The sequence below is a fragment of the Chelonia mydas genome, chromosome 4 (assembly GCF_015237465.2).
Source record: "Chelonia mydas isolate rCheMyd1 chromosome 4, rCheMyd1.pri.v2, whole genome shotgun sequence".
In the NCBI taxonomy this organism is placed as follows: domain Eukaryota; kingdom Metazoa; phylum Chordata; order Testudines; family Cheloniidae; genus Chelonia; species Chelonia mydas.
The window spans coordinates 30,770,548-31,058,905 of NC_057852.1; the positions used below are offsets into that span (position 1 = coordinate 30,770,548).

At 41.7% G+C, this 288,358-nt stretch overlaps 1 protein-coding gene and 1 long non-coding RNA gene across 2 annotated transcripts; one reads left to right on the top strand and one right to left on the bottom strand.

Annotated features, from left to right (window-relative positions):
- Positions 1-91,327: 91,327 nt before the first annotated feature.
- TACR3 (tachykinin receptor 3) lies at positions 91,328-158,551 on the bottom strand. The gene is made up of 5 exons (XM_007054476.3): positions 157,665-158,551; positions 131,404-131,592; positions 130,357-130,507; positions 97,764-97,960; positions 91,328-96,440 (listed from the first exon to the last, which is right to left on the bottom strand). The coding sequence occupies exons 1-5, from the start codon at positions 158,138-158,140 to the stop codon at positions 96,125-96,127; spliced, it is 1,329 nt and encodes a 442-aa protein (XP_007054538.1). The 5' UTR covers positions 158,141-158,551; the 3' UTR covers positions 91,328-96,124.
- On the top strand, positions 148,221-232,269 carry LOC122465513. The gene is made up of 3 exons (XR_006290429.1): positions 148,221-148,739; positions 201,263-201,348; positions 230,662-232,269. It is a non-coding gene; the product is annotated as an uncharacterized LOC122465513 (long non-coding RNA).
- Positions 232,270-288,358: the final 56,089 nt, after the last annotated feature.

Consider the following 288,358-nt stretch of genomic DNA (forward strand, 5'->3'; position numbering starts at 1 on the left):
TGAGCCATAAATGCTGGGGACCCTTTACAGCAGACTGTTCAATTCACAGAAGAAAGGTCACGGTGGCATGAGCCCTCCTGGACTGAGTGTTGCAGTCATGGGCCTTCCTGTACAGGCTCCTCAGGTGCTTCATCCATTCCCTGCACTGAACAGGTATCTGGTGAATGCCTGACTCATCCAGCTTGTTTGCCATGTCACGGTACAGGTGGATGTCCTGGCTGCTCCTACCAAAATCATGCAGGATGCTGTGCTTTGCCCAGACATTAAAACACGTGTACACTCCATGGGCCAGCTAGCTGCTCTCGGAGCTGAGCTGTTTCCACCAGTATTACTGAACTTTCTACATGGCAGAAGAATGCTGGTGAGATGTTGTCAGTGTGACAGACTACTCCTGTTGCAGGCGGAAAGGGACCTTTACAAATTGTGTGTCAGGAAGAAATGGGTAGAGTGCATTGTGTGAGTGGAGGGCGACTGAACTTCAAGACCTGGGACTTTCCCCTTATTCCCATCCACACTGCAAGGTGGGCCAGGTACAGGGCTGTGCCACACCTAACGCATGCACCTATCCATATCCCTCAGGTCAGCTAGTTATTATTATAGCCTCTACTTACCCTGAGACACCTCTGTTTCAGGAGTTTGAGTGTGGACCATAGTGGGGTTATGGCACAACTGTGTGCCTGGACATGTGTCGAGAGCCCAGTGTAGGCATAGTCCTAGTGGAGACTTAGAGATGACAGTCTCAAAAGTTTCCTGCTGCTTAACTGTGGCATGATTACATTTTTAATAGTTTTTCCTATTTTACTTGACTAGAACTATTATACTAATTGTCCTCCATTCCAATAGGGTAGGGGTGTGTGCGTGTGTGTGCACGCCCATGTTTGTGTACTTACTTAATAAAAAAGTTTTTTTCTTACTAGTCTAGGCAAACAGAAGTTTTATTGGCAGTCTTAGGGGCTTAGTAGATTTTATCGTTTTAGGTGGGAGGTAGATTAATTCCTTTTTTGTTTGTTCATATGGGTCCAAAGTGGAGAAAGAAAGACAGAATAAACCACTAGAACTTCTGAGATTTCACTTTATTAACAAAGAAGGTCATTTCTCATAAGAGTTCTTCCACAGAGATGCCAAAAGCTCCTTTACATCTTGTTGCTTGTCTTCTGTGACTTCTTTAAGGGCAGAGAAATCTGCAGAGATTATTATTTTTAATGTGTCCCAAAATGTGCTCGGCCCTTGATGCAACAAAACAAGAAGATGTAGTTCCTGCTTCAGTGAGTTCATGATCTAATTTTAGAAGTAACACAATGAGTAAGGATAACACAGATGCAGGATGAGGAAGGGCAAGCTGATTTCTTTGAATATTGTTTTAATGGCCATAAAGGGTATGGAGAAGGGGTCTGATTGCATATTAAAAATGGGAAACAATATTTTGTGTTGAATTCTCCCCCACGTTTGTCTGGCAGTCTCTCCATCTTGAGCTGATAATGGTTCTTCTCCTCCTCCTTTCTATTCTCTCTTACTGCTGCTGATCCCACTCTGCTCCCTCTTGCTCCTGGCCTGCAAGCTGCTGAGTTTCCAGATGCTCTTTGTCCCTCTCCGGCTGCACCCTCTCCGCCCTAACTGTTGAACTGTCAGGAATCAGGACCTACAGAAAAGCCCGTCTCTGGGCAAGCTAATGAGTGCAGCTTCCCTGTGGTCGCAGTGGTAGTTCCTCCTTGTTCCAGTCCCACTTCTTTCCTGCCTTGGACCCAGCCCTGTTCCTGCCTTGGACCCCGCTTTGCCTCACTCCAGGTAACCAAGCTCTGACCTTCGGCTCCAATTCCAGGCTTTGGCTGTGACCCTTGGCTCTGGCATTTGGCTTCTGACTCCAGTTCAGATCCTGAGCTCCTTTTCCTGGCTACTTATTTCTGCTCCAACCACTGGACACAACTACCCACATCCCAGTCTCTGTCATGAGCTGCCTTTCTCTGCATAACGCAACCAACTGATTTTTCTTCACCTGTTCATAATTCATTTTCCCTAGTCCTGCTCTTCACCATCCCTTTCCAGAAAAGGCTATTGAGACTTTCCTGTGCGCTTTTCCCTTCTACAGTACTTGTTTTCACTGCTGTTGGTCCTTTTGCAATTCACACTCTTACCAATCCCAGAAACACCGCTACCATATATGTCAGAGTTCAGGACTATTACACACCTGTATTTCCCCTGAGTTGGTCAGCAAGGGCACACACTCTCAGGCTTCTGGTTCCATAGCCATTGCCTTTCTTGGGTGGAGACATGTGCATCTCTTTCGCTCTTGACTGGGGTATTTCCAGGTTGAGCAGTTCCCTGCCTTCACTGTGTTATTCCCAAGAAAAGACCATCTGCCTAAAATGGCCTGCTTACTTTCTCTCCTCAGAGACAGGGTGTAACTGCCCATTGTTATAAGTTACCAAAAGTTCTTTCTAAGCAAAGCATTTTTTATTTGTAAGGTAAAAGCATTACAGAGAAAACATATTAAACAGTAAAATAATCTAAACACATGCTATTAAGCTTACTAGAGATCAGCTTCCCATCTCCATGAGGGCTCTTGTCAGTGTCAGTCCTTCCAACCCTTCCTTCAGGTCTGGGGCCTTCCACAGACAGGAGGTCCTGGCTGTTTGCTGGATCAGAACAAAAGTCCCGAGCCTGTTTAAAACCTGGCTATTTAACCAAAAATCCTTTCTTCATCTCTTGGTCCCTGGGGAATCCAGTTTGAACTGATATAGGCAAACTTCTCCAATGGGATGGCTTCAAAGGGCTGGTAACTGGCAGAGTTACATTAGCATCCCCCTCCTCCTAGAGAACTAACATACAATGTCACAATAACACAAACAATTGCATTTTTAATACAATGGACCCCAAAGTATTAAACTCAATTCAGTAAGGTTTCCTACTTAGTTTCACAACAAGTTTTCAGTGTATGTTTTCAGTCCCAATTCTTGGCGTTGGAATCTTTCCCAGATTAGACAAACTGACAAAATACCGAAGTGTTTCTGTATCTATTTCTTTGTAAGGCCTACGTTTCTTTATAGGTATCTCTGCTAGATATCCTGGCTGGCTCATCATATTTCCTACTTGACAGACTGCGATGTCAGCAAAAAATAAATATCCTCTAGATCTTGTTCCTTATCTTCTGTGACTTCTTTACGGGCAGCATAAAGTTTGCTAGCAGATGACAGAAGCCTTCAGGACCAGTTCTAAATTTGGTTAATTTGTCTCTCTCCATTCTAAAATCTATCAGCACCTTATACAGGCCATTATTATACAGCAATAAGATATGTTTGCACAGGAATTACTATACTTGGCCATAGCATTAAACGTTCATCAAGCACATTGGACTGGAATGTATGGGTGGTACTAACTACTCAATATTTCCTTCATATACGTATTGTACTTGAAATCTGCCTGAAAGGGCCTGAATCCATCAACAACTCACATGTAAACTAGACTGTACTGAGTGATTTATTTGCAGCTTAATTTACACCAAAGATTAAATAATACATAATTTTTTGAAGGCAGAATATAAATTGTAGGTCAGGTCATATATTCACTTTCAGGAAATAGGCTGCCATTCAGGAGACATGTTCTTTTAAAGCATCCATATTTTTAAAAACTTGGACTAGTGTCCCAACATAACTCTCCAGTTACAACCCAAAACAGTACTCTCCGCCCAGTATGCCAGAGTACCCCCCAGCATGGTACTCCAACCATCATCAACATAATACATCTGTCCAGCACCACTTACTACAGTCTGTACCCAGCACGCCCATCGTTTATCAAATATGCACCCATCATAGGGTGAGATTTTTCACAAGTGCTCAAAGTTTGTTGAGTGTTGCTTCCATTATAGTCAATGGCACACCTCCCACTGATTTCAATGGGAACAATTAGGCAAATGCTCAGTGCTTTTAAAAACCCCACCCATAATTTCTCGGTGCATTGATTACATTTAGAAAAATCATCACAGAATTAAAGATATGCAGCCATAAAAGTGTGTGGGAAGCAGCTACAAGAGCATGGGATGTAGGGTCTGTCTTTGGTACCCTGCTTATTCTGCTCCTGTTTATTCTGTGGTTGGGGGAAAAAACTCGCAGCAATCTCCTAGCAACAAGAGAATAAGTTCTCTGAATAAGAATAAACCTCCTAAGGTTTGATAGCAAGTCCACATCAGTGGCTTTTGCAGGTTGCTTTAACAAGGAGTGCAAACCTTGCCTGCTGCTGAAAAATGAGTAGCAAAGTGGGAGAGTAATGAGTTTACTGGCTAGTAATTAGAACGAACAGGTAGAGGAGGAGGGTTTGTGCATTCAAACCTGAAGGTAAGTTTGACGTGCTTCATTTGTAGGGGTATTAAACTCAAATACTGATGCAAAATTCCTCCACAGAACTCTAGGGAAGTAAAAAAAGAAGACCCTAACTTCCCACTTCAAGAGTTACAATATCAGGGCTCTTTCATAGATGAATATCCCTCAGTGGAACACCTTTTACCTTCCCATTGTAAATACTTAAAAGGAACAACCCACCAAATTATCATCCAGCACATGTAGCTTCATACCAGCTTGTCAGAGTGCTGCACAACTACCACAGCCAAGATTTTACCCAGGCCCCTTGCTCAGTTGTTCTTCTAGTCAAGCCAAAAGAGAATGCCTTGCTTGGCTGCACCACCAGGAAATGTGCTAAGCTTGTCACATCTGTAAAGCACTCTCTGAATATCTTACAAATGAGTAGGCAGGGCGGCTGCAATGGGGCGCTCTACTCATTGCTCGGCAGTGCCTCCTTGTGGCCCATCTGGGGAATTAGCTCTGCCACACCTTCCTGCAGTTATTTAGCACATTGCTCCCCTCACCTATTGCATGGACTCTTGTGTGCCAGGAGCTGCAGCAGTTTCCTCTTCATGGCTTAGCCCTCTGACTAAGTCACACTGAAGTTCTTCCCCCTTCTGGGGCATCATAAAAGTCTGCTTCCAGACTGCTTCCAGCCATCCCCAAATGGGCTATCCCTTGTGCGTCACTGCAGCAGTGAAGTGTAGGGGAACCTGGGCCACTTTCTACACCGGATTCTAGTCCAGGGACTCTCAACTCAGCATCTCTGGGCTTTTACTCTCCCAGGCTCTACTGCTCCTTCCGTGGGCTTCTTCCTACACTGTCCATACAGCTCCCTGCTCTTCCCCTTTGTATCAGGGAGTATGACTACAAGTCCCCACAGCCTACCAACTTCTCCTTATAGATCCCACCCAGCTCCTCCCTCAGCTGGACTTCATCAGGCAGTTAGGCTGTAGTGCTCCCTGCATTTCCTCAAGGTGCAGCCTAAGGTTAAATGGCCTAATCTACCCCTTCATGCCTTGTGTGGGATGGACACTCCATCACAGGTAACTGAAAAATGAGGACAAGTCCTTCTGACAGTTTCTAAAAATGAGGACAAAACTTAACTAAATGTTTCATAGAAAGCATGCACAAACCTTAATGGATTGTCTGCATCTTGTATTTTTTCCCTGCCTGGCAGCCTCTAGCAGCTTCTTATTGTTGAGGAATTCTTGAAACATGTCCTTTTACTCAGCATTTTCAAAACTGCAGCTAATCTGTAGTTTGGCTTTTACTGTGCCATTTCCAATCAATTTCTTCCATCTTGCCATGTGGAATTCATTAATGAAAATACTCTTTCAGTCTATGTGTTGCTACATTAAATGGAAAATATGTAAGAACCTATTTTTTCCAAATTCTTGAAGTTTCTACTTCCACTTGGATTTATCATCCTTGAAAATCTTGAGGTGTTTCTCTTCAACACTTGTGCAGTCTTGAAATTCAGTAGATGAAATGACTTCTTTGATTTTATAAAATTCTTCATCTAACTTGTCCATGTCAATAAATGTATCAATTTTGCATGCTTCAAAAGCTTCTATTAATTCTTCAAAAGGCCACTCCTTTGCCAATGATAAGACAGGAAGTTTCTTTTGCACATTATTTTCAGTAAGGTCATATCTGTTTTGTAAATACATTTGAGCTCACTGATAAAAAAGCAGAAAATCTGGTTCACGCTTTCTTCATTCATTTTCACTGAGATTCTTCAGTATGGAACTCACAATATAACCATAACTTTTGTAATTTATTCTGCATTCTAGTTTCTTGTCTAGATTGGACAGCAATTTGAACAATGAAGTTACTGTGAACAAGTTTGACTCTGGAGCGCCAATACTGTTTACAAATATTTTTAGACCATAGCTCAAGAATCAACAGGATAATTCAGCAAATTCATTCTTGTTTCCTTCATCTCCAAAACTATCCCATATTACTTTAGGGCACTCATCTTCCCCTAAAGATTGGAAGTAATTTATAAGCCCTTTCCAACACATTGCCAGATGGTCAATAGCAGGTTCAAGTGACAGCCAACGTGTGACTATGTGACATAGAATTTTACTGTATTCTGCCCTGGCAAATTTGCAAAACTCTTTAAGCTGTTGAACTCCCAGTGAGTGAATGCTGAAATGGCTGTAAACTTTTAAAACTAGATGTTTTGAAGGTCTCACCAAATCTGGGTATGACATGGGCTAAACAATTGGCAGCAGTGTTTCTGGTTCAGTCCCTGTTTCTGTTTCAGTTTTTGGAAAACACTGTTAAATTTAGAATAATTAACTTTCTCATTGTCCCCTGTGTATGCTGACACAGTCAATAATTTTAGACCAAATCCATCAATCTTATTGGTAGTGATTGGTTGAGAAGTTTCATGACAGTCTTCGTAAAAATCTAACAAGCAATATAGAATGCTTGTAACACAATGGAAATACCTTAGGACAAATGGGAAGCATTTCATGGAAGGTTTGCTGGAGGCAGCAGTGGCTATTGAATAATAATAAATGTCATTCTATTTAGGACAATCTGTATGCTTAGAAAGAGAATAGGGGGCTAGCACATTTTCCACAGGATACACTTTCGGCAATTTCAGAATCCCTGAAAATAGTTCTATGAACTCTTACTGTGTAATCCGCACTTCAGTCAGAACGGTGGTGTTTAAAAGCATGCAGTGTTTTGGTAAGTTCTGCCACAGTAACTCTGTCGTCAAGGCCTATGAAATTTGGAAAAAACCTTGAACATTTTGTAACATCTGGTGCATTTGATTTATATTTGGCAGTTTCAGAGTGATGTATTATATTACTTTTACCACAAACTGAAACACCCGTGTCACACTTACAGCAGCTGCAAAATACATAGTTATCTCCTTTCCTGCTTCTTTTAATGAATTTAAATTCTTCTTGCCAGGTGGCTGAGAAACCTACTTTTTCTTTTTGGCATGGTGATTCCTGTAATAATCATAATTTTTACATGTAACCGTCCTTCCCGTTACTTGTGGCAAGAACAAGTTTCATGGAATGATGGGATCGTGAGAAATACTGGAAGGAACCACATCAGATGGGTGGAGATTGTGAGCAGTGTTATCACATCCTGAAGTACAAAATATAGTGTATATATAGTGGTATAAAACTGGCATCGTCCCCCAAGTTTGTATATGTGGAACTTCCAGTTCTTGCAGCCCGCATGGGGAGCTCAAGTAACATGGGTCACTGGCACTGCCCAGCAATCTCAGGGAGCTCAGGTGTGGTGGCCACCCTAGCACAATTGACCCAACTGGGTTGAACATAAGGATGGAGATAGAAGGGACTGGAAGCCCTTACAGCCTAGGGCCAATGAGCAAGGCTCCTGGATGGGGTGATAGGAGAGAAGGCAATGTCTGTTCCCAGAGCGGGAGGGGCTGGGGAATGAGAGAGAAACCTAGAGTCAGTGTGATCCTGACCTGGGGAGAGAGAGAAGGCCTAGCCAGACACGCCTGAGCTAGAAAAAAAGGCCTGTTCCCTCACTGGAGCAGAGAGAAGACACCAGGCACTATTCATAGAAGAAGTCAGGGTCCTACCTTCAATAAGAGAGGGGCTTTAGCCACCTTCAGTGGGGGGTTGATTATATTTTGAAGTTTTATTAATCATTTTCTAAATTACAAAACCCAAAGTGTGTAAGGGAGGATGTTTAATCATCTTCCTCGATTATGCAAGGAGGACAGAGGACAAATATGTGAAAAGAAGGACTGTCCTCCTTACTATCAGTTGGATGATGAGAGGTGGATAAGACATCTGGGTGGATAAGACATCTGGGTGGACAAATGGAACTAGGTTAGGGTTTTTTAGGAGGAACTATCTAGAGGCAAGGGCAATGTAAGAGGACTGTTTGCCCCTTACATGGGGTTTTTTGGTTGGCCCTCTCCCAATACCAGGAGAAAGGGGAAGAGTCAAAGCGGAGCCAAGATCCTGGTACTGACAGGGACTCTGGCCATTCACAGAGCTTCAGACTAGGGCCTTTGGGAAGTAGCCAGCACCCCAAGTTAGTATGATTGACCAGGCAGCTAGGCCCATCAGGGATCCCAAGCTCAGATCCTAGCTTTGTGCGTGCTGGGGGAAGAAGAGACAGAGAGAGCAGCCTCAAGCGGGATGAGGAGCTGTGGTTGGAAGCCTGGAGGAGAAGAGCAGTGCTAGAGGCCGGAGAGGAGCTGAGCAAACCAGTAACACATGTAAGAGAGAGCAACGGAGGGCGGGGAGGGGAAGGGAAGGGGAGCGTCAGTGAGGAGAGCAGAAAAGCCACTGTGAAAAGGTGAAAGAACCAGCAGGGCAGGGTATGAGCTGTGGGAGCCCTGTAACACTCCCACCCCATACTGCCCTGAGACCAGCCGTGCAGGGAGCTATAACTTGCACCAGCCTGGGGGAGTGCCTAGAAGCCTGACTCCAGGGAGAAGGTGGCAAGTCCTGTGGGGTAACTTCAGCTGGTTCTGCAGAGGCCTTTTCAGTCCTGTCCTGAATCAGGGACCTGTGTGAGCTGTGCACAGCCTTGGACAAAGGTGGCCCCACCTCACAGTCCAGAGCTCATAGGATGATGATGATGATCTTTTATTTTTTTCTCTCCTTTTTAGTTGACCCTGGACTATGGGGCTGGAGGGTGAGTGGGCTGCTCCCTCTGGTGAGTACGTGGCCAGTGTGTTCATCCACTTGGGAGGTGGGTCTTCTTCATTCACTAAAGCCTGCTGGTGAAGAACCTCTACTGCTCTTTTGAGCCAGGATCTCTTTTGTAAGGGAAGATTTGGGACTTTCACAAATAGAGAACAGAAGGAGGGAGGCTGGACCCTGCTGTGATAATGTTTGTGGAACTCCAACTTATGCCATAACCCCTTGGGTGGGGAATTATTCTCCTCACATGCCCCTTCTGGAACTATCAAACCACTACCCCAGAGAAGAGACTGCTCCTGTTTGAAGTGTGGTTTTTTTCGTATGTATAACCCTTCTGCCAGGTGGAGTCAGCAACAAGGGCTGGGTTCAATATCTGGGGGTTCCTCTTAACAGTACAAAACAAAACTGGCTCCAGCCCCCACCCAGTAAGCTGTGGAAACTTAACAGCGCTCCTGGGTGCCTCTGAGAGGCAGTATTTCCCCACTTGCCGGCAGTGAGTCTGTGTATAACAAAAGAACACGTTTATTAAAAGGGAAGAAGGGACCCAGCATTAATCTGGGAAAACACCACAACCACATTCAAAAACATGTGACCATAAGTGAACCCGAACCCACAGTGCATAGAGCAGTTTCTTTTGCCTTAGTTTCCCCACCTTGTGGTGAGAAAATCCAATGAATTAATGTCTCTTTAACACTTCACTCTCTCTCCCTCTGCTGCACCCCACTCACAGTTGGCTGTCCTGGGTTAGACCCAGAATTCAGAGGTGCATTCATGGGGTTCACCTCCCACCCCTGGTGGGGCGGAGGGTGTTGAGCAATGCCTCTTCTGCCACCCCTGCAATTGGCTCACAGCTGCTGCTGTTTGTCTGCTCCCACGACATCATGTTCTGAGGTTCCACCATTTAACCCAGCTCTCAGTGATTTCAGCAGGTAGTGGGAACCTCACAGCCAGTGCAGTCTCTGTGTTGTCTTTCACTGTCCCCACACAAGGTCTATGGCTTAGCTCAAAGACATGCTCTAGAAACCACCAATTAAGTCTAATGAGTTCTGCCATTAAATGCTGGAGAGGAGTAGTTCCTAGTGTCTAGGATCTCTGGGCAGAGTCCATACCACCAGGTAGGAACATTGTACCCACTCTTATCTTCACTGGGATTTGGCATCCCGACCCCCCTGCCTAGATAGTCAGGTTAGTTTAGGGTGACCCCCTCAATCAGGGCATGCTAAGTCCAGTTCTGCTGCCCTTTACTCGTACAATAAGCTGAACATTTCATTGTGCCTGAGTTCAAATATTAGAGCAGTGTGCAACTCAAAACCAGCCAAAATCGATCATTTAGGCAAAGCAGCTCCATCTGCTGCACACCTAGGCAAAGCAAGCATGTCTATGCAAACACAGCCAGCTCCTGAACTCTTTCCCCCCAGCTCATCATTAGATGTCAGGGGAGAGCTCATTCAGAGCCTGCTTTCATCTGGGTGTAGGAAGCAATGTAAGGATTGTTTTAGTATATTTAAAACCTTTCAACTGCTTCGTACATTTTGAAAACTGCTGACATGCTTTCTCCCATTTTTTGGCTGTTCCTGAGAAAGATAAATCTGTTTTATTCAGTTTGGTATTTTGTGTATGTGTTTAACAGTTTATTTCAAGATAAAGCTACTGTCCCATTTAGGGGTATGTTACTTATGGGGGAATCTATGTAGTAACAGGATGGGAGCACTCACAGATGGCTGTGACATGGATAAGAGCAGCAACTGGGGAGGTGGTACCATGACAAGAGGGTGAAGTGATTTGCAAGCTCCTTCGCCATAGTCTCCATTGTTCAGGCTCAGTTCTGGGGTCTCACGAGTAGCTGTGATGTCCTGCAAGAGGAAGGTTAATTGGGTTGCAATCTGCAACCCAATCCCAGAGTGTTCTGGGCACCAAGTAGGCAAGGCCCTGTTGGTGTAGACAGATAGATCAGGGATAAGGAAGTGCCCTAGAGTTACTAGTGTCCGTCCCACAGGCGGGGAACCCCACTCAGCCTGTTCCTCTGGGTAACGCCAGAGACGGATTGCTTCTTGTGCCACTGAGATAACTTAGGGTGGGGTAGGGTCCCATTTTACAATACCCCTGCCCCTAACCCTGTTACAGCAGGAAGACTTACAAAGATTTAGAATAAAGATTTAGACTCAATCTTGAGACGTGCGGAACTTTGCTCAGGATTTAGCCCCAAAACTTTTGTGGTTTCATCAAAACCTTTCAGAAAAGTTCACCTTTCTCTAACATTAGTTCATCCATCCCTAATATTTATGTGCTTTCTACTTCTCCATACCATTGTGCTTAATTTTGAAAGTAGAATAGTTTCTAAATATATTAATATTAATAAGTGTTAAAACAATCAAACAAAAATAACCAAATACAAAATAACTTTAGATTAACTACAGAGGTTTGTGGATGTATTTTTATATCCTCTCTTTCATGCAACATAGTTCTTGTAATTTAAGCAGTTTCAAGTGAAATAATGCCAACTAAATTCATGTAGAACATTTTTCCAAGAAGAGAAACATGATAAATTTAAGCTAGAAAGTAATCATGTATAGGGAACAGACTGGAGATGAATAATATTCCACCCAAACTTCATCTTAAATCTGCAGTATCGGATTTTTAAAAAAATTACCTGATGTGCCAAAAGTTCCATCTTGCAAAATTAATCTGTAGAAAAATGATGACAAACTGTGACCTGACTAGAAGAAATAGACCAAGTTTTATCACTTGTTTACTGTCTGCCATGATTCAGCCTCAATGCTATGTGACTTTTCATCTGTGGTTAACTATTATTAACTACTGTATGTTCTGGGACAATAAATGATTCAGACTCTATTAAGTCCCACGGAAAGTAGATTTTCATTACTTGGACTTCTGTCCTCCCATTCATTTTCAAGCAAATTGTTGTCTTTATCTGGGCTTCTTCAAGTAACTTCAGATAAATATTTTCTTTGTTTGTCATTCTGAGTGGGTTATTTTCCCACTAGTTTATAATTTGCATCAAAATAGATGTTGGGCTAATCACTTCTCCCCCAAAAATAGCAGAATCAGCTATTTTATTCAAACATACAAGTGATGAAAAATGTTATTTCTGAAAATTAAACATCAGAGCAAAAAGATCTCTTTACACATCTGCCATGCAATTGTGCAGGCTGCTCTGCTTCTGTTTGTGAGGATAATATTAATGTATTTGCCCATGATGTGTTGCCAGAGGCTTTAAATGTGGAACTGGAAAGCTTGCAAGAGGTGAAGTGAAAATAATGTTAAGAGCTCAAATCAGGAATAGTCAATATATATATATATATATATATATACACACACACATGCAAAATAATGTTATATTTTCATTGAAAATTTCCTTATGCAGTAATATATTCCCCTTACACTAAATTAACAATGGACCTGCACTACAGAATTCAGATCCATACTTTCCCACAGTTCAATGAGCATTCTGCATCTGGGCTTTTGGTTCAGGCCCATTAATGAAGCAGGGCCTAGTCTAAAGTCTGGATTTGGCTCCAAATTTCCACCAAGTTTGGGAACTGGGGATAGGGTGGGAGTGGGAATCAATGATTGGGGGACAGGGTGGACAAGTTTTGCTCCGGGATCTAATTTAGACCAGAGAGAGAGAGAGAGAGAGAAATTAATACTACCCTATGGTATTTGCATCAGATCCTCAGCTGCTATAAAGCAGCATAGCTCCACTGATTTCAATGCAGACGTACCAATGTACACCAGAGGAGCATCTAGACCAAGTACTATATGTTATAAAACATTTATTGTATGAAGTCTGGATGGTAAAGATAGAGTTACAAAGTCAATGGGAGTTTTGAGTTTGCAAGGACTATAAAACAGAGCTCTAATTTTGTAAGTGATCATTAAGGACTCTTAAAAGGAGTCATCAAAACACTGAAGTCTGGTTAAATGAAAATTCCATAACTGGCTACAACAGCTCAAAAAGAAAACCTAAAGAGCAGAGCTGTGATGGCTGTTAGAAGTTTATACTTTTTTAGGTTTCAGAGTAACAGCCGTGTTAGTCTGTATTCGCAAAAAGAAAAGGAGTACTTGTGGCACCTTAGAGACTAACCAATTTATTTGAGCATAAGCTTTTGTGAGCTACAGCTCACTTCATCGGATGCATACTGTGGAAAGTGTAGAAGATCTTTTATACACAAAAAGCATGAAAAAATACCTCCCCCCACCCCACTCTCCTGCTGGCAATAGCTTATCTAAAGTGATCACTCTCCTTACAATGTGTATGATAATCAGGTTGGGCCATTTCCAGCACAAATCCAGGTTTTCTCACCCCCCCCCCCCCCACACAAACCCACTCTCCTGCTGGTAATAGCTTATCTGAAGTGACCACTCTCCTTACAATGTTTATGATAATCAAGGTGGGCCATTTCCAGCACAAATCCAGGGTTTAACAAGAACGTCGGGGGGGGGGGGGGGGTTAGGAAAAAACAAGGGGAAATAGGTTACCTTGCATAATGACTTAGCTACTCCCAGTCTCTATTCAAGCCTAAGTTAATTGTATCCAATTTGCAAATTAATTCCAATTCAACAGTTTCTCGCTGGAGTCTGGATTTGAAGTTTTTTTGTTGAAGAATTGCAACTTTCATGTCTGTAATCGTGTGACCAGAGAGATTGAAGTGTTCTCCGACTGGTTTATGAATGTTATAATTCTTGACATCTGATTTGTGTCCATTTATTCTTTTATGTAGAGACTGTCCAGTTTGACCAATGTACATGGCAGAGGGGCATTGCTGGCACATGATGGCATATATCACATTGGTGGATGTGCAGGTGAACGAGCCTCTGATAGTGTGGCTGATGTTATTAGGCCCTGTGATGGTGTCCCCTGAATAGATATGTGCACACAGTTGGCAACGGGCTTTGTTGCAAGGATAGGTTCCTGGGTTAGTGGTTCTGTTGTGTGGTATGTGGTTGCTGGTGAGTATTTGCTTCAGGTTGGGGGGCTGTCTGTAGGCAAGGACTGGTCTGTCTCCCAGGATTTGTGAGAGTGTTGGGTCATCCTTCAGGATAGGTTGTAGATCCTTAATAATGCGTTGGAGGGGTTTTAGTTGGGGGCTGAAGGTGACGGCTAGTAGCGTTCTGTTATTTTCTTTGTTGGGCCTGTCCTTTAGTAGGTGACTTCTGGGAACTCTTCTGGCTCTATCAATCTGTTTTTTCACTTCCGCAGGTGGGTATTGTAGTTGTAAGAGTGCTTGATAGAGATCTTGTAGGTGTTTGTCTCTGTCTGAGGGGTTGGAGCAAATGCGGTTGTATCGCAGAGCTTGGCTGTAGACGATGGATCGTGTGGTGTGGTCAAGGTGAAAGCTGGAGGCATGTAGGTAGGAACAGCGGTCAGTAGGTTTCCGGTATAGGGTGGTGTTTATGTGACCATCGTTTATTAGCACTGTAGTGTCCAGGAAGTGGATCTCTTGTGTGGACTGGACCAGGCTGAGGTTGATGGTGGGATGGGAATTGTTGAAATCATGGTGGAATTCCTCAAGGGCTTCTTTTCCATGGGTCCAGATGATGAAGATGTCATCAATATAGTGCAAGTAGAGTAGGGGCGTTAGGGGACGAGAGCTGAGGAAGAGTTGTTCTAAGTCAGCCATAAAAATGTTGGCATACTGTGGGGCCATGCGGGTACCCATAGCAGTGCCGCTGATCTGAAGGTATACATTGTCCCCAAATGTAAAATAGTTATGGGTAAGGACAAAGTCACAAAGTTCAGCCACCGGGTTAGCCGTGACATTATCGGGGATAGTGTTCTTGACGGCTTGTAGTCCATCTTTGTGTGGAATGTTGGTGTAGAGGGCTTCTACATCCATAGTGGCCAGGATGGTGTTATCAGGAAGATCACCGATGGATTGTAGTTTCCTCAGGAAGTCAGTGGTGTCTCGAAGGTAGCTGGGAGTGCTGGTAGCGTAGGGCCTGAGGAGGGAGTCTACATAGCCAGACAATCCTGCTGTCAGGGTGCCAATGCCTGAGATGATGGGGCGCCCAGGATTTCCAGGTTTATGGATCTTGGGTAGTAGATAGAATATCCCAGGTCGGGGTTCCAGGGGTATGTCAGTGAGGATTTGATCTTGTGCTTTTTCAGGGAGTTTCTTGAGCAAATGCTGTAGTTTCTTTTAGTAACTCTCAGTGGGATCAGAGGGTAATGGCTTGTAGAAAGTGGTGTTGTACACGGATACAATGACTGATGGTTTTAATTTCAAACTTCAAAATGTATAAGGTACTTTCCCACATGAGAATAGCTTGTTCTTTTGTTATCACGTTTACATAGGCCAACAGAAATAATGGCATTATTAAGTGAAGATCTCTGACCCTTACCATTAGAACTGATGACATTATTAATTATTTAAGGTTGATTCACTGGAAGACTTTTAGAGAGTGGTTTATGTCAATGCCAATATTCATGGCTAATTTAGTCATGTTGTAATATTAATTACAAAAGTGCAGACAGAAGACACAGAGATAAACAAGCTAGACTTGGCTAAACACAAAGATAGTAGGATTAAAGCAATTTAAAGTGGTGTCAGTTTAAATGATTACATTGCCTAACTCCCTCTTACTGTATGAAGTGTAATCTATTTCTCATCTTCTCCATAAATGCTGAAAGTCCTAAATCATGTTGTCCTTGAGGACGAATGGAAAGCTGCAGCAGTAACTGGTAATATAGTCATTTCAGCCCTTGTATTCCATTTCTTTGCCTTCATTTCCATCGGCTAATATTTTTCTATGCTTAATATACAGTGCTGCAGAAGTCCATTCAATATTATACTTAAAGTATGCTCCCACTGTAAATGTCTGTAAAATGGCATTGTGGGATTTCATATTTATTGTATCCCAATAATTTTCATATACAGTGTGCTCAATTTACAAGTAAAAAGACTTTATTTTTTCCCTACCTGTCAACTTCACAACTTCAGCCTGGGATCTGAAGTCAAACTGAGACTTTTCTTTCCTGTGCTTCATCACTAGTAATAAAGATTGAAGAGGCCAAATATGGCCTACAGTGAAATCATTGCATTCCCATTCCCTTCTAATTATGTCTTGGCTGACATTTGTATCGTCTAATTTCCTTCAGTAGGTTTCCACATATGTAACAGATTGAAATTTAATATTGCAGAAGAAGAATATGATCCAACTTATTTCCTATTTATTATATATTGTGTTTTTAGGGGTCATTAGAGTGACTAGTAGGGCTAATAGGCTTTGTTCCCTTAGTAAGCAGATAATAACCAATACACATGTGGAAGTAAGACAATACTATTTGTATCTACTCACCTTCTCACACACACATGGTAGAAGCACATGTTTAAAGATTTTAAAAAGAAAGATGGGCCCAAACCAAATACCCTGAACTTTTGGAAAGTTTAGATTCAGAGCCAATAAAAATAAGTAAGCTATGAAATGTCCTGGTTCACCTTCATGTTCATTTAGTTAAACATGTATTCTTAGTTCTAATCAACGCAGCTGGATATTTAATTTAGGTGAGTGACCTGTGTTTATTTAATCTGAACCATCCTGATCTTTCATTTTGGGTTAAACACAAGTTAAACCTATTTGGACATTTGAAAAACATTAACTATTTTTGACACTTAAGTTAATAGATTCATAGATTCCAAGACCAGAAAGGATCTTTGTGATCATCTAACCTGACCTGATAAAATCATGACTGGAGAAAGGAAATAAGAAGTGTCATTTACTCCTTCTCATAACAAAAGAACTAGGGGGTCACCAAATGAAATTAATAGGCCGCAGGTTTAAAACAAACAAAAGGAAGTATTTTTTCACACAACGCACAGTCAACATGTGGAACTCCTTGCCAGAGGATGTTGTGAAGGCCAAGACTATAACAGGGCTTAAAAAAGAACTAGACAAGTTCATGGAGGATAGGTCCATCTATGGCTCTTAGCCAGGATGGACAGGTATGGTGTCCCTAGTCTCTGTTTACCAGAAGCTGGGAATGGGCGATGGGGGATGGATCACTTGATGATTACCTGTTCTGTTCATTCTTTGTGGGGCACCTGGCATTGACCACTGTCAGAAGACAGGATACTGGGCTAAATGGACCTTGGTCTGACCCAGTGTGGACATTCTTATGTTATGTTCTCCTTTATAATACAGGCCACAGAACTTCCCCAAAATAATTTCTAGAAAATATCTTTTAGAAAAATTGCCAGTGATAGAACACTGGTTAATTACACTCACTGTTAAAAATGTACACCTTATTTTCAGTCTGAATTTGTCTAGCTTCAACTTCCAGTCATCTTTTTCACAGTCACCACTTCCCAGGATAGAATCCCTCATCCTGTAAGTATGGCCTACAAGCTTTGTTCTTGGAGGCATACATTTATATTTAGTCATCCTAAAATGCTTATTGTTTGCTTGCACCCAGCTTACTAAGCGATCCGGATCGCTCTAAATTAGTGAGCTGTCCTCTTCATTATTTACCACACCCCCAATTTCTGTGTCATTTGCAAACTTTATCAGTGATGATTTTATGTTTTCTTCTATGTGTGATAAAAATGTTAAATAATGTAGGTCCAAGACCTGATCCCTGTTGGACCGCACTAGCAACACACTTGCTCAGTGATGAGCCCCCCATTTACAATTACATTTTGAGACTGATCAGTTAGCTAGCTTTTAATCCATATTAATTTTATATCCTTCTGGTTTTTTAATCAAAATGTCATGCCTTGCAGAAGTCTAAGTATATTACATCAACACTATTATGTTTATCAACCACCCATGTAATCTCATCAAAAAAGATATCAAGTTCGTTGGACAGGATCTATTTTCCATAAACCCCCTGTTGATTGGCATGAATTATATTACTCTCTTTTAATTCTCTTTAACCATTCCTATATCAGCTACTCCATTATTTTGCCTGGGATTAATGGCAGAATGACAGGCCTATAATTACCGGGGTCATCCCGTTTACCCTTTTAAAATTGACACATTAGTTTTCTTCCAGTCTTCTGGAACTTTCCCAGTGGTCCAGGACTTATTGAAAATCAACATTACTGGTCCAGCAAACTCCTCAGCAGCTCTTTTCAAACTCTTGGATACAAGTTATCTGGACCCGCTGATTTTAAAATGTCTAACTTTAGTAGCTGCTCCTTAACATCCTCCTGCGATACTAGTGGAATGGAAAGAGTGTTATCAAATATGACTACATCATCTCTTTTTTCCCAAATACAGAACAGAAATACTTACGGAACACTTTGCTTTTCTGCATTATTATTGATAATTCTACCATTCCCATCTTGTAATGGACCAATACAATTGTTAGGATACTTTTTGTTCATAATATACATTAACAACTACTTATTGTTCTTAGTTCTACTAGCCATATTTCTCTTTGTGTGCCTTCGCTTTCCTTATCGATTTTCTACAGATCCTAGCTTCTGATTTATATTCATTATTATCAACTTCCTTTTTCTTCCATTTGTTATATAATTTTTTATAGCTGCCTTCATTTCCCCTCCAAACCAGGTTGTTTTTTTTTAACCAATTTGGCTTTCTTACTTGATTGTGGGTTTAAAGTATTCTTAAACAATTCCCAATGATTGTTCACATTTTTATTTTATGTTCTTTCTCTGATTTGGCTCATAATTATTTTCAGCTTTGTGAAACTGGCCTTTTTAAAGCACCAAGTATATATATATCACTGATCTGGACTTTATTCTGTTTGCACATTATAAATCTGACTGAGTCATGCTCACCTAAACCTAAGCTGCCATTAATTCTTAGTTCTGTGATCAGTTCCTCTTTATTTGTCAAGATGGGGGTCTAATGTTTTTACTTCCCTGCCACTGGACTTTCTGATTCCAGGTTGAAGAAATGTAGGACTGGAAGGAATGTTGATCGATCGTCTAGCCCAGTTCCCTACACTGAGGCAGTACTAAGTATTATCTAGATCATCCCTGACAGTCGTTTGTCTAACCTGTTGTTAAAAACCTCCAATGATGGAGATTCTATAATCTCCCTAGGTAATTTGTTCCAGAGTTTACTACCCTTTTCCTAATATCTAACCTAAATCTCCATTGCTGCAATTTAAGGTCACTGCTTCTTGTCCTGTCTTCAGTAGTTAAGGAGAACAATTTATCACCCTTCTCTCTACAGCAACCTTTTATGTACTTGAAGACTGTTATCATGTTCCCCCTTAGTCTTTTCTTCTCCAGACTAATCAAAGCCAGCTTTTTCAATCTTTCATTGTCGGTCATGTTTTCTAGACTTTTAATTATTTTTGTTGCTCTCCTCTGGACATTCTCCAGGTTGTTCACATCTTTCCAAAGTGTCTCACCCAGAACTGGGTACAATACTTATCAATGCTGGGTAGAGTGGAAGAATTACTTCTCCTGTCTTCGCAAAAAGAAAAGGAGTACTTGTGGCACCTTAGAGACTAACCAATTTATTTGAGCATGAGCTTTCGTGAAGTGAGCTGTAGCTCACGAAAGCTCATGCTCAAATAAATTGGTTAGTCTCTAAGGTGCCACAAGTACTCCTTTTCTTTTTGCAAATACAGACTAACACGGCTGTTACTCTGAAACTTCTCCTGTCTTGCTTACGATACTCCCGCTAATAAACCCCAGAATGATGTTCCCTTTTTTTGCAATGGTATTACACTGTTAACTCATATTTAGTTTGTGAGCCACTGTAACTCACAGATTTTTTTCTGCAATACTCTTTCCTAGGCAGTCATTTCCCTTTTTGTGTTTGTGCAATTGATTATTCCTTCCTAAGTGCGGCACTTTGTATTTGTCCTTTTTGAATTTCCTCCTATTTATTTCAGACAATTTCTCCAAGTTGTCAAGATCATTTTGAATTCTGATCCTGTCCTCCAAAGCAGTGGTTCTCAACCAGGGATATGTGTACCCCAGGGGTATGCAGAAGTCTTCCAGGGGCTAGCTACATCAACTCATCTAGATATTTGCCTAGTTCAGTGTTTCTCAAACTGGGAGGTCATGACACCCAGAGGGTTATGGAATGGATTTAGGGGGGTTACAAGTGCAGGGCTGGTATTAAGGGGTGGCAAGCAGGACGATTGCCTGTGGCCCCACACCGCAGGAGTCCCCACAAAGCTAAGTTATATGCATCAGCCCCAGGTGGCGGGGTTTGGGCTTTGGCTGCAGCCCTGGGCAGTGAGGCTCAGGCTTTGGGTACACTGAAATGTAAGTACAATATTTATATTCCAATCAATTTATTTTATAATTCTGTGGTAAAATGAGAAAGTCAGCAATTTTTCAGTACTAGTGTGCTGTGACAGTTTTGTATTTTTATGTCTGATTTTGTACCCAAATAGTTTTTAAGTGAGGTGAAATTTGGGGGTACGCAGAACAAATCAGACTGTGAAAGGGGTACAGTAGTCTGGAAAGGTTTAGAACCACTGCTACAAAGCCCTTACAACCCCTCCAAGCTTGGTATCATCCGCAAAATTTATAAGCAGCAGAATAAATTACACGGGTTGTTTTTATGGTACTTACAATAAGAAATACTAGAAATCTCACCAGAAAGCCTGTTCTCCTGAGATTTCCAGCTCAGCTTCACCACCCAAGAACTTGGGACAGTTTGAGTTAAAGAACAAAAGACTTTGGGGCTCTCAATCAAAACAAACCTGAATCAACCTTCTGGGGATAATCCGTCGTTAATATTTAATATCCATGTTCAAAACACAGAGACATGAAGAATGATGCAGTAAATGGATTAAAAAAAAATTCAAGGGAAGGATTATGCTGTGTATGTGCTTGGAAGATTACTGCACAGCATTAAGGGGCAGATGTAAAGTCCATTTAGGTCAAAGGAAAGATTACCGTTAACTTCAGAAGGCTTTGTATCAACCCCTAAACTGGTATGTTCTCTCAGTGTGCAATCGATCACGGCACTCAAGAGGTTACAGTATATAGGATGAGTACTCGAAACCCCACATTTGATAATGAGTCAAGTGCTAGTGTAATTAGGTTTTCAATTTAAATATAGAGCTACCTTTTAAATCTCAAGTAAATATTTGAAGCAGAGTATTTCCTCTAAAGTACATTTTGTGTTCATACAAGTTATACATTTGTTTCCCAAACAGCTTTTATATTTACATAGTATCTTTATAAAACAGCTTGCCATGAATCTGAATAAAAGTGTTTGTTGGTAGGTCGGTTCAATGGGCCAGAATTTATCCACAGGAGACAGCATGGATTGTTCCATCTTACACATATTGGCAAGCCGCACTTCCATATGTCTTGATTAGCAATATTAGGCCAAATTCATCCTTGTGATTTCATTGACTCCAGTTTGCATCACTGGCTTATTCTATATAACTCATTCACTATACTATTTGTTTTTGTAAAACATTAAACAATTAATAACTAATTAATTGATGAAAGAGAAGCCATAGAAAAGAAGAAGATACAATAATCAGCTGACACTGACTATAATTTGTTCCACTGAAATCCTTCAATCTTCTCAGGACAAGACTAGAACCAAAAAGTTAAGTCCAAAAAACTCCTACCTGCCTACATAGGCATATAATATTTCATTAGTATGAGCAATAATCAAATTAATATTGGTTTAAGAAAAAACACCCAAGGGGAAATAGTAACTACCCCAGCTAGTATCCTTCCAGAAACTAAACTGTTCATATTCAGGTAATGTGGAATTAGATATAATAACATCTCAGCTATCCAGGTTAACAAAATCCTGATCATTTTACTTTTCTTTGGACCATGTTAGAAGGTCATCTTCATACTTTAAAAAAAGTGTGTGCGTATATGTGTGCGCACACACACACACGTACATAGTTCTTCAACAATATATCAAATTTGGCCTAAAAAAGTGATACCCAATGAAATAAACCCAAACAAAGATTTCAGCCAGCTTTTCTTGCATTACTCTGTAGCCTAGGCAAGAGCTGCACATATATGATCTCCCCCTTATATTCTGAAGACAATTGCACATCAACACTTCCTGCATAAATCTAACTATCAGTAATGAACACAAAAAAAGATATACAGAAATAGAAGTGATAGGTATGGCAGTGGGTGTCTTATTCTTAAAGTGATTCTCAAGTATTTAAGCATTAGGAAAGGAGAAATAACTTTGATATGTTCTAATATTTACAGAATTCATTTATCAGAAGAGTCTAATTCCGCATCTTTGGGTAATCCTAACATGTAAATGTTATGTGCCTTGGTATTGTATTATAATAATGGTTCTTTACATGGTAGGACAGAGTTATCATTAATAACACAGCTGGTTAAAATATTTAAATCATTCTCTATTTGAGGTTCTGCTGTGTTATATTCTAATTTACTGGCACATTCAAAAACAGATTCTTTTTGACACTTTGCTAAATTATAGGCAAGACTTTAATTAAGAAGGGACTTTTTTGTATTAATCAGAGAGAGGTTTTTAAAATCACATAAGGGATTTAGGTGCACAAGTTATATCAACTTTCATTGACTTTTATTGGCAGAGAAAGAAATGGAAATAAACTTCCCTATATCAAATTTTCTCTTAATAGTGCAGCATATGCATTTGGGGACAGCAAATTTAAAACTCATGAAAGGCGTTTTCAGAAAGACTGATGCCCTCTGACAAAAAAAAATGGTAAATCTATGCAACATCAAGGCAAATTTCCACTGTATGGGGAGAACATAGTGTTTCTACTATGCCCTGAAGGGTCATTCGGACTTTGGTATCACATCTGACATTAGCAGTAGTGAACTAGTTTGTGGAAATTGTGAAGGTGATTTACATGAAGTGGATGCACCTGGACTGAGACTAATAGAAAGCACAACAACTATGGTACAACTGGTTAGCAGCGCTCCCTTAGCACTTTTGAATGGAGCAATGCATATTTGGGCCTATGCACCAAAAAAGGAATCTCTTTGCATGTTATCTCTGGAGCTAAACACAGCAACTGTTTAACTGTGTCCACCAATAAAATTTAGAACAGGAAGTGAATAATATCATATCTGATTGAAATTATGTAGGGAATTTATATAAGCAGAATGGAGTTACCAAAATCATTAATGATCTGGATGATGGGATGTGTTGCCGTGCGCGCTGTAATGAGAGTGATGGTGGCGCCCATTGTTGCATGTTCTCTGTGTGTGTAGAGTCTCCCCACTGTATTTTCCACAGCGTGCATCCGGTGAAGTGAGCTGTAGCTCACGAAAGCTTATGCTCAAATAAATTTATTAGTCTCTAAAGTGCCACAAGTATTCCTGTTCTTTTTGCCACTACAGAAGGGATGTGGACAAACTGGAGAGAGTCCAGCAGACGGCAACAAAAATGATTAGGGGTCTGGGGCACATGATTTATGAGGAGAGGCTGAAGGAACTGGGCTTATATGGTCTTCAGAAGAGAAGAGTGAGGGGGGATTTGACCACAGCCTTCAACTACGTGAAGGGGGTTCCAAAGATAATGGAGGTAGGCTTTTCTCAGTGGTGGCTGATGACAGAACAAGGAGCAATGGTCTCAAGTTGCAGTGGGGGAGGTTTAGGTTGGATATTAGGAAAAACTATTTCACTAGGACTGTGGTTCCTAAACTTGTTCTGCCGCTTGTGCAGGGAAAGCCCCTGGCGGGGCGAGCTGGTTTGTGGCCGTGGTTTCGCTGCTCCAGGCCAATGGGAGCTGCTGGAAGCGGGGCCCAGTACATCCCTCAGCCCGCACCGCTTCCAGCAGCTCCCATTGGCCTGGAGCAGCGAACTGCGGCCACTGGGAGCTGCGATTGGCCGAACCTGCCGGCGCGGCACGTAAACAAACCGGCGCGGCCTGGCAGGGGCTTTCCCCGCACAAGCGGCGGAACAAGTCTGGGAACGACTGCACTATGAGGATGGTGAAGCACTGGAATGGGTTACCTCAGGAGGTGGTGGAATCTCCATCCTTAGAGGTTTTTAAGGCCCGGCTTGACAAAGTCCTTGCTGGGATGATTGAGTTGGGGTTGGTCTTCCTTTGAGCTGGGGGTTGGACTAGATGACCTCCTGAGGTCTCTTCCAACCCTAATCTTCTATGATTCTATGATCTTACTGAAAAATTCGTGTATATCTAATGATGTCTTTAAAAAAATCTCTAGGAAAAAGCATTTTGAAGCAAACTGTAAGAAAACTTTAGCAAGAGCAATTGACTCTTTTTTCAGTTTTTCTGTGTCCATTAAAATCCAATGGGAAAATCTCACAAGGCAACAATTCTTACACATCTTACTAAGGCTACAATATAAACATCTGTGGTTGATTGTTAAGGAAAGAAATAGAGTAAGTTGAAAGCTGTGTTTTGTCTTCGTGTGCAGAGTTGTTTTATTATGGGGAAGAGCCCATGTTAGCAATTGGTACTATATTTAAAAAAAGACACACACCTGTGTGTGATTGAACATTGAGGCAGTGGACCTGTGTTTCAAATTGTATTCAGTAGGTTTAGATTGACAAAAAATAGGCATGTCAAAACTTTAAGCAAATCTTATTTGTTAATAACTCTAAACCAAGCAAAGAGCATTAGACTAAACACACACATTCATCTTCTGAGTAGTTCCTCAAATATAGGGCAAAGAAGACCTGAACATGTTTAATACAACAAGCAATTTATGGTGAAGCAGTCACAATGTGTTATACCACAGGGACCAATTAAAGTATGTGTCTCCAGGTATATATGTAGATTTAAAAATGTAGAATTAAATACTGCAGTATTAGTCATTAGGAGACAAATCTTACAGTCTGTGGCAAGCCCAAGTGCAGGTGGATGGTGCAAGAACTCTCTGTGAGGGTCAGAGAGAACCATCATGAACTCTAAAATAACATTCCGTAGAAGGTAAATTAAAAGAACCAAAGCCTTTGATCCCAGTTTAGGGGCCAAATCTACAAACACTTATTCAGATGGATAATCCCTACTCATATGAATAATTACATTGAAATCTATTTATCCATGCTACTTGCATGCGTAACAGTTGCAGGATTGGTTTTTAGTCTGCAGCTCTAAGGATAGGGTAATTTTTTCCAGCTATATTGGTGCTGGAAGTCATCTTTGCTAAAGAATGACACATCATCACATAAAGAAATAATAAAAAATAAAGGTGAAAAAGAGAAAAGCAATATAGAAAGGCTGAGACTCACTGATACCAAAGAGAAAGAGGATATTATCCTTGATGTATCAGTAAATTCCAAGAACGTAACTCCTAGTTTATTCTAAGAACATTTACTTACTTGTACGCTGCTCAGTACACATAAAATAGACTTCAGTCAACAATACATTAACATCCAGTTCTACTGGTGACTCAGGTCTTACCTTATTTGACACTAAGAAGCTGTACCAATAATCTCAAATACAATGCTTCATTGGCCTGCCTATGCTGAAATGCATTAGACATGACATTTTTGTGTAAACTGATGATGGCAAACTGTAAGTAATATGTACTTTGCTTTGCCCTAAGCTGAAACAGAAATCAGAAGTGTTCGGTGTGTCATGAACGTTTCCCAATTGCAGAGGTTTATTTAGTCTCATGACAGTAATGAGTGCCCCCCACTCCCCGCCCCCAGCGCAGCTACTTCAATGGAAGTAACTTAGCAATTTCCATTCACACTCTTGCATGGGCTTTGAATATAGCATATAGACATTCCCAAAGTATTTATCATTCAGCCTTTCACATCTCTATCAAAGATAAGGAAGATGATTTGCGAGAAAGATGCAGCACACAGAAAATAACAATTCTGATGGTAGATTCAATGTAATAGAGTGATATCAGCTAAGAGAAAAGGCTATTTGTAAGGCTGTTTGTCTTGGTAATTAAAAAGACTCTTGGGGATGTGAAGATAAATGACATTCTCCCTGGTTTTAGTCCAGTATTCCTCAAGTACAGACACTAAAACATGAAGGGGTAAATTTTCAAAAAGTTTATGCCACTAAAGTGGGCTTTTAGGTCTGTAATAACAGGCCTCAGCACTCTATCCTCTGGATATATAGATTACTCATCTAGTTCTCATATCTATCAGCATGTCCGCCCCCTTCTCTCGTGCATATTTTTTCCTCTTTTTCTCATTCAGAATATTCGCCTTCTCTGGAAGGTATTTGTGACAGTGTGTGCTGAGTCAGGAGCTAATCCCCACTAATGTAGGCTAGTTGAGACCTAATTGCAAGGTCAAACAACTGAGTAGACCTACAGATGAGGGGCTAATTAGACAGGGATGCAACCATATCAGCTAGAAGGAGCATATAAATTGAGAGGAAGGATGCCCTGGAAGAGGAGGAGCTTTGATCTTGAAGATAGGCAGAGTCTAGGGATTGCTGCCGCTCTCTCTGTTTCCTTTTGCAGAAACAAGTGGGGGAGCTGGCTGGGGCTTGTAAATAGCACTACAGCAGAGGCTTGCTGGAACAACAAAATACAAGGGTGGTGGTGAGACCTGAAGTGGTATGGTTGTACTTAAGACCTGAAAGGACTCTTAGGGGAACAACCTGTGACATTTATTGGGGGCTTGTGTGGGAGTAGTGTCCCTCATCTATGTGAGAAGCCAAAGAAGGAACCAATGTTAGTAAGGATGACCTGGGAGGAATGGAAGAAATTCTGAAATCAATGGTAAAACAGCCAAAGGAGCCACAACGGTTCAACAGTCCCAGCAACAGAACAACAGCCCAGCATGGTGTGGCAGGCCGCGCAACAGAAGTCTCTCCAGGAATTTATTAAGGAGCAGATGGTAGCACAGCATCAGATGCCAAAGAGTCTGAAGAATCCTGTAGCTTGGGGTGGCAACAGAACTCAGAGAATCAGACTGTGCAAAATGGCTCCGACAGATGGCCATGAGGCCTTTCTCGGATCTGTTGAGAGGGTAATTATAGGTTCTGGCTGGGATAAGGCATTGTGGGCTTTATGAGTGGCTTCCTATTGAACAGGTGAAGCCTAAACAACCTGTATGTCTCTAAGCAAAAAACATGCCAGGGACTATGATATAGTCAAGGCAGCCATCACAGATAGAATGGGTCTGTCATCAGAGAAAGAATGTCAGACATTTAGGGCAGCAAAATGGACAGATGGAATAAGGCCCAGAGTTTTTTCAGAGACTGTCAGACTGCACTACCTGTTGGTTGAGGATGGAGAGCCAGGAGCTGGAGGAAGTGATGGATGATCCTAGAAGAGTTCTTGGAAAGTCTTCCTGAGGTGGCAAGTGTATGGGTGCTCTGGCGCCAACCCTTGACTTTGAAAATACAGTGAAGCTCATCAAAGCGTTCCTGGAGGCCGACCTACCTAGAAAGACAGTCTGTCCTTGTGGGGACTAGAGATGCAGAAGAAGTCTGTAGATGTCCAGGGAGGAAAAAAGGACCAAGAAAAGGCAGCAAGAGCCTCCGGGTCCTCCTTTTCTGAACACAGATGCGTCGTATGTTACCAATACAGGCTGCCAGGACACAAAGAGAGACTGTCTGTATATGGATTGCAGGTTGGTGGAATTTCCCAGGGAGACTGGGAAGCCCCGGGAACAACGCACACCTGAAAGAACTCTCAGGGGACCACCCCGTAACAGTATCCAAGGGGAGATTCCCTTTGAAGAGTTGAAACTGGCATCCTATTCACCTACAAATGGCCATGATAAACTGAAGTCTTGTTGACTCTCATCTTCTAAGCTATTATTGTTTGAGGAAAAGGATTTCTCAATGTCCATCCCTTCAGAGGTAGTATCTTCATCTGTTTCTGCATCCTCATTCTTCCCCCTCCCCTCCTTGCATAGTGTTTGGGCATTGGAATCCTACCCATCTGTATTTATATCTTTAAATCAAATAAAGAAGCAAACACTACAATAGATGAAATCTTGAGGATGGACTTGTGAACAGAGGATAACATCTAAACAGTGGTTACTTGGGAACTTACAGATCGTTGATGTATATCCCAGAAGAAGGCCAACTACAGTGAGAAGATAAGTCCAGGGATGTGAAAGGGACATTTTTCTTATAAGTTTGAAGTGTTCTCTGCTCCACACTCATAACACTAACTACAGAGCAGCTTCCATGCCAGGCACTGTGATAGCTCCGTATGCGTAAAGAATAAGGATTTTCCCTGGTCTTCTGATACACTTTCTAGGAAACCTCATTGGAAACCTCTCTAATCAAGGTAAAGGGTTATAGTTTTCCCCACATGCTGCTCCATGAACTTGAAATGGGAATCATTGGCTCCTCTGAAAAATTGCTGCAAACTAGTTGCTTTAAACTTTCTTCATAGATCTAAAAATCTTCCTAATACATTTTCTATTCAGCCACAGTTCTGTTAAGGACATTAGCAGCAATTATACATATATACTTGTTATCAATGCTGCGGGGGATATGTTATCAGAGTGCCTGGCATGGAAGCTGCACTATATCTATATGTTTCAGAGTGGTAGCCGTGTTAGTCTGTATCAGCAAAAACAACGAGGCATCCTTGTTGCACCTTAGAGACTAACAAATTTATTTTGGTATAAGCTTTCGTGGACTAAAACCCACTTCATCAGATGCATGGAGTGGAAAATACAGTAGTTATATATATATATACACACACACACACACACAGAGAACATGAAAAGATGGGGGTTGCCCTACCAACTCTAACGAGACAAATCAGTTACAGTGGGCTATTATCAGCAAGAGGAAAAATCATTTTTATAGTGATAATCAGGATGGCCCATTTCAAACAGTTGACAAGAAGGTGTGAGTAACAGTAGGGGGAAAAATTAGCATGGGGAAATAGTTTTTAGTTTGTGTAAAGACCCATCCACTCCCAGTCTTTATTCAGGCCTAATTTGATGGTGTCCAGTTTGCAAATTAATTCCAGTTCTTCAGTTTCTCATTAGAGTCTGTTTTTTAAGTTTTTTTGTTGTTGAAGAATTGCCACTTTTTGGTCTGTAACTGAGTGTCCAGGGCGGTTGAAGTGTTCTCCGACTGGTTTTTGAATGTTATAATTCTTGATGTCTGATTTGTGTCCATTTATTCTTTTGTGTAGAGACTGTCCGGTTTGGCCAATGTACATGGCAGAGGGGCACTGCTGGCACGTGATGGCATATATCACTTTGGTAGATGTGCAGGTGAACGAGCCCCTGATGGTGTGGCTGATGTGATTAGGTCCTATGATGGTGTCCCTTGAATAGATATGTGGACAGAGTTGGCAACGGGGTCTGTTGCAAGGATAGGTTCCTATGTTAGTGTTTTTGTTGTGTGGTGTGTGGTTGCTGGTGAATATTTCCTTCAGGTTGGAGGGCTGTCTGTAAGCGAGGACTGGCATGACTCCCAAGGTTTGTGAGAGTGAGGGATCTCCAATTATAGATCTCCAATTTTTTTCTCTTCCACATCTCTCCAAACTTTTCAGGTTACATTTTTAAAATATATTGCATCGGGGTGACATTCTGGCACCATTGAACCCACTGGAGTTTTTCCATTGACACACATAGAGCTAACAGCCGTCTAATTCTCCAAGGGAGGAGTTAGTTGTTCTCCGCACATTGGAGTGGAGCCCTTCCTGGCTTTGATATGGCTCCTGAGACTGTGGTCACAAAGCCCATCCTCTGCTGCTTTTCAGTATTCAGGGGTAGGCATGCTAATAAAGAGAGTAGACAAAATGCTCATCTGTGTACAGTCACAACATTGAAAGTGTTGAGAAGTTACCGGACACCTCAGTAAGAGGTACAAAACAATGACTGATTCTCAGAGAGCAATTGCCCATTAGGCATACTTGTGAGTGAAGCACTTGTTCCCATGCAGGAAGCAGAGTAAACATCAATTTTTTAGAGGTTCGGGGAGCAATTAAACAGTAATAGCTTCTTCCTGCCAGAATAAAATTTCTGCACTGTGGAATGCCTAATAGTAAGGCTGTGGGGTTATGTTTATTGCAGAATATATGATATGACTGCAAATGTCAAGGCATTCCTTTTAGGCACTAAAGCTGTTGGCCTTTGGGGTATGTATTCTGGAGGATATAATACTGTTTAGAATGGGTGTTGTGTACACACTAGAATATTTCAGCAGCAATTTCAGGAGTTTGTCCATACCTCCAATGAGTAACAACATATCTAATACACACAGAAGTGGCAAATAGAGATAGAAGACATGGGAAGGAGAAGAAAGATATTATGTATTTAGATTTATAACAGACATCAAGCAGCCTCCCATTGCTCTGGATTCTTTTGTAATACATGATTAAAATAAAAGTATACCCAAATGTCCATATTAAGCAAATGCTCAAGGAAAAAGTAACCAGATAGAGAACAGAGAGAGTTCCAAATGCTAATTTCACTTGCTCAAAGGTGAAGGCAGAAAGCAAATAAAATCTTATTAAAGTGCTCAATACGATTAATTTCCTCTGTGCGACAAATGAAAATGTAATATGAAGAAAAAATTCTGAACAGTCACTTCATATAAAGGCAATCATTTCCTGTAGAAGTGCTTGAAAAACATAAATATTTTTATGATTTATTCTTGGATTTGGTCCAATTTAATTTCTTACAAATAATATTCAGCTTTAATAATGAATTTTGTAATCCAAAAATCTCAGATTTACTGTGGGCTCATGCAGAATAGAAGTTTAAATAGTGACTCTGAAGAAAGACCTAAGTCAGAGTGCCTATAGCAACAAGAAGTGGTGTCTAATAGGAAAAATTCTTCCTGATTTTATGCATAGTTACATAGAAACTGTCATAGTGGATTAAAATTATTGGTATGTGATATCCTCTCAAAAATAGGAAGCAGAGGAAGGCTAAAAAATCTCCACAATGCAGCTAGCATTCTTGATTCCCATTGACAAATTTGGTAATCAATTTGTGTCCTGCACCATAAAGATTTGATTACCCTTATTATCATAGCTTGCATAACTATGGATGTTCATGTTCATACAAGTATCTATCCATTTTAAAAATCAATTCACAACATTTGACTCAGTGGTTTTCCTGTGGGAACGAGGAATTCATTTCCTTTGTGAGTTGATTTGAGGTCAACCTGTTAATAGACCAGACAGACTGCCTTATGTTCCTAAACTAATTTCTCAACCATGGTGACCCATATATGTCAAAAGATCATAGAATCATAGAATCATAGAATATCAGGGTTGGAAGGGACCCCAGAAGGTCATCTAGTCCAACCCCCTGCTCGAAGCAGGACCAAGTCCCAGTTAAATCATCCCAGCCAGGGCTGTGTCAAGCCTGACCTTAAAAACCTCTAAGGAAGGAGATTCTACCACCTCCCTAGGTAACGCATTCCAGTGTTTCACCACCCTCTTAGTGAAAAAGTTTTTCCTAATATCCAATGTAAACCTCCCCCATTGCAACTTGAGACCATTACTCCTCGTTCTGTCATCTGCTACCATTGAGAACAGTCTAGAGCCATCCTCTTTGGAACCCCCTTTCAGGTAGTTGAAAGCAGCTATCAAATCCCCCCTCATTCTTCTCTTCTGCAGACTAAACAATCCCAGCTCCCTCAGCCTCTCCTCATAAGTCATGTGCTCTAGACCCCTAATCATTTTTGTTGCCCTTCGCTGGACTCTCTCCAATTTATCCACATCCTTCTTGTAGTGTGGGGCCCAAAACTGGACACAGTACTCCAGATGAGGCCTCACCAGTGTCGAATAGAGGGGAACGATCACGTCCCTCGATCTGCTGGCAATGCCCCTACTTATACATCCCAAAATGCCATTGGCCTTCTTGGCAACAAGGGCACACTGCTGACTCATATCCAGCTTCTCGTCCACTGTCACCCCTAGGTCCTTTTCCGCAGAACTGCTGCCTAGCCATTCGGTCCCTAGTCTGTAGCGGTGCATTGGATTCTTCCATCCTAAGTGCAGGACCCTGCACTTATCCTTATTAAACCTCATCAGATTTCTTTTGGCCCAATCCTCCAATTTGTCTAGGTCCTTCTGTATCCTATCCCTCCCCTCCAGCGTATCTACCACTCCTCCCAGTTTAGTATCATCCGCAAATTTGCTGAGAGTGCAATCCACACCATCGTCCAGATCATTTATAAAGATATTGAACAAAACCGGCCCCAGGACCGACCCCTGGGGCACTCCACTTGACACCGGCTGCCAACTAGACATGGAGCCATTGATCACTACCCGTTGAGCCCGACAATCTAGCCAGCTTTCTACCCACCGTATAGTGCATTCATCCAGCCCATACTTCCTTAACTTGCTGACAAGAATACTGTGGGAGACCGTGTCAAAAGCTTTGCTAAAGTCAAGAAACAATACATCCACTGCTTTCCCTTCATCCACAGAACCAGTAATCTCATCATAAAAGGCGATTAGATTAGTCAGGCATGACCTTCCCTTGGTGAATCCATGCTGACTGTTCCTGATCACTTTCCTCTCATGTAAGTGCTTCAGGATTGATTCTTTGAGGACCTGCTCCATGATTTTTCCAGGGACTGAGGTGAGGCTGACTGGCCTGTAGTTCCCAGGATCCTCCTTCTTCCCTTTTTTAAAGATTGGCACTACATTAGCCTTTTTCCAGTCATCTGGGACTTCCCCCGTTCGCCACGAGTTTTCAAAGATAATGGCCAAGGGCTCTGCAATCACAGCCGCCAACTCCTTCAGCACTCTCGGATGCAACTTGTCCGGCCCCATGGACTTGTGCACGTCCAGCTTTTCTAAATAGTCCCTAACCACCTCTATCTCCACAGAGGGCTGGCCATCTCTTCCCCATTCTGTGATGCCCAGCGCAGCAGTCTGGGAGCTGACCTTGTTAGTGAAAACAGAGGCAAAAAAAGCATTGAGCACATTAGCTTTTTCCACATCCTCTGTCACTAGGTTGCCTCCCTCATTCAGTAAGGGGCCCACACTTTCCTTGGCTTTCTTCTTGTTGCCAACATACCTGAAGAAACCCTTCTTGTTACTCTTGACATCTCTTGCTAGCTGCAGCTCCAGGTGCGATTTGGCCCTCCTGATATCTTTCCTACATGCCCGAGCAATATTTTTATACTCTTCCCTGGTCATATGTCCAACCTTCCACTTCTTGTAAGCTTCTTTTTTATGTTTAAGATCCGCTAGGATTTCACCATTAAGCCAAGCTGGTCGCCTGCCATATTTACTATTCTTTCGACTCATCGGGATGGTTTGTCCCTGTAACCTCAACAGGGATTCCTTGAAATACAGCCAGCTCTCCTGGACTCCCTTCCCCTTCATGTTAGTCCCCCAGGGGATCCTGGCCATCTGTTCCCTGAGGGAGTCGAAGTCTGCTTTCCTGAAGTCCAGGGTCCGTATCCTGCTGCTTACCTTTCTTCCCTGCGTCAGGATCCTGAACTCAACCAACTCATGGTCACTGCCTCCCAGATTCCCATCCACTTTTGCTTCCCCCACTAATTCTACCCGGTTTGTGAGCAGCAGGTCAAGAAAAGCGCCCCCCCTAGTTGGCTCCCCTAGCACTTGCACCAGGAAATTGTCCCCTACGCTTTCCAAAAACTTCCTGGATTGTCTATGCACCGCTGTATTGCTCTCCCAGCAGATATCAGGAAAATTAAAGTCACCCATGAGAATCAGGGCATGCGATCTAGTAGCTTCCGTGAGTTGCCGGAAGAAAGCCTCATCCACCTCATCCCCCTGGTCCGGTGGTCTATAGCAGATTCCCACCACGACATCACTCTTGTTGCACACACTTCTAAACTTAATCCAGAGACACTCAGGTTTTTCCACAGTTTCGTACCGGAGCTCTGAGCAGTCATACTGCTCCCTTACATACAGTGCTACTCCCACACCTTTTCTGCCCTGCCTGTCCTTCCTGAACAGTTTATAACCATCCATGACTGTACTCCAGTCATGTGAGTTATCCCACCAAGTCTCTGTTATTCCAATCACGTCATAGTTCCTTGACATCACCAGGACCTCCAGTTCTCCCTGCTTGTTTCCAAGGCTTTGTGCATTTGTATATAAGCACTTGAGATAACCTGTTGATCGCCCCTCATTCCCAGTATGAGGCAGGAGCCCTCCCCTCACAGACATTCCTGCCTGTGCTTCCTCCCGGTATCCCGCTTTCCCACTTACCTCAGGGCTTTGGTCTCCTTCCCCCGGTGAACCTAGTTTAAAGCCCTCCTCACTAGGTTAGCCAGCCTGCTGGCAAAGATGCTCTTCCCTCTCTTCGTAAGATGGAGCCCGTCTCTGCCCAGCACTCCTCCTTCATGGAACACCATCCCATGGTCAAAGAATCCAAAGCCTTCTCTCCGACACCACCTGCGTAGCCATTCGTTGACTTCCACGATTCGACGGTCCCTACCCAGGCCTTTTCCTTCCACGGGGAGGATGGACGAGAACACCACTTGCGCCTCCAACTCCTTTATCCTTCTTCCCAGAGCCACGTAGTCCGCAGTGATCCGCTCAAGGTCATTCTTGGCAGTATCATTGGTGCCCACGTGGAGAAGCAGGAAGGGGTAGCGATCCGAGGGCTTGATGAGTCTCGGCAGTCTCTCCGTCACATCGCGAATCTTAGTCCCTGGCAAGCAGCAGACTTCTCGGTTTTCCCGGTCAGGGCGGCAGATAGATGACTCAGTCCCCCGGAGGAGAGAGTCCCCGACCACCACCACCCGCCTTCTCCTCTTGGGAGTGGTGGTCGTGGAACCCCCAACCTCAGGACATCGCATCTCATGCCTTCCAACCAGCGGAGTCTCCTTCTGCTTTCTCCCCCCAGACATATCATCTGGTCCACTCTCCGCAATGGTACCTGTGGAGAGAACATGAAAGCGGTTAGTTACCTGTGTCTGTGTTACTGGAACCCGGACATTCCGCTTACCTCTTCTGGAGGTCACATGTTGCCAAGCTTCTTCACTGGCCTCTTGGCTCCTCTGTGCAACCTGCTCTATATCTTTAGAGCTTTGTGCCCCTAGAAGCCTATCCTGAGTTTTGTCCAGAAAATCCTCAGTTTCTCGTATACAACGCAGGGTCGTTATCTGTTGCTCCAGACCTTCAATCTTCTCTTCCAATATGGAGACCAGCTTGCACTTTGTACAGACAAAGTCGCTTCTGTCCTGTGGAAGAAAGACAAACATGGCACATCCAGTGCAGGTCACAACAGCTTTTAATGTTGCAGATGCAGCTTTTAAAATATCAGCTCAATCTTCAAAAACAGTGACCTATATTCTCCTCCTGTTCAGTAAACAGTGCACTCATCCTGTCACTCTGCTGAAACTTTACCCAAGAGAGGCATTTTAAAATATCCAGTATTTGAGAGGCTAGAGTTGACTTAGGTGCTGGGTAGAGTGGCCCCAATCCAGCAAAGCAAGTAAGCATTTGCATAACTTTTAATAGAGGGATAGTCCTATTGAAAAGTATGGGTAAAATCCTGGTTCCCATTGATTTCACCCCAGGAGCTTAAAGTGTTATGCGGTAGGGAAATATCCATGTTCTACAAATGAGGACTTAAGGTACGGTGTAGTTTAAGTTTGCTTAAGTTCACACAAGAAGTCTGTGCTGAGCCAGAAACTGAAACAGGTCTCCTATATCCTAGCTGAGTGCCTCATCCACTAGACCATCCTTCCTTGCTAGTCTGTCCCGTATGCCTATTTCTGCTCATAATACCCATCTTCTTATTCACTAGGGTCCAGACCATCAAATGGTGTAAAGCAGCATAGCTCTATTTACTTCAATAGATTTGCCTCATTTTACATTAGCTGAGGATCTGGCCCTAATTAATAGTATTATTACTATTAATAATACTTCAGTGGTTCTTGTCCTGTTGGGCTGACTCTCATTCACAAGCTTGAAACTGGGTATCCAGTGCAGAGTATCACTATATATCAATTTTCGTACCACTAACAGACTATCACGTTCAGTATATTCGATTGAAAAGATGTAAAGCTGATATGTGATAGTGATACCATAGGTTGTACTTCACGCCAGTTCCTGTTTTTCAGTGTGAACTAGGCAGAGAGGAAATAAACAGCCTTGTGAATAATAGATGAAATCAGAGGGGGTTCTATGAAGGGGTTAACAACTTCCAGAAAGTTAAAATGAATTATTATAATTAGTAATAATTATTTGTATTATGGCAGTACCTAGAGGCCAGGGCCCTATTGTGTTGGGCACTGTACACATATATAACAAATAGGAAGCCGGTGGGTAAAACAAACAGATGGGGAGAGCAACAAGAAGCAATGAGAAGATAATGGTCAGTGTGAAAAACTGTGGTCACAACAAACCAGCTGCTTGACCTTTGTCAAGTTTTTGTAGGTAACGCGACAGAGAAGAGGTTTTTTTAAGGAGGGGTTTGAAGGACACTTGCTGGAGGATTCTCTGCTCCTTGAAGTCTTTAAACCACGATTTGAGGACTTCAATAGCATAGATATAGGTGTGAGGTTTTTCACAGGAGTGGGTGGGTGAGATTCTGTGGCCTGCATTGTGCAGGAGGTCGGACTAGATGATCATAATGGTCCTTTCTGACCTTAGTATCTATGAATCTATGACAATGAGGTGGCTTTTTGGACGTTTACCAGAAGCTCGTCCAATGAAGAAAGGGCAGCATGGAAGAAAGCACAGAGGTGCCTGTTGGAAATTTTTTTATATGGAGATTATATCCTTAGTAGAGTGAAAGTGGGGGTTGATGTCTTGATAAAAGTGAAAACAGGTAGTTTGTGCTTGATGAAACAGAAAATGGGGAGCCAGTAGACAGAGGTGGAAAGCAGATGACATGATTGAAGCAATCAGCCAGGAAAACGATCCTTCCAGCAGTGTTTTGAATGAATGCCTGTTTATTCACATTTTGTCCTCAACATAAAAATTCTAACTGGTTTAGAAAAAGAACTAAGTATCCTCAAAGGAAAATAAAATCAAACAGGTGCACAATCTGGTTGAAAAAGTGCAGAATAAAAATATGGCAAGGTGAAAGACTATGGTTGAAGCCTGGGTCAGCTGGCTTTGTACAGAGGACAAAGGCAGATGGAACAACCTCCCAAACTTGGGTCGAACATATTAAGAGCAGATGGGATCATTATGACCTACTACATAACAGCCCATAGAATTTTACCCAGTAACTCCTGCATCAAACCAGACCTTCCGGTTCAACTAGAGCATACATTTAGAAACACACTCTAGATTTAAAAACTTCATTTTTTTGGAGAATGCACCACACCCCTAGGAAAGTTATTCCAATGGTTAATTACTGCTAAAAATCTATATCTTATTTCTAGTCTGAATCTGTCTGGCTTTAGCTCCAAACATTGGATCTTGTTCTGCCTAAATCTGCTAGATTAAAGAGCCGTCTAATCTGATAAATGTTTTCTCCATGTAGGTTCTGTTAATCCAAGGCAGGGCATTGGGCACCTAACTATTTAGTGAAATGTGTGGCCAGTGAATCTTCACAGTTCTGTCAATCATAGCCTTGCAGGGCCTCTAACCAACTACAGCCCTCCTTTTATTCTCTATAATAGAAAGCCACTTTGGAGCTTGGCTCTGCAACCTGTAGGGGCCTGAAAAATCTCCTCCCACAGCCTCTCCACGGTGATAGAAATGGATGTAAATGAAAAATAATGGGAAAGAGGTGAGGAAGTAACTGAACTTTCCAGAAACTTCAGGAAGGTTTATTCTGGATCTGGTTCTAGGAATGGGCAAAACATCAAGTGAAAGGTTCACAAAGTTATCCAAATTGTTCACTGATCAGTGAAGACAATACTATGACATTTTTTCTTCCATCAGGGTTAGGTACTATCAGCAGACTGGACTTCTACATAGAGTGCTTCCGCCGACGTGCACGGGCTGAAATTGTGGAAAAGCAGCATCACTTGCCCCATAACCTCAGCCGTGCAGAACACAATGCCATCCACAGCCTCAGAAACAACTCTGACATCATAATCAAAAAGGCTGACAAAGGAGGTGCTGTTGTCATCATGAATAGGTCGGAATATGAACAAGAGGCTGCTCGGCAGCTCTCCAACACCACTTTCTACAAGCCATTACCCTCTGATCCCACTGAGAGTTACCAAAAGCATCTACAGCATTTGCTCAAGAAACTTCCTGAAAAAGCACAAGATCAAATCCGCACAGACACACCCCTGGAACCCCGACCTGGGATATTCTATCTACTACCCAAGATCCATAAACCTGGAAATCCTGGGCGCCCCATCATCTCAGGCATTGGCACCCTGACAGCAGGATTGTCCGGCTATGTAGACTCACTCCTCAGGCCCTACGCTACCAGCACTCCCAGCTACCTTCGAGACACCACTGACTTCCTGAGGAAACTACAATCCGTTGGTGATCTTCCTGATAACACCATCCTGGCCACTATGGATGTAGAAGCCCTCTACACCAACATTCCACACAAAGATGGACTACAAGCCATCAAGAACACTATCCCCGATAATGTCACGGCTAACCTGGTGGCTGAACTTTGTGACTTTGTCCTTACCCATAACTATTTTATATTTGGGGACAATGTATACCTTCAGATCAGCGGCACTGCTATGGGTACCCGCATGGCCCCACAGTATGCCAACATTTTTATGGCTGATTTAGAACAACGCTTCCTCAGCTCTCGTCCCCTAACGCCCCTACTTTACTTGCGCTATATTGATGACATCTTCATCATCTGGACCCATGGAAAAGAAGCCCTTGAGGAATTCCACCATGATTTCAACAATTTCCATCCCACCATCAACCTCAGCCTGGTCCAGTCCACACAAGAGATCCACTTCCTGGACACTACAGTGCTAATAAACGATGGTCACATCAACACCACCCTATACCGGAAACCTACTGACCGCTATTCCTACCTACATGCCTCCAGCTTTCACCCTGACCACACCACACGATCCATCGTCTACAGCCAAGCTCTGCGATACAACCGCATTTGCTCCAACCCCTCAGACAGAGACAAACACCTACAAGATCTCTATCAAGCATTCTTACAACTACAATACCCACCTGCGGAAGTGAAGAAACAGATTGATAGAGCCAGAAGAGTTCCCAGAAGTCACCTACTACAGGACAGGCCTAACAAAGAAAATAACAGAACGCCACTAGCCGTCACCTTCAGCCCCCACTAAAACCCCTCCAACGCATTATTAAGGATCTACAACCTATCCTGAAGGATGACCCAACACTCTCACAAATCTTGGGAGAAAGGCCAGTCCTTGCCTACAGACAGCCCCCCAACCTGAAGCGAATACTCACCAACAACCACATACCACACAACAGAACCACTAGCCCAGGAACCTATCCTTGCAACAAAGCCCGTTGCCAACTGTGCCCACATATCTATTCAGGGGACACCATCACAGGGCCTAACAACATCAGCCACACTATCAGAGGCTCGTTCACCTGCACATCCACCAATGTGATATATGCCATCATGTGCCAGCAATGCCCCTCTGCCATGTACATTGGTCAAACTGGACAGTCTCTACGTAAAAGAATAAATGGACACAAATCAGATGTCAAGAATTATAACATTCATAAACCAGTCGGAGAACACTTCAATCTCTCTGGTCACGCAATCACAGACATGAGGGTCGCTATCTTAAAGCAAAAAAACTTCAAATCCAGACTCCAGCGAGAAACTGCTGAATTGGAATTCATTTGCAAATTGGATACTATTAATTTGGGCTTGAATAGAGACTGGGAGTGGCTAAGTCATTATGCAAGGTAGCCTGTCTCCCCTTGTTTTTTTCCTGCAAAACCCCCCCCAAGACGTTCTGGTTAAACTTGGATTATTGCTGTGCACATTGTAAGATGAGCTGTTGCCAGCAGGAGAATGAGTTTGTGTGTGTGGTTTTTGGAAAAAAAAAAAAAAAAAAAGGGGGGGGGGGTGAGAAAACCTCGATTAGTGCTGGAGGTGACCCACCTTGATTATCATGCGCATTATAAAGAGGGGTTTCAAAGGGGGATGGGCTGTTGCCAGCAGGAGAGTGAGTTTGTATGTGTGTGGGGGGGGGGGGAGGGAAGGGTGAGAAAACCTGGATTTGTGCTGGAAATGGCTCTACTTGATGATCACTTTAGATAAGCTGTTGCCAGCGGGGGAGTGGGGTGGGAGGAAGTTTTGTTTCATGGTCTCTGTGTGTATATAATGTCTTCTGCAGTTTCCACGATATGCTATGCATCCGATGAAGTGAGCTGTAGCTCACGAAAGCTCATGCTCAAATAAACTGGTTAGTCTCTAAGGTGCCACAAGTACTCCTTTTCTTTGTACTATCAGCCATTATCTCAGGCTACTTAATGCAGTTTCATCAACTCCCGTAATCCTCAATCAGTTGAAGCAGAATAATTGGCCCTTCTATTTTCCTCCTTAAAGTTAAATAGTGTTATCTTGACTTTGATTACAGCATGGGATCTGCAGTATGTTAGATTAATGGTGCTTTTGAAATATTATAAGCATTCCTTCATATTTAATGATGTATCATTTTTATGTTCTGACTATCTCTCTCAGGGGAGAATAACCTCTACAGTATGCATGTTAATAGAAAAGCAAAGATTTTGCAAATCATGTTTTTACTGCTGGCCAAAATATTAAAAGCAGAGGTGGATTGTGGATTCATAATTTGCATTAAATTGGGAATATCCCCTAACTGCCTATAAGGTACCAAAGAAGAATTCATTACCTTGGTGAGTGGTAACTGGCTGTAGCTGTTGAAGGATTTGGGTAGTAAGGAGAGAAGTTTTGTATCTCCCCGCCCCACACCCTTTTATTTTGGGCAGGCACAGAAAGAAACTCTACATCTGCGGATAAAGCAAACTGGCCAGAGAGGACAAGCATTGTAATCACTCCTTTGTTTAGGCACACACATGCATTGCAAAAGTAATGTTACCATGAGTCATTGTTCTGTAAGTAGCCCTGTGCAACACCTCTGCGGCAGAAGTAATCTATACAACAGGGTCACTGTTGGGTGTGGGAGCTTACTGCATGTGTAGAAACATGTGGACAATACCTCCTAACTAGCAGGTCCTGCCTAGAATGCGCCTCTGTAGCTCCTATCATAGAGGAGCTGGAGTAGTCTCTCCAGCCGGTTTAGGAGCCAGAATAGAAGCAGACAACTTCTACCTAGTGTTCCTGATGTTAGCTATGGTGGGTGGGGTTTTTTGGTTCATTGTTTCCTAGGGTGCAACTATTACAACATATACGTTTAGAATTGTTAACAAAGTATTGTCATTATGTTCCTGATTGTTTCCAATAACAAATCAAATAGCTGTAAAAGAAAACAGGCATGGGTGCTAAAATTTGTGAAAATGCTGCTTGAGAAACAGATTTAAGCAGAGACTGAGCGCAGGTCTTCAGATATACATGCTTGCAATCACATGCATAGTTGGAGATGCGCGTGTGGCAATAAACACAGCCCAGCACATTCAGACAGCACACTCTGCATCTTGAAAGCCAGGGGTCCTACCTAACTGTTTAAAAAAAATATATTGGGACCTCAGCCAAAGACCACTGAAGTCCAGGGGACTCTGGATCTGGCACCTAACGGCCAAATTAGCCCAGAGAGGTGTGTCAGCCTCCTTACATAATGAGCTCTGCCCTCCCCCAGAGCATTCAGTTAGAGCACCTTATCCTCTTACAACTTTTCATGTTGAAGCTGACAATTAAGATAATGAAATCAAACCAAGGAGAAGAATCCTGCCTTAGTAGAACTGTCACATGCCTTTCATTTGAAAAAAAGACTAATTCAATAAAAGAATGGAAACATGTCTCGGGGCTCGGGTGAGATGGCTGTACAGTAGTTATTTCAATAGAAGGAATATGGAAATTGCTAAAATAATCTAGATGATACTTTAGAGAGAAGAAATTTATTTCAAATTAAAATGACTAATTTAACAAGCATACTCCACCAGAATATTAATATCCATTCTCCTAAACTCTGTCATTTCTTGACTTCCAACATTTGCTGAAATTCCAATTACTTTGAGAGAAATTCAATGAAACCTGTATTTTTAGCATTGCATGCCTGGCATAAGATTGAGGTTGGGAAAATTATTATATTCTTTATCCCCATTTACTGGGTCCACATTTCTATAACCATCAAGTAAGGGATTTTGTTGATTCTTCTGGATAATAGGAGGAGATCTGTAAGTCGTAGAAACTAGGAAAAGAATAAACCTACTAAGACATCTAGATCATCTCTCTGCCAATATATAATTGCTTCTTATTGGTATGTATGATTTCTATTGGTTTGCATTTCCTCTTTCATCCATCTCCCTCTCTTAATTACTTATGCTTTTTATCACTATTTTACTTTCTTTGTTTCCATTTGACCTCACTGAGTTTGTGTGCTATTCTTCTCAGTGGTGGATTAGCCACTGGGCCAATGGGGCCTGTGCCCAGGGGCCCCGGCCATTGGGGGGCCCCCGGAAAAATGCGTGCCCCTGCACCCTGATCCGTTCTGCCTGACTGGTGCTCCTGCTGGGAAGCCGGGCCGGGGCATGGGGGCTTGCCCTGCTCCGTCTGCCCTCCCTGCACTCCTTCTGGGGAGCGGGCTCAGGGGCTTGCCCTGTTCTGACCCCCCTGCCCAGCACTCCTGCCGGGGAGCAGAGGAAGCCCCGATCCCACTCTCTGGCAGGAGCGCCGGGAGGCGGGGGAGTGGAGGGGACTGGAGGTGGAATGGGTGGGGAGGGGCCCCCACTTGCTCCGGCCCAGGGCCCCACAAGCTCCTAATCGGCCTCTGATTCTCCTCATAAAAGAATGAAGAGCTACAGAGCAAGCATGATCAGATCTATTGACCAGCACACTGGAGATTTCTGGAGACAAGGAAAAGGCATCTCAGCATCGTGTCACGTGATAGCCCAAATACATTCACTTCCATTGAATTAAATATAATACAAATAAATAATTCTGCCAATGCCTCTCAGCCACTTTCATGACAAAATTCATGATTTAATAGCCAAAGCTCAAGCATGATCATAAAAAGAGTTAAAATCAACCAGGAAAGAAAAGAGAAAGTATGTTCGGAACAATCATTTCTACTAAATTACGCCTCACACAAAGTACTCTAGCCATTTGCTCTGTTTATCCATGCTGGTATTATCAGACAGCTGTTCTTGGTGTGGTGGGAATAAAGACTGGCAAAAGACTGCTCTTTATTCTACTTTATAAACATTTCTTGTGATATCAGTTGGTTTAGCAATACTGTCAATATGTTTGGACAGTATCCTCTTCCATTTCTGATGGGTCATATACTTCCATTAGACCAGGGCTAAGAAATTCTTCAACACTGGGAAAGCCAATATGAATTGTTTCTTTATTGGATTTGTGAAATAGAAAGAAATAGAAATTCTACAAATTTAAAATGTCTATTCTATTTTTTGTGGATTAGTCAACATTTAATCTTTTTTTTAGATTTTTAGGGTGAAATAGAGTAATGATTTTCTGCTAGATAAATGACACAAATGCAGATTGTTCCCATTTAAAAACTGTGAATGATGAAGTACATTTTGGATTTGTTTAGACAATTTAAAAATAGCTAGGGTGAATTTTGCTCAGCTTTCCTTCAAACTACATATTAAAGAGTTTCTCATCATCATTATACTTTGCAAAAGGATATATTCTCTTGAAAATTTGCACTCAATTTAGCTGAGTATATAATAGGGGCTACAGAGTCTGAGTCTTTTCCTTAAAAGATGAAAATCTGTATAAGTTAAACTGCATTTTTGCAATAACTAGACAGATGTATTATTTGACCTTGGAACATTGCTGTCTATTTTTATGCACAAACAGAATAGCATTTCTATGGGACTGATCCAAATCTCTGGAAGTAAATAGAAAACATTGACTCTGGTTTTGGACCAGGACTTGAGAGGTGGATACAAAATTATAATAGACACCATATTTTTCTACTAGACGAAATAGTATCTGATCCGAGATAGTAATAATTAGATTTTGCTTCATATAAACTGTGGGTCTTAGCTGACATTCTGTAGCCTTTATATATATTGACCTTCATTTTTCACCTTCCATTTGAAAACCTCTTGTTTGTTAATAAAGCTTTATTGGATAAATCCCTCCAGCATTTATGTAGTCTGTGAATCCCCATATCTCAGAGTTTTAGACTCTCCTCTCAGGATTCACATTTGTTTTCTAATACAAATAGTTTTATGATTTTTAAAGAGGGGTAAGATGGCAGAGAGAGAATCCCAATGGGATTTAGTGCCAGCTTTCAGAGTACAAATCACATTCAGTGTAAGCAACTGAGCACAAAACCATGAATCATTATATCCTTGAAGAGCAGATGCAGGCCAAGTTAAGAGAAGAAAGATTATTGCATTGTATAATCTTACCCTTTTGTACTGAGTCTGACTGTAGACTTCCTGGGATTCTTGGTATGGCCCAAAATGTCAACACAATGTAACAGGTCCTCAGCTGGTGTAGATCAGTATAGCTCCTTTCAGGTCATACTTTTTTATACTAAATTATACTTGCTGAGGATCTGCTCTGTTGTCTTCTATAAGACTACTTACATGATTTTGGTTCAATAGTTAGACATATCAACCAGAAATTTAGTCAATATTTCTTGTTCTTCCTAGCATATACTCTCAGTGCAATCTTCTACTATATTTACTCAAAGCATTAGACATATTTTGGAAGGTATAAAACTAACTAGGCAGTCTGAAAATTTATCTCCATATTTACTACCATAGAGCCATATTCATTTTTAAGAGTATTTTTCTTGTCTCACAATTTATACCAGTCAAAGCAAAGAAAACCAGAACCATCCAGTGATAAATACAAAAAGAAGACATTATACCTCTCTTATTTTCTAATGAGGTCAGTGTACTTCCTAGATAGGCTGCTCTCTTTTAAAGTGCATGTAAGGTAGTGTGCTGACCACCTGTAGCAACTACTTGTGTCAGGGTGCAGTGCTGCAAGGGGTCCTTATCTCCAGCACCTCCCTCTGGCCATCTGCCTCTCACCATGTCTTCCATGCATGGCTCAGCCCTCTGGCCAAGCCATGACTACTTCCAGGGTAACAAAATGTCCAACTAAAAGTCCAAATCAAATGCCCAGACGAGCAGTTCTTTTGCCCTTCTCAGGCTTCACTAAAGTCCTCTACTCCTTGGCCACTTCTCCTGGCCCCTGCAGAGTTTTTCTTATTCTGCCTCTTCCTCAGCAGGATTTCCCCTACTGTCTCCCTTTGCCGCAAACTCTGGCAGCTTGCCTTAGGGATCTCCCTGATCTTTGTGGGCACCATCTCAGGACTACCCTCCCCCGCCACGCTGTCAAGCTCCCAGAGGAACAAGTAACCTTCCACTAGCTATCACCTGGGCTGGAACAAAGACTATCCTAAGAGAAAGGATTGGGCCCAGACTAGAAAGGAGTCTAGTCTGTGAAAGAAGCTTATTGGAACATCTCTGAGGAGGAACTGCCCGTACTGAGGCCCAGAACAGATAAGGAAGAGAACCTAGTGAAAAGGAAAAGTCCAAAGAAGAAATTATTTCCTGGAAGAAGCTTTCTTAATTTTCAGCAAGGGAGGAAGCATGTTCTGTGCCTAAAGCATAAGAAAACTGAATGCTATTCCTCACTCAGCCACAGACTCCCTTAGTGACCTTGAGAGAGTTACTCAAGGATTCTGTGCCTCAGTTTCCCCATATATAAAAGCAGTGATAATATATGCCTACATCTTAGGACACAAATTGGATATTAGGAATGGCAATATACAAAAACCTGTAGGAGAACACTTCAACATCCCTGGACACACAATAGCAGATTTAAAGGTAGCCATCCTGCAGGAAAAAACTTCAGGATCCGACTTCAAAGAGAAACTGCTGAACTTAAGTTCATTTGCAAATTCGACACCATCATCTCAGGATTAAACAAAGACTGTGAATGGCTAGCCAACTACAAAAGCAGTTTCTCCTCCCTTGGTGTTCACACCTCAGCTGATAGGAAGAGGGCCTCATCCTCCCTGATTGAACTAACCTCGTTACCCCTAGCCTGATTCTTGCTTGCATATTTATACCTGCCTCTGGACATTCCCATTACATGCATCTGACAAAGTGGGTATTCACCCACGAAAGCTTATGCTCCAACATGTCTGTTAGTCTATAAGGTGCCACAGGACTCTTTGCCATTTTTACAGACCCAGACTAACACAGCTTGATACTTGATTCCTTTTAAAGTGAGTTTAAGGGAAACAAAAGTGCTGGACTATCTACTTTAATGTTCTCTATTTATGTATGGGGTAGCTGGTCCTTTGCCTCCCTCACCATCAGCCTCAGAGAAAGGCTATGCCACCTCTCTATGTGGTGCCTATAAGCACATTGATTAACCGGGGAATTAGCAGTCTTTGATAAGCACTCAGCCGTTCATTGCTCTGGCCTTGGGGATGGGACAGAGCAAGAAGCAGTCTTCTGCCTGGCTTCCTGGCTCAGGCAGACAGCCTGCAAGCAGTCTGTAAAGGGGCTCTGACCTCCTGGGTGGGGCAGCAGAATCAATAATCTTTCACCTGGCCTCCAGCAGACAATATGCAAACACAGGTCTCTTGGACTATGGTGTGTAGGCAGCCACCCCAGTGGTGGGGTTGGCTGGAAGGGATAGGGGGACCCAGGGGAACCCTACTCCACTGGGTCCCAGCCCAGGGCCCTAACAGTGCGGGAGGATTCTGCCACTGTGTCAGCTGGGATCCCAGTGAAATTCACTGACTCACTCTCTGGCCACACAACCAAACTAATGTCTGGTTTCCCTGGGCTACTTCCTACTACCCTTCTAAGTGTACCTCTGTCTCCTGGGGTTCCTTGGTCCACGGCCAGCAGCACTCCCAGCAACTCCTCCAGGTACTTGTCAGTCAACAGTCCCGGCAGCTCCTTGGGGTCCTTGGTGCTGTAGAGCTGTGTCAGGTGCAAAGCTCGGCAGTGGGTGAGAGACGTTTACTCCTTTCCTCCGCTCTCCCCCCAACTAAGCTGTAGGGCCTTCCATTTAAGCTTCCTGTCCTGCCCCTATGCTTCGATGCGGGAGGGGACTGTGGCTGGTTTGGCTCCACCCACAGGGAGCGTGGTGTAGAACTTCCCTGAAACAGTTCCTAAGGCATATCTTTTAGAAAAACATCCAATTTGTATTAAAAATGGTCAGTAATAGAGAATCCACCACCATTCTTGATAAACTGTTCCAATGGTAGGGCTGTCAAGCGATTAAAAAATTAATCACGATTAATTGCATGATTAATTGCAATGTTAATAATAGAATACCATTTATGTAAATATTTTGGATATTTTCTACATTTTCAAATATATTGATTTCAATTACAACACGGACTATGAAGTGTTACAATGCTCACTTATATTTATTTTTGATTACAAGTATTTGCACTGTAAAAAACAAAAGTATTTTTCAATTCACCTCATACGAAGGGGCATACGAATGTTAGTATATCTGGCATGTAAATACCTTGCAATGCCAGAGCTACAATAAGTGCCAGGCAAATGCCTGTTTTCCCTTTTTGGTGACATGTAAATAAGAAGTGGGCCGCATTATCTCCGCTAAATGTAAACAAACTTGTTTGTCTTAGCAATTTGCTGAACAAGAAGTAGGACTGAGTGGACGTGTAGATTCTGAAGTTTTACATTGTTTTGTTTTTGAGTGCAGTTATGTAACAAAAATAATCTACATTTGTAAGTTGTGCTTTCACAACAAAGAGATTGCACTACAGTACTGATATGAGGTGAACTGAAAAAAACTATTTCTTTTATCATTTTTACAGTGCAACGGTTTGTAATAAAAATAATATACCCTTTGATTTCAATTACAACACAGAATACAATATATATGACAATGTAAAAAAATCCAAAATATTTAATAAATTTCAATTGGTATTCTATTGTTTAACAGTGCAATTAAAACTGTGATTAATCACAATTAATTTTTTAAATCACAATTAATTTTTTGAGTTAATTGCATGAGTTAACTGTGATTAATCGACAGCCCAATCCAACGGTTATTACTCTCATTGTTAAAAATTTACACCTTATTTCTAGTTTGAATTTGTCTTACTTCAATTTCCAGCCTTTGGATTGTGTTATACCATTTTCTGCAAGATTGAAGAGCACATTATTTAATATTTCTTCCCCGTGTAGATACTTATAGGCTGTAATCAAGCCACCTCTTAACTTTCTCTTTGTTAACATAAATAGATGGAGCTCCTTGAGTCTGTCACTAGAAGACATGTTTTCTAATCCTTTAATCATTCTTGAGGATCTTGCTTTTGCACCAAAAGAACAACAATACAGAGGAAAGAAAAGAACTATTCACAAAGCGCACCAGTTAGGACAAAGGCCACAACCTCAGCTGATGTAAAGCTACATCGCTCCATTAAAGTCAATGGAATTTTGCCAGTTTACACCACCCAAGAATCTGCCCAAGAAGTGTAATGGGTGCAAGTAGAAAAAAGCATAAAATTAGCCAGGATATAAGGAAAACATATGGAAGTCAAATCAAAGAGACAGCTTCGTACTTTATTCTGGGTGTTTCAAACCAGAGGGTTAGATCTTAAACCCAGAGGGTTAAGCCATCCCCTGTGGTCAAACAATATGTTTTCTTTCACTTTAGCACTAAATTATTTTGTCAGAGCTATTCAAAGAAAATGTCAAAACCAGTTCTTGGTGTGAATTCTTCCTTTGGCTACTATTGTACTGTCTATAATCACAGGGTCATCAGTGTAATGTATGATTTGAAATGCTCATAACTCACAAGCATGGGCATTATTGATGTTTTCTTACAACCCACATGGTACACTGTTTCACTTCACACAATGTCCCTGATCCCAAGAGTGCATCTGCAATTACATAGATAGGGCTCAAATGATTTATGTTAAGTTTCATTATCTCATCATAATGACACATTCATACACAGATTTGTTATATGTTGGTTGTTATTTGTGCCAGTTCAAGTTTCCTATAGTCTCTGTCTCCAGAGATTAGTGAGACTTTCAGTGGCTGCAAGTCATGTTAAATTGGCAGCACATGGATATTTAGAAATAAAAGTTTTCCAGAGATGGCAATCAATCAACAGCAGCAATGGTTCTGAAGTTCAGTAGGATGCTGATTTTCGGATGATAATATTTTAGCAGGTTTCAGAGTAGCAGCCGTGTTAGTCTGTATTCGCAAAAAGAACAGGAGTACTTGTGGCACCTTGGAGACTAACACATTTATTGAGCGTAAGCTTTCGTGAGCTACAGCTCACTTCATCGGATGCATTCAGTGGACAAAAGCTTATGCTCATAAAAATTTGTTAGTCTCTAAGGTGCCACAAGTACTCCTTTTCTTTTTGCGAATATTTTAGCAGCTGTCAATGACAGCTTGAAATATGCCGTGTTAACCATAAAACACACCCCACCAGCTAAACCACTCCCAAATGAATTAACGTGGTTCAGCTTTTGCAAACTAAGAACTGCTTGATTACTGATCTAGTTAGTTGTGACATGAATGAGTATGAAGAATAGCCATCAGGCTCAGAGATAGCCTACTCTTCACATTCACAAATGTAAAGTCCTTGACTAGCTAGAAAATAATAAATTATATGGTGTAACACACTGATAATATCCTGTAATGTCCTGAACAAACCATATGGAATTAAGATAAACTTTATTGAATTAAATGTAACCGGATTGAATTAGTTTTAGTACCTTTGGGGTACTTTGTATTTAAAATGCAATTATGTATGTGTGTTATTGTGTCATTGTATGCGCCTTCTTTAGGAGGAAGGTTATGTCCACACTGCTTCTGGGAGAAAGCCTCCCAGCATGGGTCCACAGAGTTGTGCTTGCAGGGCCCACTATAGCGCTCTAAAAGTGGCTGTGTAGATGGTGATTTGGTGTCAGAGCCTGAGCTCCAGCCCAAGCTGCAATGTCCACACAGCTCTTTTTAGAGTATTAGAATGAATCCCGCCAGTGCAAGACTGTGAACCAGGGCTGGGAGGCTTGTTCCCAGACGCAGTGTAGACATATCCTCAACATTCAGTTGTGAAGACTGTTGACAAAAATATCCCAGTTGATCTCAGCTGTTTGGGCAGATCATAAGGAGATAACCAGGACCCATATATATTTTTAGTCCTCATTTTAAACTTGACATATTATGTGGGGCCAGATTTAGAGAGGGTATTATATCTGCTCTCCCATTTTGAACCAGTAATTTTGTAGGTGACAATGTTTCTGCTTAAAAGTAATTTTAGTAGTTTGTAAATTACAATTGCAAGGGCCTACAGTTTTATGAGCTTACTCCACAGAGCAGACCAATGCCTCTGTATAGCTTATGGAGGAATCAGAATGACAGAGTACTTTCTGTTTAGAGAAGTCACTGAGACAAAGATTCAGTCATTGTGCAGACTGTGACAAGAATTCCTAAGGTCTGTCTGCATGTACTCCATACCTGATCATACTGTGAGATATTGCTACGTGCCGTCCCACACATTTTCAAGAGACAGTTATGGGCACTGTGCAATGGAAGCAGATCATGTCCCAAAAGGATAATGCCTTAAAGCAGTGCACAGAGTTTTTTCTGCATTCTGTTTTCTTTCTTTCTTTCTTTCTTTCTTTCTTTCTTTCTTTCTTTCTTTCTTTCTTTCTTTTAACTCCCATTGGAATTGGGTAAAATTTAACAAAATTATATAAATGGCAGCAAAAGGACGTACGGAGAATAAGAAGGACTTCTACAAATATATCAGGAGAAAAGGTAAACCAGAGAAAAATTTACAGGCTCATTAATAAATGAGAAGGGGACTGAAATTAATAATGACTCAGAAATGGTTGAGATACTGAATTTCTTTTTTAAAGTCCAGCGGTAACAAGAAAAATAAAGAAAATAAGGCCCTGATCCTGTAAAACACTGCACAAGTTGATAGAATTTATATAGACAGGAGTTTGCAAAGTAATATGGCAGCAAATAATGTCACTGAAGTTTTGTGCTGCATACAGAGACATCATATCACAGAAAAAGGAGACAACAATCCTTGTTTACACAGCTCCTGTGAAGCAGTACCTGGAATACAGTGTTGCATTCAACTCTGGCCAGCTTATTGCTAGAATGATAGAGATATAGTCTAGGGAGCTCAGAGAAAAATAAAAAAAAATGTCGGTTGGCATGGCGGGACTGTTTTATGAAGGAAGATTAAAACAGCTAAATACATACAGGTTAAACTATGATTAAGGGGAAATGACAGTATACACTTATATAAAGGCTGCAAACACCAAGGACTGAGAGGGTTTATTTAAGTGGAGCAAAGGGGTATAACTAAGATTAATTGGATGAAATTAGAAAAGGGAAATTTAGGTTCACTAACAGGAAAAGTCCTTATAACAGTGAGATCTGTTGTGTATTGTGGAAAGTCTCTCAAGGGAAGTGATGGAAATACTATTGGCTGGGACTTTTAAAGTGATTCTAGAGAAAGTACTGCAAAATATACTGTAAGGAATATTTTTGTATTAGCAGAGAGATGGATGGAAGGCCTAACTGGTCTTTTCCATTTCTAATTTCTATAAACCTATGGATTTTTACTCAGCTTCTCTTCATTAATTATAGCTGCTGCTGTTTTGTCTGGTTTCAATAAGATGTTTGAAAAACACACTGTCTGTTTATCCTGTTTTGTAGCTCACGGGTCAAATAAAATGTCAAGCAGTCAAGCAGAATTGGAATAGAAGTGGGTACAGAGAGAATATTAAGGATTTATTTATTTTTCTGGTCATTTATCATCTGATACAGAAATGTTTCTATGCTAGAAATTCAACAGTTGTAATGTAATGCAGATGAAGATACAGTGGTCACTGTTAATATATTTACTGATGCCTTTGAAAAGTAATTAATGCTTCAGAAGTATTCCCTATACGAAATACTGTATAGGGACTATCTCCTATACCATAGTAATATTACCTAGTTGGAAAGACAAAGCTTTAACAATTTTAATGGTGACCCTTCGTAGTTTATGATTTGTGAACAGATTATAAATGTTCACACTATGCCTAAAGACAGTCGCTTTCATTAGAAATAATGGGCTGCAAATATAAATATATTTTATCAGCACTTAGATAAAAAGGGCCTAACTTTTTATAATGGCACCTGATTTTATATCCGCAATTAACTGAGGGTTCAGAATTGTGGTTATAACGAAAAGTAGGTACAAGTGCTTGCAGTTAAATCAACCTATGTACCTGCATTTATATGCACCTACAAAATGGGGTATGGTGTGGTGATGAATTTCTCTGCTTCTGGTGAAAATGTAGCACTGGCACACAGGCACTCAAGATGAGTCAATGTGGTGGTCAGGTTTGAGCGTTCTGGAGAATATCTGCCCAGGAATAATCTTCTATGCTACCTTGAAACTTGGTTTCCCATTTTTCTCTTATGTGCTGTGGCTTATGTATTGAAGTGCCTTTCCAAGCTGCACAGAGAATGCTAATTGTGCTTTAATATCTACCTGCTTTTCTGAGCTTGTGCAATTTGTGTCAAGCTTGGACCTGAGTTTCTGTACATCTGTCTGGTCTGCTCGGGTGTGGCAGTGTGACAGATATTGCAATCCCACACAGTATCTTTGAGATCCATTGTATTAAAGGAATGGTTTATGTATAATTGTTTATACTCTACAGAGGAGGGCTATCACAGCTCCTCCAGGAACTAAAAACAGTAGGTGGTGTCTGAGGCAAATCAGCCAGGTTGATTGGATAAATCCACTTGGGTACTGACACCTCCAGAGAGATACCACCACCTGCAGAGGGTATCATATACTAGTTGAAACTGGATTCTCCTGACACCATCAGACAATGAAAGGACTTTTGGATAAATAGCCCGAGTTTAAACTGACAAGGGGCCTTCTTTCTGATCCAGCAATGGACAGGACCTTCTGTCTCAGGGGGAGGGGGCCGCAGTCCTTGTGGAAGTATTGGAAGGTCCTGGCCTACTAGAGTCCCATAAGGCTGATGGGTGAACTCTGGTAAGCTTTAGCATATGTATAGGAACTTCTGTTGTTTTTTTATACGTATTCTCTGTAATGCTTTCACCTTCAGAATAAATGTGTTTGCTTAGAAAGAGCTGTGCGGCAGCTTATACTGCGGGCAATACACGGCTTATAGTCTTCAGAGAGAAAGCTAGAGGCAGGTGCTGGCCTTTGTAGGAAGTTAGGCTTGCTGGGGCTATCACAGTGTAATCCAGGGAGCTGTGCAGCCTTCTAATCCCCAGTTAGGAGTGAGTGAGAGATGCAGGCCTGTGTCTAGGAGAGCTAATGACTGGGAGCCAAGAACCTAAAGTGGGTTGCCTTGCTGGAGGGGGAAGACTGGTGCAGTTGCCCTGAAACTGGCAGGAGGCAGTGCTGTAATTAGAGATATTTATAAAAAACCTGATCTTCGAACGTTGTATGATTTGGTGAGCTGTTCAAATGTTTTCAGGTGCAAAGATCTGAAATGGGACAGCCTATTTTGCTTTTGTCTAACTATGCTGTCATGGGAGAAGCTTGGAGTGAATTCTTAACTTAAAAAACATAAAGGCAACAAGTTTAGGACTGTTCCCACAAACAGTTGTCCATGTGAGTAATTAGAATTCACGTGAATAGCTCTGTAGTGAAGTATGTGTTCAATGTGTGTACAGTTACACATGTGTATTTGTGGGACTGTGATCCTAATGACCCTAAGGGGTAGAACTCCACCTGAAGTGTGCTGACATGAACTGAACACAATTTGGACTACTGGGTATATATTTTATCTAATAAAAATATTGGGAGAAACAGAGGAGATAGATTTTAACATCCCACTGGAACAGTTTACCCTGGGCCATGGTAAATTCGCCATCACTGGCAATTTTTAAATAAAAATTGGATGTTTTTCTAAAAGATCTGCTCTAGGAATTATTCTGGGGAAGTTCTATGGCCTGTGTTGTGAAGGAGGTCAGAATAGATTATCACAATTGTACCTTCTGGCCTAGGAATCTATGAATCAATGAAATACATGCAGGCATTTCATTCAAATGTCTGTGTGTGTGAGAGAGAAGTGTTTCCCATTAATAAAAACAAAATAAGCATATTTCAGACTTTCTTTTCTGCTCAAATAATTCAGTTGGGTTTCTTTAAAAGTTTCCTGCAAATAAGTTTTGAAAAATGAGGTTTGTGTAATGGTATGTGCTGAATGCATCTCCTCCCCTTTAAGAGGGAACTGGCATGTATTAGGGAAACTGGCCTGCTTATGGGGGGCTTTTGGAGCTCTCTGGTGGGCAGAGGCAACTAGCCTAGTGCACCACTCTTCAGGCAGGCGAAGCACATGCTTTCTCCCTATCCCCTTTGAAGGCGCTACTGCCTCAAGGGAGTACAAGGACAGCAAATGTGACTCACTCTAGTGTGTGTTAAAAAAGGACCTCAAAGGCTCTTTGCACATTCCTCATCTCCATGCATCCAGAGAGAGATCATTCACAATCTGGACCTCATCTTTGATCTCCTGTATTTTGTGTGGGCTATCAGGGTTAATCCAATAAATTTCAGAGTGTAGCCGTGTTAGTCTGTATCAGAAAAAAGAACGAGGAGTACTTGTGGTGCCTTAGAGACTAACAAATTTATTTGGGCATAAGCTTTCATGGGCTAAAGCCCACTTCATCAGATGCATGGAGTGGAAAATACAATAGGAATATATATATATTGAATAGGAATATATATATATATATATATATATGTTCTCTGTGTGTATCTGTGTGTGTGTATATATATATTTACACACACTCACAGAGAACATGAAAACATGGGTGTTGCCATACCAACTCTAATGAGACAAATCAATTAAAGTGGGCTATTATCAGCAGGAGGAAAAAAAACCTTTTGTAGTGATAATCAGGATGGCCCATTTCAAACAGTTGACAAGAAGGTGTGAGTAACGGTAGGGGGAAAATTAGCATGGGGAAATAGTTTTTACTTTGTGTAATGACCCACCCACTCCCAGTCCTTATTCAAGCCTAATTTAATGGTGTCCAGTTTACAAATTTATTCAAGCCTAATTTAATGGTGTAGTTTATGCCCAAATAAATTTGTTAATTCAACAAGTGAAGGAGAATTGCAAGTGTACATATTTGCATATTATTCTGAGTCCTGAGTTTTGCTCTTCGACCTAAAGAGAACGGATCTGACAAAAAGAACTGGAGGAGTCAAAGGAGGTTTCAAAGAAGTTAGCTCCTTTTCTTTTTGAAAATTATTTTGTTAGCTATTAATTTTTTAATCATTTTAACACGTACAATGACATACATAATACATGGGCAGTGGGAAGCAATGGAACACACAAACCATAGATACACAGATTCAGCTTGGAAGGAAATTTTGAGACAAAATTGTTTCAAACCCAAATAGCAAAATGTTTCATTTAAAAATGGTCAAAGTAAAACAGTTTGCCTTTTTTATTTGGGTTTTTTAGGCACTAACAATTCCGTGAAAAGAGCATAAGCTCAGAAAATGTTTTGGTATTCCCAAATCTGCATTTTTTTCCTGAAAAAAAGTTCTGGATGAATAATTTTGCCCAGCTGTATTAGGGACCACCTTCGCCTTTCACTTATATAACCTCAAAGGGACACTATTAACCTACTGAAGAAATAAAAAATATTGGACTTAGCATAGGTGCTGACTCCACTGGTGCACTGGGTCTGCAGCACCCACAGAAAAAAATGGTTGGTGGTGAGCACCCACTGGCGGCCCCCCTATTAGCTCCCCGCCACCCCCCAGTGCCTCCCGCCCACCAGTGGGCCCCGCAGATCAGCGCCTCCCTGCGCCTCCCACCCGCAGTGATCAGCTGTTTCGTGGAGTGCAGGGAGGCGGGGAGGAAGGGGGGAGGAGCAAGGATGCGGCGTGCTGGGGGAGGGGGCGGAACTGGGCAGAAAGAGGCAAGGTGGGGATGGAGCAGGGGTGGGGCCTTGGGGGAAGCGGTGGAGTGGGGGGCGGGGCCTGGCCTTGAGCTGGGGGTTGAGCACCCCTCGGCAATTTGAAAAGTTGGCACTTGTGGGACTTAGGGTTTGTCTGCACTTGAAATGCTACAGTGGCTCAGCTGCAGAGCTGCACCTTCCCCGCTGTAATGCTTCAGTGTAGACACTTTGTACAGTGATGGGAGGGGTTCTTCCATGACTGTAGTTAATCCGCCTCCCCGAGCTCGGTAGCGAGGTTGACAGAAGAATTCTTCCAGATCCCTGAGAGACATAGCTATGCCAATGTAACTTTTCAGTGTCGACCAGCCCTTAAAGGAAGGCAGATTGTATGCTACATCCTTGGAGGATGCTATACAGTACAGGGTACATAATTTTAAATATAAAATGTAATAGCTAAAATATGTTTTTAGTGCTCAGTATTGCAAACGTAACCGCTCTGTGGACACAAACATTTTATTTTGTAAAATATTATTGTCAAGGTTCCTCCCCCACTCTGAACTCTAGGGTACAGATGTGGGGACCTGCATGAAAACCTCCTAAGCTTACTTTCACCAGCATAGGCTAAAACTTCCCCAAGGTACAAATTAATTTTATCCTTTGTCCCTGGATCTCCACTGCCACCACCAAACTCTAACTGGGTTTACTGGGAAACGTAGTTTGGACACGTCTTTCCCCCCAAAATCCTCCCAATCCTTGCACCCCACTTCCTGGGGAAGGTTTGGTAAAAATCCTCACCAATTTGCATAGGTGACCACAGACCCAAACCCTTGGATCTGAGAACAATGAAAAAGCATTCAGTTTTCTTACAAGAAGACTTTTAATAGAAGTAAAGAAATCACCTCTGTAAAATCAGGATGGTAGATACCTTACAGGGTAATTAGATTCAAAACGTAGAGAATCCCTCTAGGCAAAACCTTAAGTTACAAAAAGGACACACAGACAGGAATAGTCATTCTATTCAGCACAGTTCTTTTCTCAGCCATTTAAAGAAATCATAATCTAACACATACCTAGCTAGATTACTTACTAAAGTTCTAAGACTCCATTCCTGGTCTATCCCCAGCAAAAGCAGCATACAGACAGACACAGACCCCTTGTTTCTCTCCCTCCTCCCAGCTTTTGAAAGTATCTTGTCTCCTCATTGGTCATTTTGGTCAGGTACCAGCGAGGTTACCTTTAGCTTCTTAACCCTTTACAGGTGAAAGGATTTTTCCTCTGGCCAGGAGGGATTTTAAAGGGGTTTACCCTTCCCTTTATATTTATGACAATTATATTCTTAAAACAGGAATTTTAATAGAAGGCATCCTTCACCCAGGAGGCATAAATTTATCAGCTGACACTGCCTTTAAACACAACTTCTTCAGCACTAGTGTTTGAAACGCTGTTACCTTGAACTGGAGAAGGAATCAGGTCATCTGTGTTTACGTACCGTATGGGACATCAGGCACCTTGCTTTCTATTAAAAAGAGATTCAAAGTTGTCAGCGAGTCAATGACCCGTTAGTATGGAACTAATAAATGCCACTTCTAACAGCTGTGTGAAAGAGCCCAAAACAGGGAAGCAAGTGTGGGTGATTTTCCCCTCAGGTTACAATAGACATATATATCCGTCATGAGAGGAAATTGGTGAATTGAACACACAGTGTTGGTGGAGGTCTGAAAAGGTGGTTAAAATGAGAGGAAATGCAGTTATAGAATGCAGCAGAGGAGATTTAAACCAAAGAAAATAAGACATAAAAACAGCTCTTGGTGACCAGATCTGCTTCAAGGAGCTAAAGACAGAAATATTCTTCAGTTTTGCTTGATTCCTTGATCACAGTGAGAAAAAGAGAAACTGATTGTGTTGCTCTTGGCTTCTTCTTGGTGGACTTGGAAGTCATCCTAAATGTGGGCAACCATCTCTGTGAAATAAGATAAAAAATTCTTTTCAATAGATGGAGCTGTGTTCTTGAGGTGAGTGGAGGCAAAACCAATTTCTAGGCCAGAAGTTCTGCCAGGTATAACTTTGCTGTCTCCGTGGCAGAGGAGATGGAGGCTTTCTTTGCCTCCTTTTCAGCAATTGAATAGAAATTCCTTATATCAGAACCTATTGTCAGTCACAGGTATCTATAGCAGGAGTCAAGGAGTGGATATAATGCCTCATTAATTCTTCTACTCTTTGGCTTCTTAGTTCGGTAGAGTTTTCTATAAGTAAATTATGAAGTTTGTCAGGGCCCAAGAGTTTTCAGGGGCAGAACATGATGGTGGTTTCTGCTCTTGCAGTAGTGAGAGCAGAGGTGAAAGTAAGCTGGCACGTCCCAGTATGGCGTACCGGCAAGAGGCGGTGCACCGTACTGGAGCAGACCGGCTTCCCCAGGGGGCAATTTAAAGGGATTGGGGCTCTCAGCAGTGGCTGGAGCCCCAGGCCCTTTAAATTGCCTCCAGAGCTCCGCTGCTGGAGCCCTGGGGTAGTGGCTGCAGGGCTCTGGTGGCTATTTAAAGGACCGGGGCAGCAGAAGCAGGGGAGCCGCAGGCCCTTTAAATAGCCCCCAGAGCCCTGGGGTAGCGAGGGCTCCAGGGGCTATTTAAAGGGCTGGGGCTCCAGCTGCCTCTGCCACCCTGGTCCTTTAAATAGCTGCTGGAGCCCCGCCACTTCCCCAGGGCTCCGGCGGCTGATTAAAGAACTGGGGCAGTAGAAGCAGGGGAGCCCCGGGCCCTTTAAATAGCCCCTGGAGCCCCGGGCTGCTATTGCTACCCCAGTGGGGGAGGGAAGGAGAGGGGCACTTACCTTACAGGGTGGGCTGGGGCTGGCTCTGACCCCCTCAGCCCCGCCCCTTCTGCCCTAGGCCCCGCCCCTTCCGGGGGCCGGAGCTGGCCTCAGTGTACCGGTAAATCACTCGACTTACTTTCACCCCTGAGAGAGTTATTTTCAGAGGAAAAGGGTTTTTTCTTCTGTCCACATTCAGCCAGAGGATCCAGTCCATGGACAGGGTAGTAGAATATATGAGTCTGGAGATTACTTGTGAGAAACACAAGGATAGGAGGTTTTGGACTATCATATTAGAGGCATCACAGGAGTGGATTTTGGAGTCGTCTAAAACAATGAGTTTTCTGAACTTCATAACCATGTCTCTATCAGCTCCTCTAGGAGGTCTTTGGTGTCAAAAGGTTCACAAGATGCTCAAGTTAGCCTTGTCTTTGGATTCACAGAATAAGTCGATTCACTCAAAGGATTTTGATTTGAATGCAATTCTCCTATGTTTGCGGCTGAAAGGCAATAGAATGGCTACTCTACTTCCAGATTTTTCCTCTCTACGTTTGTGTTTGTGGTGAATTGAGTTTGGGGAGTAGTAGGAACAGGAGTGCTGGAACAATTTATATAGTGGGGGTGCTGAGAGCCATTGAACCAAACAGTAAACCTTGCATATCAGGGAAACCACTTCAAGCCAGGAGGTGTTGCAGCATCCTAGTTCCAGCACCTATGCGTAGGGGTGTGTGTGAGGTGAGCTAACACCAACTTTGAAGTCGGGTGTCTGTGATGCTGACCAGTTCAATTAACTGATCAGTGATAAAGTCTCATGAGGCTGAAGTCCCTGGTGTTTGTAGGGCTTATGAGGTAGGTGTTTGCACAAAATTAGATATAACTGTTTATAGGAATCTATTTTCCAGACACTGTTATGATGGTAATGAAGAGGGATGCAGGTGAGTGGCCACTTTAATTGGCAGTGGTAGTGACCTGTTGGTGTGCCAAATATATAGAGAGTTGAAAGACTGTTCAACTCCACAGTGGACTGACATAGGGTGAGAGGCTGGGGAAGATCTGAGGTCTTACATAAACACTGACAGCATGGAGGTTAGACTTTTATTCAACTTCTGTACAAGCCCATCTGATCTGTACAAGCCCATATGATATGGGGAAGTTGGTTTATTTATTTTGATCTAGGCACAAATGTCTTTGAAGTTACAGCCTTGGTACGATACTACTGGCAAAAACAAACAAAAAAACCCAACCTCAAACAGGACATTCACCACAGTACCAGCTGCTTGGTCAGAGATAGAGAAAATTCCTGCTGAACAAGTAAAATAAACAGCCGGTACTTGTTCTCTTCTGGGGACGTAAGGCAGCATTTCTGGCATATTGAGTGCTATTCTCTCTCAGGCATGCTGTAACCTTTCCCTGCCTTCTAACTGCACAGCTGCAGCATCTGTTCACTTTCCAAGAATTTTCCAAATCTGTCTGACTAGCTTGAAGGGAAAGTTCTATTGATATTTACCTTAAAGAAAACCCTTTCCTCTAAAAGAGATACATATTCCGTTTCCTGTTTACTAGTGAACTATGAGTTAACAGAATAATTTATTACATCTCTATTACTATTAAAAATGCTTTAATGTAACAATTGCACATGAATAACAATTATGTTTGTTTAATTTTGGGTGCCTCAGTTTTTGGGTGCCCAGTTTTAAAAATCAGGCTGCTTTAAATTGCTCCAAGTTGGGTATCCAAACATTAAAGCCTGGTCTACACCAGAAAATTAGATTGGTTCAACTATGTTAATTGGCGTGTGAAAAATCCACACCTCCTGAGCAGCAGAGTTAAACTGACCTAAATCCTGGCATAGACAGTGCTAGGTCAATGGAAGAATTCTTCTGAAGAAAACCTAGCTACAGCCTCTTGGGGAGGTGGATTAACTACCACTCATCAACCTAGGTAGCATCTACACTGAAGTGCTACAGCAGCACAGCTGTGCCACTGTAGTAGTTTAAGTGTAGACAAGCCCTAAAGCATGCAAAATTAGTGAGCACTTTTGATGCTCTGGGATTTAATTGCTGCTTCAGACCCACCCTAGTTCTTAGGCTGAAAAGCAGGTCCAACTCTGATTTAGCAGATAAATACCCTGCTTCAGCTTCCTCCCCCACCATGCCCGGAGAGGTGTTAACTAACCACTTCACTTTGAATGGTCCCTTGAGGTCAGCAGTTACCCTTTTCCTGAGCTGATTGTTTTCTTACAGCTTCCACATAAGATAAATGGTTAATAACCTGTCTTTTGTAACAATTTTTGTTTTCTGCATCTCTTTAGCTTGCCTTAGTACACCCTCTATATGATGGACTATGATTGCCAACACAGTTACTACGTTTGACTTCTGTCCCTTCTGCACAATTTTCATAGGAATGCTCTCCCCCATATTTACTGTATTTTTTCCCCCTTTACAAACAGCTGCTTCATGCGCTTATAACACCTTAAGGAAGGGGGATGTATGGCTTGGTCCTGAATATCTGACTCTGTCAGGTAGACTCCCTCTCTTAAATGCAATCAGTACAGCTGTTGTTGGCTTGTTTTCTCCTCCTCATTTACTAATTAGTCACTCACTTTATCTTCTCCTGTGCTTTTGGTAATCTGGTCATTGGTCAGTTCTAATGGCACACCATATATTACCTCCTTTAGTTCAGTCAAACACTTTGGCTATTGGCAACTTATATTAACTTCCCCAAGCATTTTAGTTTTTAGGACTTCATCGGCTTTCTCCTTGTTTTTACATTCACTAAAAGATCAGTATCTTGCAGCCTCCTGCCTCTTATAGTATTTCCTATGGGTTTATTAATCTATTCAACTACTTGAACAGGGTTAAGATTACCTAATCTTATTTCTTTAGCTAGGGATTTTACAATTACAACCTTTTGGTTTATTTCCTTTCCTCAGCTTTGCTTTTTTGCTGATAACATCATTACCTGATTCTGTTTCTACTGTTTTCTTTTTTCCCTACTTTATATCCACTCTTCCTGTCTAATAGACTCTTCTTCAGTTTCTAGAGTGACTTCATTTGGGATAAAAAAAAAAAAAATCCTCCATCTTGCACCAGCTTGGCCAGGCGCATGGCATGGTATGGAGTGTCTTTCTGCTCCAGACTTCCTCTGATTAAACTAATGGTTCAGCTCGTTCCCAGCTGAGTTTCATCATTAATTAACCAGGCCTACCCTTCAGGGGCAGCCTTAATTGAGCTCTCCTGCTCCAGTTTACCCTTTTGTTGCTGTTTGGGGAATACACCCAATCACAGGAACATAAATCCCACCAAACAAGAACTGAAGGAGTGAAAAAACAGTTAAGAAGAGAACCAGGAGAAGACAGAGCCACAAAAGCCTAGGGGTGATAGGATTTCAAGACGAGTATGTCTGACAGTGTCAAAAGCAGCCAATAGGCCAAGAAAGATGGATTACGTTGCACTAGACCTTGGGTTAACCTAGAGTTTTGAAAAAGAAAAATTTAATTAATCAGGACTGATTTGTATGCATTATACTTGAACTCAAGTAGTTTGTACTTACAAGCTCCAAGCTTTCATGGTTCTTAAATTCTGAATCAGTGCCTTTAATAAAAAAACCCCCAAAACAGAATAAAACAAACCAGATTCAGATTCTCTAGCTGGAGCATTTATACTTGTATCCAGTGTTTAATTTGAAATGAAAGAGGTGCTAGGCTCAAGCAATTTTTTTTAATTTCATAACTGATGCAGCAGAGGTGCCAGGGCTATGAATTGCCAAGCCCAGAGGTGCCAGGGCTCAGCCCTGGTACAAATTAAGCACTGCTTGTATCACAAACTTGTATTCAGTATAGAGGTATTGTCAACAGTTCACATTTGACTATAGTTCAACTCCTACAGGTGTAGTATCCCTACACTGGATATGATAGTCCTGTTGGGTGCTGGGAAGTGGAGCTGTATTCAGAAGACCATCAAAGGCTGTATTTCTCAGAAGAAGGGATATTTAGAATTCACTGTGATGCTTTGTGGTCTTTAATTCCCCCAAAGGTTTCCAAGGTTAATGGATTGAATTTAGCAGATATTCAGGAGGCCATGTGCTCAGTTTTTCTGGATGGGATTGTTTTGGTGAGGAATATCCAAGAGGATTAAAATTGTTTGGAGTTTGTGTTTAGCTTGCTGCAGCAAGCTGGTTTGAATTTTAAATCATCCAAATGTAACTTGAAGTCCCAGGTGCAGTATTCAGACCATGAAAATTTCTGCAGAGGGTGGGTCCACAAAGCCGAGATAGATACCCCAACACAGATGGCCTAATCTCTGAAAATGGTAACAACAGGGAGAAACTTTTTGGTTTCTTGTCCCTTATCACAGGAGATTTATTTCTGGTTTTGCTTCAATAGCAGAGCCTATATTGAGCCAGAAAGAAAAGGGAACATGGTATGAATTAATAGCAACTTGCCAGAAAGTTTTCAAATTATTTAAGACAAGGCTGTAACTTCACTTTTACTATCATAACCAGAGCTACAAAGTTTATGCAGAAATGTATTAGAAAAGAGATCCAAGGGTAGGTACAGAAGCACCTTTGGATGTTATGGGCCAGTTCACTGATAAACAGTTAGGTGTAATAGCCCAGGTATAGCTAACCTGCTATAAAGTTAATAAGAACATAATTATATAGTACCAAGTCTTAAGATCTGGAAGCTAGAAGGCAGAATTTGCCCCCTTCTCCAAGAGGAGTTAAAACCATAGCCTAATACAGATTCTATGGGGACGTAAGTTCAGGGAAAGCAGCCTGATCCAAGGTTCCCCCATGCAAATTAATATCTGCTGCTTTACTGGGTGTGGATAATGTCCAACCACTGAGGAAAGTTAATCCTGTCCTTACACTCCCTCATTATTGCAGGCCATTGCTGTAGCCCTGTGACATAGTCACCTTACCCTTCTTAGCACCTGGTGTTCCATGCCTTATTTTCCTCTTGCTTGGTGCCAGTCCTTTCATCTGCTGCTCTTGGATGGGCAGATTCCTGTATGTTCAAATCATAAAGTCCAAACAAAACAAAAAGTTCCACAAAACGAAGTTTTTCAGCAGCTTCAAGCTGGCCCTTGTGCCCAATTCCAAGATCAACAGTCCTCCTGCCTTTTGTGCTAGGGGTGTGTGTGGATTTCATACCACCTTCCTCAGCACAGCAAGCTTGAAGGGGAACTCAGGCTCTCCGTCTACTCTGGGTTCCAGTCTAGGGACCCTATCACAGCCTATTTCTCCAACAGTCCTTTCCTGACTGGTCTCCTTCCTGCTCCCTAAAGGTCTCTCTCTCCTCAGATTCAGCAGGCTACATCTTACAGTAAACCTGGCCCTCGAGCTTCTATCATGTGATCCTGGTACATGACCCAACCACCACCCCAAACTCAAATCCATTGCCATGACAAGGCATTGGTGGGGCTGAACTCAACTCCTTTAAAGAGTCATATAACAAGCGCCTTTGTCCCCACTTTAGAAAATTGTATAGGAATGGAAAAGTTGGGGATTGGAAAATCTAACTTGTTTGAAACAAAATAAAAATGATCAGTATTTTGCAGCTTGGCTGCTTTTTATCAGCCAGGCTGATTTGGATCCAGAGACAGCTAAATCACCTAATAAAGTGTTCCTTGTACCTTATTGTGAAAAATCAAATCTAACTTTGTTTTCTTTGGCTCTGCAACTTGCCTGTAACATTATTTCCATGGTTATATGATTGAAACAATACCTGGCTTATGTTCAATGATTGTTTCTGTGCAGCTATACAATTTATTGCTTTACTTACCTTTTTTTAAAGCTCTAAAATTTTTCTAAAGGATAATAATCTGACCTTTAGGTTTCACTAAAATATACAGTATTCATTGCAAATTATGTGTAGGATCCAAAAGCTACAAGCCAAAATTCTGAGGCTAATTCGACCACCTGGAGAAACCTGTGCTGGCTCAAGGAGAGAATGTGAAAACGATTTTGGTTTCTCATTACCTTCTAAGGGAAGGAATTCACAACAGAAGATTGGTTTCAGAGTAGTAGCCGTGTTAGTCTGTATCTGCAAAAAGAAAAGGAGTACTTGTGGCACCTTAGAGACTAACAAATTTATTATAGCATAAACTTTCGTGAGCTAGAGCTCACTTCATCGGTATGCATCTGATGAAGTGAGCTGTAGCTCACGAAAGCTTATGCTATAATAAATTTGTTAGTCTCTAAGGTGCCACAAGTACTCCTTTTCTGTCAACAGTAGATTGTTTCCTATTCATGGAGAACAAGCATCACCCTCCTACCCTGTCAGTTCATGTTGTGAACTCAGCCCTTCCTCGTATTTATACCTGCTACTTCTACTTCTCTTTGTTAGGGCTACCAGAATCCCGGGTCAGCCTCTCAAGATGCTGGATGATGAGCTGGAAATGAGATGGCTGATAAAGCAGCTAAACAGGCTCTAAGAAATGAGAAGGTGGATATTAAGATACTTGTAAGTATATAAGAATTTAAAAGTGTGGTCGTGAAGGAGCTTGCAAGGGTATGGCAAGAACTGTGTCCTAAGGAAACAAAAGGACAAAGGTTCTATGATGTATACCAGGGGTCGGCAACATTTCAGAAGTGGTGTGCCGAGTCTTCATTTATTCACTCTAACTTAAGGTTTTGCGTGCCAGTAATACATTTTAATGTTTTTAAAAGGTCTCTTTCTAGAAGTCTATAATATATAACTAAACTATTGTTGTATGTAAAGTAAATAAGGTTTTTAAAGTGTTTAAAATTAAATTAAAATGCAGATCTTATCAGTTTAGTGTGATCCTTGCCCTTGCTTTTCCTTGCTGAGTTTTCCAACGTCTGGCATGTATTTGGATATTTTAAGCTGCACACAAGCTTCTGAGTGATCAGTTGTTAACCGGCTCCAAGGGGGACAGAGGACAGATTTCATGTGTGAAAATACCTGTTCACACAAGTATGTGGATCTAAATGCTGAAAGCATTGCAAACACAATTTTCTTCAGACAGTTAAATTTCGCTGGCAGGGACGTCCAGCAGATCAGAATAGAGGCCCCATGATCTCTCTCGGTAGCTTCCAGTGCACTCCACAGATCTCCAAACTTTGATGCCCACAATTCTGAGCTTTTTAACTGAATGAGCTGTATTTCGAAATCTTCAACACCCATCCACTGAAATACAGACAAATTCAAGTCGGTTTCCTTGAACTTTTCAGGTTTAATTAGAAAAGAAAGCATTGGGCCAAATCTCTGGAAATCTCGAAATCTGTCAGAAAATTCTGATTCCAGTTCTTGTATGTACAGTCTTTTCTCAACGTCAAATGCAGTGCGCTGTTCCACGTGGTGTGATAGTGATGTAAGTAGCAAATCAGGACTTTAAAATATCCCAGTACAGTGGCGCTGGAACAATTTTTAAGGTGGGGGTGCTGAGCTGCACCCCCTCTTGCCCCTGTCTGCACCCCTCATTGCCCCAGGCAGGGGCCAGTGAGCCACAGCTGGGGGCAGCTGCAGAGCCCCGGGCCAGCAGCCGGGACCCCAGGCGAGCAGCAGAGCCCCCCCGACCGGTGGCCTGGACCCGGGCCGGCAGCAGGCTGAGCGGGGCTGGTGGACGGAACCCCAGCTGGTAGGGGGATGGCGGCCAGTACCCCAGGCCAGCAGCGGAGCCCCTGGGACTGGTGGCCAGGACCCGGGCAGTGTGAGCATCACTGAAAATCCGCTTGCACGCTGCCTTTGGCACACGTGCCATCGGTTGCCTACCCCTGATGTATACTCACAGACTGAAGATAATACTGTATTATACTCCTTAGTCAGGATAGAAAAGTGAAGTAGTCATTTTTAGAGTGTTAACAGGTAATTGTGCCTTAAATTAAATTATTAAAAAGACATAAAGACAGGCTGTGTACAAAACCAGAGAAACCGCTGATCATGGTCAATGGCACTGTGGGCAATGTTCTATGGAAAGACAGTTTCTTTGTGAAAAAACTGAGTTGACTTGGAATCAAAGATTTTTCCCTAAAGGGACTCGTGAGAATGTCAAGAAAATGGAATAATGCAAAAAAAGCCTTGCTGTGTTTCCTAAAGGATACTAGGCTGAGTGAAAGGATATATTTAAAAAATGTAACTGAAAATGAATGAAGAAAGTGGCGGTCATAGCGTCATATGTTGAGGCTGCTGTGCCCAAAGACAAAGAAGGGTCATATATGCAGTCAGTGAAGGACTCTGTAGGCACTATCTGGCACTAGGGAGTGGAGACACCAGTAGGGTCAAGGAGGAAGCCCAGGGGAAGAGTTTGTCTTGGGATTCTCTTCTGAACAGAGAAGTCTGGGAGGAGGCCAAGAGAGAGACAGCCACTGGAGTGGAGCAGGCTCTGGTGAGAATCTCTAACAAAAGGTCAGTAACTGAAACTCCAGGTAGAGACCCCTGAGCAGCATTCAATCAGGGAATAGAGTAGGGGAAAGTTGAGAGGGACGTAAAGTCAAGCCCAGGAAGGGTGGAAGTGGGTTTTTGTTTATATTTTATGGCTTGGGATACTGTCTGGAGACTCCACGGGAGAGTCTGGAGAGTCCTGGCCCTGAAAGAAGGGTGAACCTTGAGAGGATGTTGGGGAGAAGGCCTGAGACAGGCTGGGTAGAAAGAAGTCCAGAGAGGTAGCAGCAAGGAGTCTGGTGTACGGAACCTTGACTGCCTGTCTTAGGGTACCTGAACTGCAACTCAGGGGAGTAAGATGGCCAAGGTTTCCCTATTAGTCACTGGTAAGGTGGTATAAGGCCCTGAGAAGCCCCTTAACATAACAGGGATAATGGCAATTTAGAGCCTCGAGAGAGGCGTGGGAAGACCCCTGGGCCCAAAGCTGGGGCTAAAGAGTTTTGTGAGGACATTAGCCTGTTGGACTTTGTCTCTCTGGAAGGGGAGAGACTTTAAAGTGACCTGCCCTGGGGGGCTGAGTCATGAGAAGAGACAGACCACTGTGGGACTGGAGTGTTGTCATCAGGAGAGGAGAGAGAAGAGCCTGTTATATAACACCGAGCCAAGAGAAGGCACTCTAGTGGTGAGTCCTCACCTCCCCTTCCCTCTTTCAGTGGGGGTCCCTCAAGGTGCCCTCTGGGGCAGAGGTGAGGGAACTCCTTTTCTGCCTCTACAGCCTGTCTCTCGGTGATGTCATCAGCATACATGGCTTTGACTACTATCTTAGCTGATGTCTTGCAAATCTACTTCTCCAACAAGCATATTGCGTTTCTCCCATGCTGCCCATCACAAGCAGGAGCCGCCCCTCCCCGCAGTCAAAATCAATGTAGCCATCACTTTATCCTCCTAGAGCCACCCCAAAGTCTCACCTATCCAATGATTCATACAGGAAACCCCCACAACAGCTAGGCAGGTGGCAAGCTGAGATCAGTGCTACTAACTGGCTAAGAATTGTGCACAATTCACTATATCTTTGGCCCTGTCTCTTCATCCCACAGCCAGGCCCACTTGTTTGTTTCATTCACCATGTCTTATCTTTTAGTCTGTTAGCTCTTTGGAGCAGGGACTTTGGATGTTACAGTACAAATATTAAATAACTGTGTAATGTCTCCAACAGTGGCTCTGTAGTTCAGATTCAGGGAAAGTTGCTGGAAAGGAAGGGATCACAATGTGTATGTGGCTCAAGGGGTTAGAGCAGTGTCTGGTCACAGGTTGAAATCTCATGTGTTCTGTGGTAGCTGTCTCAGATTCTGAATGTCCTCACTGGTGGCTGGTCTCCCTTCCTCAGTGGCTCATCTCTCCTCAGTGTTAACCTACATCCTCCCTCTGCCAAGTAGACCTAGGCCCCGCCTCCATAGCTCAGGGTGTTAGAGCAGTGGTGTATGGGTGGGGATAGACTGGGGCTCCTCCCACTTCTCGCCCTTATCTGCCCACAGGAAGAGAGTTGGTGAGTAATTGCTGCTTTCCTCATCACAGCCTGAATCACAATCTGAGCAGGGGGAAATCCCCCTTACTCCCCTGTGTGGCTGAGAAAGAGCTGTGACAATCTAGTCCTTGGATAATATTGCCATGAATTAGTGCAAGTAGCACCTGGATGCTGGTTGGGTCTAGTGTAGGAACATAAAACAGTGTGATTGGAAGGTAATGGGTTCCGTCACATAGCTGCAGAAGTTCTTTCCCTAGCAGTAAAGACACACTTAAACAAGAAAACTAAAAACTTCAACATTTCCTGAAGAGTTTCAAGTCATAAGCTTTACAAAGTCGCTACCTAAGGCCCTGAAACTTCCTTTGACTGCTGAAGGATATGATAGCTTTGCTGAAAGGCATATCACCTGCGTTTTAAACTCAATGGCTGTTTCTGCTTTAGCTTATTTATCCCTAAAATATCCTACTGTTGCGAACACCAGTCCAGCAGTGGTAGCAGCCACAGCCAACACCAGATGTTTCAGAGGAAACCTCCCCCTGCCTCCTGGTGGTTAGAAGTTGGCTTATGACCCAAATCTTGGGGGTTTATATCTCTTCCAGAGTTCTTGGTTTTTTGTTTTATATTTACTATGATAACAGTGGATTTCCTTACCTATACAAATGTCCAATCCTTTCTGACTCCTGCTAAGCCCTTGTCAGTAGCTGCTGGGACCGCGTCTACACTGCTATGATAGCAACACTGCAAAATCTTAGGAAAATGAATCTAGTGTAGACAAAGCCAGAGAACTTGCTGCATTGCTCACTGCACCTCAGAGATCAGATTGGTCTAGTTTGTGGTGGCTCAGTGAGCCAGTTCTTTTGTGTGGTGACTCCAGAATAGGAACTGTCATTTAAAGAACAAAAAAAAAGTTCTAGCTAGGACCAGATCCCTGGATCTGAATGAGCTGTGATCCATGCAGGGTAGGGAGAAAGGTGACTCTCAGATTAGGGACCTTTCTGGTAGCTGCAGATTGTTGGGACACTGAATTCCAGGTCTATCTCCTCCTGCCTTCAGTCCATTCAGAAATGTCAACTACACCTGGAGGGGGAAGCAGGACATGCCGAGGGCCTGTGTCAGCTTTATGCTACCTAAGATTTCCCTTTGTCGGAACAGCTCTCCAACCCTGAAAGTTTCTATGATTAGAAATTTATTAGAATCGTAAAGTGAATGTCCTTTGGCTGCATTTGCATCATTTCTGCGTTCACGCTCTGCACATGAGTTCACTGCCAGCAATGTCACCCAAAACCAGCATGTCTGAAATGAATATAATTGACGGATGTTTGTGCAGAGTGAATTTTGAGCTCATAATCATGAGTGTTTATAGTGGAAGTTTGTTTCTATGAATTATGTTAATCTACGCAGGGAACAGAAGCATACCACATGAGCTGTGTCCAAGCAAAACAGCTCAGATTTAGAATAATGAACCCGGGCACCAAATTGCTTGCAAAAGATCTGATGGAAAGCCCAATGAAGTCAGAGAGTGTCTGTTTCAAAGACCACTGAGGATAATGGAAGGATACAGGCAAGCTAAAAAGCAAAAACTATTCACAAACTATTTTTGCAAATAATTGTGATTAATGAATACATTTGAGGAAATTACAATAATCATTGTTTTATTATGGAGCCTAGAGACCCCAACATAGATTGGGTTCCCATTGTGCTAGGTGTTATACAAATACATGGCAAGAGACTCTCCCTGCCTTAACGATCTTAAAATCTAACTTTTCAGGACAAACAAAAGGTGGCAAGTGTTACAGAGGCACAGAGAAGTGAAGTGACTTGCCCACAGTCACACAGCAGGTCAGTGGTATAACAAAGATTAGAACCCAGGTCCCCTCACATCCATTAGACGACAATGATCATGTACCAGGTTGTGGCTGGAAAGTGAGGCGAAAATCATCAGATAAATTCTTTGTTCTGCATTACTCATGCAGCTCTACTTACATTAAAGACAGTCATTCCTCACAGGGGATTTTAGGGGACATTATTCACCCATTTACATGTCTGGTGTTTTCTTTTACAACTCTTTCTAGTTTGGTTAACTGTTACTTCACTGTTATTTGGAGTGGCATTGTGGATGGCTATTTTTAGTGCATTTCTGTTGGGGTATGCAAGTGGTAAGATATCAAAGTGAATAGCTGTTGCTCCTGAAGTATCTGGATCTGCCTGGATGCCACACAGCCGCTCAGCTCTGGTGGCAAAGACTGCTGGTCAACCATTCTTCTTATGCATTGTCTGTTAGATAGCCCAGAGGGGCACCTCTAAAACTGTCACTCTCCTTTTTCTAGTTACAGTTTCAGAAGTGACCCTCTGGGCTATCTAATAGACAACACATAGGAAGAAAGGGTGACCGGTAGTATTTCCAGCCTGAGCTGGCTCAACCAAGATATTGATCTGAGTTAAATACTCTGCTACATCCTTACCTCACAGCATCATGCAGCAATACAATTTGAGAACGGTGCCTGATGTTACATTATGTGATTCTAAGTTTCCTCCACACCCTCCCATATTGCACATCATACAAATCTACTATTAAATTCAGCAGATTAAGTCACTTTAATGGTCAGGGGCCCAATCCTTAAAATCCGATTCAGGATTGGGTCTTAGTGTTCTTTCCTTTTCCACCTACTTTCTTTCTCTTCCACATGATCTCTCGTTTAATCTCTTCTAGCGCTCTGGTTTGAAACACTTTTTAATTCTCAGGTATCATGTATATGGGTGGCTTAGAATGAAAACAAATGAACGACAAAAATAGTTTGTAGGATTTCTTTTGTACATACCAGAATGAATACACATAAAACATATAATGAAAATAGACTTCTGTGATTTAGATTTTAGACCAGATTCTTCTCTTGGTTACACAGTGAAAAATCCAGAGTAACTTTGGTGATTTCAGTTTATATTGAATTGAAATGAGAGCAGAATTTAGTCCTACCGTCTATCTTATGCCATTTCTCATCAATGTATGTTGAAAGCTCTAATGGGGCTGTGAGAAGCCATGTTGACCCACTGGGAGAACCAAGAGATATTTGGAGACCATACTTATTGTGCTGACCAATATTGTCTCATTGTTTTTTTGGGCACCACCTATTTGTATCCTTCTGTTGTCTTTTGTCTTATGCTTTGGTTGTATTCCTGGGCTCTGGGAATGCCCCTGGGCACTACAGTAATACAAATAGTAAATAATATTTGAGCTTCAAAGTTCAATTATCTTTCTGGGTCCTGTCTATCCAGAACCTTTTAAAAGTACTTAATTCACTCTCTGTATGAAAAGGTGAAAGGAAATGTGTCTGCTAGAATTGCTTGGCTGCCCTCAATAGAAAGGCAGAGAAGCATTTGCTCTTTGGAAGCACTAGACCTGAGAGCACTAAAAAATACATTTGCAGTACATGTTGGTGGGTGGACAACTTAATGAGCATTCACGTTTGGGCCTGGGAACTGGACATCTGCTTCTGACACCCGTATTTATGCCTATTCCCATCTATCTGGCTTCAATAAAAGCTGTTTGGCAGGTGTATATGTGAGTGTGTGTGTGTGTGAGAGAGAGTGAACTTTTGACATGGATTATTTATTTATATAGCTCATCAAAGACTTAGTGCTTTTATTCAGAATGAGAGAGACTCATCATTAATCTTCTTTTAGACAGCCAGTGATTATCTTCTTCTTAACTTTTCCTTTTTTTAAATGGTCTTTTAGATAAAACTGAATGCTCAGATATTTCTAAAGTTTCCAATTAAAAGAAATTAATGGAAAGCCCTAGTGCACTCTGGAAGGAATACCTACATTAGGATGCATAACTAAGATCCTCATCAACTGTTTGCAACATTCTATTCAACACTGAAATTCTTTGTTTGTCAAGTACTACAGTATTTTTTGCACTGCAAGGGCTTGGTCCTCCTCTTCAAGACCATTAACAGGCCAGGACACAGCTACATCAGTGAACCTATGTCCATCCTCCTCTGGAACAAGGTCTCTCACCAAGCTTTGGACCAGAGCTGGAAAATAAATGTTCCCCGTCCCAGGGACTTGGCTGTGGAACAAAGAGAAATAAGAGTAATCCAGTCTGCCCACTTTCAGGGTGCAGGTAACCCTCCTTTTTAGCAGTCTTCATATAATAACCAGTTCAATGAAGTAGTATAAAAGGAAGGGGATTATATGTGCAGACACACAAACAATTCATAGCCTTACCAGAGAAGGGCAGGAGCCTCAGGAAGTATACTAGGGACCTCACAATTCAGATCTAATTTACATGGGAAAATGCTTGCACAGCATGGTGACAGGATTTTCTATCACACCCAACATACCCAAGGGATTTTCAAAAGTAAAGCATACATTTGATTATTCACATCGGGCTGAAGCATGGGTCTGACCCAGTGCCTCATTTTCAGATAAGAGTGAGTTAATCACATATGCCAGTTCCATGTCTGCATCCAACCCTGTGTTCAACTGGTGGGAATGTTGGCTGCTTTGAGAATGTTCGTGCCTGCTCCTGGGCTGGTTGCTTCATTAGAGATGGTCCAGAAGGAGATGGCATATGGGAGCATACTGCCTTCCTCTTAAAGGCCCTTACAGCATGGTTTTACCAGATTTAAGTGCCAGCGGTCTTGGACCCAGCCAAGCCTAGTTACTAGGGAGGCACACTATAGCAGGGATCAGCTGATTCCCTATGAAGAGCAGCAGGAAGAAGAAGAAAAAGGGTACAAGAGGATACCTATTTGTTGGTCAGAATTCTTCCTCTATCCCAATGCTGAGTGCTCTTAGTGCCTCGTTAGTAGAACTGGTCGAGAATTGGAACTTCAATTCCATGGGAAATTCTGACATTTCCAATAAAAACCCCAAACAAATAAATAAAAACCTAGTCCAAATCTGAAAACCCCCCCAAATTTTCCATGAAAAGAAAATTCTGTAAAATTTTGCTTTGGAACTGTTGAAATATTTTGTTTAGACTTTAATACTTAATATTTTAATCAAATATGAAATATATACATAATTTAAAAATATAATATAAATGTTTAAATGAATCAACACAATAAAGTCAAAATGAAATGTTTCAACTTTTTCCCATAAGAAAGTTTTGCTGAAATTGACAAGCTTCCACGAAGTGTTTCTAGTTTGACAAAATTGCATTTTTTTGGACAGAAAACTGTTTTGTCAATTTTTTTTGACAAGCTCTACTCAGTCAGCAAGAGACAGTGCTCTAGCATGCTCTTCTGCAAATATACCAAACGAACTTGTAATGCTATCCACGTTGACACATTTCCATAGACTACAGAATGCAGTATTATCATTGAGATAAGATTATGTCCCCCCTGTATGATGGAACAAAACATTTCATTCTGCGTGCTTTGAACAAGAAGGTAACACTTGCAAATGGAATAAAGAGAGATTAATATCCTTAAACACACAATGGCTGATCCTCAGCTTGCAAAACTGTCAGAGCTCCAAAACAGTAATGAAAGATAAGATAGTTGCACAAATGCATACTATATATAGGCAATCATCTTTGAAAATCTTGGCATAAGTAAAATTCAGAAGTGACAACATGATAAAATACCATAGACATCACTTTTGAAATTTTCTTAGTCCTAGATTTTAAAAAATGAGTGCCTAAAGTTAGGTTCCTAAATAACTGACCTGACATTCAATAGCACAGAGCATCCAACAGTTCTCATTGACTTTTGAAAAAGAAAGAAAGAAAGGGGGGGGGGGGGGGGGAAAGAGGCACACCTTTCAGTAGATTAGTAACATGAATTCTTTGAAAACCTTTTCTCGTCAGGGACACATGTTGGGGTTGTTTGCTAATAAAGCTGGTTGCATTATTCTTTTTCCCTGTTCCTGAATTGCTCATAGATAATTTTTGATTTTTTTAAAAAAAGTATTTGTTTATAAATATTTGCTGAATGCTTTATGCAAACACATTTCAGGCTAGTTTTTTGTGTGTGAACTGTTCACTTCAACAATTCATTATTTGCTATTCATAATAGGTGATGACTGATCACCTAAGTAACATGGTATTGTTTCTGTTCCCCGATTAGATGATTGACATTTTTTAAATAGAAGAATAGTAATGATGATAGCAAAGAACTAAGAAGCCATTTTTATTGTGAATTTTCAGACAATAACTTCTGCTAAAAATCCAGATGCTCCTGCAGTTAATGAATACTTTCACGAGTAAACTGATGGTCATTTGAATGCTTCTGAACAAGTAAATAGTAAGACCCTATGATGAAGCAGAGAAACTGCCAGCCAGCACAGGAAGAGTTAAAGAGAGCCGTTGGACCCAGTTAACCCCATCTCTTTATATGTGTATCCAATGCCAGGCCTGGAGGGGGCAGAAAAAGGAGGGAGCCTGGCTCCGGTCAGGGCTGAATGTTAGGGAGACAGCTAGCTCCTGTCTCTTCATCTGGTAGGAAGGGTCACTAGCCTGCCAGCTAAGGCAGCCACCAGGGAGTAAGTATTGTCTCCTCAGCCAAGAGAGACTGGGGAAGAGACTGGCAACAGGTAACTGGATGACTGAAGCACAGAGACATTGTGGGGTTCAGCCTCACCAAACTTACAGCTGTCCTGTCCAAAGGAGCCTGGGACTGTGGCAAGCCATCCCAGTGAATTGGATTATGGGGCCATGCCCAAAACTGAAGAGAGAGTGGTAGGAAGTAGCACTGGGCAGTGGATTTAGACTCTCTGCTTGGAGGGCCCCCCCTGTTCAGGGGTTGACTCACACGGGTCCCTAGTCTGGGACTTAGTGGAGAGGGAAGCCCTGGGTTCCCATACTCCACCACCTAAAAGACTGAGGCACCTCAATCACGGAAGCAAAGGGCTGGAGATCAGGTGAGCCTACCGCTGGCTGCCTGGCCCTACAAGCATTCTGTTAGACCGTCTAAATAGTGGTGCAATTAATTTGCCACATTTGCAAACTATTAGTGGATCACTTTTGGAATTATTTGGGAAACTATTTGTCAATCTAACGCATTCCCTTTTGTGCTTGTATCTGTGCTAGAACAGGGCTCTGAAGCTGGACAATTGTGTTAAATGATTGCCATGTTTAAATGAGATTTTTCTCCCAAGGGAAATTAACTTCTGTTCATTTGCTTTCTATTCACAGCTTTTTCCAAATGTGAAATATAATTCAACTAAAATGTTGCTTTGATTGATACACAGTGCTTCATTTTTATGCTGTTTGTTCAAAGGGAAATGAACAATAGGTGTCGATTGTTCTCTTTTTGTAATTAAAAAGAGTGGTGCTGATCACAAATTAGTGTACTGCATTGTAATTCAGCTTTCATGACCTTGAATATCAATGACTCAGTTTTCCACAGACACACACAAAAAAAAAAGTAAATCTTGTTTAGTCTTTTAGGGCTAGACATTCAAAAGGCAGTGCCGCTTTTATGTAACTTTTGCCCCATATTTGTACACCTATATGTATTTGTAAGTTGTTGCACAAGGATGCTGTTGAATGCTAATCAATTGCACAACATGCTCAAGATACTTCAAAACTGGACAGGGAGCTATAAATCTAAGCCTGCAAATAACATCTTTAAAGAGTGCATAGCTTCCTCTCAATCTTTCCATATGTACCCTACCTAACAGGACTCTTTCTCTCTTCTGTCCTATCTGATTTTATGAGGAGAGTCAAAAAGAAGCCATGGAAAATCATATAAGTTATTTTTGCGGAAGGTGTGACTGACAGTTAAGTAGACCAGTAAAACAAATAAAAGAAATAAATTCAATATTTAAAAGTGTGTATCAGTAAGACACCAGCACAAAAAGTAACAATTTTATTATTCTTAAAAAAAAGTTTTTCAATTCATATTTCGTGTGTCACCATGTCCTTTCACAACAGATAGCGCTCTGCTCACTTTGTGCACACTGCACATCCAAACGCAATGGAAGCGAATTCGGGCCTGGAACATGCAGACCTTCCATGGCATAGTTCCTAAAGATGTCAACATGATCTTTTCCCTGTGCAAGCACTGAAGTAATGAAATTTAGAGCTGGTGAATTCTTTTGGTGAAACCATTTTGCAGATTTGGTATCACCAGGGCTGGCTCTAGGATTTTTGCCCCCACTTTTTTTTTGTGCCCCCCCGCCCCTCCCCGCTCCGCCCCAACTCTGCTCCTTCCCAACCCCTTCCCCAAATCCCCGGCCCCACCTCCTCCCCAGGCATGCCGCATTTCCCCCCCCGCAACAGCTCACCTCCGCTCCGCCTGCTCCCCTGAACACACTGCTGCTTTGCTTCTCCCCGCTCCCCCTCAGGCGAGGGAGAGGCAGCTCGTTCAGGGGAGGAGGCGGAGCGGAGGCGAGCTGGGGCGGCGGGGGGCACATTTCTAGGGGCGCCATGGCCGGCGCCAGAATGCCACCTGTAGAAATGTGCTGCCCCAAGCACCTGCTTGTTTTGCTGGTGCCTAGAGCCGGCCCTGGGTATCACCAAAATGTTTCACAAATTTGTTTTGGTTTTGCCAGATTATTTGTGTGTGTGTTTTTGGGGGGAGGTCCAGAATCCAGAAAAGTCAATGTTTTGTTTTGATATTTTCAGAATGAACCATTTTGATTTTTCAGTTTAAAATTACTTTTCAGTTTGAAACGTCCTTAAATTTTATTTTTAAATATTCGTAAACATTAAGTGCTCCATCTAAACAAAACACTTTGTTCAACCCAAAACTACTCTTTTAAAATACATTTTGATACACCAAAAATTTGGAAAAAAACCTGTTTTTGGTTCAACCCAAAACATTTTTTTTGGAATTACCAGAGGAACAAAAAAGCTATTTGCACAACTCTAAAGGTGATGCATTGAACGGTATAAGCAATCTTTCCCCAGATTTTTAAATCTTATTTCAAATTTTTTTTTTTTAAAATATGGGCATTGATTATTTCTCAACAAGCTTATCCTCTCTTCTGTTTGTTTGTTATTCTATCAAATAATTGCACTTAATTAAAACTGCACTTAATTAAAGTACTTTAGTTTTTGTTGTATGCCTATTAGCCCCTTGGAAAACAAGCGTAATAATAATATCTATAAATAGGACAAATGTTCTTCAGTTACAAGTCATATATTTATCAGGCAGCTAAACTGCAGTCTATGGCTTTTAAGTAGAGGTGAAAGTAAGCCGGTCCAGTCCGGTCTGGCATACTGGCAAGAACCAGGACTCCGTGCCGGACTGGACCGGCTTCCCCGGCTGTGATTTAAATGGCCCAGTGCTCCTGCTACTGCAGGGAGCCCCAGGCCCTTTAAATCACCTCCGGAGCTCCGGCAGCGGGTCTTGGGCAGTGCTTTAAAGGTCCCGGGGCTCCCCGCAGTGGCAGGACCCCCGGGGCTACTAAAGCACCGCTGGAGCCCGGCTGCCGGAGCCAGGCTCAGGCTGTGATTTAAAGTGCCAGAGCCCCGGGGCCTTTAAATCGCCTCTTCTGGTTGAGGCCACGCTCCCACTCAGGACTCCGGTGTACCAGTAAATCCTTTAAGTTACTTTCACCCCTGCTTTTAAGCCATGTAACACTTTAAGGAAAAAGTAAACCAATGAGGTTAAAGCTACTAATGGCTTAGCTGAGAGAGCAGCACTTTATCATCCATAGAATCCTTGAAGGGGGAAAAAGCAGAAGTTAATCATCTTAAAAGTGTAAAATTATATCCATGGAAACTAATTACTTTTATTATCCCAGGAAGGGGAATTAATGATGAGGTGGAAATCAGATTTCTATAGCTTAAAGGGCAAAACGCAGACAAAAATGACCTTTACAGTTTTGAAAACTGAAGGTGAACAGTAATTTGCAGGTGAATGGTATTGCTGAGTCATACTGGGAACTTTTGCTCCAAATACTTGTTTGAATTTGAAATGCAATGGTGTCAGTGGGAGTTTTGCTTGAGTAAAGACTGAAGAAAGGTGGCAGGATTTTGCTGTAACTGAATGTGTGCCTTTATGATTATTTATATCTGATGCTAGAGAGCTTTTTACTCTAGCAGACAAAGGCATAACAAGATCCAATGGCTGGATGTTGAATTTAGGCTATGTCTACACTATAACCTTAAATCGACCTATGTTAGGTCGACTTACAGCCACCACATTAATTACTGTGGTGGCTGATGTCCACACTACCCTCTGTCTATTGGTGGTACGGGTCCTCACCAGGAGCACTTCCACTGACTGAAGACGGGCAGTGTGGGGGACGGAGAGCCATAGCTCTCAGCTCTGCGCACTCCTCACTGGGAGCCCAGTTGCTCCACAGAGTTTCTTGCCTCCATGCTCCCAGCTGAGACCACGGGAGGGAAGCTGCCGCGGGCTTCTTGCCTCTGGCAGGGAGATCCATGCCCCGGAGTCCAATTGGCTGCTGTGCTCCCAGCAGGGAGCTGGGACCCCAGGCAGCAGCCCAAGTCAGGAGCCTGGGTGCCAGCCTGGCTTGGAGCAAAGACCTGGCAACAGCCTGGCTGGGGAGCCTGTAGCTGGCTTTCTTGTTGGCAAGAATGACCACCAAGAGCCAATGTAAGAAACACAGTGTCTACACAGACATAAGTCCTAGCACCTCTCATCGAGGTGGTTTTATTATGTCAGCGGGAGGAGCATTGCAGTGTGAATACCTCCACTGTTTTGTCAGCAAAAGCTGCCTTTTGTTGACAAAACTGTGTAGTGTAGACAAGGCCTTAGAAAAATTCAAAGTAGAAATTAGAGATGCATTTTCAAAAGTGACTATAGTTAACCATTAAACAGCATATGAAGAGATGTGCTAAATTCTCTGTGCCTTGGAGTTTTTAAAGCAAGATTGGGTATCTTTCTAAAAGATGTAGTCTAGTTCAAAGCAAAATATTGGGCCCAGTGTTGAAATCAGTTGGGTGAAATTCTATGGCCTGTGTTATACAGGAGGTCAGGTTAGATTATCAGCATGGTCCCTTTGGCTTTAAAGACCGATAAATGTATACATATTACTGTGATGGGGTGTCTGCCCCACACTGGCCCATACAGTGAGTCAACAGTGTGCCCTTGTTGCCAAGAAGGCCAATGGCATTTTGGGATGTATAAGTAGGGGCATTGCCAGCAGATCGAGGGACGTGATCGTTCCCCTCTATTCAACATTGGTGAGGCCTCATCTGGAGTACTGTGTCCAGTTTTGGGCCCCACATTACAAGAAGGATATGGAAAAATTGGAAAACGTACAGCGGAGGGCAACAAAAATGATGAGGGGACTGGAACACATGACTTATGAGGAGAGGCTGAGGGAACTCGGGATGTTTAGTCTTCAGAAAAAAGAATGAGGGGGGATTTGATAGCTGCTTTCAACTACCTGAAAGGGGGTTCCAAAGAGGATGGCTCTAGACTGTTCTCAGTGGTAGCAGATGACGGAACAAGGAGTAATGGTCTCAAGTTGCAGTGCGGGAGATTTAGGTTGGATATTAGGAAAAACCTTTTCACTATGGGGTGGTGAAACACTGGAATGCGTTACCTAGGGAGGTGGTGAAATCTCCTTCCCTAGAAGTTTTTAAGGTCAGGCTTGACAAAGCCCTGGCTGGGATGATTTAGTTGGGGATTGGTCCTGCTTTGAGCAGGGGGTTGGACTAGATGACCTCCTGAGGTCCCTTCCGACCCTGATATTCTATGATTCTATACAGGGTAATAGAGCCCTAGGGAGGCTGCACAGGAGGCAGCCAATTAGAGAGGGGCTGTCAGGAGGAGCCACTCAGGGCCGGGGAGACCCATATAAGAAGGACTGTAGGGCAGAGCAACTTCAGTTGCTCCCTGGAGCTTAAGGATGGAGGACTGGCTGCCTTGCAGGAGGAAGAAAGCTAGCACCTTGGACAGAGCAGTGCTGGGCAGGATCAGGGGAGTGAGGCTGTGCTCCTGGCTGGCTGCTAAGACTGGCATGCTGAGGCCCAGAGATAAGGGTGGAGAAGGAGCTGGTGCTGTGGGAAAGTGGCCGAGGGAAGTAGACTGAGAGGTTGGAGGGGATGAAGCATGTGGATGCCATCTACAGGGTCCCTGGGCTGAGACCCGGAGTAGTGAGTGCGTCTGGGTTCCTCCCCTTCCCCCCACTCACTATTGAGGAAGTGGCTGGACCATCAGACTGCAGTACTGTGCTAGTGACAGCAGGTGAGACACCACCAGGAGTTGGTGTACTGACCTGTGGAGCTGATTCGCAAGAGGACCAGCAGGAGGTGCTAGCATGGTGAGTGGCACCCTGTCACAATTACAAATGCATATATTTTAAAAAACAAACTGAAGTTTCTTTTTTTACCTGCCAAAACCTGAGGTCAGAGTTCTCTTTTTCAGTCCTTGGACTCAGGCCCTGGCAGCTAAGAGTGAAGAAACAAATCTCTAGTATTTAGTGTTCAAATGTATGTGTTGCGTCCTAGATCCTCAGCCATGGCTCTGTCCTCCCTCTCCCCTCCATTTGCTTATGGGTAGAGAGGGGAGCATCAGACATAGAATTCCTGTTCTCTCCAGCATACTCAGAGGTGATGTCTGGAACCCTGAATGCTGCCATTGATTGGGGTGCAATGGGGCTGGCCCTTACTCCTTTCTACTCCATTTGGGCAAGGGACAAGCTATCCTAGTTACTTTATCAGAGGGATACTGGGATAGATTGTGACTATTAGGCACTGGCCTTTGCTGGGGTTGGTGCAGGGCAGCACCTCCCCATGGTGTACCAAGGGATTACACCCACAGTTACACCCCTTAGGACTGAACATCATGCTACTTCCCTTGCATTCAGCCAATTATGTTGCCTGGTGCAGGGTGGGGAAAGGACATGGCCCCTACCTCCTTGCCCCATTTGGGGTGGCTAGTGCCTATGAGGATGTTGTCAGGAAGCAGTCTCTATCTTCAATACCTGCAGCTGGATACAATCCCTATGCCTAGAGGATGTACAGAAGGAGGGATAATGATACTTCATTTCCCATGCACATTTGAGATGGCTGGTCTCTTGATTGACACACAAGGGACCTCCAGACATAAAATCACAAATTGTTACAGCTTAAGCTAAAGAGTCAAGGTGTGATGGGGCACCTGCCCCACTCTGTGCTCTAAAGGGTTATTAGAGCCCTAGGGAGGCTGCAGGAGGCAGCCAATCAGAGAAGGGCTGAAGGGAGCAGCCAATCAGGGCCAAGCAGGCCCATATAAAAAAGGAGCTGCAAGGCAGAAGAAGACAGTTCTCTGCTGGAAGCCCAGGGAGGAAGGACTGTGTATCTGGAGGGCTGAGAGAACTGCCAGAACCCTGGACAGAGCAGTGCTTCTAGCAGGGATGGGGGGAGCAATAGAAAGTTCCTGGCTGGCTGCTGGGGTTTGCAGGCTGAAGCCCTTAGGCAAGGGTAAAGAGGATGCTGGGGCCACGAGAAAGTGGCCAGACAATTTGCTGCAGTAACCACTAAAGGAAGTGGCTGAACAGCGGATTGTAGGTCCCCCAGAAGGGAGGAGCACAGTGTGTGTCACGGCCAGTGGGCTGTGTCACTGAAGAGGACGCCACGATCCTTGGAGAGTTGTGGGTCCTAGAGCAGTAGTGACGGTGGCGAGGCACCACCCGAAGAGTGCACACTAACATGCAGAGCTAATTCCCATGACAACCGGCAGGAGGTGTCAGAGTGGTGAGTGAACCCGTTACACAAGGCTTTGTAGCTAGGGTCTGTAACAACTCATATCCTCTGTGGATCATCAGACATTCACCAGCGGGTTACACGTTCACTTGGGGACTGGTCTGACCCAGAGTTAATAGATTTGAGCATTATTAGCAACTAATTAAGTCAGGGTAACTCCAGAAAGACACAGTGTAGGCAGATGCAACACAGCTCTGAGGGTGTGCCTTAATCTTGACAATAGCAAAGTGGAGTGGGAAAGTAGCCATCAAGGGATTACTGTCAGCAGGTTGCAGCTTACTAAATGTATCTTGTAACAATTCAGTTTCTTGTTAGTTTAACCATCCCTTCATCTTAACAAGGAATTCTGGTTAGTTTGTTCTGACTTAAAATGATTTTTTTTTCTTCTTAAAGCTGTTACTTCCTTTACTCCATTAATTAGCTTTTAATATGCAGAAACCCCAGCTTCTCACACGTGTTCAATTTATTACAGAGAAGACAGAGATCTTTATTAACTCAGGGTTGAGCATCAGTTAGGCTTATCTTCTTGTTATACTGGTTCCTTTGCCATCAAAGAGTGCCACCAGCATGGCTGGGGAAGCTGATGTTCAGGATATGGATGGATATGAAAGCTAAAGTCACCTGAACTACGCTGAAATAATCTGTCCACAGAAAGATTGGTGCCTAAATTCAACTAAGGCTTTCAACAAAGACTCTTCACTAATGGTTAGGTTGAGCTTTTAGATTCAGCCCTGAATACAGGGCGATCTATAGCTACACTACCCCAGTGGGAGCTCTGAGAAGGAAATATGCCCCTGAGAACCAGGATTCCTCCCCTCTTTCCTTTGTGCTGTAGGGGAAGGTAAGAGATTACACCACTTTTCATGATGTGGCTACTTTGTCTTCCAGTGCAGGCCAGTTCTGCCTTTCCCTGTCCCCTCTCCACCCACTTGGTTATGGGGGAAAGAGAGTATTTGGAACACAGGCTGAAAACAGAATCTGAGATGGTCCTACATGGCTGCACAAGTGGTGGGAGGCAGGGGCCTTACGTGTGTATTTGTACTGGGACAAGCTGTGTATAAACGTCCAGTGAGAGGAGTTGGGTAACAGTTGGCATATAACTTAGTGGAGATGTTATTTCATTGTTGTTGAAAATATTTGTTCAAAAACTGCTAATGAAAACTCAGGCCTGTGCCAACCAGAGCTTTTGTTTTGCTACAAGTGTAGCTGTGTAATCTATCACTTCCTCTGGAGTTTGACAGAGTCAAGGGACTTCATTTCAAAGCATGTGCCACACAACTATTATTGTGACATTTCACCTAATCAATGATTGCTTCTAGTTACTGCGTGGGCTGACTAACATCAACCCCAAAAAAAAAAAAGCCTTGAAAATGTGCTAAATTAAAGAAACATCATTTGTAACAGGAACCTTGTGGGGTGGGGAGACGGGGGAACCTTCAGGAATGATGCAACACTCCTCCCTGACCCCCTCTTCTTAATATACCCTCTCACTATTCTGATTAAATTTAAGTACAGGTTACTTTCCATCAGATCATGTCCAAAAATACTTTACTACGTACTTTCCTTTGAGTTATTGGTTTTAACTCTCTTTCCTTGTAAAACATCATCTTAGAAGAAAGAGGTACTTTACCGCATTACTAAAAAACCACTTGCTGGGATTTTAATGTTTCAGTCAGTCAGACAAGACAATCTATGGAGGTGATAGCTTTTTATGACTCCATTGAGACAATGAGGCAAATGCTTCAGCTGAATTACACCGGCGATTTTTGTCACACAGTGTTACACATATCAAGCACGTCAACACAATCAGTTCCAGATGCTGGTTCTCTCCTTCACTCTCTGAAGGGAGATGTAATGGGTAGGGTAGATGGCTCATTGTCCAGATCCTTGAGACGTGGGCCCCACCTTTGGTTCAGACTCAGTAGTGAGGCAGAGCGTCAGGCAGATATTTGATCCCTGCCAGTTCTGTTTGAGGGTTGGCTGGGTGATAACATGCAGCCAAATCTTGAGTCCAGCACCCTTGCTAAGTAGCCAGGTCAAGTGCTAGGTATATGTGTACTGGGGACATAGGGAGGAATCCTCCATGTTATGTGACAATGGCAAAGCATCACAGATATTCTTGTTTGTTTGAAAAAGGGGTCTTGTGAAAAATTTTCAATTACATTTTAAAAAAAAATCAAAACCTTTTGAGGAGAAACACAGCAATGTTTGGTATTTTTGAAATTTTTAATTTTGAAATTGTGGCAAAATGCTCACCCCCAGGGCCAGATTAAGACCTTTAGAGGCCCTAAGCACTGAAAAGATTATGGTGGTCCCCCCCCCATATGTAATTCAAAATAAAAACAATACTATATTGTAAAATAAAATTTTATTTTTTGAAATGACACAAAACTTACATGTATGCTGAAATTAAAATAGCTTCTTTCTAGATTTTCTGATTGCAAAATCTGATTGCAAAATTCGGGATAAGTTCATCGAAGGTGACTCGATGAAGCACGTCCGCTTCCATACACAATAGGGAAAGTGAATCAAGTCTGTCCTGACACACTGTTGCTCTCTGAGGGTTCTTTATTCTTTTCAGCTGAGAAAAAGAGTGTTCTGCAGAGCAGTTAGTAATCATCAATGTTAGAAAAATACGTAGGGCGATCTCTACATTTGGAAATACACATTGTATTCCATCTTTCAATATTGTGTCATGAAGATCAATGTGACTGAATTTCACTTTTCCTGTTTCATTAAACTTTGCACGCATATAACAGTGGAACTGCTGTACTTCTCCACAGAGATTCATGTTCAAGTCAACGGGGTATGAGTCAACTAGCTTTTGGGAACCTTGTGAATATTGTTCGTCAGATAAGTCCATATCGTTTAGAAAAGAAAATCTACTTGATACTTCTTTGTACACTTCACCTCTCCTCTTCATATGAGCTTCAAGTGTATCAAGTATAGCGTAATTAGTAGATACGTGAAATTTGTCTCTAGGATTCAATGCTGTTTCTGTTGCACTGCTATCGTTTGCTTGTTTTTCCCTGATTCGTTTGCAGGACTGGGCTGCTTTGTAGTTAGTATCAGGCAAGATATCTTTTGGTATGTCTTCAAATCTTTCGAAATCATTCCTCAAAGTGTGTAAGTGGTCTGCTAATGACTGACATTGGTCTGCACATGTTTTCAAATCCAATCCTTTTTCTTGGAGAGCTTGACTTGTGTGGTAAAAGTGTTGTAAAATTTCATTCCACATGGTCAACATGAATACAAACTCTAGTTCTTGCGTCTTGTTTGCAGTGTTTCTGCCTCTCGTATAGTTTCTCCCTTTTCTCATTGGTCTTCAGCTATACTTTCTAATGCATCCACAATCTTTGAGTAGGACTCCAGAATTGCACTTGTTGCCACTGCATGTGCCTCCCAGTGAGTATTAGAAAGAGATTTCAACGCACGAACATTGCCCAAATATGTTTTAAGAACTGCCCATCTGTGTGTTGAGGCAGAGAAAAAGGTATAAAGTAACTGGATTCTTGAGAAAAAAACTTACTGCCACCGGACAACAAACAGCTCTGCGGCCAACAAGATTAAGAGTGTGCAGCACATGATATGAATATGGCATATTTGTTCTGTTCTAAAAGCTTCTTCTGAATTCCTTAATGCCCTGACATGATGGCAGCATTGTCATAAGATTGACCTCTGCACTTTGAGAAATCTATTTTGCAAACTTGGCACAGATAACGCAGTACATGATTTGCCATTTCTTCACCAGTGTGGCTTTTCAAATTGAGGAATGTTATAAATCGCTCAACTGGTTTTCCATCTGTGGGAGACACATATCTTAGTACAATACTCAATTGATCAATTTGTGAAAGATCAGGTTTAGAGTCGACAGATAAACTGAAGTACCCAGCAGTATTTATTTCATCCACAATAGCTGAACGAACTTTGTCACTCATTAGACCAATGAATTCATCACATATTGTCTTGGATAAGTATGATGGGTTACCTTTGCCAGCATTCCCATATTTTGAGATATGGCCTGCTAAAAATGGGTCAAACTGAGCCACAAGCTCTAACAATCCCAAGAAATTTCCATTCTGCAATGATCCAAATGTGTCATTTGGTCCTTGGAAAGGCAGATCACATTCAGCTAATGTTTGAATAACAGCTATAACACACTGCAAGACATGTTGCCAGTAGTCACGCTCCCCTTTAATTTGTTCTTCCAATTTTTGTGTCAGTCCAAAGCCCTGTCTTCAATTTAAATATGTCAACATTGAATCTCTGTGAGTAGTGCTATTTTCATGTTGTTCAATTAAAACAGTATTCCGCCAGTCATTAAATCCATCTGCAGCAAACTGGGATGTTGAAGGTTTATATGCAAAAAGTTTGCAAACAAAACAGTACACAGACCCTGTTGATGGTGAATACAGTATCCATTCTCGAGTGTATTTCTCACCATTCGCTTTCATGCCAAAAAATATTTTGTGGACAATATCTTGTTTGTTTTTTGTCATTCGTAAAAGTCTGACATGATTTCTCAAATGGCCCAGTGTGGTGTTGACCGTCATTTGGTCCACGATCTATCCAGTAAGCTACATCATTGGTACTGAAATCAACCCACATACCAGGATCTTTTCTTCTATTATTTACAGCGTGAGCAGGTTCAGTCTCTGACACATCCACCCCTTCTAGAACAATGTTTGTTTTACCACCAGGAGTAGGATGATCAGTTACAGTCTCTGACACATCCACATGTTCTGGAATGGTGTTTGTTTCACCAACAGAAGAAGGGTCAGTCTCTGAAACACCTACAGGTTCTGGAACTATGTCTGTGCTACTGAGAGAAGATGTTGTTTCTGATGGATTCGCTTTGAAAAATTATGTCAGCTTTGGAAGATTTTGGAGAATTTCACTAGTGTTTTTTTTTATTTCTTTTCTTCCACCAGTTTACATTTCTGTGCTCCACTCGGTTGGTTACGTTTCATCCTGCCCCTTATCTCAGTTATCTGAACTTAAAAAAAAAAAAAATTACACAACGTATACTATTTTGTGTGTGTATATATGTGTGTGTGTGTGTGTGTGTGTGTATAATAATAATATATGAAAGGGGAAAAAAACCGAATCAAGTATGTATAACTCAGAAGAATATATCAATAATAAAACAAATTTATTGCAATACATGACAGGATCTGATTTCCTCGCATTACTTCGATCTACGTTAGTAGGACGCCCCCCTGGTTTAGGTGGGGATAAGTAATAAAGAGAACAGAAAACCGGGGAAAGAGTGTGTCGTGGAGTATAAGGAAGTCTAACAAAGTTCTGATTCATCCCATCCCTACTTTGATGCTTTTTTTTTTTTTTAAATATCAAATTTTTTCCAACCTCTCCCCCCTCCCCCCCTTTCTTTTTTTGGTGCCCCCTGCTTTGCTGGTGCCCTAAGCAGGTGCTTAGTCTGCCTATTGGGTAATCCAGCCCTGCTCACCCCAGAAATGGACGGGAGCAACAATGTAGCAGCAGATCCTCCTACCACCCCTGCATCCTGCTGCTGTGCAGGGTATTCCTATGGAACGGGGCATTGAATCCCCCCCCTTAAATCCTGCTCTGCCCCCCATGCTTCCGTGCTTCTTTCTTCATTTCTTTCATGGTTCTTTCTCACTTGCTTCTTTCCCTGGACTCCCTTTTCGCCTTTTGATTTCTCCTTCTAGTCTCTCGGCCCCAGGCTCATTCTCCTTTACACTCATCCAAGATTACCTTGTTCTGTAGGATTTGGAATACTCCTGTGCTCTTATTAATGCTACCTAGCTGGAGGGATCAGACAGCAGTTCTTAGCACTTATACAGTGATGAATATTTTTCTATGAAAATTTTCATTTCCAAAAATGTAATTTAGTCTCTCTTCCCTCCCCACCCCGCACTTTCTCTCACTTTTAATCCTTAATAATAACCCTCAATCTAGGGCTGGCAAGCCAGGGAGGAAGACATACCTTGGAAGCTCTCCGGGAGGACCAGCGCTAAACTTGCAGTGAGTTGGTGAGCCACAACACCAGTGGTTGGGACAAGGGCTGGAAGCCCAGAAGGTGACGTTCCCCAGAGATGCGCAGCGGCTGAACGGGATATGGACTGGAGTAGGAAGTGGCCCAGGGAAGCTGACTGGAGGCTGACACCATATGAAGACAGATGAACAGCCGAACCATCCTTACGAGGTCCTGAGTCAGAAGCTGGTGAAGTAGGGTGGGCCTAGGTTTCCCTACCCCATCCAAACCGTAGCCACTGGGCAGGACGGGTGCCATATTGGACTGTGTCCACTAGACAGGAACTCCTGCACCGTCCTGATCACAAAGCTGTATTGCATGTTGGAGTTCTCAGAGGATGCAGGATGCATCCGCATATGAAATTTTCTGACTCTCTTGTAGTGTCACATCTACTGTGAATTCAGGATGGCTTGGCAAACCAACTGGGCAAGTTGTTCATCTTGGATCAGGAGTGGTCTGTCAACACAACGATACTAAGTCAATATTTCAATTAGGAGGAATCCCTTTTGTGGAATTATTTGCAACCTGTCAGAACAGGAAATGCTGCCTGCTTTGGGGCAGGCCACAGCCTGGAAAACATCTCACGTGCATTTCTCTGTCCCAGGGACAAGAGCCTACTCTATGCTTCTCCTCTGGTTCTGCTGATTCCCAAGGTCATTTCCAAGCTGAAGCAAGAGCAAGGCAAAATGATATTCATTGTGTCAGCCTGAGCAAGGCAGCCAGACTTGCACAGATTGTCCATCAGGGAACTCTTACCTTGTCTTTAGGCACGGGCTTGATATCCTAGAATCATGGGGCAGATGTTGCACCTGAATCTTCAGTTGTTACACCTCATGGTCTGGTTCTTCAGTGGCTAAACTTAGTGGACGGACACTGTTTGTCCAGAAAGGCCTACTTAATAATAGGGAACTAATCCACAAGGGTTACTTACCTTAGTGGAAGTATTTCTCTATCTGAGCAGCTAGCTATGGTATATTTCCTATGCAATCTATGATTCAAAAGATTTTGGACTATTACACTTAAGAGTCAGGTTTGGTGATCAGTTCTATCAAAGTGCACCTGGCTGCAATTTGTTTTGTTCTCATGTAATGGGTAGGATGGTATTCTCTAAGCCTATGTTCACCAGGTTTCTTAAAGGCCTAGAAAGACTGTTCACATCTATCAGAGGTCCTACTCCACAGTGGGATTTGAACTTCGTTTTGTCAGCCTTCATGGATCCCCCTTTCAAACCATTAGCCACCTGTTGGTTGCTTCACCTTTCAGGAAAGGTGGCCTTTCTAATAGCCATCTCTTCAGCAAGAGGAGTAGGGGAACTACATGCTCTAGTTACAGACCCTTCATACACTTTTTATTTATTTATATATATATATATTTTTTACAAGGACAAGGTGCAGCTTAGGCAGCATCCTAAGTTTCTCTTCAAAGTAGTATCTGACTTCCACCTCAGCCAATCTATCGCTATACTGGTCTTCTTTCCAAAATCACATGATCATAAAGATATCCAATAGCTCCATGCTTTGGATGTTCACTAAGCATTAGTTTTGTTTTTGTTTTTAATCTGGAAAGAACAAAGCCTTGTTGGATCTCTTCCCAGCTGTTCGTCTCCTGAATGGAACAAATGAGAGGACATTCTGTAACCACATACTCTCCAAGTAGATCACCAGCTGTATTGTCATGTACTACAAAATCACAGGTATTCAACAAGAGCACACTCAGCCTCTGTAGCATATGTGGGTCATGTCCCTATCATGGACATCCGAGGAGCAGCAACATGGTCTTCAGTCCACACCTATCATAGACATGAATGAGGATACTACAGTCTGTCCCTATATTAACTATTTACCTAACATTGTCTCCATTCATAGAATCACAAATGTAGGACTGGAAGGGACCTCAGTTGGTCATCTAGTCCAGTCCCCTGCACTGACGCAGGACTAAGTATTATCTAGACCAACCCTGACAGGTGTTTGTCTAGCCTGCTCTTTAAAACCTCCAATGACAAAGATTCCATAACCTCCCTAGGTAACTTGTTCCAGTGTTTAGGGAAAACTTCCTAACTATCAGGGTAGGTAATATCTAACCTCAAACTCCCTTGCTTCAATTTAAGCCTATTTCTTCTTGTCCTGTCCTCAGGGGCTAAGGAGACAAATTTATTGCCCTACTCTTTATAACAAATGTTTGTGTACTTAAAAGACTGTTATGTCCCCTCTCAGTGTTCTCTTCTCCAGACCAAATAAAATGGGTTTGTTTACAACTTTTCCTGTAGGCCATGTTTTCTAGACCTATAATAATTTTTTGTTGCTCTCCTCTGGACTTTGTCCAATATGTCCACTTCTTTCCCAAAGTGTGGTGCCCAGAACTGTACACAGTGCTCCAGTTGAGGCTTTATCAGTGCCAAGTAGAGTGGAAGAATTACTATTTGTATCTTGCTAATACATACCATAAAAGGAAAAAAGCCAACATCATTTTGGGAACAGTTTTACATTGTTGACTCATTGAGTTTGTGATCCACTATCACTCCCAAATTATTTTTCTGAAGTATTCCTTCCAAGGCAGTCATTTCCCATTTTGCACTTGTGCAACTGATTATTCCTTCCTAAGGGAGAACTTTGCATTTGTCCTTTATTGAATTTTATCCTGTTTATTTCAGACCATTTCTCTGGTTTGTCATGATCATTTTAAATTCTAATCCTGTCCTCCTAAGCACTTGCAACCCCTCCCAGGTTGGTATCACCCACAAAATTTATAAGTGTACACTCTATGCCATTTATGAAAATATTGAATAGAACTAGATCCAGGACAGGTCCCTGTGGGACCCCACTTAATATGCTCTTCCAGCTTGATTGTGAACCATTGATAACTACTCGGAGTACGGTTTTCCAACTAGTTGTGCACCCCCCTTCTAGTTGGTTCATCTGGGCTATATTTCCCCTAGCTTGTTTATGAGAAGATCATGTGAGACTGTATCAAAAGCTCTACTAGAGTCAAGATATACCACATCTACTGCTTCTCCCAACCACAAGGCTTATTTACCACATTCTCTGTCTTCAGGATCATTTGCAATGTTCTTGCTATCATCAGCATTTGAAAAGTGTATATAGAGTAGGAGGAAACCTGGCACATTTCTGACATTGGATTGTCACAAGCCACTTCTAAAATTCTACATCTGTCTTTTTTAAGCTTAAAATAAGAGAGGAAAAACAAAATAAGCTCACCACAGTCACACAGTTTAAAGTATACAACATATATTCATATACTGATTTTTATTAATACAATGCCTATTTTTGTAATAGCCACACTTTTAAAACGAGAGTTTATTCAACAACCATACATTTTCTATACATAACTTCCTTATAGACAGAAATTGTACATGAACAACCAGAAAGACTTTACAATACACACATATAATATACAAGCACAAAGTTACTATGCTCAGCTTTTTGTAGCCAGTCTGAACTCCCCCAGCTGAGTTGTGTTAGTATATCTTCATACTTGTGTGGATTTAGAACCTTAAATCAGGACATTTGAGGCAAAAAATGAAAATGGACATTTTGTATGCATCACATTACATATACTGAACTAGGAGAAGGGTGGGGTTTTTTTTGTTTGTTTTTTAAATTTTGCTGAAAAACAGGGCCTGTTCATAAATACAGGGACTTGGCATGTATGAGCAGTGACTTAAGGTCTGGTCCACAAATCAGTGGGACTTTTTCCTTTGATGTCAATGGGCTTTGGATCCTGCCCTTGCTGAGAAGGGCATATGTGACACTGGAATTGCAAGTTACTATATTTTTATAATTTTCTAATATAAAAGAGTAATGGTTTCTTTAAATGACTTCTGTATTCACCTTTGGAATGAAGTTCTTGAGGTTAATGCAAAAGATGTCTTAATACGGGGTCACAATAATGCAAAATTTCTCCATCTTGTACACATTTCTGCCCCGCACACTACAGCTCTGAGTTGGCTTGTTTTGTGTGACCGAGTCACGGCTCATTGTTGACTCATTTAGTCTGTGATCCACTATAACTCCCAAATTCTTTTTTCTGCAGTAGTCCTTCCAAGGCCATCATTTCCCATTTTGTATTCACGTTACCTAGTTTCTCGTCTGTCACAAGACTCTGGCTGGTGATGTGACAAAATGGGTCACAAATTCATGAAAGCAAACCTATATTGCAGTATGCACATTTTCATGCATCTTGAAATATGATTTCACTCAAATCTTGTTACAGCTCTGCCAAACAAAGCCATTTAAACATATTGAGATTTTTATAAAGTCAGCTCTCATATCCTAGACATTTTACAAAATTTTAATATTCATTGCACAAATTCTAACCATTGCCCTAAAATACCCCAAATCAATCTCCCATGTCCAACTTTACCCACCCATTAGACCATGTCTCCCCTAATGCCTGCAGAAAGAGAGAGGCATTGCAGTGTGCCTGGAAAGTTAATAAATGTCCAGAGCTGTGGCAATTCTAGGATTTGGTAAAAGATCTGTTTATAGAGCAACAGGAACTCTATCAGCAGGAATTTTTCATTTAAAGAGAGATTGTGAGAGAATTAGATGCATTTTAGAAATGAATTTTTTATTTTTTAAATCCTGAATTTCTAGTGTATATGAATACCTGGCAGAAGTTGAGCACATATCAAACATCTGTAGCATGTTTTGCTCCTAAAGAACCTCTGAGCCAGATTCTTATCTCAATTATTCCGGTTTAAATCCTGAATAACGCCACTGCAATCAGTGTAGTTACCCTAGACCTCAGTGGAGTAACTGAGATCAGAATTTGGCCTTCTATTCTTAAGGGATAGTTTGGTGATGGGTTTTCTTCCATTGGGGAAATTGTCACCTTTTTATCCTAGGAAAAATGGCACAAATATTTTTTTCATTGTTTTGTTTATCTGTTTTAGGTAAAAGAAAACATTACAACATGGCATACTGACCTTTCTGCTTTGAATTTTTTCTTCTTTATTTGTGTATATTAGTTAAAAATCTCTAGGAGAAATCCTTGACCCCATTGAAATCAATGCCAAAGCTTCCATTGACTTCAGTGGAGCCAGGACTTCTCCCCTAGCTACCAGAACAGTGAGCTATAGTACATTCACCTAAGCTAATACAAAAAATACACCTCAAAAAGATATTTGTTACTGCCACATCTGAGATGATGATTCTGGTTAAACTAAGTAGCAATATTCTCATTTTAATTAAATATCATATAATGTATTCTATTAAGAAGCTGATGGTTCCATTATAATTTAATCTTTTTTAAAGACATTTTCAGCTGTAGACTTTTCCTGACATTTACAATTTATCTTGTACAATTACACAATTGAAAACAAATAGTATTTTTTTAAAGTTACCAAACATACTTGTACAAATAAAAAATATATAAAGTACACCTATTCATGTTTATAAACAAACTCCAAAGTTTCCTGAAGTGTAATATCCATTGTGTCCTTTCTCTGAATTACTGTATTCTGCTTCAGCATAAGATCGTATTTATTCTTAATCATACTTCTGTGTCACAAAACCCTTTAGTCTTTTATTGAAAAAACTTTTGGTCTTGTGTGATAGAAGTGCTGTATGATTAAAAATAGATACTATGTATATTATAGAAAAGATTCTGTATATTATAGAAAAGAACTGTATTTGTTCCAGTTCACCCCAGATGTGTGTTATGTGGATATGGATCTTAACTCTGTCACACACTAATACTTCTGGACTATACAACCATTCTTGTTAAAGAAAAATGGGAAAATTCTGATATTAAAACCATTAAGGGGTTATGTTGGTGGTTAAGTGTGTTGGTAATGTGGCAGTTAGCCTGAACAGTGATAATACTGGATTCTCTAATGATTTCCTAACATGCTGTTGTCTCATCCACCTTGTCTAAGTATCAGAAGTTTTAGAAATTTCCCTTGCTGCCCAGCGACAATAGGAGTGCCACGTTAAAGATTCAGGATTGGCAAATTTATGGTCTGATCTCCAAGGTTCAGAGTGTCTCTTAAATGGTGCTGAGTGCCCTCAACCCCTGTTGGGCGAAATCCTGAAACTTTTACTCAGTTCTTATTCAAGCAATTAGACTTTGCAGTCTTCAGTGGTAGTTTGCTTGACTAAGGACAGGGTAAAAACTGGATACAGATTTCAAGATTTGGCCCAGTGACTTCAGTGGAAAATGAGGGTGAACAGAAGCTCTCAAGAGGTGCTCAGCTCCTTGGGCTTTTACCACAGTAGGTAATTTTTAAAAAGAATACTTTTTAATCTAATATAAAAATATAGGATGCTTAGATTTTTGTTTCATATTCACAAACAAGCTTCCAAAAATGTGATCACAAGATTTCTACATGCACCCATAAGAATGCACATTATTGAAGGAAATGTATATTTGGAAAACTATGGTCTATGAGGACAAATTTCAAAACACTGGGATCTTGTTTTTTGCCTCTACAATTTGCAGGTGCAAGTGGCTGCAGGCTCCCTGTACAAAATTTGTTAGTACAATCTAACTGGAGCTATCAGGTATTTAGACATTGAAATGATTTATTCTATTTTGTGGGTGCAGAAAGAGAGCCCCAATAAAGGCTGGATTCTAAAGTAAGCCCTTAGAGTTCAATGAACAGCACTGCAATTCTCTGAAGCACCATGGAGATCTTGATGATGGATATTTTTTTCATATGCCATAAACCTCACACACACATCTCAAATGACTGTTGGAATCACGTTCCCAGTGTAAAGAGCCCTACCCAAATGGATTAGGATTAAGCTACCATTCATCCGTGACTCAGGCTTTAATCTGGAGTTCAAGTTTTGGGTTTGGAGTCAATTATGCCAAAATCCTGTGAACTGTTTTTAGGACAAAATGATGGAAAAAAACTGGCAATATGACATGATCTCAAAGGAGTTCTCTTTTATCTTGAATCAAAATATAATACATTGGATCAAAATCTTGCAAGAAAAAGCTGCTTCTGTGAGAGAATGGCCATATCTGAACCTGCACTGAAATACATCCTTTATGGTTTGGGATTCAACCCAAACCAAAACTGAGTTTGTATCTGGGGACAGAGCAAGCAAACTATTTATTACAATCACTGTTTTGCTTTTGCAGGAAAACAGATATCTGATCATAAGCTTCAATTGTCTGAATTTAATTATGTATACTAGTTAGCTGACAGTCAAAATGAATACAAATGCAGTTATGTATTTTTATGTCTGTCTAGTAAGGCATTATTTTATCAGTGCCTTACTGAGGAAGTGGCTCTTCCTACTTCAGCGGGTGAGCACTGATCCATGTTTAACAAAGATTTCTTGATACAGACTATGTTTTGTGACCTTCACTTTGAGGGTTGCAGTCTGGTGTAGCTACTGAAAGACACTGCAACTGTGGGTCAAGTAAGTCCTACTTGCAGCACACAGGGTGGTTGGTATTCCTGCATGTGCAGGGGCCAGAACAAAGCCTATGAACCACTTAAGCCCTATTTGGGGTTTGAGTTAGTCTTAAGTGTATTTAAGTGGCGCACAGAGCTGAATCCCATCCACCTTGACTTCAATAGGATCACCCACATGAGTTTGTGTAACAGCAGACTGGATTTGGAACTTATCAGGAAATTTCCTTATCAGGAAAATACAAAAGGAATTTTTAACCCAATCTTATGTAACTTTCCTCCTGTAGAATTCACAAATAATATAAAAATTCAGTACAGTTAGAACTGTAGTTATTTTGAAGCTGCCTGGTTACGTTTCAGTCAGTAAAACTTAAATATCAGCAAGTCAGCTATAGGTCTGCATTTGATCCTAATACAGGAGCAAGAGTTTTATGTTGTATTGTTTTAAATAATTCTTACAAACATTTCTATGTACAAGATGCCACTGTGTTTTTCCTACTCATGTAAACAGACGTCTTATAGTTCCTCTTTTTTTCCAAAGTACAAACGTAAGCAGGGCCAGTAAGTCGTATGGTATTTACAACCAGGGTTCATCGACTGAATCTTGACTGCCATCCTGTAGCTTGGATATGGGTTCTAAGGTAGAATAGCATTGTCTCTTTCATGTACAATACTGCTCTTTTCACACTCATCACAAATTTACCCAGCGCCTTAAGAATACTCATCCACTGATGTATAGGGTGAGCTGATAAAACTCGAGGTTGTAGAGGTGGTTTTGGAATTCCTGCGTGAACAGCCATTAAAGCTTGTGTCCCGCGAAGCAGCTCTTTTCTTACGGGTGGACTTGGAATGATCTCCATCATTGGGGTCAAACACTACTGTTGTGCTAGACTCCATTCTGGATACCGTGTACAAGCTACTTTGTCTGGTGGGATGAAACCTGGCTGCCTTGAGCTCCAGCTCATCATAGCTGGACACCTCAATAAATGGGCACCAACGGAATGCTCTCTTGAAACCGGCTCGGAATCTGAAAGGAAAGATACTTCTTTGAAAGCATTCATAGGCAATGCATAGGGGGTCATGCAGGGTCAAGTGCTCCTCCCCCACATATTTCTGCTCAGCCTTCCAGTGGGGAGCGAGAGGGGTTCTGTACTTCTACTGCACCTGCCCCCTGGCACCTGTTCCTGGCAGCCAGGTCTGGGCAGGGCGCAGAAGGGGAGAGACAGTCATGTCTCGTGCTGGCTGAGTGTGGCCACTCCAGGTCACTGCCTCTGTGCAGCGCAGCAGCTGCCTGAGAGACAGCCTGGCTGGGAAGGTGGCAGCTGCCTGCCTCCTCTGCTACCCACCCGGGTTTCTGGCTTGCTCAGCTCCTGTCCCTGGTAGCCTGACCTGGGCGGGAGTGGAGGGGGTGGGCTGCTGCCTCCCTAACCAGGTTCTCTCTCAAGCTCTTGATGGCTTTAATTCAGTAATACCTGCTAATTTTTCAGTGATTCCATTAGTATCAGCTGTGAAGAGGTGTAATGGCACATATTCTGAATAGTATTTATTTAGACCCTGATCCTGCAATCTGATCCAGGCAAGGTGACTCATGCCCATAAAGAGTCCCTTAAACAGTCGTGGCCTGATTTTTCAAAAGGGTAAGCACCCACAAATCCTAGGGAAGTCAACTGCAAATGCAGCCCCCTTGAAAATAAGAACCTAGGAGTGCATGTGACTTTTTTCCCCCCCAGCATCTCCAACTACATATGCTTTAGTACTGAGTAATAAGGCTATGAACATTCATTTTATCATCCGATTCAGACTGCAATGTATAATAAAAATATTGTGATGTGATCAATAATACTACAATAAAAGCTTTATTTTAAATTGCATTTTGACCCCCACCTCGTAAAGTCATGCTATACATATCTTTGGAGTAATGATTAGTTAGTGGTGCGTGCCACAATCTATATGTTGGCTAACAGCAAAGCAACCTTAATTTACCTTTGGTGTATTTTAAACAATTAGGGCCTGGTTCTGCAAGCCCTGACAAGTGCAACTTCCATTGATGTTCTTACGTGTTCTGCATGTGGAACGTGGCAGGCGGACTTAGCCCCCCCCCCCCCCGCCAAGGCTAAATTTTGCTTTTACATTTGTCAATGCCACAAGTGTTTATTGGAAGAATAGTATTAGCATTGAACAGAAACCTGAAGGAGGCTTTTACCTCACATGAGATAGATAGATATATATATTTTCTCTCATTGGGAATCTTTACTAATGAAGTGAAAATTACTCTGTCTCTTTCACATTCAAATCATTTATATTCTGGCTAAGCTCTCACACACCCAATAGTTTCAGAATTCTCTCTTACCTCTTATTAAGGCAGCAGTAGATAATGGGATTGTACATTGTGGAGCTCATGGCTAGCCAAAAGCTGGCTAGGTAGATTTGCTGAATATATTTCCACCGATTTAAATGTTGGTAGATCCCAGTAACTATGAAATAAATGTGGTAGGGCAACCAGCAGATTGCAAATGTCAACACAACGACAATCATCATTTTTACCACCTGAAAGAAGGAAGCAATAAGGCCATTTTATAATATATGTTATCTTGTGTCGCACCTAGTACAAAGGTGTCCACATCACAACCACCACTGCAGCTAGCACCAATTGGACCTCTTCTTGATCATCTCCCTATTAAAGTTAGTGAAGTTGTAGCAGGGATGAACATTTTTTAACAGCATTTTTGGTTTTAATCTGAATTTCTGGTGTCTCCATTTTTCTCTGGAGAACAGCATCCTCCTCAATAATTGAACTTTGTACCAAAAATTGAAAAAAAAAATTAGTGACTGAAGCTTGGACTTGTTCAATATTATCATTTTCCTAGGTCATTAGCCATAGACTACGGTTATCCTATTTTCCATTTAGCCGCCCCTGCATGGCCTTTCTTGCCCCAAAGTCTGTTGTAGAGAAGAGACTCCTCTCTAACTGCTAAACAGCTATATCCCTAGGTCCTTGATGGGAGTTGAGTGATCAGTGACCCTCAGGGAATGCCCACCAGAAGCAATCTCCATTCTTAATTTAGTTTCAGATGGCGTACATCCAGAAGTATGACAGGCTGGTGATCTTCGTCATCTTCCCTGGTTTTGTGTGGCATCACAGTCCCCAAAACACAATAAAAGACAAATGAAGAGAAGCTTTGGTCAGTGTGAAAGGCAAGGAGAGAAAGTCTTGCAAGACAGAGGAAGTAAGCATTAAACAAAAGTGTTTCTAGCTGCCATCTTGCCCGCTTCAGCTACAGATATTGCTAGACCAGTCATTCTCAACACACAATGTCAGAAATAAGCATGGTAGATTTTATTTTGTGTGTATAAAATGAAAACTAGCCTGATTAGGCTTATACTGTACATCTGTTGGCCGTGTATATGTATGCATGTTACAAGCAGAACTGGTATTACCACCTATATTTAGGGTTGCCTGTCACTTCCCATTATAAAAACCCTGTTTCCAGTTGCTTTCAACTTTTTGCCAAACTTTAAGTAAAGAGCTGAAATTGTCCATGTCAAGTGTCTCTCTCATGCTGGTTTTTTTTTTTTTTTAAAGCTTCAGCTAAACCTGTTCAACCTTAATCTGGCCCTGTGGTACATATGGTTGATGGTACAGATTGTAATTACATGAATACATGCTCATGTTTTTCACACACAAATTACTTTTCATTAAATTTCTGCTACCAGATTCAGTGGGCTAATAGAAATATTGTGTTTGAAACAATCATAGTTCAGACTGGGTTATATTTCACTCTTTTTTCTTTTTTTGTGGACATACTTTCCAGCTGTTCATCGGCGATGAAACTACTCCTGCAACTATAAATTGTACTGCTAGAAGACTTGGTGCATATGTTAGCACTGAATCCCCTGATTTTCAGAAGGGCCTCCAGTTTTGCACCCACATTTTTGTGCCAGTTAGGAACTCTTATCATTTTGAACTTGCAGGCATATTTCATAGCACTTAAATGTTTAATTACTTGTAAGCAAAATTAGTCAGCTAAAAACCTGATACAACAAATATTTTAATAAAATTACTGCTGAAAATATTTACCAGTGGAACAAAATAGGTGGAAAATAGGAGGCTGCTAATGAAAATCAGACCCCAATTCTTTATAGTCTAAAAAGTCAGTTTAGCATGTTATGCAAACAATCCATCTGTACAGTGCTTGAGAAACTGAAGCAGCAGAGACTTTCAGTAATGTATTTGGTTTAAACTGGCTGCACACTGATTCTCATACCCTGGAGCTGCAGGAATTGCTACAACAGTAACATTACAGGTTACCAATTCTGGCATCACTAAAATGTGTTAGCCCCACAATTTCCAGAGAAAGTAGCCTTTCTGTTTCTAACACCTAAGCTGTTACAAAAGCAGGTTAATGTGTAGACACTTAAAGGGCAAGTCAAACCGCTCTAGAGGAGTTGCTGATTTAAAAGATCGTCTGAAGGTCTCCCGAAGAAAAACAAATAAGCCAGTGAATGCAGGGTCAGCTTAACCTGTTGCTTTCTCTGCCTTGAGTTTGGTATATGAAAATTTTGCACAAGCACTGTGGCAGGGGAGAAATTATTGAAGTGAATTGCTTAGATGGCTGTACTGGACTTGTACAAAGTTGACTTGTTTAGATGGCTAACGTTCTTTCTGTTTAGTCTGCTACAGTGAAGTTGTGCACCACAGGAAAGTCAGGCAATGAAGCACATCACAATGTGATTGTATGGAGCTTTCTTGGGGTAATGATTTCAGATGCACAAATTTTTTCTTAATGAGAAACAAAACTACTATGATAGAGGTCTATAAAATCATAACTGGCGTGGAGAAAGTACATAAGAAAGTGTTCTTTACTCCTTCTCATAACACAAGAACTAGGGGCCACCAAATGAAATTAATAGCAAGTTTAAAACAAACAAAAAAGGAAGTATTTTTTTTCCGCACAGTCAACCTGTGGAACTCCTTGCCAGCGGATGTTGTGAAGGTCAAGACAATAACAGGGTTAAAAAAAGAACTAGATAAATTCATGGAAGATAGGTCCATCAATAGCTATTAGCCAGGATGGGCAGGGATGGTGTTCTTAGCCTCTGTTTTCCAGAAGCTGGGAATGGGTGACGGGATGGATCACTTGATGATTACCTGTTCTGTTCATTCCCTCTGGGGCACCTGGCATTGGCCACTGTCAAAAGACAGGGTACTGGTCTAGATGGACCTTTGGTCTGACCCAGTAGGACCATTCTTATGTTCTACTTGAATGTGATAAGGGATAGCTCAGTGGTTTGAAGCATTGGCCTGCTAAACCCAGGGTTGTGAGTTCAATCCTTGTGGGGGCCATTTAGGGATCTGGGGCAAAAATTGGGGATTGGTCTGGCTTTGAGCAGGCGGTGGGTTGGACTAGATGACCTCCTGAGGTCCCTTCCAACCCTGATATTCTATGACAAAAAACCAAATGTAATCCACTGTAACTCATTATGTGAATCCATTCAGTTCTCTTGCTCTATCCAAATACCATTAGTGTTTCTCTCCTTGACAGTGACTGGTAGCTAACAAATAGGATCTACATTCATGGTTTATAAATACAAAATTTTGTATCAGTTTGACTCAGTTTAATGAAAAGTCCTGAAAAGAAGAAACTCTGGCACAAGCTCCAGCAAAGAGTTAAGCTACAGCACAAGAAGGAGAATGAAACGGTACTTGTACCTAATTTCTCCCAATCTCCAGATTATACCTACACTAGAAATTTTAGCAAAAAAACCCCTTCTGGTGTTATTGCTCATTCAGCTCCGGAGAAGAAAGCATCTTAATAATTTTGTTATTTGAATTGTATAGAGTGCATCTAGCAATACAGAAATCAGTTTATTTTCTTTTTTTAATATGTATGTTTTGCTCTTTTTTGATATACTGCCATTTTCAGCTGCTTTTTTCCTTTGTTCCATGTTGTGTTACATTCATTAATGAATGATTGCCATTTGTGCAGATGGAAAAGATTTTTATGAAGCAAGCAAGCCAGGGAAGTACATGACTTTTCATTTCTACATAATCTCTTGACCAGACCCTCAACCCTATTCTAGCTGCTATGTGCTGTCCTGCCACCATAAATCACTAAGAAACCAGTGGGTCCAGCTACTGGTGGCTTCCACCACTGTAGACTCCTAGCTGTTGAAACAGTCCCTGGGCTGGAGGGCAGTCGGGTATGCTTTGAGCAATCATGAGGTTGTGAGTAGAGCTGGTAGGAAAATGTTTTTTGTTTTTTTTCCTCATGAAAAATGTTGATTTTTTTCCCCCCATTTTTCTCAAAAATTTCTGCTGAAAAATTTCCACATTTTGGTGAATCATCAAAACCTGAAAACCTTTCAATTTTGGGGTGTTTGTTTTTTTTTTGTTTTTTGGATGAAGTTTCCAATTTGTCTGCAGAAAGCAGGCACTCTCAGTGAAAAATTCTGTTTAGTTGAAAACCCAGTTTTACATTGAAAAACAGTTCAACCAGCCTTAGCTGCAAGCCATGTTTACTTTACCTCCCTCAGCTGCTCTGACTGTATCTCCACCACACCTGAGTATCTAACTCTTTAACTCTTGTGAGACATCTGCATAAAGACAATGTGAATAATGCAGGATTTCCTATAAAGAAATTTTCCACATTTGTTATATTACTTAGGGCTGATCTTGCAGATCCTCATGTAGGAACAGGATTTCATAATTGTACTATAAGAATAGAGGTACTACTGTATGTCTTGATTTCATTTTACCAGCCACTCCATTTGAATAGCAGAAATTTGAATAGCAGAATTACTCTCTGGGACATTGGTAGAAATGCATCTGACAGACTGCCAGTGTCTGTACTGATGTTAAGGCAGGGACAGACCAGAACAATCCTTATGACTGATTCTGGTCACCCTTTTGTTTTAGGATAAGTTATAATGTCTACTATGGTCTCCTATATGTATTACAAATTAAGCACTCTAGTTAAATATACATTTCTTTGTTTTAAGGTTTAGTAAGTAAGAGACAGGATCTTGTATTGTGTCTATGATAAGGAGATTCAAAATAAACTGACACTGTTTGTATTCTCAAAGGTCTCTGTGACAGTGGTCACTTTGGATGGGCTATTACCAGCAAGAGAGTGAGTTTGTCTGTGGGGGGGCGGAGGGTGAGAAAACCTGGATTTGTGCTGGAAATGGCCCAACTTGATGATCACTTTAGATAAGCTATTACCAGCAGGAGAGTGGGGTGGGAGGATGTATTGTTTCATGGTGTCTGTGTATATAATGTCTTCTGCAATTTCCACAGTATGCATCCGATGAAGTGAGCTGTAGCTCACGAAAGCTCATGCTCAAATAAATTGGTTAGTCTCTAAGGTGCCACAAGTGCTCCTTTTCTTTTTGCGAATACAGACTAACACGGCTGTTTCTCTGAAACCTGTAAAAGACTGTTTGTGTGAATGAGGAATATATGCATCAGGAAAAGATAAGGTGTGAAGGCCATTGTTATAGCCAAATGGTCAAGGAAGAAGGAGTGAAGAGACTTAAGGACATCAGAGAATCGTCAACGCGCATCCATAATGAAGGAAGGGCAGATTGACGACCCTGAGGTGAAAGCTGGTACCCCTAAAGACAGGACAATTGATTAAATCAGAACCAGGACAGGATAACCCTCTTGGAGGTGTATTGGAATGCTTACATCAAAAGATACACCAATTAAGAAGTAACTGGTCACAAACTGACACAGCAAAATCCATAGACTTCAACAGAGAAAGACTATAAGAACAGGGTGCTTGGCCGTGGGACTTTGGGTTTGTCTTGCCACACTCCAGGAGTATCAGATCACAACCGACAGAGCCCTGCTCCCCTCTGCAATCAATCTGGCTGGCCGCTAGATTGATCCAGACTCTGGACTGGTAACTATAAACATCAACTGGCAGGACTGTGTGTGTGTGTGTGTGTGAGATTGAAAAGCATATGCTAACTGTTGTATTCTCAATAAATGTGGCGTGCTGCCTTCTCCCCTATAAAGATCCCGTGTGCTTCTTATAAGTATAACACTCAGTCAGGAGAGTAATCCTTATTCATGCAAGGAGTCCCATTGGATTACTCTCATGAGTGCAGCCTTACAGGACCGTCCCTGTCTGATGAATCAAATAAGGATTTTATTTAAGGGAAATCCTCGACTATTTATACAGATTTCTCACTCAACATGGAGATTATATAAAAATGAGTTAGATTGTGTACTTTGGAGCCTTGCTTACTTCTTAAATCCTTTCCTCACACAAGTTGCAATTTCTCATTAATCAGCAGTGTGCAACACAGCAAAGGAAAGAGTCAGCTGAAATGTAGTATATCCAAAAGAACAAACTATGCTTATCTAGTGTGGGCAAGGGTACTTATGGGAGTGAGACTTTGCAGGATCCCCTGCCTTGTGAAATATTTGATGCTATTTTAAAAATGAATGGGAACTAAAGGATTCTGCTAAATTCACAAAGAATAGCAACGATGTTTGGTTTGTTGTATTATTATTTTTATTTTGCACACATGGGAAGGGTTAGCCCAGGATGGCTAGACAAATTAGTCTGGCTGATTCAGATGTAACATACGGCATGGCTACACTATAAACTTAAGTCGACCATATGTTAGGTCGACTTATAGCCAGTGCAGGAATTATGTGGTGGTTCATGTTCACACTGCCCTTCTGTCTGTGGTGCACATCCTCACCAGGGAGAGCTTCCACCAATTTAAGAGAGACAGTGTGAGGGGCTGAGAGCCAGGGCTGCTCTCAGTTCTTTGTTCAGCTCCCTGCTGGAAGCCTGGCTGGCCCCTGGCCTCAGTTCTCTGTTGTGAATGGGGCAGCCACATTCGGGCTTCTCGGTTCCCCGCTTCCCACCCAGAAAAGGACAGGTGCCTGGACACTGGGTGCGGATCTCCCCGCTGGGAACCCGGCTGCTACCCCAGGCTCTCGGCTCCCCATTCCCCACTGGGAGCTTGGCTACCACCCTGGGCTTCTCAGCTCTCTGCACTTTGCTGAGCTATTCAGTATACTTCGAACAAGATTCTTAGGCAGGTCAAAATCCTCCTCTCCAAACTGCACTGCATCATTTTATTGCCTTTTTGTTGCAAACCTGATCCTGTTGTTTCTACGAGGTGAATGGGATGGGATTCTGATCTCATTTGCACCATACTGTGAAACTCCATCAGCTTCAGTGGAGTTACAAAGATGGAAGTAAGAATCAGGCCCAGTTATTAAAGACCATATCTCTGTAAGTATATCTTCATTTATCCATTCATGGATTGTTTAGCTAGAATAAAGTGATAAAATTGCAACATGTATCTTAAGGTTTGTAAGTAAGTGGATACTTTAAAGTAAAACTAAATCAAGTGTGGCTTTGCTTTTGATTTTTGCCTTGTTATAGCTATATATTAGAACCTTCTCATTGTTACTGATATTTTTCTCTCAATGATTTTCTGAAAGATGAAACCTGTGCCATTTAAGATATTAAGAGACTTTAAATTTTTATGTCCTATCTCCCTATATAATAGACAGTTTTCGCTCTTGAAGTACTATAGTATACTTAGCAATCAACCTTTCTTTTGTTTCGTCTTTACACTTAACAACCCAGAAGGAAAATTCTTTTGTAATCTGATAAAGTGTATTATTAATGAGATTTCTCATACCCAGAGAAGGTTAAAAGGAACCTCTGTTACAAAGTGATGAGACTTTTGTTTTTGGTTATGAAAACCAAAAGGTATGTGTCCTGCATGCTCCCTAAATCAAAGAATCATAGTACTTAGATGGAAAACACCTACTAGATCATCAAATCAATTCTCCTTGAAGGGAAGAAATTAATCCACTCTAGAAATGTTGCCACATTTTTAATTATGCTTGATTTTGCCATTTTAGTTTCTTTTACCATTGCTAACCCTAGCCAAAGACAAATTGCTAACTGTACACAATAGCCTGAATTCTTTAATATTTCTCTGTCTCTGTCTCACTCACACACAGACAGACAGACAGACAGGAGTACTTTTAGTGACAGCTGGTTGGTACCGATTACTATATTAAGTTCTTGGAGTGTTATTAAGGCACCAGTAAGTATGTGTTTCTTCCCTTAACTATGTCTCGTTCCATCTTTCTGCCTATCTCTTTTTAGGGATAAGGAGAAGGGAAAATACAGCAGCAAATGCAGATTCTTTTCTCTGTCCTCCTACTATTGTTCTTATTTCCTTTTTTCACTATCCCTTCCTCTCCTTCCGCTTCCTTCCCCTGATTCCCAAGTCATTACCATCAGTGACTTACTCCCAGTGGTTAGTGCCTCTTCTCCCATTTTCCCATTGCTTGCTAACACTTGACTCTTCATACTCCGAACCCTTGGCTTGAACTTTCCATTCTCCTCACTAAGGCTAGATTGTGGCTTTGCCACAGCCCTCAGAAAGGGGCAGCAGTTAGTTGCATTGCTCCAGGGCAGACTGGAAGCCAGATGGTTACTCAGAGAGTTACAGTCTGGTTCCTGGTTCCTTCCCCCTCTTTCGGGGGGAAATGATCTATCCGCCCTATACCAGGTTACTTCCACTCACATGCTGGCTGAGCTGCCTTGGCAGGCATGTTTGGGGAGTGAAGCCCAGGCTCTGCCCATTCCCCGCCCGTGGCTACCACATGCTATGCTCTGGGTAGCAAGCCAAAGAAAAAAGAGGGTGTCGTTACACCCCTTTCTGCCATGCACTTTGCAGGTAGGATGGAGCACAGTCTGACCAGTTTTAGATAATTAGCATTTGAGGCCATGATCATTACTGGTGTAACTCTACTGATGTCAATAGACTTATGCCACAGATGAGATGGTGCTTGAGAAGTCAAACACTGTTGGACATAATAAGGTTTACCATGACTTACTTTCAACACAATCATTCCTTTATTCGTCCACAGGCCACTTAGTGTTGGTTACATCCAAAATATCAATACAAGCCTATACATCCTTATATTCTGTACCCTAGCAACAATACAGTTATAAGTATTGGCTAAAATACCTACAACAGGTTTAGGCCTAGGTGACACCTTCCTATCATGGTGTACTCCAGAGTGGTAAGGAAAAGCTCTGCCGAAGAACCCCTAGAAAACTTTTCTTTTTATACACTGTAACAAACAAGTGATAGCATTGCTGGTTATTGGGCCTACGCTAAAGTTAGCTGAAGCAGTTTAGGGCTGCATCCTGCTTTCTTCAAGTTTTTCACCTTATGGAGCGTAGCCTATTTTTACCCAGCTACTGGACTGAGCATTTCTTTTCAAAACAAACTTATATACCTAATTATTTTACTGACCCTGGTACCTAATATACCATGTTTTCTGTATTTCTATTGCTCAGCGCAAACTTTAAATAACACTGGTATTTCCAGGACCACTACAAGTTTAACACAAACAATCCCTCTGTCTCATGATCTCATTCTTTTGGTCACATGGTTTGGGCTAATCAGTCATGCCAAAATCCAAACTCAGTTTAAAATGTATAATTCACTCAGTTAGTGTGGGCCTATATTCCTATAAACACTGAGACTTTTCACATAATTTTCACAAACCTAGTGATTTTGTTAACTTTTTAGTCTATATCAACAATGCTTTCATGATAATAGTAATGTACTCAGGATGGGAACAGCAAAGAATCACAAGGTTTGAAAGCACAGATAGTCTTTCAATCAGATAAGACAGGTGCCAATTTCCGCACTTCATAAGTTGTTTTGTTCTTCTGATTTATAAGCCACTTTCTGCCAGTTTTTTAAATAGCTATCTCTACATTTCATTTGAATAACCCAAAAATAAAAGTTCGTGATCAATTTTTTTGTTATTTAAATAGGAAACTTAAAAAAGCTAGGATCTTCTTGTAGACTGGTTTCACCATCAGCTATGCAACACTTCTGTTACTTAGTTTCATAAATTTGCAATAATCTCTTACAAACTGTGGTCTTTTTTACAAAATCAAAGCCATTTTGACATTTTTAGAAACAGATTTGGCTCATGGCATTGTTATACTGCACTTCACTGATGTTGCTGGTCCTCTGGAATTAAAGCTGGTGATGTCTGAGTTTTGCTAAAAAGAAAATTATCCAGTCTGACTCTTTATGAAATTCTGTCAAATAGAAAATGGACATAGAATTTCCTCCAGTCTTGATAATTTTCTGTTGGATTTTGCTTAAATGTCACAAACTTGGATTAATCCACAATATAAAGAGGGGGATGGGGGAACTCCAAATGGGCCTCCTGGAGTGGCATTGAGTAAGAAAAAAGCAGAAGGAATCATAGAATATCAGGGTTGGAAGGGACCTCAGGAGGTCATCTAGTACAACCCCCTGCTCAAAGCAGGACCAATCCCCAACTAAAGCATCCCAGCCAGGGCTTTGTCAAGCAGGACCTTAAAAACTTCTAAGGAAGGAGATTCCACCACCTCCCTAGGTAACACATTGTAGTGTTTCACCACCCTCCTAGTGAAAAAGTTTTTCCTAATATCCAACCTAAATCTCTCCCACTGAAACTTGAGACCATTACTCCTTGTTCTGTCATCTGCTACCACTGAGAACAGTCTAGATCCATCCTCTTTGGAATCCCCTTTCAGGTAGTTGAAAGCAGCTATCAAATCGCCCCCCCCCCACCATTCTTCTCTTCCGCAGACTAAACAATCCCAGTTCCCTCAGCCTCTCCTCATAAACGATGTGTTCCAGTCCCCTAATCATTTTTGTTGCCCTCCGCTGGACTCTTTCCAATTTTTCCACATCCTTCTTATAGTGTGGGGCCCAAAACTGGACACAGTACTCCAGATGAGGCCTCACCAATGTCGAATAGAGGGGAACGATCACGTCCCTCGATCTGCTGGCAATGCCCCTACTTATACATCCCAAAATGCCATTGGCCTTCTTGGCAACAAGCACACACTGTGGACTCATATCCAGCTTCTCATCCACTGTAACCCCTAGGTCCTTTTCTGCAGAACTGCTACCAGCCATTTGGCCTGGTCTGTAGCGGTGCATGGGATTCTTCCGTCCTAAGTGCAGGACTCTGCACTTGTCCTTGTTGAACCTCATCAGATTTCTTTTGGCCCAATCCTCTAATTTGTCTAGGCCCCTCTGTATCCTATCCCTACCGTCCAGTGTATCTGCCTCTCCTCCCAGTTTAGTGTCATCTGCAAACTTGCTGAGGGTGCAATCCACAGCATCCTCCAGATCATTTATGAAGATATTGAACAAAACCGGCCCGAGGACCGACCCTTGGGGCACTCCACTTGATACCGGCTGCCAATCAGACATGGAGCTATTGATCACTACCCGTTGAGCCCGACAATCTAGCCAACTTTCTATGCACCTTATAGTCCATTCATCCAGCCCATACTTCTTTAACTTGCTGGCAAGAATACTGTGGGAGACCGTGTCAAAAGCTTTGCTAAAGTCAAGGAACAACATGTCCACTGCTTTCCCCTCATCCACAAAGCCAGTTATCTCATCATAGAAGGCAATTAGATTAGTCAGGCATGACTTGCTCTTGGTGAATCCATGCTGACTGTTCCTGATCACTTTCCTCTCCTCTAAGTGCTTCAGAATTGATTCCTTGAGGACCTGCTCCATGATTTTTCCAGGGACTGAGGTGAGGCTGACTGGCCTGTAGTTCCCAGGATCCTCCTCCATCTCTTTTTTAAAGATGGGCACTACATTAGCCTTTTTCCAGTAGCCCGGGGCTTCCCCCGATCGCCATGAGTTTTCAGAGATAATGTCCAATGGCTCTGCGATCACATCCGCCAACTTCTTTAGCACTCTCGGATGCAGCGCATCTGGCCCCATGGACTTGTGCTCGTCCTGCTTTTCTGAATAGTCCCGAACCACTTCTTTCTCCACAGAGGGCTGGTCACCTCCTCCCCATGCTGCGCTGCCCAGTGCAGTAGTCTGGGAGCTGACCTTGTTCGTGAAGACAGAGGCAAAAAAAGCATTGAGTACATTAGCTTTTTCCACATTCTTTGTCACGAGGTTGCCTCCCTCATTCAGTAAGAGGCCCACACTTTCCTTGACTTTCTTCTTGTTGCTAACATACCTGAAGAAACCCTTCTTGTTACTCTTAACATCTCTTGCTAGCTGCAACTCCAGGTGTGATTTGGCCTTCCTGATTTCACTCCTGCATGCCTGAGCAATATATTTATACTCTTCCCTGGTCATTTGTCCAATCTTCCACTTCTTGTAAGCTTGTAAGCTTCTTTTTTGTGTTTAAAATCAGCAAGGATTTCACTGTTAAGCCAAGCTGGTCGCCTGCCATATTTACTACTCTTTCTACACATCGGAATCAGAAGCTAGAGATGTGAAATATCTAAGAAATCTAGTCCATCCCCTGCCAATGCAGGATTGTAGTGTATTGAGAGCTTTTCCTGTTTTTAAATGACTTAAGTGGGAACTGTGCGATGCTCCGCTAAGGTGGCTGCTTCATGATTTAGATCCATTAGACTTGCCTGCCTTTTTACATTAAAAATTAAATAGTAATCTTCTACCATTAAACTTCATATTTAACCCCCGATTATGGGCCAAATGTGTCTCTCTGAGTCAATGAGGATGCATGGTGTGAAAGTGAATGTAGGATTTGGCTTTGGATCATTATGTTCACCTTCAAGTACTTGAAATAGAAAGTTCAATAGATAAGTTAACTGGATGCAAGAGGCCAAAGCATTCTTCTGCATCACCAAAGAGGAAATCACTTTTACCCAGTTCACAGAATTTATACTTGCTATTTCACAGATGGCAAAAGGTTACTGTTCCTGAGGGGAAAAAGTTACACTTGAATAGGTGTTTCACTCCTTGGCTGAAATTAAATCAGAAATCATTAGAGCAGTGGAAGAAATGCAGAGGCTTTCAGTATAGCCATTTTGGAGGAAAGTGCAGGGATCATGACCTGGAAAATGGACTTAATTCAACAAAATTGCTCAGATTAAGGAGACCAAGAAGCTCAAAGAGGAGGAATCAGCCTCCAGTTTTGAGTTACCAGAGCAAATAGTGGGAGAAGACCTTATAGCATTTATCTAATCATACCTAAGTACTAAGTTTTGAATGGCTCAGCAGAGGTGTGCGGGGAGGGAAGAAGACACAAGAAGTCAATTTTTTCCCAGTGCACCCATCAAAGCATCATCCATAATTTTGCTACTAGGACAAGGGAGAACTGGAGGGTGAACTCTAGCATTGCTGATAGTGCTAATCAGGTCAGAGGGGTCATGTCTAAGAGTATATCTACACTGCAATCATAGGCTGTGATCACAGCTCCTGTAGACATTCCCAAGCTAGATTTAATCTAGATCACTGAAGCTGTGACAGCACGGGCTTCAGCACAAGCTAGCCACTCAAGAGACTTGTACAGGCCACGCATAATTCTGTTCTGCCACAGCTTCACTACTTCAGTACCTGAGCCAGCTAGATTAAAGCTACCTCGGGTGTGTCTCAGGGTATGTCTACACTACGAAATTAGGTTAATTTTATAGAAGTCAATTTTTAGAAACCGATTTTATACAGCTGATTGCGTATGTCCACACTAAGTGCATTAAGTCGGCGGAGTGCATCCTCACAACCGTGGCTAGCCTCAACTTAGAGTGGTGCACTCTGGGTAGCTATCCCACAGTTCCCGCAGTCTCCACTGCCCATTGGAATTCTGGGTTAAGCTCCCAATGCCTGATGGGGCAAAAACATTGTCGCGGGTGGTTTTGAGTACATGTCATCAGGCCCGCTCCCTCCCACCCTCCATGAAAGCAACAGCAGACAATCGTTTCATGCCTTGTTTCCCATGCAGACGCCATACCATGGCAAGCATGGAGCCCGCTCAGCTCACCATCACTGTACGTCTCCTGGGTGCTGCTGGCAGATACGGTACTGCATTGCTACACAGCAGCAGCTCCTTGCCTTCGCAACAGACAGTGCAGTTTCCTGGGTGCTCCTGGCAGACCTCGGTGAGGTTGATCAGGGGCGCCTGGATAGACATGGCTATCCTCCTCTTAGAGCACCAAATGGGAGCCAGAGACTCCAGGTCATTCACAGAATATCAGGGTTGGAAGGGACCTCAGGAGGTCATCTAGTCCAACCCCCCGCTCAAAGCAGGACCAATCTCCAATTTTTTCCCCAGATCCCTAAATGGCCCTTCAGGGATTGAACTCACAACCCTGGGTTTAGCAGGCCAATGCTCAAACCACTGAGCTATCCCTCCCCCATTCTCTTCTTTAAGTTTTGTCTCATGGAGATTCAATCCTGCCTGGAATATCATGCGAGCTGGAGGCTTCTGCCTCAGGCTGCTCTCCCAGCCAGCAGCACCGTGCGGTCGCACCTACCTCAGCCTACCCCTTGCTCCCATGGCTCAAGAAGCCTGTACAGTAGTAAGGAGCAGTTCAACTATAGGCTGAGCAAATGCAGAATGGTGGTAGAATGTGCCTTTGGACGTTTAAAAGCTCGCTGGCGCTGTTTGCTGACTAGGTCAGACCTCAGCACAACCAACATTCTCATTGTTATTGCTGCTTGCTGTGTGCTCCATAATATCTGTGAGAGTAAGGGGGAGCCGTTTATGGCAGGGTGGGAGGTTGAGGCAAATCACTTGGCATCCAATTTTGAGCAGCCAGATAGCAGGGTGATTAGAAGAGCACAGAAAGGCACGCTGCACATCAGAGAGGCTTTGAAAACCAGTTTAATGACTGGCCAGGCTTCGGTGTGACTGTTGTGTATTTCTCCTTGATGCAAACCCACCCGCTTTGTTGATTTTAATTCCCTGTAAGCCAACCACCCTCCCCCCTTTGAAATAAAGTAACTATTGTTTTGAAACCATGCATTCCTTATTAATTAAAAAAAATAAAGAGATAATGGACAAAGTAGCCCGGGTCAGGTGAGGGAGGAGGGAAGGACAAGGCCACATTGCTTATTATAGCCACACTAAAAATCAAACTGTTTGAATGACTGCCTTCTGTTGCTTGGGCCATCCTCTGGAGTGGAGTGGCTGGGTGCCCGGAGCCTCCCACCCCCGCGTTCTTGGGCGTCTGGGTGAGAAGGCTATGGAATATGGGGAGGAGGGTAGGTGGTTATACAGTGGATGCAGCGGGGGTCTGTGCTCTTGTTGGTTATCCTGCAGCTCCAACAGATGTTTCATCATGTCCTTTTGCTCCCCTAACAGACGCTTCATCATGCATGTCCATTTGCTCCCCCATTAGCCTCAGCATCGTGTCCTGCCTCCGCTCTTCGCGCTCACTTTATTTTTTCCTGGCCTCTGCCACTGAATGCCTCCATGCATTAAGCTGTGCCCTATCAGTGCGGGGGACTGCATGAGCTTGGAAAACATGTCATCATGAGAGTGGTTTTTTTCACCTTCTAATCTGCAATAACCTCAGGGATGGAGTTGATAGGGGGAGCATAGAAACATTTTACGCTCTACGATTCTGGGGGGATTGCATGGTCACCTGTGCTGCTGAGTGCTGCTGAGTTCACCACGCTGTCCAAACAGGAAATGAAATTAAAAAGTTCCCGGGGCTTTTCCTGTGTACCTGGCTTGTGCATCGGAGTTCAAAGTGCTGTCCAGAGCGGTCACAGCGGAGCACTCTGGGATAGCTCCCGGAGGCCAATACCATTGATTTGCATCTGCACTAGCAAATTCGACCCAGCAAAGTCGATTTTAGCACTACTTCCCTCGCCAGGGAGGAGTACAGAAGTCGATTTTAAGAGCCCTTTATGTCAATGGAATGGGGTTGGTTGTGTGGACGCATTCATTTTAAAACCGACCTAATGCGGCTAAATTCGACCTAATCCTGTAATGTAGACTAGGGCTAAGTGACCTGCAATCCCATTGCCAAGCCCGGGCAAGAAAGCACAGCAAGAAGGGGAGAACAGCTTATTCACAGTTCAGTCAACTCCCAGTGTCCATTGTAGGCTCATAATAGCTCCTCCTATCATCCTGAGGGCGCATGAGGTGCTTTACTTCCTGCAATGATCCACCGCTATAAAAGCCATAATTTTGGTCTATACTGTTAAAATGACCTTGATCAAACTGTTCTTTTCTTTTCTTTTTTTTACGTTTTTGATTTGTTGTTGTGATTCTAAATTTTGTACTCTACCTAGGTTGAAATTCATCCCTGTACAATGGGCTACCACAAGGCCTGTTCTCCACTTAAGCTCTCAGCATTGGACTTCAGTGGGACTTAAAAATGGTGCATGAGCCTTGGGCTAGCCCTCGGCACAGGCAGGCATTTTACCTCTAGATAACTCTAATGGGCACAAATGGAAATTAAATATGAACAGATAGGTAAATCAATCAATCTAGGGCATGCAGGTAAGCAGAAAGCACATTTCAGCTCTAGAAACAGGGCTCTCATCATGCGACCTTTAACAATGGGAAGTATTCCCTTAGAATGAAAAGTAGCCTGCATAGCTTGGTACTCCTGGAAACCTGCAGGCACCATGACTGGGGAGTGGTCATAAAGGCCTTCTTCATTTATTCACTAAATTGAATTAAGTGGCTGCTTTTATAGGTAAACCCTTTTCCCAGTAAAGTTATACAGTAAGACACCACTTTAGATAATTACTGTGTTTCTTTATCATTTATTATACGAAAATGTCCAGGGGAAAAAAGTGCTAAACATTTAATAGAAGAGCTACTTTTTTTCTGTCCTGATGTGAACAAAACTGTGTTACCTAAGATAAAGGCAGCACTTCTGTCTAACAGCACTTTTTCAGAATCCATGGCTTAATGCAGCTTGCAAATAATTGTGCATTTGCAAAGGTAGTAACATCTTTTCTTCAAAAAGTTGAAGCAAAGGGGTTCATTACTGCAGAAACAAAACAAAAACACACCCATAAAACATGTGTTTGGCGTTTCATTTAAATTGAGTTTGAAGTAAATTAATGTCAATGATGTTGGAGTTTTACTTATTGTATTTGAAGTGCTCAGCTTCTTATTCTGATTCAGTAAGGCAGTCGTCTTTTTGGCTCGCGCATCCCCAGGGTGAAGACCGGAAGACCTGCCGCACGCGTGCCGCAGACAGAAGAAGACTGGAAGACTTACCACAGGCGGGCCCCCGGAGAGGAACACCAGCTGTGGACGTGCAGAGCTGCCGCCGAAGGAAAAAAATGGCAGAGTGCCGTCTGGCGGCGCTCCTGGTGCCATGCACCCCTGGGATATCTCGCGCACCCCCTGGGGTCTGCGCACCCCAGTTTGGAGACCAGCCAGGTGTCCCTATCTTAGTGGTAAGTAGAGTACTGCATCACACTGGTGCAAGAATCCCCAAATCCTTGCCCACTAATGGCCAGATTTTGCCAACTTGCCAACATTAGTTTGAATGATTAGTACCTTACTCCCATATGGTGACTTGTGGAGTATGGTACAACCCAACTTGAGGAAGGGTGGTAGGATCTAGCTCTAAGAGGGCCTGATCCAAAGCCTATAGAAGTCAGTGAGTCCTTTCATTGATTTCAGTGGGTATTGGATCTGTCCCAGAAAGCAAATACAACAGCGTCTTGGATGGGTACAGAAAGTGCAACAAACTCAGTTGAGGGATCAGTCAAGGATTATGCCAGGACTGGAATTGTGCCTGGCTTCTGTGCCTGGCACAAAGGAGAAAGTCTGCTTGTAATCTCTCCCCACCTGTGCAGGGCCATGATTGAGCACAATCTAGCCCAGGGATCGGCAATCTTTGGCATGCGGCACGCCAGGGTAAGCCCCCTGGTGGGCTGGGCTGGTTTGTTTACTGGCCGCGTCCGCAGGTTCGGCTGATCGTGGCTCCCACTGGCCACGGTTCACCCCTCCAGGCCAATGGGGGCTGCAGGGAGTGGCGCGGGCCGAGGGATGTGCTGGCCGCAGCTTCCTGCAGCCCTGATTGGCCTGGAGCCGTGAACCGCGGTCAGTGGGAGCTGCGATCGACTGAACCTGTGGATGCGGCAGGTAAACAAACTGGCCCAGCCTGCCAGGGGGCTTACCCTGGTGGGCCACGTGCCAAAGGTTGTCAATCCCTGATCTAGCCCATACTGAGTTTCACTTCACTCCAGTGAGCAGTTCCATTTTCACACGTGGCTTATCAGTCACAGACTTGGGCCAGTTTTGTGCTACACTTTTCACTTTATGTCTTAGTATAATAAATACCCAAATATTCCAAATATTGACGAGTAGGTATCATTTGGTTTTTGTGTAGGAATTTTGACTCTATTGTTAAGAAATCTCTGATTCAGTTCCGCAAAACACTTAAGCACATGCTGAAGTCCTATTCCTATAGAGTAATCACTTAAGCCTGTGCTTAAGTTAAGGTGCTTTACTGAACTAAGGCCTATATGATGAAACACAATTTAGGATTCACATGTTGAGGCGGGATCGGTTATTCTGGCTTTGTCTAATATATGCTTAAAAATCTGGAATTAAAGTGATCCTATAACGCCTAATTCAATGTCTTTGTTAGAGAGTCTGACTTCAGGTACTGACCAAAAGTTGTTGCTACCTGGTGGTTGTTTGGTGTTCTACATGAAATGAGCTAATGATCTCAGTCTATTTCCCAGTGGACATTATCAGGCTCTAGTTAGAACTCTTGTCTAATTGAAACCTGCCTGTTTCAGGCATCTCCTTGTAGATGTCTAGCTATCAGCTCACACTCAACATGGCTAAAACACAGCTCTGAATCCCTTCCACTACCTCCTTTCGTAGTCTTTGTGGACAACACCACCTTTCTACTTGTCACCTGGGCCCATAATTTGGGTATCCTCTTATCACTTGGACTCTCTCTCTCTCTCTTTGTCCTACATCCAGGCTATGTTAAAGTCTTACAGATTCTTTCTGTATTAACATATCTAAGATATCCTATCCATCCAAACAGTTAAACCTTGTCCAAGATCTCAGTTACTGCAGCATTCTTTTCTCTGGCCAGGTCACATGCAGTCTTGCCCTGCTTGTATCCATTCAGAATGCTGCTTGCAAAGATAATTTTCTTAGCCCATTGTTTTGATCATGTTGTCCCTCTCTTAGCATCCTCCCTCTTCTCTATTGCATCAAACATAGGCTACTTGTCTTCACTTACAAGGCCCTTCAGGACCTATCACCACTCAATTTGTCATCTCTGATTCAGTAACAAGTGAGACTCCTGTCTCTAATAAGACCATGATGCCAGTCGCCATTGCTCACTTATTAAATCAAACAAGCACGTCTGTTTTTTCTCCCATGCTGCCCCTCACGCTTGGGAGAAGCTCCACCTAAACATCTGCAAAACTAATACATTATCCTCCTTAAAACTCTCCAGTGCCATGATGTGTACAAGAAACTTGACAGTGGTTAGGCTGCTGCTGTGCTGAGACCCCTACTTGTCATGCTAGTCAGTTTTGTTTCATAGTGTCCTTGTACTCCCCCATTTGTGTGTATCCATCTGTGTTGTCCCTCGTCTTGGACTGTAAGTGCTTTGGAGCAGGGACTACCACTTTGTTCTGTGTTTTTACAGCATCTAGCATGGTGGGATATTGGTCCATGACAAGGGATCCTAAGTGCTACCATACTGGTACTACTGCTAATTTAGCAGTCTTGATGGATAGGCTAAAGGTCCTGAAGAAAACCTGAAGCAGAGTTCTGTGCGGCTTGAAAGCATCTCTCTCTCTCTCACTGACAGAAATTGGTCCAGTGAAAGAGACGACCTCACCCACCTTGTCTCTCCAATATCCTGAGGCCAATATGGCTACAACAACACTGCACAGGCTAAAGGTGACAGTCACATCCTGCAGCGTTTGCCCAAAGCTTCTGCAGCACAGGAGCACGTAGCTCCCCTCTTACTCATGGTGGTCCTTTCTGCTTAGGAAAACATGGAGGGCTATGTGGGGAAGCGTGTACTGCTGCTTACTATGCTGCACCTGTTCTGTGGATAAACAGCAGACTCCAGGTTTCCAGAAGTGTCAAGTGGTACATTTTAGGAGCAGAACATTCACACTGATATAGAAAGGATCAGCCAAGCCTGAGTTCATTTACTTCCGCTGCAGGAAGGCAATAGTTATGGATAAATTCTAAAATTCATTGCCAAAAAGGTCTGTCAGGTGCAAGGGACAGATATATGAGGAGAAGGCAAATGATGTCTGATAGCCTATGAAAATGAGAAAAGATTAATCCCATCCTTTGAAAAATCTAAACCTGTACAATCATCCTAAAATATTTTGGTATGGGTATATTAATTTTGGTTTCTTTTAACAAATTCTAAGGAAATAATTTCCCATTCTCTCGTGTCTCATTTTTTTTCCTGGGCAATTACTGAGTGCATGAAGAATGAAACAATAAAACCAAAAGTATGATGCATAACAGTGAGCTGCCTTTGCAGTGGGTATTAGGTCCATTTAAACTTTATATACAATATGATGGAAAGGATTTAATAAGCTATTTTAAACACTTTAAAAGAACTTTCTCAGAGTAGGAACCATACAGCCTCATGTCATTTTAGGCTTGGGCCATTTTATCATTATGAGTAGTAAGGTTATTCATGGAACCTCAATAAAGTTCAAGTTAATGGTATTCAGGAACACCTGAATAGAGTTGTATATCTTGATACTGTATTTGTGTTTACAGTTCTCATGTTTTTAATGCCTTAAGGGAGCCAATTGTTGGGCAAAAATAACAGGATATCTGTTTTTATCATATCTTCACCATCTGGGAATTGTGCTCATGGTATTTTGGCCCTTAGCCATTTAAAAAAGCTTGTGATGAACATAAAAAAAAATAAACACAAAGTTCCCTGGGCTGCAGTGTATACCACACACTGGTGCTGAAATGGTTAATTGGAGCTGGACCATTCAATGAGGCCACCAGGTTGTACCTGGAGAGTGGGCTCTGCCCAATGAAAGATAAGTGCCAGCTGGTTGCTATAAAGAAAAGAAGCGCAGAGTAGAAGGAGGTGAAGTCAAGTGGGAGTTGCAGGGAGAGAGAGAGAGAGAGAGAGAGCACGGTGGAGGGAAAGAACTCTGAAGTCCCTCTCTTGGCAGTAGAGTCCTGCAGGGTTGAAAAGGAAGCCCAGGGGAAGAGTTAGCCTAGGGATCCTCTCCTGAGTGGAGATCTCTGGCAAGAGGCCAGGAAACAAACAGAGAAGGCATTGGGAGTCCCTGCCTTGAAAGGAGGGTAAACCCTGATTGGCTCTGGAGCATGAGGAGAATACAAGTACATAGTGGGCCTAGGATGGGGCTGTGTGAAAAGCCAATAGACTGACTAAGGTAGGAAGAAGCCCAGCGAAGAAGCAGGATTGGTCTGAATAGATGACATTGCTTGCTTATTATAGATTCCCTGGGCTGGAACCCAGTGGAGAGAGAGGGCCTGGGTTCTCCTACAGGCCCACTCAGAATGGTGGTGTGAAGACACCAGGGGCAAAAGGACTAGTAAGTTTGGAATTGGACTTGGTGTGAGGCTGTTGAACTCTAGTACCTGGGGGAGTGACTATAAGTGACCTGGCTGGAAGGATGAGTCACAGAATCATAGGAATATAGGGCTGGAAGGGACCTCAAGAAGTCATCGAGACCAACCTTCTGTGCTGAGGCAGGACTAAGTAAACTTAGACCATCCCTGACAGGTATTTGTCTAACCCATTCTTAAAAATCCTGCACTGATGGGGATTTCACAACCCCCCCTTTGGAAGCCTATTCCAGAACTTAAATACCCTGATAGTTTATATATTAGGAAAAAGTTTCTAACTTAAATCTCCCTCTCTGTAGATGAAGCCCATTACTTCTGCTCCTTTCGATGGACATGGAAAACAATTGATCACCATCCTCTTTATAACAGCCATTACAATATTTGATGACTGATGAGGTCCCCCCTCAGTCATCTTTGCTCAAGATTAAACAAGCCTAGTTGTTTAACCTTTCCTTATGCCAAGTTTTCTAAACTTTTTTATAATTTTTGTTCTCTCTCTCCAGTGTGTCCACATCTGTCCTAAAGTCTGGATCCTAAAATCGGATACAGTTCTCCAGCTGAGGCCTCACCAGTGGTGAACAGAACAGGACAATTACCTCCCTGGTCCTACATATAACTGTCATTAATACATGCCAGACCTTTTTCACAAGGGCATCGTATTCACTCAAATTCAATTTGTCATCTGCTTTAAACCCCAACAGCTTTCCAGCAGTACTCCCACCTAGCCAGTTATTACCTATTTTGTAGTTGTGCATTTGACTTTTTCCTTCCTAAGTGAAAGTATTTCACTTATCTTTGAATTTCATCTTGTAGAATTCAGACCAGTCCTCCAGATTGTAGAGGTTATTTTGAATTCTAAATCTGTCCTCCAAAGTGCTCGCAAGCGCTCCCAGCGTGGTGTCACCTGCAAATTTTATAAGCATACTCTCCGTTCCATAATCCAAGTCACTAATGAAGATATTGAATAGTACTGGACCCATCACTGACCCCTGTGGAACCCCGCTAGACATGCCCTCCCAGTTTGACAGTGAACCATTTACAATGCTCTTTGAGTATGGTCTTTCACTTAGTTATGCATCCACCTTACAGTAATTTCATCTAGACCACATTTCTCTGGTTTGCTTATGAGAATGTCATGTGGGACTGTGTTAAAAGCCTTACCAAAATCCAGTTATATCACATCTATTTCTTCCCCCTTTTCCACAGGCCAGTAACACTTTGGCTCTGCACTAATCATCTTCTTCTTTTTCAAAGTGTTTGTTGGCAGGGAGACCAAAATGCGGAGAGCCTGCTATGCCACAATGAGGCAAGCCAGCAGTGAGTATGCTCTTCAAAAGTCCCTGTCCTGTAAACTTTTATTCATGTGAGCATGCTAACCTGCATGAGAAATCCCATGGAAATTAATGGGGTGTTTGTAAGTCTGGACTGAACACTGGAAACACAGATGAGAAATACTTTCTATTGGAAAGATTTTTTTGTTTTGTTTTAAATTTTGATAGAGTAGAACAGACTTACATGAAAGCCTGGGAAATAAGAGATTTGTGACAGGATTCCAAAGCATTCCCCTGTGCCTGAAAAATAAGGAGTTAATAATTCCCCATGTGCTTCTGGGAGGGGCTGTAAAAGCCGCTGCTTTTCCAAACTCAACCCTCCTCACATCCCATTTGACACTTATGGATTCAGGATGTTTGTGGAAGCACTTTCATTGCTAATCACTATAAAGGATTTATGGATGTTGCACTGAACAGTAGAATTTTTATAGGCCTACAATAATCTAAAACGTTTTTTCTACTTAAACTTCATGTGTTCATCCAAGTAACATTTTCTAATGTTAGACCAGAAATTGACAAAATGTTTGTAATTATTAATTATGGATCCAATAGAAGAAAATTTACAGTAGTTTGGCTGGGCTCTTTCATAGATAATGTACTGCGGTTAGTGAGGTGTAAATTATTTGAGCCCATGGATTATAAAATTGCTTTAATCTAAAAAAGGCTGAAAGTCATCCTTGGATGAAAAGAGTTTACTTACTAAATTGGTCCTGGAAGGAATATCCAGTTAGCAGTGCCACTGCAGTGACATACCGATACAGGGCAAAACTGAAACCAATCTGCACTTGAAATAGCTTGGTTACTGTGAATATGTTACATCATTGCCACCTACCATGGTGCTATCTCACCAATTTAATTACCTATGCCTCTCTAGTGTAGACAATGCTTTAAAAGGACAGTTCAAGAGGACTGAATTTGTTGACTTACTCCATGGCTTCTGTGTTCATCCATCCTTGATACTAATTTCACATACCATAAGTCTGAAATTAATTTTCGTTAAGTCCAAAGTTCATTCATCTAGCTTCACTACCCAAGCCACCTGTTCTGCTTGTTCACATTTAGCAAACGAGGCATTGAAGTTTAATGGTCTAATTAATCCCATAATTAATTTTGATGGATGTAATAGGTGGCAGCGTGAACTGCCATAATAGCCTCAGGTTTTGAGGTATGGTCTCTGTCAACCCATCAGAACAAATTCTGTTGTCCACTTTATGCTATGTAGTAAAAATGTCCTTTTTGTAGTTTCTTGTCTTGTAGCAGCTACGTCTTCTGTTCTTACCAACTCTATTCTTAACAAGTTTTAATATAGAGTCACTGACCCTGCTTTCCAGCATGTTGCCCATCTACCATGTAATACTCTTGCTTTATTTGACTGAGATGGTGAGAAGGTTTGAGAATAAGTCTGGCAAATCTTGATAGGGATAATATCATCATCTCATTAATTGCAGCTTTAACCCTTTGACTTTTTCCTTTTCACACCCTATAGGAAGCTGTTCACATAATGAATACTATTATCTTTCCCTGACACATTTTAATAGCAGGCACATCTATTTATCATCTTTTCTACAGATGGGAAGATTATCTTTTCATGTAAAGATTAGGTGTTACCTTACAGATGATGAAGCTTTTATTTAGAGAAAACATTTTTAATATATTTTTCAGAATAACAAAGGGCTTGTGTCAATGACATCTGTCTGAGATGCAGCATAGGAGGACAAAGCACCAAAAGTGATTTGACTTGAAGCATTGCTTCCCAAGCAGTATCTTACTTTAGGTTTAAAGAGATAGTGGAAAATGTGTAAGATTGTGGCATGTGTATGGCTTGTCTCTCTCACCAACAGGAGTTGGTCCAATGAAAGATATAATCTCACCCACCTTCTGTCTCTAATATTCTGGGACCAACATGGCTGCAGCAACACTGCATACAACTTTTGAGGCTGACAGTTCCAGAAATAACTTCTGGGTATGGTAGTAGCAGATAAAACAGGAATAGCACAGGTCAAGGCAGGTGACAATCACTTGGCTATGAAACTTTGTAATGATGTGCTAGAAATGCACAATTTAATGTACTTCCAAGAAGGAAATAATTTCTCTCCCCAGTCTACTCAGACAAACTTGAATGGCATATGGACTGGCTCTTAACTGGAGGCAGGATCTAAAGCTTTCAGAGGAAAAAAAATACTAAGAATGCCTGCCACCTAGTTTAAATAGTATGTAAATTATTCTGAAAACAGAAACAGTAGCTGAATGAAGGGAAAGAGTCCTCCTCTGATCAAAAATTGTGAGAGCATGAAAGAAAATGTTGTTTAAGGTTCCAATGATGAGAATTCTAACCCTGAAGTAAAAAGTATGAGAATTCAAGCATGTGAAAACTCTTTAGATTGCTGTCTAATGTCTGATGGTAGCACCCCTATTTCTCTTTACTATTTTGTGCATTTCATATAGGATAGAGTGAATGTATATTACCAATGGATTCTCTGCAGTACTATACAATAGCATTGTATAATGTATATACACAAGCCTTGACACGGTGTCTGGACATGGCAACATGTCATTAGTCTGTGTGTGCTGATAACTTGGACAATCTGCTCTTCCTGTATGGGTTGTGTGGAATGCCAGAGAAAAGTCAAGAATATTTCCTGAGGATTCATTTGTTGAGCTACACTCATAAATACCTTCTTGTTTGTTAATTTGTTAAGGATCACAATCTTAATATTCTTGTTGTGATGGAGAGAGGGCTCAATTCTATATATAAGGTGAGGCTAACAGAATTCTGTCTGGTTACATGTAGAGAAGTAGCTATTTCTTAGTGTGCTTTATTGTAATTTTTAAAATTTATACTCAATATTGTTTTCAGCACATTACTGTAAAATGTTTGCTTAGGGGTGTCTTAATCTGAGCCTCTAGAGGTTCACATGAAAAAATATATATTTAAAATTTCTTGAACTTGTCACTTTTTTATTCTGGGTGAGTTTTCCAATTTTCACCTCAGTAATCTAACTCTGCCTTAGAAACAAGTAATTCTGTCTTATTTTTATATTTGGCTTCCCCACAGTGTATGGCTTTTCAAATTCACGTCAAAGATAAGAATCTTGACTTTATTAAATCCAAACAATCAACAAACTATTTGGAGTATCTTTTTCTCTCTAGACAGCAATCTTAGATATCTATGTTCTTGTATTTTGGGCTTCCGTATCACACACACAGTATGTTAATTAATCAGATAGAGGGTTCTCATATTAGTGGTTATGGCATCTTTCCTCTTGTAACCACTATTTCAATATCTAGCTTTCCAAATTTGTTCATGTAATTGACACTATTGCACCTGTGTGCTTACCGATTTACTTCCTGGGATACTATGACACAGTGGGAAACATTATATATACTTCCAGGCTCATAGGACCACAAACAATTAAACATTTTGGCACAGGCCAAGTCTGGCTTTTATTTATACTGCAATGAAGAAGGAAGTTGAGTTGAGGCTGCGTGTTGACAGCGTCAGGAGAAGAGAGAATGTGGACAGAGTCAAGTGTTGGGGTCGTTAAAATTGTCAAAAAACACACACACAGTGGAGTATCATTATCTTTACCTATTAATTTTATGCTAAAGTTAGAGAAAAGTTGAAAAATGCAGAGGGTTGAAGAATAGAATTTCCTATTCTTGGTCTAATCATTGGCCCAAGACTCTTCATCTTATCAAAACAATTTTTGTCACAAAAATGTCGTACCAGAATTGTATTACTATCATCTCTCTCAGAATAGATAGAAGCAAGTTATTACTTTGACCTTTACAGTATATGTTGGCTATTCCCTTTTTACAGTCTCTGTAAAGTTAGAAGAGGAATTGGAATTGATGAACAAATAAAATAAAGAACACTGTAGTAGTTGAAAAGCTAGGGATGAATATGCATTTTAATGCTCAGGTGATTTTGACACTAACACTTAATAGTTCCCCATATTTATACACTTATTAAAAGTTTCTTATCTACAGACAATTGGGCCTGGAAATTGTTTTCTCATGCAAATGATTATAGAATGAGAGCACAGCCGAGAAACATGAGTCATTCTCATGGCAAAGATTTTAATAAGAAGGAAAAATATCTCCCAAGTCTTGTTCTTGTTCTAAAGTTCAGATTGGTGTTGGGTAAACCTCAAAGGTTGGCCACTGAATTAGATTCAGGGAAGCATCCAAAAGTTCAAATGTGTATGTAGCGGTATCTTGTAGACCTGTATATGTTAGCAAAAAAAAAAAAAAATCATCTCACCCTATTTCTAGTAATTTCTGGTCTTGGCTTCGCCAGAAATAATGCAACAATAGCCTCTGTTGAGATGTTTCTGTCCTTTCCTCCTAGCTCTGGCTGAAACAGGAAGCTGAAAGATTCACAAATGGCAAGTGTGGGGAATCCAAGACAAAAGTCAATTCCTAATATCAGGGCAGGGCTTAGTTCAAGTTTTGAGCATAGACGGGACATGTGCTGCTGCAGCTGGTCGGGGGGTGAGGGTGGGGGCCAAGTCCACTGGTCTACAGGTTAATTTGGCCCTAGGATGGAGCATCATGTGGATGGTGGGTCCTCTTCTGTCTCAGAAATGGATACTCTCTAAAATTCACCCATATCGTCCTGAACTTTTGAAATGCCGTAAAGCTGGGGCTCTCCAAAATACCAGGAATGGTTTTACTCATCTCTAGATGTAAAGTGATCTTCCTTGATTTCCATGTAATTTGGAAGTTACTTTGAGAAGAATGTGGGTATGGTGCAGTGCTGCATAGAGTCAGACAATGGGAATGTCTTCAAAGCTGTTGATAACTTGATATGTTGTTTAGGTGTTAACCATTTTCTTAGCAAACTTGTAATGACTTCTAAAGAAGTCTTGCAAGTGCTATTCATTAACTGCTAGCATTTTATATGCTTTGCCCACCGTTCCCAATAATCAGTACCTCATTGCTTAATGTCAAACTCCCCTAGTGTTGTTGTAGATTTACTCTTCAGAATAAATTGCAATCAGCGCAAGCCCTCCATGTGTTTAGGTAACTAGCCAAGTTTCTCTTCATTTGAATAAAGGCAGAGCTTTAGCTTTTTTTTTTTTTAAATTGAGTTTTGCAGGAAGAACAAATAAGAACCTGCTTTGGAGCCTGATCTATTAATTTGCCTTTGAGTGACAATTACAAATTCATCTTTCCAAATACCAGTTGCCTCAGAAATCATACCTGACAACAGTGTAACTGAAGAGCTGTCTAAGGGCTCCACTAATAACACTGCCGATGCAGTTACTTTACGTCCCGTACACTATTAATCCTCTCATTGTACATTTGCAAAGCATGAATTCCGGTACATGCCCGTTGTAGGCAGAGAGATAATATGGAGAGGCATAATGAAAACAGGGGCTTGCCATCCTGTTAAAAAGCCTTTAATTAATGAAAAAAAGAAAAAGGAGTACTTGTGGCACCTTAGAGACTAACAAATTTATTTGAGCATAAGCTTTCGTGAGCTAAGGCTCACTTCATCGGATGCATTCAGTGGAAAATACAGTGGGGAGATTTATATACACAGAAAACATGAAACAATGGGTGTTACCATACACACTGTAACCAGAGTGATCACTTAAGGTGAGCTATTCCCAGCAGGAGAGTGGAAACCTTTTGTAGTGATAATCAAGGTGGGCCACATCCAGCAGTTGACAAGAATGTCTGAGGAACAGTGGGGGGTGGGGGGATAAACATGGGGAAATAGGCTTGAATAGAGACTGGGAGTGGATGGGTCATTACACAAAGTAAAACTAAGTTAATTGTATCCAGTTTGCAAATTAATTCCAAATTCAGCAGTCTCTCGTTGGAGTCTGTTTCTGAAGTTTTTTTGTTGAAGTATTGCCACTTTTAGATCTGTAATCGAGTGACCAGAGAGATTGAAGTGTTCTCCGACTGGTTTTTGAATGTTATAATTCTTGACGTCTGATTTGTGTCCATTTTATTCTTTTATGTAGAGACTGTCCAGTTTGACCAATGTACATGGCAGAGGGGCATTGCTGGCACATGATGGCATATATATCACATTGGTAGATGTGCAGGTGAACGAGCCTCTGATGGTGTGGCTGATGTGATTAGGCCCTATGATGGTGTCCCCTGAATAGATATGTGGACACAGTTGGCAACGGGCTTTGTTGCAAGGATAGGTTTCCTGGGTTAGTGGTTCTGTTGTGTGGCATGTGGTTGCTGGTGAGTATTTGCTTCAGGTCGGGGGGCTGTCTGTAAGCAAGGACTAGCCTGTCTCCCAAGGTCTGTGAGAGTGATGGGTCGTCCTTCAGGATAGGTTGTAGATCCTTGATAATGCGTTGGAGAGGTTTTAGTTGGGGGCTGAAGGGGATGGCTAGTGGCGTTCCCTTATTTTCTTTGTTGGGCCTGTCCTGTAGTAGGTGACTTCTGGGTACTCTCCTGGCTCTGTCCATCTGTTTCTTCACTTCAGCAGGTGGGTATTGTAGTTGTAAGAATGCTTGAGAGAGATCTTGTAGGTGTTTGTCTCTGTCTGAGGGGTCGGAGCAAATGCGGTTGTATCATACAGCTTGGCTGTAGACAATGGATCGTGTGGTGTCATCTGGGTGAAAGCTGGAGGCATGTACGTAGGAATAGCGGTCAGTAGGTTTCCGGTATAGGGTGGTGTTTGTGACCATCGCTTATTAGCATCGTAGTGTCCAGGAAGTGGATCTCTTGTGTGGACTGGTCCAGGCTGAGATTGATGGTGGGATGGAAATTGTTGAAATCATGGTGGAATTCCTCAAGGGCTTCTTTTCCATGGGTCCAGATGATGAAGATGTCATCAATGTAGCGCACATAGAGTAGGGGCATAAGGGGACAAGAGCTAGGAAGCGTTGTTTTAAGTCAGCCATAAAAATGTTGGCATACTGTGGGGCCATGTGGGTACCCATAGCAGTGCCACTGATTTGAAGGTATACATTGTCCCCAAATGTGAAAGTTATGGGTGAGGACAAAGTCACAAAGTTCAGCTACCAGGTTTGCAGTGACATTATTAGGGATACAGTTCCTGATGGCTTGTAGTCCATCTTTATGTAGAATGTTGGTGTAGAGGGCTTCTCCATCCATAGTGGCCAGGATGGTGTTTTCAGGAAGATCACCGATGGATTGTAGTTTCCTCAGAAAGTCAGTGGTGTCTCAAAGATAGCTGGGAGTGCTGGTAGCACAGGGCCTGAGGAGGGAGTCTACATGCCAATGCCTGAGATGATGGGGCGTCCAGGATTACCAGGTTTATGGATCTTGGATAGATAGAATACCTTAGGTTGGGGTTCCAGGGGTGTGTCTGTGCGGATTTGTTCTTGTGCTTTTTCAGGGAGTTTGAGCAAATGCTGTAGTTTCTTTTGGTAACCCTCAGTGGGATCAGAGGGTAATGGCTTGTAGAAAGTGGTGTTGGAGAGCTGCCGAGCAGCCTCTTGATCATATTCCGACCTATTCATGATGACGACAGCACCTCCTTTGTCAGCCTTTTTGATTATGATGTCCGAGTTGTTTCTGAGGCTGTGGATGGCATTGTGTTCTGCATGGCTGAGGTTGGAAAACCACACTACATGATCTATTGTCTACAAGTACTCCTTTTCTTTTTGCGAATACAGACTAGCACGGCTGCTACTCTGAAACCTTTAATTAATGAGGCATTTCATGTCTCTTGCATACTTTTAAAGTCCTAAATACCCATAGTTTTAAAGGATTGAAGGGATGTAGTTGGACTGTTAGCAACACAAAGTAAATGCCAGCTACTCTTTTCAAAGCCTTCTAGCTTTCATCACAAATTGTTCATTTCATTTAGCCACTACTATCAAATGTGCTGAATTTCTTTGATAAAGTGGGAAGGCTTGGCTCCCCGAGTTCAGGAGCTTGCCTTTAATATTTCCTTCCAAACTCCCTTTGGCAAACTGCATTTGTCACACACAGTCATCTCTCAGTTTATCTTCACTGTCAAACCCTTGGCACCGTTCATGGTTTCTTTTTATGACCTAACGAGGAGGTATAGGGAATAAGCCAGCTAATTGCCCAGTAGAGTTTCCACTGCTAGGGTTTTGTAATAAAGTTCATTTTGTAAACATACAAAACTTGTTTTTGGATGGGTGATATTGTGAATGGCAGATTCATTCCTGCTCCCATGGGAGATAAGGACCCTGTTGAAGATCTAAACAGAGCACTATGGAAATGCTTTTTATATATTCCTTGAACTGAATCTAAAGCATTTAGCTTCGGGGGGATACAATTAAGTACATTTTCCAGATTTCCTTAATAATTACATTTCACTTAGTTTAAAATTACCATGCCCCCCCACCCTCCCCCGCTCCCACAAGAATAGAGTTAAGGCAATAACTGGTAAGAGTCTGTTAAAAGATGGTTGCTTGAGCAGGGCCTAACAGTTGCTTCTTTAAGAGATGCTGGCACTTTGCCCTCCAAAAAGGAGCTGTTCAAAGTCCTTTCCAATATTTTCCACAGGGTGTTACTAGTTATTAAGGACATGGGTCCAACTTGCAGGTGGTAGCCTAAACTTCCTTTAAGCATCCAGGACTTGGGTGAGTGAAACTGTTTGCAACCTATACATAGAAGACATTGCATTCATCCCACTGTAGGGGGACCATATTTCCCAAAGGGAAAACAGGACACCACAGAGTTAGCCTGAGCCTTCCCCCATTCCCCCAGGTGGGACTGGCCCAAGCCACTTACCTGGGCCCTTCCCACCCCCAACCCTGAGTTGCATTGCTGCTCGCTCCCCCCTCGCACGCCACTTTTTGACAAAAGTGGGAATTTGTCCTGTTTGCTCTTGCCAGCTGATCAAGGCTATATGATGTATCCTGGGCTCAGAAACACTCTTGGTAGCCCTGACATCTTGCTTTCTAGGCCCTCTATTCTAAGGGTGTGATCACTTGTACTGTCTGGGAGCACTTCCTTCTATGTTCCTTTGTATGTTTTTGAAACAACTGAAGCACCCAAGAATCCATCCTATGGTTTAATGCATACTGCATCAGGACTTTGAGGGTCCCCCCCCCCCGTTATTGTGGAGTGGTAGCAAGCCAGAGTTTTATATGTAGATAGCCAGAAAGCATGGATGGGTTTAATTAAGGCTAATAGTTATTTACATTAACATAATTTTTGTATTCCAAGGTCACAACAGTCTAAGACACAACACTAACACTAGTAGTAAGCAGAATTTGGTGGTGTCCTCCTATGTGAATTTTAATTGTGATGGAGAGCTTGTGGGAGAGTTGGAATAACCGATTCACGAGTATTTCACAAAGTGTTTTTTGTTCAGTTTGTTATGACTCATGGGATTATGTTCATTATTCACAAATGTTTGGATAACTTTGGGATGACCAGTCAGACTAATTGAGTATGTGCTCACCAAAGCAAGTTAGAGTTCCATCATTGGGCCCAATGTTTGCAAATCCATTTTAAAGAATTTTAGCACAGAAAATGAATAACAGAAGGGCTTATTTATTTGGTTACTATCCTACTTAGAATGTTCTGTCGTCCACCTAAGAAGCAGAAACAATACAATCTGATCCATGTGACCAATTGCACAACTACTGAGTGAATTGTCAAAGTAAATGGTTCACTAACAACGTATAAACTGAAATATTGATTATACAAATAATTAAAACTAATGAAATACATTGAAAAAAATAATTGAAAGGATCAGTTGATTTTCACTGTAAAAGGTGCTAATTTCTAATGCATAGCATTTGTTACATGAATAGGTAAAGCAGCTCTTATCTGTGTACTGAAATAGGCCAGATCCAAAACCTATTAAGTCATAGAAGGATTCCCACTGACTTCCGCTGGATTTGGATCAGGTCAATAAACAGCTACTGTTCAGAGAACAAACAAAGCTGAACCCAAGAAGTTCCAGGATCATCACTTTAGTTCTGTTAATAAGGCAGGCCTTCCGTTTCCACATCTCAAGGACACAATTGTATGCTTGACTAAATGTTACTCAGAGCCTTCTAGAATTGGAGTAAAGAGTTAAAATCCAAACATTTACATCATTTGTTTGAACAGCCACCACATGGTGGGGGGGGGAACCCTGTCAAAATCAATTGCAATTTAAACAGAGTTCTTTTATAACAGTCTCAAATGCCATTCTGTTTGAAATAAAACACTTCCAATACCTTACAACGTAATTGCTAGTGATTTCAGCAGGAAAAAAAAATCAATATAAATTTACTTAGCAAGGTTTAATGGAACAGTACCTTTCTCTTAGCTTTGAGCTGCTCGTGGTATTTGTCAGATGTGTCACCTGGAATCTCGCCTCCCCAAAGGGTAATTCCAACTATGGTATAAGTGATACCCATGACAAGCAGTGGAAAGCAATACACTAATACAATCACAATGACATGATACCTGCAATAAAAGAGCATTGAACTGATAAATGCTTTGAAAGGAACTATTCAGATAGAATTTTCTGAATGTTTGAGAAATAAATAAGACATTTTCTCTACTACCTAAGGGGTCAGTCTCAGATGGAGTAAATGGTGACTGTTTACACCAGCTGGGGATTTGGCCCAGTATTTTGTTCTTTACTGTCCATCATGAAAGTCTTAAGTAAATTGCATTAAAAGCAGACGGAAAACTGTTTAAGATCTGAAGTCATTATTAAAACCTATAGTTCTGATTCTGAACTCATACTGGCTGCTATTTATCAGGAGTAACACAGTTACAACACTGTAAAATAGTGTCACTGAGACCAGTTTTCTGGTTAGACAAATATTGCACAATAAAGTACCCATAAACAACTTTTAAAATCCAAATATTTGAAAAACTGGCATCTTCAACTACTGAGATCAGTGTACAGACTTCCTCGTTCACCCTGCAATGCATGGGGTTGCCTCAAAAACCTATATAACATAAGTCCTAGTTTTGGTGGCAGTGTGGTGAACTGCTATTGAAGAGCAAACACAGAATTTTAACTTTGGTCCTGACAGGTAAATGAAAGAAGATCTCCTTCCATATAAATTTATCACTCATAAGTAATGTACCATCCCAAACTCCTGCAGATTAAGGGCTAGATCCTTAGCTGGTATAAATTGGTGTAGCTCCATTGTCTTCTGTAGAGCTACGTCAATTTACACCAGATGAGGATATGGCTGAAAATCTCTGTAACCCAGATTGTGAGCATGGGATAGGTACAGGGCTTGGTTTCTTGGCCTGCAAGTTATTCTCGCCATCCCTCTGCAAAATTAAAATAAGGCTGCAGTTTAGATATAGCCATGCCTGAGTATAAAAGCCGAAAAGCTTACGTAAAGTGCTGTTTTGGACCACCTGGCCATGCTACATAGCAAAGAGTTCTTCCAGGCATCACTTTGGTTATGGAGTAGAGGCACTGGGGAAATGCAAGCAGGAAAGCCAAAATCCATATACTCCCAATGACCACCTTCGTTACAGTTGCAGACAGTCTGGGCTTCAGGGGATCGATAATGGCCATGTATCTGTACAAAAAACAAACAAAAATTCTTCATGTGAGAAATCGTCAGTGATTACTGTGTTCCTATATCAAACCAGCTTGTCCAAAGGAGTGACAAGATGATAGTTATTTTCTTGTCTTGGGAAGGCCCAATGGTATTATATTCTTCAAATGATCAGTGACGTGACCCAGCTCCCATTAAAGTCAGTGGGAGGTGGTTTTTTTTTTTTCCCCCTTTTCTTTTTTCATTTGCTTCAATGGAAGTTGATTCAGACTCTTACTGTATGTCTACACTGCAATTAAAAACTGCTGGCTGGTCTGTGCCAGCTGACTCAGGCTCACAGGGCTTGGGCTAAGGGGTTATTTAATTGCAGTGTAGACATTTGGGCTAGGGCTGGAGCCTGGGCTCTAGGACCCTGTGAGTTGGGAAGGTCCCAGATCTTGGGCTGTAGCCCAAGCCCCAAAGTCAACACTGTAATTAAATAGCCCTGTAGCCCAAATCAGCCGGCATGGGCCAGTCATGTGTGTCTAATTGCGGTGTAGACATACACTATAACAACACATGTTCTGTAACTAAGAATGAGGTTGGGGGAGAACCACAAACCTAAAACCATGGCAAAGAAGGTGTTTTTTTAATTTCCAGCTAAAGGGAATAAGGAATGTTTTTAAAATGAACATTTTATGTTCCAAATACTTTAACAGTTTTCCCTACTTTTCTGTATCTAGTAAAAGGTTAAAAGGAGTTTTAACAGTATGCCTGCCATGGTAATAAGGCTGAGGACTCTTGATGCCAAACCCTAAACCTTATTTTACACTGTTTAATGTTGCACAGTGATTGGGTTATGTTAAAACTTTGGCCTGTATATTCCATCTATGTTAATACAACAGTTGTCTCACAGAAATACCTGTAGTAATATAGCAAACGATATTTGGCTCGTGATCAAGATAGGATGGCTTCAGTAATCTTTTGCTGCAGACAACAGATTTGTTGTTAATTTTAAATTTAACGACCAAATTCTAAAAGTCACGGTGGTGTCCAAGACGAGCATATGGCTAGAGTCTACTTTAAGAGCTGCCCTGTATCTAGAAAAACTGATACATACCCATGCATTTTATTAAGTAGGCATAAGTTTCCTTCAGTTTCACGCAATCAGCAATACAAACAAGGCCAGATTGTGACTGGCCCTGCAAGGTGGGAGGATGGTGAGAGAAACTTTATCTCCTTGTTGCACCCCTGCTGAAACAACACAAAAGATGAAGGCACGAGTAGAAAAGTGGGTCTAAGATAGGAAAATTATTGCAACCTCTTGCAATTTTGTTAGTGATGTTTGAGACAGAATAGCATCTATCTGGCTCTCCTGTAACTGTGTTGGCTATACGTTTAAGGTGGTACCTCATAGAAAACTATCAAATAGGAAAATATAGCCTTTTAGTAACTACAGTCTCTTCAGGAGGACACAGGATAAAGAATGATGGAAGGAGCAGGGGGTCTGGGGAGAGGTGTACATTAAAAAGTGAAAATTAACGTAGTCGTTCTGCCTTTTGATCTCTGAGTTGATGGAAAAAGCAAATCAGAACGAGGACCTCCAGTCCACACTTGTATATTTAATGTGCTTTTTACATATCTCTGCATAGCTCTGCTTTGATCTCTAAACTGAGTTCCAAATTTACACTTTCTCCACTAAGTTCTCTGATCACCCTCCCCCCATTTCATTTACCAACACCTGATTAAAAGACTGATTCATGAAGGGTTGTCTTTCGTTTTAATTAGCATGTTGCAAGGCATGGGCCAACACCGTCTTTTAAAGAAGTATTTCTTTTTTGTGAAAGGCAAAATAGCTCCCAGACTTACTGAGTACGTTTATTTGATCTGATGCCCTAAAATTTTCAAAGCCATGAAACGGGAAGCCTGGAACCATGGAGGCTCTCAGAGCTTCTGAACTCCCTGCCATGGAGCTGGGAGCCTGGAAGTCCTGGGGTGAGCATTGAGGTCTGTGGCTGTAGGGCAACCCTGCCCTGGTCCTGGAGGCCCCAGGGCTATGAGGCTCCTGGGCCAGCTGGTTCCCTATGTTGCCTGACTCTTAAGCGGGCAGCCCAGGGATTTTGGAAGTCCTGGAGTCCCTGGCACAGGGCAGTCTGCATAGTAGGGCTGCCCCAGAGCTGCAGACCCTCAGAACCCCAGCAGTTGCTGCCTAAAATTGACATTCTTATCTTATTTGAGTCAGCAGCTCCTATGATCCCAGGGAGCATATTTTGTTTGAGAAATACCATGTGTCAGTGTTCATGAAATGAAACTTTTTTGGGTTCATGGAAAATTTTAAATTTTTTTTGTTTCAGTCCAAATCAGAACAAAACCAAGTTTCCCTGGAACTGGAAATCTGTAGTTTTGGCCAGCTCTGATCCCTAATTACTGATGATTTCTATTGGGTTTTGTAAACTATTGCTTCCCCCGCCCCCCACCAGCAACTGCAGTTGTTGTGTAAATTGCAAATCACAAGTAGACTAACAACATTAAAGGTGAAACTGTTACTCTCACTTCCACATAGTATTTATCTGTTATGAAAATATTAACCATAGCCTCTAAAGGGGAAAAGAAAACCCAGGGGAATATGGTTCATTTATCATTAGCTGTTTTTGAACTCTTAAAAAGAAGATGTGTCTTTTCAGGTTTCATTGGCTTATCAGTCGCAAAGTTAAATACTAAGTCAGCAGCAAATTTATGACTAGGGATTATTATGGTGTTCTCCTCTCTCTCCTCCAGTGAGCACCCCTAGCATCTGCCAACTCATCAGTTTGTTCTTTCTTTCTCTTTCTACCCTCTGTATTGTCCCAACCTAATTTTCAGATGTACTGATGTCAAGGTTCCTTCCCCACTCTGAACTCTAGAGTACAGATGTGGGGACCTGCATGAAAGACCCCCTAAGCTTATTCTTACCAGCTTAGGTTAAAACTTCCCCAAGGTACAAACTTTTACCTTTTGTCCTTGAACCTTTATGCTGCCACCACCAAAGTGTCTAACAAAAATAACAGGGAAAGTGCCCACTTGAAAACATCTCCTCCCCAAAATATCCCCCCCAAGCACTACACCCCCTTTCCTGGGGAAGGCTTGATAAAAGTCCTCACCAATTTGCATAGGTGAATACAGACCCAAACCCTTGGATCTTAAGAACAATGAAAAGCAATCAGGTTCTTAAAAGAAGAATTTTAATTAAAGAAAAAGTAAAAGAATCACCTCTGTAAAATCAGGATGGTAAATACCTTACAGGGTAATCTGATTCAAAACATAGAGAATCCCTCTAGGCAAAACCTTAAGTTACAAAAAAACAGGAATATACATTCCATTCAGCACAACTTATTTTATCAGCCATTTAAACAAAACAGAATCTAATACATACCTAACTAGATTGCTTACTAACTCTTTACAGGAGTTCTGACCTGCATTCCTGCTCTGGTCCCGGCAAAAACATCACACAGACAGAGAGGACCCTTTGTCCCCCCCCCAAGTTTTGAAAGTATCTTGTCTCCTCATTGGTCATTTTGGTCAGGTGCCAGCAAGGTTATCTTAGCTTCTTAATGCTTTACAGGTGAAAGGGTTTATCCTCTGGCCAGGAGGGATTTAAAGGTGTTTACCCTTCCCTTTATATTTATGACAACTGAGTACTAGCAAATCCCACTGAAGTCAGTGAGAGTAGCAGGTGCTCAGTACATCTCAGAATGAGGCCACTAATAATTTTGCAGTAGTTTCTAGCACTACAAAATACATGAATTACACACCTGCAGAGCTGGGGGTGAAACCTACAGACCTCTGTAAAGAGCTCTGACATTTTGACTTAACGGAAAAGGTATGTTAGCTATCAGCAACAGAAGGATTCTTAGTGTATATCTAAGCTGCAGCCAGCCAACAGAGTGCATGTAGGTACGTAAGTAGTATAAGCCTTGATTCTTCAATTGGCTGTGCATGGATGGACTGCTGTGCCTGTGCAGAGGTCAATTTACTTCAGCAGGGCTCCAAGCAACAGACCTGTTGATATGCAGTGAATCGAGGATTGGAGCCAGAGAATGTCCAATCTTGCTCCTGCTAAAGTCAAGGGCAAAAAATTCTCACTGATGTCATTTGGTTCCAGATTGGACCTCAAAAGACTTTTGGCATCAGTGGGAACAAGCAGATATGCTGTGCTTCTGAAAAGTCATGCTGCAGATGACAAATTAAACAAAAATAAATGGGTGTGTGTGTGTGTGTTTGTGAATCAAAAATGCAAATCAACAGAAAAGATTTAGTGCAAAAAAATTAACTCGATGCTTGTTCATCGTAACAGCCAGTTGAAAACTGTTGCTATCCCATCCAGCATAAACACCAAATCAACACTTGGAAAGTAATTACAAGATAAGATATACATATCTAGAAATGGATATATGTAAATACAGCTAAGAACTGATGACAAGTAACCTCAAAAAAAAATTCAGTTAAGTCACCACCTGCAAGAATGACTTGTGAATTATTCATCCTCTGCAGTGAGTTCTGAATTTAGATTTCTGATTTTAAGAATCTTTCGGTGGCAGTTAATTCTTAACTTTCATCATTAAACTTTGCTATTTGGGTTGTTGTGACGATATTAGAGCAATCATATGCCTACTGAAAATTTTTCTAGGTATCAGTTTGGACTGACCGTACTCCTATTAAAGTTAATGGTAGTCTTTCCACTGATTTAATCAGAGTTGGTGCAGGCCCCAGAATACCAAAGCTGATGTGTAGTGGTTTTCAGAGAAACACTGGACTCCTCCTTCAGGACTGATCTTATCTGCTGTGCTCAAAAGAGAGACAAATCTTGTTTCGTTCAGGTCCGCTCAGTTTGTCTGGCCAACCTCCAGGATTTACTGTATGGTACTTGCTTCTTAGTCTCCTAAATCAGGAAAATCTGTCTCACTCTTCAGGAATCATTAAAGGTCCAGTCCTCACTCAAATAACATTAATGAGAGGTTTTAGTCATTGAATTCAGTGGGAGCAAAATCAGATATACTCTATATTTGTGAGAGTGTTGCACTCTATTGGCTTGTTACTGCTCATATATAACATAAAATCTTTCTATAGGATGATCCATAATGTAAATTTTCTGTTGGCTCATGTGTTTAAAGGCCTGTATAGTATGTTTGAAACTATAGGACCAACAATTCAGTCCCAGCTCTGCAGGCATTATGTTCAGATAATAGGCTCTCAATAGTTCAGCCTTATTTAGATTTCATTTGGGTGAAAAGGAAAAATCAGTTTGCTTTCAAATGTTTAGTGCTAAGTCTCCTTAGCACATATTTTTAAAATTGTGAAACAACTGAGTAAATACTTTTTTTCTTATATCCCACAACGTCAGGGAACCAGGAAATGTGTATGTCTAAAACAAGCTAAATGCCATCCCCCATTACAGAAGAAGCATCATTCCGTCCAGTGAAGAGTAATAGAACCTTCAGAGGATGGGGGGCGGGAAAAGGCAGCTAAGATGGATAGGGGACTGCAAACTGTGTGTTAGTAAATAGAGATCAATTTTCCTGCATTTAACACATTATTTGGACAATTGCAGTAAAAATACATAGTCGTTTTAAAAACAATGCCAAGTTCCAAATTGAATTTTACAAACACCCATCCACAGACACAGTTGGAATCCATTAAAAGTCCTAAATGATTTGTCTAGCTTACTTACAGTTTGCTTGTGAACTCATGCTGGGGCGAGGGGGAGAATTAACCTACTCGGCAGAAGTTGGAACAGGTGACTGGGACGCTGATAGAGGAAAGCGATTAGAAGAAAATTATAAAGTTTGCATGAAAAGAGGTTCATCTGCAGCAGAGACCACTCCAGTTCTTCACAGTGCACAGACCCTTTCCCTCAAAGGTGTGATTGGTTACCCAATATTGTCCCCTGCATTGGTATTTGGATTGACTGGTAATTAAGAAACTCAAGGATAGAGGGGCAAGAATCCTAACGGTGGATGGATCTAGTTAAAAACACTGCAGTAAAGAATCCTCCAGGAGATGCCTGGGAACAGCAATACAAGCTCGCGACCTGGAGGTATCTAAGACATTTTCTAAATGACCAAAATAACTCCTTAACCTTTGCATTGTTTTATGTCCACCTACAACAGACACATGCAACCCTCGCCCTGCAAACCCTTGCTCATGAGAATAATCCATACTCAAGCAATTTAGTGTGTTTGATTTCATGGGACTACTCTAGTGAGCAAGGGCTACCCACATGAGTAACAGTTTCCAGGACTGTGCCCTTGGATGTTGAACTACTGTTGCTGCCTGGTTTTTATGGCCAAAATTATCAAAAGCATCTGATGATTTTGGGAGCCCAACTTGAAAGACTCTAAAATGGCTTCGAAATACACTTCAAAATCTTTCGTCATATGAATGAGCTAGTATAAAAAGGGTCACACTTTATGTTAAGTGATCATTTGTAAAAGGTTAATACATGATTAAAACATCATTGAATCATTTAACTGATAAAATACTTTTGATTGACTTGACGTAATTTATCTGGTTTTTAGCTATAACTACTGAGCAAACATCTATGAATTGCGATTAACCTTTCAAAATTATTTATAGATGTACCATTAGTATAAAGTGAGACCATAAAATGTAAACAAAAAAGGAGCCTCCCTCCATGACAATGGAATTCTCAGGATGATTCAAATTATTGTTAGTGTGTGTAAATGTACACATTTATGCAGTTGAGCTTGATGCCCTAGAGCAGGGTGAATGTATCAGACAAGTAACAAAGTACAAATTATAAGCAGCCTGGCTTTCAAAGATGATGAGCACCTGTAGTGGGAGGCCATAAACACAAAGAGCCATGTTTTAAACAGCAACTAGAGGATGCCCTAGCCTGGAATTTCTACATTTATTAAGCTCCCTGCTGCAACACATCCTCTGGTAACTCTGGAGGACCAGAAACTTTATTAACACTCATGTCCCTTTATTTATAATAAATTCAAATATAATTATAAAGCCATGTATATACCCTCAACAGTTCAAAATAAACTACAAATTCCTTAAAACTATTTACACGATTATGTCCTCTTATCAATTGCATTTAAATAGTACTGAGCAGTATTCTAAGGATCAAGCCTTTGAGGAGGTTTGATCAGTCTTCCAGAGTGTGTTCTCACTTCTATTGAGTTTGTGCATGGTGTTCTCTCTGGAGGGGGCTCACTTCCTGATAAAATACTCACAGGACCCAGATCCTCTCTTTGTTGTGTTGAAAAATGTTAAAGATGAACCTGATTTCACCAGAGAAGGCCTCTTTGGAGTCTCCACGAGGAAAGAATTATAACGTTCAAAAACCAGTCAGAGAACACTTCAATCTCTTTGGTCACTCGATTACAGACCTAAAAGTGGCAATTCTTCAACAAAAAGACTTCAAAAACAGACTCCAATGAGAGACTGCTGAATTGGAATTAATTTGCAAACTGGATACAATTAACTTAGGCTTGAATAAAGACTGGGAGTGGATGTGTCATTACACAAAGTAAAAAAACTATTTCCCTGTGTTTATTTCCCCCCCTACTGTTCCTCAGACATTTTTGTCAACTGCTGGAAATAGCCCACCTTGATTATCACCACAAAAAGTTTTTCCCCCTTTCCCCCCCTGCTCTCCTGCTGGTAATAGCTCACCTTACCTGATCACTCTTGTTACAGTGTGTATGGTAACACCCATTGTTTCATGTTCTCTGTGTATATAAATCTCCCCACTGTATTTTCCACTGCATGCATCTGACGAAGTGAGCTGTAGCTCATGAAAGCTTATGTTCAAATAAATTTGTTAGTCTCTAAGGTGCCACAAGTACTCCTTTTCTTTTTATTCAATATAATGTTACTAGCTGGTGACAATTAGCAAGTGAGATTGCACTCTGACACCAATTAGTTCTTCTGGAGAAGGCTGACTGGGGTAGTTGAAGTTAATTACCTAATTAATTGAGGAGGCTGGGTGAGTTAAAGAGCCAATTAGCCCATCAGCTCAAGACTGATAAGAAGGGTAGGGAAGGAAGTGAGGGAGAGAAGAATTAGGCTTGCTGAGCCCAGTCTCACTGACATCTCTGGAAAGGGAGATCTCTGGTTCTCTCAGGCCCTGGGGAAAGGGCTGGAAACACAGGGGACACTACACAGCATTACTGCACAGGACCATAAAGGTGTTAGTGGAGGGAACATAAATAAACAGCATGGTGTGGATACACGGTCACTGGAGTTAGTCATTTATGTGATGCTAGAAGACAGGAGCAGAGTGCACCCTACTACATAGCCCCACATAGAATCTTATTTGGTCTTTGCAGATCTCCATCCTGGAATCAATTATTATCTTTTTTGGAAATCCAGTTACTGCTGCCCCTGTATCAATTTTAAATTCACGGTTTCAACCATTTTTATTCATGCTTGTGCACCCAGGTGTTCTCTGTTCTATTAAGAATATAGTCTCTAGAAGTAAGCATTCACTGTTATCTGATAACACCCCCTCATCTATCGTTTCCACTACTCTTGGCGATCTGCATGCTATTGCACAGTGTCCGATTTTGTGGCATCTCCTACCTTCTGCCTTGCTAGCTGGACGTAGTTGCAAGCTGTGTCTTGTCACATATTCTATAGCTTTTCTAAGCTTCCCTCCTATTAAGGTTCTTCGGTCTCCCACGCTCCAGTTGTGCACTGTTCTTATGGTGTACATTTGGTCTGATTGCTCCTTTCACATTTGGGGCTTTCTCTCATTACTGTGTCAGTTTTGTCTGAAGCAGTTTCCCATATACTGTTAGTATGCAAGTCACAAAGCTGTTTCTTTACGGCTTCTTGGATTCTTACTTTTGGTAGTGTGAGATCTGAGTCTAACTGAAGCTGTACTGATCAACTGGTGTCTCTTATTAGTTCTGCTAGTTTATATTCAAATGTTCAGCAAGACTATGAACTGCAGTAATAAAAGTCTGAGACTTTTCCCTTGAGGCTGGCACCTCCTACTAAATTTGCCCTTTCATATGTAATATTCTGTCTGCCTATGAAATGGGTATCAAAAGCCTCTTTCACTTTGGAGTATTTCATCTTTTCCTCATAAAAAGATAACATCAAAATGGCCATACTGGGTCAGACCAATTGCCCATCTAGTCCAGAATCCTGTCTTCCGACAGTGGCTGGTGCCAGATGCTTCTGAGGGAATGAACAGAACAGGGCAATTTATTGAGTGTCCAGTCCCAGTTTCTGGCAGTCAGAGGCTTAGGGACACCTAGAGCATGGGTTCATGAAGGATGGACCTATCCCCTGTCAACCCACTTATATTTTGACCTTCACAATGTGCCGTGGCAATGAGTTCCACAGGTTGATTGTGTATTGCCTGAAGAAGTACTTTCTTATGTTTGTGTTAAACCTGCTGCCTGTTAATTTCATTGGATGACCCCTAGTTCTTGGGTTATGTGAATAGGGAAATAACACTTCCTACTTTATTTTCTCCAGGACATTCATGATTTTATAGACATCTCTCATATCCCCCCCTTAGTTGTCTCTTTTCTAAGCTGAACAGTCCCAGTCTTTTTAAGCTCTCCTCAGATGGAAGTTGTTCCCTATTCCTAATGATTTTTGTTGCCCTTCTCTGTACCAGTTCCAACTCTAATACACCTTTTTTCAGATTGGGCAACCAGAACTGCATGCAGTTTTCTAGGTGTGGGCAAGCCATGGCTTTATATAGTGGCATTATGATCCTCCAATAGGGAGCAGCATGCACAGTATATCAGCAGCAGCATCACCCATGGCAAATATCAGGGCATTACATGGAATTCTTGTGCTTTCTCTATTAAAACAGAAGTCATCTAGAATTGCTCAAATCTATGGATCTCAGCTGTCTGAGTTGCCAAAATCAGACTTCTCTCACAGACCCATTTGTACTATGGGCTCCATTGCTGTGCTGAGACAAGGCTCTGCTTCCGTCCTGCTGTAGCTTTCACAAGTCTCTTCCCTGATTTTCCATTTTCACGGCTTTGGCAGTGTAGGGTGGGGGGGTCTCATCTTTCCTTTACTCTGTCTTTAGAGAGAGGGATTCATTCACTTCTGAAACCATGTAGTATAAGGACATAGACACAAAGATCCATGCTTTAAGCAGCACTTAGAGAACTCCCTAACCAGGAAGTTCCTATGTTTAAACTCCCTGATGCACCACATCTTGGTCCTCTCTGGTAACTATGGAAGACCAGCAACTCTATTGCTATCCATAAATCCCACAGAGGTCCATGCCAGCTGTAGATGGTCAGCGCCTTTGAAATATAGGCTCCTTCTCTTCTGGTGCTTAAACGTGGATTTAGGACCCACACTTTTGACACCAATTGGCTCAATCTCTGTCCAAAAGCAAAAGCGAGTTTAATACAAAACATCTACCATAAACTAGGAGATAAACACGGAGTGTTTGGCAGGTGAGTTACTTTACTTTTTCAGGAGGAGGACTGGAAACGTTCACATTTGAAATCATATTCTTTTCTTTAGGCAAAAATATAACACACATGTGCATTGTCAGTAGAAAATGGCATAGTGTCAGCTTCTGGCTGGCAGATCCTTGAGAAGCACATGGACATAACTGAACTGGAAAAAAAGTATTCAGGAAGAAAAGCCCCAGGATTCTGCATCCTTGTTCCAAGAATACAGAAATGTATCAACCTGGAGTGAAATATGTGGAAAATCCAAAATAAGCCTTGTAATTGTTACCATTATACTGTAAGTGAAGTTACTGAGAAAATGAAATTTGAGACACACTGTCAGATTTGAATTTCTTAGGTCAGCATTTGGTTTGAACTTGTCAGATATTTCCTGCTTCAGATAGGGAAATTTGGGGGGAGGGACTATTGTAAACATTGTTTATATATCTGGAAAGATTGGCAGGGCAACCTCACTTTCCTCGCTACATGTAATAAAGTAGATATAAAAACAGTCTTGTTCAATGCAAAACAAAGAAGAAAACAAATAATATTGTTTGTGCCCAGACTATCTATCTAGTTATCAATGAATCTGTTTGCAGGCACATTCTGAGTTCACAAAGTTCACGTAGAGTAAGACACCTAATCTTTCTCCTGTGTCTTAGATTGGCTGACCCATGTCGGGGGGGTGGAGATCAGCAGAAGCTTATTTCTCTTGTTTTCAGAGAGAGAACACTATTACCCACCCCCCAAAATCATGAGCTTTTTTACAACAACAAAAATACATGTGATGTTCTTTTGTGTTTTTTGCCTTTTGATATTTGGACTCACATTTGTTTTTCTCTGCAACTATTAGGGCTAGAAATTTTAATTTTAAATGAAACCTGAGATACTCATATACTCACAAGACGGGGCTATAAGAAAAACACCAAATATCATGAGACTCACAATAAAATTGCTACACAGACAGGGAGAAGCTGGTTTTCATCTGAGCTCTCTGATCTAATTGGCAAATCAGGGAAAAAAGCCCACAAAGCCCCACAACATTTTATACCAGTGTCTGTCTCTGGCACACAGTGACCTTGGCTAGCACAATATTATTAGTATTAATTCCATCAGTTAGTGCAAAGCAACAGTGTTTGTTTCATCAATGTAGAGATCAAGGCAATTATATATTTTTGTACAATTGTGTTACACTAGGGGCAAATAAAGTTAATTACCCATAAACTGCATCTTGAAAATAGCATGTTTTGGAAACAGCAGCTTCCCCCCATCCATCTCTTTGGAATGTCACTTTAGAGGACTCTAAAAGAAAATGTCTTCTTGCAAAATCCAAGAAGAGATAAATCCACTATCATATTTCTTACAGTTTAACAACAAAATATCTCTGACTACAATGTCCCAGCCCCATAATGCCTCTACATACAACATATTTGAATAAAAGATATAATGGAAGTCACAGTACTGCTTCTATGTACTCATATATGAATACAATTATGATGAAAGGTAACTAAAATTTGATTCCTAGCCCCTATCCACATTTATTCTTGCAAAAGATTTGTATATGGCTATTCTTTCTATACATAAACTTTGACTTCCCGTGGGCAGATGCGAGAAAGAGCATATGACATTTAGCTTAAAATAAACAAAAAGTGTGTTTTTACAATTTTTTGAACAGTGACAACATTTGCTACTTCCAAAACCTAGAGGGGACCTAGGCTCCCAATTTAATTTCTCTTCAGCTGCTTTAGACATACATTTTGCATTGTTTAAAGCAGGGGTTCTCAAACTTCATTGCACTGTGCCCTCCTTCGGACAACAAAAATTACTACAGAAACCCAGGAGCAGGGACCGAAGCCTGAGCCCGCCCGAGCTCTGCCACTCCAGGCAGGCGGCGCAAAGCCTGAGCCCCACTGCTGCGGGTGGGAGGGCCAAAGCCCAAGGGCTTCAGGCCCAGGCTTCGGCCCCTTGGGCTTCAGCTTCGGCCCCGGGTGGTGGAGCGTGGGCTTGGGCCCCAGCAAGTCTAACGGCACCCCTGGTGACTCCATTAAAACAGGGTCGCACTTTGGGGGTCCCAACCCACAGTATGAGAACCGCTGGTCTAAAGCAATAATAGGCAGTGCTATTTTGGCAGGAACAGGCAGGAACAGGTCCCAGGGATATATCTCTGTCCTCCTGAAAGAATGCTACAATAGGGTCAAATCCTATTTCCACGTACCAAATCCAAATAAGTGGCACAGAGCACTAATGCCAGGGTGGACAGGAAAGAATCCTTCCTTCTCTTGTTGGTAGGCTGTGGAGCATCGGAGCTGTTGCAACCTCCACGTTCACCCTACACAGGGATCTTGGCCAACAGATTTGTACAGTTGCAGACCTACTAGCCACATCTTGCTTTTTTTCCCTTGCTGCTGCTCAAACCTCCCTAGTTGCTATATAAAATGTACTGTCCCTGATGCACACTGGTGCAAGTGGTGTGTTCTCTGTGCAATGGAACCATGATGGTTCTGCAACTTTGGAAGCCATCTGTGCTTGTGCAGAAAGAGCAACTCTGCCTCACATCTTTTATGGCCCTGACTTGCTACTCCACAGCCATCGCCTATTTCTCAAGCTCCCCCTGCCAATGGCAGCAATGCTTAGACGATGTCATCATGTCCTGCACCAGCCTGACCCAATATCTTTCAGATCCAGCAGATGCAGTGGGTACATAGGTGACAAATACAAATGCATATTTTCATGGCACCTGCCTACCACATCACTTCTGCAACCATGCAGGTGCCATGCAACCTCTAGCAACTCTACATGTCTGAGGATTTTTAGGTACATGCACATAGCTGTGATCCATAGACACTTCCCTGGACCTCAGTTCACCACATTGTGAAATAAAAGGACAAAGTGTCCATATGAAATAGGTGATGCTTTAGAATGTAGCTCCCAATTTCATGCAAAGTTATACTACTTGAAAGGTGCTGGAGGTGAGTTTGGCAGGAAGCAGCAATAGCTGGCAAGGGTTCATTGCACATACATGCCTCAAGTGGTTTGTCAGGAGTAGAATTCAAGCAGAGATAGATATCAACAGGGAGTCTATTAAAAATGAAAAGCTCTGTTCTATATGCAAAACTGCTTGTTTCAGAATTTCTAATGACTAATACCTTTTAAGGGGATTAAATGATAATCTGTTATAACAACCTAAGTTTCAACACCATATGTTTAATAGCTTGATGGGTCTGATTTCAACCCATAAAATCAAGGTATAACTTAAGAGTTCAGGGACTGAGATTTAAAATGACAGCATCATAACTAGTGCCACATGTCTGACATTTGCTTTGGTACTAAATCAACATGTAAGACCCGCCATACGTTCAGTACTTGGATGCAATGGGAGAAGTACAGGCTAATGTAAAATAGATCTTTAAGCGAAAATGGGTATTTGTGAGGTTTTGAAATGAGTGACTTTTTCTGTGAGCAGGACAAAGAAATCAGTAAGGGTGGGATTTTTGTGGATGGGATTTTCAAAAACACTTGCTAGGTTAGAGCTGGTCAAAATTTTTCAGTTGAAACTTTTTTTTTTGGAAAATGGCTTTTTGACAAAATCAGAAATTTGTGAATACATTTGTTTTGGTTTTAAAATTTGGGGTTTTGGGGTGGGAGGGTTTATCATAAACCAAAAACTGAATATTTTACACTTCTTGGCAACTGAAAAGTGAATATGTTCTGGATTATTTAATTTTATTTTATATAATTAGAAAAAATAGATTTTTTTTTCCTGGTGCAGGTAGGAAGAATCTTTTCCCAACCAGCTCTAAGTTAAATCCCCAACTCCCATTGAAAGCCAGTGGGATTTGGGAATCCCTTTGATGCCTTTGAAAATCCCATCCTAAATGAACAATAACTTGTAAGTGAAGTGAAAACATTCCTAATTATATGGATGCAAACTTATAATTTGTCAGTTCATATGGGCCATATGCCTTCTAGATTAGTGTGTGAATTCCCCTCTATGCACCGAACGCCTGGACACATGATAGGGATGTTTGTCACCTCGGTGAACAGCAAAGGAAGAGGCCAGAAGCTGGGCAGGACAGGGCCATCTTCCTTTATCACCAATGGTAAATTAGAAGAAAGGATAATGCTGTTTCAAACTGTGTGAACATTTCCATTGAGCCCCCCACCACACTAGAGGCCACCCAGTGCAAGAGAAGTTACAGTTGCAGCTTTGGGCAGACCCTGGTAACATGGATTCTGAATTTTCCAACCCCAGACCAAAGACTCTGGGCTGAATTCTCTGCGTATCTCCACTGACTTCAGTGGAGTTACACAAGGGATGAATTTTGTCCATGATTTCCCTTTTTACAGAAACTCATCACTGGCTCCTTTAATTTCTCAATTGCATATTCTCTCCAGAAGTAGTTGGCTGGACAGTACAATAACCAGTTACATTCACAAGGCAACCTGGTTCTTTGACTGTGAAAATGTGTGTCACAGTGTCAGTTTTTTATAGCAGCCCTTGTTTAGAGTTGTATTTGGGCACACGTGAGTAGCATTAATGAGCTCTCTAATACAAACATTTAATCTACTTAATATAACTCATAACTGTTACAAGGTATTTCATTGTAGGTCTGTAACATATGAACTTGATGTGTGAAAAACACTTTAAAGGAGAGTTTTTTCAATATTTCAACTAAAAAGAGTGGGTCAGATCGTTAGCTGATGTACATGGGCACATGTCAACAGAGCTCTTCCATTTAAATCAGCTGAAAATCTGGCCCAATATTGTGAGGCTACTGCCCACTGGAGTCAACAGGAGTTCTTCCACTGCTTCAGTGGGATTTGGATCAGGCCCTTGGTCTCTTTGTCCAATTTAAAAATACAATCAAAAGTAAAGCAGCTACTCCCCCTCCCCAAATCAAAAATAAACAAGCAAAATAAAAAGCCCAATAATATTCTCCTTCCTTACACACACACACACACCAGCCCCTATCATGTCTCTCCTTACCCAAATGCCTGAGTAAATAGATGGGCCTGCCCTGAAGATCACTAAATCCTGGATATTCTGGACCAAGTGGGATAGCTAATGTTTAAGTTGAGGGCCCCTCATGGAACATTCTGTTGGCAGCTCTTTCTTTTGTACTGAGGGGGCTCCATCTGGAGTACCTCTGTGGGTTACAACGAATGTAATGTGGCATGGAGGGTAAGCCGGTTTCTAAAAGAGGCTGATCCTAAGCCTGGTTTAGACACATCACTTAATAAACAGGCTGCTGCAGTTCACCCCACCCACTCCTGGCTTCAGTTTCTGGGTTGTGTCTGTAAAGTTTCTAGAAATTTCCGCAGTCCCCACCATGAAGGAAGGTTGGAATAATCAGACTATTCACTTCTTCAGACAAATCCATTGATCGAGACTTTGCGGATGTTATGGTGGAAGCAAAGAACGCTGTTGTTGCTTCTCAGACAAGCATTGCAGAGAAGTTCAAAAAAGTCTTTATAATGCAATCTTAGGCAAAATTGAAATTGGATTGAAAATCTGATCTTTCAGGGACCTTGGCAGATAAAGCAGATTTCCTCTCTGATACTAAAGAGGAAATCTTTCTCTCACCCTCAGTTCTCAAAGATGAGGGAAAATTGAAGCTAGTTATGAAAAAGTGTCAATTTTCCTCACAAAAGAGCTGCAGTTTCCTTTGTGGTCTTATCTTTCATCCCAGGCTATTCTAATTTGCAATATGTCCTTGGTAATGTATTTACTTAGCCTTAATTTAATTCCTCAGATTAAACAACTTCCTTTTAAAATAGGAACACTACTCAGCAGGGTGCTGTTGAAAGAGTCTGGTAGAATCAGCCTTCCCAGCTCTGGAAGGGCTGAGGAGAGCTCTTTCTTCTCCTGACCCTCCTGATTCCACTATGCTTTATATGTTGTGTGTGCTTCATTATGTATGTATGCTAGAGATGGGCATAAAAGTATCATTCCCTAAACTTTGGGAGCAGTCAAAATCTGAACCTGGACTCAATACTGCGGCACATTTCTAGTGTAAATAGCTTATTTTAGCAACATTATTATATCCTATCTTTTATTTCCAGCCCCATCAGATAAATGCAAATCTCACGCAATTGTGAACAATTTTATTTGGAGCAGAATACCAATGTTGTGTAATTTACATCCCAACCTGTAGGAAAATTATGAAATTAAAGATTTAGGGTTATCTTAACTTTGGTTAAGGAAATATATGTGTTGTGAAGAAAGGCACTTGTTAGCAAATAGAAGAAAGGTCTTGAAAATAATAACTTATAAGGCCAGAAGAAATGAAGTAGGGAGGATGTCTGGTTCAAAGAATAACGAATGAGATAAGAGGAAGTTTCTAAAAGGAAGGCCTCTGCCTGAGAGGAAGAACTGCAGATGGTTTTAAATAAAACAAAGAGAATCTGTCTTAAAAGGAGCCATCATAGCCCTTCCCAACACACACACACGAGTGTTAAATCCTATGTGAACCCGGGTGCAATGGAAAAACTGTTGGCAGTAAGAAGGAGGGGAAAAAAGGCCTTGGGAAGAAATGAGGTTTTAAATCTTGTCTGGATCAAGACTGGAAATAAGGGTGAACTATCTCAAGTTGTTTTTTAGCGAAAGTCAGTAATTGGCAATGACATCACTTGTTTATTAAAGGGTATAAAAAGGAAACTCTTAAAGGGTTCATTACTAATACCTTCCTGATCACACCTGAGCGGACCAATATGGGTCTAAGCACTCCTGGGTTTAGCCTGTTGGTAAGTATCTTGGTCAAATGCTTATAAATGTTTTGTTACTGTATGGATGTAGTCAATTGCTTATTATTTAGGCTTTTTAGGCATGTTAGAGCAATTGTATAAGTACCATTTGGCCTTTGGATTTAATAAATAATTTGTTTAAATTAGTGTTTGGTTTCCATGTTAATATTAATAATTTTGAATATTATTAATAATTCCAAGGCAACCCAATTCCTGTTAAAGTTGATTGAATTCCCGTTGGCATCATTGGAAGTTGGACCAGAACCTTAAATATTGAATCCACATAAATCTTATTTAAATTACATAAAATTGTGAAAAATTTGATAGCTATAGGTGTTCATCAGCACCTCAGCCCTGCGGGGTCAAGGCTAGAATGTACAAAAATTATTTTGTGTGTATGTGAGAGAGACACAGAGATAGAGTGTGTGTGTGTGTATGTATGTGTGAGAGACAGAGTGTGTGTGTGAAAGAGAGACAGACACAGAAACAGTGAGTGTGTGTGTTTGTGTGATACAGAGACAGTATGTATGTGTATGAGACAGAGACAGGGTGTGTGTGTGCATGCATGTGTGTGAGAAACTGTGTGTGTGTGTGAGAGAGAGACACAGAGACAGAATGTGTGTATGTGTGTGAGAGAGACAGTGTGTATGTGTGTTGTGAGACAGAGTGGTGTGCGTATGTGTGTGAGAGAGTAACAGAGTGAGTGAACATGTGTGTGAGAGAGATTGTGTGTGCGCTGGCTGCTATGTTGGCAGGAGAGCGTCTCCCGCCAACATAGTGCTGTCCACACTTCTGCTGGTGTCACCTATTTTTTTCAAACCTCTTGTTGACAGAAGTTTTACTGACAAAAGTGCTAGTGTAAACATACTGTAAGACAACAATATGCCATGAAGTCAATTGGTGATGTAGAAGTACTGAAAATCAAACCGTGTGTCTCAGATTGGGCTCTCAAAAACTGACACAGTCAAAAGTAGAGGACATGTTTGAAAAAGAAGTCCTTGACTTCTCTATGCTTTACTGTCCCCATCTGTGAAATGGGGGAAAATGCTAATTGATCTCACTGGACGCTGGGAGGCCTAATCCATAAACTATTAATATTTGCAAAGTGGCTAGAGATATTCAGGTGGAATGGCACTATACAAGTAAATTTTTACAATGTGAATATTTTTGTTGCTGTGATAAAATCCGAGGAGGATAATATATTAAAGTGATATTCAAAGCAAGAAACCTATCTTTGACCTAGCTGAAAGAATTAACTATCTGGATACTCAGATATTCTCTGAATACAGATGTCAAAGTGCAGAGTTTTTTAGCTCCTCAAAGGAATAAGTCCAACAGGCAGACATGACAGAAAGGTAATTCATATGCACATGTAATGAGAGGAATGGGGCAAGGTATTGCTAACAGTCACAAAGAGAATTTGCATCCCAGATTTGTTAGCAGATCGCCTTCCTGAAAAAACCCCTCTGTACTGCAAATTTTGTTTTGGAGGGTTGGTATGTTTCAGAATATATAACTATGTTGAGTAGAGTCCATTTTGGGTCTGAACTTTTCGAAGCAGATGAAATGAAAAATAAAGATGGTTAAACATGGAAATATATGTGTGTGTAATATGCTATGATTAGACTTAAGATCAAACAAAGGTGAATCATGAATTGAATGCTTTGAAAATGCCAAAGTGGCAATGGGCTGGCTGTGTTACATATTGGGTCTATGGTATGAATCCAATGTTATCAATAAGGAAAAGGAAAATAAGGAATTGAGAGACCTTGAGAGACCCCCTTTACACATTACTGCTATCTGTGGAGAGCGCACCTTACCACATACAAAACTGTCCTGATATGAAGAATTCCAATTTCAGTCGGGTAACTTGCTGAGGTAGGGATGTAGCTACCCCTTCATTTAAGTCTGGAGCCTGAGAAGACTTTAGCATCTGCGGCTCCAGGATTAGGCGACTGATTTTTTTGATGCTGTTAGAGAGTCAATGACTCGTTTCAGGATGTGATGTGTTGGCCGCGCTGGCCACGCTATGAGGATTATGATATCAGTATTTTTTAGCAAAAGAAATGAGAGTCCAAGCTACTGCACATAGGAAGAAGCATATGGAACCAAACTTCCATATAAAATCAATCATGTATTCACTTCCATCAAGATGATTAATCTTAAAGTATAAAAAACTATGAAATCAAGGATTTTTTGTGTGTGTTTTCCCCCAAAGCAACCAGTAATCTTGAATGCACTGTTTAGGAGGAAGATTTTTCAGCAACCAGGCCTGTTGGGATACCATCACACCACCAGGAAGAGCTCTGCGTGGCTCGAAAACTAGTCTCTCTCACCAACAGAAGCTGGTCCAATAGAAGTTATTACCTCACTCACCTTGTCTCTGTAACGAAGGCAATACTGGTTTTGCCTAAAAGAAGGCTGTGGGATGGGCCTGATTATGAAAGGAGTAGGGATTTATTGGAAAGAAACAAGCTTTCCAATTTCCAAGAGAAACATCAAGCATAGACTATTTACATGGAGCAAACAAAGAGCTCAAACACTATGTAATTAGTTCACAAGCAAAGGCAGTGATGTATGGAACATTAATATGTTCAAATAGAGCGTTAGATAAATTTGCTCAGCAGGGGAAGGGTGACGCAATAGAGGAAAAAGAAAATATTGAGTAGAATACAAGAACACAAGACATGGGCACAGAGCTGCACTTTTAAGAGTTTCTTTTCTTAAAGTGAATGGAGTAGCTCAGTGGTAGAACAAATTAGTCACTTTCTGTTTAAAACAGTAATTTTATATTGTAGAAAATGTATTGGATTAATTGTTTCCTCTTTGTTGAAGAAAGGAGTGGTAATTAGGGCAATGGGATCTTTACATATTTTGCTTTGCAAAGAGGTTCCTGGCATCTACTGAACCCTGCAGTTTGGTTCTTGTGGGTTGGAGACAAATCACCCTTGGAGGCTCATTTGAAGCTCTGACAAAATGCCCCTTCCTATTCTAGACTGAACCCTTGTGCCAAAGGGACCCCTTACTACTCCCCAACAAGCCCTATAATGCCTCATGAATGGCCTGAGCTAAACCTTTTGAAATCAGCCAAAAGATTCCCACTGTTTCTTTTTTTTTTTTAATTAAGCCATAAGCCATCTAAAGGTCTAATGAAATACGTTATGGGGGTTGTAGGAGGGAGTGGTAGCAATGGAGCGTAATTCAGGGAAGGAGGGTCACTGGCTTCTAACTTTTGTAGTTACAGGCTCTGGCTAGTTTGAGGCTCAGTACAAGTATTTCACAGAGCTCAAGTCATAATTGCCTGCTTTCACATGAAATAGCATAGCCTTAGAGTGAGGGGATGTGCACCCCACACCAGCCCTGAGAGGCCAGTTAGGTTATCCTGCCTCACCTGAGAGAAGGAGGGCCAGAGTTAACTGAGAATGAAGCCCAGCTGGTAAAAGGGGTGGACAATAGTATAAAAACAGGAAGCTGAAAAACAGAGGGGGCTGCAGTGGAGGGAGGCTCTAGTCACTTCCTGGGATGGGGGTGGTTCAGTGACAAGAAGGAAGTCTAGGGGGAGCGTAAGGCCTGAGTGCCTATCCTCGAGTAAGCAGTCTGGTAAGAAGCTAGGAGGGGGTAAAATAGCCATTGGGAGCAGAGTAAGCTCCTGGGGCAAAATTGAGGTAGGGAGGCTTGGCAGGAAGGAGCCTAGGGATGAGTACTGAGGACCTTGATTACTAGTTATAGGTTCTCTAGGTTAGAACCCAGAGTAGCGGATGGGATGGGCTCCTTTGCTAGCTACTGATAGAGGCATTGACCCCTAAGCTAGGATTGAACGCTATCCGGAGACGGCCTTTGGACTCTTATCCTATGGGATTTTGTAACTTGAAAAGGGGTGTATTAAATCATGTCTGGTCTGGAGGGCTGAATTTTGGGGAGAGAGACCACTGTGGTAATGGAACAACTGTCAGTAGGGGATGCCATATGGGGAGAGAGCTGCTATGCCACACCTGCCCATGAGGAAGTGCTCTTGTGGTGAGTGAACCTCTTCATAAGTAGGCACGATGGTATGAGTTAAATACAAAGTAGAAACCTGAATCTCCAGACGAGGAAATTCAGAATGTAAGTTAAGATACTTATGTCAAACTTTGTGCATTCATTTCTCTGGAGGTCTTGTTTTGCTTTATCAGAAATATGAATAAGGTAGGAAAAAACAGTTTATATATATATATATATATATACACACACACACACCCTCTCTTTCCAATACCAGTGTCCTGCTTCTGATGCCAGTGTTGGCCCTCTGCTGAGTAGTAGCAAATTCTGGGACCTTGCATGTTGGTTTTCAAGTGAAGGAGAAATGAGTGATACAGAGTCTGGCTATTTCACAAATGTAACTTGCTGTGTGTGTGTGTGTGTGTGTGTGTGTATACACACACACACACACATATATATCCTGAAACAGAGGCATCACAAATAGCACACAAGCAAATCATTCTTCAGAAATCTTAGCCTATACTCCAGCACTTGGTTCCTGGAAAGCTACTCCAAATCCAGAGAGCACTCTCTATCTGCCACAGCTTCCTCCAAGGACTACTGCATATAAAAAGCTAATAACAATATGGCATTGCTTCAAAGAGCAAAAACTTCTTTGCAAACTAGGAAAAAGGACTTCTAATATGTGTAACATTGCTATCTGGTGACTCCTTACATACTAATGTGTTTATGAACCTTGGAAAAAGTGAGAGAATTATTACGGAAATGCTAACAGTATGTTAGTTGTGATTTTTTTTTAGGGTGTGTTAATAGTATAAATACACATGAAAAGAAAGAAATTAAAACCGAGATGCTACCTTTCATTATGCACATAAAATACCCAAAGCTTTTTATCCTGGGAGTCTTCAACATCCATGCTGATAATGCCTGCGGTGCTATGCTCCAAAACCTACCCATTTTCACTAGTATTGTCACAGTTAATTTCAAGGCCTAAACACATAGTAGTTCATAGGGTAAGCCTGATTTTTCTAGACTGGAAATGGGTATAGGGAACACGTATTAAACTACCCAACCCTTCCAGCATGACCACACCACCATCTCCTCCTCTATGCTGAGATCAGTGTAGCTGGTGGAATGGGGCCATTGGTCATCAATGAATTAGACCCAAAGATTAGAATTATTACGATCATTCACTAGGCCTGGTACCAGAGCATCCCCTTACTGCTTTACTCTTGGAACCTCAGAGTTTTTCCTCCCCAACCTGAAAGAGGGCAAGTAGAAATGAAAACTGGTAGTGGGAAACAGCAAATAAAGTCAGACTTCAACACACAGCCTCCTTACAAGCCTACATGATGGCTGTGGGAGAAAACTAGATGTTTTACGTCTTCTCTGTTAGAGGCTGCTAAATTTACACTTTGGACTGTGAATAACTTCATTAACCCAAAATGTCTTCCTCCTCAACTTCTGAACTCAGCACCTCCTTGCTGCAATGAACTATCAGCTTCACTGAGGAGATCACCTTACTCTGGGATGGCCTGTGTGGGTTCCAGTGACTTCATACTGAACACAGTATTGATAAAGCACATCCATCCAAGAACTTGACTTAGTCACGCAACAGAGAGTCCTAGAAATACTGAAGGAAATCCACATCACTTGAGACTTTGATCAATGCCCTTCTTGGTAGTTAATGACACCTGGGACAGTGAAGAATATCCTGTGGATACTAATGCATACAATCAATAAAACTTAGTTACGGGTATGCATTTTTGAGTCTCAGAACCTTGATTTTAATAGCTTCTAGTCATATTGGACATATACACTTCTGCAAAAGAAGCTGTTTGTTTAATGTCAGTCCTTGGGTAGCATTTCCCCCCAGTGTTTTAAATTTGATGCATTGGCATATGGTTCTTAAATATTTTTTTAACATTGTTTTCTTGACATGCTAATTATATTGTATTTTATTTCATGGCTGTTTCCTAAGTGCCCTGGCACACTACATGGAAGTGATTTATAAATAAAATAGCCATAAAGTAACATTTGCATTTCTATAGTGCCTTTCATGTGGCAAAATCAAGTATATAACAGACAGTAATGAACTAGCACAGCACCTCTGTGAGGTAGGCATGAGAAACGGATCACTTCACCCACTGCTGAAATGCATATGTGTCCAATGTGGAATGTGACACCTGTTTAACAGCACTTACACATCAATTTAAGACAGGAAGTGAAGAAATAATATATCCAATTGATGATGGTGGTGGTATTTAGATTGGCAGAATTTAATTGCTGGAGTTAAAACTTGACCAAGATACCAGAAGCAACATCCTGGCTCTGACAGTAAGTGTGAGATCTTTCATGAAAGCAAGCAGGAATCCAGCATTATATCTCTTCTCTAGGAAGTGACCTCTTTGAGAACAGTGTCCTGTGAAGGACATGCTACCTATCTGGGTTCTATGAGGGGTTGGGCCTTGGATCCTCCTTGGGATTCCCAGCTAAACTGTTTCCTTATGAGTCTGCAGGGATGTGCTGTAGAAGCAGGTGGGGAAGGGTTAAAAGATATGAAGCATGTGCATTTGGGTGTCTGGCCCAGCTGTTTAGGTATAAAAGAAGGCAGCAGTGGCTGCAGCTCTCCTGCTTGAGCCTCAGAAGGAGGAGATTTTTGTCTTAAAAGACTTTTGATAAACCCTGCGGAGAGCTGAATATTTGTTTTTTCCTGGGCAACAAAAGGACTCATTGAACAGTTGATTGCATGCCTCCTTCCACCAAGGGAAGACTGTGTGTTTTTCCTGGGTTCAGGTTCCTGTGGAGGAGGGAGATATCTTCTGTTGACAGCCCCTATTCTGATCTCTGAGCCCAGTCACTTGTTCTCAGAAATAAGTTGGAGGGAAGAATGGCACCTAACGAATTTCTAACACTGTGTGCCTTTCAACCTGTTAAAACCAAGCCAAACATTTCAGATACGTTTTAGGTCCATCATGTATGCTTTAGGCAGTGTGGAGCAGGGAGCAGGACAGGTGTTTTTTTTCACTCATTCTAGAAATACACCTATCTCTCTTCCTTGGGGGCTTTGTAACACAGGACAACTTCATCTTTGATTCCAATCTCCTAAAATAATCAGCAATATTTGGTGTAACACAATATGTCAATTTTTTTCTCACAAAAAAATGCAGACAAGGCATCTGGATAAATATGAATAAAATCTTAGGGCCAGATCCTCAGTACCCACTAAAGACTCTTTGGAGTACTGAGGACATTAAATTAGCCCTAAATGGGCAGCTGGGGAATCCTCAGCTGTCATAAGGATGGCACACCTGACTTTATTCCATCTGTTCTATGTCCCCTTCAGCAGAGGGGTGTGTGTTGGAGGTGAGGTAAAGTGAGTTGATAGCAGGAGTGAAGTCAGAGCACAGTGTACTCTTACAATTTGGGGCTGGTAGCATGGCCCTCACTAGCCCCAGGAGCAGAGGAAGTGGAAAGGTGGCTTAGAATCACTCTTCTGTCAGCCATACCTAGCATGAGTTCTTGCAGCTGAGAATTCAGCCTTCAGACTTACAATTTAGTAGAACTCACAAAGAAGTATTATGATCTTCTGCTCTGTAGGAATGCTGCTGCTGTCTTTGCACTTGTTTTTAAAGCTTCATATGACTGAACCTTTTTAAAAATTATCACCCCAAAGTTTCAGATTTTCTAGCAAGTGAAGTGAGCAAAACTACAGAACATGGTTTTAATAGCTTATGTACTCTCTTGCATTTAAAAAGTTATAAATGCACTGCAATAACAAACACGTAGTAAAGAGTCTTAGAAATAACTACACTACCTATTGCTCCAGTTCTGCATCTTAAAGCTACCAGTTTTTCTGAATGTAAACTAAATTGCTTAGGCTCATGAAGGAAGTGCTGAGTCTCCCTTTCAATATAGTGTATGTGAAAGTGATCAGGAAGAAGGGAGCACTTCCTAAGGGAAAGCCACAGACTGATCTTGCAAGAGTCAGGGAACAATCTAGTGAAACATTTTTGTGAGATTTGATGGTGTCGTCAATAGGAACCTCTGTATCATTCCTATCCCACTAGCATCAAGAACACCAGGATGAAGTTTTGTCCCTATTCTATTTTCTCTCATGATCACAGGCTTCCTTGCTCTGATTATTGAAAAGGAAATCATACACTTTATTAAAAACATAATACCTCCTGTAGCCACACGTACTGGCATACACAAATGACAATGTAAATATTTTCATTAGCTAAGATCAGGAGGGGCAAAGCTGAAAGAAGCTTCCTACTAGGGGAGTTACTGACAACAGAGTCTGAGGTTGCTGTCCCTCTGCTGAGGAAGTAAACTACAATTCATAGAATATCAGGGTTGGAAGGGACCTCAGAGGTAGATGCTTCTCTCGGATGTGTCCTCCTCAGTGACTGCCAGCTGCAGAAATAAAGAGGGAAATTTGAAATGCTTCCTCTAATCACACCATTAGTATAGACTCTCCAGCAGCAGGGTGTAGCACAATGGCATGGACTGTATGGACGGAGCATCTTCCTGGGTAAAGAGCACACGCAGAGCAGGTGCTGGCATAGCACAATCATTATTGAAAGGATGGGAGCAAAGACAGCTGCTGAAGTCATCACACAGGAAAAGAATGTGAAAGAAAGAGACTAAGGGAGCAGGAATAAAAGATGACAAGGAGAGAGAGACTGAGAGGTAAATCAGACAGAGGGGGAAAAAAAGTTAAAATGAGCATTAGGGAAGGATCTTGAAAAGGCACAGTGGAGTGTCAGTGCTGATCTGTCTAACAGACACAAGGACTGCAGCAGGATTTCCACACAGAGCACTTTGGGTGCAGTGTTCATCACTCAACCCCCTCACCTATTTGGCTTTCTCCCTCAGGGATTTTTCAGCAGAGAGATTCTGTCTCCACCCCATCATCTCCACCTGTCCCCACCCTTCTCTCACCTGTCCACGGCAATTGCCGTCATGGAGTAGATGCTGGCGAAGACCGCAGTGATGGGGAAGAAGTTGTGGAAGCGGCAGTAAGCCTCCCCAAAGTACCACTCGCTGTGCAGGGCATAGATAAAGTTGATGACGGTGTTGAAAGCAGCCATGGAGGCATCCGAGAAAGCCAGGTTCACCAGGAAATAGTTAGTCACTGTCCTCATACGCTTGTGAGCCAAGATGATCCAGATGACAATCAAGTTGCCAAAGACAGCCACGGCCACCACCCCACCATAAGCCAGAGACCACAGGGCAATGCGCCAGGAGGGCTGCACAAATTGATTGGAGAAGTTAGCTGTTGCAGGTGCTAATGGGGAGGAGATGTTACCAGCCTGAGCTCCCAGAGGCTGCCCCCAGTTGCCTCCTGATCCAGAGAAGCTTGTGTTCCAGCCGCTGCTCTCATTTGCACTCCAGCTGGATGCAGGTATAGAAGTCATCTTGAATGTCTCCCCTTGTCCCAGCAATATGAAAGTCTTCCCCCCACTTCCCCTCCCACCCCACCCAAAAATAAGACAGTTGATCAACAAAATGAGAACCACTCAGTGGAAGTGAGAGAAGGATCAGAGCAGGCTTGAGCAACACCACATGTGGTTATGCTGCTTAAACTATAGAAGGATGCTACACTCGCTGGACCAGGAGAGCTGCTGCTTGTGAGTAGTACACGCTGTCCCCTTCCCTCTCTGTGCAGCCAGCTCTCTCTCTCTGCTTTGCTGAAGGGGATCAGGAGCTGAGGCACCTTTTATAGGATTGTGTGTTCCCCGGCGTCCTAAAGGGAGTGGGGTGATGACACTTTTTTTTCTCTCTTCTCCCTCCTCCCCTCATTCACTCTGAGCAGCATCCACTTTCAGTAGCTGTGAAGGAAGGCACAAGGAGAATAAATCCTCTCTTCACCCCCCGCCCATTCCTTCCCTCTTCACTTCCCTCTTTACCTTTTCATGCTCATGCCTGGTTTTTTTTTTGTAATACTCCTTTCCCCAGCTTTGTAGGGATCTGTGTTATTGGAATCAGTTGAACATTCCAAGTCTCGGATGCTAATAAAAACCCACTATATTGTCATTTCCATTCTGTGTTCTGTCAGAACATTCTCTGAGAAATGCTGGGCATTCTGCTAAGGGCAGCAGCTAGTCTGGCTGACAGTATTGGTGGACATCAGATACATCCCTGATTTGTATTAACACATTCTTTAGAACAATTTATTAGGATCCTCTTTTTATGCTCTTATCTCTTTCCCCTCCTCCCCCCTTCACCAAGTTTTCATTTGATTGCATGCTACTTGTTCCTGCTGTTACAGATCTAAAGCAGGATTCAGAGTAGCAGCTGTGTTAGTCTGTATCTGCAAAAAGAAAAGGAGTACTTGTGGCACCTTAGAGACTAACAAATTTATTTGAGCATAAGCTTTTGTGAGCTACAGCTCACTTCATCGGATGCATTCAGTGGAAAATACAGTGGGGAGATTTTATATACACAGAGAACATGAAACAATGGGTGTTACAAGAGTAACAAGAGTGATCAGGTAAGGTGAGCTATTACCAGCAGGAGGGGGGGGGACTTTTGTGGTGATTTTCAAGGTGGGCCATTTCCAGCAGTTGACAAGAACGTGTGAGGAACAGAGCGTATGTGTGTGTGTGTGTGGGGGGGGGGGAAATAAACATGGGGAAATAGTTTTACTTTGTGTAATGACCCATCCACTCCCAGTCTTTATTCAAGCCTAATGTAATGCTGTCCAGTTTGTAAATTAATTCCAATTCAGCAGTCTCTCATTCAGACTCCAACTGCTGGAAATGGCCCATCTTGATTATCACTACAAAAGGTTTTTTTCTCTCCTGCTGGTAATAGCTCACCTTACCTGATCACTCTTGTTACAGTGTGTATGGTAATACCCATTGTTTCATGTTCTCTGTGTAGATAAAATCTCCCCACTATATTTTCCACGGCATGCATCCGATGAAGTGAGCAGTAGCTCATGAAAGCTTATGCTCAAATAAATTGGTTAGTCTCTAAGGTGCCACAAGTACTCCTTTTCTTTTTGCAGATCTAAAGCAATGACATTTTTCATGAGATGAAATGAATGATAAATCTTGCTGCTTTCTACTGTCCTTTTTTACATGTAATAGCAATTCTGTCAGGAAACATTTATAAAGTTTAAACTAATAAATCTTTCCTCATAGAATAATCTTTGGATCTTATAAAGCTACCAGGTTATTCAGCAACTATTGACTTCAATTGATGACATGATATAGCCTTTTGTGTAGAATTGACAGTCAGGTAAGATTTTCCTAAACATGGGGAAATCAGCAGGATTTTATTTTCTTTGTACTGAAAAAAGATCCAGTAGTCCAAGTTTATTATTGTTTATATTGTAGAAACCCTACCTGCTCTGAATTCAGTGGGCAATTGTAAACATTTTTCATTTACCTGAACTTCTTGCACCTTTTATTATTTTGAGCAATCAGTATAGCTATCTTCATTGATTGACATCAATTTCTAAACTGGATGAGGTGAAGCGGCTGGGTTTATAACCTGGTGTAATGCCTAAACCCACATATTTCTTAGCTCTTTAACTGCCGTTGGCATAGAGATTATGCTTCGTGCAGATGTTGATTGGAAGGCACTGTCAAATTGGTCAAACACCGACTATCTGAGGCATTGCACTCTGCAGGCAGTGAGTGCATTTCAGTGCCATTCTACTTAGGGTGACCAGATGTCCCAATTTTATAGGGACAGTGCTGATATTTGGGACTTTATTTTATATAGGTACCTATTATCCGCCACCCCCTGTCCCAAATTTTCACACTTGCTGTCTGGTCACTTTAATTCTACTCCATACTTCAACAATTTAGAACTATTACTTGGCATCAGAATATATTTTCTTTGGGATGTCAGAGATGAAGTATTACTTTGTGCTGTCTCTTGGATGATGTATTTACTCAATGAATGTGGTATGTGTACTTGACTGTGGCCATGCCTTCACTGCAGAGTTAATCTGGGGGACTGGCATTTAGGTGCGAGCAGCCACACTCTAAAGCCATACTGGAGCTGTAGCATCCACACTGATACAGAACTCACTTGTGGGGTCATATCCAGTGGTTCTTAGCACTGCAGTTATTTGAGCTGTTCTGATTCATTGTCAGTGAATTGGGAGAGAACTTGTTTGATCTTCTGGGCACATGATGGGAATTGTGGGAAGGCATTGGAGGACAATCAACACTGGAGCGATTCAGCCTGAGTCCTCATTATAAGTGTGTGGGTTGCCTGTGTGTGACTATTAGTCAGGCTTAAGTCTCTACCCCAGGATGGATGGTCTGTCTCAGGTTGTACTGATGGGGGAGAGTTATGTTTGTGGATGGGAGCCAGGCTAGTCCAAGTTAATGTTGCAGTGAAGACAAGCCCTGTGAGAGTCTGAGTCTGTTGCAGGAGTGTTGAAATGCTGAGTTCAGTGAGTAAGGAGTGCAGGATTGGCCAGCCGTAACACTTATTGTAGTCTTTGCTGTATTGACAGATAATGGTGCAAATGACTGGGTAGAAAGACCTAATTCAAGTGTGCTGACTTTATTTTTTTAAGTTTGTTTTTGTGATTCTGTAGTATATCTGTAATTTGGACACCCTCATATTCTTTCCTTTTCAAGGCCTCTTGCACGCCACTTATTTATAACCGAATGATGTCACCCTTACACATGCTAATAATACTCTATAATGGACTCAGTGCTGGCTTTGCCACAAGCCCCAAATAAGGGGCAGTGGCACTGTTCCAGAAGCAAATCCAGAACCAGATTATGACTCAGAGCACCAATCTGGTTCCTGATTCCCTCTTTGCTCTCATAGGAAAGTAATCAACTCCATCCCTATACACTGAGCAGATTACTTCCCCCCTCCACACTGGGTCAACTCTACAAGCTGGTGGTTGGGGAGGGGTGGAGCCAGACTCAAGTAATTCCTGCCTGCTTGCTGCCTGGCCACCAGTGTGGAAGGGAGTGTAGTGGCCCTATGGATATTACTCTCCTCAACATGCTGCTACCCACAGACTTTCCTCTTACCCCACATCCCAGAACTGATATATTTGCTGTGTGTCACCAGATGCCTGAAAGGGGAGATGAGTGTGAGAATGCCTGTCCAGTGAGGGAATTGGACCACTCTAAATCTGGACAACAGGGGTATGAGATTGGGGAGCCAGATCAAGTGTGCACGGATATGGGATTTAGGATCCCTTGGGGATTTACTGAGAGAGTCTGGTTGAGATATTAGGGTACTATTTTGCATCTTTCTCTGCTTGGAGTTTCCCACACCCAGAGGGACTAGCAATGGAGTGGAGCAGAACCTAATGCTGTTACTTTCAATGGACTGAAGCAGACAGGTGAGTAAAGCTATTTCCTAACAGCCACTTGGCCACCACGAGATCTAATCAGGTTAATGAATAAGGACTGGGTTCTTGGCCCTTGACTAAGAGTTTGCGGTTAGCTGTATTCCTCATACACTCTTTAATTTTGTTACTTTTATTTTATGCAAACATTTGGTTATTGTGTCTTCCCCAAATTAAAAGCATTTGTGCTTTCATATTCCCAAGGATTCCTATGTATTTGTGAATGGTAAAGAAACACCAAGTGGATCAAGATTAAATTCTCTGCATATGCTGCTGGAACATCCTTCAGGACTTCATTATAGCTGCCCTACACCCCTTCTAGCTACTTTTTAAAAGCTCCAGAGCAGAAACCTTTCATACTGAGCATGCAGTGGAAACTTAAGTATTCATCCTGACTTCCATTTTGTGATAAAGTCTTATAAGTTATGCTGGTTCTTTGGGAGTTTGATTTCATCTTCCACAATTCCCTAGGCACCAAACGTCTTCAAATCTCTCACAAGTCACTGCTTCAGACAGCTGCACCAGGAAAAGTGGGTTTATATACCTAGACTGCAACAGTATGGATGTATAGCGAAACTGCACCCAACACAGCATAGCTACATACTGTGGATAAACTGCACCATTGGTATTTACATTGGTGCTGTCCCACCTGATCAGTTGTCTGTGATTCCATTCTCTAATGTAGACACAGCCTTACAATCTCACTCCCTTCTTTCATCTAACTCCCTGGGTGGGGTGGGGTAGAGTGGAGTGGGGTGGGGCTTCAAGGAATTAACCTTTCAGAAGATACTTTGATACTTCAAATGTCTTCCTCAGTTGGGTTGCTTCTTGACTGTTTTGAAATTCACTGTTTTGAAATTCACTGTCTTTCATTCAGATTTTTACAGTGGAAGAATTGCCATCACTCAGAAATGCTTAGCGCTGTCCTACTTGTTATGGCAGCTTGTTTGCACTACACTATTATCATGAGCCTGTCAGCCTACCTGGGTTATGAACAAATAGTTTTATTGCTTTTATTTATGGAGCTGTTCTTATCAAACAGCTGGAAATCTCTTGGGATGCCGATTCCTGGATGTTGTTCACGTATGTTAAAATCCTGTTCTCTGTGCCAAGCCTGAGTAAGTCCGCAGGATGCGGGGGGATCTCCACAAGGGAGTGTGTGGGAATGTGTACATGTGGGGGTGCGGGGAGGGGAAGGTTCCAGGAATCATTCTGTCTAAGCCACAGAGCAACAGCGGAGCTTCTCTGCAGATGATACTTTACCTAATGGCCAGAACAGCCTCACCAGCCCCAGTACCCACGCTCCACAGTAGAGAGTGGACCAGGGGACTATGTAGTGACCAATCATCTGGTTCCAGCCCTGCCTTATCCCTAGCACCACTTCTTTGTCTCACAGGGGTACAAGTTCCCTGTGTGCTCCCTCTCTCCCCCTCCCCTGCTATTTTGCTCCTAGCTTATGCAGCAGCCCCCTAGCTTTTCCGGAAGGGTTCCCACACACCGGTACAGAAGAAGGCAAGATTTGTGCCTCACTGCAGAATCAGAGAAACTACTGACTGTCAGACACCAGTTATGTTTGCTCAGTGCCCAGTAAGGAAGGGTATAGTGCTGTAAAGATGATTAGAAACCACACCCATTTCTGTTGGTTTTATAATATTTCTTAACAAATGAGATCAAAACTGTTAATTTTTGGATATGGCTAAAGTTGACAGTCTTAATATGATGCAGGAAATCCTAACACAGTGGGGTTTTCATATGAAAATATGATAAGATACTTTTGTATACTCTATAAATTTTTGTACTTGCCTTGTCTACAGCATTCTTCTGCCCTAACTCTTCATCATATATATATATATATATATATATTTAGACTGGTTCCGGATAAAGGAACAAATCCAACAAATAGTTTGAGAGAGCCGTTCCTTCTGTACGTCACAGCGCTATGTTTTGCTAAATCCACAGTGATAAAGGTGGACTTGAACAATGCTTTTGTTTTCTAGCTTAAGTATTTATTGAATGTAATACATTTCAAATGACTAGGATGTTCATTCAGAGTTCTCAAAAATAGATCAGCATGATGAGCTTAATCCAAAGCCAGTTGAAGTCTTTCCCTGTGGGAATCTTTCCCCTGACTTCAATGGACTTTGGATCAGGCCTTAAAAAAAGAGGGTATGTCTACACAGCGAATGGCAGCCCAGGGCTGTGAGTTTTGATGTTTCTAAACACTTTTTCCCCCTATATTTTTTTGGCTGAAACTATTAACCAAATTTGACCTGAATTTGCAGAAAAAAATTATTCCAGTCTCCCCAGGAGCATTTCGCATTACAAGGAGTTTCTCAAAAGAAGCTTTCCCTGAAGACATTTCACTTCCCTTGCAAGGGTTTTATCTGGAGAGAAACATTTACCAAAACCTTTCCTCCTTTCTGTGTCTAGAGGGAGAGAGAGAGGTTTCCCCAGGCTTTGTTCCCTGGTACAGAGACTTATTTATGGGATAATATTTTTAATGGGTGACTTTTTTTTTTTGCATGAAATAATCTTCAGCACAGAATAGTCACAGCCTCAGGATTGTCTAATTTAGCACGTCACAAGCTCATTGATTTCAATGTGATTTCCCAGAGTGTAATTGAGAGCAGCGATTGTCCCAGCATTTTTAATCTGCTCCAGTGTTTTTGATTTGACAAATAAAACCACAATAGCAAGAAGCTGCCAATGTCTGCTCCCTAAAATACAGAATATTAATACTTTTGATAAAAATAATGCAGAGAAATAAGACTTAATCTGGCAGTTGGCTGTATCTGCTTCAGAAGCTTAAGTTTTCTGCATGTCCTTATCAATGTAAAATATGTTATCATTTAATTCTGGGACCCTTGGTGTGGAGAGTTCAGGGGGATACCAGAGGAGGCTCTGTACAGAAGGATTCCTTTGTTCTTGGCACAATGAGGTCATTTTGGGGGCTTGATATCAGCCTTAATATATAATCTCATTTCAAAAAATTCACCACTGTTCAATTTTCTGCTGCAGAGCTGTTTATTTTCAAAGCCTTTTCTCTATTTCAAAAGGTTCCCTTTTGGAAGCAGCATAAGGTGGAATGTATTTGAAGTGATTTCCCCACCACCATTTCCTTTGAGGGAGGTCTGGGTAAATGCCATTGTTGGAACTAGTTTTTTTTAATATTGTGCAAAGAAATCATTTACGTACTGTTATGACCTTATCCTTCTTAATTGCTCTTTTAACTATATGGTCATCCAGCAGATCCCATGACTTTTTTGCAGGTTAAAGGGGCTCCACAAACTGATTGATCTCTGCTTCAAATCCTAGGATGTATAAGAACATGATTGTGATGGCTAAAAACCGAATAGCATGAAGTCTGCAAGCATTCACCTGGGAAGTGCCTGTCCCAACACAGGTGGAGTTGTGCCCTAAGTTCATTCTTAAGGTTTGTGCATGAGCAGAGTTGCAACAGGTTGGCAGAATTCAGAATCAACCCAGGTAGCTATTGTACGATTAAGTAATCATTATTATCTGTATAGCATCAATCACAGCCACTGGCTGGTCAGCACTGATTTAGAATAACTCCATTCCTCCTGTAACATGTGATTGCACCAGTGTGTGTAAGCTTCCTACAAGACAATTGGATTTACAAAACTGAAGAGTTGGCACAAATGCCAGATTTTAAAAAGATATTTTGGCAGCTAAAGACACAGACGAGTGCTTAGTGAGGTGCCTGAAGCCAATGGGAGATATGTGCATAGCTGCCTAGAGTGATTTTCAAAAAGCACCTATCTGCTTGTTGAGGTACATAAATACCTTTGAAAATCTTACCTTAGGGCCTAATCCAATCCCTGCTGAAGTCAGAAACCTTTTTAATTGACTTTCATTGGTCAACATATTCATTGACTACAGCTCTCATTGACTTCCTTATACCTGTTGCTGACTGCAGGATTGGTTATCTAATGCAAGAATAATTATATGACTAAGACATGAGAGGAAGGAGGAATATGAACTCAGACACACTGTCCCAGAGAGGACATACTGTAAGGCTGAATATTTGCAATTAGAGCTGACCAGGAAATGACAAGTGCATTTTATGTCAATTTTTGGTTTTGTTCCAATGCAGAACAAAAACAACACTTTGAACACTTTTGTGAAAACCTAAGGGTGTTTAAATCTGCACTAATGCATTTTAGTTCCTACACACAGGACATAACTAAAGCAGCTTTCTTCCACTGTGCTAGTGGAATGCAGACCTAAAGCTGGTTTAAGCAGCTCCTTGAGGATTTCTCCTCCCTAGGTGGCCTTGGGGCTTTTCATGGAACTTTATACCATCCATACTGAGAAGCCCATCTGATGCAGATAATCTCAGTGAAGAAAGATACTAGTTCCTCACAGAGCATGATACTAGACTCTGCTGCAGAGTGCAAGCATGTGGTGTAGTTAGTCATCCTAAATACCTCCTGTTGGGCATGATTTGGATTGTTCCTATGAAGGTGGAAAGGAATGATCCTTTGGCCTTTGTATAGGACTATTGATATTTTTTGTGTGTTTCAGCCTTAGTTTCTGCCATCACCACTTGATTTTCTGTTCTGTTCTCTTCATCTGGTGTAGAGTTTCTAAGAACCAGTGGAATCTGTGTGGGAGATGAAGCAGAAGGGAACATTTTGGGTGGGGGTCAAGATGCTGATTGTCTAGTCTTTTGTATGATGATAATGCCTCACTAAGTCCACAGCTTCTCATTCCGTTGGTGGGCCAGAGTTGTCCCTCATTGCTTGGAGTTGTGCTCTGTGTCAAAATATAGCCCTAAGACCTGGACTGAATAACGGCTAGCTACATACATGGGTTGGTCCAGAAATTGCCTGCAAGAGTTCTAAGAAGGAGAGAAAGGAAATGAGATTTTGTGGTTTTGTAGAACTTTTGTGAACATGGACGCTGACGTTCTCTTTGCCACTTCATAAAAGTGTTGATTACCCAGCAGCTTACTACCTTACCTTCTCTAATGTAAATACAGAGCCATGTGTATGTTTATGTGCACATATTACAGAGAACCTGGTCCCAAATACTTAAATAATTTATGTATTGAAAATTAAAAGGGGATTTGCATGTTGTTATGAAATATGGTATTATGTGCATATAGTAGTGATCTATTCCTGTCAGTTATAAGTCAATATAGTTTAGTAACCATTAAGAAAATAGTGCTTCCTCCTTAATGTTCCAGTACTTTTATGTTAAATAAAATACTGAGCCTGATTCTCTGCTACCTTGCACCTTGTGTAGTTATTTACATCTGGTTGTACTGAGAGCAAAATGAGTGTAAATATGACCATTCTGTCTTGGGTAAAAAGAAGGCAGTGGAGAATCTGGCCTAATAGTTTTGAGTATTGCATTTTGTTTTGTTGCAAAATTGGTATGAATCATGGCCAAAAGGGACCATTGTGATTTGACTTTCTGTATAACACAGGCCATGGAACTTCTTCAAAAGTCTACCCGTAAAAGATGCTTATCATTGTTTCTGCATGCACTGATTGCTGTTATTATTCCTGCTAAGGAGCCTCATTTTACTGCCTCTTCGTTTATATAACCTCTGATTCCTGTTGGAAGCCCCTGCGTGGAGCACTACAAACAGGTTCTTGGTAAAATTACTGGTCTTGCTCCAGCATTTTTAAGGACATTTCCCCACAAACATTGGTTTAAGTGAGGCCTCTCACTGTCCTTCTGTCTGTTGTGACAGCATTTTCCACTGAATACATCCGATGAAGTGAGCTGTAGCTCACGAAAGCTTATGCTCAAATAAATTTGTTAGTCTCTAAGGTGCCACAAGTACTCCTTTTCCATTTGTAACTGATGTCCTTCCCTTTCCTTGTTTCTCATTTCGTGCTGTGTTTACATTTCTTGGTGCACTCTGCATTCATTTTTCTCTGATACAAAATAGTCTTCTGTTACTCAAGCTCAGATGTTTTCCTGCTCCCTCCAGAGCTCTCTTTACATTCTAAAGAGGAGTCATCTGAAGCCATGTCTTTGTGGCTTATTTCCAGGCATTTCTTGCTTTTCCTTTTTCTCTGTCTGCATATCTGTCTCCCTCTCTCCCCCCACACATAATAAATAAGAGGAATTTTCTGTCCCATCCCCACCCCTTTTCTGTCAACTGCTTGTGCTAAGTCATCGTTCTCGTAACATGCTTACAAAAATCCCTTTATAAAAGTTATTTTCATAATGGAATTATAGAAGCCTAGAAATTAGAGATGAAAAAAATCTACTTCATTGGGTCATATAGGGCCTGGTCCTGCAGCACTGAAATCAATGGGAATTTTGCCATTGACTTAAGTAGGAGCATTCTTGCTCCCATAGGCCCTGATTCAAAGTCCAGTGAAGTCAATGGATAAGGCCCATAGTCAGTGCAGATTGTTCGCTGTGGAACTTTATCTTATTTTAAATCCCCTCTGATGGGGGTTTCACTGACAGTATATAATAAACAATGAGTCATCCAGTTGTATTGCACAATGGGATGAGAGAGTATTGTGGAGGTACCATGCCCTATCGAGGGAGATGGTTACATCACACACTGGTGATCTTATCCACTGGTCAGTGTACATAATACCATTGGCAGGATCTCGAGGGAGTTGTCCAACATCTCCGATTCACCAGCACTTGGTTGCCAGTGAGTGTTGTGAATCTGAACTTTGATCCTTGCTGTTAGAGTAATAGGTTCTAGGATTTTATTGTTATTTTTAAATGCCCATGGCACTTTGTTGTAGAACCTGATCCTGTAAATAATCTCAAACCCTTGCTATTTGCCTTAGAGCTATATACAATTCCATATTATATTTTGGGCCCCCTTTCTCTCCAGTGGGCTTGGTTGCCTGGAAAAATACATCTTCTATAATACAATTCTGATTCCCCCAACCAAGTTCTTTGTGGTGCTTCATGGGAGATGTAGTCTGGCCTGGAAGCTCAGCACATATGAGAGAATGGGATATCAGGTTCCTGAACTAGAACTCCCATGAGGCAATATGCCACTGTAGGAAAAATTCAAAATTAACTGACTTGAAACAGGTCAGTTCCACAAACTGAAATGAAACATTTTGACTTAGGAGGATTAAATGACTGACAGTAATCGAAAGTGTCAAAATGAAATGTGGTGACATTTTAAATGAGATTTTTTTCAGAATTTCCAATCTGATTTTTTTTTTATTTGAATTTCAACTTCTTGCCCAGATTTGGAATGAAAACATTGAAATGTCAGAATTTATTATGGGATGGAAATTCTAAATTTCATTTGGCTCTGCTGTTTTCCTTTTAGGAGTATAGGAGCCAATGGTTCTTACCTCTGAGCATTCATCTTCAACTGCTACATGTGCTGATTTGCACAAAATCTGTATTAGAAAAGTGTTCTTTTATTAAGCCTTGAACACCAGTGAATAAAAATGGCAGCCAGCCACTTTCCTCATCCTGAATACAGCTGGCATTTCATTAAAATTGAATGTAGCACACTTTCAAGCAGTTCTAACATGCATCTTAGAGAAATTGCATAAATGTTTTGACATTCTAAAAACTCCAAATCCATAGATTTCATTGAGAAGAAACTGGAATGGAATTCCTCAAGAATGAAAAGTGAATGGCAGAATATCAGATTGGAAAGTGCAGTGTCTGCGGTCTAATCCTAGAGATGAAGAGGAAAAATGAAATAAAATAGAGGCTTTGTAGTTTTGACTCAGTGTCGGAAGGTGCTCCAATATTATGGTTATGGAGCCATATAAGTATTCAGATTGACAGAGAAACTCACTTGGAAAACTAGAATGCTACTAGAATAAGAAATTTAAGTATCATTAGTGAACCTGAGCAGTAGAGCTTGCTAAGCTGGCTAAATTATCCCTTAACTGGCTTTCAGATAACCTTCTTCTGATTAATTCTACCATAAGGATCCCTCTTATAAAGATATTTGTACCTTGAATCCCAGGACTGTCTTAGTCATGGGTAAACCAGGGACTGTGTTAAATAATAAAGAGAAACTGGAATTTAATAGACTGTGTATTGGCAGTTTTCCATAATACACTTCCAGCCCGACCACAAAAGACGTTTGTTCTGTTCAAAAAACAACTTGATGAACTTTATCCAATCTATCTCCCTTCAGGTCTTCTTTAAGGGCTAGGGCTAAGAATAGATACAAGTTACAGGTACATATTTTGAACACCTGAAGATGCAAAGGATTTTATTTTAGCAAAATAGGAGGAAGGGTCCTTCCAATAAGGAAGATTGTGGGGAAACCTGAAATGGAATGTAAGTGGCAGATGTTACTTTAATAGAGGTTTCTAGCTATCTGTAGAGACCCTTGTGCTATAGGGGCTTGGCTCATTTGATTTGGTTGTTCTGAATACGTTTTATGAAAAAATAACTCACCAATGTTTTGTTGTGTAATAACAATATTAAGCATTGAATGAGTTTGTCTTGAATGAGTTTGTCATTGAATGAGTTTGTCTTGATTTAGGGGTTGTTTCTTGCTTTTAGCATTACAAAGCATATAAGGAATAGCCAGATGACATCACATCTAGACGTAATGTTCCCATTATTGTCTTAATTCTCTTGATTCAACACTGGGATAGTGGCAGCTGTTCCCTTTATTTAAAACATTTTCTATAATTTTTTTTCTTCAGGTGGTTCCTGAAGTATCACGACAGATTAAATGTTTGCAGCAAAACAGGCATTTCATATAAAAAAAGTATTTCTTAGAACATCCCATCTATAATCAAAATCATTTAGAGGCTAATACTGCTTATATTATGATACTCTGGCATTATAGCCATAGCCTGTTTTTGTCTACTTTATGTAAGAGTAAGTTTTCTGAAAAAAAAACCACATTATTTTATATCATGTTGTGAACTGAATTATTTCTGTATTCCTTATTATGCCTGCCTTCCTGACTTATGGGCATAATAAATCTGATACTGTAATTACAACTTTTTAAAATATTTGGATGCTTACATAAAACTGATATAATTCGAAAATGAAAAAATGAAAGTTTGTTTTGGTACCAACTGTCTGACTATAAGTGAGATTTCTACTCTACTCTTCTGGTTTCTGTCCATAGCATGAAGACGAAGCAATAGTACTAATTTTCCTACGAACTTCCAACAAACCCATAGTCCCTTTGATATAATAATTTTAAAGTGGGGGATGAGCAAACTTTTCCTAGTGTGGACCTCTTCTTAATAGGAAACTTCCAACCTAGACTTTGTGCCCTCCCATTCACACTTGCACAACATCATTGTATCAACTATAGTAGAGCAGACCAGAGGATGACTATTCCATTTCAGATCAACGTACAGAATTATTTATTTTCATTTCATTACAAAACCACATATTTCAGCTTTGAAACAGTACATTTTGTTGAAATTTCATATTGTCAAAAATGGTCCTACCACTTCTAAACTGTAGCAATTTCTTAGAGGTATGCTAAGAGATTTTATGTAGTTATTTTAACTATCTTCAGAATAATGTGATTTGTTGGTTTTGAAATAGACTGATAAATTAAACTAATCTACATATGTAGGTTCTTTTCTGCAAACATTTGGAAAACTGGGTTCTGTTTCCATGAATGTTGTTCATTTGATTTCCTATATTGATTGCCTATCCTGCATTTTAGGTACTTTCTCTCCAGAATGATGAGAATGTTAATATTGCTGCTCAGTCCAATGCCACTTTGGGGGAAGATTTCCCTGTGTAATTGAGTGTGTAATTGCGCTACTTCCAGTTTGATATAACATCTGACACCATGTCATATTTGCATTCAGAGGGCAAGTTGGTTGAAGAGAAGTTCAATGCTTGAAATGCACGAGCCCCCAGCTGTGACTGAGGCTAGGCCTTAACTAGAAATTTTCTTGTATAGCGGTGTCAGAGGTTACCTTTTTTTTTTTCTTTGGCCACTATAAACTGTCTACTATAGGAAGCTTTTGGCAGTATAGGTATACTGACAAAACTTGAATGTAGACTAGGCCTCAGAATGCTTAGACTTCTGGAGATACAGTTTACATCAGGCATTCTCAGAGGCTTAGCAGAAGCTTCAGAATGCAAACAATACATGATCTAATTAGCATAATCACTTGGATATGATTAATTAATTATGTTAGTGTAAGAATAGGCTAATTAATATGTTGCCTATTCTTACACTACTGTCTTTCTTTAATACAGAAGTATATAAAACAAAATGAAGCCAGGTATAAAGAGGCTATATAACACACACACACACACAATTACTCAGCACACACACACACACACACACACACACACAATTACTCAGCAACTAGTGTTAATTTTTCCAAACAGTATCCTTAAAGTTCAATCAGACACACTAAGGATCTACAAAGAGACCACGGGATACTTCCAAAATCAGATATCCCTGGGGAAAAACAGAAAATGAATCTCCTAGTGCCTCAAATCATCCTACCCCAGTGAGTCATGTCATAAAAAATGATGAAGCCAGAAATGAAAATATTACCAATATGGTGGACACCAAGCAATAGACAAATGAGGTAGAAGAACATTAATCAGTATTTGATTATCTTAACAATAACCTTTTTGAAAATGAGACTATAATTGTTGTTGCTAATGAAAGGCTCAATATTGTCATTAGTTGCAGCACATCTTGTTTTAGATCTGTGGGTGAAGGAGGGGAAGAGCTGGCATAAGCCAAATAAGAGATCAGGAAGGCCGCAGATGTTCATAATGTGTTTTACATGAGTATTGTGTTCTGTGAAGGGAAATTTCAATAAATAACTGAATTCATTTTTCCTTAAGGTAACTGCTCAGGATTTCTCAATGCGATGATAAATTTAACAAAATTGACAAAAGTGACACCATGATTGCTAATGCTTGTGCTCTTAGTAGTTTGAAATACTGTTTTCCTACAGTTTGTATTTGCTGGAGTTATGGTCCTGAGAAAAAGAGAATGAGAGAGGGATTTCAGTCAGGCATGCTGGGAGCTATAGAAGTAGGGAACAAAAAGTACTTTGCCTTTATTTCCTTTGTGTAATGGCTGCCTGTTGTGGCCTAACAGTGTTTTTCCCAGACACAATGTATATTTTATTGGAAAATGCTGCAGTGGTACTCCCAGAAGAAATGCTTCCATGTGATCCAGAGTGATTTGAATTTGGGGCTCTTGGTGTGAAATTCTGGTCTCTTGATCACAGCCAAGTTTTCCCATAGGAAGCTGAAGAAGGAATAAAGTCAAACAGAATACATCCCATGGCATGGTGTAGAGCAACTGCACAGACTGGTGGAAGCTGCAAGTACCTTCCATACATCATAGTAATGGCCATGATCCTTCTCCCCCAATACACACATTCACATAATTATGGCCAGTGGTTCTATCCATCATGCCCTATGGTAGGGAGAAGACCAGAGGCAAGTGGCAGAGTTGGGTAGGCTGGATTTAAATCATACAGGGATACCCCTAGGAAAAGGTATCCCCAGGTAACCAAAGCCTTTCAAAGATTAGGGGTGAGATTTTGGGCCTCACTCCATCTGTTTTGTGCTGCTCTAGAGGCAGAAGGGTATGGAAAGCTGCCTTAAGAGGTCAGTTCCTGAAATTTTAATGTTAGTACAAAAACCAGTTACAGTTCTGGGTACAATCTTGCCCTGGTATGCTAAGAAATTGATAAGTTTCTCAATTGTCTAACGGCATAATTATGCAAATGCTCTGTGGGCCTGATCCAAAGACTGTGAAAAGATTCCCAGGGATCTGAATGGACATGAGATCAGGACCCACCTGTCTAACACTCACTGAACATGGAGTATTATAGAGTGTACCCTATTTGTGTAAACAATTAGGAAAATATCCATGCATTCTTCTTTTCTAAACTGTACTTGAATGAATAATTCCTCTGTCAATTCTGTTCGTATAAGAGATTATTACTTGGATTGGTTTAAAAAAAATCCCTCTAAACTGTTTTTAATGAACAACCGGGTTTTTGAGTAAATACAACTTTGTTTAAAAAAAAAATCGAACATGTTGACTGTCAAATTAAATCAAGAAGTTTCCAGTTTTTAAGCTAAAAATATTCTTGGCTTGTGGCTACCAACATTCAATTTTCAGTTTTTTCAATAAGAAATCAACTTTCCACTGAAGATATTAATGATTTTTTTCCCTTGACTCTTTCCATGGTAAAACAAATTCTGATCAGTCTAACTGTTACTGCAAAAGTATTATAAACAGGGTAAAACTACTGGAACTTGTTTGACCAAGTTATGCTCTCACCTATGCCACCATCTTAGGTGAACATTTATCAGGCAAAATTTAGGAAAAAAGGGCCTTCTGTGTTGTAATTCATGATGGCCCCATCACTGTGCATGTTAGGGAGCTATTGGAGAATTTAATGGTGATTCAGTAAAATGATGATTACTGCTGTCCGTCTCAAATGAAAAGATGTTTCTCCATTCAGGAACACTTTAAAGGGGAAGCAATTTTATCACTAACTCGTGTCATGATTATTTTTTATCCATCGTTTTGAAGGTAGTAGAACATTAGTCATCGTATTCAGAAAACCTCTCTTTCCTGTGTCGTCAAAGCAGTCTTTGTGAGCCTAAATTATTTTGAACTGAAATGCGATGAAGGAACATTTGTGGATTAATATTAAGAATCATTTTTTCCTACAGAACGCCTTCCATGTAGCTCCAAAATAATTTTCCAGATGTAGTTTCTTCTATACTAAGTGTCCTATATTTCTTTTCAACCACAAGTATGGAAATATTCTTTCTTTGGCTCTGCTTTACTCTTTTCCCCCCACTTATTTGAAACAACAATCCAGTGGCGAAATGGGTTGCTGGTGTTTCCTCTTGTCCCCACACTGCCTCTATATTAAGCTGAATTATTTGAGGGAAGTCAGATCACTAGCAGCAGATGCCTTTTCTGCCAAACAAGTCTCTCTGATATTTGGAAGGGGAGAAAAGAACATAGCTTTACAATTAGGGATGCACATTCATAGAGAGAATGTGGTCTGAATTTTCAGTGTGTGTTACAAGGTGTGGCATAGATAGCATAGCTCATGCATGTATGTTACCTTATTGCAGCTGCTTAGATCCCACCATAATATCTCTCTCTACAGGAAAATAACTTACAGAGGTGGAGAATATATCTGTGTCACTGCACCCCATATTCTTCTTAATTGTATGACTATGATATAATTATGATGCATTTTGTATAAGATGGGGTACGTAAGATGTCATTGGAAAAGTTATGATTTGCTTGGGAATCATAGCTCAAGGGGCAGGGGCTGTTGCATTTCCTGTCCACATTGAGGGAGGGGTAAACTCTATGAGCTTACGCTGTGCAGTGCAAGCTGGTATAATTTTGGGTTTATACTCAAGTGGTGGTGGGGGGTTCTGGGGGTTATCTGGCTGTGGGCTCTCTATTGTTGGTTCATATATGCAGGCTCTCTGACCAGCCACCGTAATTCCAGCTGGGTGTGTCCCTGCCTGTGTGAATGTTGGTGGAAGTGTAGGACCTGGAGTGTGTCCGCGGCTTGTCACTGTAGCACAGTGTGAGAGGGAGTCCAGGCTGGTGGTTCAGAGGGCTCAGTGGTACTCCAGTTCCAGGTGGCACCCCGGGGGAACCTGTCACATATGTGATTGACCATTTTCTCTTTCTTGTCTGAGAAAAATGCTCTAGTTTCTTAGAAAAGTTTCTCATGCAGCTGGAAACTTCTAGATTTTTGAGAAATCCCATGAACAAATCTTTATTCTTGAGCAGAGAACATTTCAATATTTCCCATCTTTTGATCATATTGAAAATGTTTGCCCTGTTTAGTTTATTATTATCCAGATGAACAGCAAATATTGGGATCATCAGTGAAGACATGAAGGGATGCAGCCTGTTGATTTCATAAAATAATCCAGTCTTGATTTACTTTTACACAACTATTTAATTCATTCAATAGTTAAGATACAAAATATCTGACAATCAGTAGCTGAAGTTTGTCGAAGGCAAATTGTGCTTCAAGGCTGAGATACCTCAGGCCCTCCTATTGGGGCAGATGTGTGCTAAGCAAACTGGAAGTCTGGCTAGTTCCCCTTGTTTGGGATGCTGAAACTACTAAGGGATGTCCCACAGCTGCTCCATTACTGTGAAGAGAGGGGACATGGGTGTAAGTAGGTAGAAGAGGTTGCAGATGCCATTGGGTATCTGCCATTCATCTCTAGTGAGAAAGTGGGCTTAGAAGCTGGGCCAATAAAAGATATTACTTCACCCACCTTGTGTTTCTAGTATCCTGAGACCAACACAGCTACAACACTCCATACATTCCTCTCTAATAATAGATTGAACACCACAAACCTGGGTAATTTTCTTCAGCTGCTTTTATGCAGATTATTAGCCAATTTTTCCATGCTCAGAGTTTGCTCAATTCTTCCTTTGCTCCTTTCTGGGAAGGCATCTTAGGGCTTGGCTCCACTTACCAGGGGATTGACGTGCAGCAGTCGATCGAGCAGGGGTCAATTTAGTGCAGGGGTCCCCAATGCGGTGCCCAGGGGCACAATGGCACCCGCTGGGGCAGTTGTGTGCACCTGCAGGAATGCTGCCACCGAGCACAGCTGCTGGAGAACCACCCTCCAAAATGCTGCCGAGTCGTGTTGCCATTTCTCAGCGGCATTTCGGCGGTGGGGTGCCTGGTGCCCGCCAGTCTTCTGGGAATAGGAATATGCTATTCCCACAGAGAGGTTGGAGACCACTGATTTAGTGGGGTCTAGTGAAGACCTGCAAAATCGACCGCCGATCGCTCTCCCGTCAACTCCGGTACTCCACCTGAACAAGAAGCATACGGTAAGTCCACCCAGCGTGGTGTAGACACTACAATAAGTCGACCTAAGGTACATCGACTCCAGCTACATTATTCATGTAGCTGGAGTTGCATAACTTAGGTCGACTTAGCCCCATCATGTAGACCTGCCCTTAAATCACCACCGCTCCTTGGGATGCCTTCCTCTGATTACCCACAGCTATACTGACTGCAAATCCCTTTGGCCTGCTTCTCTTGTCATTAATTAGTCTGGTGCCAAATTTCCTCTGTGTGATCTTTTCCCAGGCACCCATTTTGGCTCTCTGCCTATCAGCAGTGCCCAGCTTAGAACCTCTTTTCTTCTCCTTCACACAGTACTGCAAGCTTCCCTTACTCTCACATCCATCCCCTCTCTACTCCAGCACCTCCTGCTATCTTTTCCTCCTAGTCCTCCTACCAAGCAGATACCTGCAGAGCTCCCAGGCAGAAATGGTGCTGGGGTGGGGTGGTAGGGGAAGCATGCAGAAAAACTTGCCATCACCTGTCTGTGGCTCTCCAAACTAGGTCAGCATGTGGAAACTGGGCAAAGAGCAGTTCTCTCTCTCAATTCTGGGTGTGTTAAAGAAGAAAGAGCCATGATGCCAACCTGCCCAGAGAGCAGCGCATGTCACAGGGTGAGTGAGCCCTTTAAGAGGTAGGGAGTAGAGCCCCACCTGTGCTTCACTCAGCTTCCCTTCCTAGGTGGGGAAAGTTAGCACAATCCTATGACAGGTTGATCATGTGGCTAAAAGTCCCAAACATAGGGATAAAAGAGATGCTTCCAGAGATGCACAGGGAGAGAGATTGAGTGGTCAGCTAGAGAGGGGCTGGCTCCAAGAAGCTGACCAAGGGGCACAGCTTTACTGAGTTGCTGACAGAGGCTCCAGAAGGAAGGCTGTGAGTCTCCCCGACACAAGGAGGGGAAAGTGATGCAAGTTACTGACAAAGGCCCCAAGAAGAAGGGCTGTGGGATTCCTGAATCAAGGAAGGGAGGTCCTCTTCCTTATTCAGAGCACAGCCCTCAAGAAAGGGGGTTATCAGACTCCTGGCTTAAAGGAGAACAAGCTCTGGAACTAAGGGGCTGCATTTTCATAGGACTTAATAAATAAGAAGCCCCCCCCCCCCCCCCCCGGGAGGATCTTACTTAAGTGTTCTAATGTGTGAGCAAATCATTTCAAGAACCCTGCTGGAGCTGAGGGTGGGATACATGCAGAACCATGCCATGCTGCCAGGAGGTGTGATCTGGGATGGCCTCCAATCACAGGGGAATATGGGCCTTCAGTTAAAAAGTAGGAAGAACCAGAGGGGAGCACCTGTGCTACTTCTAGGATGTCAGGAGATGATCCTGTGGAAAGGGATCCCTTAGGGACTTTTATATACACTCCCATTTCCTATACTGTTACCATGCTGCTCTTCCAGTGGCTCCCTTTGTCTCCCTCATTCACCTTGTAACTTCACGTATTTCCTCATTCTTTACCTTGTGCTTGAAATAGCCAGTTAGATGCCAACCTCCCTTCTCTTCTTTCAGGAAAAAAATATCTGCAGATGCACCTCTAGCACAGAGCGTTCCGGCTAGCAAGGCCATACACAACTTCATGCTTGTTTCCTATGACTTTGTCTTCATAGCAAAAAAGGGAGTTTTTACATCAAGTAACTATGCTGATGTAAAATCCTGCTGGAGTCATGTCACAGGCAATTTCTGCCTCCATGTAGCTAGTCAAGGTACCCCCAGGTGAGGAAATGAGTGTAATTTAACCTCAGCTACTACATTGACATAAACCCTACTTGTGCCTTGTGTCCACTAGGATTTTACATTGAGCTAAGTTAGCTATCTGGAGGTAAAACTCACCTCTCCCTTCAGTAAGGACATATCCTAAATGCAATGTCTACATTAGGCTTTTAGCCTCAAGTTAATTGATTGCCAGTTAACTTGAGATTATGTCTTGGTTTGCTTTTACATTGAGATAGATAACTTGACTATACTGGCAAAACTTTTCCGTGCAAACTAGGCCTTCGTACTTCAACAAGTATTTATATATGAATCCCATTCATCCTGTTCCTAATGGACACATAATTAAGAGACAGGAACCTGAATCTTTACTAATAAGAATAGTGTTTTTATTTTTCAGTAAAATATTCATCTCTTTACTTTTAAAAATCAGTACATGCATATAAAGCATAACAATAACACTATATCACTATGACCTATTACTGATAAAAATGCAAACTGTAATTACCAACATCCTTTCAATGGCCTTTTCTGTTCCAATCTGTTTTTTTTCTTTTTTTACCTTGAACTTATGACTGTTCCTGAATCCCAATCATGACACAATACAGCACTGTTTAAGGGAAGTTTCTAAAGGAAGAACTGTGGTTATTATATCAATAGGCACAGTCTCAATCAGACTCTTTCTAGAGGGCAGCGGCCACTATATGTCATCATGCATTCCTATCTGAAAGCGTATCCCTCTCCCTGTCCCTTTATTTAGTTTTATCTAACAAGCTATTGCAAAACCTTTTCAGAAATAAATTCTACCAGGAGCCCAACTGTGCAGAAATGTATTTACCTTTGCAGCATTTCACTCGTTGACATACAAATTAGGAAATATATTTTATGCTTGCCCTTATTTTGCTATTATGACAGGCTTGTGGATTTCGTTAGATTTCCTGAAGCAGAAGTTAAATAATTTAAAATCAGCACAGGTAGAGCTAGGGTTGGGACCCAACAAATGATGCCCAAATGACGCACTGAAGTGGCTTGGCTTTGATGTGCTCCCCCATTTCTGGGAAGGGGCGGGAGTGGGGGGAGGGAGAGAAGCCTATTAAAAAGCTCCTGACCCTGTGGTACCACCACTAGGGGTTGGAAAGCAGGACAGTCAGGACTGGGAGTTAGCACAACAATGTAGCTCTGGCCCAGTATGCTCCACTCTCACCCCAGGGTGAGCTACAGGGTGAACACATTTAAAAGGAGCCCCACACCACTGATAGCCAGTAAAGGCAGGGCCAGCAACAGGATCAATCCCCAGTGAATGTATTAAAAGGAGTCCGCTGCTGGCAGCAACAGTAATTGGATCAGTACTGATGTGAGAGGAGAATGCTTATTTAAAATACATTGGGTAACAATAAACTGGTTTCTCTCCAAATTGAATCTCTTCTTTTCCCTGCTGTTTGTTTTCTTTCCTCTGCAGAACACCCCCTTTCCCACAGGACGTTGCTCCCTTGCGGGGAGATGATAGCTATCATTCAAATCTAGACTCTTGTGGGAATAAAATCTTTTTTCTAACATAGACACAAGCACTCCTGGCTCACCAGGGGATACTAGACTAATGGTTATGTATGTCCAAAGTTGACTAAACACAAATGCCTTATCTCCACTCCCATTTTAGTCACTGGAGTAGCTGCACATGTGCAAATTATTCTCCACTAATGTGAATTGTCTACACTAGGTGTTTGCATTGTTAGCTAAGGCCTTTTCTATATGGGTTTGAAGTCTTTAAATCATGATTTGAGGACTTCAGTAACTCAGCCAGAGTTTAGGGGTCTACTGCAGGAGTGTCTGGGCTAGGTTCTGTGCCCTGCATTGTGCAGCAGGTCAGACTAGATGATCTGGATGTTCCTTCTGGCCTTAAAGTCTATGAGGATTGGGTCTCAGCCCTTTCTTTATGTAAGCGGGGGAACAGTCCCGCTATTGTGGGGAACTTTCCTGGCTTCTGCACTACCCCGGTGAAGTGGGCTAGTGAAAGGATCTGAGTCCTCGCTCCCACTTCCTTTAACCCAGTGGCCTCCCTGCCCTTGAGGACTCCCCTTCCACTCTCCTGTCTGGCAGCATCCTCGTAACCCCACCAAGGCTGGGCCCAGGATTCCTGGGGGGCTCGACCCCCAACCCTGCTGTAGTCTCCTAGGACAGGGGCTAGGGTGTCCCCACTCTGGGGTACTCTGTCTGCACTAGGCACTTCTCTGATCCACTGATTATTACATACAATTTGAAGCAAATGCAAGTTATTTAATCAACAATTAATTTTAAAAAGAATAAGGGGAAATGGGAAAGGTTAAAGGAAACACATCAACCCGCTCTGTGGCAGGGAACATCACAAACAGCGTCTCTGGAACATCAGGGCCATTCACAGTCTGTTCCTTGTAAGTCCCAGGCCTGCTGCTCAGGCCCTGGCTGTGCTGCAGGGATGCTGTGGGTTGGACACTTGCTCTGGTGGTGGCCACAGGCTCTAGGTGGCAGGGCCCTTCTTCCCAGCGTTGCCCCCGCCCTGTTGGGGTTAGCAATCCCCCTTCGAGTCTGGCCTGCAGAGCCTCCTGGCTGAGGCGTCTCCCTGTGCTGGGGCCACCTCCCAGGGTCCCCCTCGCTCTCCCCAGCTGCTCACCGCACCCAGCTCTGGACTGCTCCAGCCCCAGCTCCACCACTCTGTCTCTGCACTTCTGCTGCTGCTCTGCCTCCAGCTCCCTGGGCTGCTTCTCTGGCCCCTCTGGCTCTGGTTGCTGCAGCTCTGCTCCCAGGACAGGTCTGCTCTGCAGGCTGCTTCTGTGACTCTGCTCCCAGCACTGACCTGCTTCGTGGGCTGTTTTTCTGGCCCCCCTGGCTCTGGTTGCTGCAGCTCTGCTCCCAGGGCAAGTCTGCTCTCTCTGGGCTGTGCCTCTGGCTTTGGGGCTGCAGCTCTGCTCCCAGGACACGGTCTGTTCTCTCTGGGCTGCTTTTCTGGTCCCTCTGGATCTGGCACAGCTCTGCTCCCCAGCTCAGCTCAGGCCCCTGCTTTCTCCTTAGCTCGGCCCCACTCTGTCTGACCCAGGCAATTCCAGCTCACACGGAAGACAGGATCTCCCTGGCCTCCTGACTCCCTGATTAGCCTGCCCGCCCTGTCAGCCCATTCAGGCTGACCTGGAGCATTGGCCTCTCGCCATTGTTCCTGGGGACTGTCAGTTTCAGGGTCCTGATTCCCCATTGACCCTTCCCCTTTGAGTACTGGGAGCTAGCAACTAAACCACCCCCACTGAATGTTAGTAAGAGAGCAACAGTCCCCCTACATTTACTTCATCAGTAGTGGATATTCCCCATTTGGGGGAATCCACTTTGTGGGAGAGCTCTAATCCCCACCTTGGAGGAAGCCAGCAATATTTCCTCTCCTCCACGGTAGGCCAGTAAGTCCTTCCTGCCCTTATTGGGAGTCTGGGTATATACACCCCATCACAGTACCAATTAGTGGACAAGTTACTTCTTTCTCCCTTCCTGGGTGCATTATTAACAGTAGTAAATATCTTTTATTATTGTTAGTGCCCAAAATCTGTGTGGGGGTTGAGGCTCCTTTATGCTTCGTGCTGTAAGAACATAGAATAGGCAATCTCTGCTCCAGAGGGCTACACTTTGATATATTTTCACAACACAATGGTAGTTCTTATTCAACTGCCTATGGTCTATTCTCCCTTTTGGTTTTGAAACAGGTGAAAAAGGAGAATCTCAAATCCATACTTATAGGTCTCCCTTACTGCTCTTAAAAGATCATTCTACCAACCAAATCTTAGAGTATTTGGTATTTCCTGAACAGACATGCAAGAGTCCCGTGGCATTCAGCAGTGCTGTACGAACGCAGATTTCTCTTTAGTCTCCACAAAACCAAGTCGAACAGTTCCAGTGTAGTAGCATATTTGGCAAAGGACACTTTAAAAGCAAAAGGGAGTCTCAATAATGCTTGTAACATACATTCTTAAATACAAGTTGTAACATTCATTCTGACAGTAAACCAATCAATACCTTGGTTTCAAGAACTATTGAGTCGTCACTTTTTCTGCCTTTTTTTTTTTAAAGTGTCAGGGGTGACATTGCTGATAGTTTTAGCATATCATGCCAAACTGTCATCTATTTCTCTTTTAATTATCTCCTTTAACCAAAGAAGATAACCATCTTCTGCTATGTACTGTCAAGTCTGATCACTTTCAAATGACCACAGTAAATGAATAGAAATCAACCTGCTAGAAATATTTTGACACTTGTGTATAATTAACCACCTAAATTATGCCCCCTGTCAATTTTCCAAGAGTAGGAATAGCCGTAATATCTTAATGTGTTAGACTGATTTGTTCAGTTAGAACATCCAATGGAATGTTAGCGACAGTGGTATTGCTTCTGGAGACGAATTTCAAAATGATACAGTTGATTATCAGTACTTCCCAGAAAGGAGGTTGTACAGTTTTTTAAACCTATGTCTACAAATGCTTTACTTACTCAAAAGAGAGCAAGTGTATAAATAACTTCCTATAATATTTGGATATTAATTTTGACAGCAAAATCAGTCACACTTCCTTGGCACAGTTTGTGTCATTTTATTAATTATGTGGCATGCCCATGGTGCAGATTGTCCTTAAACTACAGATGAGGGAGTGTGTTGAGTGGTTACAAGATCACTGCTGAGTAAATACTATAGAATGTTGTAAATCAAAGTGCAATGGCATCTATTAATTGGACAGTGTCATCCAGCGCAGAGTAAAAGATCTAAGATCAGAATTTCAGAACTGGTTAAGCCCTTTTATTTGGCGTAAAGTGGCAATAGTAGGGGTATGATCTTGATATTTGTATATAACATATTTGAGGAGGAACACTAACCCAGCAATGAGAGTGTGCTTCCAACCCACTAACTAAAGGCTTGGCACAGATGTAATTTATCAAGTGAGGTGTAAGGGGCTATAAGACCACGCCTGTTTCACAAATAGAACTGCAAACAAACATAATTACTCTGGGTGAATATGACCAGAGATAAGTGAATGTAAGTTTATAAATCTTGTTTTATAGTGGTATGACATATGAACCATGTTCGGGAACTCTTTGGCCTATGTATCTGCCAGGGTTAAAACTTGATCCTCTAACAATGTTATAACTCACTCAGTCTTCAGCTGCACACAGTAGGGAGAAAGGGGAGCTGTAAAGGAGCCATCTGGGGGTCCCTAGTCTTGTGCTGGTTCTATGCTATCCCTGACATAGTTTATGGCAGCTTCAGTGCTGTAAATTACGTACACTAGCAATGGCCCCAAGGTGGGATAGCCACTACTGCTCCTGGCAGTATTAGCAGGTCTAGAGGGTGTGACCTGGGAGGGTGCTTTGTCCAGTCTAGTTTTAAATGTTGAAAGCAACGGCGCATCCACCGCTTTTTCTGCGGTTGTACTAATTCACCTGGCAGTCTCTAGTCTTCCTTCTGTGCTTTATTTTGCACTTGAAAGAGTGTTATACCAAGAAAATAAAAACCAGCAGGATCTTATTAAAGGGGATAAGGCAATATGCCGCATTTATTTTGAATACAGAAAGAATCATAGTAAGCAGTCAGTTATAGCTATAACATTCCATTCAATTTCACATCCATTCACACATTCATTCATACACACACACACGCACAGGTTCTGCAAGGTTGTTATCATAGTTACCAGCCTTAGAGTTGCTCGTGCCAAGCCACTGGCCAGCTGGCCTGGACACGAGGAGGGAGCAGGGCCTTGTCAGATGCGCATCTGATGCTCCTGGAGGTTGGTTTGCAGAATCAGACCAAAAGTCCTCAGTCTTCAGGGTCTGTTCTTATGGGGATCAATCCTCATGTATTTGCCTCGTCATGCTGTTCTCAGGTTTGAAGTGATAATCAATGACTGTTCTCATGTTTGAAGTGATAGTCAATCATACAGATGGAACAGCAATGACGGAATGACAGTATGTTGTTATCTTGCTCTTCGGTTCTTTGGCCCTCCTGTCATTGGGGCAAGTATGCCCTAAGGGTTATTGGGCATCTCATCCTCTGTATTCATCCTCTGTATTCTTCAGCCAAACAGTCTTATTTTAAGGCTGGCACATCAATCTTTAATTTTTCATTCTTTATTCATTCATACATACAATCACACTCCAATGTATATCCTGTCACATCTGCATTTTATCACCTACCCATCCTTTAACATAACCATTCTAAAATCAGTGGGACATGGCAGACTTCAATAAGTCTATTCATCCCACTCGTTACATCTAAAAGTAAACAAACAAGATAAGCATGCAAGAGTGCGGGGGTTCACAAATCTCATTCTGGAGTTCAGGAAAACAAAGTTGTATCAGCCATAAAAGACAGTTGTTATTTTGTTACTTTTGGAACAAACTCTTTTTTTCTGGATTTTTTTTTACAATTAGCACAGACCTTGCAAACTGGCAGGCCTGTTTCAATTATCACAAACTCAACAGGTTGAGAGAGCAGGCTGAGAGACATTTTTCTTTCTAATGGTCCTTCCCCACATATACTGTGCTAGGTTCTGCCCTCAGTTACAGTCATGGAAACCTTCTGATTTCAATGAATACAACTGAATGCAGAATCTGGCCCAACTCTTGGTAGTCTCTCTAACAGTGATTGACAAAGAGGAATAATCCTCATAAGAACTGTGAGCAAGGAATTCTGACACCTCTTTGGTATAGACTGCATGGTTAATTGAAGTAACAAATAGCAAGAGATAACATACAACCCAAACCAGCAAGGTGCAAAGTGCGTGAAGATGAGGCCACTCAATGCATTGTAGTATTGGGCCCAGACAGCAAGATTAACTGGTATGCTCCAGATACATTGTGCCACTCTGGTGGCGCACAGAAGCCATAAAGCTGGCTTTAATGGCTGGCTAAAGCAGGTTTACAGCTGCTTTTCTCACCAGAGTGGCACAAAGAAGCCAAATCATACCAGTAAACCTGGTTCATAAGCTGCAGTATTGCTGTCAGAGTCTATACACACCATGTTGGCATGGCAACCAATGGGTTAACACAAAAACCTGTCTGTCTGTTCAGCCAGAGCTGATTGGCAGCCCTAGAGCAGGTGAGGATAAAAGTTCTGTAAGGCAGGTAGGTGGGGGTAGCTTCCAGAGAGATTGATGGACTTTGGAAAGAAGCTTCTGCTGAGAAACGGGTGAGAACCACTAGAGAAGCTAACATGAGAGATGCAACAAGAGGTTGGAAAGCCCACAAAGGTAGGAAGCGGCTGAGGGAACAGCAAGGTACTTGAGAGAGGCTAATTCTGGCTGTACTGAACAAGGGCCTGAGCTGGAACCCAGTGGACAGATGAACCTGGGTTCTGCTACCTCTTCCCCAGATTAAGGAGGGAGAGGGAAAATGGTAAAGGACCAAGTGTTAGACAGAGGCTGGAGGAGAGAGTCTGATGCTGTTGAAATGTGAGTTCCTTATTTTTGGACTTTTCTGTGTACTATGAACGAGGATTTACTAATTTAATGTAAGAATGGCCATACTTGGTCAGACCAATCATCTGTCTGGCCCAGTATCCTGTTCTGTGATCGTGTCCTATGCCAGATGCTTCAAAGAGAATAAATAGAACAGGGCAAGTGATCCATCCCCGGTTGTCCATCTCAGCATCTAACAGTCAGGGCATAGGGTTGTATCGCTGATCATCTTGGCTAATAGCCATTGATGGACCTATCCAAGGACTTGTCTAATTCTTTTTTGAACCCAGTTATACTGTTGGCCTTCACAACATCCCCTAGCAACGAGTTCCACATATTGACTATGCATTGTGTGAAGAAGTACTTTCTCTTGTTTGTTTTAAGCCTACTGCCTATTAATTTCATTGGGTGACTGGTTGTTATGGTGTTATGCCAAGAGATAAATAACATTTCATTATTTACTTTCTCCACAGCCTTCACAATTTTATAGACCTCTGTCATAGCCCCCCTTTGTCTCTTTTCCAAGCTGAACAGCCCAATTTTTTAAATCTCTGCTCATGTGGAAGTTGTTCCATACCCTTAATCATTTTTGTTGCCTTTCTCTGTACCTTTTCCAATTCTAAATATGTCTTTCTTTGAGATGGGGCAACCAGAACTGCATGAAGTATTCAAGTATTCATGGCATACCATGCATTTATATACTGGCATTATGATAATTACTGTCTTATTATCTATCCCTTTCCTAATGGCTCTTAAGAGCTTTTTTTGACTGTTGCTGCACATTGAGCAGATGTTTTTGGAGAACTATCCACAACTCCCTGATCTCTTTCCTGAGTGATAATAGCTAAGTTTGACCCCATCATTCTGTATGTATATTTGGGATTATGTTTTCCAATGTACATTACTTTGCATTACTGAGCAGTGACTTAGCTGGAGAGTTAGCTCACGTAAGATGACAGATGGCTGTGAGGCCAGAAGAGCTGGAGGGGTTGTTAGAGTGAAAGGATATCTGTCATACTGTGTACATAGGGAGGCACTCTAGAGGCAAGGGTGTGCTCTTACAGTTGCCCAGTGTGTTTATATGGGAATTTCTTTTCATTAGAAAGCACCCTATAGCAGTCTAGGCAGCTGTCACCACATTGCACATGTCTTAGGTCTTCTTCTTGAATTCTGTGCACACAGGCCAAGTATTAATTAGTCCTTGGCTTCATACAAGTATTTGTTTAAACGGAATTAATAAAAAATAAATAAGAAAAAATGTCAGAGAAAGGTACAAAGTAACTAGAGAAAGCAGCAAATATATGTAAGACCAGGGCAAAGAGAAGAAGAGGCAGACAAGCTAAAGACATAAGAGGACAAATAATACTTATAACACAGGATAGGAATTTAAAAAGAGCTCAAGGGAGTTAGGCATCCTGAAAATGAGTTGGATCCCTAACTCCCTTTAGTACTTTTGAAAATATTACTCACAATCTCTGGTATATTTTCAAAATAAAACAACAATTTAAAAAACAGTTTAGCTCTCTGATATGTAGGGTGAAGTTTCCTTTGAACTGTAGATTATTTCTGCCTTTTGGTTGTTTGAGATATCTTAGAAATGGTGGTGTTGGGGGAAAATATGTACAAAATGCTCCAGTGAACAGAGATAGGAATTTTCCTGAATCACCTTTAAAAATAAATCTCTGCTATTCTTAGGACAAAGAGTTGTCATTTGGAGACCATTCACTTTTGAAGGAAAGTTTAATTTGCTTTGAGCTAAGACAAATCTTCCAGCACTCCTCTACTCAGAAAGTACTTTTGAAATTTTCAAAATCTCTCCTTCCAAAGTTGGTCTTTTGTTCAATTTGCTGACACATTTGTTTGCTAATAAAAAAGCACAGTTAGACAGATCCATGCAGACTGTCTTTAAGTAACATTTCATCACTCAAGTGCAGTTTTATGGACTTGTTGGATTTATTAACTCTTAACCCTTTGCTTTGTAATAGATGAATAGAACCTTACTGCCCCCCTTCAGCCCCACCCCTTTCCTCTCTTTTTAGAGAGCATGAGCTAACTTTTCCCCCTAATGTAGCTCCACTTTTTCTTATCTTTGGAGTTGTTGGTCCTCTCATCACAAGCGTGGCAATGAGGTCTGTGACAGAAAGAGCATAGGGTTGCATATAGCCAATGGCAACTGAAAAAACAAGCCTTGAAACACAACCAGTGTATTTAAAATAAAATAAATATTTTGGTTCATTTCCTTAGCTGGTATAAATTGGCCTAGCTCCATTTGCTTTCAGTGGAGATGCAACAGACAAGCTAGGTGAGACTGGACTTTTATTGGACTTACTTCTGTTGGTGGAAGGTGCATCCCTTAAAATTAGATATGAGCCTGAACCAAAACACAGCATCCAAACACCCCTAAACTTATCAAGTTTTGAATCAAGATCTGAATCTTTCATCCTGAGACAACTATTTAATATCTGGAGGACATTCTCCCAGAACAACGTGAGGCTAAGGTAAATATGTAGCTTGAAGCCCTTAATAGTGTCCCTTGCTTTCCATGTGATTATACAGTGAGAATATGAATGCAATGCTTTTATTAACATACCTATTTTTATAGGTGGGACAGCAATTTAGAAACATCCAATGGGAGTTAGGTGCACCTATGTGGTTAGAATTTGTTTTAGAGTTAGTCATATAGTCATAGGACCTGACACAGCTACATCTGAGACTTTGAAATGTTTGAACCTTCAAAGTATTTTAGGCATGTTAGATCTGGATCCACAAGGAGACTTGTGTGAGAGGGGAAGGAAGGGAGCCCAGTGGTTAGGATATTCACATAGGATATGGGAGATATTGATTCACTTCCCCCCACTGCCTGTTAGGAGAAGGGATTTGAACAGGGGCTCTCCACCTCCTGGGTGAGTGCCTAACCTTGGACTAGAGTCACTTAAACTTACTCTGACCCAATTAATATTAATTATTCCATTATTTATAGTTGAACAACTTCAACAAGAGAGGCAGACCCACATACGACTATCCCACAGTCCAATTTTCAGATTTCTCTGGGAGTTCAGTACCTTTTGAGGCTCTGGGCCCTAGGCACGTCTGAAAATTCCACTAGGTGCCTATCTGCATCTTTAGGCATCTAATACCTTAAAAATCTGGTCTACTGAGATTGTGACTCTTGCTGAAGATCTGCTTTCTTCTCTTCACCTGTGCGATCAAGTTATTTTTAATTTTGTTTACTGAAATTGTCTGATCTGAATAGAAATGATGTAATTAAACTTTCAGTAAAGACATTTTCTTTTCTTAGGATACTCTTAAAATACCATAATATAACTTTAAAAATACAGACTAGCACTCTTAAAAAAACCCAAAGAAATCCAAAACAAAGCAAAACACCACCACCACCATAAAAAGAGCAATTCAGTGCACCTCAGAACAACAGGTTCTTCACCAAGAAGTCAAAGGAATTCAGAATGTTATCAAACATTACAGTGTGAACATATGCTAATATGAAAATTATTAGAGCTTCTAAAAGAACTATACTATTTTTTTAAGCTTGTAAAGTTACGCCATGCAGGCCGTCAGATGTCTTGTCTAGCTATGCCAAAAACAAGATCCAAGAGAAGTGGGATATCAAAATGTCCCAAATCCTGCTATGCATAGTTTTATATGGCAATAAAATGAGGCTGCATTTCCTTCAGATGTGGTGATTTTGCCGCTATTAGTGTGTGCGCATTCTGTCATCTGATTATTCAAGCTTGAATAAAATATACAGCCAGTAGATGCATAAAAATACAATTTCTTTCATGGGAAAGATAATGCATTCCAGTTTATAGAATACAGTTTATATTATTTTACCTTTTTTATTTTTGCTGCTGCCCTTCTGTCAACTTTGGGGTGCAATCCAGACCAGTAAGGGGTTATCACCACCTGGGGTCTAGGAGCCATGTTAATTCTGTCTCTTGAGTTGAGACTCGAGACAACCCCCGCTTGTTTGCTTGATAGCTTTGTTTTTATGGCTAATATATAAATTGAGGTAAACCTACATTCCTTTGTCTAGTGGACAAACCTGCCTTTACCTAGGTTAAGCTGTCTTTGACTTAAATGTATTCTAGTAACATTATACAGAGGGAATTTATAACTTCACATATGAGGTTAGCACATCCATTTTACAATATTAGTGACCAGTGTGGTGTTAGTTTTTAAATACCTTACAAGGCATATTTTGTATGAACGTCATTGCAGTGGTGAATACAGAGGTGCTTACCATCACAGCTTCCCTGGGTGAATTCAGGACTTCATTGGGGTTTGACTATTGGCCTGACTCAGAAGCAGTCAGCCATTTGGTCAAAGCCAATGATATCATCACCAACTACTTCTTAAACTGGAAGAGCAGAGGACTTGGAAATCAGTAGTCAGAAGGACAGAGCTGGGGACAGGATTATCCCATTAGGAAATATGATCCAAGGATTTACATTTTTGTTGGTTTGAGACTAACTCTCAAACTTCTTGCTGCCTGCTCACCTGCCAGAGACTCTAATGTGTCTAGAGAGCTGTGTGTTTTTATGTCTTCAGTTTAGGCTTGAGTCCCACTCTGGAATTAATTCAGGCATATTGACCACTTAATACAGATTATATTATTAGCTTCCTTTTATTAAGGGACTCAGAGGTGGCTGAGTGGCAGTGCCTAGAGAGCGAATATGATGCCTTTGGGTGGAATAAAGTTAAAGTATGAGACAGATCTTCAGCAGGAGTAAAGCAGCATAACCATCTCCAGTTTACCCAACTTGAGAGTCTGGCCCCCTACTTACAGGCTGAGATCCTAGCTGCATTAAAGTCAATGGGAGTTTTGCCATTGACCTGGGTTAAAGCCACACTTTCATCCATATGAATATATTTGGTCAAAGAAAGATTCAGTTTTCAATAAGAGTATCTTGGCATTTACAAGGGCACTACTGTTTACTTGCACTGTGTGAACAGTTTTCTTTCATTTGAATGACAAGTTCGACAGGTGCTCTATTCATGATTTGTAAAATGATTTTTTTTACTTAATTTCCTTTTTCAAAAGCGATATTTTTGGGGTCAAATTACAGTGGAATTTTAAAAGGGGGTATGTTTCCATTTCATTACAAAATACTGCTGCTCTCTTATAGAGGAATCCCATTAATAAATAAAATATAAAATAAAGTAGAACGCTGTTATAACAAATGACTTTTGGGCAAATATCTGGTTGATCATTGCAGCTGGATCTTGAAGTATCTGTCTTTTTTACAATCGAGACTTCTAACAAAACATTTCCTGAGAGAGAGAGAGAACAGTGCTCAGTTATGGCCAAGATTTAGAAAAGCAGACAGTGAACAGGAACAATTATAGAATATTAATCCATCTCTTAGTAGTGGAGAATGTCCTTTTCTTTTCTTTTCTTTTCTTTTCTTTTCTTTTCTATCCTCTAGGTGCACTAAACACAACAGATAGCCAGGCATACTTTGTTTCAAATGCTGGGTTGTGTATGCCATGTAAATTCTAAAGTTTTGTCAATTGGTAGTCACAGCAGCAGATTACTTCTGTTCCACAGGCATGAAGAAACAAAACAGCTCAGGCTTTCGGGATTTCATGAGGTGACAGGTTGCTTAGGAGTTAAAAGTTGCAATGTCAATATCCCATTGTGGATCTAACCCCTAACTCCAATGCTTATGCACTTATAAAAGTTCCACTGGGCACCTAGATACCTTTGAATAACTGGCCCCTAAGGCCTTATCCAAGACCCACTGAAGCCTATAGGAATGTTTCCATTGACTTCAAAGGGCTTTTGATCAGGAATCTAAAGAGCTCTGGTTGAGCTCAGTTTTGGTGTGGGGGGAGTTTTCTCTGTCAAAATCATTGAGATCAGAAAGGATATGTGTGTGGGTGGTGGTGGTGGAGGAATAATATCCTCTCGACATGCTGAGGTCAAGCTTCTTATTGCATATCTTTCTGAACACAGTGTCGTTCTGGCTTTCCTGACTTGGCTTGTAACAGCGTAAAACTCCATGCTGTGTCCAGAATAGGTCGCTTCATTTTCTTTTACTCTGAACAAAACTTTATTAGAATAAGGAAAATATTATGATCTCAAGCTCCCCTCCCATCACTGCATTATCTAGCTTCTGCCTGGAACCTTCCCTAGCTCCCTGCTTGCCTGGCTTACTGTGACAGAGTTGATGCAGCAGTACACATCCTCGCATCTTGTTCTTTTTTTCCTGTGTAAAGAATTTTGAACAGAATTAATATTTGTCAACCAGTTACCCATCCAGGTACGGCACTGGTTTATCACTCATCCAGAACAGGCCATCTTCCATCCCTGAGAGAGACTGCCCCGGTGAATGTTCTTGGATTATCAAATTCTAAATGCATAGACTCCTGCAGAGCAGGGTAAAGACTCTTCCCAGCAGATTTATCTTTGCTAAGGCTGTGATGTGAGGACCAATGCAACTATGGTCACATGGCACTTCAGTTGGGATTGGAACCAACTGCTTACCTCTTCTGAACAGCATGACTTGAGCACTCTCAAACAGGTGCAAATGTATAGTGCAGCAATTTCCAGAGACAACAGCTACTGTTGTGCAATATTTTCCTTATCCATTTTTTTTAGGACTGGGGTTCATGTGGTAAACTTTGGGATGCAGTATGACGTTTAAAGAAGAAAGCCTGAGTCCTCTTAGATTTGGAATCTCTCAGCCTCACATCCTTTAAGCAGGGTCTGTTAGGGTGAAGACTTACATGTTCTGTTCTGATCTGATCCATAAGCAGTTGAGCTGATCTTACTCCAGGGTATGAAGTACAAGTTGCCCTAAAGCTAAGCATAGATAATTCTTCAACAGAGATCCCATATTATCTCAACAAACTTCACATATCATTCCAGCAGGCCACTTCCAAATGAGTGGTAGAGGTGGAAATAAGAAGGTTGAATTCATACTGTGTCTTCAAAAGCATAGAGTTCGGAGCTGACAAACTGGCCCATTGTCATTACTGTGCCACGGAGGCTCGTTGGTGCCAACTGGCAAAAGGTTCATTGTTCTTCACAAGCAATTCCTGTCTCAGACCTGGCAAACTCATTACACCCACTACACTGCTTAAATAGTATTTATCCATAAAGGGTAGTATGTGAGCTCTCTACTGAAAGTTTCTAACTTATTGATATAATCATTGTGAGCTGTGTGCATGGGTAACATTTAAGGAATAATGTAACTATATTGAAAACTATGCCTTATGGTCTTGGAGTGAAAGCAAGTCACCAGTTTATGTAACATATTGCACTGTTGCAACAACCCAGAAAAGTCAATGGAAAATCACCAAACACAAACTATAAACATTGAAACCACACGGCAGTGAAAAGGAATGATAGGACAGCCATGGGATTACACTTTCTGTATATGAAGACCACTGATTTGGTATATAATAGGGTGGGGAAAGACACTCTGCAGCCATTCACTGAAAAAGCACCTTGAAGACTGGGGATGCTTCATGAAAGATTGGGTTCTGGATCCTAGGGGCCAGCAAGCACTGCAAAAGATTGAACTTTGGAGTGAGAATCTACTTTATTGGCTAGGAAAGGTAATTACTAAGTGTAGGCCCTAATTCATATCTTATGATTTTGTTTTATATGTCTGTCTCCATCGCTCACTTGTTTCTATTTCAGTTTCTAGTCTGAAGTAAACTTCCTTTTGTTTTACTATAACTGAACTCAGGTGCTGTGTGTGAAACAAAAGAAGTGGTCCAAGGTAAAACTGCTAAACTGTAATACGCTGTTCTTTTGGGAACAGAGGATCTGGGATTTCTGTGGGTATCCAGTGATCAGGGGCTGGATATCACATGGGACACTTTGAAAGGACCCGGGGGCTGGGGTTTATCTGCTGTCAACCAGGAGGGCTGGTATAGCCCAGAGGAGAGTGCTTAAGTGGCTGATAGGCTGGTTGTGTTGGGGAGCAACACCCAGCTGACATAGGCAAGATTCCCTCATGCTGGAGGCAGATGGGCAACAAAATGACTCTCGGCCCGCGGTACCCCAAAAAGCATCACAATTACAATTTCTTTTTTATTGCTAAAATGAGATGAGATGCCTTTTAATTTTTTATGATCAGTTGACTTGTGAGGGGCAAAATTTCTACAAATCTAGAAAAACAATCGATGGCTGCAAGATACTTCTCTTTCAAAAGCCTTTCCTCTAGTTGCAGGTTGTATTAATTCAGGAACCCCCTGTCTGAATAATTTCAAATTTGGCAGAAAAATTCTAACTCAGTCTCATACCTAGTCCGGCCGTATGATGGCCAGGATCTCTTTGTCTAGTGAGTCTTAGGGTAGGAGGGAGGGGAATCAGCATTATAATGAAAACTCAATTGCAAACTTCATTATCAAGTGGCTACTACAACTCCATAACTTACACTGTTAATTTAATGAAGCTCTGATCCCATGAGGCCAGCTCACATATGGAAAACAAACAAAGCACCATCACTTCTTTCCTGATTCACAGATCCAGAGCCAGCACAGAGGAGTAAATTTATCTGAGTTTATAATCTAGGACTAGACTCAGATGGGTGACGGTCGGATTTCCTGGACAACTCACCAACCTGCAAAGACATATGGACTAATCAGCAACACCAACTTTATTTCCAAGGGACAAGTATTAATTTATAACTGGCTTCATTTAACACTTCAAGAGCAGAGGCAGCCTTTACCTGCAGCTGAATTCCCCTTTATAGGGGACAAAATTATTTCATGTCTTTGAAAACCTCATCAGAAATGGCTTAGTCTGCTGATTCTTAAACTGAGAGCCTGCTGTAGATCATGATCTATGGGAAAACACACAAGTGGAAATGAAAACAGGGCTGTAGAAAGCAACTCAGAGTTGCATCATCACTATTACTAGTGACAAATAAAAATGAGTTACACAGCATTATGAACTTAACAAACCAACCCTTGCTGTAATATAGTAGAGGGAATGACTATGTTGTAGTATGGTTTACATAAAAGACATACCTTTAACCAAGTTTACAGAAGAGTGTTAGATGTTTGGGATTTTTTAATTAAAATGTGAGGCTTCCATAGGCTTTTTTCCTGCATCAGGTAATAGATCTTTTGATTAAATCTCTCAAATCCCCATTGTGTTGTTCTCTGAAAGTAAAGTCTTTATTTTCTTCTCGATGTAGCAAATACTTGGGATTAAAACTCTTATTAACCTTTGACTGTTGCCAAGTTGATCCAGATGTGATGTATTGATAAAATGTTTTTTGTCTCACAAAATTGTTCTAACAATTTAATTTTGTCAAGGAGGACTCTGGGTGGCTATAACATACAGGGACATCACTTATGGACTGGAGAAACTCATTTCTTGTTCCATGTCTTCATGGATGTAGAATATTGTCTAAGGAATTCTTTCCAAATTAATCTGGTGAAGAAAGAGCCTTTTATCTCTCTGGCACAAGTATGCACACTTTCTTTTATTGGTGACAATGAGAAGGAAATCCTGAGCTGGCATATGTACTTACCATGTATTCTAGCAATGCCCCTATGAATTATCACTATCTCAAGAAGACAAACTAGCATTCCTTAAGCAGTAGCTTTTCAAACTGCTCATTGGTTTACCATGCATATACACCCTAATATTGTTCATTTTGTTACAAGACTTCACACAGACCTTTTAAGGTAATTAAAGGTGTAGGAAGTGGGTTGATGGCATTCTATAACTTCAAATGGAAAGGTGTTTTTAATAAAAAATTGATATACCCTCTGACACAATACTAAGGATTAAGGAATCATGGTGGTGTTGGTTTTGTGTGTGTGTGTGTGCATGTGCATGCGCAATAGGTTGTCTGTGGGCAGCCCTTTGGAAAATAAACCCATTCCCTCTAGTGATACCATGATATCTCTATGTGGTTTGTGGTCAAAGAGGGGCAGCTTTCAGCCACTATTGGTCAAATACTAATTGTTAAACAAGTTTTGTTTTCAAACACTTTCATGAGTAGAAGTGCCTCTGTGTGTGTGTGTGTGTGTGTGTGTGTGTGTGTGTGTAACAGCAGTAATAAAACTGAATTGGACTCATAAAGTTGTACTCTAATCTGTGTAATCACGTTTTCATCGCTGTAATTCTAGTCCCCTCCCTTTTCACCCTCCCATTGTTTAAATCCACTCTTTATAACTTGACTTTTAAAATTACATTGTAAGCTTTCTGGGTCAGGGACAGTGTCATACAATGTACTTATACAGCACATGAAGAATTGAGCTCTGATCCTGTCTGGGGCCTGGGGGTGCTGCCATAATACAAACAATTTCATTATTGTTTAAGCTTATACTATTTGTGTCTATCATTAGTTTGTGGATACTGGAAAACAGGTGTGTGTGTGGAAAAAGTACTTGAATTGTGATAGTTTCAAGAATTTTATCACAAATGAATATTCCTCCAAAGATTTGTATCAAGTGGATTATTCATTACACATTTATTTGTCATTATTTTTCTTTAATTTAAAAGATTTCAGTCTTCCAATTAGGAAGCCAAAGTAATACCATAAAATAGAGAGAACCATTCACACAACATGAATACCCAAAGTGGAGAGCTTGTAACTAGGGCTGTCAAGCGATTAAAAAAAATTAATCGGGATTAATCACATGATTAAAAAATTAATCATAATTGCACTGTTAAGCAATAATAGAATACTATTTATTTAAATATTTTTGGATGTTTTATACATTTTCAAATATATTGATTTCAATTACAAATCAGAATACAAAGTGTACTGTGCTCACTTTTACATTTATTTTTTGATGACAAGTATTGGCACTCTAAAAAACCAGAAGAAATTGTATTTTTCAATTCACCTACTACAAGTACTATAGTGCAATCTCTTGATCACGAAAGTTGAACTTACAAATGTAGAATTATGTACAAAAAAACTGCATTAAAAATAAAACAATGTAAAATTTTTGAGCCTGAAAGTCCACTCAGTCCTACCTCTTGTTCAGCCAATTGCTCAGTTTACATTTTTGTTTACATTTGCAGGAGATAATGCTGCCCACTTCTTGTTTACAGTGTCACCTGAAAGTGAGAACAGGCGTTCTTATGGTACTGTTGTAGCTGGTGTTGCAAGATATTTTGTGCCAGATGCGTTAAAGATTCATATGTCTCTTCACGCTTCAACCACCATTCCAGGGGACATGCGTCCATGCTGATGATGGGTTCTGCTCGATAACAATCCAAAGCAGTGCAGACTGACACATGTTTATTTTCATTACCTGAGTCAGATGCCACCAGCAGATGGTTGATTTTCCTTTTTGGTGGTTCAGGTTCTGTAGTTTCTGCATTGGAGTGTTGCTCTTTTAAGACTTCTGAAAGCATGCTCCACACCTCATCCCGCTCAGATTTTGAAAGGCACTCCAGATTCTTAAACCTGGGGTTGAGTGCTGTAGCTATCTTTAGAAATCTCACATTGATGCCTTCTCTGAGTTTTGTGAAATCTGCAGTGGAGTTCTTAAAATGAACAACGTCTGCTGAGTCATCATCCGAGACTGCTATAACATGAAATATATGGCAGAATGTGGGTAAAACAGATCAGGGGACATACAATTCTTACCCAAGCTGTTCAGTCAGAAGTAACACGTCTTTACACGTTTTTAACGCACATCATCAGCATGGAAGCATGTCCTCTGGAATGGTGGCCGAAGCATAAAGGGGCATACGAATGTTTAGCATATCTGGCACGTAAATACCTTGCAATGCCGGCTACAAAAGTGCCCTGCGAATGCCTGTTCTCACTTTCTGGTGACACTGTAAATAAGAAGAGGGCAGGATTATCTTCCGTAAATGAACAAACTTATTTGTCTTAGCAATTGGCTGAACAAGAAGACTGAGTGGACTTGTAGGCTCTGCAGTTTTACATTGTTTTGTTTTTGAGTTCAGTTATGTAGCAAAAAAAATCTACATTTGTAAGTTGCACTTTCGCAACAAAGAGATTGCACGTTAGTACTTGTATGAGGTGAATTGAAAAATACTATTTATTTTATCAATTTTACAATGCAAATATTTGTAATAAAAATAGTATACACTTTGATTTCAGTTACAACACATAATACAATTTATATGAAAATGTAGAAAACCAACCAAAATATTTAATACATTTCAATGGGTGTTCTATTGTTTAACAGTGTGATTAAAATCGCGATTAATCACGATTAATTTTTTTTAATTAATCGTGTGAGTTAACTGTGATTAATCAACAGCTCTACTTGTAACCCAATCATAATCTGAAAATTGTTCATCCAAGCTATTTAGCAAATGAATAATGAATACACTTGCAGAAATCAGGATCTGTTCGCAAACAAATATCAAAGAAAAAATTAAGTTTTATTTGAATATTATTGGCAATGAATAATTAGACCAACACTAATAGCAATCATGCAGAAGTGTATGGAACAGCTGGCAGCAGAATCCTTGTGTAATTCTCCTGCAAGATGTATGAAATGTGTGCATTGTTGTATAGTCTTAATATTAGACATAGCAGAGAAATATATAAAATCTAATTTGAGTTGAACTAGATTGCTTGGGGGTGGTGGTAGGAGGGAATACTGGCTAACTCTTTTGAGGAGAGTTATATTTGATCTTCCTATTAAGAGGCTAGTAATCCAGATAGACTGAAATACTCTTTACAGGTTGTGAATTTACCCAGAAGCCATACCAGAAAATTCCACTGTCTGTATAAAAGCCTACTTAACCTAAAACTACCAGGCACTGTCACACACATGTTCTGAATAGTTACACAGAGAACTTCTCCTGGACAGTTTTTAATACAGCACCAGACTCCACAGGAAGCTGCTGTATGAGTGTTCACTCTTCTTGGATAAAGGGGGAATTATGGCAGTACAGGGGCTTAGGATCATAAATGTTGGAGATGAGATGAGAAAATCCTACTATACCATTGACTGCATCCCACTGCAAATGCAGGATATAGGCTTGTCTCCCCCCACCCCCCAAACCCTGCCTTGGCAAAAGAGGAGACATAACAAACTTTAAAAGGACAGAACATCCCAGGCTACATCTACACTGAGTGTGATTCCCAGCTTGCGTACACATACTCGCACTAGCACTCCTGAAGCTAGCATGAGCGTGCAGAGCGGTATAGTCACAGTAGCCCAGGCAGTGGCAGCAGAGGCATGGCTGAGCTGTGCCAAATACGGATCCCTCCGTTTCAGGTGGGTTTGTACTTTCTCTGGCTTAGCCATGCCTCCGCTGCTGTGACCTGTGTTACTGTGCCTACACTGCCATTTATACTAGTAGTAGCATGAGTGTGCATACACAAGCTGGGAATAACACGCTTAACTTGTAGTGTAGATGTAGCCTTAGGGGGAAATTCTGGCCCCACTGAAGTCAATGATAGAACTCCCCTGACTTCAAAGGTGAAATCGTGGCCCCATAGGTCTTAGGCAGTCTTCTCTTAGAAAAACTCCCCTCGGAACATATGGACAATTAGATGTTTGTTCCACTTAATAATTCTCAGGTGATAACTGTGACTGAATAGTTAAAATTCCTACGGACAGGAGTTACTGTGAGTGCAGAGCGGCACCTTGAATTCTGCAGAGGAAAAAGCTATTGTCCCACTATTTAAAAATATAAAAGGGATCTGTCTATATTCTGAATTCCATTTTAAAGAATGAGGAAAAGTTACAATGATGCAAAAGTATACAAAATGGCTTTGTTGGTGCACCCTTTTTAGATACTTAAAATGTCCATATAGATATCTCTTAAATTTCCGGATGGTTTATCATCCATTTCCCCTCTAAATGTATTTCAGCTGTCCCTGAGGACAATCCTTGTTTTTAAGCAAATAGATCAATTACACCGTTCTCTAAAAATAATCTGACTCTAAGGCATTTCAAAGATGTTAACCTGACATTCCTATTTTTCTTTCCAACTCTGCCTATTTATACATTATCTTTCAAATTCTGACAAATATTCCTTTTCTCTTCAAAGATCCACCAGCCTTTATTGGCCTTTTCAGATAGTTATATAGGCCTTAAAGTCAATGGGACTACTCATGTGCTTCAAGTATCTAAGGCCTGGTCTACACTAGAAAATTGTCAACTTAACTGTGTTGCTCAGGGGTGTGAAAAATCCACACCTCTGAGCGGCATAGTTAAACTGACGTAACTTCCAGGGTAGACAGCTGCTAGATTGAGAAGAATTCTTCTTTTGACCTAGCTACAGACTCTTGGGGAGGTGGATTACCTAGACAGATGGGACAAGGCCTCCCCTTGGCACCAGTAGTATCTACAGTGAAGCTCTACAGCAGCGCAGCTGTGCCACTGTCGCATTTCAAGTGTAGACAAGCCCCAAGTTACTTATTTAGTCCCCAGTACCGTAGTATTTGAGCATCTCACAATCTTAAATGTATGTGTTAGAGCGGATTGGGAACAAGAATTTCATTCCGTGGGAAAGTCCAACATTCTGGAAAAAAGTTTGTTCTGAATTGGAACAAAAAGCTGAAACTTTAAATTTCCCATGAAGTGAAAATTCCAAAAAAATCTGAATTGGGATTATCAAAACACATTGTTTAGATAACTTTGAATCATTCCATTTTGATAAAACTGTGTTGTTTTAATAAGGTAAGATGTTTCATTTTGGCTTTGTTGATTCATTTTGTTAATATTGTCATTATAAAAGCTAAAATGGAATTAACCAAAATGTTCCTCTTCCTGCAGTTTTTTTTCTAGTTTGTATAAAAATGTGCAGTGAATCATTTAATGCTGGAATATTCTCTGCCCCTCTCCCCAATAAAATAGAAATGCTCTATTTTAAAGTTTTGTCCGTGGCTTGCTTTCTCTGATCTATATCTTGTCTATGGAGGGTTTTCCCCCCTAAACTTAACAGTCCAACTCCCACTGAAAATCAATTAAACTGCCCTTTGTGCCTTTGAAAATCTCCACTTAATCTATCACTGACTTTACTGAGAAATCAAGCCAATGGAAATGCTCAAAAAAAAAAAAATCCACTATGGTAACAACAACCTTTAACAAAAACCATAGTTCCAAAAGTGTTAACTTAGAAGTATGCATAGGATATTTTCTGAGTAGCACAAGTATAATACAAAAGCTAGTGACGACATTCTTCAAAGTTGCAGAAGAATGTATGCTGTGAAGCTATGTGGAATAAATATTCTCCCCTCCCACAAACTTTACTAATGCCTCAATCATGTTTTTTTTTGTTGTTGCAGTGAAATATTTTCTATTTGAGCATCTGTTGATTCATGCAAAGACAATGCTACATTTGATAACAAGAATGAAACCACAATCGTTTCAGGTAAGAATTCAGATAGATTTTCAGTCTTTAGCAGCAGTAGATTGTTTTTAAGCTTCATTTTCAATGCCTATATTACAATACTAATGTTCAGTGTTCCCCTACTTTTGTTTATCCTGTCCAATTGGATTTTTACCCTTTAAATGACTTTTAATGCTGTTTTTCGTTCCTTTCAGTCTTTGTTTTTGAAGAGCAGTTTTCTTTATAACAAAGAATAACCTGAAAACAGTATCTTCTCTGTGATAAATATCTGAAAACAGGTGGTGATTAGAGAACAAATCAGTCTCTCATTCTAGTACTGTAGTACTAGACCCATCATGGTGAGAGCCCCTGGTCTGTATGATATAATCTCTCCTGTGATGCTAAATTGTGGCAAGTACATTTTTCTCACTGCAGGGACACTACACTAGGAACTGGAGAGTCAATGGCAAAACTCCCATTGACTACAATAGGATCAGGACTGGACTGGACTCTGCAGGGGAGATTATCACCCGCACTTCAACTCCTTTACACTAGGGGGAGGGGGAAGAGCTGGAACGGTATAAGAGGGACCTAAGAGTATGTCTACATGGCAGCTTGGGGCATGCCACCCAGCCCAGGTACAAAAACTCATGCTAGCTCCACTCAAATTAGCATGCTAACATTAGTGGTGGATGGTGTGGCCCAGGTGGTGGTTCAGACTAGCTGCCCAATTCTGAGCTTGCCCAATCCCCCAGGTTGGAGCTCGAGTGACTAGCCTGTGCTGCTAGTTAGTGGTCTGAATATTGCAGCACAGCAATGGCTCGGGTTAGCCACCCAAGCTCCAACCCAATGGGCTGGTGGGCTTGGCCTCAGGTGGCTAGTTAGAACTGCCACAAGGTCCAGACAGCTATTGGAGCTAGTGCAAATCTATCCAGCTGTGCTGGGATGCATGTTCCCAGCTGCAGTGCAGACACCCTAAAAGTCCTGGGTCAGGCAGAGCAAATTTCCCAGCGCAGGAACTAAGTCAGACAGCAGTAGGCTGTCTTCAGAGGATCCACATGCAAGCCCTTGCCTAGGGAGCACACAAGGAGTGTGGGTGGGGCAGAAGTTGCATGTTGGGGGTGGCTCATAGCATTGTGGAGTTCTGGGTTTTCCTGTTGCCATAGGAATACAGGAACAGGCTGTTGTAACTTAGTCCTTTGGTGCCGCATTAATTATACTGGGGTGGCTCGGATCCCTTAAGCAGCCCAGAATTGTGGGGGTTGCAGAGGTAGCTTAAAGCCACCATATCCCTCACTCCCCTGGACTTCTAATTCTGTGCCATGCATCTCACCCTGAATCCTTAATGCAACAGGGGTATATCCCATCTCCATATGGAAGCCCTCCGTTTGCAAAACTGGTTATTCCACTAAGCAATGTGGAGTTCTTCGAAGATCTTATCTGGGGTCATTCAAGAGATGTGCATCACCTATTTCACTTGCTGAGTGTTAAAACTGTAATACCATAGTTATATGGCCTGCGCTGTACAGGAGCTCATAATAGATTATCATAATGGTCCACTTGAAATCTCTGAATATTTTAAAAATACTTATTTTTGTTTTTGATTTCCCTACTTTCAAGAGGTTTTTAAGGACTTCCAATTACATGTATTTTGATAATCCATCATACACCTCAAAAGCAGTCTCTAATTATGTCATTTGGTATTTAAAAAATAAAGCAGTTAATGAATGTTCCATATGAGCTCCCAGGCTCTTATAACTACTTTGAAAAACACCTTATTTATTCAATGCGTTGACAATAGCATAGCTGGATTTCTTTTTAAAATATTGTAAACTACTCTATTGTCACTAATGGCTTCTTGGCTTACTTAGAGTCTAACACATTATGGTCTTACTTGTGACGCATTGTCAGTGATCCCATAACAGCGTGGAAGGTACCAATAGATTATATTGTATTGCATTGTATTGTAGCATTTCATTCTCCAGTGTTGTATGAATCAGGTCATTTTGATCCAGGGGCTTATAAGTGCTCTCCATTTTTATTGCCCTACCTTGTCATCTCAGTGAGGCTCATATTTAGCCACTTTTAGAAGATTTTATTTCTCAAGTGATTTGGCACGCCACCATGGCTTTTGTTTAAATGTTAATATTTTCTAACTTCATTATTTGGAGTTCTAAGTTATGTGTATTTTATAGGAGACCAATAGAATGTCAGTGGTGGGTAGCTACCAGGGAAGGGGAGGAAGAAAATTGCCAGAACTTTATTCCATTTGGAGTAAGGGCCAGGCTTGATCCCAGTGGAAAGGTTCTTCAGGGATATTCTGAACACCAACAGAGATGCCTCCCCACTAACTGCCAGACCTTCTGCTTTGGATCACAAGACTACCCGTCCTCCTCTACCTACCACCTCCACCTGCTCCTGGAACCCTTTCACCAGTGAGGGCATAGAGAAGTTTCTAAAGCATTTAGGCTGTGTTATATTTTTAGCTGACTTATCATTGAAGAGGGGTGGGAAAAGGGATGATATGGATCCTTCTTACCCCCTCTTTATCCTCAAATACAGACTCCTGTAGGGTCCTTCTCAGCCTGGGGTAGAAGGGGATGGCTCAGTGGAGGCAATAGCTCACCACCCCCTAGAACTAGAAAGTGGGAATCTGTGCATAATATTTCCCTTCTTGAGAAGATTGTGGGGAAATTATCTCATAATTTCAATGTCAATATTGCATCTATGTAGGTCCAATGGGATAAACATGTTAGCAGGGCTAGGGTCAAGAGACCCAGTAGGTCTTTCATCTCTAAGGGACATGTTTTTTAGTGGAAAGATGGTCTGGTGGATAGGCCACTGGACTGGGTATCAAGAGTCTTGGGTGCAATTCCTGGCTCAGTCACAGTATGTAACCTTGGGTAAGTCCCTCAGTCTACTTTGTACCTCAGTTTCTGATCCTGCAAAATAAGGCTAGTACTACCTGCAGTCCCTGGGTAGATTGTTCAAAAATATTAACCCTGTTGCAAACTGAGTGAGAACAGATGATGTTTTCTCTTATGAAAACATCTATATGTATTTGTACTCTGCTGTGCTTTGAACAGGAACTTAGACAGCTTCTTATTGTAAATTGATCCAACTTTACAATATGCAGATAGTTATTCCTAGTAATGCAAGAGAATGTTTATGAAAGGTAGGGGACACAGAAGAATTAGAGAGGGCTTCTGGAATTTTTTTCAATCACTTATGGAAAGATTGGGTGAACAGAAAGAGGAAAACATTTTTTCTATCACAGATGTTTTATTAAGTTGCTGGGAGACAACCAATAAGGCAAAAAGGAATCCAATACTATTTCATCCCAACCTAGATTTTTCTCACTTTGAAAATTTATAATTGATTTTGATATTAAGGAAGGCACCTAACAATAAAAACTGAAGCTACAGTTGAATTATTTGAAACATCTCTTGATTTACAAATTTCCTACACATCAAGTACAATTTCACCTACTTATAATCTTCCAACAAAATTATGTTTCTCTCAGCCAGGAAACATTGTTTGAATGAATAATGGCTTTCTTACTTTTAAATTAAATTTAGAATTACAATTATCTAGAAGTCAAGTGACACACTTATGTGAAAGTTTCAGACTGAAAAGATTCAAAAAGTCTATTGATTCAAAAAGTCTTTAAAGTATATTTGTTTTTCAAAAGAAAGGAATGAATAATTATTTTTGCACTTTGCAGACTTTTAAGAAGTGTGCTTGTGGTTCTTAGAGGAGAACTAAACCTTGTTGCTTAGCAGAGTTAAAATACTTTGTAGGAGTTGTTTTTGGTCATTATTAAGCACATATATAGTTCCACAAACAAGCCTGGCACTGTACAATCTGAGGCCAATACTAAACCGGTAACAATAGCTTTCCATGATGCAGGAATTCCACTGCAAGACCACAAGAGCGATCCTACGAATAGATCAGAGGTGGGCCCGCAGGACCATCCAGCCTGGCCCCTGAGCTCCTGGCCGGTTGGATAAGGGGCAGGGAGTCCTGGGGGGCAGTCAGGGGACAGGGAGCAGGGGGTGGTTGATTGGGGCAGAGGTTCGGAGTGGGGGAGGTGGTCAGGGAGCAGGGAGTGTTGGATAAGCGTGGGAGTCCCAGGGGGCCTGTCAGGGGGTGGGGGTGTGGATAGGGGTCGGGGCAGTCAGGGAATAGGGGGGTTGGATAGGGGATGGGGTCCTGGGGGGTGGTTAGGGGCGGGGGGCCCCAGGAGGGGGGGGTCAGGGAACAAGGAGCAGGGTGGGTTAGATGGGTCTGGGATTCTGACAGGGGCAGTCAGGGGGTGGGAAGTGGGAGGGGTCAGAAAGTGGGCAGGGGCCGGGCTGTTTGGGGATGCACAACCTTCCCTACCCGGCCCTCCATACAGTTTTGCAACCCTGATGTGGCCCTAAGGCCAAAAAGTTTGCCCACCCCTGGAGTAGATGGAATGGGGCATGGTCTTTATATCCAGAATGTTCCATGGAATAGGTAGGTTTTTAGAAGCTTCTTGAATGACATGGAAGAAGCTATTTGAGTGGAAAGAATAGGCTTGCTGGCTCACATTCCTGAATCCCTACACCCAGAGCACCAAAGACTAAATGAAACAAGAATATTCTATCCATTGTGCAAAATCCTTTGTGCTTCATTATGCATCAGACTTGAGTGCATATTTAAAGGCCGGGACAGTAAACATGTCCAGATAACTACTTGTGCATGTCCAATATCTTTTTAGCTAATCTAACTTAACTGTAAATTAACAAACCAAAGTTTTGAGCAGCATCTGGCCCATCTCAACTAGTCTTTTTGAAACTTCCACTCTTCCAGGGTCTCACATCTGTCACATGTGGCACTAAGAATGGCCAAAGAGAGGTTATTCCAAAAATCAGGGCCAGCCATTTAATGCTCTTTATAAGAGCATATGTCGTGATGTCATGTGTTGCAGAAGGCAAATTGCTAATGGATCCTCCAGATCCATGAAAAATGTGGTGATTATGCAAAAATATAGTGGAGCCCATTTCAAGAATAGCATGTATGATTTTCCACAAAAAAACAAAAGGGCAAGGAAAAAATCTGGAAAAGTTAATGCTGCCTGCAGCATTAACCACCAGTTGGATGATCAGCAGCTGAAAAGAAAAGCATCTGTAGAGTAAAAATCTGATTGGGGACATACATACTACATGTTGTTGATCTGTATTGTCTATTCTTTTTCCAAGATCATCTGTGGGCCCCTAGCCTTTCCTATCTGGATACTGTGGACGTAAGAATTGTAGAAAGCTCGCGGAGGGTCACTGTATTAGGGCATGGCTACACTTGCAGATGTAGAGGGCTGTGAGTTAACCCAGCCCTCAAAGAGGGCAGTAGGGAAAGCGCTGCAGTGTGTCTACACTGTCAGATTCAAGCGCACTGGCATGGCCAGATTAGCAGCTCTTGCAATGCCTCAGAGATCAGTGCATTGTGTTAGCTATCCCAGCATGCAAGTGGCTGCAACGTGGTTTTCAAATGGGGGGGGGGCGGGGGGTGGAGTGTGACAGGGAGTGTGTAGGTGGGGGGGGAGAGAGTGGGTTTTTGGGGGGCTGAGAGCATGTCAGCATGCTATCTTGTAAGTTCAGACAGCAGCAGACCCCCCTCCTCCCAGCCCTCTCTCTCACACACTCAAACAGCAGCATTCCACAATAATGGCTTGCTTTGACCCAGAGCAGATAAGCATGCCGGCTGCAAGAAAGGGAGCTTTGAAAGGGCATATCCGTATTCCTACAGCCAATTTCAAAACAATGACAAGAGTGGCCACTTGACTTAAGGGGATTATGGGACGTTTCCGGAGGCCGATCAGAGCACAGTAATGCAACACCTCATTCACACTGACGCTGGGCATTTCAGCCGAGGCGGAGCAAGCGTTATGCTTCTCGTGGAGGTGGATTACCAGGAGCGCTCCAGCTGCAGAGTCCAGGCGCTCTAAGTGCCTTGTCAGTGTGGCCGGGTCATGAGTTAGGGCGCTGGGGCTCCTTTAATACGCTCTAACTTGCAAGTGTAGCCAAGCCCTTAGCTTCTTTTTTTCAGCTCCACTGACTGTGCTCAGATTGTTTGGGAAAATCTTTTGCAGTTCTCTTGATGTGCCTAGGTCATCAGGCAAATGGTTCCACAGGGGTGTGTTTTTCTGTTTGTTTGTTGTTGTTTTGTTTCCACTGATCAAATGGCATAATCTGGAATGGTTGTCTCACTTTTTACCTGTTGTAATTGTTAGGATTCCTTCCAAGACCTCTTCCACTCAGCTTTCCCAAGAACTCAGTTAGACTCTTAAGTTTGTGTCTCTGGTATCTTTATTAGGCATACAGAGTTGATCATATGCAAACAGATCCAAAGTTGCACCTCAACCGTTTCCTTTATTTACACATAGCATTATTAGACATTCAATTCTTCAGGATTGGCTGGGTTATTTAACCAATCCTTGTACTGCATGCTCTGTTCCCACACTATACATACCTATCGACCCTCTCCCCACTACATTCCAGGTTTATCTCCTCCATTGTCAGTAGTACCAGGATTTCTACCCTCATCTTGGCTAATTCAGCATAGCAGAGTAATCATGTATCCAAACAGATGATCCAGTTACCTCCCTAATCCTATCACCAAGAAACTAGGCGCCTTCCATATCCACTTACTCATGTCAAGCAAGGCCTACAATGTCAAAGAAACCCTGCAGTCTCTCACCCATATTTGTAACTTTCCTGTATGGGAAAGTCCTTGTAACAGGGTAGCAAGATTCTCCTGTTTCCCTGTCCAGACAGCAGGATCTGGAATGCAGATTAATTACTACTGACTCTTTGGGGTAGATTTAAAATGCAGTGTTGCCAACTATCAGGATTTTATCCCAACTCTCAGTGTACGTGACGCTCAAATCCCAGTTCCTGAAACCAAGTGATTATGTGAGAATCTCAGCTTGCATTATAAAAAAAAAAATTCTAACCCTCATACTTCTAGAGAAAAGCTGGAAAATATGATCTGAGTACAACATATGGACCCGGAAACCAAAAGGCAAATTAAAAAAAAATAAGAAATGGGGGTGAGCTTGTTGACTTAAAATAATGATCTTTTTAAAGTCTCATTATTTTTTCTGAGATCTGGCTTGTGAGTTTTGAACATCTGGGGGGAGGGGGCAGGTAGCCTTCTACAGTAGAGAGCTAGCGTCTGGAACAGACAGCCCCTCAGCAGCCAATCCTTCAGAGAAGGCTTAGGCTGGAGTAAAGGAGCCCTAGGAGCTACCTGATATGGGGAAATGGCTGATTAGCATTGGTTCATGTGTTGTTTTGGAGTTATCTTCTTTTCAATGAACCAGACTCTAGGAGCAGTTACTATTCATTGATATTTGGGCACCAACTCCAATTGATTTCAATGGGAGTTAGTTGCCTAAATGCTTCTGGAGGATCTGGGTCCTTCTGACTCTATATAATGAATGGGTAGCTTTTATATGATGCAGCCAGGGCCTCTACCAGCTTAGTCCTATAGAGTATAACAGAAAGTGATCTTGCCAATTTTATAAATTTAATATAGACCAATAGTAGAGAATACTCTGCTGTATAATTCTAATAGAACAGTTTTAGAAAAACTATAGAAAAATAGCATTCTCTATTAAATTCTATGGGTTTTTAGAAATCTAGGGGTTCATCCCTTTTTCCTTCTGGAAAAGTCTTATGGAATTTAGTTCATGATATATTTATTGTAGAAAATGCCTATAGAATGTAGTAGATTGAAACTAGTGTTATTCAGAAATGCAATAGGGTTCTATGGAAATTATAATCCTACAGAATTTAATAGAGAATTGCACCCCTGCTTATATAAGAATAAATATTGTAGGTTTAAAGATTTACATAGGTAGCCTCTTAGCCTGTGTTTCAGAGTAACAGCCGTGTTAGTCTGTATTCGCAAAAAGAAAAGGAGTACTTGTGGCACCTTAGAGACTTATGCTCAAATAAATTGGTTAGTCTCTAAGGTGCCACAAGTACTCCTTTTCTTTTTAGCCTGTGTTAAATTTTATAGGCTTTTTCAAAAAGGATGTTAGTTACGATGGAATGATCAGCAACATGGAAACAAATATTAGAAGCTACAGCTAGTATAATCAACACACTTTTCAGAGGGTTAGAATAAAGCGAACAAGAAATAGGTAGCATGATGAATTAGTAAAATCACAAATGTATCTGACAAAATTAGCTTCTGACAGCACATGTTTAATTCATCATTATCATAATCAAGCGGAGCTTGTTGATTAATTTGATCGTCTATGTTCCCTTGTGTCTGACAAACAAACTCTATGCCAAAAACACTTTGACTGCATAATTGAATACCATTTCTCTGAGGATCAAACAAAACAACAAGAAGGTTCATCAAAGTATTGTATTGTAATTAAAGAAAAATAAAGAAAATGTGACTGGCAGGAAAGAAGGTATATTTGCCTCTGGAATGCAAGAGTCTGATACTTCTGCTTGTGCTAATCTGTTTCATTCCCAGGCAAGTTTCTCTTCTTGAAAATTCTAGATTGGAAAATCATTTCATTGACGCCCCAAGACCAGGGCTGGGCAAACTTTTTGGCCCGAGGGCCACATTGGGGTCGCAAAACTGTATGGAGGGCTGGGTAGGGAAGGCTGTGCCCCTCAAACAGCCTGGCCCCCGCCCCCTATCTGCCCCCTCCCACTTCCAGCCCCCTGACTGTCCCTGTCAGAACCCCGACCCATCCAACCCTCCCTGCTCCTTGTTCCCTGACTGCCCCTTCCTGGGACCCCCTACCCCTAACTGCCCCCCCTGGGATCCCACCCCCTATCCAACCCCCTTGAATCCTATCCACACTCCAACCCCCTGACCGCCCCCTCAGGACCCCACCCCCATCCAACCCCCCTTGCTCCCTGTCCCCTGACTGCTCCAACCCCTATCCATACCCCCGCCCCCTGACAGGCCCCCCAGGACTCCCACGCTTATCCTAACCCTCCCATCCCCTGACCGCCCCGCCCGAACCTCTGGCCCATCCAACCGCCCTCTGCTCCCTGTTCCCTGACTGCCCCCCAAGACCCTCTGCCCCTTATCCAACCCCCTGGCCTCAGCCCCCTTATCATGCCACTCAGAGGAGCTTGTATGGCAGCCACGCCGCCTGGCTGGAGCTAGACACGCTGCCCTTCAGGAGCACGCAACCCCGCTGCCCAGAGTGCTGGCGGTGCGGTGGCATGGCTGCGGGGGAGGGGCCGGTGGCTAGCCTCCCTGGCCAGGAGCTTGGGGGCCGGGCCGGATGGTCCCATGGGCCGGATATGGCCCACGGGCTGTAGTTTGCCCACCTCTGCCCAAGACATTGAAGTATATGTTTCCTCACACTCAATGTGTCAGTGTTTTCCTTCAACTACAGCAATACATTGAGTGGAAATTGACACTTGGCAGACAGCATCAAGCAAGGAAAATATACTGGCAAAACATTGGTGAAAATCTAGTGAGCATTTCTCTATTCATAACTCTCTGTCAGAGGACTGTGGGAATGTTGAGAGTGGGGGAGAGACTGAGAGTGGGTGTGCTTTGGTTGTGTTTCTTTCTGTTGGGGAAATGGGGCTCTGCTTTGTGATTGTGGAATTAATTTCAGGATTTCTCTTACTTTAGCAGGATTTTGTCTGCCCTCTTGGCTGGCATGGCCAGCCAAGGGGGAAAACACCTCAGTTTGTTGTGGATTTTGAGGGTTTAACCCATGGCCATGGGTTGCAGATTTTGCCTGCAGACTCTGCCTCTGTGGAGGAATGTGTTCTAACTGTGGGGAAGATGACTGGGTTTACAACTGTGAGGTATGCCTCCCCCATGAGCAAGGCTGTTGTGTTTCCCCACTTAGCCTTGTTGAGCAGATGACTGTGGAGAGGATTGTTGTGTGAGTGGTTTTTTTTGTCCCTGTAGCGTACCAGAGGTCCTGCATATCTTGTCCCTTCATAGGCAGGATTATATATTAAACAATGCTGCCAAAGTTCTAAAAGTTTCCATGAAGTATAGAATTGGGGAGTGTGACTAAGTTGTTGGCAGCTGAGGACATGAGGGCAGCTGTTTTCAGTGTGGGAGGCTGATACGCTTGGTTAATCAGTGCCCTAAGATGATCCTGTACCTGGGAACGTGGGGGTCTCTGAACGTAAAGCCCAAGGTGGGGTGGCTCTGGCAGAGACTGTGTCCCAACAGGATCCAGCTGTCTCTGGTTTTGTTGGTTATGGGCAACCCCCTTTACAACCTGGGGGAGGTGGTATTACTGGTTCTGTGGTTCCTGACTCAGTGGCCTCTTGGCCTGAGCCTGACTGCGAAATGGAGCCTGAGCCTGTTGCTGTGATATCTGCAGCATTAGCTGTGGATTCTGGGTTGCTGGCAAAGCCCTGAAGCAGCACCTGGCCATTAGAGGAAGGGGCTCCAGTTTCCAAGGGCGCTGCGAAGCGGGCTAGTTTGGTCAGCACAGTTGGGAAGCACACTATTGGGGGTGATTGGGGGGGGGGGGGGTTGTCAGGGACATGGACAATTCTCTGGTGGTAGTTCTGCCTCCCTTGGTCCCAGCAGTCCCCTCCCTCCAGTTTCTCTGAGGTTCCCTCTTTCCCTGCCCTCCTCCCTTCCCATTGAGGTCAGTTGTGACTGAGTCTGGGTGTGGGGGATGACAAACTCACACATTCTTTGGATTCTGAACTCCCTGAAGGGGATATACTCTGGGCACCCTTAGTAGGTTTCTGGATAAGACTAAGGGGAAACATGGAGAGGAGATGCAGATGGGTTTCCTGATCTTAACCTGTTATAGTGTGTTCAGTATACTATGAGACGTCTACAAGTTTATCAAACAGAAATAGCACAGATTGGGAGAAAAAACTGACCAAAGTTGGGGATTAATGGATATAGGAGAATTTGGTGTTTTTGAGGCTTGGTTTTTTCCCCCCTTAGTAATAGAGTACTGGTCTGATGGATAATTTTGTATGTGGTTGTCTGAATGAATGTGAATGGGTGCAGGGACATTAAAAAACGTATGGCTCTTTTTGAGTACTTGTCCCAGAAAAAGGAAGTGTCCACATTTTTGTAAGAGACGCACACAGATTCAGGCAACCAAGCTCACTGGCTTGCTGATTGGCGAGGGGAGGTTTATGTGAATCATGGTTCCATTAGAAGCGCAGGGGTAGCCATCTTTGCATACAGGGTGAAGCTTGATTCAATGGTTGTGCAGGAAGCAGTTCCAGGCCATTTATTGATGGTTTGAGATATTTGCACAATATGTTTTTTGATTAATGTCTATGTTCCTACTGTGGTGAAAGACAGCGTGTGTGGGAGTTTTAGAGCTTGGGTGCTCTTTTGACAAATTGTTTGACACATGATATTCTAATTTTTGGGGGGAGGGCGGTAATTTTAATTGTATTCTTAATGAGATATTGGCACCACAGCCACTGTCTGCTTAGTGATCTGCAACTCTTTTACAGGCTTCTGACCTGACTGAGGTCTGGGACCATTTTCTATCTCATGAGCAGCAGTACACCAGGTTTAGTGCTAGTGCCAGCTCCTTATGGCCCATTTGGACCATTTTTATGTTTTTACTCATTTGCTTTCTAAAAGTCTTACGAATTCTGTTTAACTCTTCTCTTGGATGAAATGCTATTTTGTTAATGGGGGCAGTTCTTCATGGAAGCTGAGCATGTCATCAATGTAACAAGGTGGTCTGTCCTGTTTAGGGACAGTGAGGCCTGATGACAGCTAACCCTGTACTAAGGCATGATCCCTTTAAGAAAGGTAATTCTGCAAAGGTTGAGCAGACCAATGGGCACCAGGTGCTTGAGTCAAGTGACTATCTGTTGAAGATTCTAAAGGGGTGCTTTTAGCTCAATCGTGGGAAACCATCAGGAAGACTTTCTTGGTCTTGGATTATTATAAGGGTGGGCTGGTGAAGACTGTCAGGATTAAAGCACACTTCTAAGAATGGCCATGCAGACCCTGATCCAACATAACTGAGTGCAGGGACCTGAGCTAGGGAAAGACTTGGGGGAATGTCTCACATATGGTGAGACATTCTGAATGAGGATTTCTAGTTCCTTATGGGAGAAGAAAGGAAAAAATGTTTAAAATTTACAGTGTGTAATTGATATGCAGCAGGATACAGTCTTCTGCACACAGATTTCCCACTGAACATGTGAATTGGGAACATTTATTATCCTCAATAGTTAGATTTTTCAGAAAGATATCAAGTCTGTAGACAGGCACTCCAAGCTTGGTAAATATTCTGAAATCTTTGGCGAGCACTTAAGGGCTATGAAAAAGCTCTGGACCAAATCCTCAGCTGGCGTAAACTGATATAGCTCTTTTGAAGTCAGTGGAGCTATGCTAATTTGCACTAACTGAGGATCTAGCCCTGTAAATGTTGCTCGTTTGGCTAGTGTCTGAGAAGGGAAAAGCTTGGTTTCTGTGTCTTCTTTAAAGATTATCACTAGTAAAAGTAGGCTGCAACCAGCACCTGTTTCTATTAGCCTTATATCTATTCCATTTTCCTTTTCATTAACATATAACATGCCACCAAATTTGTCAAGGTATCTAATACAGTTTTAGAATTCCAACAGCTCTCTGAATTATACAGTTTCTTCTTGTGACTTTATATTCCTTGTCTTCTGACATAAGTTATTAACATTATCACCTGAAAGACAAGAAGACAATACCTGAAACATGGTTGTGCATTCTCTGAATAAGGATATCGTTTGTGAGTTTTCATACCATACCTCCCATCTGATCAAATTCATAGTCTGAGCTGAGCATTTGGGAATGCAAATGTTGTGGCATGCTCCAGGGTACAGTGTCTAAATCAGCGATTGGATGTTTGCAGTCATAAACAACCTACAGAATAAATGAATGGCAAGATATATGGCTAATGTATGGAGACAGTTAAAAGGAGTCCAGTGGACTATGCACAGTGTATTGCAACAAGAGCTGAGAGAAAACTTGGTAAATTTAATTCAATCCCAGTTTATGCTGCCTCCTTTAATTTTAATGGGAGTCCAGGGCTGAGAAGCTGGCAGGATCAGTCCCTTAAAGAGACACTTGGATTATATTGTAAAATATCATCTTTAAAAAATTCTCACCCATGTTACTAATAACACTTTTATATTTCAAACTAAAAGAAATGTTTAAAATTTCTTTTCACTGTTTCCCTTGTGCTTTTTGCTCAGCTTGGCCAAAGAATGAACTGACAAATTTCATTTTGTTTATGCTCTAATTTATGCTGGGATTCTTGAACACAGCACAAGATTTGTCAAAAGTACTGCTTGAGTGCTTAAAAGAGAACAAATAGTGTTTTCATATTTTGTTTTTTTAAAATAGGTTTAGCAAAGCCTTCCTTTATCTTTTCTTTAGCAAAACTAATTTTAGGGGTCTCCCATTCAAGTTCTGTTAAGATACTGGACAGCATATTAGAACTCTTTAAATAGATACATCTTTGGAGAAGAAAAATGTTCTCAAACTCCCTTGAATAAAATCTGTTTTGAGGGTCTTATGGTGAAACAGAATGGAAAAATGGCTCTCCTTCCTGGACAGGGAGAACTGCAATGTAATGCTTAGTCTGGGAAGTCTGATTAGAACAAACCCAAGCTAAAAAAACCCCCTAAGCTCGGTTGTTGTTGTTTTTTTTTTTTAAATGCCATGTCTGTATGATGACTTGGTGAAATCTCTTTAGATTCAGATAATGACTTCTGTTTGAGATTGATCTCTGTATATTTAAACCCCTATTATCTTTTAGTTCTTGTGTTAAGGAGATAGAGAGGGGCACCTAAGACCAGCACCTGAATAGATCTTGCCCAAACATGACAGTGGGATGGCTGCGTCCTAAGTGAAACCAGTTTTCTCCAACTTATCTACAGAGAGCTAGGATTATAAGGAGTGGAAAATCCCAGAAGGGAATAAAGACAGCTGTCAAAGGAGGTGCCTAAAACACATACAGTGAGAAGCTGAGGAGAGACTCAGGGCTTGTCTACCCTTATAGTGTTGCACCAGTGCAGCTGCATCACTGTAGCACTTACTGAAGAAGGCCTCTCCTGTTGGCATAGGTACTCCACCTTCCAGAGAGGCGGTAGCTATGGCAATGGAAGAAGTCCTTCTATTGACATAGAACTGTCTATACCAGGAGTTTGGTCAGCATAAGTGTGTTGCTCAAGGGTGAGCAACATAGTCATAACGACATAAGTTTGTAGTGCAGACCAGGGCTCACAGAGGACGAGAGAAGTACAGAAGGGAAAGTTTTAGGAGGGAGAAGGGACTGGTGATTTCAGGACCACCCAAAGCTGATGGAAGGCGACTTTACAAGTCAGAGTGACTATATATTTTGGAGGAAAAGCCTTAAGCTAGAGAAGTGGGTCCAGCAGAGGGGTCATGAACCCCTGAAAGGACACTGACCTAAATTCCAAAGCCCGCTTGAGTGGTGAGGTAACTGAGGCAGGAAACGACATGTAGGTGTGTGTTGTTTTATCTGGATCTGTCTCTTTCTTGTGCTGTCTAAAGAATGATATTTAGAAATTCTCCTGCAAAGCCTTTGTCCAAGGGTCCATCAAGCATTAAACTTTAAATCAGCCTGCTCACAAGGTGAAGCTCTGCTAAAGGGAGTGCTTAAGTGTCTCATCGTTGGGCTAGAATTGGTCCTGGGGGCCTAGGGAAGCTTGGCTGCAGGGCCACAGTTTTGGGGAGGGTTATCAGAGAGTCTGTGCAAAATATGTGGGCTAGTGAGGCTGAAGCCAGAGACTGTTGCTGGCTAAAATCTACCAATGACCAAGAGGAGCCTAAAAAGCAGATAGGCTAAGCAAGCATGTGGGTCCAAACACATGTTCAACCGGGGAGCTCAACCAGGGCTCTGACAATATGTTTACACTCAAAAATAATACATATGCTCTCTTTGATGGCTTGGCAGCACTAACAAACCCTATTCTCAGGGTTGTATTCACTTCAGATTATTTCTGAGGTATAGTTCTCCACTTCCTAACACACAAGTCAGGGCTGAAAGTTGAGCCTTAAACTCTGTAGAGGGATGGTACAAAATCAGACACAACAAACATGGTGCTGTTTGTTTTCAGCCCCATTAAGCAGAGAAGGAGGAACATAACTGTCCTCTTCTCATTTGACAAATTGTCAGGAAAAGTATTACTTACTCATTGAAAACGTACAGTGCCTTAGGAATGTGCAGCTTTGCTATGAAGTACTGTAACTTTCATGATGAAGCTGTATAGTCTCTAGCTAATAACATTGGCCAAACCGGACAGTCCCTACGTAAAAGAATAAATGGACACAAATCGGACATCAGGAATGGTAACATACAAAAGCCAGTAAAAGAACACTTCAATCTCCCTGGACATTCTATAGCAGATTTAAAAGTAGCTATACTTGAACAAAAAAAACTGCAGAAACAGACTTCAAAGAGAAACTGCAGAATTAAAATTCATTTGCAAATTTAACACCATTAATTTGGGCTTGAATAGGGAATGGGAGTAGCTGGCTTACTACAAAAGCAGCTTTGCCTCTCCTGGAATTGACACCTCCTCATCAATTATTGGGAGTGGACTACATCCATCCTGATCAAATTTTCACTCCATGCATCTGAAGAAGTGGTTTTTTACCCATGAAAGCTTATGCCCAAATAAATCTGTTAGTTTGTAAGGTGTCACTGGACTCCTTGTTGTATTTTTTTTAGCTAATAACTGGTCTTTCTAATGGGAACTTCATTGCTCAAGGTAAACAGAGCAGGCCCCAGGATATTCTCCCATGGAAAAACCAGTGAGTCAGGAAAAATTAAACTAAACCCTGTAGCTTTCAAGTCATGGATGTCTGGAACTACGTGGGTTAGGGGGCTGTGGGCGGGTGTTGGGGGGGAAGCTACTGTCTTTAGGAAAGAGCTATGACATGACCCCCAAACCATGCAAAACCCCAGACATTAGGAAATAAGGGGCCATCCCTTCAGTTCTTGGACCTCTGCATTGAGGGTGTGACCTCCACTTCAGCCACATGTGTACAACAGGATTTTGAAGCAACTCTGCTCTTTTACACTAGTATAAACAGAACAGAAGGTGTCTCTTTATCATTTTAATCAAAACCATTATAGTTGTTATGATTTTATTCAATAACAGCCTCAAATTGAATAGCTCAGTGGGAAACAATCTCTCTTCCTTTTTATTTCTGATTACCAAGCTATTTGCTGTACAAAAAGGAAACAATAAGGTAAGTGAAGAAGTAGAATGGGCACTTACAAATACCAGGTAATTGTACTACCTGTGAAATGAAAATAAAATCCAATTAATTATCCTTCCCCACTTTCTCAGCAATCAGTCTCATTAGTACTTATATTTCATTAAACTGTTGTTGGTGCTGTGATCACGCCAAGAAGTTATTCTGTGTTACTTGGTATAACTTAAAGCATAGGACGAGATTGAGATACCCTTCTTCAACTTTACTCTATGAGTAAGTTGCCTTTTCCATTGACTTCAGAAGGACTTCTTGTAATGTAAGGTTCTATTTAATGTGTGGGTAAGGGTATCACAGTCTGGCATAGCACAGACAGTGCAACTAAATAGGTAAGAAAATAATAATGAAGGCTGATTTACTGCATGTTATTTCTTTTCTTTAAATTCTTGAAATAGAGCCTTTTAGTAGTGCAGCAATACAATGTCAGTTATGGCATGTGGCACACTGGGTGCTTTAGGCAATGTTATTTCTTTAATTAGATATACCTTTGTGAAAAAAGTCCTCTGGAATTTAACAGCTATGAGGCCAAGAAGGTCCTGCAGAATTTAAATAGGATTTTGATGGAAATTACTCTAAAAATCAGTGGAGAATGTTAGCCTTTCTACAGAATTTTTAAGCCTTTAAGGGAATACTATGTCCCTATTGTAGAAATTTCTGGGTCATTTAAAGAGTCTAAACATTCAATAGAAAGATTGATGCATCCGATAAAGTGGGAATTCACCCACGAAAGCTTATGCTCCAATACGTCTGTTAGTCTATAAGGTGCCACAGGACTCTTTGCCGCTTTTACAGATCCAGACCAACACAGCTACTCCTCTGATAATAGAAAGATTGTTATTCACAAATAACTCCTTTTGGGACTTCTCCATGAGGGATTTGACACAAATCTATGTTCATGGTGATCAGAAGGAAACAAGTGATCCAGTTCATTCTCCTGTTTATATTACCTGCCTTCCTAGAAGACAATCCTCTGGTCCTGCCTCCTGCTGCAGAGTCAAAGCACAGCAAAACCTCAATATGAGAGTGAAGTGGAGAGGCTGTAAAGGAAACAGCTATAGGGCAGCTCTTTCCATGGGATCACAGGAATGGACTGGGGAATGATAGGGTCGTGGTCAGTGGCTCCATACCCTGCTAGAACTAAGTGATTGATTAACTCTCATGTAAGGGGTTGGACTAGTGGGCTAATGCTGTGATGCAGCTACTCAAGTGCTCACCCTGCAGCCCATGCAATGGGAGGGAAGATTCCCCTAAACCTAAACCTCAGTTTAATTTTTCCCATGCAAAGCTTCTGTATTTGAGCTCAGTACAGGGAATGTGGACTTAATCTTAAGGACTTAATCCTGTAGTGTCTCAGGCAAACCTGATATAAACTTCCATGGGAGTCTGACCTGAATTAGAGCTCAGTAAGAGTTGTAGGATTTGACCCTCAGTGAACAGCTATTTAGCAAAAACTTTTGAGTAATAACTTCATATTAGTTAATATTGCTTTTAATGCACTTATTTGAAGCTGTTTCATTTTCCTGGACACAGCAGGAAGGAAGACAAGAGACCATAAATGCGATTTAACTGGATGACAGCTTTATTAAGTAACACATCTGGGAACTCAACAGCACCGAGAAGTGAAAAGAGTGACTAACTTCAACAAGGTCACAAGAGTGCTTGTTAGCTCAAATGCATTGAGAATGCAATGTCCTTGATTTATGATGGCACTCAAAGTACTTATACACACAAGAATAAAGGGACAGACTATTTTTAATTTCTATTAATTAATAATTTAATTCACTATTTCAATACACCTTTAAATAAAAGTAAATATAAGTAAAATAAATCTATAATTCAGTCATGACCAAAATGGTTTTCCAGCAGAGAGGCAATTTAGAAATCTGTGGAAATTGAAAGCATGAGATAAGGTTAAAGGGAAAATCTCTAGGTTGTATGCTATAGGCAATTATTTAATAATAACTTTCCTATCTAGCACAGCTGTTGTGATGATTAATTAGCTAATGTTTGTACAGCTCTTTGAAAATATAAATAAGAGCTGTATAAATGCTCATTACTACTATTACTACCCATAAATCCTTCTATTAGGAACATTATGGACCAAGTAGCAGCCATCCCAGCTATGGGGCTAATCCCGCTCTCATTAAAGGCTCCCATTGTCTTCAACAAGAGTTGGACTAGCCTATATGTACATGATAAATTCCTTTTGGCTTGTGAGTCGGGCTATGATTTGGCTTCCCTGTACAACCTAGGGAAAATTCTTTCCATTAATAAATTTTTTAAAATGTCCCATTTTCTACGCATCTAAAAACGTTAATTCCTTTGAAAGGTTCCAGCTTGAAAGTAAGAATGTAAGTTTTCTTTCTAGTCATAGGATATGTGCAGCATGGGGAGTAACCACATAAACCTCCCCATCCTGTGCCACCACCATTGTTCAACCCTGCAAAAATCACTTCTAGTGATAAGAGGGAAATTTGTTTGCTATTCTTATTGTCTTGAACTCTCTACTTCGACTACCATCCATGGTGCTGTTCCCAGCTATGGCGATGGATTCAGTCTTTGGAAGTGAATTGACTGCTGATTAATTTCAGATTGCCTATCGAATAGCCATTAAATACTAGAGGTTTTTGCCTACATTCTGGTGAATTTTAGGTTAATGTCTTCTCCAGTATTTAACTATAAAATCCAGATTAGTCAGCAATATTACTCTAACATAAATAGCCAGTGGTAACATATATAAAACCAGGAGTCTTGCTTTGATTTTTGAGGGTGATTTATAAATTGTCTTTGCTTCTAAATTTCATTTTCTGACTTTTCCTCCAATTATGCTATGGAATCCAGAATAACTAGGAATATTCAAATAACATAAGTTTTTCAAATCACCATGCCACTCTTTCTCCCCATAGTTAGAGAGGCGGGGCATCTCTTTGAAGTACAATTAAAATAAAAGAGCACAAGTCAAATTCATGAACCTGATAGTTCTGTGTCTCTTGCTTCCTAAATCCCAAATTCCATTTCCTTTTTACCTTTTTGTGAATTGTTCTGTGACTTTACTACCTTCTTTCTCACTGCTTTTCAAAGAAAAAATAAATTCATTTTCTCTATTCTTTCTCTTTCATAGGGCCTGATTCTGTATTGTGTGATGCACCCTCAACTGCTGTTGACTTCATTGCAAATTGGAGTTGATCAGCATATGATAGGATTGGGTCCATATTACTCCATCCTCTGTCATCCTTGCTGTTCCCTATCTTCCCATTTGCACAACTTTTTTGTTCCCTGCTGCCTTGCTCTCTGAATTCATATCTCGCCCCCCTGGTACAGACAAGGAAATTCAAATGGGAGCAAAGTCCACCTACTCTTTTGTGATGCATGGCTAGAAAGGGTTAAACATCCTGCAAAATAAATGGCTCAAATTCAACCCTTGAAGACAAGTGGGGAGATAATGTTTGTGTTTTTGCATGTTTTTGTATATGGATAATGGTCAACAATGTAATCAACAGTCCCTGTCTCTGCTGTATTCTGATAATTCAGAGATCAAAAGAACATCCTAGCTTTTAAATGAATTGTAAACATGGGATATCTCTGTATTCATCTCTCTTTGAAGTGTATAGCAAATCGTCTGTGAATGATGGAGGACAAGCCAATTGTCTTATGTTAATTCGTATAGCTAACTACCGGTGACGGACCTCCTTCAAAGTCATCCTAATTACCTTTTGTTCCCTGAGGAACTCCAGCTTGTCAAAGAGGACATGAAATTGTATAAAAGATCCTTGGGTCCTGATCCTGTTCATCTCACATCTGCTTGAGGCTTCATACAGGGGAAGCTTAGGCCACAAGGACTGAGATCCCAGTTCTAACTGGACCATCATTTCTGAAAGAACTCTTTGCAACTACAAACTCACCATCTCCGCTATGAATCTGAATCTTAAGAATTGAACTCATGTCTGTACGTATATTTATCCTTTAACCATACTCTCCCTTTTGTTTTTTAATACATTTTAGTTTAGTTAATAAGAATTGTAGCATGTATTTTGGGTAAGATCTGAAACATTCATTAACCTGGGAGGTAATGTGTCTGATCCTTTGGGATTGGTAGAACCTTTTCTTTTATATGATGAAGTAAGATTTTTCAGAAATCATCATATTTGACTGAAGTACCTGGATGGAGGCCTGAGGCTGTTCACTTTAAGGGAACTGTGTTGTTTGGAATTTTGAGTAACCTGTAAGGTAATAAAGAAGCTGTTTTATGCTGTCTTGGTAAATCTAAGTATTGGAATATCCACCAGCTTTTTGGTGTTTGTCTGCCCCATTCTTTGCAGTTCAGCCTAATTGAGTGACCACAGCTGGCCCCCACTGGGACTCCGGTCACACCTTCGCTCTCTAGAATAATATGTAATGCTTCCTCCGAGGCATTCCTGTCTCTTTGGTTACTGATCTTGGCCTCCATCACTAGCGTGTCTGCCCCACAAACATTAATATATTTATACTACCCAGTATAATGCTTTACAAATTATTCATCACATTACGCCTATAGGATAATTAACTCCATATTCTAGCTGGGGGAAAATCTTAAGTGAGTTGGCCATGGTCACAGAGGGAGTTGTTGTCAGAGCTGGGATTAGAATGCAGGAGATATTTGTGCCATAATTATTCTACTAGACAACACTGCCTTTCATACACTGAGATACTTCTCTCTTTGTGGTCAGAGACTACTACTCAGCAGAGAAACCAACACAACTACCGACAGATTGCCATCAGCTGGGAGGAGGTGACGGGTGGTCCCAGGACTACTGGTTACAGCTCAAAGAGCAATCTGCTTCCCCTAGGTGCACATGGGTTTCATTGGTTCCAAACATCATTACTAAAGTCTTTAGGAGAAAATGCAAAGTAAAGTGATACCCTGTTCATCCTGAAATTACCAGGCCAAACCTCTCGACCCTACCAGTTAGTTCATATTTTCAAGTTGTGGCCTGCACTTGTTAGCCATATGGTTCTCCCCCTGCTTGTGCTAGTCTGCCAGCTTCCCACTAGTATCTTTTAGGAAAGTGCCCTACGGGTACCTCACCTTTGCCTGTGTGAATGCTCAAAATCCTATGTTGACTTAACCTCCATGGAGGTCAGATGATGGGTTGTTGTTTTTTTCCTCTTCAGGAGCATCCTACAAATCTTGTCCTCAAATGGTTCCTTTCAATACTTCCAGATAAGTAAGCATCGATTTACTTATGTTAGCATGGGAGTGACAATGAAGGGAAAATCACAAAATGATATAGCAGAATGACACTTAGCTAGATTAACACTGTGGAAAGCATAGTGAGCTAGGTCAGAGCTCTTAATTACAGCTTATTAGTTAAACGAAGCCTTCCACCCCCATAACTTTCTCTTTTAACAGCACGATGCATTTTATGATTCAAGGTCTCATCCTGTCTGTGGGATACTGCAAGACATGACCCAGGTATGTCTCATTGCCTGCACAGTTGGAGATTCTGATAGCTGTTCTCTGAGACTGCTGAGCCAAAGGTGTTCATTATGACAATATAGATTACCTCCAGATTTTAGTACAACCTGCAGCACACAACTACATAGCATTTCCAAATTAAACTGTTCTTAAATTCTCTAACCCTTTGTAGCTTCCTCTTTAAACTTCAGTGGTCCATTTCCTATATGGTGTGTCCATTTCAAAGAAGTCTTTGAATTGTGTAGCGGTCTTTGAAATTGAATTCCCAAATCTTGCACTCAAACCAATTAAGGAATCCATGACAGTTACCTTTGACACCTTGGAAATTTTCAAAGGTCCTCCAACCCTCCCCCTCCTTTGGTAAATCTGAATGAACATTCTCCCCTAATTCACCTATTCCCAGCATATGTGAGATGCTTTTAGATATAATAAGCTCATTAGGGTTCAGAACACAAATACAGCTTGATTGGTCAGTCAAGATTCTGACCACTACAGGCAGAAGTTTTTATTTTGCTTGAAATGATAACTGAGGTTAGGCTTGATATTTATAACATCCCAACAATCAGGATGTTGGGTGGGGGTAGGGAAGCAGTTTTAGTCTTTGTTAGCCCCCCAATATGAGCTCTGGCACTGAGACAATGTGGGAAGCTTACAGAGGGTGTGCTTACTGTATGTAACACAGCCATGCTCTGCAGGTATTCCTGTTGTCCAGTGTGCTGTGTTTGAGGAGGACAAGGCTGTGGCTGATGGACTGACAACTGTGAGACTCCATTGGTCACACTCATCTCTTTGTGGGGTGAAGAGCAACTGTGGATATCATAGAATCATAGAATAACAGAGTTGGAAGGGACCTCTGGAGGCCATCTAGTCCAACCCCCTGCCCAGAGCAGGACCAATCCCAACTAAATCAGCCCAGCCAGGGCTTTGTCAAGCCTGACCTTAAAAACTTCTAAGAAAGGGGATTCCACCACCTCCCTAGGTAACGCATTCCAGTGTTTCACCACCCTCCTAGTGAAATTTTTTTTCCTAATATCCAACCTAAACCTCCCCCACTGCAACTTGAGACCATTACTCCTTGTCCTGTCATCTGCTATCACTGAGAATAGTCTAGATCCATCCTCTTTGGATCCACCTTTCAGGTAGTTGAAAGCAGCTATCAAATCCCCCCTCATTCTTCTCTTCCGTAGACTAAACAATCCCAGTTCCCTCAGCCTCTCCTCATAAGTCATGTGTTCCAGTCCCCTAATCATTTTTGTTGCCTCCGCTGGACTCTTTCCAATTTTTCCACATCCTTTTTGTAGTGTGGGGCCCAAAACTGGACACAGTACTCCAGATGAGGCCTCACCAATGTCGAATAGAGGGGAACGATCACATCCCTCGATCTGCTGGCAATGCCCCTACTTATACACCTCAAAATGCCATTGGCCTTCTTGGCAACAAGGGCACACTGTCGACTCATATCCAGCTTCTCGTCCACTGTCACCCCTAGGTCCTTCTCTGCAGAACTGCTGCCTAGCCATTGGGTCCCTAGTCCGTAGCGATGCATTGGATTCTTCCGTCCTAAGTGCAGGACTCTGCACTTGTCCTTGTTGAACCTCATCAGATTTCTTTTGGCCCAATCCTCCAATTTGTCTAGGTCCCTCTGTATCCTATCCCTACCCTCCAGCGTATCTACCACTCCTCCCAGTTTAGTGTCACCCGCAAACTTGCTGAGGGTGCAATCCACACCATCCTCCAGATCATTAATGAAGATATTGAACAAAACCGGCCCCAGGACCGACCCTTGGGGCACTCCGCTAGATACCGGCTGCCAACTAGACATGGAGCCATTGATCACTACCCGTTGAGCCCGACAATCTAGCCAACTTTCTACCCACCTTGTAGTGCATCCATCCAGCCCATACTTCTTTAACTTGCTGACAAGAATACTGTGGGAGACCGTGTCAAAAGCTTTGCTAAAGTCGAGGAATAACATGTCCACTGCTTTCCCTTCATCCACAGAACCAGTTATCTCATCATAGAAGGCAATTAGATTAGTCAGGCATGACTTTCCCTTGGTGAATCCATGCTGACTGTTCCTGATCACTTTCCTCTCGTCTAAGTGCTTCAGAATTGATTCCTTGAAGACATGCTCCATGATTTTTCCGGGGACTGAGGTGAGGCTGACCGGCCTGTAGTTCCCAGGATCATCCTTCTTCCCTTTTTTAAAGATGGGCACTACATTAGCCTTTTTCCAATCTTCTGGGACTTCCCCCGATCGCCATGAGTTTTCAAAGATAATGGCCAATGGCTCTGCAATCACATCCGCCAATTCCTTTAGCACTCTCGGATGCAACGCATCCGGCCCCATGGACTTGTGTACGTCCAGTTTTTCTAAATTGTCCCAAACCACTTCTTCCTTCACAGAGGGCTGGCCACCTCCTCCCCATGCTGTGCTGCCCAGTGCAGTAGTCTGGGAGCTGACCTTGTTCGTGAAGACAGAGTCAAAAAAAGCATTGAGTACATTAGCTTTTTCCACATCCTCTGTCATTAGGTTGCCTCCCTCATTTAGTAAGGGGCCCACACTTTCCTTGGCTTTCTTCTTATTGCCAACATACCTGAAGAAACCCTTCTTGTTACTCTTAACATCCCTCGCTAGCTGCAACTCCAGGTGTGATTTAGCCTTCCTGATTCCATTCCTACATGCCCGAGCAATATTTATATACTTATCCCTGGTCATTTGTCCAATCTTCCACTTCTTGTAAGTCTGTTTTTTGTGTTTAAGATCAGCAAGGATTTCACTGTTAAGCCAAGCTGGTCGCCTGCCATATTTACTATTGTTTCTACACATCGGGATGGTTTGTCCCTGTAACCTCAATAAGGATTCTTTAAAATACAGCCAGCTCTCCTGGACTCCTTTCCCCCCCCATGTTATTCTCCCAGGGGATCCTGCCCATCAGTTCCCTGAGGGAGTCAAAGTCTGCTTTTCTGAAGTCCGGGGTCCGTATTCTGCTGCTTTCCTTTCTTCCTTGTGTCAGAATCCTGAACTCGACCATCTCATGGTCACTGCCTCCCAGGTTCCCATCCACTTTTGCTTCCCCTACTAATTCTTCCCAGTTTGTGAGCAGCAGGTCAAGAAGAGCTCCGCCCCTACTTGGTTCCTCCAGCACTTGCACCAGGAAATTGTCCCCTACAGTTTCCAAAAACTTCCTGGATTGTCTCTGCACCACTGTATTGCTCCCCCAGCAGATATCAGGATGTGCAGCATGACTCTGCTCTGACTCCGTAGCCTTGGTGGGAGGATTTCCTTCTCGTGCTTTACAAACCCAGCAGGAAATACCTTGTACACAGCTTGAATACTTAGGCTTCAGGATTTGGTCCAAAATGATTAACTCCAAGACTTGCTCAAGAACATTTTCATTCTGTACAATGATGGCTATAATGATAACATATCCCATGATTTTTCCTGTTTTGATAATGGTGGGGTCCATAAATGTGTATTACTCAGATGCTGCAGAATCTATTCCTAATCCAAGAATAAAGGACTACAGAGACTAGACAGGAATCCATTCCATTCATGAACTTTGCTGGCTGCTGTGTCATCACTGATTTGTTTGGTCCCCCCATGGACTGCATGTTGAGTTGTATGCTGTGGATTGCACAGTCAGCTAGCGCGGCCTCTCTACTGAGTAGAACTGTAGCTGTCCTGCCTAGGAATTCACTTCAAACAAGCTGTGTTTTCTTTGCCTCTACACCCAGGACCCCATTTCCCTGGACTGCTGCAGAGCAAGGCAATGCAACTTCTTTATTGTTTCACCCTCTAATACGCCTGAAGAATCTAAGATGCTTAGCTCACTGGGTGTGAGTTGGAGACCTGACCACAGGTCTGTATGTGGAGACTGTTGGTTGTTGCTCTCTTTGTTTTGCTACTGCTGGTTTTGTTCTGTCTGGACTCTGTATAAGTTTTCATAATATTGGCCCTGGGGAAAAGGGACAGCAAATGACTGGTGGATGCCGGACTTATTTTGTGGACTGGGAAATCCGTGTACCAGCCCCCAGTCACATTAAACTCTTCTGAAAATGTTGTACCTAGTGTTCCTGCAAGGAAGACTTAAGAGTATAACTGAAAGAGTAGAGGAAAAAATATATTGAGTTAAATTTGAGCATTTGACAGCACCTCCATATAATTTGTTTAATTGCTTCCCTGAATAGTCAGTTTTTGCCTTTTAATTTGTGTGGGACTCCTCCGTGTATCAAAAGGACAAATTCATTGTAGAAAATCACAATTGTAAAACCACAAATTGTCAGGTATATTCAGGGGTAGGTGTAGTACCTAAAACTACTTCTAACTCTCATTTCTAAGTGGTTAAAATTCAAATTTATTTCCTTTATATTGGAAATAAACCGTAATTAAAATAAACTTTTTAAAACTTTCTGATACATAAAAAGATATATTAATTTTAGGGTACATATTTCTGAATGTATTTCATCCACAGTAATTTACACTGTGAATTTTTAAAGTTACAAATAAAAATGACATCTTGTAATGAGTTGGAGTATTTAAAATATGAAATAAAACACACACTTTAACAGATGACAAAAAGTGTCATGAAAATTTTTGCAGCTTCATTACAACCTAGCGCCTTTCAAAAACTTCCTGCAGCATCTTGCATCGCTTTCTCAGCCTATCTCATTCCCAGGTATTATAATGTTATCTGAACGTTTCTCCTAGTCTTTTTAGTATTTTTTGGCTACTTTTTGCATTAGTTTCATTAAAATGAGTCCACATCACCTTTGCTCTTTGTATCTGAGTGCTTTGAAAGGAAGATCAGAGTCAAATCAAGGCTTGTCTGTGAGGTTTTTTCATATTTAATGCACAATTGTTTCAAAGCTACACTTGTTTTCAGAAGGCCTTTCTTCCCCAAGAACACTACTTCTGTATTGAAGTTGTGATCTTGTATGAGCCATATAAGGGGTGATATGGAGATCAAGCAGAAACTATGTACTTGCTGGTTGTCTCCACTAATGTGATCAGAGGAGAACAGATTGCCTCCTGGCCCAGCTATACTAAAGAAGTGGGGAGCAGTGGCTCTGTGACATACAAGTGTTGGCTGGTAGAAGGTTCGACAAATTGCTCCTGCTCAGAATGGTATAAAACATGCATGTTGCAGAACAATGAGGGAATTAGAATACTGTAATCATATATAAGAAATGTTAAGAACTTGTTCTGTGGATATCCTAGCCATATGGTACTTCAGTGAAAATGCAGAATAACTCCAGTGACTTTAAACAAAACAGGAGTACTTATGGCACCTTAGAGACTAACAAATTTATTTGAGCATAAGCTTTTGTGGGCTACAGCCCACTTCATCGGATGCATGCAGTGAAAAAAATACAATAGGACGATTTTATATACACAGAGAACATGAAACAATGGGTGTTACCATACACACTATAACGAGAGTGATCAGTTAAGGTGAGCTATTACTAGCAGGAAAGAAAAAAAAACCTTTTGTAGTGATGATCAAGATGGGCCATTTCCAGTAGTTGACAAGAACATGTGAGGAACAGTAGGGGGGAAAAATAAACATGGGGAAATAGTTTTACTTTGTGTAATGACACATCGACTCCCAGTCTTTATTCAAGCCTAATTTAATGGTCTCCAGTTTGCAAATTAATTCCAATTCAGCAGTCTCTCGTTAGAGTCTGCTTTTGAAGTTTTTTTGTTGTAATATTGCAACTTTTAGGTCTGTAATCTAGTGACCAGAGAGATTGAAGTGTTCTCCGACTGGTTTTTGAATGTTATAATTCTTGACGTCTGATTTGTGTCCATTTATTCTTTTACGTAGAGGCTGTCCACTGACTTTAGGCCATCATAAATGTGAATGAGAAGTATGGCTAGAGCAAATGACTTGATTCTTTCATCATTAGTGAAAAGTAATCCTGTTCCCCCATCCTATTCATTATTGGCAGATCTGAAACAAATAATATAGTGACTCGTTGCTCCCCCTGGAGAGATTTCTTGCCATCAGCTTTTTCTGAATAATTCAGTTGTTTGAAATAAGCTCTGTAAATGCAGAATGACTTGAAACAGAGAACCAAAAGCACTGTTTAGAGCCAGCCAGTCGTCACCACTGAGAATTTAGCAAAGTACATCACTGAGATGATTCAGAAATGACCTTTTAGAGCTGCTTCTAGTCTCTTCCTCTGCCCATAACACCAATCAGCGCATTGCACGCTATGGGGTGGTGAAGGGCTCTGAGGAGGAAAAAAAGCTGTCAGCAAGGTAGCTACTAAAGATAAAAGGAAAAAATAATTATTCCATCTTCCAAGTCCAGCATATCCTACTATACTCTGGAGCAGGGGCGGGCAAACTTTTTGGCCTGAGGGCCACATCGGGTTTCCAAAATTGTATGGAGGGCCAGTTAGGGGAGGCTGTATCTCCCCAAACAGCCAAGCGTGACCCAGCCCCCGCCTCCTATCTGACCCCCCCATTTCTCGCCCCCTGACAGCCCCCGCCTCCTATCCAACCCCCCACCACTTCTTGCCCTCTGACGGCTCCCCTGGGACTCCTGCCCCATTCAACCCCCCTGTCCTCTGATGGCCCCCGGGACTCCTGCCCCATCCACCACCCCCTGTTCCCTGACCACCCCTAGACCCCCCACCCCTGACTGCCCCCTGCCGCCCTATCCAACCCCCCCTCTCATGCCTGACTGCCCCCCCCGAACCCCTGCCCCATCCAACCCCCCTGCCCTGACCCCTATCCACACCCCCGACCACTACCCCGAACTCCCATGTCCTCTATCCAACCCCTGCCCCCTTACCGCGCTGCCTGGAGCACCGGTGGCTCGTGGTGCTACAGCCGCGCCACCCAGAGCACTGGGTCAGACCGGGGATCTGCAACTGCGCTGCCCAGCCACCCCGAGCATTGCCCGGTGGCGCGGCGGGCTGAGGCTGTGGGGGAGGGGGAACAGCAAGAGAGGGGCTGGGGACTAGCCAGGCCAATGGGGGCTGCAGGAAGGGCAGCCAGCACGTCCCTCGGCCCGTGCCGCTTCCCGCAGCCCTCATTGGCCTGGAGCGGCGAACCGCGACCAGTGGGAGCCGTGATTGGCCGAACCTGCGGACGCGGTAGGTAAACAAACTGGGCTTTCCCTGAACAAGCGGCGGACCGGTTTTGAGAACCACTGGCTTAGACGATAGAGCACAGGAATGAGGTTTAGGAGATCTGGACTCCATTCCCAGCTCTGCCAGTGGCTTGTTGGTGACCTTGGCTAAGTCACTTTGCCTCTGTACTTCAGTTTCCCCATCTTTAAAATGAGCATAATGATGCTGATATCCTTTGCAAAGTGCATTGAAATCTACTGCTGGAAATTGATATATAAGAGGTAGGTATTTTAACTCTCTTTCTTTTGAGTGAGCAAATGCAATATAAACTCAGTTCCATAACTATAAATCTCTTTCTATGGTGCTAAATCATCCAGTAATCTCATCCTAAAACAGTCACCATTTTTTTTTGCATAATTTGAGGAGTCAGAATTTTTGTTTACGTGAAATGTCATGGTCCAAAGATATACAACATTTTTTATAAGATAAGCTTGTAAAATTCAGTTGATTCCTTCACCCAAGTCCCCTAAGCAGATGAAGCAGGTTTTGACCTCTGTCTCCTCCCCCAGGGCATTCCATTGGTCTATTTAGGATCGGTTTATTACTCAGACACCAAGACAACAGACATGCTATGAGAAGATGGAACTGAGTGCTTCTGGTGCTTTTGTACCTAATGGTATGAATTTTTTTATAAGAAACCAGGGCAATGTTACATGAAGACACCACAGATCCTCCATGGGAATTAAACCCACAGATCTCCAGCTCTGAAAGGCATGCACCAGCCTGAATAGAAGCCATTGTTGCATTTCCAAAGCACAGTACAGATATTTAAATATGGGGGACTTCCTTTAGTAAGGTACTTTGTTACAAAATTTGTATTGGAGAAAATAATTATTTTAATCTGGATTCAAAGTAAGGAAAGGCTCTCTTTCATGTGCTTTCTCTGCATCACATTCTCCTGTGTGTTTCCCATGCTGCTAAAATGTAATGCCAGGGGTCTATGGAAATTTCTCTAGGACAAATGTATATATGACTTGCGACTGGAATAAGAAATGAGCCTGGATGATGCTGAATAATAGCCGAGAATGTTAAAATCCTGTACCAACATCCACAAGCTGGTGACGAATAATAAATCAGACGTTTTCATTGTCAGTTTAACAAGTTAAGTAAAATGAGCCCATAGCATGCAATTATCAATGTTCTTGATAAAACAGTCTAGCCATCAGAGCCCCATTTTCCAGACGGGGTTTTATTATCTCTTTAAATGGCTTTGTATATTACATTAAGGTCCAGGCTGTTCCTGGCCCTTGCACAGAGTGAGAGGGCAAAGGAGCCTTCCCCACATTGCATACCCAGATACAGCCCCAGCCTCAGCACTTAGAGGCGTATTTATTGCCCTCTCCATCTGTCCATATCACTATAAGGAGTTGTCTCCCCAAATCACTGGCCTGCTGCTTTCACACCTTCCCTGAGCATCATATGGCACCCTGAGGAACAGTCTCTCCTTGTACATGCTGAGAGGCCTGTGTCCAGTAGCAATCTGTCCCCAGTTTGCACGCCTGAGCTCCTGGTGGCATACCATCCTAGGTCCATGATGAATTTCACTTATCCTTCTCTGCTTAAAGTATCTCCATTTTACTGGGAATGACTATAAGCCAGCTTCTTTTCATACAGGAACTCTTACAGATATTGTGTTACCTTCCTGATGCCACTGTTGGGTCCTGATCAGAGGCAAATGGAGATCTGTAATCTCTCTTTTGGGGGGTGGGGTGTGTGTACGCATGTTCAAGTCTGAAGTCCCTTATGATTTTCCCCAGTGGTCTGTCATGGACACCACTGCAGGCACCAAGGAGTAGGTAGAAACAATTCCCTTCATTGAACAGCAGCAACTTGAAACCTTAGGTTTTTGAGCCTGTAGCAGCAGCAGAGAGCTGAGCTAGAGCAGAGGTGAGCAAACTACGGCCCATGGGCCACATCTGGCCCGCGGGACCCTCCTGCTTGGCCCCTGAGCTCCTGGCCTGGGAGGCTCTTCACCATCCCCTGGAGCCTCAGTGCGCCCCGCTGCTGGCACAATGCTCTGGGCTGCTGGGCAGCGCAGTTGCAGATCCCCAGACTGACCTGGTGCTCTGGACGGCCCAGCTGTAGTGCCACCAGCCACCGGTGCTCCAGGCAGCACGGTAAGGGGGCGGGGGGGGGGGTTGAATAGAGGGCAGGGGAGTTCGGGGTAGTGGTCAGAGGTCAGGAGTGTGGATAGGGGTTGGGGTGGTCAGAGGGCGGGGAACAGGGGGGTTGGATGGGGCAGGGCTCCTAGGGGGGCAGTCAGGAATGAGTGGGGGGGTTGGATGGGGTGGCAGGGGGCAGTCAGAAGTGGGGGGTCTGGGGGTGGTCAGGGGACAGAGAGCAGGGGTGGTGGATGGGGCAGGAGTCCCGGGGGAGCTGTCAGAGGGCAAGAAGCAGGGGGGTCGGATAGGAGGCGGGGGCTGGGCCATGCCCAGCTGTTTGGGGAGATACAGCCTCCCCTAACCGGCCCTCCATACTATTTTGGAAACCCGATGTGGCCCTCGGGCCAAAAAGTTTGCCCGCCCCTGAGCTAGAGCCTGAAATTTAGGGGAAGAATTGTGGTCTTGGTTTTGTCCCTGCTCCACTTCTAATCTTGACATAATGCTGTTTATTTCTAAACCCAGGACAGACCTTGTATTGTTATATTTGCTTTTTAAAATGCAGTGTGTGTTTAATGAGTTGACTTATGTGAAAGTTAATGTGATAATTAGCAAGTGGCAGCTTTGGACCAGGTATGAGTGGGAGTCTCTCTCATCTGGTATGGTTCAGGGAGGTGGAGGCAAGTCTTTCTAAGATGAGAAGTCACTACCTCAGCAAATCAGGTGATAATTCAAGAAGACTGATTTGCCGCAAGTGAGGAGGAACATGCACGCTCTCACAATTTGAGGCAAAAAAGTGAGCAGCAGCAGTTCTGTACCCAGATGAAGAATGATACAATGGATAGGGCCCTGGTCTAGTACAACTAATGAGACCTGGGTTCGGGCCTCTGATCTGCCACCAACTTCTGTGTGACCTTGGGCAAGTGACTTTTAGCTAGATCCACAAAGGGGATTTAGTCTCAGCATTGTAACATCTAACACTTAGGTGCCCAGCTGCCTAGTGCAATCCAGAGCCCTGAGTTAAGTACCCAGGCTCCCTAAATGCTGCCTGGGGAGAGTTAGGTGCATGAGAATGGGATTCAGAAAACCCAGCCCAGTGAGCATGGAGCTACCTGTGCCAGCCAGTAGAAAATGCTGAGGAGAGGGGTGTGGACTAAGCCCTACTCCTCAAAGGTGCCTAGCTCTGGGAGAAGACTCCAGCCACTCAGCAGTCACAGCTGTGAACCCTCGCTTGCAGTTAGGGCTGAGGCACCTTTCTCACAAAAAATGAAGGAGGTGCCCATTTATACTCAATTGCTCAGGGGTTAGAGCACTCACCTGAAGTGTGGGTTCAAGCCCCTGCTCTGAATCAAGGTGACTGGGGATTCAAGCCTAGGTCTCCCACATCCTAGGTTCTAGGTAGTGGGCATAAGGGAGCACCAGCACAGCACAGGAACAAATGACACTTTACACAGGAACAAATGACTCCACAAAGGGAAAGCTAGTGGAGAGTTAGGCCCACAAACACTATTGGCCACATCTGCAGAAGAATGAAACAGTGCATCACTCTTTTGGCTTTATTGGCTTTCATTCCAATTATATTTTCCTGCTGGGAACAAAATAAGAACTGCATGAGAACTTAACATGCATTTGGGTATCCACAAAGCATTTTCATCCTCAACTGTAAGACGCAAAGCTGGTCAAACATGGAGAAAATTACGAACACTGTGTCCACCTCTCTCTGCAGAGCATTACTATGAGTGCTGTGGTAATCACATCCCTTCAGATGCGGTCTCTGCATATCACAAGCTCAGAGGCAAATGCTGTAAATGCTATAATCACTTGGGTATACAGACTCCAGCCCTTGGTGGGTTCCCCTTAAACACTCAAGTGCTTCTAGTAAGTAAAAGAGGAGTCGGTGCTAGGTCTGGCAGAAAGTAACAGGTGAAAATACAGTGACTTGGACAATTAAGAAAAATTATGCATCTTATTTTAACTCTGACCCTGGGAGCAGGCCAATGGAATAGTAATCATGCCCCATAGGGCCCCTCAGGCCTACTGTATGGAGTACCCCTTGTCCATTCCTCTATTGGAGAGCTAATCTGTAGATTGTACTGGCCACAGTTCAGCCTCATTGTTAGTAGTTTTGTTGGAGGCTCCTCTATGCTGCCTAAATTGCATTTTAATTAGTTTCCAAGTGGGACTGCCCCTCTAATCTGCCTCTAAATCCTGGCTGGGAATCACTCCCCAAACCTCAGGCTGTTCAGCTTCTTGAAATCTCATCCTATGGGCCACTGGGATGTGGTGTAATTAATTTTTGGAGTTCCCAGCAGAGTTCTGAAAGACTCTGTACTCATCATCATAGCCCCGTAAGATCTTTTTTGAAAAAAATCCTTCCATCCCTCACTAACTAACTGATAGTAACTTCTTCAGAGACAAACTGCTTTGTGAGATATTGAAGGGAGAACTGAAGAAACATATGCTTTTTTTTTCTCTTTATCTTTTGAGCCAGCTAAATCAGTGGCTGTGAATCAGCAAAGCTTCACTGAAGTCCATGGAGTTCCACTGATTTACACTAACTGTGTTTTCTGGCCCAATATTCTAAGATGTTAATGTTTCCAGAAAGTAAAGATCTATAAGAGGTATATATATTCATCTGTATCTGCTTTCCTCTTATTTTCCCACAGCAGTACAGATAAGTTTTTTCTCTGCTTCCGTTTTTCTAACTGGTAGCTTTTAACAGAATGTTTGAATGAATGCTCTAGGTCAACTTGTGTGAACCTGGAACTCTACAGTGGTTGCATCCTGCTCAGACACTCCTTTAAAAGATCAGTGATAAAAATACACATACTATTTTACTAAATTCCTTGCAATTTTGGAGTAGGTTGTTACCATTCTTTACAATGCCTTGGAAGTGTAATATAAAATAAAGTTGTGGCTTTGTTGCATGAGGAAGATAAGAGTCTTGCACTACACAGAAAATACAGTCACCTGCTTGTATTAATGGTGGTACAGACTCCTGAGTTCACTCATTCAGTCTTATTGCAACAGCTCTCCACAATGTCTATGGCATGGCACATTTTTATTTGGTTAGAAAAATACTATTTTACTGTTCAGATCTTGACTGAGAAAAATCATTTTTCAAACTAGTTTCTAAGATTCTTTTTCTCTTCAGGAATCTTCATTTCCCCCTACCTAGATACGGTACTTACATGACCCTAATATTGTCTACAACCTCACAATCACAAATGGACTTTTATTCTCATAACACCCCTATGAGGTTCTACTGCTAATTTAAACAGAGTCTTCACTGTACCTCGGTTTCCTAAGCAACTTACCCACAGTCACACAAAAAGCCTGTGGCTGATCTGGGAATTATACCCACGTCTCCTAAATCCCAGCCTAGTACTCTGTCCACTAGATAATCCTTTCTAGGTCATCGGCATATTTAGAGTGTAGCACTTGGAAAAGCAGATACTTAAAGGGCAGAAGGAGAAGTTGCCTGATAGGCTAGACAAAAGGATAGTTTAGTGATTTCAAGATGTTTGTGTTGACAAATGTACCAAAATTAGGCTTCTTTGTGAGAAACCTGTGGCTCTAATAAACCGCAGTCTATTTGCTCTGCTAAACAGCTGGTGGTGGCATTTCAGCTGCTAGGCAGAAATCCTGCCTATGCTTCCAACATGGCGGAGGGGAGGGAAAGATTGGAAACATCTTTGGCAATGCTCTCTCCAGCTTGACCTCCAATTTGGGGGTAGCAGGATATAAAGAACTATGGCTTCTCCTCTTAGTATCTTTTCGGAAAGAATGGTTGTGACCCTAAGAACCCCTCAATGCTAACTGGCAAGGAGGTGTAGGATTCATAAAGGTTTATGCGCTTGGCAACATTCAGGGCACACCCGGAGTGTTGTGTAGGAGTAGTGCACACACTGCTCCATCCAAGGGCATCAACCTTGGAATCTCGCCAAGATGACATGAACCGTGGGAAGCCTCTCAGGACTGGGCTCAAGGCCCGAGAGCAAGGAATGCGGTAGATAGAAATTGGTAAATAAGAATGTTAAACAAAGCCAGTGTATTCCTTTTATCTGTTGGAGAATGTAATGCGCGGGGGGAGAGAGAGAATAAAGGGGAAGGTGGAAAGCTGACAGGCAGAAGCCCGTTAGCAGACCAGCCTGTTTGCTTGCTAAAAGCTGTGTTCTGTCTTGTCATTGAACCGCCACAACTGGTGCCCAAACATGGGGCCCTCAGCACTCACCTCGCCCGGCAAGGGTTTCAGATGCGTCACTCATCCGCTTCGTGGATCCCGGTGAGTATTTTTCATTGTGGTAAGTATGGGAAGCTCCCTCTCTGCTTTGCAAGTGCAACACCGCAATGAGCTACAGTATTTGCTGCGTAAGGCTCAGCATGACTGCCCCACTCGAGAACTCACTCTCCTGCTACAGGAGGTGAGTGCCCAGTGCCCGTGGTACCCTGAAGCCGGACCCCTTAAGCTAGCGGACTGGGAGCGGTTGGGCCAGACATTGCACAAAGAGCCTCGGGCGTCCGTGCAGGCTTTACATGCCTGGCACCTCTGCCGCGACGCAATACAGCGTGTTGCCTCGAACAGGCCCTCCCTCGCGAGGCTGGTGATCTCGCCACGCCCGTCCGCTCCTGCGGCCACCCCCCCTCCTACCGATGCAACACAGTGTGTCACCTCGGAAGAACCCTCTCCTGCGCCAACAGAGGGGCTGCCGATTTCGCCACCCCCGTCTGCTCCTGCAACCATCCCTCCCCCTGCTTCGCCCCCAGTGCCTTTATTACCACCGCCTCCCTGGCCTTCCCCACCGGAGCCGGTGTGTGATCGCCCTCCGCTCGTGGGGCCCCATGCTCCGGGGCCCCCCGGGGGGTCCTCTGCGTCTGCTCAGGGGCTTTCGCTGGTGCAACAAATGGTTCACGCAGCGAAGACTTGCTCAGATCTTACAGCAGAGGAGCTGGCTGATCTGGTCTCAGTTTGTCCGGTGACCTGGCAGGATGATGGCCAGGGCAACCAGGTTGCAAACTGGGTCAGTTTGCCTTACTCGGTGATCAGAGAGGTAAAGAAAGCGATTCGCGAGTTTGGCCTCACTAGCACGTATGTGCGTGGTCTCATTGAAGGGCTAGGTAGTGGGTACTCCCTGATCCCTGAAGACTGGAAGGCGCTGTTGCGCATGATGCTGACACCCAGTCAGTATGTTATTTGGCTTAGTGAGTATCGGCAGATGGCGGAACGCCAAGCCTAGGTATATAGAGAGCAAGGTATCATTTATGAGCAGTTGGCAGGGGAGGGCCAGTTTGCTACTGTTCAGCTGCAGTCTCAACTCCCTCAGGCCGTCTTCCCCATTATTTCCACCTGCGCCCAGCATGCTTTCCGGAAGGTCCCGGATTCAGGCAAGCCTACCAAAAGCTTTGCCAGTATCTGTCAGGGTGCATCAGAGTCCTTTATGGATTTTACCAACAGATTGCAGGAGGCTATCCTCCGACAGGTGGATAACCCTGCGGCAGCTCAGGAGATCCTGTTAAAAATGGCGGTTGAAAATGTGAACGAGGATTGCCGCCGTGCTCTCCAGGCTGCACAAGCCTCTGGAATTCTAGAGCTGTCAGACATGCTGCGGGCGTGCCAAAACATCGGAACTCAAGCACATAAAGCTGGAGTTCTGGCTGCCGCCCTGCGGAAAAGCGGAAAGGAGGGGAAGCGTTGTTACCACTGTGGTAAGGAGGGTCACTTTCAGCGGGAGTGCCGCTCATCGACGGCGCCCGCCCGCCCCTGAAAGAAGTGCCCCAAGTGTCGGAAGGGCTATCACTGGGCTAATCAGTGTCGTAGCGGGTCGGGAAACCGCACGACGGGTCCCCCCCGAACGGGGGTGTTTCCCACTCAGACAACTGTTCCTCTGCCTTACAATCCATAGACTCCATGAGGGCGGCGACTGCTGGAAGTGCAGGGCTTGATTTGATTATGCAGGAGGACACTGATTTTCAGTTGCCGGGGGAGGTTTGCGCCATACCTACACAGGTGACGGGACCTCTCCCTGACGGATTTGTGGGTCTGGTTCTCCCTCGCTCACACGCTGGGAAACAGGGTTTTTTTGTCATCCCAGGAGTCATCGATGCCGATTACACTGGCATTATTAAGGTTCAGGTGTGGACCCATCTTCCGCAGTCGCTCCCGCGTGGACGGTCAATTGCGCAATTGATTTTAGTCCCCTATCAGGTGCCAGCCACCGAGGATCGAACCCGGGGCGGAGGTGGCTTTGGATCAACGTTGTCTCATTCGCCGTCTCACAGCACCTCCTCTCCACTTGTTGCTCTGACAATGTCAGTCTGCCCCTCGAAACCTCAGTTAACACTTCTCTTAAATGATGTTCCTTTTACAGGGCTGGTGGACACTGGAGCTGACGTTATGGTGATTCGTGATCCAGAGTGGCCGGTCAGTTGGCCAACGGTTCCTTCTAAAGAGTTGTGGGGGATCGGGGGTAGTAAACCCGGGCGCCAGAGTTTGTCTTGGGTCACGGTCTCTAAACCTAGAGGCCGTGCCCTTGCTACTATCCGCCCTTTTGTGCTCCCTGTCCACCTCAATATTTGGGGCCGTGACTTACTTACAAAGCTATACACCACCCTTGATATTAATATATAATGGCCCCAAACCCTCCCTCACCCACCTTGCCATCCGCATTACCATTGGTATGGCAATCCTTAGAGCCCATATGAATTGACCAGTCGCCCCTCCCTCTAGAAAAGCTGAAAGCGCTTCATTCGCTTGTACAACAATATTTGCATGCACAGCGCTTGGAGAGCTTTACTAGTCCTTGGAACTAGCTGCTGTTATTTTGGCCTTTTAATTTTTTGCTGATTGTCCCTTTAATTTGATTGTGGACACGCATTATGTTTATCAGGTAATTGATTATTTACCCCTTGCCCTCATTACCCTCAGGTCGATGCGGACCTCCTTCGCCTGTTTCTGTCCTTACAGTATCTCATCACCACTCGTAATTTCCCTTATTTTGTTGCTCATATTTGCAGTCTTACCCCTCTGCCTGGGCTACTCATTGAAGGCAATGCGCGCGCCGATCGCGCGTTACGTGGTCAGGTAAATTCCCTTTTTTCTGACCCCATTGAAAGCCATGCCTTTTTTCATCAGTCTGCCTCTGTTTTGGCCCGACAGTTTCATATTCCTGCTGATCATGCACGTTCTATTGTTTGTTCCTGCCCCCACTGCGCCGCTGCTGCCCCTACCTTTTTTTATGCCGTTAACCCTAGAGGTACAGCAGCGAATCAGCTATGGCAAATGGATGTCACTCACGTGCCACAATTCTGCCCCTATTCGTTTTTACATGTTTTCATTGATACCTATTCGGGGTTCCTTTGGGCAACCCCACAGCGTGGGGAAGCCACTCCCAAAGTGATTCACCATTTGCTAGCCTGTTTTTCTGTTATGGGTCGCCCAAGCCAGATAAAAACGGATAATGCCCCAGCCTATTGCTCCACAGCCCTCTCCACTTTTTGTGCCCAATGGGACGTCCGTCTTAAACACAGGATCCCTTATAATTCCACAGGCCAAGCTATTGTTGAACGTGCAAATCGCACGCTAAAAACCTTGCTTGACAAACAATTAAAACAAGGGGAGCTGCGTCTCCGAATCTTAGGAGACATTCAGCAACAACTGCATATCCTTTTGTTTACTTTAAATAATTTAATGCTGAACGCAGATTAGCAGACCCCCGCGGATCGGCATTTTCACAAATCCGAGGTACTGGAAAGACCACGTGTCTATTACCATCAGCTGCCCGATCCGCAATGGTTGGGCCCAGTGCCTTTAATCACTTGGGGTCGGGGATATGCTGCTGTGTCTCTCCCTGCAGGACCGTTGTGGGTTCCAGACCCGTGTGTGCGACTGGCACTGAAACAGCATGGCGTGGCACCAGGGGCTGTCGAACCCCATACCGGAGTTTCAGCTGACCTTGGAAGAGAATGTGGTGCCTCCCGGGTCGACAACGGCAGGACGGAAACGGAAGAGGCGTAGCGTCCCAGGCCAGCCCGTGACATGGGGAGCAGTAAAAGCATTGGTTGCTGCGGCTCAACGAAGACTGGCAGCAAATCAACAACCAGAGACTCCTGAGACTTTGTTTGTGGCCATTCTCGCCCAAATCACTGCTAATTCTGTGATGATTGTATGCCTTTTGTGCCTGCTATTTCCTGTAGGGGTTGGCTCAGGAGCGCTTCCTCCGTTAAGGGCCCGAATGACATATAACCTATGGGAAAGATTGGCTTCAATAGCAAATGTTACCCACTTTTGTTTATTTGATTTTGTAGCAGCTGAAGAATTGTTAGGTATGTGCCTTATTCCAGTATGTCATCACCCTGAGGAAACTGGGAATGAGATGATGCTCGCTGCTTACTCGAACCTCTCTTCCCAGTACTCTAGCATGGCTAATTGGGGCCCGGCCAATTACACTTTACCTTCTTAAGCTTATTTTTTGCTGCTGCTGTGTACAATGTATTCCCTTTTTGTTAAGGCTTTGTCGAGACCCGCCCTGGCAGGCTCCACGAGTTATGACCTTGTCTGTCCGGGAGTTCATTGGCTTGCAAATGCAAATTGATGGCTACCATGAGATGGCCGAGCACAAATAAACAAAAAAGGAGGGGATGTAGGATTCATAAAGGTTTATGCACTTGGCAACATTCAGGGCACACCCGGAGTGTTGTGTAGGAGTAGTGCACACACTGCTCCATCCAAGGGCATCAACCTTGGAATCTTGCCAAGATGACATGAACCGTGGGAAGCCTCTCAGGACTGGGCTCAAGGCCCGAGAGCAAGGAATGCGGTAGATAGAAATTGGTAAATAAGAATGTTAAACAAAGCCAGTGTATTCCTTTTATCTGTTGGAGAATGTAACGCGCGGGGGGAGAGAGAGAATAAAGGGGAAGGTGGAAAGCTGACAGGCAGAAGCCCGTTAGCAGAGACCAGCCTGCTTGCTTGCTAAAAGCTGTGTTCTGTCTTGTCATTGAACCGCCACAAGGAGGTTACAAGAATATCCAGATCCTGATTCTGATTCATCAAAGAATATCATGTGAGGTCTTAAATGAAAGCTGGGGTCACACTGGTTATTAATATAATTGTAAAATGTGCATATAGATACTATGTAAGGCATTATGTGACTATACTGAAAATATGGTCCTAAAGTCTGTATCAAGGCAGAGTTGATAAGCCAGTTTTCTGTCAGACACAGGATGTTTATTCATCTGTTTGGCATATAAACTAACCATTGTAAGTTAATACAATGGAGAGTCATTGACCTAGGATGTCAATGGGGAGATGTGAAATCAACAGGGAGGCAGCACACTAGAGAATAAGCTACAGGGTCATCCTGTCTGATGCTGAGATACAGACAATGAACTTTGGGGAATATAAGGAGAAGTCCGGGAAGACATCCCTTTATCCTGCACCCAGGAGGTATTCAGGCAGTGCAATTACATTCACAAAAACAGGATCACAACCTGCCCTGGTTGGAAACTCTGCAAAGGACATTTGGGTGAGACTAACTTCTTCAGACAGATGGTTATCCTCTTGAGTTAAATTTATTCTCTACAAATAGGGTTATGATTTTGTTTTATATGTAACCCTTTTGTTTCCATTATCCTTTCTCACTGTCTCTTGACTCTTGAATCTTTAATAACAAGCTTACTGTTGTCACTATACATATATCTCAGTGTTGTGGTATTATACAAGGTGATGATCCTGAGTTGAATTATGCAAGCTGGTGTGTACACTGTTCCCTTGGGGACAGTAGACTTGGTATTTCTGTGAGTGTCATGGAAAAGGGGTTGGATGCTACAAGGGAACTCTTTCGAAGGGGCTCAGGGACTGGGATATACCTATTATTGGGCAAAGTAAGGCTGGCATAGCCCAGAGGAGATTGTTTGGGTAGCTAAGAGTCTGGTAATGTCAGGAGACTGACACCCAGTTAAGCACCAGCAATGATAATTTAGTGGGTGTTGGTCCTGCTTTGAGCAGGGGATTGGACTAGATGACCACCTGAGGTCTCTTCCAACCCTAATATTCTGGGGGTAACAAGGGGACTCTCAGTCCTGGGTACCCTGAGAACCATCACAATGGTGTAAGAATCTCCAGCTCCTATTAGCTCTTGGGCAGAAGTAGAAAAACCCTGTGACAGAGACTGGGGGAGAAGAAACTCTGAGAGTGCTATGCTTGAGTCCTAAAGAGAATCCCACCAGCTCCAGTCTCCAAGTCTCGTCCCTCTAGCTCCATGTGGGAGAATGAATGGCTATGGGGAGCAAAGAATGATTGCTCAATAGCCCAATCTGCTACTGCCTGGAGGCACCAAAACCACTTTCTGCAGATCCTTTGTTACTTTCCTGGCAGTCAAGTATGACCAAGCCCACTTGTGATTGGGAAATCGAACAAGATCATACCTTGCCATGGAATAGCTGGGCACTTATATGTAATTTCAGCTGTGTGTCGAGATATACTGGGATAAATCTTCTCTGCTGGACACACAGGAGTACATAGATAATTACAAGATTAGTTGAAGAAAATTACTTATCTGGATATTAGAATATATATTGATGTTAACTAGAGTCTGTGGAGGAAATGAGGTGTCTGTGTGTGGGGTTCTCAAGGTTTTTTTTGTTGAAAACCACCAAACCAAAATATTTTTGGGGTTTTGTGTTTTGATGAGAAGTTGAAATTTTCCATGGGAAGCAGTCTATTTTCATGAAACATTTAATTGAATAGCAAACCCAATTTTCTGATGAACAGGTATGTTTTTTTTCCCCAGTGGAAAGTTTTCAACCAGCCTTAATATTAATGTTATGATATAACTTGACTGTTTTCTCTGGCAAATTAATCTTAATTTAACCACATAGACTAAATGACTAAAGCCAGAGTCATCTTTCCTGCCAGAGAGAAGAATCTAAGATTAATTTGTTTCCTGGGTCAATGTCTGCATTTATAAGCTTTCTCTACAACCTGAAGTTCCTATTTTTACTTGCATAAATATCTGGGAGCATAGAGACCCATGTACACAATTATCTGTTTCAAAAAGGGAGACACAACCCAGTCAGTGATGTATACAGTGACATTCCCTTTAATATATGGCCTTTCTAGCATTGATTATGATAATCCAGTCAGGAAATAGACTGATAAATCTGTAATGCATGCTTGTTTTAAACAATATTCCTTTATCTGTTAGTGTGTTCCTTGCCCTTTGTCTTGAATTCTATATGGACATTATAACAGTGTTTGTAAAATATCAGCAAGTCTACATTTGGAAGGACGCAAGGTTGGTTTAATGGTAAAGGGAGTAGCCTAGGACTTCAGAAACCTGTGTTTAAATGTCTGCTCCTCCACAGACTTCCTGTGTCAACTTGGGCAAGTCATTTAGCTGCTCTGTGCCTCAGTTTCCCATCTGTAAAATTCCTTTCTTACCTCACAAGGGTGTTGTGTGGATAAATTGTATTAAAAGATTGAGGGGAATATAAGTACCTTAGATAAATACAATGACACCTTCTCCTTTACAGCCAATGTGAGAAAATCCTAGAGTTGCTGGATAAAAATCATATGATAAGAACTAATAGGTTCAAATAAATGTAATTCTTGATTATTTCTACTTTTTTATATGTCCTGTATTGCTTTGAAGGAAAGAGATTATCCCTCCCCAACTTGTTGGCAAGATTGAAATGGGAAGACTGGTTGAATTATCTTCCCTAGAAATGTTTACACTTAAAACAAATCATAAAAAACCCCCTCAGATGGCAGTTGTTACAGATATTGGGCCAGATCATCAGCTCATGTAAATGAGTGTATCTCCACTGATGTCAATGGAACTATGCCAGTTTACAATAGATGAGAATCTAGCTCTGGTTTTCCAAAAAACTTCTTTGGAGTGGGAATATTATTATTTTGAATCTTGTACAGCACCGTGGCTATTTTCAACTCTTAATAAATAATATTAGTAATATCCCAACAATTTTTTAAAAATGTACTGAAGAAGCTATTGTGTTACTTTAACAAAAAAAGACTGTTAATATCTCTATATTTCAAGTAATATTTCTCTGTAACCTGACCGGTAGGCAGATTTCCTTATAACAAGAGCTACATAAAGTCACTCTCGTAGCTTACTGCTTGAAGATAAACGCTGCCACATTTTGCAAATACACTTTGCAATTCAAATGGTGGTGGTGGGGGGGATATCTTTCTAGTGATGAGAAAAATGTGCATATCAACATACAATTGGAAAAAAATACATATTTGGCTGCTTAACCTAGCATAAGCAATAGAATGTTTTGTTTTGTTTGTTTTTTTTAAAAAGCATGTGTGCCATATGGATCCCTTCATCCACATCCACCTACATTACCCCCTATTGCAAGTTGCATATGTCAGGTTGTAATGTGCAGCTAATTCCCAGACATCATGTTTTTGCTATAGTCTAATTAGCAAAGCAGGATTGAGCCAGTCATGCCAGGTTTCCATCAATAGTGAATACAAAGAGAAATGTAATCACATGCTGTATATTAATAAAATGGAGAGAATTGGAGATCTTTGCTTGCTACTCTCAATAGCAATTAAATTCTTGGGGCCCAATCTCATTCCCATTGCAATTTAATGGAAATCTTTCCACTGACTTCAGTGAGAGGTGGATTGAGCCCACAGCCAGACTTATATGTTTAGTATATAAAATCTTGTGCTATTTCCAGAAGGAAACAGACCACTTTGGACATAATTACATCCAGTATGATCCTCTGAAGAAGCAGTTGACTCCGCCAGCAGTCATTCACCCCCCATTGCTGACCTGTTAGCATAGGAAGAGCCTTGACTACCCAACATTGCCTGCCATTAAAAGTTGTTTGTTGTTCCTTCAGATGCCTAAAAGTCAGCATCTACTAATCCTGGTATGTGAAGCAGCCACATCAACCAGGAATCCTCACTGGTGTGCTGAGTAAATTCCTCTGGCATCTGCCAACTTATCTAATATTACCTTAGTGTGTATCTAGCACTACTAGACAGGCACATAACTAAGCCACATCCTCCTCTAGCCTGACTGCAGATGGACAGGGGAACTCTACTCTAGGAACTAGGTTGTTCAGAAGCCCATGGACAAGAAAGATAATGTGAAAGGCTTGGTTTAATTTTTGGCCTAGTTCTTGTTTCATTGAAACCCACCCACTCACAACATTGATGCACTGATGTTACATAAAGAAAATAGACATAACGATGGATCTTTATCCAGAACCTAACAGCACATAATAATGTGTTGCATTAGGCTAGTTTTCATCACTCCAGTATTAAAGAAAGATCTTCCTTTTAGTCACTTTTCAAAGAGAGAAAAACTGAGGATGATATTTGATATTTAGGCCTGCTCTACACCCAGTGTTGCATTGGTTTAATTAAAGGTTCAAGTAGCAAAAAATGAGCACAAGTGTCTAGTAACTGCATATTTTGATTTGTATCCAAAATGTGATCTATGTGCTTGACTTTTACGTTTGTAGGTTAGACCAAAAGGGGTCCTGTCAGCTCCCTATATACTCAGCGTATTCAATAGCCTCACTCAGAGTGGGGAGACAGCCATCAGGCAAGTTATGAAAACTCATTAAAACTTCATGAATCTAAATAAAGGAGCAGCATGATGGGGACATTTTCCTAGCTAGGCCCTAATGGATGCTCCTTCTGATCAGAAAAACCTAGTTTGAAGCACCAAGAGACTTCACATCAAGGAGCAACAAAGAAACTATGGTAACTGGGCTCAGAACTCACATAGAAGATGGGGGATTTCTTTGAAGCAGTCAGAGGGAGACAGACAAGCATGGCTACATGGATGACCAAAACTCAGTCAGTCCTGCAGGGTGACAAGTGGTTGGTACCTGGGGTAGGGTACTACGGTCTTGGTCTAAGAGTGGAAGAATCACAAGATTTAACCTTCAGACAGGTAACAGCAAGAGGCCCAAGACCTGAGCTGGGTGTCTCAGAAAGTAGACGAGGGGAGTCCAGCTAGCCCCTATAACCATAACAGAATGATTTTGAGGTTTTTTTTACAGACCTGAAAAAGAGCTCTGTGTAGCTCGAAAGCTTGTGTCTCTCACCAACAGAAGTTGGTCCAATAAAGGATATTACATCACCCACCCAGTGTGTTTTATAAACTGAAACAGGTGCAAATCCGTGTATGAGCACTCTTGTTTTGTTTTAAATTTGATTTACATTGGTAAAATTGCAGGTACAAGCTAAATGGATGTAACAAGTTTTAAACTGACATTTGATATAGGGTATCTGTGATGGGGTGTATAAACTCCATGGGAGGACTGAAGGTGTTAAAGAGCAACTCAGAGCCTGGACACCCCACCCAGCTGCACCTGCAGAGCATGTGCCAGATGGAGATGGAGCTTAAAAGGAAGCCAGACAGCTCAGAAAGGGGCTGACAAGGCAGGGAGAAAGAACTGTCCTGGGAGCTGCTGAGAAGGGATGTGGCAAAAGCCTCTCTGGGAAAAGAGGAGCCTACCTGATGAGCCCAGGCAGACTGAAGGTGCAATTAATACCCTTTTTTGTCCTTACCTCCTTGCTAGAAACTGTAAAACTTGGATAATAGAATGGGGCGTAGGAAGTGGCCCAGGGAGGGCAAACATAAGGTGCTCTTGGGTGCCAGACATTTGGTAACCCTCATGGGGCTCTGGACTGGAGCCTGGTGGAGTGGGGGGCAGGGTTCTCTACCAATCCCCCTCTGCATTAAGAAAGGAACAACTCCCTCTAGCCACTAGGTGGTGATTCCAGCAAGCACCAACTATCACAGTGTCAACACAAGAGTTTACAGTGGCTCAACTAAATCAGTTTTTAAACCATTTTTAGCTAAACCGGTGCAGTTTCTGTGGGCAGACAAGATCTTATTCTCTCTAGAAGGTAATGTCAGCATTGCTACTTATGACTTTCAATGGTACTGATCATCACAGTACCTGAACCTCTGACAAACGTTAATGGATTTATCTCATAATACCATGGTGAGATCGGGAATAACCAGTACCTCGATTTTACAGATGGGGAACTGAGGAACAGCAAGATTCAGGTGTCTTGTCTAAGGTCACACAGATCCAGGAGCGGGACCCAGGTATCCTGGGGTGCAATCCAATGCATTAACCATAAAGTTGAATAAAGTGTAATAAGAAACATGTCTTGCCAATCTTTTTTTTTTAGTAGAAATACCAAAAGTAAAGTAAGGGATTGGGATGGATATAAAATACTTGAAATTTAATGAAGTATTTTATATAGCACCTTATGAAATCTAATTGAAAATGAGTTCAAATTGGTTTGAACAGGAATACAGTCATGTAGGTTGAAAACTGACTAGAATACTGTACGTGAAGGGTAATAATAAATAGCATTCTGTCTGTTTGTTAGAAACAGTCATATTAAATGCCTTACTGAACAGGGAGAGGAAATAAACAATGCCTTAATGAAATTTGCAGATCATACTAAATGAAGAGGATGTGCGCATACTTACCAGTCAGAAGAAAGAAATAATACAAAGGCAGTTATAGAGATTAGAAACATGACTAGAAAATAACAAAAGGAGATGCAGTGGAAAAAATGTAAGCTAATGTAGCTGGAAAAAACTAATTCAAAAAAGTAAACACTGTTCACTACACAAACTACATACGTACTCAAGGTGGGAGAGTAATCTGAGAAGTCAGGAATTTTGAAAGACACCTGCTGTGATAAGAAAAGGAGTACTTGTGGCCCCTTAGAGACTAACACATTTATTTGAGCATAAGCTTTCGTGAGCTACAGTTCACTTCATTGGATGCATTCAGTGGAAAATAAAGTGAGGAGATTTATATACACAGAGAACATGAAACAATGGGTGTTACCATACACACTGTAACCAGAGTGATCACTTAAGATGAGCTATTACCAGCAGGAGAGCGGGTGGGGGGGGGGGAGGGGGAACCTTTTATAGTGATAATCAAGGTGGGCCATTTCCAGCAGTTGACAAGAACGTCTGAGGAACAGTGGGGGTGGGGGTGGGGAATTAACCTGGGAAATAGTTTTACTTTGTGTAATGACCCATCCACTCCCAGTCTCTATTCAAGCCTAAGTTAATTGTATCCAGTTTGCAAATTAATTCCAATTCAGCAGTCTCTCATTGGAGTCTGTTTCTGAAGTTTTTTTACTGAAGAATTGCCACTTTTAGGTCTGTAATCGAGTGACCAGAGAGATTGAAGTGTTCTCCGACTGGTTTTTGAATGTTATAATTCTTGACGTCTGATTTGTGTCCATTTATTGTTTTACGTAGAAACTGTCCAGTTTGACCAATGTACATGGCAGAGGGGCATTGCTGGCACATGATGACATATATCACATTGGTAGATGTGCAGGTGAACAAGCCTCTGATAGTGTGGCTGATGTGATTAGGCCCTATGATGGTGTCCCCTGAACAGATGTGTGGACACAGTTGGCAACAGGCTTTGTTGCAAGGATAGGTTCCTGGGTTAGTGGTTCTGTTGTGTGGTGTGTGGTTGCTGGTGAGTATTTGCTTCAGGTTGGGGGGCTGTCTGTAAGCAAGGACTGGCCTGTCTCCCAAGATCTGTGAGAGTGATGGGTTGTCCTTCAGGATAGGTTGTAGATCCTTGATGATGCGTTGGAGAGGTTTTAGTTGGGGGCTGAAGGTGATGGCTAGTGGCATTCTCTTATTTTCTTTGTTGGGCCTGTCCTGTAGTAGGTGACTTCTGGGTACTCTTCTGGCTCTGTCCACCTGTTTCTTCACTTCAGGAGGTGGGTATTGTAGTTGTAAGAATGCTTGATAGAGATCTTGTAGGTGTTTGTCTCTGTCTGAGGGGTTGGAGCAAATGCGTTTGTATCGTAGAGCTTGGCTGTAGACAATGGATCGTGTGGTGTGGTCTGGATGAAAGCTGGAGGCATGTAGGTAGGAGTAGCAGTCAGTAGGTTTCCGGTATAGGGTGGTGTTTATGTGACCATCACTTATTAGCACCGTAGTGTCCAGGAAGTGGATCTCTTGTATGGACTGGTCCAGGCTGAGGTTGATGGTGGGATGGAAATTGTTGAAATCATGGTGGAATTCCTCATGGGCTTCTTTTCCATGGGTCCAGATGATGAAGATGTCATCAATGTAGTGCAAGTAGAGTAGGGGCATTAGGGGACAAGAGCTGAGGAAGTGTTGTTCTAAGTCGTCCATAAAAATGTTGGCATACTGTGGGGCCATGCGGGTATCCATAGCAGTGCCGCTGATTTGACGGTATACATTGTCCCCAAATGTGAAATAGTTATGGGTGAGGACAAAGTCACAAAGTTCAGCCACCAGGTTTGCCGTGACACTATTGGGGATACTGTTCCTGATGGCTTGTAGTCCATCTTTGTGTGGAATGTTGGTGTAGAGGGCTTCTCCATCCATAGTGGCCAGGATGGTGTTTTCAGGAAGATCACCGATGGATTGTGGTTTCCTCAGGAAGTCAGTGGTGTCTCGAAGATAGCTGGGAGTGCTGGTAGTGTAGGGCCTGAGGAGGGAGTCTACATAGCCAGACAATCCTGCTCTCAGGGTGCTAATGCCTGAGATGATGGGGCGTCCAGGATTTCCAGGTTTATGGATCTTGGGTAGCAGATAGAATACCCCAGGTCGGGGTTCCAGGGGTGTGTCTGTGCGGATTTGTTCCTGTGCTTTTTCAGGGAGTTTCTTGAGCAAATGCTGTAGTTTCTTTTGGTAACCCTCAGTGGGATCAGAGGGTAATGGCTTGCAGAAAGTGGTGTTGGAGAGCTGCCGAGCAGCCTCTTGTTCATATTCTGACCTATTCATGACGACGACAGCACCTCCCTTGTCAGCCTTTTTGATTATGATGTCAGAGTTGTTTCTGAGGCTGTGGATGGTATTGTGTTCTGCACAGCTGAGGTTATGGGGCAAGTGATGCTGCTTTTCCACAATTTCAGCCCGGGCACGTCGGCGGAAGCACTCTATGTAGAAGCCCAGTCTGTTGTTTCGACCTTCAGGAGGAGTCCACCCAGAATCCTTCTTTTTGTAGTCTTGGTAGGAAGGTCTCTGTGGGTTAGTATGTTGTTCAGAGGTGTGTTGGAAATATTCCTTGAGTCGGAGATGTCGAAAATAGGTTTCTAGGTCACCACAGAACTGTATCGTGTTCGAGGGGGTGGAGGGGCAGAAGGAGAGGCCCTGAGATAGGACAGATTCTTCTTCTGGGCTAAGAGTATAGTTGGATAGATTAACAATATTTCTGGGTGGCTTAAGGGAACCACTATTGTGGCCCTTTGTGGCATGTAGTAGTTTGGATAGTTTAGTGTCCTTTTTCGTTTGTAGAGAAGCAAAGTGTGTGTTGTAAATGTTGTCTAGTTTTAGTAAAGTCCAGCCATGAGGAAGTTTGTGTGGAAGGTTGGTTTTTTTATGAGAGTATCCATTTTTGAGAGCTCATTCTTAATCTTTCCCTGTTTGCTGTAGAGGATGTTGATCAGGTGGTTCCGCAGTTTCTTTGAGAGCGTGTGGCACAAGCTGTCAGCAGAGTCTGTGTGGTATGTAGATTGTAATGGATTTTTTACCTTCAGTCCTTTTGGTATGATGTCCATCTGTTTGCATTTGGAAAGGAGGATGATGTCTGTCTGTATCTGTACGAGTTTTTTCATGAAGTTGATAGATTTCCACTCCATACAGCTAAATTCAGTGCCTTGCGTAATGATAGGTTTCAGAGTAGCAGCCGTGTTAGTCTGTATCCGTAAAAAGAAAAAGAGTACTTGTGGCACCTCAGAGACTAACCAATTTATTTGAGCATAAGCTTTCGTGAAGTGAGCTGTAGCTCACGAAAGCTTATGCTCAAATAAATTGGTTAGTCTCTAAGGTGCCACAAGTACTCCTTTTCTTTTTGCGAATACAGACTAACACGGCTGCTACTCTGAAACCTGTCATTAAGTAGGAACAAAGAACAAGAAAAGTTTTTTACATGACAGTCTGAATGCTTTTGTCTTGCTTAAATTTTAGCATCTCCCCAATAGCTTAGGCAGACACACCCCACAGGGCCTGTCTGTGTGTCACTCTGCTGCCCTCAAGCAGATGTAACAACTCCAGTCCCTCTCCTGTTCTCCAGGGAGTCTTTATCTGTTTCAATGCTCTTTGTTCCAGTTTCCTGCCTGGACTTTCCTCCCCACCAAAGCCAGGTTGCTGATGGACGGGGTAAAAGTTTAAAGGTGTTCAAATACCTATTGTCCTCTGAATCTTAGTGATGGAGTTATCTAAAGCCTTTGTCTGGTTTTCTGCAGACCTACAAAACAACACAGTAGAAATACTGATTAACCCTAGTAATCCTATAGCAAACAACACAATGGCAATGGAGGGACATATAATATCTGTAAAACAATACAGGTATCTCCCACATTCTCCTGTGTCAATTAGAACGTATAGCAAAGTCTCTAGTGGACTTTTTGGAGCCTTCCATTCTTCATCCTTCTCCGGGTATAAGGAGCTCAGCTTGGGCCTACTTTATTTTTTGCATTTATTTATTCATTTTGTTTATTAAGGAGGGAGTAGTAGTTATGTCAATAGGACTTTTTCATGAGAACTGAGTGCAGAATTTTGCCAATTATTATCTTAACTAAGAAATGTAAACTCAGTTGCTTATGCAGAGCAATCACACAAGCAGATCTTAAATACAAAAGTAAAACAACTCCTTGGGTCATATGCGCAAAAAAGTCTTGTGAATTGTGATTAAAGAAACAAAAATTTCCAAACAGGTTTTAACAAGTTGCATTAAACATGGACCCAGAAGGGACCTCAGTGCCTCCATTTTACGAGACAAATTCGCAAAAGTTAACAGTATTCATTAGAGGGGTGCTTTAACAGAGGTAAATAGCAGAAATTAAGTGAATTGCTCTAATTGCTGTAAGTAATTTTATCATTAGGACAACAACTGATTACCCTTCAATTTCAATTATCCAAATGTAATGGGGATATTGAATAGCTTAAGATAATTAAGGTTTTGCATAGTTAAGGGAAATTTTCAAAGTAATTTATATATATTGGGGAATATAATCTTATTTCAGATAATCTATGATATTGGATAACCGAGGTTTAAAGAAGCTAAAGTAAACTGTACAATGATTGATGGGGCATACAAAAAAGGAAATTTGATGTTAAGGAATTTTGAAAACCTAGTTTTTAAAAAAAGCTGGCAAGACAGTGCGTTCTAGCTTCTGTCATCCAGAACCACCTAAACTGAGACTCTTTACTGCATCTTTTTAAACCTCAACTTGCTGTTTCCATAGCTGAAACCCTGGTTACCTCCATAATTTTTCAGATCTGTTGCTAATCATCTCTCATAACTCCTTAGTCCCTAGAGACTAGTAAGAGGTGTTAATTAGTATCATAAACATGCACAGAGACAACATGATCTATAACAGTATAAATGATAAATGACAGCATTTTTTTCCAGTGATCAAACCATCAGAAGAGAAATGTATTTCTGTTAACTTAGGGAGCGATACTGCATGAGCCACTATTTAGAGAGAATTTTAATCAATATAGATTCATAGACTTTAGAGCCAGAAGAGACCATCGTGATCATCTAATCTGACCTCTTGCATGTTGCAGGGCACAGAACATCACCGACCCACTCCTATAATAGGCCCATAACCTCTGTCTGAGTTACTGAAGTCCTCGAATCATGATTTAAAGACTTCAGGTTACAGACAATCCACTATTTAAACCGGCAAGTGACCTGTGCACTGTGTTTGGTGAAACATTAGTCAGCTGAGTGCGCAGGGAAGAATTTACTGTCCTCTCATCCTGCTATGCATCCTCCATTTTCCTGTTCTCATTATTGTGGTCTTGAACTCTTATAACTTTCCACGTATTTATGAATTGGAATTGATTTCACAGATGAAAAAGTATGGTGTCCAGTGCCCAGATAACCAGACCTTCTAAATAGTATCACGCTTTTGTACTGAAGAAAACAACATACATCTGAATTTATCTAGAAAATGGGATGTTCTTTGAATGAGTAGAGTCCTGAGTCCACGTCAGAGGTATCTGTAATGGTCAAATTCCTGGTAAAATGAAATTCTTTTAGGTGCTACAGCTGAACATAATTGTGGTTTAATCTCGTCAGAAGTATTTCACATTCTTTGATCTATTGTACTTCATAGGCCTGTTTTTCATCAGCCCTATCAGTGCTGCTACAGTGCCTTGAGATTAGTGAGTTTATGGTATCACGTCTCCTGGTCATTTCAGAAAACATGTCGTTTTAACTTTTTAACACCTTAGGCTTCTAACTGCAATTTCAGGAAACTTTTATTGGTACAGCAATTTCAGGCAACAGGTCTCTCTGCTTTATTAGTGCATGCATTTATTTATTAGTGTGATATAGAAGGGTATTCCCCTCTCCCGCACCAAGGACTGAATTGTCAACCCTGAGTTCAGGCCTATGGTATGGACTAGAGGACCCGTTGAAGTCCCTTCCAGCCCTTTCTATGATTCTGGGAATGTGATTTAGGAGTTGGTTGGTCATTTTGTTCTTGATGTATCTGTCTGCATTGGTTAAATTAAATATTGTAAATTCTTTAAAGATTATTTTGGTGTGTTTTTAAATGCGACAACAACTTGCCTGGTCAGATTGTATCACTTCTGAGTAACTTTCTGTTCCGAATGAAGTGGAAATTTATAACCTTTTTAGCTGTTTAAAACTTGGGAAAGGTCATTTGAAGAGTGTAGGTTTCAGAAGTAAACCCAAGAAAGAGGGGACGGTGCAGGTGCGGGGCCTAAATTTGAAGAGGTTGGATGGAGTTTTGAAATCAGTAAAAAGAGGGTCATAGACAGATGCCACGTGCTGTGAAAGAGTGACTAGTATTACTACTGGAGATTATGGCTGTAGCTGAAAACTTGAAATGAATGCTGGTGAATCAGGCCCTGCAGCAGAAATGTCATCTGAAGGAGAGTTAACAATCATGACTGCTAATATAAATGTTGAGAATGCTGGTAAACTCAGTGTGAGATCATGATGCAAATAACTATCCAATACCTGACCCTTCTGTGACATCACCTGTTGTAACACTGCCTGCAGTGACTCAAGAATATGAGTACCAACCTCAGGGCAAACTTTTAAGAACCCAGGCAAATTGGTTGAGAGTTCTATACTTAGATTTCACCAACCAATTATCAAGGGTAAACTCAGGCACTATAACAGCCTTCACGTGGAGTCTCAGACAATCCCCTTGGGTACTCCAGTCTATGTCATCACCCATGTGAGCATACCTTTGTGATAGATGGTCCCTTACACCATGAATCACAGCAATATTCAGGTTACTTCCAGTTCCAAAGGACCAGTTACTTATGCCAGGCCAGTTGCACTTTAGATCTCACCCCAAAGACCATGCTTGTAGCCAGACCTATAATAAACTATATAAAGATTTATTAAATAGGAAAAGGAAATGAGAGTTATTTACAAGTTTAATGCAGGCAATCATATATACACAAATGAGTTACAATCTTAAATTTCAAAAGGTAATTGAAGCTTCTGTAATCAGCAAGCTCTATATGTCCCTTGGGGCTAACCCAGGCTAAGTAGCTAGGGCCTCATGTTTATGCCTAGAAACCCCTTGCCTCCACAGAGTCCAAGAAGCATAGAAATAATCAGTTCCTTCTTGGTAGGGGTTTTTATCCCCCTACTGCCATATGCTCAGAATCCACTTGCATGACTAATCTTCACGGGAATGGGGGAAGGAGAGCAGAACAACAAACATCTTTGGTCCTCCTTAACATCCCACAGTCGTCTGTCTGTCGATGGAGCTTTCCTGTTGGGAAGGACGACATACCTTCTATTGCTGATCACCTTCACACTAATTAATGTCTCTCTCCTGTCCAGTGAGTTACTCAGTCAGAGGCTTACAATGCAACCAGTCAAATATTACCTTACTATATGGGATATGGATGTTACAAGTGAAATTAATGCACACATTAATTAGTGCCCAGCGATGCACAAGCATTCAATAAAGTCTAAACACTAAGCACATTCTTAGAATTTTAATGCCTGTTTTAACAATACTAATGCACAGGTAAGCCAGACTGATTCCAGCTATGTATTTGTCAGCACTCATCTGAGCCATGGGGACTTTGGTATGAGCTGCCACCTGATCTGCCAGCATCACACCTGTATCAGGTAAAGGAGTTAAATTAACAGATGAGGATGAGATATCACTGCATGATAAAACATGGTCACTCTGTCAGTTATTGAGATGGAAACAGGTAGCCCAGTTTGTGCTCTATTTACTTGAAAAAGTCCAGTATGTCTGTTAATGAGAGAGCCTTTGAATAATCAAGAGATGACAATAGTGTAAACCAAGCTGGTTTATCCTGTTACATTTCATAAGAATGTTATGGTCAAGCATTTTGAAGATGTGAATATTGGCACGATATTGCCACTGGAAAATCTCCACTTCTACATGTTATATATTGTTTTATCATTGAGAACATGGGATCAACTGGAGCAGGGCAATCAATCGGTGGTAATCGGAGATGATTTTTCTCAGTGATTTGGAACATTTCCACTTGCTTGTACGGTAGATTCCATTTTCAGATGTACTGCCTATTGGGCTAACATCTACTCTCTGTTACACTTGTGCAACCTCTTATCTTCTCTACTGAGTACTGAAGTGAATGTTGTACTCAATGGGAGGTCCAGCAGGTCTGAATGTGGTCTGCTGCATTTGCATTGGTGAGAGTTCACACTGTGAATTTTCTGAAAGTAAATGTATGACTGAACGTACATTGACTGTCCCAATATAACTTTGGTTTAAAATGTAAGCTGTATTATCTCAGCAAAAGCTTTCGTGGGCTAAAACCCACTTCATCGGATGCATGCAGTGGAAAATACAGTAGGAAGATATATATATATATATATATATATATATATATATATATATATATATATACACACACACAGAGAACATGAAACAATGGGTGTTGCCGTACCCACGATCATGAGATGATGATCTATTTTTGTAGAATGTTCTTCAGTTGCCTAGACCATGTATATAATCATAACTGAAAACCTGGAATGAAGAAACTGGATGAAAAATGAGAGTGGATTTTTGAGGAAAAAGTTCCAGGCATATACTCTATGGTCTTTTTATGTAAAGGTGTGAATGGGGTTCTGGTAGGAACTCAAAATTGCACAATATCAGCATAGACTTTGGATGTAAACTAACTCAAGAATAGTCAGCCAGGTCTATAGAAGTTCTCCAGTGGGAAGAGACCAGTTCCATTACTTTCTAGACCCTTTCATGTCCCATTGTTGGGGGAGCCCCTTTTGAACTATTGCTCTTGAAATTCTAGGTCCTTATGATCGTGCTTGAGTGTGTGGATGCTGCAATATGGAATATGTTGTGTGAGCTGTATGGACTCACTCGGCAATGCTTGCACATTGATTCACAAAAGAATGGAGCAGAAGAAAGAGCTGAATGTACAAGGGGTCAGACTAAGAACTGCTGTGGTTGAAATTGACCTCCTTATATTTAAAAATAACAACATTGTCTGATGTCAAAGGTCAATGTCTACATATAGCAGGAAATCACAAAAAGTAAACAGATGTGATTAGGGCAGAAAGGTAAACGCAGATGTTCTTAAGAGTTAGTAATGTAGTGTTTAAAAAACCTATTATGTACACTGTATGGAAGGTACAGAAGGTCACTGGGAGCATCTAGGCTCGCAGAAACAAGCCATCCAGTAAAAATTGCATGACGGGGTTGAAATACAATGCAACACATGAGGTGCGCAGTTCACTCCCTCACAGTCTAGTAACACACTAGCAGAAGGGTTTCCACTGGGACAAAGGCAATCAGTTCTGTGCCCTCCATGTCATTTCTAACAGATCTGGGTCCCCTCTAATCACAGTAATAGAGGGAGTGATCTAACCTAATTTAAATCAGAGCAGCAGACATATCATATCTAGGGGTAAATAGAAAGGATAATAGGGTGAATTAGAAACTAGCTGGTTCCCAGCAACTTCGAATGACAAGGCAATCCACTAATATAGGTCTGAGAGAACCATTCAGTTCAGCACATTTCCTGCATTTATTTGTAGCCTCTGTTGTAAGAGAGGAGGATTAATATTCTGTATCGCTTTCTCCAGGGTTTCTTTTGTTTAATTTTGGTGTGTGTTTGTTAATCTAGGTATATTACAAATCAAAAGAGTCAACAAGAAGCTGCCCTCAACAGAAGACATGATTTTCACATTCTTCCTTTTTTTTCTTCAGAAAATTTGGCCTCTGTGATCCAAATAGGACAATAAAGGTTGTTTTTTAGTGCAGTCTTTCTCCTCATATCTTTATGACATTCTTGATGAAGTATAGTGCTTGACTGATTTCCACTCAGTTTTGCAAAGTACAGGAAAAGGAAGAAAATATTTTCCACAATTTCTCTGGTACATTTCCTTTTGAGATGACACTTCCCAGATGCAGTGACAGTACTGACTGTCTTGCAACACATGCCTTACATTGTGTATTACGGGGAAGCCCTTGTTCCTGTTAGTAAGTAGTTACAAACAGGAGTAGCGCCAACGATGTCAGTGAGACTCTTTCTGTAAGTGCTCCACCATTTGGCCCTGTGTTTTTAGAATTATAAATTTACATTCATACCGTGCTGTTTTCCTACTGTGAAATGTGCTTACCAGAGGCAATATTCCCCTGCAGAGAGGCAAACAGCCAGTGTAGACACCATGGCTTTTTTTTTCAGTTTTATTGGCCTCCAGAAAGTGTCCCACAATTCCCATGCTGCCGCTCTGGTCAACAGTTTGAACTCCACTGCCCTGCAGCCGCCCCGCCCCTCCCCCTTGCAAGCCCCAGGAATTTTAAATCTCATTTCCTGCTTGCTGGCTTCCCAGATGAGCTTCCCAGGTGGCTTCCCAGGTGAGCCTGGCTGGCTATCACACCAAACGCACTCCCGCTTTGACCACTGCTGAGTTGTTGGATCTGATCAGCATATGGGGAGAGGAGTCTGTTCAGTCGCAGCTGCGATTGACCCATAGAAATCGGGACACATATGGGCAAATTTCTCGAGGCTTGTGTGAAAAGGGCTCTGATTGGGACATGCAGCAGTGCAGAGAGAAGATAAAGCAGTTGTGGCAGGCGTACCATAAAGTGTGGGAGGCAAACCGTTGCTCCGGTCGTGCACCTAAGACTTGCTGCTTCTATAAGGAGCTGAATGCTATCCTCAATGGTGACCCCACCTCCATCGCTGATAGCCCTGTGGATACTTCGGAGGCAGCAGAAAGAGGGGGTAACCCGGAGGCTGAAATTCTGGATGAAGAAGTCGAGCTAGAAGAGGATATGGTGCTCCCAGTGGGGTCACCCGGTGGGGAAGGCAGCCAGGAACTTTTCTCTACTCTGGAAGTGCTCAACAGGGAGCAGGAAGTAGATGAGACTCTGGGTAAGTTGCTGTGGCTTGTGCAGGGAATCGAAAAATGGGAGACAGGTAGTGCTTTCTGTGAGCGGGACATTGCCCTGTGTAGCTAATCTGCACAGCCAAGCAAGATGTCAATGGACATCGAGACCTGCAGGGAATCCTCCAGAAAGAGGCTCTGGAAAGTTTCCAAGAGATACCTGTTAATCCTCTGCCACAGATTCCAAGGGATTGCAGCCTTGTTTGTTCCCCCATTGTAGGAAACTGTACCATGCCATTTAGCAATCACTGGAGCTGGGACCAAAGCGGCACATAGCTGAGCATATAGACCGGGGTGAAAGCCGCAAGCACGGTGTAGTTGGGCCCTGGTTTCCCTGGTTACCTGCAGCAGCGAGATGTCAGAAAGCAGGTTGGCTGACTGTGAAAAAGAGTGTGATAATTTTAGAACGAGTTCCCTGCAAAGCTGCCCTGCAAGCTGTGACTGTTTTGTCAGTACGCACAACTGCCTTCCCCCCACTCCTGACACTTACCGTGATTGTGATGCTCACGGAGCTGTGTGCCTGCCTACAGTCTCAGTGAGAAAGTTATTGCTACTAGCAAAAGGCCCTTGTTACTCAAATATTTCAATCATTTGCTGGAATGTAACAATCCCCCTTCTGTGCAGCCCAGACCTTGAGGTACACACCATGCACCCCTGCCAAACGTCTTTGGCAGATAAAGAAGAACCCTAGATGCAGCAAAGGAAACATTTTCCGGGAGATGCTGGTTTTCAATTTAGGAAACTGAATCTCAGAGAACTTAAGAGATGTGCTCAAGGTCATTCAGGAACTCAGTGTCAATATCAGGATTTGAATCCTATTTTTCAGTCCATTCCTCCAGAGGATCACACACTTGCTAAGGTAAATCTCTTACAGTGAGAGTTTTCAAACATGCTTATAGGGCTCACCCCCCATAGGAAATCAGTGGGTGCTGGGTGCCTAATGCTCTTAGCCATTTTAGAAAATCATACTCTTTTGCACCTCACTTTTGCTTAAATTAGCTTTTTATTTCCTGTATCCAGGAGTATGTGTTTGACTATTTTGAGTTTAACAGAAGAAATTGTTGACAAACTTGAAAAAAAAAAAAACTTTAGTTTAACATTCGTGTTTACAATACATTTCAATAATAGTCTTCCTGGACACTGGCATCTAAGCAATACTGTAATATAAATGAATAATAATGAAATTACTAAGCAATTCTCCTTTATGTGCAGACATTTTGTCTATTTCCATTCCATTATTCTGCTCTCTTCTACTCAGATTCTTAGCTTATCGCTGTGCTATGAATGCCTTTGAGCTTATTGTTTAGAAATGAAGGGGTGCTCCTTTTTCTATGTGTTTCTACAGTATCCACTACAGTCTCTGGCTTCTCTGCTTGAATTCTGGAAGATAGTGTTTAGAAATAGATTGAACTAAAATGAGCATGAACTAGAGAAGAAACTGGGCCTGTTCTTCCACCATGTGACACAAGTAACTCCTGTTGGTTTCTGAATATGTTTTGTATCATCATTTCAGTTAAATGATGTTGTGCAATAGTCCTTTAACTGTTATACATTTTAGTGGTCTCTAATATACTAAGCATAAAATTGTGACCCTCAGTCCCGAACTCATAGCACCTAATTAGTTTATTGAAAGAAAAAGGTGATTCCACAGACATACAAAGGACCGTGGAAACCCTTGATCTTCTCAACCTTGTCAGATTGATCAGACTAGGGTTGCAATCTAATGAACTTTAGGAAAGTCCATCGGACTCCTATTTATTTGACCCTGTGGCTAATAAAATATATTTATTTTATTTGTTGAAACAAAAAATATAAGTTAAAGCAGTCTTTGTGCAGAAGGGAAGGTTCACAGAATTTGTAGATGTTCTTCACTGATACAGAAACATGACTTTCCTTGATGAATCACAAAAGACATTTTGAATGAGATTTTTGAGTGCTGTGGAAGTTGTCAACTTGACATGACAACAAATTTACAAGATTATATCTCTGTGCAATGACAGGCTAATTTTAGATTTTAAAGATGCAATTAACTGACTGTTTAAAAGTAATCTCAGCTGGAACAACCAGAAACTGTCAACACTGCAATTTATGAAAAGCTACTCCACTACTTCTTTTAGCAGAAATGAAAACAATTTCATCCAATTACTATGTCCCTAAATATTCAATGTCTTGTTTTTCAGTTACCTGTACTATTATTTGAGCTATTGCAACACTGAAACAACAAAATTAGGCCTATAGTATGATCTACTTATCAAGGGCCAAATTCTACTGCACCTGGTCACATTTAATAGTAATTTCTTAGATTTTAACTCACAGAGTAAGGTACTACCTCATCTGGGTAAAGTGGCAAAGTGTTGCCCATTACATATGTTTACCCAAATGTAAATGATATTTATAATTTTTAAAGAATAAAATGAAAATAGGCTCACAGGATACTCTAGCTGTTGAAATATTTATTCATTTTAAATAAGACTAATACATAAAATATTCCTGTCTAGTCCCAGAAGAAAAATAAAATTTGCGAGCATACATTTTATTGGCAAGGATGTGGATTTCATAACTAATTTAAAATGTGTTAATGGGCAGTGTCTGAGAAAGATGCCTATAGAAAATATGAAAAATGCAATGGAAAATATGTCTGGCTCACTAAGGCCTAGGATGTTTAACTTTATTCACACCAGGAGCCTCACTGACTTCAGTTTATGTGAGCAAAATTAAGCAGGTTAGTAATTGTTTACAGGATGTAGGTATGATTGTATTCCTTCCTTTAGGGTAGGGAACATCTCAGGTACAGCTCCCACTAAATTCTAAGCCAGAGGCACCCACATTTTTCCTAATCAAGGGATACCTTGGCAGTGTGCCAGAGTGCAGAATGCCACACTGGAAGCCCAATCCCACTCAGTGCTTTTCAATGTATCCTGAAATCCAAAACACTGAGAATGTTTGTTTCTCTCTCTCATTTTTCGGAATAATTTGTATTAATAGTATAACAAAGATTCACATACACTACTCATAGTTCCCAATTGAAAATCTGGGGGATTAGGGGAAGCAATAAACTTCAGTCAATCAGCTCCCTCTGGGCAGTGAAGAATTAATTAAGTCAGTGGCTAGTCAAGCCTAAATCACATGACAGAGTCACTAGGCCTGTTTTAAGGACATTGCAGAACAAATATCAGACGACAGCTGCCTGAATTAGGACATTGTACACTACTATAATGTGATAAATGTTAAATGTGAAATGTTGCCAATTAGTGATCATCATAATCAGTTCCTAAAACTGTTTGATTGGAAAAGTCATATTGTTTTAATATCTTACAGAACAGCTGTTGGACCACATTTGGCTCTCACTGAAATCAACGAGAGTTTCCAATTGACTTCAAAGGGAGCAGATTTTGTCCCATAGCTGTCTGAATAATTAATATATAGTCCGAAAGAGAGAAAGTGCTGGGGTTTATTCCTGGTTTTGCTGCAGACTTGTATGACAATAGGCAGATAATTCCAGTCTCGCTCTAACTTCAATGGAAATCAACTGAAGCCTTTACATTGACTTGAATGGGAGCTGCATCATACATCCAATCTTCCCATGCTTCAGTTTATCTATGGTATAAAGTGGGAATTATAATCACCTCCTGCACAGCTTAATGTCCACAGAAACTATGGAATTGAAAAGTAATAGTATTAGTAATAATTACAGTATTAAATTATTAATTTTCAAAACTTTGGATATCCTGTTGTTAACCTCCTTCCTCTAGCCTCTTTCTTCCTAGAACAATTACCAGTGATACCCATTCACTTTTTCTTGTTCTTAAATGCTCTTTTCTAACTAACTATTTTACTTTCTCTGTAGTGACTTACCTTAACCAATTTTATTCTGTGTAGGACTTCATCAAATGCCTATTGAAAATGTAAGAATGTCACATTCTGTACATTTCCCTTTTCTATGATAGCAGTAATAGCTCCAGAAATGTCATGAAGTTTATTATACAATACCACTCTCTAATTAATATATTTCTAGTCAAATTCTAGTATTTATTTCTTTACTAAAGTTCTCAGCATTATTGCTGATATTTTTCACACCACCAATTCAAGGCGCAGTGGTTTGTAACTGCTTCTGCTATTGTGTCCCTATTTTAAATAATGGTATTTGCTACTTTCAATCCTCAGTAAACTGGTCTGCCATTCAGGAGTCTTTAAAAAAAATATTTGTATTCAAAAACTTCTAAAAATATTAGCCAGCGGGGTTCTAATCTCATAACTCTGTCATCTTGACTCCAGGAGTGTATTTATCTTTCAGAATCATTTCAGTTTATCTGCAAACTATTTAGCTTCTTTCCAACTACACTAGGGAATATGATCCCTATCAGCCCTCTATTCTCTGCATTCTATATAAAGAAAGAAGCATAATAACTGCTTGGCAAATGAGCTATCTTCTTACCTTCTGTTTCTAATACCCCACTATTATTTTTGTTGGACGATGTTCTCTTTATCATTGGTGACTGTATTTGAAGAATCCTCTGGTGTTAGTGGAAACAGCCACTGCAGTTTGGCATGGAAGTATTTTTGTTTGATGTATTTTATTCCTGCAATGCTCATATTAATTTGTTTCTGCTCTGTTTAGTAGATAACCTTGTTTCAAATGATGATGAAATGATGTAGGTGAACTTGTTCTGCTTTTGGATAGAGCCACAAAATGAATTGCACCCAAACCCAGTCTGTGACATGAAGCATTAATGTTTGAATCATGGTTTAAACATAATGAAATTTTAACTAGAGCTGGCCAATATGTGGAATTTCTGGGTTCGTGGGAAATTTCAACATGAGATTTGAAAAAAAAATGTTTTGGGAACAATGAAACACAGTGTTTCCAAAATGCATTAGGTTCCCATGATCTCTGGCAGCTGCTCAGTGAAGATACACTGGTCAGTTTCACCATTGCTATTAGGTGGTGGGCACCAGTGAACCTTACATGAATCATATCAGCAGCTGCTGGAGATTCCAGGGTATACAAGGTCCCAGGAGCTCAGCAATGTGGACTGCCCCAGGGCCAAACACCCCAGGGCTTCCAAACTTCTGGGCCAGCTGGCTCCCCAGGCTGCCTGATTCCTGCCGCCTGAGGAGCCAGCTACCCTGAGAGTCAGTCAGCCTGAGGAGCCCACCAGCCTGGGAGTTCAACTCAGGCAGGGAGCCTGGAAGTCCTGGGAGTCCTGATTAAAGTCAGAGCTTTCAGGGCTTCCAGGCTCCCTACTGCAGCTCTGGGAGCCTGGAAGCTCTAGGAGCCCAAGGGGGAGCTGGAATTCTCAGGGTTTCCAGGCTGCCTGATGTGGAGCTGGGAGCTGAGGGCCGGTTATAGCCAAGACTCTCAGGACTTTACTTTATGTAGCCTGGGTCCCCGGCCCCAGGGCAGTCCAGGGAGTGGGGCTACTTTGGAGCTGTGCACCCTGCCTAGGATTCAGTGAAAATACATCAAACCTGACATGTTTTCATGAAACAATCTGGATTTGATGAATTGGCATTTTCTGACAAAACTCTGTTTTGTTAGAAAACTTCTAACCAGCTGTAACTGTAAAACTAGCCCAGAAAAACCCAAGTTCTGAGAAGCAATCACTAGATTTTACATAGCAGCATAGAGCCAACTCCTGTAGAGGTTTGGCCTTCTGAGAAGCAATGGAGATATCCTCATCACCAGTGATCTGAGATAGCTCCTGGTGCGTGGCCATATTAAGTTCCTTACGGTTTGAGATCCAGGTATGTAAAAACACCACCTCTCTTTCCATGTTTTCTCTTCACAGCTGCGATTAACTGGTTACTCATGTTAATGATCCCTGATATCTGTCACTCAGTGGAGGGTCCCTCTCTGGAATTCACTTCTTCCCTGAGTCCAACAACCTGAGTTAATTGGTCCTCAGGACATGCTGCAGGACTCATATCTCTTGTATGTTCAGGCCTGTGTCAAAGTGGATGGCTGAATGAGGATGCTTTAATTTTTTTTGCATTTGTGTAGTGGTTTTGTTTGAGGAGATTCATTGTTCTTGTTGCTAAGTAGCATTTTAATTATTCCTTTACATATAGTAAACTATTGGAATGACTTTTCTTCAAAGGCTCAAATGTGCAAACTCAGCACGGAGTGGTCAGGTTCTCTTTCCAGCCACAGTGGTCACTGAGTTCCTTTTGAGAGCAGGAATGTGCTTCCCCGGTCAATGACAAGTTACATATTTAGGTGCTGTTTTTCTCTAGTAAATATGCTCTGTGTTTTAAACAATGGCCATCTAATTGAGATTAATGAAGTTAATGGAAAGATTTCTATAATGATAGTGCTAAGAGCTGTCACCTTTCAGAAGGCTCTATAGTTCCCACTTATTTTTATTCTCCTGCATAATTTATATGCTGTAATAGATGCTTCCTAAGCAGGAGGTGCTTTTGCTGGAAAAACTAGAGGATGATAGAGATACTTGTTTGGTAATTTGATCATATTGTTACAATTTGTTTTGTTAAATAGCTGAGACATATCAATTGGTTTATGGAAATATTTGGCTGTATGATGCGTTGCATGATTGGTAATTTTATAAATAGTTAACATTTAATAAAGTGCAAATAAAAAAAAAAAAGAGTTCATCCAATAGTGATGTCAGGCTGTCTGGAGTGGCTCGTGAGTGACAATACCAACCTCAAGACACATTGTTAAGGAGCAGGGCAGAAATCCCAAACTGATTGTGAGTGTTATACTTAGATTTCCCCGATGAAGTAACATGTGTAAACTATACAGCCTTAACATGGCATCACAGACAGTCCCCTGGGGCATTCCGATCTAGCTTGCCATCGGCAAGCTTGACTCTGTGATAGATGGTCACGTTATATCAAAGATCACAAAATATTCAGGTTACTTCCAGTACCAAAGAACCAGTCACTAAATCCATGTCAGTTTGCACTTTAAATCTCACACCAAAGACCACACTTGCAGTCAGCCCTATAGGAAACTAACTAAGGGTTTGTTAAATGAGAAAAAGAAATAAGAGTTATTTATAAGGTTAAAACAGGTAAACATACACCCACACATGAGTTGTAGTCTTCGGTTTCAGATGGTGATAGAGCCACTGAAATATGCCAACTCTATAAATCCCTTTTTTCTAACCCAGGTTAACCCTGGGGATCTCTTGCTTATGTTTAGGAATCTTTTCCCCTTAGTGTCCAACCCACATAAAAAAAACCCTAATTCCTTCTGGTCAGGGATTTTTATCCCCATCTCCCTAGAGGCCAAGCTGAATGGACAAGCACTCTACAAAATATATAACTAGTTTGAATGTATGCTTAAGGTGTCTTAGCATACAAGTTGGCTTGAATGAGTGCTTAGTTCTTTTGGGAAGGAGGGGTTGGGTATTGGTGTGTTGTACATTTTGCTAAAATATTTAATTTATACGTTCTTCAAAAATTTATAAGAATTAAGAGTCCTCTACTATGCGTCAGCCAGTAAGTGCTTATTTTGACTAAATATAAAACATAAAGAAATATATTACCTTGAGTAAATGGAACATGGGAAATTGGAATGAAGTTTAGGCAAGTAATTCCATTAGGGTCTTTACCAGTTTTTAAAGACAAATGTTAAATGAGTTGTGTTCCTGGTCTAGAATAAATAAATAACCCTAATTGCTAAATTTACATCAATTTTGTAAAGAGTTTGTTAAAGAAATCTACATATATGCTCTTTTAGATTTGCTATTTTAGCTTTACTTTACATTTTAATGTGTTACAATTAATAATTCCATAAAAGGCCATGGGGATTACTAAAAGCTTCAGATTGGCTCAGTAACACGTGATGCAATTTAATAGTGTATTATATATGATTCTGCAAAAGGATATGTAGCTAAAGAATTGCTTCTGATTTGCTCTGCCAAGTCAATGAGGCACGGTTTGTCCCAAGCTTCCAGAACTATCATTTGGCTGGCAACAGTCTGTACATAACATAAGACTGGCATTACTAGGTCAGATCAATAGTCCATCTAACTCCTTAGCCGGTCTGTCAGGTGCTTCCAAGGGAATGAACAGGACAGGCAGTTTTCGAGTGATCCGTCCCCTGTCCTCCACTCCCATCTTCTGGCAGCCAGAGGCTAGGGACACGCAAAACATGGGGTTGCATCCCTGACCATCTTGGCTAATAGCCATTGATTAACCTGTCCTCCATGAACTCCTTTAATTCTTTTTTGAATCGCATTATAGTTTTGGCCTTCACAGTATTCCCTGGCAATGAGTTCAACAGGTTGACTGTGCATTATATGAAGAAGTACTTCCTTTTCTTTGTTTGAAATCTGCTGCCCATTAATTTCATTGCATGACCCCTGGTTCGCGTGTTTTGTAAAGGAGTAAATAACACTTCCTTATTCACTTTCTCTACATCATTTATGAATTTATAGACCTCTGTCATATTCCCACTTAGTCATCTCTTTTCCAAGCTGAAAAGTCCCAGTCTTTTAATCTCTCCTCATATGGAAGCTGTTCCATACCCTGAATCATTTTTGCTGCCCTTTTCTGTACCTTTTCCAATTCAGAACTGTGCACAGGATTCAAGGTGTGCGCATACCATGGATTTCTATTGTGGTACTATGATATTTTCTGTCTTATTATCTATCCCTTTCCTAATGGTTCCTAACATTCTGTTAGCTTTCTTGATTGTCACTGCACATTGAGCAGATATTTTCAGAGAAGTAGCCGCAATGACTCCACGATCTCTTTCTTGAGTGGTAACAGCTAATTTAGAGGCCATCATTTTGTATGTATAGTTGGGATTATATTTTCCAATGTGCATTACTTTGCACTTATTAACATTGAATTTCATCTGCCATTTTGTTCCCTAGTCACCCAGTTTTGTGAGATCCCCTTACAACTCGTCACAGTCAGCTTTGGACTTAACTATCTTAAGTAATTTTGTATTATCTGCAAATTTTGCCACCTCACAGTTTACCCCCTTTCCCAGATCATTTGTGAATATATTAAACAGCACTGGTCCCAGTACAGATCCCTGGGGGACACCACTATCTCCCTGTCTCCATTCTGAAAACTGCCATTTATTCTCACCCTTTGTTTCCTGTCTTTTAACCAGTTACTGATCCATGAGAAGTCCTTTCCTCTTATCACATGACTGCTTACTTTGTTTAAGAACCTTTGGTGAGGGACCTTGTCAAAGGCTTTCTGAAAGTCCACGTATACTATATTCACTGGATCACTCTTGTCCACATGCTTGTTGACCCCTCAAAGAATTCTGATAAATTGGTGAGGCATGATTTCCTTTTACAAAAACCATGTTGACTCTCTTCCCCAACAAATTGTGTTCATCTATGTGTCTGATAATTCTGTTCTTTACAGAATTTTACAGAATTTCTGTTCTTTCTGTGGGACAAGATGCTTTCCCCTCCCTTCCCCTCCCCCCCCCCCGACCTTTTTTCCCCTTTCTGTGCTGTTTTAAAATTTTCTTGGACATCTCTGAAAGATGTCTGTGTACAACTGAACCCTGTACAATGTAACTAACTCTAAGGTTATTTTTTTTTTCTGTATAGATTACGAATAATTTGTGGTCTTAGTGCATTTCTAAATACAATCTATTGTATAAAATGCATACAAATATTTTCTCTAAAAATGAGGAAAATGCATGTTTATATATATATGCATATATGCAGGGGGCAGGGCGAAGCATCTTGTGTATATATATGTTTTCCTTTATCAGATTTGAATGTGACATTCTGAAACAAGTATCACTTGAGTATCGACTGCCTACTAGATACCAGCACCAGCAGGGGGAAAGCTACATTTAAAATCCTTCTGATTGCTATCTGTTGTTGAGATAAGCAGTGCATATACCAATGAAGAAATATAAATATATATATTGTGTATTAACACTTTCCCTTTATTTCTGTCATGAAGACTTTGTTCAATTATTTAATGGTTTTTATTTAGAAATGTACTTGCGCTGCATAAAAGCATCTTTTCTTCCAAAAATGAGGAAAATGCATGAATAGATAAATGTTACACTTCTTTATTCCTCTTTCATTAAGATTTTGTACAATTGTTTTATAGTCTCTATTTAGAATTGTACTAACTGCATAAATCCCTCTTAAAATGAAGAAGAGCCATGGAATCTATATTTACTCATTTATTTTTAATGCTTCCAGTAAGGATAAACTAAATAATTAAACAAATCTTTTCAAAATGGCCAGCAGTACCAAAAAATGCCAGGAAAGGGTGGAAGGATGTGGGATAAATGTATCAGAAATGCATGGAAACCTGTCAAAAATACATGAGTGGTAAAGGTATATAGAGTTGTTACTACTACTGTATCAAGCATAATGAAAATGATGACAAAAGGAAGGAGATATTTACTGATTAGTGGGGAAATGTCTTAAAATATGATATTTTAAACTGAAATTTTATATTGAAATTGCACTTTTGGAACACTGTCTGTGATAGTAGGTGCTATATAAATACTAGATATGGGATAAGATTGAATTATCAGTCCAAATGTCACTCTTAGTATTTATGCAAAAGCTACTATTTGCCACCTACGATGTACCTGATGTATGTTCACCATTGTTGCGGCTCATCTCCAGGAAAATAAGAGGGATACTTGATTTCAAAGAACCTGTCATTAACTGTTGCTCAAGGTAGTTGCCGTTAGAGCTTAATGACTATGCTGATGTCATTACCAGCTCAAAGCCAAACCGCAGAACCCTGTGTTGTGTCCAAGAGTTAACTCCCAAGTCTCCCACATGAAAGTGTAACATCATAGCAGACAAACCTCAGACACTTCAGACAAGCTTCACCAGGCAAGTGACATATGTCACCCATACTAGGGGAATGTGTCTTTGTCTTTGCTGGTCCACATAAGAGGTTCAGGAGTCTGCTCTTACTGCTGTACTAAACAGAGACACTCCATTAGCTCAAGTGCTAAAAGCTTTTAGAGCTGAATGTGCCAGATTCAAAACCTGCTATCAAATTAGTAAAGCCCATTATACGAGCATGGTATTTTCATTGCATGACAGCAAGTGAGTGAGATTTAGAGTTGAACAGATATCCATGGTATCCTGACGAGAAGAGAGAAAGTAAAGGCATATAAAATCCGTATCCCTATTATTGGGTAAACTGGAGTTAATGATAACAGAACTGTGGACGGTGTGTTGTGTTCTCAACATTTCATGTGTAGTAATGTACTTTTTGTTTTATCCTCATTGATGGCAGTGCTTTGACTTAGAAGTGTCTCTTAGCACCTTTGTTGGGCAAAGTTTTTGTCCACATTTGATGTGCAACACTTTGGTCATTACTGCACTCTTGATATTGTGTCATTTCCAATTGACATTACTGCAGCTGAATAAAACAATACATTTCTGTAATTTAAATAGCCACTGCTCTTTGTAAAACTTCCAAAGATGATTTCAGAATTATAATTGATAGTGACACTCTCATTTCCTTCCAGAGTCTAGCGTGGGCATCAGAGGTACAATCAAGAACTAGTAGATGTTAGAATTAATCCTTAGAGCCAGTCTATAACCAGGTAAGTGCTACCCAACATAGTATGTACAGGGGATAAATCTTGTCTCTGCACCATGCACTCAATACAAGCTTAGGTGAATGCCAATCTACCTATGAAACAGTAACATTGTAATTATGTTCTACTGCAATGGAACACAGCAGTTAAGGGGTTAATTACATTATCTTCTGACTAAAAACTTACTATCTAAAAAAATTTCTAGCTGGAAAAAAGAATAAAATATAGTAAGAAAAATGTGTCATGGTATCTCGTAATCAGGCAAAACAAAGAAAGAAAAATTGATTTTTAGGAATGACATCTGCAAGAAGATAAGAAATAGGACACAGCAAGTTTGTGGTGCTATTTCAATGTGTGTGTGTGTGTGTGTGTGTGTATGTATGTGTGTGTGTGAGAGAGAGAGAGATCTGTATTGCAGATTCTGCTTCCACACATCCCAAACACTGAAAAGATCTATTTTCCCTTATCTGGTTTGAATGTGACATTCTGAAACAAACATCACTTGAGTATCGACTGCCTACTAGATACCAGCACAGCAGGGGGAAAGCTACATTTAAAATCCTTCTGATTGCTATCTGTTGTTGAGATAAGCAGTGCATATACCAATGAAGAAAACTCTCCAAAAACCCTCAGTGATTTCATTTCAGAAGTAATTCTTTAAAGGAATTCTCACAAGATAGTGAACTATTGCCCCCATACCCAGCCCAGCATCATGTATGTAAATTTAGTGCAGGTGAGAGGTGTCAGGTTGACAATCATTTTTGTGACTGAAGTGAGTTGTTTATAAACTATTTTGTTTAAATAAAAATCTGTCAACAGAATTTAGCAGGGTTAGCCTCCTGCTATGCCAAAGTGCTTCTACCCTAATCTGGAGGCATCTCTGAAAGGAGTATTCTTCTTGCCTACTCGTTCCTTGGCTTTGCGTGAGTCCCATGCTCTGTGTATGGATCAGTGGGGGAGGTACAGGATCATACAACACGTTCATTCGGCCTTTGCCAAAGGAGTCCGAGTCTCTTTTTTGTAATTTCATGAACAATGCAACAGAGTCTGCTCCTAGTTACTTTGGTGTCAATCGACTGAAATTAATAATGGTAGTCCCTTAAGGGAATGGGGTTACTCCAGATTTTTATCACCATGTCTAAGAAGTGAATCTGGTCCCAGGTATTTTAATTAACAGTACTGTGAACTGGAACTATGGAGAACATGCACTTTCTTATATTTAGGAAGAATTTTTGGTTATTGTACACGAAAACCTCTGCATTTTTTGGTGAGGGAGGGAGAGCTTGTTTGTTTGTTTGTTTGTTTATTTGTTTCCCCAAACTGGTCAAAATTTACAGCTTGTTTCATACAACAGGGCTGAAATTTAATTAAAAATCTATTTTAGATGCAGTTGCGATGCACCTTTATTGTACTTTCATTATCTTTCCTAGCGTAAAAACATTGATCAGCAGCTGATACACTTGGAAAACTTTGAAAGACATTCTACTTAGACAAATATTTTATTTCAATATCCAAAATTTTTTGCAGTTCTCCCTTGTTTGTATTGTTTCAGAGTAACAGCCGTGTTAGTCTGTATTCGCAAAAAGAAAAGGAGTACTTGTGGCACCTTAGAGACTAACCAATTTATTTATAATTGGTTCGTCTCTAAGGTGCCACAAGTACTCCTTTTCTTGTTTGTATTGCTCAAGATATTTGGGTGAAGACAGTTTTGTTTCTTCAGATTTCATCTGCTTCTGCAGCTTAGTCTCTAACTATCATGAGGCTACATTCTTGATGGCAAACCAGATTAATTTAAATGGGTTGCACTGGGGTGACAGCAGAAAATTAGTCCTACTCTCTTCAATGTATTTGTAGTATCAATAGTTTCCATGGTAACCAAATGTCATGTCACAGTTTGCAGGATTAATTTACTTCACATGGGGAATAAGCAAAAGAAACAGATTAACTTTTGGGCAAAAGACACAAAGATCCTTTTTCATGCAATATGCTTGTTTACTAAACATTCGATGGACTAAATATAGATAATTAACAGGACATATTTGCAGCGTGGTTTATGAGGGTTGTTTTCTAGAACTGGATGAGTAGCAGAGTACCACCTGTTATGACAAGCTAGACTTAGAGCCCATAATCACCCACTCAATTTATTATCAGTTAATTCAATTACCAAGTCCGGTATCCTCTCTGGTGACCTTAAAGGAAGTACCCTTCCTGAAAGATTTGCCCCAGAACTCTTCCTGAACCTTAACAAAGAAACAGGACAGAGTTTCCAGCTTGTAGAAAACCGCAAAGGCCAGCCAAACAAACCTTGCACACACTCTACTTACTTACTCCTAGGAGCCAATAATTGTGGCCACTCCCAGAAGAGCCACTTTCAGGGCTGAGACTTTCTGTGCCTACATTACTGAAGAGGGAGCTGTGTTGCTATTCAGATGGTGTCAGACAGTCAAATGGCCCACCTTGATTATCACTACAAAAGGTTTTCTCCCCCCCACTCCCCGTTCTCCTGCTGGTATTAGCTCATCTTAAGTGATCACTCTCCTTACAGTGTGAATGATAACACCCATTTTTTCATGTTCTGTGTGTATATAAATCTCCTCACTGTATTTTCTACTGAATGCATCGGATGAAGTGAGCTGTAGCTCACGAAAGCTTATGCTCAAATAAATTGGTTAGTCTCTAAGGTGCCACAAGTACTCCTTTTCTTTTTGCGAATACAGACTAACACGGCTGCTACTCTGAAAAAGTATGAGTAGTTTGCTGTTATGCATTTAGGTCTGTTTCTTTAATAACTGACTTTAGAATGTATAGGTGGCTTCTAAGTAGGGCTGGCAGAAAATAAGATTTCTGTTTTGCAAAAAACAGTGAGGTTTCATTCCACATTGGGAAGAAACAGAGTTCTTTCACATTTTTAATGAAAAGACAGAGAGGCTATGTCCATGTTGTTAGGGCATTCACCTTGGATGTGGGAAACCCAGGCTCAATTCCTTGCTCTAGCAGGGACTTGAAGGTTGGTGTCCTCCATCCTAGGGGAGTGACTTCAGCAGTGAGCTGCAGTGGGGCTGGATTGGTGTTTGTGTGTGTGTGTCTCTCTCTCTCTCTCTCTTCTGTGTTTCTTTCTCTGTCTGCCTGTCAATTCCAGCCTGGACCTGAGAAACCTCCCCAATGAAAATTTTGTCAAAATATACACGTTTCCATGAAAAGCTTTAGTTTCAATGAATTCGTATTTTCTGACAGAAAACCCTTGTCAAAGGATTCCCGAACAGCTCTGCTTCTAATCTATCTTCTGCTTAGTTATCTTGATGTAAATAGGTCGGATCCTGCTTCTGTTGAAATGAATGGAAGTTATGTAATGGGAGTAGGAGACATTCTTTAGTTTGTACAATAATTGAAATGCTGGGCTAGTTCATTCCCTGTCAGTTTAGTAATTTACTGAATGAAACCACTTCAGCCTAGGCTATTGTTGTGATTCTGAGAGGTAAGAGACAGAAACAAACATTCTGTGTACTGTATGTTCTGGAGGGGAAATATATATATTTTATTAGTTCTGAGCTACTGTGGTTTCAAAGCCTGCACATATCAACCAAAAGATGGATCTGGCCGTTCCTCAGGGTGTACTCCGGGTATGTGGCTTCATCCTTCCCTATTTTGCTGTTGCCTGAGTTTGCCATCAACCCAGCATATTCTATGGTCTGGCATAGTGGCTCTCGGGGTACACATAGCCCTGGGGGTACACAGAGGTCTTCCAGGGGGTACATCAACTCATCTAGATATTTGCCTAGTTTTACAACAGGCTACATAAAAAGCACTAGCGAAGTCAGTATAAACTAAACTTTCGTGCAGACAATGATTTGTTTATACTGCTCTATTTACTATACGCTGAAATGTAAGTACAATATTTATATTCCAATTGATTTATTTTATAATTATATGGTAAAATGAGAAAGTGAGCAATGTTTCAGTAATAGTGTGCTGGGACACTTGTATTTTTATGTTTGATTTTGTAAGCAAGTAGTTTTTAATTGACTGAAACTTGAGGGTATGCAAGACAAATCAGACTGCTGAAAGGGGTACAGTAGTCTGGAAAGGCTGAGAGCCACTGGTCTGGAAGACCAGCACCACTAGATTTAGGTGGGTCTCCCAGTCGCAGCTATCAAATGACCATGTCATCCAAGTAAGTTGTGGCAATTTGGACAGGTGGTGGGAGTATGCAGTCCATCAACCACTGAAAGATTGGGCCGGGGGGGGAGGGGAGGTCCAGGAAAAAAATAAAGGCATAGCTTGGAACTGACAGAGCCCCTACGGAGTGGAGAAAGCAGTCTTCTTGTGGGATTCAGGCATAAGATGGATCTGCCAGTATCTTTTTGTAAGATTGTATTTTGATGATGTATTTTGGCTTACCTAAATGATATAGCAGCTCATCCACTCTGGGCATGGGTACACATCAAATTTCAAAATTGTGTTAACATTTCTGAAATCAATACAGACCAACCAGTGCCATCTAGTTTGGGTACCAACATGAAAGGACTTCTCCAGGCGCTGTGGGACTTCTTGATAATGCCCAGTTCCAGTGTGGCTTGGAGTTCACATTTCACAACTTTGCACATCTTCCTGGAAAGGGGCCAAGCTGATCCGCTGCTGTAGCATGGTTTGGATATGGTGGTAGGGTAAGTGGGTTAGCCCCACTAGAGGTAAAAATACTATGAAGTTTCTGCACTTGAACTTTTTGTGCTGGCTTAAGGTTCTCCCCTACATGTCTGGGTTCCGCTGCCTCTGGGGAGGGAACCTGAGGTCTTAAATCTGGCTCAGGCAGATAAGAATCTATGAAAAAATCCCTCCTGGGCCTTCCTAGGTTTCAAGAAGTTTAGATGGCACACTTGCATCCAATTCTGCTTATCCAATTGCCTAACATTCCAATTCACTGGTCCCACCTGCTGTATTATTTCATATGGCCACTGCATTTACCTGAATTTGAACAGGGGAGATAAAAGGAGTACACAATCCCTGGATTTAAACATATGCATGTGAGCTCCTTTGTTATATACTTGTCTCATTGTTTGTCGAGCTAATGTAAGAATAACAGTGGGAGAAACTGAGAAAATCTGTAGTGTACACAAGTCCTTACAGAGCTGTATACCATCACTCTCTGGAGTTACTCTGTCTTCCTTGCTAAAGCAGAGGAAATAATGAAAAGCATGTTTTACGAATAATCCATATGCAAAACATTTAAAATAAACAATTTGCAAATATCATTTGACCATCTCAATTTCTTTTGTTGATTTCTAACTGCCTTTCATAATTGGATGGGATTTGACTCAGAGATAGGTAAGATAATCAGAGCAGGGAAGTTTTCAATACTTTTCTAGTTAATTTTTTAAAAATAAACAACAACAGTGACAATTAATACTATTTAACAGGCTGATTCAAACAATCCTATGAGATTAGGATTTTTTGTTTCTATAGAATATCATTTCCTCTGTATGACATGCTGAAAAGTAATTCTTCGTATATCTAAGGCCGAGTTTGTCTGAAGTTTTGCTCATTCTTCTTTTTCGCCTGAAGCTGGACTGAAGATAGAGTGCTTATCTTGCATTCCGTTCAGCAGTGCCAAATTGGCCTGGTACACTCAAATGCATCAGTGATACCATGAAAATTTGTGTCCATAGATCCCAGTCATATCACACTTTCTCAGGCAGAGAGTGTACTTTATCATCAAAGAAAGAGCAAAGAAGAACACCACAGAGAAATTACTTGAAAAATGAGTCATGCCACTTTAACAAAGATAATCAGTGTTCTGCTGATTGACTATATACAAAAGTGAAATCTCTGTCAGAAAGTGCATGTTAAGTTAAAACTCCTGAATCATTAAATACTATTGAGGTGGAGATCAATTAATGATACAGAAAATTAATCTCACCGAAGGGAGAAAATTGGCACCTATATCAGCACCCATCATTAGGACCAATTGGAAATTTTCTGCCAAAACAGATTTGTCAGAAAATGCTGGTTCATCAAACCCAAATTGTCTTGCAAAAACAGTTAGGGTTTGAGACACTTTTGTCAATTCATCACTGGTGTTCTAACAGAAACCTGCCAACAGGCTTCTGGGGAGCCTGAGCTTCCAAGGTCCATGGGTCCAGGCAGCCCGTGGGCAGGGACTCCAGGACTTGCTGGGTCCCAGGATAGCTTGACTCCATAATGGGCAAACTGTGGGAGTCAGCTAGCTCACCAGTCCGGCAGCTGCTGACAAACTGACATTCTTCGAGAGAGAATGTGGGTGAGGTAGTATCTTTTATTGGACCCACTTCTGTTGGTGAGAGAAACAAACTTTTGAGCATACACAGAACTCTTCTTCAGGTCCGAGAAAGGTACTCAGATTGTCGCCGCTAAACGCAAGGTAGTTGAGGTTGCATTACAGATACAATCAATGAAGAGGGGATGAGAGACTACAGAGAGAGTCAATGTAAAGCCAAGATTATTACATAGGTCTTGGATCTCATTCCTGTACTCAGACCACTAAATCATGTCTCTCTATGCACAGAGAGGATCAAAAGATAACAGAGATATGAGTTCTCATGTAATTATTCAAGGTGTATAAAATATTCTATTAATTTGCAGAACCAGCATTTCTGGGTGAAAATGTTTGCCCAGTTCACCTAGAATTTTTACATTCTATCTGAGCCTGTTTCTAGTCTATTATGTTGACTGTCCACTTACATTACTGCCAGAGTAAAACATTTATTTTTCTAAGCTTAATGACTAATAAATTTGTATTTAATATCATCTGCAAAATCAGTTTGAATTTTATAGCATTTATGAGAATTAATTTTGCATTGGATTGGATGTCACAGGCTGCAAAACTCTGTTTCCTCAATAAACATTTTGCAGATTGCCAATATTCTATTTCAAACCAATTTTATAATTACCATTGTTTTTCATTGTGCTATTGTTCAGTTATCATGAAATAACTGTGCTAATGGTAACTATGTGGTTAAACTGTATCATCTCTGTATCTGTGTCAGTTTTGACCTATGTTTGAGGCTATCATATAATAACTGATGTCATACAAACCATCATGCTGGTGTTTGGTACACTCTCAAATTCTCTCATCATTAATCATTTGTATATCAACATGATGTCAGTATTATTGGGGAGAAATATGAAAATAATTTGGTGTTTTATATATATACATTAATGTACAAATACAGGCTATATAATTTGGTGTATGTGTGCATGTGTGTGTATATATGCAAAGTTTATTATATATATATGTGTGTGTGTGTGTGTGTAATGTATGTTGCCATGATATATATGCTCCAAGTTATATAGCCTGAATCTGTGAAGGAAGAAGGATGAAACTTTGCTACTTCTCAGTTTTCATAGTTAAGAGAAAGATCCACCTCCCACTGAAATCAACAGAAGCCTTCCCTTCACTTCAGTAGAAGTAGAATCAGGTTCCAAATGAATTGTTCTTTCACTTTGCCGCTTGTCCACCTGCACATGAACTGCCACCTGTGGGGCATAGCAGTAATTATTATAATCAGCTGTTACTGCAGCAATATTAAAGTCTTTTGATTCTGTCTCCTCTTATCTCTGCCATTAGCTCTTTGCTTGCTTAAAAATTAACTCATTGGTACTAGTTTCATATCATCCAAACGTTACAAATGGGATAGCCCAAAAATGACTAGTTAAGTGACCTTAGCAATTAGCATCATAGATACAAGCAAAATATAAACAGCTAGAGAATCCGCTGTACAAATACCAGAAAGATGACACAATCTGATGTCAAATATGAGAGCTATACCAAAATCAGAATCATTTATCTGAACAACCTTGACCTCTAAATTCCTTGTGCCAGTCCCCTTTTAGACCGTGAGCACAGGGGAGCGTAGGTAGGGAAAGGTTGGAGAATGAACCAGAAGAAATTTAGAGATTCAAATGGGATATCTGGGAAGGGGAGAGACAAACCTGGAGCAAATGGGGCAGGAAAGATGGTTATTTGGGAACAGAAATGAGAAACAACTAGTGGAAACAAGGAGCAGAAGAAACCAAGAGCCAAGGGATGAGGCAACAATTGAAAGGTTAAGGGGAGAAACCAGGAGCATCTGAGACAGGAAAGAAATTAGACATTGGGGAAGGGAGGGAAACCAGGAGCAACTGAGGCTTGTGAGAAAAATTAGGGAACTCAGGACACAAGAGCAACTGGAGGAGAGAAAGGGATTTTGTGGATAGGCTGAATGAGTAGCAGGGCGGGGAGTATGTTTGGAGGTATGGAGTAAGCAACATGCAAAAACTAGGTGATTTGGGGATAAGAGATGGGCAAATGGAAAGAAATACAGAAATAGGGAAAGGGTATTGGACAGGAGGTGATGCGTTTTTGGCAGAAGGATCTTAGATCCCTCACTTGACACCGGGATATAAAGTGACTGTGATACCCAGTAGTAAAAATAATGTGGCACTTTTCCCAGAGGTATAAATATTTTTAGACTAGGTGGAAGCATGCCAGTCTTGATACAGTACAGCTCATTACTCAACCTGACATTTGACTGCATCTCTTCCCATCAAAATGTCAATGCAAAAAGTTACCTAAGTTCCTCAGCAGACAAAAAAAAATAAAGTAAAAAATTTAACAAAATCTGAAGCTTTTACAGAGATGATTTGAAGAGAAACTTTCCCAATAAAAGGGAAATATAATTATAATGCTTTTTACTCAAGCAGTTATCAGCTTTGTCTCATAAATAACTATAATCAGCCTTTTTGGCATAACTGTTGTTTGAGGTTGACTTCTCAATGCAGCAATGTTGCAATGACAGTAGAAGCATCTAATACAAAAGGAGGCTATATATGAAGGTTGCATCAAAAATCTTTTCTGTTTCAGTTTATTGCTTTGCAAAAGGGCTCCCCCCCCCCTTTTTTTTTTTTTTAAAAGAGTGGTCACAAAGAGCAGTGATCTTTGGCCTTCATTCTCTCTCTCTCTCTCTCTCACCATATTCTGTTGAATTTGGCAAATGAGTTCAGGAAGCATTAGGCATCCCTTCAGGTGGTTCCTTTTCAATGGTGACAAAACTGGTTAATTTATCTTCTTGAGGTATTATAACTTAAGAGCTCTTCCTGAATGTAAGGATTTTGTTGTCTATGTCAATATTCCTGTTTATAAGAAACTAGTATTCAAGTGCTACAATACTGGAGAAATTGGATTGCTAACGTAAGATCACTTATAAGTAGAAACAAAATCCCACACTATATTGGTGCTTTAACTTAGATCTACAGCTAAACTGTATACATGCAGAAATAAAACAAATATTGTGCTGTGCCAAGCATATACCGTAGCTAAGAGGCAACATCTGTTATATAGTGGGTGTTGTTATGTCTTTTCCTCTGCAGATCAATTGTTGAAAAAAATCATGTTTATCCATCATGCACACTTATGCCTGTGTTACTAAAACAACCGATTGTTTATGAGGGGGTATATATTAGGCTGTTTTTCATACTGTTGCTGGTGAAGTGACTTTAATATGCATGTTTAAAATATATATACACATATGCTTTAGGTGCTTGTACAGTTCTTATGTTTCTTCCTGTTTACATGGTTGAGAATCATGCTACTGCAAACAACTGATCTGATCATTGTTCTATCTGCTGGAGGACTGAAGAAGTTTACATCATTAGCACTAGTAAAATTCAGTTAGTATACCATAAAAATCCACAGAAGGCTCAGCATCTGGTTTTACACATCCCTACAAGTACCAAGCTTAATGATTTCCTGTGTTTATTTTATTCAGAACAAATATAAAGCACACATAGAAGAGTACAGTTTCACAAATGTTGTACAGGAGCAAATTGAGAAAGAGGTTATAACAAGAAAACAATGGGTTGTTTATACTCAGACTATAGGGAACACTCAATGGAATTCCTCAATCCCCACGGCCACCAACTTCTGTTGTTGACACTCAAGCTTCTGCTCCAGCCACTGCAATTGCATTTCTTCTCCCATTGAGATCATATTCCCATTGGTCTTCCCGGCCTTGATCCGTAAAGATATTTAGGTGCCTAATCTCCACATTTAGGCAGCTAAATCTTGGGTTTAGGCACGTAAATCCCAGTTTTAGGCACCACTGTGATCCACAAAACTCTTGCCGAACCCTATAGGCACCTAAACTCACTTGCCACCTAAGTTTTAAGGGTAAAAGTTCCCTAGGCATCTATGTTCCTGCCTCTGGGCATGCACACTGCTGCCTCCCTCCAGGCGTCTGGATGCCTATCTCCCCTCTAATCCCCAGAGCAATTCACAAGCTAGGGGAAAATAAGAGGACAAATGCCTATCTCACATGATAGGTTTCAGAGTAACAGCCTTGTTAGTCTGTATTCGCAAAAAGAAAAGGAGTACTTGTGGCACCTTAGAGACTAACCAATTTATTTGAGCATAACCTTTCGTGAGCTACAGCTCACTTCATCGGATGCATACTGTGGAAAGTGTAGAAGATCTTTTTATATACACAAAGCATGAAAAAATACCTCCCCCCACCCCACTCTCCTGCTGGTAATAGCTTATCTAAAGTGATCACTCTCCTTACAATGTGTATGATAATCAAGTTGGGCCATTTCCAGCACAAATCCAGGTTTTCTCTAGATCCAGTAGGCATGCTCAGATGCTGCCTATTGGGTAGGGTCCTATTCAAAATCTGATGATAGGTGGTAGTTATGGTGCCCACCTTATAACTTTTAGCCCAGTGGTTAGAGCACTCACCTGGGATAAGGAAGACCCAGGTTCAAATACTCCCTCTGCCTGAGGAGAGAAAGGATTAGAATAGACATCTCCTACCACTCAGGCAAGAGCTCAAACCACTGAGCTATGGGATAATCTTATGTGGGGGGTCGTATCTCAGTCTCTCCTGTTGATGCTATTCAACTGTGGCTAAATAATTAAAGTTATTGGAACAGGGAGACTGGACCCTAGGTCTTCCACATGGATGCGTTAACCCCCAGGCTATATCTTTATTCCCACTCTCTCTTTGGCCAAATGCCTCTTTATCTGCAATGGGACAGTGGGAGACCCCTGTTCAAATCCTCTGTCCCCATCAGGTGGAGGAGGGACTTGAACCTGGGTCTCCCACATCCCAGGTGAGTGCTTTAATCAGTGGGCTTCTCTTCCTTTGCCAGCTGTTTTTTTGTGGAGTGAGGCAGGTGGCCAGGGCCAGCTCCAGGCACCAGCTTTGCAAGTAGGTGCTTGGGGCGGCATTCAGAATGGGGCAGCAGTCTGTGTCCCACGGCAGCAATTCAGAGACAGCTCCACCGCTCTTCCCGCCACGGCGGCTTTGGGCGGCAGCTCCGCCGATCTTCCAGGCGCGGCAGCAATTCGGCGGCAACTGCTTGGAGCGGCAAAATTGGTAGAGCTGCCCCATGCAGGTGCCTAAAGCATTCCTGAAAGAAACTAATCCGGCATCTAAGCTGCCTGACCTCCAAAAGAGGGGTTCCCTCCCATGGATCACTCAGCAGAGATAGACACTTCCTTGTAGCCTCAATTTAGGCACTTAACACCACAAGGACAGAATTTAGCACAAACCCCTTTCGTTGACATTTCCCATTGGCTAGCCTTGGTAGCCCTTATCTCCTAGTGTGCTGGCTTTATTTTATCACATTCTGAGCCCCTCCCCCCCTTCATTGTGTAGGCACAATTAACTCAGGCTTTATGGATTGCAGTGTTGTTCCTCTGATTTTCAAGGTGCTTAAAAGTTAGGTGCTGCTATGCTCAGCATTGCAACACCTAGGGCCCTTAGTGGATCTGGACCTCCAAACCTGAGGTGATTGTCGGTAATATCCTTCTTTATGTGTGTATCTTTCAGCATCCATATATATATATGTGGGTGTGTGTATTCAGACTTCTTTGCAGATCTATCCATAGTGGTTTTCAGTATGAAATATAAGGGAAACTGGAGTCTGAGTGGCAAGAGCTGAGGGACTTTTTGCTTGTGTTTGTGTTTTTACATGTATTATGTGTGAAACACCCTGGCTACATTACTTCTCTGGTTGTAGGGATACCTGCTATTAAAAAGTCAGTCAGCAGAGCCATATCTGAGTTCAAATTTAAAAACATGTTACAACACAAACTCATTCATCAAAAGGAAATATTCTATTTTTAAAGCTGCAGAGGAAGTCAAATACCAGAAAACAAGAGGAAACTACCCCTCCACAAAAGATGTCCTATTTTAGTTTGACCTGTAAAAATAATTTGAGATTCACTATCTGTGTCCACTCCAACAATAGGTTTCCCTGGCTCACACAGTCACTATCTGACATCATTTTACACAACCATCCACAAACTGGGTCTATTTCAGATTAGGATAATTTAGGACTTGATCCTGCAAACACTTACGGTATTGGTCAAATACTCAGATCTGTCCTCAAAACTTTGAGCTGTTAAGTTGGAATTTGGCACATTTTGAGCCTTATTGCAGCTTTAAAGAAACGTAATAGCTGAATACTCACAATTCAAATGTCAGGTTTCAAAGTAGCAGCCGTGTTAGTCTGTATTCGCAAAAAGAAAAGGAGTACTTGTAGCACCTTAGAGACTAACCAATTTATTTGAGCATAAGCTTTCGTGAGCTACAGCTCACTTCAGCTGTAGCTCACGAAAGCTTATGCTCAAATAAATTGGTTACTCTCTAAGGTGCCACAAGTACTCCTTTTCTTTTTACAGTTCAAATGATTTCAGCTTGGTTAATCTTTTGATGGCTGCATTAACAGCAGGGTAAGAAATTACAGCAAATGTGCCTGAGTGACCTCCTCTCACTGGATTTTTTTCACATTCTCTTTACAGCATTTTAACTTCATCTACTTTTAAAGAAGATTTTATTCAGAGGAGCTTTGATTCAAAAGGATTTAGGGTTTGTCTGCAATAACCAAATGTTTTCTTCAGTCAGGACTGAAAGATGTGTTAAACCTGCTGTCAATTTGCTTAATTACTAGTAAAACCTGATCATGCGTATAGGGATTTTCCCATGTGAAACTGATGAAAAAAATTGTTCTCCTTTAAAAAGGTAAATTGCACCACACTGCTGGGAAAAGGTTAGCTTGGGCTGAGTGGAGGAATGGAGCTGGATGGGAGGAGGAAAAGGCAAAGGTGGGAGGAAAAAAGAAAACAATATTTGGAGGTTTTAAACTAACGTGTTCAAAACAGTGTGATTTTATTCATTTATTCTGTACAGAGTAATATAAGAGTGTTTTAAAAGTAGGAATATGTAATTAGGGACTATTCTCAGGGCTGAGGTTAAAGCTCACCAATTTTTAGGAAAAGAAGAAAAGTTCCTCTGAGGAAAGAGAGGGGCATCCTAAAGAGAAGTCTGAGAAAAGAGTGACAGAGGGGACAGTGAATGACACTAGGTTCTATTCTTGCTGTATTGAATCTAAATGTTTTTAGTCTAGCTACTAAATGTGCTCAGCAGATAATTCAAGGAAATATGTAGATAAAAAAAATTGTGAGGAAGTTGGCTAATTGGTTACAGTTTAAAAATTTGAAGAAAGCAGGAATCAAAGGACAAGGTAGAGCAGTTGTCTCTCATTCCCCTTCCCTCTGCCCCCAAAGTGACCATCACAGTCATTCCTTTAGGCGGACTTTTCACTTTTTATGTAGCAAGGAGACAAAACTGTGTCTAATAAGGTGCTGTGCATCAGTATGTACTGCCAAAGTATGGAGTCCTTCCTAGCTAGGGAGGTAGGCTGGAAATCCTTCACTAGTCCTTTTGTGAGCTACCAGTATGGTATTCAAGAGTGCATGTCAACCAGGCTGAGGAGGGGAGAGGCACTCACAGTTTTAACAGACATGTGCTAAGCATAGCCGGAGTAGTACAAGGAACTGTGAGGTAGCCAGTGTGGTGAAAGACAAAATAGAGAAACCTGAAAGAGATACTTTATCTGGGGTTTGTATAAGCAGCAGTGAAATTAGATGACTGCAATTTTATTAGAAAAATATTGTTTTCCTGCAAGAATCTCTGAATCAAGCACCAACCAGTAAACAGCACTACTTAGGGAAATCATTGAAGAAGCATTTTCCAAGTCTTGTTAGATGCTGAGGGAGTACCCACATAATGAATGTTTCAAATACAATGCCTCTGAAACAGCGTATGCTTTCACCTGTTTCTTCCCTTTGTGCAGTTAATACAAGCATAACCGATTTGTATAGCTCTAGACCTCTGATAAATAAGCAAACCCTTCTAAATGAAATGGGTCTGCAATTTTTTTTTTAATCAAACCATTCCATAGCCTCTGACATTCAAAAAGGTGCAGGCTCAAATGAATCTTATTTTCTCATGGTTCATCCTTACTGGGAACTTGTAGAACAGGTTTGGGTTCAACAGGTTTGCTGGACCTGGTACTGGAGCAAGTACTGATCTTTACCATGTGATCAGATGTGGCTGAACATTTTTAAAAAATGACTTTTTTTTTCCCAACCAGCTTATAGACTGGCTTAAAAACTTGATTTTAGATTTATTTGAATTTAAAAAAAAAAAAAAAAAACCTTTCTGACCAGCTATAGAGGGGATCTATCTTGCAGAATGTGGTTCAAACACACAAAATGCACAGAGCATAGTAGCTTCCTAACAGTTGCAGATATCCAGACACAGCAAGGGAGTACACGGATAGCTTTGATGGAAATTCAGTAGATACAATCAAAACTTATATGAATCATTGCCGCTTCTCGAGCTTAGCTTTAAATTAAACAATGTCTGATTGCCTATGTATTGTGAGTCAAGCTTTTTCTCAATTGTCTACTAAGGCTACAAGTTAATCTTTCTGAGTTATCCATCAGTTCAGTTCCATCACCTGGGAAATTATAAGACTATGGCATCCATAGTTAGTGACTGTGCTAGTGATTAGACATAGCCTGGTGCTAGGCTAATGAGAGAGCGGCACACAAGACATTTTAAATCTAATGTATGCTAATGTACACAAATTTGAGGAATCTGGGATTCTGAATTTTGCCATGTCTTTTCCAGGTTAAATTTCCAGTCTTGCTCTGCAACCAGATGTACAAGTCGGAGAGTATTACGTCAGTTGAAGTTATTGCTCAACTAAATCCCCTCCTCCCCATAGTAACACTTTTCATTGTGAGATCCCAAAACTTGCATAGGGCAATTGCTTGTCAAGTCAAAGAGCATTCTTATTTCCCATGTGTATAGGGGACCATTAAGGAAGCTAGTGAAGAGGTTTGGGCTGCATTGTTTTGAGTATGCAGATAACCCTCAGCTTCATGTTTCCACTTCTGGTGACTTAGTAGCTGAGACAGGGAGGTTGGACCATGGATGAGAGTAAACTGGCTGAGGCTCATTCTGGAGAAGACAGAGATGATATTGGGAGATACAACAGGAAGAGATGGCAGAGATTAAGGGCAAGGGCAGTGTGTCACCAAACGTATAATGTCTATGCCTGGCCAGACAAGGGTGGCTTTAGCTTTGATGGATGGCAGCTGGGGTGGTCTTCATGAACTTGTCACTTCAGGATTAGGTTATTGCAATGTGATCTGTTGGAGTTACATTTCAAATAGATTCAGAAGCTGGAAATGGTCCAGAAGTGGGTGTGAATCTCACTCATCCCTTTTTAATTTCACTGCCAACAAAAACCAAACTTATCCCATGTAAAAATTCCAAAACCTGTGTCTTTCTTTTAAAAGGCAGATTCTTCTGCATTTGAATAAGGCAAAATATAGGAAAATGTTATGTAAGCCTTCTTCATGTCACTCTGCTAACTGACCTCAATCCTGATCTCCAGCTAATACTTTCTACCTTTCATTATCTGCTATATTAGCCCTACATTTACCATTGTCTCACAAAAGTGGTAGAGTCTCTTTAATTTCATTTGTTCTATAGTGTTAACAGGAATAGCTTCAAAGAGTCAGAAATGCTTACAAATTGGCCTAAGACATTTTGTGGTTTATCTGTACAACAGTGTTTCTGTGAATGACCATTCTCCTATGCTCCTGCTTCCACTGATTTCAGGGCGAGTTGGATTGGGCCCTCCAAAACAGTGCATAGTAGTTTGTACTGAAAATACATTGAGAATTAGAGAAACTGGAGCAGGCAGTCATGTTGTCAAGTATATAATTTGCGGTTTGTTTTTTAAAACCATTTTCTCATCAGCGTAAAGCAAGTCCAATTAAAATTAATGGAGACAATAATTAAAAATACAAAGTTTTCTTTTGGGACTGTTCACTCTCGGTCAAGAAATGATATACCCAGTATGTGGTGGTTATGAGATATTGTGTGCTCTAACAGCTCATTCTGTGCTGCCTCTCAGAAAACTGAAGGGTTTTGTTATGGGGACTTCAATTTCTTTCTTTTGTTTCAAAAATTTCAGGATTTGTTGTTGTTTTGTTCTCAGCTCAAACAGGCAGAAAAGCCCAATTGTTCTTAACCTTCTCCTGGATATAAAATAGTATTGTTGGATATCACTGCTCTGAGCGTTTAAAGAAAATGATTTGAGATTCCTTCTCTTTGTTTTCTTCACTATTATTTACATTGTACAAGAATGTCCAGTAAGGCAGTATGGGTGACTCTCCCACAGGGCCCTGGCTAAAATGTTGTGCATCTCATCAGGCCGCCCCAGCCAGAAACGTGTATATATAATGAACTTGAGAGCATGAACTGCTCCGATTTTAAAATATTGATGTAGGCTATGTGTAGACTACGCACCTCACAATGGCACATCTGTACTGCTGCAGTTGTGCCACTGTAAGGTCTCCTGTAGTCGCTCTACACCAGCAGGAGGGATCTCTCCTGCCGGCATAATTAAACAACCCCCAACGAGCGGTGGTAGCTACGTCGGCGGGAGACCATCTCCTACCGACATAGCGCTGTCCACACTGGCACTTTCATCAGTAAAACCTTTGTTGGTCGGGGTGTGTTTTTTTTTCCCCGCACCCTGACCAACAAACTTTTGCTGACAAAAGTGCTAGTGTAGACAAAGCCTTAGTTTATTTCTATATTCACTGAAACCTTAAGCCACAGACTTTATTGTAAATACCTGCATTAACCATTTCTCTCCTTTTACAATGTTTTTAACACTCCCAGCTCTCAGGGTGGATTATTTTGTCAGGCCGGCTCTAGTTCCTACCTGCAATTTTGACACATATAGGGGATGCCGAATACTGTTCCTGGCTATGAAGGGGAGAATGTGGAGAAAAAGCAAGTGTGGAGTGCTACTTAAAATGTTTGTGAAGCAGGCTGTTTTTCCCACATACTTCTCCAACTCACTGTGTGTCAGTAAATCAAGGGCAAACAGTCAAAACTGTAAAGATTTTCATGGCAACCAGTGTACATCTGCAATCATCCTTCAGAGAGGAGGGTGGAGAACATCAGTCACTTTTACTCTCCCTTGTCTAGATTCTTATACCAACTGTGCTCATCTGTGACCTTGCTCTACGCTGCCCAAAGCACCCTCTTCCTGTCTGGCTCTTCCTCCGACCCCTTCCTCTGTGTGACTAGTTAAACGCCTGCCTGGTCACTTGGTATCTTTTGTTCCTCTCCTGGTACATTTCCTCTCCTGCTACATTCCCTCCTTCCCCAAAAGGTAAGATAAAACTAGTTTTCCAAGTATGCAGCTACTCTTTAGCATAACTATTGTTGATCACAGCACAGTTGTTAAAGTTAAGATCCTTATCATTATATAAGTTCTTGGAGGATGTGACGCAACCTTGCTAGTTCATGGTGTATACATAGGGTGACCATATTTCCCTATGCTGAATACGGGACACCTGGTAAAATTACTCGTATTCAAGTGAGTTCAATGGCAAACCATCAGAACTATGCAGTGCAAACATTCATAGATTCATAGATATTTAGGTCAGAAGGGACCATTATGATCATCTAGTCTGACCTCCTGCACAATGGAGGCCACAGAATTTCACCCACTACTCCTGCAAAAAATCTCACACCTATATCTGTGCTATTGAAGTCCTCAAATCGTAGTTTAAAGACTTCAAGGAGCAGAGAATCCTCCAGCAAGTGACCCGTGCCCCATGCTACAGAGGAAGGCGAAAAACCTCCAGGGCCTCTTCCAATCTGCCCTGGAGGAAAATTCCTTCCCGACCCCCAATATGGCAATCAGCTAAACCCTGAGCATATGGGCAAGATTCATCAGCCAGATACTACAGAA

Bases quoted from the DNA above. Each gene is read 5' to 3' on its own strand.
- TACR3 (XM_007054476.3), bottom strand. From the start codon at position 158,140: ATGACTTCTATACCTGCATCCAGCTGGAGTGCAAATGAGAGCAGCGGC. The intron at 130,508-131,403 runs GTAAGCTTTTCG...CTTTTATTGCAG, and splicing joins GGTCCAAAACAGCACTTTAC to GTATCATGTCATTGTGATTG. The intron at 97,961-130,356 runs GTACTGTTCCAT...TCCTTCTTTCAG, and splicing joins AGCTCAAAGCTAAGAGAAAG to GTGGTAAAAATGATGATTGT.